Source organism: Peromyscus maniculatus, chromosome 9 (genome assembly GCF_049852395.1).
Source record: "Peromyscus maniculatus bairdii isolate BWxNUB_F1_BW_parent chromosome 9, HU_Pman_BW_mat_3.1, whole genome shotgun sequence".
NCBI lineage: Eukaryota > Metazoa > Chordata > Mammalia > Rodentia > Cricetidae > Peromyscus > Peromyscus maniculatus.
Window position 1 is genome coordinate 108997027 of NC_134860.1, and position 288358 is coordinate 109285384.

General features: G+C 36.1%; 1 protein-coding gene and 2 long non-coding RNA genes across 6 annotated transcripts; 1 reads left to right on the plus strand and 2 right to left on the minus strand.

The window, feature by feature from the left end:
* Positions 1-25091: 25091 nt before the first annotated feature.
* LOC143267205 (uncharacterized) lies at positions 25092-32908 on the minus strand. Its single transcript, XR_013042123.1, has 4 exons — positions 32794-32908; positions 31316-31374; positions 27738-27956; positions 25092-25271 (listed from the first exon to the last, which is right to left on the minus strand). It is a non-coding gene; the product is annotated as an uncharacterized LOC143267205 (long non-coding RNA).
* A 5137-nt stretch (positions 32909-38045) lies between these two features.
* LOC143267464 (uncharacterized) lies at positions 38046-216477 on the minus strand. Of its 2 annotated transcripts, XR_013042603.1 has the most exons (4): positions 215965-216477; positions 184713-184878; positions 78610-78771; positions 38046-38182 (listed from the first exon to the last, which is right to left on the minus strand). It is a non-coding gene; the product is annotated as an uncharacterized LOC143267464 (long non-coding RNA). The 2 variants fall into 2 exon arrangements; XR_013042604.1 differs by lacking the exons at positions 38046-38182; positions 78610-78771 and adding an exon at positions 88821-88917.
* Positions 216398-223867, plus strand: Slitrk5 (SLIT and NTRK like family member 5). Of its 3 annotated transcripts, none has more exons than XM_006985643.4 (2): positions 216398-217303; positions 220391-223867. In XM_006985643.4, exon 2 carries the CDS (start codon positions 220399-220401, stop codon positions 223270-223272), a length of 2874 nt encoding a protein of 957 aa, XP_006985705.1. In that variant the 5' UTR covers positions 216398-217303; positions 220391-220398; the 3' UTR covers positions 223273-223867. The 3 variants fall into 3 exon arrangements, with proteins under 3 accessions (XP_006985705.1, XP_042141257.1, XP_015859570.1); XM_042285323.2 differs by having other exon boundaries at positions 216643-217112; XM_016004084.3 differs by lacking the exon at positions 216398-217303 and adding an exon at positions 217368-217855.
* Positions 223868-288358: the final 64491 nt, after the last annotated feature.

Here is a 288358-nt window from a genome sequence, read left to right on the forward strand (position 1 = left end):
GCTGTTAATAAAAAGATACCATGAAATTAGCAGTCATATAGCTGGAACTAGGAAAAAACTACCCTGAGTGAGGTAACCTAGACCCAGAAAGGCTTTGTAACAAGGAGGGCTCAAGGGGAGGGGTTTGGGGGGTGGGGTGGGGGGTTGGGGAGTGGGGAGGTAGGGGTGATGCATGGAGTTCCCTGGGAAGGGGAAATAGATTTTGTGGGTGTACTGGGGGCAATTGGGGATGGGCAAGAGGGACCAGGTGGGGTGGGAGTAGAGGGAGAAAGTTCATGGAGAGATGAATAAAACTGGGGTATATTTGGGGGTGGGGGCAATGTTGAAACCTAATGCAGTAGAAATACCCAGAATTCTACAAGGGTGACTGACCTTAGCAAGGACTCCTAGTAATGGAGGATATGGAGCATGTACCAACCATCTTCTGTAATCAGGTAACTGCCAGTGATTTGGAGTAGGACACCAATCAGCAACAAAACCTTCTACCTATTATCTTTCTTTCTTGAAAGATATGCTGGGGCAATGCAGATGCAGAACTTATGATAGTGGCCATGCAATGATTGGTCTGAAAGGAGGCCCATGCCACATGAAAAGAGCCCATGACCAACACTGCTTGGACAACCAGGAACCTGAGGCCGGATAGCCCAGAGACATAAAATATGGGGAAAAAATCAATAAAATAATTCCTAATGATATTCTACTGTACTCGTAATTTGGTGCCTACTTCAGTCATCATCTGAGAGGCTTTCTTCAGCAGACGATGGGAGCAGACACAGAGACCCACAGCCAAACATTAGGCAGAAAGAGAGCCCAAATTGAAGTTCTCTATTGGGTCCCTCCCCTTGGAACTTGGAAAATTCTACAGAAGAAGGGAAGGGAAAAAATGTAGGAGCCAGAGGGGTTGAAGACACTAGGAGAAGATTGTCCATTATATCAACTAAGCAGGGCTCACGGGGGCTCAAGAGACTGAAATGAAAATCACAGGGCCTGCATGAGTCTGTGATATATATATATTAAGGTTGTTAACTTGGTTTTATTTTATTTTATTTTTTTAGGACTCCTAACAGTGGGAACGGAGGTATTTTTTAACTCTTTTGCCTACTCTTGGAACTTTTTTCCTTCTACAGGGCTGCTGCATCCAGCCCTAACTTGAAGGTTTGTGCCTAGTCTTATTGTAACTTGTTATGAAGTGTTCCATTGATTCCCCTGGGAGGTCTGCTCTTTTCTAAAGGGAAACTGAGGAGGAGTTGATCTGGAAGAAAGAGGAAGTGGAGAGGTGGACTGGAAGAAATGGAGAGAGGGAAACAGCCCTTGTGATATATTGTATGAAAGAAGAGTAAAAATTAACAAAGAAAGAAGGTTGGGGATGCATCAGCATCTTGCATTACCTTCTGATTAAAGGTAAAAGGGAAGACAAAAAGTATTAAGACAGATTTCTGTTACTGTTGACTCACTTCTTTCTCAATGTAGCAGCACTCTTTGAACTCGGTTGGGACTTGCTTAGAGTAATGAGTTTACCTTCACAAATCATTGTCCTTTCCTATTTAATCACAAATAAAGCCTCTCTGAACAAGGCAACAGGCATCCGTATCACTTTTTTTTTTCATCCTGCCATATCACTTTTTGAACCTAGAGATTGCTGAAAAATGGTGGGAATTTATCAAACGTGTTGTAATGTAAATGAAAAACTCTCAGTATTCAGAAAAAGTATATTTCATATACAAAATGTGTTGTGTAAAGAGTAAAAAGTATGAGAATATTTTTCTATAATATTAGCAATAATTGTGATTTTTAAATGTGGGAGAATTTAGAAGCCAATAAGTATTTCAAAGGGAGAACAGGTACCAAAACACCCCTAACAACCTCAAGGTTTCAGCACTGACTTGGCAGTATTCTCTGTGCAAACAGGAATGAAAAGATAAAATTCTACCCAAATGAATCAAATAAGTAATCCCTTGTGAATAGTTACAAGAAGTTTTTTTTTAATTCACTAATGAGTTTCAGTGTATTTGCATAGGAAGAAAGAAATGGTTTGCATTACTAGTACAGAAATAACTGCATCTGCAACATAAAAGAACCTAGGCTCATAAGAAGACTTGGTTGATAAGGGCACTTATTGCAGGTCTCAAGAACTGTACTCCATCTTAGGAACCCACACAGTAGAAAGAGAGTCAGTGCCTGAAAGTTGCACTTTCACATGTACATGCATACCTTGGCATGACCGCCCCCCCCCACACACACACCAAGGAATAGATATATTTCATACTCTAGAGTTATTTAGTAATTGAAAAATGATCACATATGTTTATTATTATTTACGAGCTTTCATAGCATCAAATGCAAGAGGGGAATTTTGCTAATTTTCCTGGAGGTTTGATAACCAGGTTAATACATTTCCATCAGTAAATATAATTTATGGAGTGATCGACAAACACACTCATTTATGAAGTAAAATATCAATCATTTCTCTGCCTTTCCATTTCAGTAAGATTTCTAGATTTTTTTCTGTTTATGTGTTACATTAAAAAAATCCTTCCTGTTTTCAACATCCTTGGATAGCACTGATAATTTTGCTCGATTATTCTCCATCAATTCCAAAGCAATGGGGTGGAGAACCTAAGAAAATGACATTATAAAATCTGAAATTAATGATGCATTGACTGGGAAGTCTGGCCATAAATCTAGAGAACAAACAAACCCCAGCTGGTTTCACAGGTGCGGTGCAGGTGGGCACTGGGAAATTATTTTGAACTGTATGAAATGTGGTCTTGCTATCTCAGTTGAAACTACAGTAGTAAATTGTGAGGATTTATCATTACATTCTAATTAAGATTCACTTCAAATGAGATAGCTCTTCAGTGCATATTTTCCCCAAATAGAACTGTCATCATATTTTTAAGGTGTATAGAAATGTACATATTTCTGTATTGTTGTTGGTATTGATTGTATCTATTGTTAATAAATGTTATAAAATTTTTCAAGAAGAAATATAATCAATTCTGTACCATTTATTATTTTTAAAATTTGTATTTTGATTTTGCACTCTGAAAATAAAATCATTATAAATAATTTTGTGTAGATAATATGTCCCCATGATTCTCCCATACTTAACTGCTAGGTTCATAGAGTATCCTCATTTGAGAGGACACTGGGACCTGAAAAGGAAGAAAAAGAGTAATTACAAGTCAAGAAGTATGATAAGTATTATCTCAGATTGGTTACCAAGGCTAACATCAGCTTAATTTCTTGTGTTGCTAATAGATGATCTTTAGAAGCTGTGACTAGTGTGTCTCTTTTAAATGACATGCTTCTTTTCCAAAAGCATGGCCCCAGCTTACTCAAGATGCAAACATCAAATAAACTTCAATCAAAGCCTGGTTGGAGCATACCTGAGTGTGGTTACTCTCAGCTGCCCAGTGGAGAACAGATAGATGACTCCATAGTTGAGAGCATCTGATACTCCTTCAGAGGCCTGAAGTCTATTTCCCAGGACCCGAATTGAGTGCCTTACAACTGCCTATAACTCCAACTCCAGGGCTGCTCCACCATATTCTGTTCTACTCAGGCATCTGAAACCAAGTAGCATAAATTTAAAGAAAATATAAATTATATCTTAAAAAGAAATAAATTTTCCAGTGATGTGAAGCAAGAAGAGCCTGAATAACTTTGGCAAACATGAACAGCCATCAGAAACATAAGGGCAATTAAATTCAATGAGGTAATCTGCACAGGACATGGGAAAAGAAACAATATTAGGCACATGAAACACAAATATAGTAGGGTGCAGTTATTTTTAATAATTAAGCAGTGTGAGATTTTTAAGACAAATATATAATGCAACTAACCAGTTAATAATAAACAAAACTGCAATGCATAGGAACTCTCTTTTACTTTCAACATTTTACTGTAATACACAAGTGTATTTGTGAAATATAGCTATAAACGGTATGCAGGCCGTATACTCTGGGCCTGTAGAATTAGATTGGATTCTGAGGTTCTATATGTCATTCAAAGTCCACAAATAGTTACTGTTGATGACACTGCTAATCCTGATTAAATTCTATTGTCACCAAATAATGTCCGTGGGTCTGAAGAATTCATGTCAGATGTAATTTGCGATACATGCAAATTCTTCCTAAGATCTACTGAGCATCTTGGAATGGAATACAGCAATAAGTTTTCTAGCCACCAATGTGGAAAGACTAACACTAACATACAATAAATGTGGACTCAAAACCAGCAACTCCTGATCCATTCTTCCTCTCCTTTGCCTTCTTACTGTTGTCTGAGTAGGAATGAGAGACACACCGTAAGTGAAGGCATGGCTGGAAGGAGTAGTGTGAGTATACTGAATTGTCAAAAATGATTTACCAGTTTATCTTAGAGTTAATGGAATTTAAGGCAAGATAACTGGATTCAAGTGGTTTGTTCACTGATGACCAGAGTCACTAGCTGTGAACTACCCATGGAGGTCATCTTTAGATGGAAGGGTCAGTTATGAATCAGTGACAGACCCACAGAAAGCCCTATCCCTGTTTGCTGAACTACTGTCTGCCATTGGTCTTGGGGAAAGAGGAAAAAATTGTCTTCAATTGCACAGTGATGGTTCCAAACCCAGAGTCATACAGATAGTCTTCCTTAAATTCAGTTGCTCTAAATAAGGGGAAGCAGGATAAGGTAGTATAAGAAAAGAAAGGAGCCGGACGGTGGTGGCGCACGCCTTTAATCCCAGCACTCGGGAGGCAGAGGCAGGCAGATCTCTGTGAGTTCGAGGCCAGCCTGGTCTCCAAAGCGAGTTCCAGGAAAGGCGCAAAGCTACGCAGAGAAACCCTGTCTCAAAAAACCAAAAAAAAAAAAAAAAAAAAAGAACAGAAAGGAGATTAGATAAGATGAGGATTTCAATAATAAGAATGGACTTCATATGTCTATGAAATACCCAAAGAACACATTTACTAAAAGTTTAAAGAGGGAATAAGTATATTAAAGATCACATATGTAGCACCAAACAATATCAATCGAAGTACAAACATCAAAGGTCTGTGATTGGTTGAGTCTTCCACACCACTCATATCCATAACCAGAGTGATGCTTTTCTGTTTCTTATTTTCTCTATTTATTGAATAGGCAAATGGAAGCAGACTGTAATTCTTTTTTTTTTACCTTTTAAAAGGATTTATTAGCTTTGTAAAAGGCTAGACTGAAATCTTCATATGATTTCCTTTAATATTAAGACAAAGATGCCAACACCACTCCTTATAAATACACATCATAACAAAAGTAAGGGATGTAACTGTCTTTATGCATAAAGGATCATGATACCTTTTGTGACATGTTTAATGTCACCAATTTTATTCTTAAACACCCCTCTCCCCACTGAGCAGATAGCACTGTCCAGTGAAACGTATAGGAATGGGGGTGTTTTTATTTTATTTTATTTTATTTTATTTTATTTTACAATACTATTCAGTTCTACTTATATAATAGCCACAGATTCCCTTGTTCTCTCCCTTCCTGCCCCCCTCCCCTTCCCCTCAGCCCACCCCCCCATTCCCACCTCCTCCAGATCGAGGTCTCCTCCAAGGACTGGGATCAACCTGATAGACTCAGTCCAGGCAGGTACAGTCCCCTCCTCCCAGATTGAGCCAAGCGTCCCTGCATAAGTCCCAGGTTTCAAACAGCTAACTCATGCAATGAGCCCAGGACCTGGTACCACTGCCTAGATGCCTCCCAAACAGATCAAGCCAATTGACTGTCTCACCTATTCAGAGGGCCTGATCCAGTTGGGGGCCCCTCAGCCTTTGGTTCATAGTTCATGTATTTCCATTCATTTGGTTATTTGTCCCTGTGCTTTATCCAACCTTGGTTTCAACAATTCTCACTCATATAAAGCCTCCTCTTTCTCACTAATTAGACTCCCAGTGCTCTACCTGGGGCCTACAGAGAATTCTCAACAGAAGAAACTCAAATGGCTGAAAGACATTTAAGGAATTGCTCAACATCCCTAATCATCAGGGAAATGCAAATCAAAACAACTCTGAGATACCACCTTATGCCTGTCAGAATGGCTAAGATCAAAAACACTGAAGACACTTTATGCTGGAGAGGATGTGGAACTAGGGGAATTCTCCTCCACTGCTGGTGGGAATACAAGCTTGTACAACCATTTTGGAAATCAATATGGTGCTTTCTTAGAAAATTGGGACTCAATCTCCCCCAAGATCCAGCTATACCGCTCTTGGGCATATACCCAAGAAATGCTCAATCATACCACAAGAGCACTTGCTCAGCTATGTTTATATCAGCATTGTTTGTAACAGCCAAAACCTGGAAACAACCTAGATACCCTTCAACTGAAGAATGGATAAATAAATTGTTGCACATATACACAATGAAATACTACTCAGCAGAGAAAAACAATGACATCATGAGGTTTGCAGGCAAATGGATGGATCTAGAAAAAAATCATCCTGAGTGAGGTAACCCAGACTCAGAAAGACAAATATGGTATGTACTCACTCATAGGAAGATGCTAGATGTGGAACAAGGATGACTGGACTGCTACTCACATCACCAGTGAGGCTACCTGGAAAACGGGACCCCAAGAAAGACATGGAGAAATGGATGAGATCTACATGAACAGCCTGGACATGAGTGGAAGCAATGAAGGGCGAGGGTCGAGGGAAAGAGAGCAGGAGATCCTAGCTGGATCAAGAAAAGAGAGGAAGAACAAGGAATAGGAGACCATGGTAAATGAAGACCACATGAGAAAAGGAAGAAACAAAGAGCTAAAGAGGCCCACAGAAATCCACAAAGATACCCCCACAAAAGACTGCTGTCAGTGGCCGAGAGACAGCCGGGACTGACCTACTCTGGTTATGGGATGGCCAAACACCCTAATAGTTGTGCAATAAACCCCATCCAAGGACTGAGGAATCTGGATGCAGACTGTAATTCTTGAACATATGTGACATAATGATTTATGATTTCAGTATTGAAAGCAATGAATAACCAATTATTTATATAATTTTTATATTATTAATATTAATTATGTTAATGATTGTTTTAAAATAAAACTACAAATATTAATTTATAAAATCTTTTTTTTCTTAAAAGAGCCAGAGGCAGCCCCTATTCCCACTGTTAGGAGTCCCACAAGAACACCAAGCTACACAAGTGTAACATATTTGCAGAGGGCCTAAGTCAGTCCCATGCAGGGTCTCTGGTTGTTGGTTCCGTCTTAGTGAACCTCTATGAGCCCAGGCTAGGTGATGGGCCTTCTCATGGTGTCCTTGGCCCCTCACACTCCCACACTCGTTTCTCTTTCTCCTTTGTAAGATTCTCCAACTCAACCTAATGTTTGGTTGTGGGTCTCTGCATCTGCCTCCATCATTTGCTAGATGATGCCTCTAATGGCAGTTGGGCCAGGCGCTAATCTAGTCACAGGCACCAAAGACCCTGTTCCTCATACTGGGTTGGTTGCCTTGCCCAGCCTTAATGTGTGGAGAGGTGTTTAGTCTTACTGAAAACTGATATGCCATGTTTTATTGATACTCATGAGATACTTGCCATTTTCTGGATGTAGACAGAAAAGCAGGATCTTAGGAAGTGGGAGCAGGGTGAGTGATGGGGCGGGGAATGAGGGACTGTAAGTGTAGGCTGAGACTGGAAAAAATAGGTGAATAAAATAATTCTATTTCTTATAGATAGTATACCTTTTCTATTCTCTGTGCAGTTACTTCTTTCAAATGTTTATAATCATTAGTGATGGAAATAACTATACTATTCCAGCTTTCTGTCCAGACGTGACAATTTTTATAAGACATACACCAAGAATTTCTGTACCAAAATATATGACAAAATATTTAATGTCTTCTATTTTCTTCAATCCATTTAGTGATTATTTTAATTTGTTTTCAAACTAAACATTTATGAAAGATGTATTCATTCTATAATCATTTGTCTTTTTCATAAAATTTAATTTTAGTTAATTAGATGGGGTTATTTCACTGCTGAGAGAGTTATTGTCAAATATTGTCTATTTTTCTTCTAACCCAATAGTTCAATATTCTCATTACCTTAGAGAATGTCATATAAAAATAGATGCATAGTTTTTGTTGTTGTTTTTAACTTATTTTCTGCCATATACGGCTGAGTTTGTCTGCCGATGGGACCTGGAGAAGGGGCAGTCATTGTTTTAGTTCTGTCCTCCATCACCAACCTACCAGTCTTTCATGGATAGCTTCAAACCCGGGGCCACATAGGAACTCATTGGGTCACTGAAATAAAAGATATGAATATGGGCAGAAGACGTGTGTGGTAAAGATAATAGAGATGAAAGCAGATATAAGAAGCTGAATAGTAACAGTAACCACAATGGACTATAAAAATACATGCAATTTCAAAAAAGAGTTAATAAATCTTACAAAAAAAATACAAGGTAGAGATTAGCTATTTTCAGAACACAAGAAGATTTTTATTCTGGAATTATAATAAATAATTATTTTTAATGATAAAGATTTCATTTTTCTGAAAATTGAAGATGGGAATCTGAAGAAATATTTATCCAATGATATAAAATTTTGAGTGGACAGGAAAAAATGTACCCATTGCTTTTCCTAGAAATTATTTCTGTCATATGGTTAAAATGACTGTCAAACAGACAGGGATATCTGAAATAAATATTACCAAAGCGGAAGTTTATTATCCATTCATATAAGTGGTGGAAAATCTAAGAGCCACCTTAGATTAGGCCTCCTTTACCCCAAGAATCTGATATTCTTCCTTTTTTTAAATCATCCTCATATCTCTTAATGTAGGCATCACTCGTGGTCTAGTGTAATCCTGCAAGATGTCGGTGTTTTATTTTTATTTTTTTTATTTTACAATACCATTCAGTTCTACATATCAGCCATGGGTTCCTCTATTCTCCCCGCTCCCATACCCTCCTCTTACCCCCAGCCTACCCCCCATTTCCACCTCCTCCAGGGCAAATCCTCTCCCGAGGAATGCAATCAACTGGATGTCGATGTCAGTGTTCTATATGTAAAATAGTAAATAAATGAGAGAGAAGGCATGGAACATGGGACCGTCTGTTGTAAATATTCCCTTTTAATGACCATTTCCATTTAACTCCCTGACCAAAATATGTTGACCCTTCCACAGAACAGGACTGTGATATTGCTTCTATAACATTATAACATTACAATTTGTAGACTCTGCTACAGGTTTTTAAAAATATTTAACCACATGTTCACCAAACAATGGACTGAAGGAAATTAAGAAATGTGAGTTTGGCACCAAAGTCTCCATTCCTTGAGCTACATACATAAATAAACTCTCCCATGTGCCTGAAGATTTCTAAGAGAAAACTACTACATTCTTAATTTACTCTCAGTTGTTACTAATCCTCATTGATTAAATATTCTTTTGTTGGATCATGTTTTTATTCATAAATTGAAGAATGCTAATGTAAAAATATGTAGAATCCACTCAGCTGGCCATAAGAAGTAGTGAAACAAAATATGATTTTTTTCTCCTGTTTTTATATTTCCCCATATTTTTCATATTTTCCCAAATGACAAATGCATTTGGGAACATTTTCCAATAACTCCAACTGAAATACCCAGGGATAACAGAGCATAGGAAGGATAACTAAAACCAAAATGTTCCAAAGTTCAGCCAATCTTTAATTTTTTTTTAAATAATTTTGTCACGTGTATGGGTGTTTTACTGTGCATTTTTGATGATTTCTCTGGTCAGAAGAGAGTGAGGAACTTCCTGGAGCTGGAGTTACAGATGGGACACTGAGAAGCCAATCCTGTCCTCGGGAAGAGCAGTCAGCATTCTCAGCCCCGAGGCGTCTTCCCAGCCCCTAGAGCTCAGTTCAGATTAAAGGTGATGTCTGAATGACAGCAAATGAGTGAACAGTAAATAATTGCATTTTAAAAATTGCTTATGTGTGTGCTGTACAAGTGTGTGTGTGTGTGTGTGTGTGTGTGTGTGTGTGTGTGTGTGTGCGTGCACGTGTGCATGTGGCAAGGTGTGCATTTAGAGGTGAAAACACAACCAAGATGCACACAGAAAAGCTGTGCATGCTGTGGGGACTGGGCTGAGGTAAGAAGACAACTTTCCACAGTCACTTCTCTCTGCCAGCATGTGCGTCCCAGGAATTTAAACTAGGTCACCAGGCTTGGTAGTTAGTGTCTTTAACCTCCTAGCCATCTGACTGGCCTAGGTTCAATGTTTTAAAAGAAGATGCCAAATTAACTTATAGGATATATTTTAAGTTCAGTCATTATCATGGAAACTGCTTCTATTTTGGAACTTTCCAGGTCTAGTATAGCATTAGCATTAGTATCAGGTAATGTCAATTAAATAGAGGTACCAATATATATATATATAATTGTTTCTTACCATAATTCTCCCAAAATATATATGCTCTGTAATATCCGAATCAATATGAGAATAGTATTTGAGAGAGAAGCATAAGCAATTGTGAATACATGACCTGATAGCAAAGAGAACAGTGTACTTATGCTAATTCGATGCTGTTAGTTCAATTCTATAAGAGAGCACGGCCTTTGAAGATTTTATGACTTGTTTCTGAAAGATATTTTACACCTGAAGAAGAATGCTTTCTGGAATAAAAGTTATTTTGCATGCATAAACACAAGCTCATATTTACAAATGAGAGTCTTACTCGGGGATGTAGGTGATACTCTGTAGTTCCTGCTTTCAATCGCTGCAGTAATTCACAGTTTTCAGCTCTTGTAGCACAGCTGTGAAATCAGCAGGGAATCGTTCAATTATTTGTGATTTTTATATGTTTGTTGGATAAGTTTGAACATCAAAGTCAAAATTGTTCATGTGGGGGCATTATAGAGATTTGTGTCTGTCCCCGGAGGAAGTTAGATCTATATGCCAACAAAAGATCCATAAATAAATCCATCTGTAAGAGATGTACATCTCTTTCCCAGTGATGATTATGCTGCACCAGCCTTGGGAATCTTCAGAACAGAAGGTGGTCCCATAATCGTGAATAAACTGAAAATGGATCCTGCAGATTAACTTGACATTTTGTTTCGGAGATATGGGTTTTCTGAGCAGAATGTAACATTACAATGGAAACTACTTCTTAATTTAAAACTCTGGCAATGACAAAGGATACACAATGAAATTTAAAACTCTTTAGATCCATTTGAATTTAGCTCAGAAGAACTGAGTAGGTTCACACTTTGGGGACATGTAAATATACAAACATATCTCACTGTACCAAATTTTGTGTTAGTTAAGGAAAGTCTTGCAATGTACTTAATTTCAGAGAAAGTGGCTGCTGCTTTAATTGCTACCCATATCATATAAAACGTTTAGGATAGATAAAATTTGATTTAATTTTATGTATTATTATGAAAAAAACTTTCACATATATATATACACACACATATAAAATCTATTATCATCTCAAAATACTCAGAATAGAATAACTTGAAATTTGAAGGATTTTTACTTCTTATACTAAAATTTATTTTTCACCAGTTTTGAGAAATTATTACCTCTACTACTCGAATTCTTTCTTATGCTTAGTTTTCTCAAATTATGTGGGGCAAAGATCATGATCTAGGATAATTTTTATGTATGTTAGCCTTGAGTTTACATGAGATATATGATTAGATTAGGTGGTTTACTAACAAGAATTATTTTCTCTGAATTTCAAGGACTATGTTATTTCTTAGTATATTTGTAAATAATAAATGAGAAAAATTATAAGTAAATAACTCTCTCTCTCTCTCTCTCTCACACACACACACACACACACACACACACACACACACACACACACACATACACATACACGTAGCCAGAAGTTTTCTACAGTCCTGCAGAATCTTTCCCACCCACATCCTGCAACCACTTGGTCCCAAATAAACATATACAGGCTTATATTATTTTTAAACTAGGGCCATGGCAGGCTTCTTGCTATCTAGCTCTTACATCTTAAATTAACCCATTTCTATAAATCTATTCTTTGTCACATGGCTTATGGCTTACCAGTACTTTTATATCTTGCTTATCATGGCAGCTGCTGACAGTATCTCCTCTGCTCTGTCTTTTTCCTTCTTCTCCATCTGTTTGGATTTTCTGCCTGCCTCTAAGCTGCCTTGCCATAGGCCAAATGGCTTTATTTATCAACCAATCAGAGCAACATATTTTCACAGCATAGAGAAAGATACTCCCTCATCATTTCCCCTGTTCTATCTAATCAAAAGGAAGGTTTGACATTTAACCTAGTAAATTTACATATAACAAAATAATTATCATGCAAGAATTATATCTAGTCTCTTTGTATTTGGCAAAATTAAAGAGAATATTCTATCTGTTCTATATTTGTGAGTCTAAAGTTTCATATCTAATTTATCTTTTATCATAACTAAGGAAAATTATATCTAGTCTTCACCTACATCAAAGACCTCAGAATGATATAATATTACCAAAGTAAACAGGAAGAACATTTTAAGCAACTTCCTAAAATCTAGAATGGCAGAGACAGCTGATGTCTGGACAGTCATCCAAAGTTCCTCTGTAACATTGGGGCATCAATCTTCAGCCTATAGGCATAGAGATTTTTATTCACTTGTCTGTGTGTTCTATAGAATGTCTGGCAGTTTCTTCTGCAAAGAGGAACCTGAAGGACCATCTTACCTTGCAAAGTTTAGTGGTCACCTTCCTATAGGTCCCACATGTCCAGTTGATACGACATTTTGTTAAGCAGTCCAGGCAAAAACAGTTTCTCACCCAAATGGCTGTCATTGCCAAGAAGAAGAAAAACTCCATAAAGAGTGTCCTCGATGCCCATCTTTCTCTTTGAAATAAATCGGTGATGAAGGGAGCAGACATGTCTCACTGTCTAGAAAGCCTAAGATTTTAAAACATTTTAAATGCCATTGTCTATAGGTCTTTGAAGTGTTTGAAGATTATCTACCTAATTGAAATATATCTATGTATTGTAGCATGAACCTTAAAAGTTCTCATTAATAAAATCAAACCTGAGCCAGGTATTGGGGTGAATTGGAAGATCAGAGAACCAGGACAAGCCATAGCTACCCCACTTGCTGGATCTTTACCTGGTCTTGTTTTCTCAGACTGGAGGCCGCTGAGTCCTCATCCAGAATGGGTCTCAGCTGAACTGTTACTAGAAGCCTAAATGCTTAACCAGGCCAAATGCTTCTAATTCCTGGTCCTCACGCCTTATATATCTTTCTGCCTTCTACCATCATTCCCTGGGATTAAAGGCTTACTTTTTGGGATTCAAGGCATGAGTCACCATGCTTGACTGTATCCTTGAACACATGGATTTCTGCCTCTGGAACGCTAGGATTAAAGGCGTGTGCTACCACTGCCTGTCCTCTATGTTTAATATTGTGGCTGTTCTGTCTCTGACCCCAGATAAGTTTATTAGTGTGCACAATATTTCGGGGAACACAATTCCACCACAATGTATACCTAGAAAACTTAACTAACATGACTATAAGTTCGAGTATCATAGATGACTAATCATTAATCTGTATTTCTCAACTATATACTACAATTTCAAATTAGTTGCACAAAAAAATACTTTAAACAAGAGTAGAAATATACATACAGTATAACAAAATTAAATTTGTATCAATAAACTAAAATCCATAGCATTGTAAAACATTTCAAACAAGTTGTTCTTTAAAAGTAGGTTCAATATTCTACCCTTTTTTCCTATCATATATATATGTATGTGTGTGTATATATATATATATATATATATATATATATATATACTATCCTCCCTTTTTTTAAGAAAGAGGTTGTATTACAATCAACCCTTCTTAAATAAAAATGAACACTTATAAACAATATTTTGGCAATTTGGGCATAGCTTTTCATACTACATACTGCTGGATAAGAGTGCTTACAATCTTATAGGGATCCTGAGAAAATTAAGAATCATGGTCAAGTCATGACTATAATAGCCTGTGAGGATGCATTGTCTGGGCCAGTTGCCTTGAAGCTATTGTGGATGTTGGATCATCTGGGCCATGGTGTCATTGGAGACTTTTCAGAGGCTCTTGGCTGATCAAACCATATAAGCCTGGAAGCAATCCATAGGGTCTCTTCTTCTGTGGAAACAAGAGCAGAACCTCTTTTCCAAAGCAACATATTCTTAGACATAAACTTTGAAGTCCAGATACCTTTAAAATATATGTATTGACTTAACTCAAAAACTTTTACAACCAAATGTCTTTCTTCAGTTAAAAATCCCAAAGGCAATATAATACACGGTGTGATTTTCATCTTTACGTGGCATAACTTTTATATTACTTTTACTGTCTCTTTAAAAACTTTATTAAAAAAAACTCTCATTTCTTTATATAACTGCCTATATTCCTTTTATTCTCTCTTCCAAGCCTACGTATATTTTCACACAGACATTGTAAACTGTTTAGAGGTTTATTTTTATCTGAATCTGTTTTATTGTGAATCTATTGCTTTACACTGCAGTATTCCTAGGATTGAAATGGCAGCTTTGCCTGCTGGCTCAGCCCTCCTCAGCTTTCCAACCTGGCAGAACTTCTTTCACCTTTCACTGCCACCTCCGACTCTGGGAGACAATGGGTCTATGCTTCCTTCCAGAAGCATGTAACCCAGAAACCTTTTCTTTCTTTCCTTTTTTTTTGTACTAGCAAAGGCTATATCTACCATGCAGCATACTGTGTAGCTCAGAGACGCCTCTGTGTATAGCAGTGGGAATCCACCATGCTTCAGGTCAAGCCCACACGCCATTTTGAACCCGCCATACTGTAGCTCAGGGCTTGCCTGAGAGACATAACTAGGAAGCTGTTTTTAAGTTCCATTTTAGAATCTTTTTTTTAAAGCTTTCTCAGGTTTTAGTTGGGAACTGTTGCCACCATGTCTGAGTGCCAATTGTAGCCAGAAGTTTTCTCCAGTCCTGCAGAATCTCTCCCACCCCACAAGTACTGGGTCCCAAATAAGCATTCACAGGCTTATGTTATTTTTAAATTATGGCCATAGCAGGCTCCTTGCTATCTGGTTCTTATATCTTAATTTAACCCATTTCTATAAACCTATACTTTGCCATATGGCTTGTGGCTTACCAGTAATTTTACATCTTGTTTCTCATGATGGTGGCTGGTAGTATCTCCTCTGCTCTGTCTTTTTTCTTCCTCTCCATCTGTTTGAATTTTCTGCCTGCCTCTAAGCTGCCTTGCCATAGGCCAAAAGGCTTTATTTATCAACCAATCAGAGCAACATATATTCACAGCATACAGAAAGATAATCCCTCATCACACATACCCCTAACCATTAATAAAACTACTGATCCTTTCCAAGCTTAAATAAAACTGCCATTATTATTGTTAACATAATGGAATAATTTTGTTTAGACAACATGGTAAAATAACCCTAAATCTGAATGTGTTTTTCCTACAAAATATGTGCTTTGAAGCCTAATCCACAGTGTAATAGCATGAAAATGGGGGGATTTGTGCTAACATTAATTTATATGTGGGTCACACCCATGAGTGGGATTGCTATCCCTGGTACCTTCACCTATGAGAGAATTTATCAATAGAAAAGAAATTCCCCAATCACTGAGAAGGTTGAGTCTCCTCATCTACAGAATCTTCCAGAATATTTATCAGGGACTTCTCAGCTTCCAGACATTTGGGGAAAATTTGTTTTTTTATAACTTACTCAGGTTTCACTATTCTCTTGTAAGGACCCATATGTATACAAAAATTGAGAAAAAAAAGAGTTCTCTGTACATTTTCTGTTGAGACTTGCCTTGTGTCCTAATATACAGCAGTAAATTATAATGTGCCATGGGCTTCTGGGAGGAATGTGTATTCTTCAGTGTTTGGGTGAGATGATCTGTCTATGTCTATTAGGTCCATTTCATTATGATGTGTCATTTGATTTTAGAACTTCAGTGTCTGTTCAGTTTGTGGTTTTGTTGTTGGTATTTATTTGTTTGTTTGTCTATTAGTGAGAGTGGAGTTCTGAAGTCATACAATATCACTCTGTTAGGACTATCCTGTGGGATTAGATCTAATATTATTCCACAGGGATATTATCTGTTTTATTGGTGTTTTTAATGAAGTGTAAGACATACACATGTTCTGTACCTACAAATTAGCTTCTTTGAGTGTGGTGGGAACACAGAGTCCACTGAAATCTTCTATTTACCTCTGTGTTTTAAAACTGTAAACACCTAATGCCAGGATTTTCTTCCCTGCTGTTTGATTCTTGAGCCTTTGTTCATGCTCCAGGATGCCAGCTGAAGTTGTCAGTAAAACTAAACCAAACTGAGAGAATGAGAATAGATTTCTCTGCAATTTTTTTCTGGTTCTTTGGACGGCACATTAAATCTGGGGCTGATCACTCTGGCCTTGGTCAACCTACCTGTGAGGTTCATGACAATCTTCCTAGAACTGTGATTGTCAATGATGTCAAATTCACAATGTAACCATGCTTTATAATCACAGTTACCATCAGGATGATGGCTTTGGGGCAAGGCCTGATTAGGATGTACTGTTTGCTTCTTTTTGAAGCATTGTTGATGCATGGGAAAAGCATTCATGCACACCTTGGTGACTCCACAGAAGATGGCCGAAATATTTAATTTAGCTTTTAAGGTGTTGGGGATGGCAGGCGTGAAGACAGTATTTCATGTAACCAAGGCATACCTCTGCCTCACTTAGTTCATGAGGATGAAGCTGAATGCCTTTTTCCCACTTGCTTCTGTATTATTGCTAACATATGTATGTGGTGCACATGTGAGCATGCACATACACATGTGAGCACATGCACAGAAAGAGTAGGGCTGATGTTGAGGAACCTTCCTTGATTATTCTCCACTTTGTTTATTGAGGTACAGAATTTCAGTTAACCCCAAACTAGGCATTTCTAGGTGGTCTAGTAGCCAGCATGCCCCAGGGATTCCCTGTCTCTGCCTTCCAAGCTGTGGAATTGCACACCGCCAGTATATTCCCTCTTCCCCTTGCTGTGGACTCGAGGAATCTGAGCTCCAGGCTTCACACTCGCACAGTAAACAATTCAGCACACTGTGATGTAGATGTAACCAACATCTTATTAAATAAGAAACACAGAACCAATGTAAAAGAGAAAGCCAAGAGGTCAGAGCTCAGAGCTAAAATCTCACCCTTCTTTCTGCGGTGGTCCTAGATCTCCGAAAGAGAGCTACTTCCTGTGTGTATGTCTTTTCATAGTCTTTTTGTTCTGCCTTCTCATTGGTTGTAAACCCAAACACGTGACTGCCTCATCACTGTCTATATATACAGCCCCCCAGGTCTTAAAGGCATATGTCTCCAATGCTACCTAGCTCTTCTACCAAGTGCTGGGATTAAAGGCGTGTGCCACTGCCGCCACACTCTTGCTATGACTCTAATAGCTCTGACCCCCGGGCAAATTTATTTATTAACATACAATCAAAATCACATTTCAGTACAATTAGAATACCACCACACTTTGAGCCACTCCCGGGTCTGGCGCTGAACGTGTGTATTTGCTGGCTCCACCTCCTGAGTGCTGAGAATAAGGACTCACACTACTGGGCCCAATTCACCTGAAACTGAAGATGGATCCAGGACTGCGTGAAAACTAGGCATATAGTCTATAAACTCAGTAACAACCCTCGATGCTCCTTAGATTTTTTAATCTCTTCTTATACTATTCCTCTTATATTCTCAATATTTGTAAGTACAATTTATCCAAAAATGTGATGTCTAGTTTTTGGACCATCTACAAAGGATCATTTATTGTCTACCTCTTCATCCTTGAAGCCTGCTCCTCACTTCTTTTATCTGTTCAGATATTACTCTGTACAATAACCATTCTGTCTCTCTCTCTCTCTCTTTACCATATCACATCATACATTTGTTCACCATAATAGTGTCTGTCTGCCTGGTGCCACAAGTTTGCCCATGTTTTTTCCTTGGAACCCAGGGCAGACTGCCCCAGGCCTGCATGTGGGTTCCCTTGTCCCTCCTAGTCTGTCATAGTGATGGGCAGGACTATGGTTCCTCTTCAGAGCCTCATCCATGAATTTCCTGTTTCTACTTTTAAACTAGAAGTATAGAACCATTTCTGAATTATACAATTTAAATATACATGTTTTAAAAGCATTATACACATGCACATGTATACATATATACATGCTTTCTTAAATTAGGTTCAAAATCTGTTAGCTAGAATTTTAAAATTCAAAGCATTAAAAGTAAATTGTTTATCCAGGCCAGCAATGCCTCCCCAATGAGGTATAAACTATTGAAAACAATATGAGACATGAGTAACCCCCCCTTGAATTTTATTGCTCAGGTGTGTCCAATCAATCTGTAAAACTTTATAGTGTATTACTGTTGCCCTTGATAGTCCTCAAAAGCTAGAAGATGCATGCCTAATCTTGACAAAACAATGAATTTTGGACATAGGGCACAAAGAACCGAACAGATATCTCAAAGTCTCTTCCCTGAGGACCAGCTTCCATGTACCAGAAGGTGCCATACAAACTTCCAAAGGAGGAAAACCATCAACAGTACTACCCAGCTATGATTCTTATGAATCACAACAATTATCAGTGTGGCACAGTAGGCCTAAGAAAAAAATAATGGGATGCATACATTCGTGGAAATCAACAGCTCTCTGTTGGTTCTTCAGGGCTGCTCAGAAACAAGGAAATCATGCTTGGTACTGGAAACCTAGCAAAATATTGAGGTCTACTGAAGCTATTGATCTTGGAAGGGAATCTACAACCACCAATTTGCTTAGTTACCCTAACTCCCATCTACATTCCTTAGGATCTATCCTTGTACCCACCAGTAGGTGTAGTTCTCAACCCTCATGAAGGAAACTTTTCTTTACAACAGATGGAGATGATTACAGAAAACCACAACTGATCAAAATACAACAGTATAGACCCAATCCAAAAGGACACATCTACAACAGAAGTCCCACACATAAGGCTCAGGGATAATTGCAGAAGGTGCAGAAAGATTGTAAGAGCCAGAACTGGAATTTAGCTCTGAGAGTCTGTCTGTTGGAGATGTCAGAAAGTGACAGGGCTCCATAACATGACCTGAGGGGGGAAACAGCAATAGTTATGCTAATGTGCAAGGGGAAAGTTCATGAACTCTCAAATCTAGACAAAGTACTAAAGAATGCTGAAAGCTGCAAGAGAGAACACTAATTTTTTTTTTATCGAATACCAAATGGTCAGCCCTGAAAATATATGCATATAAGCAATATTATATAGACAGTGCAGATCATATTGATGTATTTAAAAATTATATATATATATTTATATATATTTATATATATGTATATATTTTATAGTTTGTACATACAACAACAATTAAAGAAAAAGAGGTCATTAATTTGAATGAGAACAATGGGGTACATGGGAGGGATTAGAGGATAAAAGTGAAAGAGAAATGATGAAATGATGTTTTTGTATTATAATCTAAAAAGTGTTTTTAAAAAGTTAATGTTATATTCATAAGCACGCTGATAGAAGTCATTTTGTAATAAAACAAAACAGACACTTTTACTTTTATTTACTTCAAACCATTAATTCATCTCTTTCGATTAAGTATGGAACAGCTTAGATGTCAAAAGAATTGCCTTTATCTGACCTTTCTCCAGTCCTCATTGGCTATGTCTCATGCAAGATACCCACATTATCTTGACTTCATTAATCTTCTGTATATTGAATTATGAAATACATATTTTCTAAAGATTTCAAATGAACTGTGAAATAAAGAAGCCATCATTAATTTACAATCACTTTGATGCAAAACTCTCATATTTACCATCCTCTTCCACTATTGTCATCCCCTCACTTTATTATGTACCTCCAGTGTAGAGTACAAATCAGCAATTATTAGGAAAACATAATCACAAATATATTTTCCCTCTTTTTCAACCACTGCCTGTTTATGTTTGTCTTGATTGTACTTCACCAGGTGAAGCAGCAAGGGAAGTTGAATGTTACCATAAGTTAGAAACCAAACAACTGCTCAACATAATTCCAGAGAGAATGATTCTGAAACTCAAGAATTTCTGTCATACTCTACTTTGAATTGAATCACCCCGAGTAGTCTTAGTAGATATCCAGAAAGCCACACCTCCATCCATTTTTCACATCAGTGAATTTAATGCTTTTCTCTTACCAAACCCAATTTGTCCTCAATTCCTCCTTTTCATTCCATTTTCATTTTTTATATTGAAAATTATAATATCCCTAGATTAACAGCCACATAAAAGAAAGAATACCTGCCATTTACCCCATTTGTGATTTGCAGGTCTATAATAGTTTCTGCTGCAGAGCAGGCTCATAAGTTAGCAATCTTGAAACTCTATTTTATTGCAACCTATTTTAAAATGGACTTCTGGTTGTAAGTGAATACCTAAAACATCTTTTCAAAGATAGTGTCTCACACTGTAGCCAGCCTGTCCTGGAACACAAAGGAAGCTTTCTGTCGAAGACTGTCAAAAGCTGGGACTAGAGGTATTTAACAGAATCGCAGGTATAAATAAAATTTAATATACAGAATTTTTTTTCTCCATTTCAAACATTCCAAAATAAAATTTGAATACTATGACTCCAATTTGGTTATTATAATAAAAAAGTAATTATATTAAAACAGTTATTTTAACTGTTGTTGGAAGCATTTCCATTTGAAAACTAGTAAATTACCTAAATCAGTCTAACATTTTCAAGATACTGATATCCAGAAAAAATATTTTAGAAACATTTTCATGCCAGATTAAATTCTTGTGTGTTTAAGAGTATAGTCTGTCATAATGTGGTCTGTATGTATCACTTGGTATTTAATTACTGTTTATCTTCAACAGTAAATAAACCTTAAGTTCTTGTTTTCTTCATCAATGGAAGTTTCTTTTTCCTAGATCTAACAAGTTAGCCCTGAAGATGAGCCATCACACCTCATTTTTCCTTGTTTGGGAATCACATTTTAGCATAGTTTAAGTGTATAAAGAATACATATCAATAATAAATTCAAGTACAAAATACTCTCCACAGAGTCTTTACAGAAAGCCTACTTCTATGGTTTGATGTGAAGAAATGAAAACAGGAAGATGTAACAGAAGGGAAGAGGCAAGAAATCTGGGTGGGGACAGACAAGGGAGGCCCACATCCTCATCTTTCGGTACAGTCACGAAGTTTTGCTTCACAGTCTCCATCTATGCTATCCCCGGAATATGTGAGCCGTAAAGCACATTTTAGAAGGCTTTTCTATCTTTCCCTAGACACAGAATTAAGGGCCAGCACAATTTCATATTACACAAAACTGCCAGCCAGGGCTCCCCATTCTTCCGTTAATGTCCTTTCCCTTTTCAGTGTCTTGCATTTCCTGCTCATTCCCTCTCTCCAGACACCTTCACTGTCCTTATTATTGATTCACACTTTATATTCAAAGTAGGAATTCTTCCATTTTCTTACAAAAAATGTGTTTTTCTCAATAACCTTAAGCCTTATACTGAGATAGAGCCTTAGAGCAAAATTATTCTAATTACTTTCTTAAAGCCTCAGGAAATTGAAAATAAAAAGATGAAAAATTTAAGTCCTTCTCATCTAAACAACACATTCAGTTTCTTGATCAAGACTGGGAAATCTTTTTTTTTTTTTTTTTTTTTTTTTTTGCCTAAGAAGTTATCACACAATCAAGGATTGTGTAGAAAATATAGACTCATAACAAAAAATATATTTCCACTTCTTGAAATAAGTTTTTAAAAAGGGTAAAAATTAGAGATACTATGCAATAACAGTAAGGAGCCTGCCTTATCAGTTATAACAATCAGCTTCCATAGAAGCAATTAGGGTATATAAAATGAGATTGCCTGCACTTTTGCTCATCAGGAGAGCCTTCTACGTTTCTTCCCCTACTCTTTGAGAAGCATGGTGACCTAGCCTGTGTGGTACTTCAGTGCACAGCACTCTGCAACATCGAATCTGCTCTCCTCATTCTGAGGTGTGCTTCTGGAAGTCAGTGAATTTCTCTACCCTGGAGCAGCATGATTTGCATTTTAATAAATTGTTGACACTCTGATATTTTAGAATTTGTTCATTCATCTTATAAAAACTGCTGCAAATAGAACTGTATCCTCTACAGTGCTTTGTAAGGAATGGCTCGATTAATCCTATAAATGAATTATAAAATGTGTATTTCAAAAATTAGTAGAGATGGACACAGTAGCACCTGTTTGTAACCCACTCAATTTGCAGACTAAGGTATGAGTATTGCAAATAATTCTATATAAACTACTGAGTGATTCCCAGACAAGACTGGTCTATAGAGTAATTCCCAGTGTTAATGCATAGCTGTATGATGTAGGTAGAGAAATAACACTGTAAAAAAGATGTATGCAAGTTATATTTAAGCTATAACATTTTAGGCCCCTAGTATGTACTCCTAAAGAATTCAACAAAAAAAGAAGTATGTAATGGGCAACTAACAGTGTAGATTGCAATTATCATCTTTAATATCAGTTAAATGTAATGAAATGGTAGATCCAATTGTAAAGATAGAATATGCAAAACACTAAAGTGGGGATGATATTTGGAAGAGTATTGAAAAATTAGTTGAAGCCAATTATTATCTTTGTAGGAGGAAAAAATCCCTCTTTCTTCTATCAGAGGATGCCTGTTCATCTATGTGCTACCAAATTTTGTCAACTTGATACAAGCTAGAGTTATCTAAACAGAGGGAACCACAATTGAGAAATATCCTCCATAACATCTGGCTGTAGAGTAACTTATTAATTAGTGATTGATAGAGGAGACACAACCTATGGTAGATGGTGCCATTCTTGGGCTGACGGTCATGGGTTCTATAAGAAAGCAGGCTGAGCAAGCCATGAGAAGTAAGCCAGTAAGCAGTACTCCTCCATGGCCTCTGCATCAGCTCTTGCCTCTGATTCCCTGCCCTGTATGAGTTCCTGTCCTGACCTCAGCTTCCATGATGAGCACTGATACAGAAGTGCATATCAAATAAATCTCTCCTCTCCCAGTTGCTGTGGTCCTGATGTCTCATCACAGCAATGGTAATGCTAACTAGAACAACCTAGGAATGCTCCCATCAAATCACCTGTGCTGATCTATCACCATGGACTTTGTAATACCACCTAGGTGGAATCCTTCCATTAACTTAAACTCAATTTTTCTCAAAACACAAATTTTTACTTTGAGTAATAAAGACTAAAATAATTTGAGAGAGGCTTCAATGAAAGAAATATATAACTCAAAAACAGGCACCAAATTGTGATCCAATATTAACAGAGCCATTTTATCACATTTGTCTCAAACCCAAAGCAAAATATCTAAGGAAACACAGACATATTAATAGGCAGAAAATTAAATGCCAATGTGTAAGATTATTTCAATATTATGATATCACAGACCATCTCAGCAGAAAACCAATAGAAAAACAGAGTAGAATGATCTTATAAACAAAATATGTGTGATAGACTAACATCTACCAGTGTTGTATCATATGACAGCTAAATAGTATTAATTCTTTTTAATTTTATACAGGAATCATAGTAGAAAATACTCTCTATGTTAGTCCAAAGGAATGTTAATATGTTTTATACAAAGTTGTATAAAATACATTTTGTAAGAAACAGTGTGCTGAAACTGAACTAAATATGATTTCTCTCTCCCTTACCATTTTCTTTTCTTTTTTTAAATTTTTTTTCTCTCATTAACTGCATTCCTACCCTGGTTTCCTCTCCCTCCTTTGCTACCAACCTTACCCCATCCTGTTTCCCTCATATCCACTCCTCCTCTTTTCCCTGCCAAAAAGGGAAGGCCTCCCAGGGATATCAACCATACATGGCATGTAAAGTTATAATAAAACTAGGCATAACCCCTCATATTGAGGCTGGTCAAGGCAACCCAGTAAGAAGAAAAGGATCCCAAAGGTAGGTAAAAGAGTCAGAGCCACCCCCGCTCTCACTGTTAGAAGTCCCACAGGAACACCAACCTACACAATCATAAATATATGCAGAAGACCTAGATCAGACCCATACAGGCTCCATGATTGCCAGTTCATTCTCTGTGAGCCTCTATGATCTCTAGTTAGTTGATCTGTGGGCTGGGTTTTTGAGGTGTCTTGACCAGTCTGGCTCCTACAGTCCTTCCTCTCTCTCTTCTGCAGGATTCCCTGAGCTCTGCCTAATGTTTGGCTGTGGGTCTCTGCATCTGCTCCCATCAGTTGCTGGATGAAGCCTCTCTGATGACAATTAAGCTAGGTTCTGGACTAAGAGAATAGCAAAGTATCATTAGGAATCATTTCATTGACATTTTTTTTTCTGATTATGATTTGTTCTTCATTGGTCTCTGGGATATCCAGAATCTGGTCCCTGGCACACCAGGCAGTGTCTAAGAACCTTTTGTAGTGCAAAGGATAAGATCAACAAGTCAAAGCGACAGCCTACAGAATGGGGAAAGGTCTTCACCAACCCCACATCTGACAGAGGACTAATATCCAGAATATATAAAGAACTCAAAAATTAGACATCAAAATGCCCGACAGTCCAATTAAGAAATGGGCTATAGAACTAAACAGAAAATTTTCAACAGAGGAAACTCAAATGGCTGAAAGACATTTAAGGGATTGTTCAACATACCTAATCATCAGGGAAATACAAATCAAAACAACTCTGAGATACCACCTTACACCTGTCAGAATGGCTAAGATAAAAAACACTGAGGACACTTTATGCTGGAGAGGATGTGGAACTCGGGGAACTCTCCTCCAGTGCTAGTGGCAATACAAGCTTGTACAACCACTTTGGAAATCAATATGGTGCTTTCTTAGAAAATTGGGAATCAATCTCCCCCAAGATCCAGCTATACCACTCTTGGGCATATACCCAAGAAATGCTCAATCATGCCACGAGAGCACTTGCTCAGGTATGTTTATATCAGCATTGTTTGTAATAGCCACAACCTGGAAACAACCTAGATGCCCTTCAACTGAAGAATGGATAAATAAATTGTGGCACATATACACAATGGAATACTACTCAGCAGGTTGGGGGCTCATCTTAGGGCATATTGCTATGCTGTCTTCAGTTGATTACAGGGAGCCCTGCTCTTTTCTGAAAGGGAAAGGCACTGAGGGGAGGTAGGTGGGAGACTGGGATGAGTGGAGGGAGCGCTGGCTGTGGTCAGAATGCATTTTCTAAGAGAAGAATAAATAAAAAGAAAATATAACAAAAACAATCTGCTTATCAAGTACATCATAAAAGCTTCAAGATAACATGTTTACAATAACTGGATATTGATTGATATTTCCAATTCATTTGGTACCTCATACATATAAGGCAAATGCTCTTCACCAATGTATCAACCTTTCTGAAATAATTTATTTTGTCCAGAAAGAAATTATCATCTTGAAATCAAATTTTAAAAGCATGATTGATGAATGAGAAAACAAAAAAAAATATTTTACAGATGTAGGTGCTGTCCAATTAGTGTTTGTAGAACAAACTAATAAGTTCTTATAGAAATGCTGTCCAATTAGTGTTTGTAGAACAAACTAATAAGTTCTTATAGAAAGCAAAATTGATAGTTATTGAGACATGTAACAAATCAAGACTCAAACCAAATAGCTATACTTCAGATAATTACTAATATTCACAATCTGTGGTGTTAGAAGATGAGCTGTTTTATGAATAAATCCATAATTAAAAACGTGAACTTTGAAGTCTTAGATAGTAATTATAAAACAAATTGAAGACAAATACAAAATAAAGGGCAGAGGCAGGCAGAAAATTAAAATCTCTAACAAGTTAAATCAGTTTTTATTCTTACATATTTACCATGAACACAGGCTCAACAAGTATATAAAGTGAAAACTAATAACTTCTGGAATCTAGATTTAAATATAATATCCATCCAAAATTAGACTTGTTGCCTTTCCTCATACAGTTCTGTCAGAGGAGGGTATTGTGGTATATTTGATTCAGTCTGTCCTAATGACTCACATTTTGGAAACCATCTCTGTTTAAAGCTTCCAGAAAGGGGCGTGTGACAAATTAGGCAGCAAGTGAGCATCTCATTAGCTCCTCGCAAATGTCAAACTCATTTACACATTCAGAGAGTTAATGATGTGTTTCCAGATATGTTCTTATAAATTACTGTTTTCTACCTAACTTTAGAACACCTAAAGAGCCATGTTTTTTTATTTTCTAAATTACAAAAATTAAACTTTTTAATAACTTAAGTAATCTTCACCTGGGGAAATCTGTTACATTAAATTGTGTTCTATACTTTGGGATAGATTAAAATAATACATGATATATAATATTATGTATGTAGTATATGATATAATGCAATATATTTACTGTTTTTAACATAACTGAATATATATGAATGGTATATGACTATGTATGCTTACCTCTTAGATATAGAGTTTATATATTCAAAAGCATGTGAGGAGCTATGTAAAAATTGGCAAATGAATCATTTCTATATAATCTATATTTCATATTCTCTAACTAGATAAAAATGAGTAATTCTCCTGTGTCATAATTACTCTATTTACAAAACGAAATGTGAAACTACTCCTTATTTTTTCCTAAAAAAATTTACTAAAATGCGAGAGTAAACTGATGGAAACAAAAAAAGATTTTGTTTATCTGGAACAGACTGAATAATTTAAAGATCCAAAGAATCTTAGTGAGGAAGCGTAACTCTGTTTTGTTTTGGTTTGTTGTTGTTTTGTTTGTTTGTTTTGTTTTGTTTTGTTTTTAGAAATGTTTCAGTCCTTTTCTTCTTTCAGCATACTCATTTATGGATCTTCCAACAACATAATTGATACTACCCTTCTATAAACAGTGTGTATAGATATGCTTTATATCAATTAATTATTTCTGTCACATATGATTGATGAATCTAAGAAATGTTTCTCTGAGAAGATAAATAAGACTGGAAAAACTATGGCCCATTTAACAAAAAAAGCAAAAGATGATCAAAAACAACAGAAATGGAGATGACATTATAAGGAAACATTGCAACAGATATCGAGGAAATTCATAATATTGTTATGAAATTCTACTAAAGTCCACACTTGATTGAGTTAGAAGAAAACAAATAGAATTTCTAGATGAATCTGTATCTGAACCACCAAAGGAGGGAAAAACAACTTAAACAGACTCATAAAATATCAGGAAATCGAAAGTGCAATAAATGATAGAAATAAATAAATAATAAAGTTATTTGTATTCAGTTTAATACTATGACCATTTAGCAAAATAGTAGTATTTCTTCCCCACTAATTCTTTTTAACCTATTGCCTATTTAGATAAATATCTTTTATAGATATTGGTTGAAAGGTTGAGGAAGGGAATGGCTTTGGCCAAATACTCATTCTAAGGAAGCAACTACTATACCCTGGGGTAAAAGTTGATAAAAGAAATTAAATATAATGTCAAAACAGGGACAAAATATAGGTAATCAAATAAAAATGGAAATAGAATACTTTCAGAATAAAAATGGGATATAGTTTAATCATCTCACAGTAATGAAGGGAACATATAGGAATAAATAATAACTGATTTCATTGAAAATTGAACAAATGTATTGGTGAGATTCAGATTCCCATATGTAGGCCTACTTTACTGTCTTCCATAACACATATAATTACCTTCTGGAAGGTTCTCCAAAGTGTTCAATAGCTTCTGAGGCCATATCTGAAGTAGTTATGTAATTTCTCCTGCATCACGTCATAGATTATTCTGGTTTGTTTGTTTGGTTGGTTGGTTTGGGTTTTTGAGGCAGGGTTTCTCTCTTCGACAAAGATCTGGTTGTCCTGGAACTTTCTTGGTAGACAAGTCTGGGCTTCAACCATTAATTGCTGTTATAGCTGAAATTTAATGAAACTCTAAATTATTTTAGGGAAAAATTTTTTTTCATTGAAGTCCCATTAATTTTTGTAATTGTTTTCACAAAAATTAACTAAAGTTATTATATATATATTAACTAAAGTTTACTATGGTCTATTTGATTCCCTCATTCAAGGATTGATTATTCAAGAAGAACATCACAGTGCATGCCTACGAATGGAGACGGAGAGCTTGACTGGTGGTTTTCTTCTGTGGACAGATTCTTCCAACTCATTTTAATGCTGTCTAACTGAAGCTCACTTTTTCACCAATAATTTTTGGAATTTAAAATATTTTACATCATTCCTCCTTCTATTAGCTCCCTCCGATCATTCCTATTGCCAATGTTCTTTTTTAAATTAAGTCTCTCTTTAATATATATATATATATATACATATATTAATATATATGTATGTATATGTATATAAATGGTGTGTGTGGGTGTGTGTGTGTGTGTGTGTGTGTGTGTGTGTGTGTGTGTGTGTATGTGTCTGTGTGTACCAATTAGGGGATAAGATCATTTTTTCCACTCTCTGAATTCTCCAGTTGCTTGTTCTTACTTTAGAGTTGAGCACACATGAGCTTTCCTCCCTCCCTGTAAGCATGTCCATTGGTGTCTTCCTTACAGTGTCCTCTTTAGACACTAGAGTTGACTAGACTTCATGGATGTTGCCTTTCAGGAGACACAATCTCACACCAAAGTTCCTGTTTCTCTGGCCAGTACTATCTTAATGGCCCAACTTGAAGTTCTTTAATGCCTTATATTTTTTAATGATAAACAACTTTCATAATGTAAAACAATCTGAGTATAAATATTTTTATTACCTAAGAAATCTTCTTAAGATTCACTTTATTTTAAATTATGAGTTGCTGTGTGTGGATATGTGAATGTGTGTATGATCCTGCAAGCACAGTTCAGAAGAAAGTGTAGGGTACATTCAAGCTTGAGTTCCCAGCATTGTGAACCTCTGTCTGTGTTTGTGGGGGGGAGTACTGATCTCTGGTCCTCTGCAAGTGCAACGTGCACTCTTAGTCAGTGAGCAATTTCTCCATCACCTTTGAATAAGAAACCTTAGAGGAACTTTTGAATGTTTTTATAGTTGTATTTTTCTCTTTTATTTTAGATAAATGGAAAAAAAAAAGTAGATTGCTCATATCTGAAAAGTCTCATGTTTTTGTATTTTCCCATCCATATTGTTTGGAAAGTAAATTAACCTTAGCCAAGGTTATCTCCTTCTAGTAATAGTTTCATTATAACAGCCAAGACCAGACAATGATCATTCTTACCATTATTCTTTATTTCTCCAGATAAATAGTTTCTATATTACTTTATTATCATTCACAATTATCAGAGGTGAATTATAAATTATGTGTGAGAAATAATTGTCAGCACTTCCCAGGTCTGCTGGTCTCTGCTGCCTGGTCCGTATTCCTAGCACATATATGCAGGTTTCCCCCAAGCACCAGGGTATGTGCAATGCTTTCTGCTTTGGCCAGAAGAGATAATATCTGAGTGCTGTTTTATGCTCAGGAAACCTCAAAGATTTTATTTTGGTATGGGTAATTGAAGAAAAATTTAATTCTAAATGGCTTCATGACCATATCACTATAAAAAACACACTTTTTAAGGCCAGCAATGGACATTTAATAATACAATTCAATAGCATTCTTTTTTTGTACATAGCTATAAATAATTTTCTGACTCATTCTTCTAATCAAACAATATGTCAGAATTTGACAATTGCCTTCAACGCTTGAATCTCTTCTAATTCTTTAGGGAACTGATTCTTTAAATTTTCTTTTCGCTTTCCGTTGTTATCCTTATTTTACGCTCTCGAGTTAGACTATTTACCTTTCCTCTCTTATGTTCTGGTCAGCCATAGTTTTTGCTTCATCAATGTAATTATAAGCAACTTGAAAATACTATTACTTGTGTTTGCATCAAACAATTGAACTAAGTCCATTTTATGAGATAATATTTCTTCAACAACTATTTCATGAGAGATTCTAAATACTCTCCTACTCTTCCCAGGATGCAAGAATTTAGCATAGTCATTTTATGGGACTGATGAGTGTCCACATTTTATCTTCAACAAAGAAAGAAAGAAAACAAAATATTACTAAAGCGATGTCTTATAGTTTTCTATGTGAGAAATCTGTTCTCCCTGGTTGAAATTAGGAGAGCTAGCCATTATATGGTGTTATCTCTTCATAAATTGTACATCTCTTACCATGGTAATGTACTTTAATGCTATTACTGGAGAAATAGCTAACTGTGTTTCTTGTCTAAGTATGCTGTGAATATCACTCTATATAAATAAAATGCTGATTGGCCAGTAGCCAGGCAGGAAGTATAGGCAGGACAGGCAGAGAAGAGAATTCTGGGAACAGGAAGACTGAGTCAGGAGACTCCAGCCCGCTGTCCAGGAAGCAGCATATAATGGCACAAGGTAAACCATGGAACACGTGGCAACATGCAAATTAACAGAAATGGGCTGAGTTTAAATGTGAGAACTAGTCAGTGGTGGACCTGAGCTATTGGCCAAGCTTAAGCCTCTGAGTGATTATTTTATAAGTGACTGTGGGGTCCGTGGGCCTGGGCAGGACTGGAGAAAACTTCAGCTACATGTGTATCTAAATGTTGTTACTGTGAATTTGTAATTTTATTTCTCTCCTTCCAACTGTACTGTTCCAGTTAACCTGTCCATATTTGTTATACTAAAATCTTAACCTGTCACAGTTTCTCCTGAGAACAGTTTAATAAATATAGGTCATTGGAGCTGAAAATAAAACCATTGTAATTAATTATAGTGTACCATGTTCATTTGACAAATGTGCCAGTTTAATTTTTAATATTTTTTCTTTTACTTGTTGAGGTTATGATACAATTACATCATTTCTTACCTTCCATTTCCTACCTCCAAACATTCCTACATAGTCTTCCTTGTTATTTTTCAAATTCACAGTTTCTTTTTTAATTAATTGTTGAATATATGTGTACATATCTATATGTATATAATTATGCATATGTATATATGTATTTATCCCTATGTATATGTATGTATTATCATATGTATATATGTATATGTATATATTACTAAATATATTAAGTACAACTTGATCAATTTGTATAATGTTACTTGTATGCATGATCTATTTAATTGGAATATGGCATGTAGCATTGATGATGCAAAATTTTAGGAATGTTTTTGAGCAGTTCTAGAGAAATTTAACAATGGTGGTAAGATATATCCCAAATATTAGAAATAGTATGCAATGTGCTTGTATTTTAGATTGAATAAAGAGGGTAAAGGAGAAAGTCTGCAAAACATTAACATACCATTTTCTCTATTTTCTGTACAGCTCTGTGGTCCAAAAACTCTTGGTTGGATTTCTTCCCTGCCAATATGAACAGAATTCAACTGGTCAGTGAACCAAAATAAACCAGCCTTCAAGCTTTTTGTTTGATTGATTGTTTTTTGTCAAGTATCTGGCCACAGTGGCAGAAAAAATAAGTTAAAAGTTATTTATCCTTTATGCTATGTGTTTATAAAGGCTAATGTAACCTCTTCCATAGCAGACAACATCATTCCAAGAACCTTAAATATAGTTTTCCTGCTCATGACAACTCACACCCAGCATGGTATAAAATATTTTCTTATTCCATTAAAAATTAATTCGCTTCTTTATTGGAAGAATATTTAAACAACTTTCTTATAGTCTCTTGGATTTACCTATAGAGGCTGGGAAAACTCATTATCAATAGTCAAAATTTAGGCATGCAGAATTGCCAATGCAACAGTTTCAGTAAAAGTGCTAATACTTGGAAAGGTAATAACTGCTGTTTCAACACTCTTCTTACCATAATAATAAATTATGTATGTTATTTAGACCTCCAACTATGAAAGCAGAAGACTAATGTCCTGTACAGAAGACAATCACACCAAGAAAGTGAATTTTCTTACTCACATTCAGTTCAGCAAGAATACTATCCAAACCTAGAAAGTATTAGATGAGGTTTACTAAATCATGTTGTACAATAGGTTTTCATTTTAATATACTCAATGCAGTGCTAAACTCACTTAGAAACATCTTCTCAGAGAAAGCACAAATAATGTTTAAAGAAATATATTTACACTCCATGGTTCAGACAAATGGAAATAATGGGTAAATAGACAAATGATAGACAGATGGATGGACAGGTAGATAAATACATAGATAGTTATGACAGATAAATAGATGTTTGATTATGAAATGTTCATCAAAGTTCATGTGTTAGAATATGGTACTCAGCTATTTGTGATAGTTATAATACATTTTGGAGTTAGAGCATTGCTGTAGAAAGTAGATCACTTCAACTGTTTTATAGAATTTTTAATTATTTTCATCCACATCATTTTTAATCCATGCCTTAATGTAGTCATGTGCTATCTATGTATAAAGTTTTGTTATGTAAAGTCTGCATGGCATGCCACCACCTTCAATATCACCAGAGAACAGGTAAGAAATAAATAACAATAAGTGATAAATAAATCATTCTAGTTTCTATTCTGAGATTATTAATTCAGATTAGATGTTTTAACAGATTTCCTCAACATATTTTAAACTATTGAAAGTTTATTTTCTGAGAGAATTTTATGAATCAAAGTCAACTTAATGTGATGCTTTAATGAGATTTTATCAAGAATGAATTCAATTTTAATATTTGTATTATTAGCCATACTTTAGTTTGACTTTCACAAATAGACTTGGATATGTATTCGATATTAAAATTGAGAATGTAATATCTAAAAATTATTTCCTTTGGTTTGCACTCACCCTGAAGGTGTCATCTCTTTGGTCCCTGTTATCTCAATCCTTAGCATTCATGAGACTAGAGACGGTGCCTAAAGTTCCTGGACCTTGTCACACATACTCCAACTTTAGTACTTTCTGTTCTAGAAAACAGAGATATGCAGTTAGTCATAAATTTGTATTATACTTATATATAATACACTGACATTTAGATTTATAACTTCTTTGGATTTTTGAAAAATAAGTTTAACATTATACATTATCCCAAGGCCTTCCAGTCTTAAGCCATTTAAATGTGATATAACACTCAATATATCAAAGTCTGCCTAGCTTATTTTTTTGAAATACATTTTAACAAATGGAAATTGTAAATGTCTGCCTTGGGTATATGGCTGAGCATTCACTGGGCATGCCTTGAGGCTGTGTTTAATCCCTATCAGAATAGAAGAAAGAGGGACTAACTGATTAAATATTTAAGAAGGAAAACATATCATTTTAAAAGTCTAAAAAACCCAACATTTTGTTTATGTAAGTGTGTCTATATTTGCAAATAGTCCAATTTTGTAACAAGTTCTTATTGAACAAAACTGTCCAACTGCATTCTGATGAAATCTATTAATCAAATATAAGTTTTTTGTGTATTTTTCCTTTCACAACTCTCTTTAGAGCATTCTTAAATTGATGATGAAAATAATAACATGAAATTCATCCCACACATATTTGACCACCATATACATTCATGTTTATAATGTGGACGCATGGTGTTCCAAAAGGAAACAAAAACAGATATTTGGTAAATGATGACATGTCATATAAATAAATGCTTTTAAATAGAATAATTTGTTGACAGTGGATTGGAAATTTTCTCCATAGTTAAGAAAGTCTTTAAAGACTATAAATTGATGTGTAGTTATATTTGGGGGGCGGGGGATGGCACAGCACTCCCCAAGGCAGTATTGGAGACTCAGGGAGCTCATAATACTTACAGGACGCAGAGACTAAGGAAACTCCTGAGAGTCAAGTAGTCCTTCCCCATGGTAAAGTAAGCTGTGAAGAATGGCTGAGGGAAGAATACAGGGAACATCACTATCAGTATTAAATTCAGGGAAATATGGTGATCCATCATGATTCACCTCCTGTGGGGGAGTGGGCTATTTGTGGCTGTTGCTCCATTAACCTATGCTACTGTAAGTAATCCCAATAAACCCATTAACTAACTAAGTAAGATGTGGCTGGAACCAGGATTGTGGTCTTCTGTTGTCCAGTCTATCTTAATTGCAGGGAAAGAGACTCAGCGGGAAAGGTATAAAAATAACGCCAGAATAAGGATGAGAGAACAGTAGAGACAGAGGAAGAGAGTCCTTAGAAACCATGTAGCTAATGCTTTGCCAGAATCAAGAATACAGCATGGATTGGAGAGTATGTGTCACAGGGAAGAAAAACCCAGACAGACGAGAAAAAGGAAAGTTCACACATAGACAACCTCATTGCCAAGGCACAATGGATTTGGTGGCAAATGTGATAGAAACCATAGAAATTTTCAAAGAAAAGAGTATGACCAGAAATGCATTCCAAGGACATAACTTTTTTTCTGCTTGAGGGAGAATATGTGAAGTATAAGAAACAATAGGAGAGGTAAAAATGAAACAAAAACAACAACAAAAACAACTGCACCAAGTATTCCAATAGCTTTGGATTCATTTCATATAAATAGGTTGGCATTAAAAAGAAAGTTTAAGTAAATGTTTTAAGATCAATTAATAAGTATGTCTAATATTTGGTTGCACATAGCTGAAGTCAACAGTGTTCACTGTATGAATAACAATACTTTCTCACTTTTCTCTTTAAATAATCTTAATTAGAACATGTCTTCTCACCACTGGATAGTATGTTTGGATATAGTAAGTCTTGTTGCTTCCTTATAGTCAGAAACTAAATTTCAAATGTCACAAAAGTTGACTGTAATTTAGTATATAAATTAAGAACTGTTTTCCATTTTTAAGCTTGTCTCCTGTCTGTCTGACATCTGAGATGAAAAGTCGACAGGTAAAAAAAGGGGCAAGCTGACTGCTTTATCACATCAGACTCTGCTTAATCTGCCCCATCATGGTATTACAAAATTATTTTATTAGGAAACAATATTGACAATTCCATCTGAATAGTGGTTTAAGCTCTAATATCAGTGAATCACTGAGGACAAACAAATAAATTAAATGATGCTTAATTTTATTTATATGATGAGCTCAAGTTTGAGACAATTGTTTTTTCTACCACAAAGTCTTCCTCAATTGTTGTTTCTTGAAAACATGATGCCTTTAATGTTGCCCGCAGGAGAGAGCTTTGGAATCTTCTCCAGAGGCACAGAAATACAATACAACTCCCATTGATACTGATACTACTGACGGATGCAGCTGAAGCTGTGCAGCACCATGAGAGTCAGAAAAAAGCCATGAGTGTTGTGGGATGTCTTTCTGTATGCTGTGAATATGTGTGTCTCCCATTGGATAATTGGGGTATAGCAAGAAAGCTTACAGCCAGGTGGGAAATCCCAGCAGAGACACAGAGAGAAGGCCAGATTTAAGACGGGAGTCCACTGACAAAGGACCAACAAGATGCCACTGGACTGGTAACATCAAGCCCATGTGGCAACATATAGATTAATAGGAATGGGTCAATTTAAGATGGACGAACAAACCAGCAAGAAGCTGAAGTCATAGGCCATGCTGTTTGTAATTAATATAAGCCTCTGTGTGATTATTTTATAAGTGACTGCGGGACCGTGGGGACAGGCAGGACAGAAAAACTTCCGGCTACACAGGAGGCTGTGTTTGTCTTGATGAAACTATCAAGAGGGACAGGACAGTGCTCATACAACCGCTCCCCACATTTATTTCCAAGAACAAAACAAAGCTGGCCAAGATTTGTCAGATAAGGAGGTGTCTGATTAAGAGGATATGTCAATCCTGTCTATTGTATACTCTCATTACAGATGGTTGTGAGCCACCATGTGGTTGCTGGGAATTGAACTCAGGACCCCTGGAAGAGCAGTCAGTGCTCTTAACCTCTGAGCCATCTCTCCAGCCCCATTTGTATACTCTCAACCCCATTTCCTTAAACCTCTTGAAATTCACTAAACAAGTGTTAAAGAATTTTCCTGTCACATTAGAGAAAGGAAAGAGTCCTGAAATGCAGAGGATTTTCACAAGTGTTTTCAAATCTATAATCCCCCTCCTTCCTTTGATGTCTAATTTTTACTTTATAATTTAAATGGTAAAGATGGCAGGCCTAGTGTTGGCTTGGCTTTTATCAAATGCTTTATATTTGCATTTTCCCAGATCTTTTTCCTCTTTTATTAATAAACTTTCCCACATACCACTTAACACTTCACTCTTCCATTAAGTGACTCTCTGAAATAATCTGAAGTTGTGCAAATTTTCATTTGATATTATCATAACTCTAAAATTGAGATTTTCTTACTCACCTTTCAGAGGAAAAAGTGGCTCACAGAAATCATAAAATGTATATTTACAGGTGTAACATGAAATATGTACATGCAACCTGATGAAGTGAGATGATGTTTTTTTCTGACAAAAAGACTGCTGTCAGTATTCTATAAGCTTTAAATATGGTAATAACTTCTTCTCTGATACAAAAATAATCTGTGTCTTAAAGAGTATGTCTTAAAAACTAATATTCACATATTGACAAATGCATACCACAATTCTCTTTCTGAGGCTGGGATCTCACATGGGATGAAATTTCCTAGTTCCATCTATTTACATGCAAGTTGCATAATGTCATTTTTTAATGGTTGAGTAATAACTCCATTGTGTAAATGTGCTACAATTTCTTTATCCATTCTTCTGTTGAGGGACATCTAGGTTGTTTCCAATTACTGGCTATTATGAATAGAGTCACAGTGAACATGGTTGAGCAAGTGTCTCTGTGGTAGGATGAAACATGACTTGTGTATATGCTCAGTTGTTATAGCTAGATCTTGGTGTATGTCAATTTCCATAATCCTGAGGATCCACCACACTAGTTTCCATAGTGTTAGGACAAGTTTGCCCTCTCACCAGCGATGGATGAATGTTCAGTTGCTCTACATTCTCACTAGCATGAGCTGTCAGTTGTGTCATTGATAACTAAACTATAATCCCCAAAACCACAGAGATTAGGTATAGAGTAAGAGACCGGGGATGCATATAGATATATCATTAGGAAAGGGAAATCAAATAGATAGTTATGTATGAATGGGAGAGGGGCTAGAACCAGAGGATCAAATAGGGAGGGAGAGGGGGGAGGGAATAAGGAGAGAGATCTAAAATTAAGGGTGATTTTAAGGGTAGTATAAAAACCTAATACAGCAAAAATATTCTAAAATATATAAATATCTGAAAGTAAGTTTCTAAATAAAATTGCCAAAAAACGGGGTAAGCAGAGTTCCAACTGGTCATGTATTGTCCCCGAATGAAGTTTCCAGTACCAAGATTGGGTTATATCTAATTGAGTCGTTAGCCCAAGGCGCCCTATTGCTGAAGACAACACCTACACAACTCATTGAACCTGAAGGAGCCAAACTGGTGCCTATGTAGAACCTTCACTCCTATGTTCTAGAGTCTTTGGTACAGGAAAGTCTTCATGCTACCAAACTGGGTAATTGGCCCCATACACTCATAGGGAATAGCATTATTAGGAGGGGTAGCTTTGTTGGAGTAGGTATGGCATTGTTGAAGGAAGTGTGTCACTGTGGGGGTGAACTTTGATGCTTCATACATGTTCAAGATACCGCCCAGTGAGACACACCAATGGCAGGAATGGTGTAGACCCTTAACCACTGAGCTATTTCTCCAGCCCCTAAAGCAGGCTAAAAAACATTAGAGTCTTTAGAGATGGCTCAGTGCTTGGGAGCACTTGTTGCTCCCTCAGGAGACCTGAGTTCAGTTCCCAGCACCCACATGGCTGCTTACAGCTCTTAGTAACTCCAGTTCCAGGGGATCCAGCACCATCTTCCTCTGGCCTTTATGGGCTCCAGGCATCCACATGGTGCACAGAGATACATATACATGGCAAAACACTCATACCCTTAAAAATAAAAATAAATATTGAAACCTCAAAAACAAAAAAGAGTATGTCTTATATATTTAATTAGTGTAGAGTCTCAAAGTGAATTATTGTACGTTACTTACACAGAGTAAATATAAATAAATGTATTTCTCTCCTTAACCACTAAAATTGCTTTCAACAGTTCCCTTTCTGTCTTTTATGTAGTTCCCTCTAAATAGAATCCAAGGAAAGGAATCTCTTCTTACATCTTGACAAATAAGTGATAACTGAGCTGCAGTTTCATTTTAGACTCAGAAAAGAGGAAGTATAAATGAATTCTGGCTTGATTGAGCATTTGGGAGTTCTCCTAAAATAAGAAAACACAAAGAAAGATCTTTCAGAAAGATTATCTGTATCTGCTGTTTCTTTTATGTCTCTTTAATATATTATTTGTAAAAGAGTTATAAGCATTTACTTTTAAAAGCCTGGGTAATGGCCAAGCTGAGAGGAAAAAAAAAGAGAGAAAAATACATCTATTATATATTCTTTGTTCACGAGAACTCAATGTTCTGATCTGAAATACTCACCACCCACTCATGCATGTCACTAGGAAGAAAACGTCTGCTGTACTGCTAGAGAAATACTTGTCCTGAAAACCAACAATCTGATTTTTTTAGTAGTCCTAGACAAAGCAAAGTATCATTTATATCCCATTTGACCAAGTGAGGTTTACTTTTCTTTAAGACTCTATCTTATTTAAACATACAAATCTAAAAACTTTGAAATGTTTCTGTTTGACATTCCCTAGGATACCTGTAAAAAGATGTTATTTAATATCTTTTATCAACACAAATTATTTTTCTTGTAAGAGATGTAAATTGTCTTGTATGAATAGAACTGGAGAGATTATGATATGGGAGACAGACTTAGACTTATTGTCACAGTTCTACATAATACATATCATTTGTCTACTTAGCAGCCAAGTACGCTTAATTGGAGGAAACCCTTTATTATCAATAAAAGTTTCATTTATAAAATATATGCATTCACATATATATACATATATGTTTATGTCTATAAATATATATGTATATGTTTGTATATATATAAGATTTAGGATGAGGGAAAATGATAATTTTACAGTTGCTTTACCAATTGTAAAAATTTGATATTATCAAAAATTTTCAAGAGTGTAAAGCACATAATTTTTGATACTTTATAAATTATTTTTTGGATACTGAATTAGCACTTTGTGTCCTAAATCAGTAGTATACCGAATGCTACTTCATTGATATGCTTCATGGGAAGAACTTGCACATGGGTATCATCAAGTTGCACACAATGAAGTATGATGTATAATCTAGCATTATACATTAACTTATAATTTGGGAAATTGAAGTTGTTAGTCCCTGAGAAAATAATTAAATCCCAGAGTTCCACAGAATGATAACTGAAATTCATTTTCCCCATAAAACTCACATGTGGGAGGAAAAATAAAAGGATGTTTTGTTGTTGTTATATTCTAGAAAGTCTAGTCCCTGGAAGGGTACAGTGTGATATATAAGGAGCAACAACACAGTTGATGATGTGCTGTGCCTGGAAATTCTAAGTCACAATTATAAAATAAGAGCACATTCTACCAAATACACTGAAGAGAGTGAAAATATTAAAAATAATTTTGAAAACAAAATAAACTCCTTTGACAGTGTTTTGTAATTAAAGTTCAATGTACTTTCAAACACAAGAAGTTATACTATTAAGCTGTATTTCAAAAGACTGTTTTTTTTTTTTTCAAAAACCAAAGCTGCTCATATTAACTAAAAACCTACAGCAATTGCTTCTATTTCAGATACATGGACAGAAGCAGATGTACAGGTGAATTCATTATATCTTACTTGCTCTACAAATGTTAATAAGTACACCGGCAGAAGAATATGTAGCGTTGACTCAGCTTTCGGCACTTGTCACAACTTACATCACTATTATGTAAATAACTATATTGTATCTTGCCACAGTAAACTTTGCAGTATAAATAATTGAATAAAAAATTAAGAACAACAATAGATGTTTTCCTTAATGTGTTGGTTGTTTTAAACATTGGCAATATCTAAACTGAATCAAACATCATTTTTTATGTTGAATAGTCCTTTTCCAAAGAATATTTGATACTTAAAATTAAATACTCTCAAATGATTCAGGAAGTTACCCAGGAATATAGGGCAATATTCAAGAGTTTAGGCCAATTCCTCATGAAAACTGAGATTTCCCTTAGATGATACCATGCCATCTGCATATTTAGATTTTGCGTTAATACAATAATTAGAAGTAATGACTAAGGAGTAAGAATTAAGCATATGCTCTATTTACAAATCTCCTTCTTATCAAACACTGAAACTTCCATATTGAAAAAGGTTATATGTGTGTGTGTGTGTGAGTGTGTGTGTGTGTGTGTGTGTGTGTGTGGTAGCAATCATTTTAGACTAGTCTAGTTTACACAGCCACAAGCAAATACACAAACACTAACACATGTATACACAAGTGGGCACATTTACACACACACACACACACACACACACACACACACACACACACACACACACCTCCTTCCAAAATATAGTGTCAATAAGCTAATACTCCATTTAGAGAATTTCTAATTTTGACATAATAGTTCCCAATATATTCTTTTCAAGTGCAGGGACAATTTTATTAGCATTGAAACAAAAATCTCCAGGACAAGCAAGTGATAAAACAGTGCAGCTGTGCAGATAGGAAAAATGTAAGAAATATGGGGAAAAGCCATTTATTTGAGTTTAGCCTTTATGGAAGCCTACAAAAGAGTAAGAACGCCCAAGAAAGGTCAAAGACAGAGAACACGCACCTAGGAAAATAGATTTTTAAAAAGTAGAAAAAAAATGGAGAGTTGCCACAAAACTAACTCATGGTGGTATGTAGGGAATGCTCTGTTTTCCAACATACTCTTCTAAATCAAAGGACTCGATGTACTTCTGTGCTTGTTATCTTTATGGTTTTCTTTCAATATATAATATGTGTAATATATTATATATATATATATATAAAATACAATTAATGAAATTTGTAAATTTGGAAGAAAACATGAAGGGTTGTGAGGGGAGATAATGGAGGGTGGAAAGGAAAGCAGAAATGATGTAATTTTATTTTGAGCTGAAAAAATAAAAGAAATAATTTAAATAAATTAATATCTAAAGAATATATATATATATATTATGAAAATGGCCATCCTACGAAAAATAATTTATGGAATTAATGAGTAGCAAACAAAATCCACACAACATTATTCAAATTAATAGAAAAAATAAGGCTAAACTCCACATGGAACCATAAGAGCAAAAGCAATTATGAGTACAAAGAACAATGCTGAAGGGATACCATACCAGATTTCAAGCTATATAATTGAGCTATAGTAATACAAAATATCATGGTACTATTACAAAAAGAGACATGTAGAATAAATAAATAAATAAATAAATAATAAATAGATAAATAAATAAATACTCAGACATGAGTATATATAACTATAGCCTTATGATATTCGACAAACACGTTAAAAATACACACTGCAGAAATGACCATATTTTCACGGAAAAGTAAATGTCTATAATAGAAGAAAGAAAATAGTCCCATATCTATCACCATAAATGAAATTCAACCCCAAATCAAATATCTCGACTTTAAAAAAGTATTTCAAATTGAAGTTATACTGCACCAAGCTTCAATCTAATGATAAATTTGCTTTTGAGAAAAAAATGGAAACTTGAAGACAGAACATGAATTTTCACATGAAGATGTAGAAAAATGCGAACAAAGTAGGAGAGATGTGTGAAGACCCAGTTAACTTTATGATGCCATATTCCCAGTATTCCTAGATGATTTTGAGAAACTGGAAAAGGCAAATACAGGTCCACAGCTAGAGAATTCAAAGGGAGTAAGGCCCTGCTCAACCTGTTGATATGAGACTTCTGTCTCCAAAAGTATAACAATTCCTGATACCCTGAGTCCCTGAAATGTGGCATATTGCTATGGTAACTCTGGTAGCCCTGCTCAGTAATTTTGTTATAGAGAATTGTAACTATCCTTCTTTGTTTATAAGTAAAATTTCATAATAATTTAAAAGAAAAAAGAGGAGTATAAAATAGAAAAAAAAGGATGACCTTTCCTACTATTATAATAAATCTATGTTTTGACTTTGCTTAGAGCCCAAAGCATACTTATTATTTTGTATATACATCATGGGCACTATGTTATCACACATTAAACATAATTTTCTTTGATTCTTCACTAGACATGGATTTGAGTGAGGCATAAATATTATGTTTATTTTATTGGTAGATTTACTTACCACCCTCACATTTCAGTTTTTTTTATTAACTCTTTGGAACTTTTATGAAATGTGTTTAGTCATTTATAGTAGTTCTTCTAATTACTCCCAGATCTACTATCAAGTCTAATATTGCTACCTATAAATTCCTGACCATGTGGTATTCTACTGGGCATAATCAACTTATCAGGAAAACACTCTTAAAACTATCTCTCTGTCTCCTGGTATCAATCAGTTACCAACAATTCCTCTGTAAGAGGTAACACTTTATGCTCACTCTGTGTTCCATAGTTGATGTTTGTCCAGTATGAGCTTGTGGATGCTGTCAAAATCATTGTCATTCCAACTGGTAGATACCCTGCTGTGTCCTGAGTAGTCATCCAGCATCTCTGGTTTACACTCTTTCCACAGCCTCTTCTGCAATGATCCATGTACCTTGGCAAAAAGGGCTATTATTTAAATATACCATTTAAAGATGAACATTCTGCAACTCTTATTCTGTGCATCTTGACCAGGTGTGGTTCTATGTTTTAACAACATCTAATCCAAATAAATAGAAGTGTCTTTGATAAGGCTAAGAAATGGGTTAATTAATATTCTGTATGCTTGTCTTGATGCAGAGTCGGATGCCACTTCCTATTAAAACTAATTTCCTTATCTCTTGCACACCAAGCCTTGGCTACAATAATAGATAAATTTTCTGGTGCTCTTTTTCTCTCTAACTATACATTTCATATTTCTTTTCCCCCCACTTTCTCTTTTGTAATGAGGACATGCACATTGAATTCAGTAATACCTATGCTACAGATTCAATATAATGCTGACTTGAAAATTTTTTATCCAAATAAATTACTTTGTTACTGTTTAATTTAGCCACAGGAAATTTTCTGGAAGTTGGCTTACGAAGCTAGATTATTTGCCAACAGATCTCATGAATGCTCTCTATCCAAGTTGCTTCCAAATTCCTGTTTCTTCTTTAACTCTTATGACTACAACCTCTACAGTCCACATTGATTTTAGCACTATGACCTTCTAAGCTCACATAAAGTAGGCTCTTTAAGATCTGTTTATAGAATTCAACTGCTTTCCAGTCCAAAATCCCAAATTGGTCCACATTCCTTCAAAACTCAATATCATCAGATTCCTCATAGTAACTGTGCACTTTCTGTTGCCAAATGATGCATTAATTATTTTTCTGTGGCTGTGATAAAATACAACCTACAAAAGCAACATATGATAGTAATTTATTTGAACAGTTCTGAAAGACAAGGGACCATCATTGCTAGGAGGCATGGTAGTTAGTAGGAGGCATGGTGGTTGCAGCAGATTTGTGAAAGTTCACCTCTTGAATCAGAAAGATGAAAAAAAAAAAACAGAACAAAATGGAAATAGTGTGAGGTTATATAATCTGAAAGTCTACCCCAAGGGACATACTTCCTTAAAAAAAGCCTGCATCACCCAAATCTCCCCTAAAAGCACATTAACTACAGATCAAGTGTTCAAATAACCAGCCCTCTGGGGGTCATTTCTCACTAAAACACAGGGTATGATATAGATTTTCCCTGTATGTCTGAGCATTCTGCACTCTCTTAACTCTCTTAATCAATACCTGTACAGTCCATGTTACTTTTAGCACTTCTGCCTCTAAGCTCACCCTAATCACAACTTACTGAAAATAGAAGCCTCTCTGATGAGGATATAGAGATACATTAATCCAAATGTATGAGGATGAACTTAATTCTATTACCATTTGGCCATATAACAGTACTAGGTCTTACCATAAGATCTGTGACTTCTCTTAAAATAGATTCTTGGTCTTTTATTGAAGCAAGATGTATTTGTCAGAGTTTCCTAGAGTAAGAGAACTAATATAATGAATATACATATTCAGCCTAGCATACAGGCTGTGGTCCAGATATTCCAAAAATGGCTATCTCCCAGTGGAAAGGCCAAGAATTGGGTAATTGTTTAGTTCACAAAGATGAATGTCACAGCTAGAATTCAATCTATGTTGGAATCCCGATGAAGTGTGTTTTAATAATAGTGAAGGAATGTCTCAGGAACAGGATAGATTAACTAGTCAGGACAAACCAGGAAGAGCAAAGAGCTTCCCTTGTTCATATCCATTTAGGTGAGCTGTCACCCGAAGGTATGTTCCAAATTTAGGGTAGGTCTTCCCATCTCAGACATTCCAATCAATAAAATCCCCACAGGTCTGTCTAACTGCTTTTTCTTTTGTTGATTGCTTATATAGTAAAGTTAGCAATTGTGATTGGGCACCACACAAGATATGGGTGTCACTTTGTAAAACAGGACTAAATTCATTTAGAAAGTGGTGGTTACTCCCATGATGTCCACACCACTATTGCACTGTCTTTCAGAGTCGGTGCTAATTGTGGCTCTCATGACTCACAGACGAATAATGTTGATTATTATTGTTCTTTTCCAGTATGTTGCAGAGGACGTTTTAGCACCATGAATGCCAGCCAATAGCATTTTAATTGCAGATTCTGATAGCTCCATAATCTTTGGCTCATTTATATGGTGTTTTAAGCAATAAGGTCATATCTTCAAGTTCTGAAGGGTGACCAACAACAGTGGAAAAGGCTTGGAATGTTTAGAGACTTATGGGACCTCACTAGAAAACAACTCCAATGAAAGTAATTCATTCCTAACATTAGATTTTTTGGATGCTTGTTAGGAGTGTCTAGTAAGGTCATTCCTACCACATCATCGTGTAGCTAGAGTTTTCCTGCCTTGCCCACAGTCAGGACAAATCTTTGTCACCCGCCAGTCCCACAGCTGCTCAGACCCAACCAAGTAAACACAGAGACTGATATTGCTTACAAACTGTATGGCCGTGACAGGCTTCTTGCTAACTGTTCTAATATCTTAAATTAATCCATTCCCATAAATCTATGCCTTGCCACGTGGCTCGTGGCTTACCGGTACTTTACATCTTCCTTGTCCTGGCGGCTGCTCCAGGCAGTGACTCCTTTTGCCTTCCTGTTCTCTTATTTTCCTCTCTGTTAGTCCTGCCTATACTTCCTGCCTAGCCATGGCCAATCAGGTTTTATTTATTGATCAATCAGAGCAACTTGACATACAGACCATCCCCCAGCACAACCAAGTGCAGACCATCTCAGACACCTGCACTCAGGCTTGTGGTCCTAATCATCGTCTATGTGGACCTGCTGGTTATAGCCACGAGGAACCCAAGAACGGGCTCCCACAGGACATACAGAACATCCCACATCATCATAGGATTCTCTCTCTCTCTCTCTCTCTCTCTCTCTCTCTCTCTCTCTCTCACACACACACACACACACACACACACACACACACACACACACGTATGTGTAAAGTTGTTGAATTGTAGGCTTCTAAATAACTTTTTTAAATGTTTTAGTATTACTGCCTGGGTGACCAGTCTCTTGTAGTGCAGGGCTCAAAAGGAAGCCATGGCATTGCACATACCATGACATTTTATATGAGGGGTTTAGGAAAAAGACACACACACTCACACTTTCTCTTGACAATTTCCTTATTTATTCTCTATTCTTCAGTATTCTTTCTATGATATTTTTTACTTCACACTTTTTTCTACAACTTATATACCCCAAATTTTTTTTCATGCAATATTGGAATTATAATGTTGCATTCTATTTTTCAGGTGAATGATTGCAATGAATACAAAACAGCAGTAAAAAAAATAAACTACATGTTTTCCATGTCTTTTACATGATTAAACATTTTACATATTAGAGGTGAAAAACAAATTATCTCAAGAATCCACATACATTCATACCCAAGCAACTTGTTATATATTAACTATGTAGGCAAGCAAGATATTCTTCTCAGCCAGGACTTTTATTGGCAGACTGTGGTTTTGCAGTTACAAGGAAAGGGCCAATTGCCATCACTTATCTTGAAAGGTAATCTTATAAGGAATCTTAAAGGAATCACAAACCTTTTATATATGAAGAAGAATAATTCAGCTATCTTTAAATCTTTAGGGTACATACCCACTCATCAATAGATTTTTATAACAGGAGATTGAAGGGCAAAATGGGTACGAGGAATTAATCATCACCTTTGATAAGATGTATCATCTAATCATCACCTTTTGGTTAGGAGAAAGAAATCAGCTTCATAATAATCCATAGCTAAAAATGCCCAGTAGAATGGGATATTTCCAAGAGATAAACATACTACATTATAGGCAATGAGGACCTCCCCATACTCATTCATATCATGTCAGATACCAGAGAAAGACAGCAGCAGCAAACATATAAAGGCACAGCAGAAGCAAAAGACATTCCTGGGTCTGTGGTTTACTGGCTTTGCCTATCTGAGAGTTACCCATCAGGGAGTTGCTTCCTGGTAGGCTGACATCTTGAACTTCACTTACCACCTGGACATGGTCACTGGCTACCTGCATTTTAATATCGTTCATCCTTCCCTGTCTTCCATTCTGTAATCAGTATTCTCATTCCCAAAACACAATTTAACTCATCTTGTTCTATCATTTCTTTTAAGCCTTAATGCCACTGTGTTCTATTTCCCCTTCCCTGAATGTCTCTTTCTCATGCCTCTTACTAATTCCTGGCCTCTATGGGTATTCAAAATAAAACATATCTATATAAAGGTTCAAATGAAACGTCACAAGTGAAATAAAAGATGCAGCTTGTCCTTGGAACTTTGCTTTACCACCTTCAGAATGATTGTTTCTCACTCAAAATTATTGTTTCCAGATCTGTTCATTTACCTTTGAATTTCATAATTTCATTTCTCTTAACAGCTGAATAATATTCTACTGTGTGAATGCACCAAATTTTCATTAGCAATTATTCAGTTGATGAACATCTTAATTACTTTAATTTCTTGGCTATTGTGACTACAATGGCACTGAATGTGGATAAACAGATATTTTTATAATGAAATATAGTTATCTGGCTCTATGCCCAAGAGTGGTATAACTATATTTTTGTGATATATTTCACACTACAACTTATTTTCACAGTGAACCATTATCATTCCTATATGTCCTTGTATCCAAGTGTCCATGCCAGCATCTCCCTCTCTCTCTCTCTCTCTCTCTCTCTCTCTCTCTCTCTCTCTCTCTCTCTCTCTCTCTCTCGGTGTGTGTGTGTGTGTGTGTGTGTGTGTGTGTGTGTGTGTGTGTGTATGATTGATTCTGACAGATTACTGTGAAACTATCAAACTGGTATTATATTGCGTTTCCTTGATGGATAAGGATGTGGAACTTAAAAAATAAGTTTCTTGGCAATTTGATTGATCCAGCATGGAAACTACCACCATACTTAAAAAGAAGAACAATATTTCCTGAAATACTCTGCTAAATAGATAAAAAGGAAATTTTCCAAATTATTTTTATGACACTAGTGTTATCTTGATATCAGAACCAGACAAAGACCAAAAATTAAAAAAAAAATGTAGGATGATATTGATATGCCCAGATAAGGACCCCCAAAGAGACCACCAGGAGACCAGATATGTCCAGAATGCAATAGCAAGGTTTACTTGTTGGCGCAATACGAGCTAGCAAGGAACCCTTGTCCGCAGTGCCCCGGCACAGCGAGGCAGGGAGGAGAGTTCCTCTTTCTTGGGGAGATTAGCTTTTGAAGGCAAAAACCACAGAATTCTTCAGAGATGAGGGGGTTAGTATGGGTCCACCCTTGATTGGTCCAGTTTTCCTGCGTTTGGACTTTTATCTTATTTTTTGCTCTGTCAGGAGTTTTACAGCCCATCTCCAAAATTTGGTCATGTTATCTCAGGGGAGGGGGGCGTCTCGTGGTTTGCTACCACCAGACAGTCTGATTTTGTACTTTTAAAATTTCTGATTTCACCCTGTCTGGGAAGGGGAACTGACTTGGTTCTGGCTATTTTAAGATGTCCCTTTCCTCAGCTCTCCGGGCCTTAGGAGGGAATGGGGTGGGGGTCTCTCAGATATCTCTGATGAACAGAGAAGTAAAAAAAGGAATGGAAATACCCCTTTTTGCTCTATATAGAATGATTAATAATGTGAAATATAATTATTCATCCTATCAACATTTGGATTCAATTATTCAAAAAACTACAAAATAATCTTAAATTTCATGTGGAATCACAAAATACTAATGATTCCCAAAACAATCCTGAACAACAACAACAAAACCCTTTTTGAGGTATCAGCACACCAGATTGTAGAAATGTAGTAGTAAAATCATCATGGTATTGGCATTAAAACAAGCTCATGATACTGACAGCCAAACATTAGGCAGAGCTGGAAGAATCCTGTCTAAGGGGGAAAGGAAAGGTTATAGGAGCCAGAAAGGTCAAGAACACCACAAAACAAAACAAAACAAAAAACAACAACAACAACAAAAAAAAAACGCACAGCCCACGTAATCAACTAACCATGTAGAAGTTTAGAAATTGAATCTGCAATCAGGAAGCCTGCATAGATTGTAGGCTCTATGCATATATGTTAAGGTTGTATAGTTGTTCTTATAGGACTCTGAACAGTGGGAGTAGGTGCTGTCTCTCATGATTTTGCCTGCTTTAGGGACACTTTTCCTCATACTGGGTTGCCACATCCACCTTCATAGGAGAGAAGGTGCCTAGTTACCTCATCTTATTGCAACTTGATATGTCATGTTTAGTTGATATCCCTGGGAGGTCTGCTTTTTCTGAAGGGAAACAGAAGAGTGAGTGAATAGGAGAGAAAGGAGGTGGTGGTGGCATTACTAGGAGGAGAGAAGGGGAGAAACTGTGATTAGGATGTAGTATATGAAAGAAAAATAAATGTAAAAAGTCTTATTTATTGTTGGACTAGAATTTAGGGCCCACTTATGAGCCAACATTCTTATTGCCATATGATTATTGACAAAGAGGTCACCAATATATATTGGAGGAAAGACAGAATCATCAGCCAATGGTTATCGTCAAACTGTGTAGTGAAATATACAAGAATGATACCCAGCCTATCTCTAACTCTGCTTTGCAGAAATCTTCACTTTAAATGGATTAAGGATCTCAACATAAACCTTGTACTCTGCATCTGGAGAGGAGAAAATAGGAAATATATTGAAGCTCATTGTCTTAGACGAGGACATTCTGAACTGGAGCCCTATATCACAGACATTAAGAATAACAATTTACAAATGGGACCACATGAAATCAAAAGGATTCCGTAAAGCAAATTGTACAATTGCTCTAGTGAAGAAGTACCCCACAGAATGAGAATGAGAATGTCTTTAACAGGTTTACTTACTTCTGACAGAGAATTAGGTTTAAAATGCCCAAAGAACTCAACATAAAGAAAATAAACAAAAAAGTTACAAATTGGGGCATAGATCTAGACAGAGTTTCTCAAAAGGAGAAACACCATCTCATTTCTTGATAATAAAATAACAAAAATTAATATTCAAATATGTCACTTGTTATTGTCAGAGAACTGAAAAATATATGACAGCTCAAGGTTGTCCAGAGATCTCATTTCCTAGAATGTCCATTAGGCAATGTCCCAAAAACTAATCTAATTTACCTTGATACAGCTGAATGGCCACCTTTCTTGTCTTCATGTCTTCTACCTATTAGGTACCTTACCATGTGAGTATTCTCTGTTATAGCATTTTGAAAGTCTCAATTAAGAAGTTGTTTGATCTTATTGTGTTTTAATCCTTAATAAGATAAATCTTGAGAATAATTTGCATTTTATGTCTTTATTATTCTTTTTTCTTTTGTCACTCTGCTGCCTTTCTTTTTTTTCCCAAGGTCATGCGCCTGGCTCTGACTGTTTTGATTTCCATCTGGATCATCCTATCATTTACCATATTTAACATTTTACATAACTCTGAATTTCACTTTTTCTTAATATTTAGATTGTAGAAAAAATAATGTCATTGAGGTATAAGTTTCAAATATACTAACTCACAAATTCATAACCATGTGCAGCAAGTAGTTGGAAGTTTTTCTATGTCCCACCTGGTCTGCAGCCATTCAGACCCAATTAAACACACAGAGGCTCTCCCACTCATGTCCCCTAAGTAAAGAGGCTTATATTAATTATAACTGCTTGGCCATTAGCTCAGGCTTATTACTCACTAGTTCTTACACTTAAATTTACCATAATTCTTATCTATTTTTATTCACATGGCTTGGTACTGTTTCTCAATTCTGCCTTGTCCTCTTACTTCCTCTGTGTCTGGCTGGTGACTCCTGATTCAGCTTTCCTCTTCCCAGAATTCTCCTTGTCTGCTTATCCCACCTATACTTCCTGCCTGGTTACTAGCAAATGAGCATTTTATTTGTCAACCAATCAGAGCAACACATTCACAGCATACAGAACGACATTCCACAAAACTTCCTTTTTTTCTGTCTATTCCAAAAGGAAGGTTTTTAACTTCAACATAGTAAAATTACATATAATAGAACATTTATCAAGTAAGAATTACAGTTATAGTATCTAGTCTATTCATATTTGGCAAAATTAAAGAAAATAGTCTATCTATACTATATTTGTGAGTCTAAAGTTTCATATCTAATTTTATTCATATCTTTTATCATAGCCAAGAAAAATTATAATTACCTAGTCTTCAACTGAATCAAAGACCTCAGAAGCATATAATATTGCCTAATTAAACAGGAAGAACATTGTAAGCAATTTCCAAAAATCTGGAATGACAGAGATAGCTGTTGCCTGGACAGTTAGCCAAGGTTTCTCTGCACATCTTTGGCCTACAGGCTTAGTGTATCTGACAGACTCATTTGTGAAGTAGGATGTACATTTGTGAAGTAGGATGTTGAGCCTACAGCTCAACCTCACATTTGGTGCGAGTATTCCATGTACCAGATAAACTTGAATTCTGCCAGTGTCCTGTCATGAGTCAGGATTTGAAATTCTAGAAATTGCTGGTGTTTTTGAAATTTGGCTGCCCATTCCTCTCAGATTGTGGGTGGCTTCATTGGAAGCTGCGGACCTGGTGGGGTGAGGTGAGGTTGGCTGGTGGCTTTCCTTATTTCCATGATCTCTCTAAGACTTTAACCCAAATTTCTGGTTCATTATTTTTTATTTAATAAGATCATTTAGAAATTCATCTAGAGAAGCACATCCCAGGGGGAGTTCCGTTCAACCTTATGCAGTGGCTTTTCTTTCATAGCCTATAGAAAGAATGTATTTTCAACTCTATAAGAAGATACCCCACCAATTTGGAGACTGTGTATACATAGGACAAAATTTCAACAGTGACATTCATTTCCTTAGTTTAGCACAATGCCATAAAATTTGCTCTCTCAGCTTCTCTCTTATCTTCCCTATGAAACCAAGAGAGTACAACCATCTCTTCCACACCCATAAACCCAAGCGACTCACTGTTTTCTTCCCAGCCAATCTTCCGTAATTTACTATTCTAAGTACAACTTCTCACAGGTTGTACTATCTTGAAGAATCTGTTCTAGGTGAAAGACTTCTTTAGAACCCCTTTGGAATGCCCAAGGATGACCCCAGCCTGGGCTACTAGCAATAGTGGAGAGGGTGCCTGAACTAAACTGGCTTGCCCCAGAAATCAGACCAGTGAATACTCTGTCATCACAGAGCTTTTCTCCAATGACTGATGGAAACAGGTGTAGAGATACACAGCCAGTCACCAGACAGAGCTCCAGGAGTCCAGTCAAAGAAAGAAAAGAAGGATTCTATGAGCAAGTGCATCATGATCATGATGGGGAAATATGCAGGAATAACCTAACCAAACTAGAGGGAACTGATGGATCAATGGATGTGGAGCCTACATGGACTGGACTAGGCCCTTTGCATGGTGAGACAGTTGTGTAGCTTGATCTGCTTGGGAGCCTCCTGGCAGTAGGTTCAGAATCCATCTCTGGTGAATCAGTGGGCTTTGTGGAGCCCACTACCTATGACGAGACAGCTCTTGCAGCCTTGAGGAAGGGGGAAAGGCTTGGACTTGCCTCTACTGAATGTGCCTCCATATGGGAGGCCTTGCCTTCTTATGGGAGGGAATAGGGGATGGGTTAGGAGGAGAGGCTGGGGGGCAGGAGGAGAGAAGAGATGGATGTTTGGTGTGTAAAATGATGGAAAAAATTTTTCTTAAAAAAATAAAAAGATGAAGCCGGGCGGTGGTGGCGCACGCCTTTAATCCCAGCATTCGGGAGACAGAGCCAGGCAGAACTCTGTGAGTTCGAGGCCAGCCTGGGCTACCAAGTGAGTTGCAGGAAAGGTGCAAAGCTACACAGAGAAACCCTGTCTCGGAAAAACCAATAAATAAATAAATAAATAAATAAATAAATAAATAAATAAAAAATAAAAAAAAATAAAAAGATGAGATGGCTTAGTTACTCCACACTTTTAAACACCAGATATCTCTTGGACATATAGATAATGTGTAGTTTGATAATTTTGCTCCATTATCAAGATATTATTTTTATGAAAAATACTTTTGATATATTAGCTATTAAATTTTTGTTTGGTATATTTGGAAAATTTTATTTTTAAAAGAAAATCATGCAAATATGGGAATGGTGTTTGCATTGTACAGTGGGACAAAAGCAAGAAAAGAAGACAGGAGAAATAAGTAGAAACGGGACAATAATCCTGCCAGGATTCTTAAGCAGTTAGAAATACTTAACAGTTGTAAATTATAATAGTCATTTGAAATTGAGATAATTTCACTTGTATTAGCTACACTAGGCTGAGACAAAGTCAATCTTTCAAAATCTAAACTTTGTACATGTGAGGCTCCTTTATTCTGGTGAAAATTCTACTCCATGGAAAATTTTTATCTAACTTACATATATTGAATATTTATAAATCAAAATTAGTAATCCTTAACATTAATTCTAAGATTGTTCATGATGCATATTTCACCTGCTTCTGTCCTTTCTATTACAGTGAACTTCTGCTAGATGTTTGGTTACTGATTTCATAAAGATCTAGTAATTTATATTTACTCAGTAGAAAGGATTACAGTAAACTGGAGGGAAGGGGAGGGGGGCAGGAGGGGGGAGAACAAGGGAATCCGTGGCTGATATGTAGAACTGAATGGTATTGTAAAATAAAATAAAAGGAAAAAATAAATAAAATAAAATAAAATTCCTTAAAAAAAGAAAAATCAGATATTCACTACCACGTCTGAAATATACCACTTAAATATGTATATGTGGTTTCTAAATCAAATAACCACAAAAATGAATTTATCAGTTTTTTATAAGGAAATGTTATTGAATTTAGCTACACAGAGAATTTTTAATTCAAGTCACATGAGGTCTAAATGCCTGCTTAGGGCAAAAGGAGATATCAGTCCATTGAAAGGCAGTCTAATGCTAGACATTAATTAGTGACTACAATTTGGTAGCAAAGAGGAAAAAAGAAAGATAAAAGGGAAAGAAGTAGTATTGAGTGATGAGAGTTCACCTAATTTCTATAAGGTAACCTTAATCCTTCTCTGAGTAATAAATGACTATCAAACCTATCATGTATCTTCTACAGTAGCTGTCACAGCTTAAACCCCTTCTGTTTTTACTCCAATAGTAATATAGCAACAAAGTAAAAACACTTACAAGCTGCTCTTATGGTCTGGATTGGTCCACAGTGATATTAGGTATGGTAATGGAAGTAGGCGAGGCAAAGACGGTTGCAGAAAAAGCCATTAAATAGTCTGTGTATTTTACTTGCAATGTGAAAAATGGCATTACTCTCTTAAGCCACATTTCACACAATCTACTGGCACATTAGTTTTCTCAATACTAAATTCTGCTTGTTCTCAGTATTTGTGTTTCTCCCAGCACATTTCTTCACACAGATATGGGTACACGTTAAAATATGGGAGAGTTGTCTTCCTAACCTTAAAAATTTCTCAGCTGTGTTTTTTTAATGTTTTTTTCTTAATGTTACCACTGTTCGTATCACAAATATTTAGCAAATAAAGTCCTATAATATCTTCTCTACAACAACAAAAAAATAGCATTGGATATATTTTATTCATTTTGGAAAAAACTATAATTGCCTTAATAAAGTCTCTACTTGCCACAGAGTTCTCTTAATGTGGCCATTATATATTTTGGGGTACAGAAATATTAATGTACTTGATTATGGTATACTGCCTCAAAACTTACTGGAGTATCTTATAACATGTGATATATGTATCGCATTACATTCTATTGCAAATATGTATGTTTATATTTATATTTACAATAGAATATATATTGAATTTCTCAATCTGAGTGACCTAACGATCTCCAACGATAAGAATCTGTGTTTGTTTGTGACTGAGTCATGAACCCTAACCTGCACCAACAGAGCTGTATTTGACTTTTCTTCCGACACAAAAATCCTTACAGGGCCATTTTCTTCCTAGTTCACAGTTGTCAGTTTCAAATCCAGGATCAATTTCAAAGCAGGCAAAGAGAGCCAAGAACATTCTGAGCAAAGGGATTGTTAAAGGAATGTGAAGCTCTAAGAATTTTTAAAATTGACTTGTGAGCCAACTGTAGCCTTCTTTAGTGGAACACAGACTGAAATACCGACACTGTTGTCTCCTTGGGAAAATCAGAAATGCCCACAGCAAAGTGTTTTCCTGACATGATTTAAAAATAATATTACAGATTTTTAGAAAATTAATCAAATAAAAGTATTTTCTAACAAGTAAAAGGCACATCATATTTTTACTTTATAAAATAGAAATCCAATTCAATTATTTCATATGTCATGAAAATGATGTATACTTTATTTATTTTGAAAAGAGTACCTCATTTTTTTTCTCAATTCAGTCCAAAGAACTCTTTCTGTCCCAGTCTTGTGTGTCAAATACTTGGTACAGGCTCTTCCTGTGCACATGACTAAAGCTTCTGTGAAGAGTTTCACAAACTCTTTGTGGCTTTATCTACACATATTCAATTAAGACTTTGGTATTGGCCAGGTGTGATGGCACAGACCTTTATGCAACAGTTGGAAAGCACAAACAGGCCGACTTGAGTGTGTGTCAGGCCAGCATGGGCTACAAAGCCAGTTAGTGTCACATGGTGAGTCTCAATGAAGAGGGCCAATAACTAACACAGACTTTACTCAAATACTGAATGTCTTCACTATCTGTAAAGTACTTTCAGTAATATTTTACCCTTGCCTCTCACAAATACTCCCCAATGAGACCAATTTTTTTTTAACTTTATCTAATTTTGCTTCACAACTACACTTGGCTCAGCAACAAGTCCTGATGGCTGAGCTTTTAAGATTCATTGGAAGGTCAGGAGAGATGGCTCCGCTGTTGAGGGCACTTTCTCCTTTTACAGGCTACCACAGTTCAGCTGGTATCCCTACCCCAGAGGAGAACACAGAAGAAGGCAGATCTCTGTGAATTCAAGTTCCAGCCAAGATAAAAATAAAAATAAAATAAAACAAAAAAGAACTCTTTCTGTTATACTTCCAATTTCTCTAGATCAAATTCTAGTTCATTTCTGTGTTAGAAAGACTTTTTAAAGGTTTTTTTCATTAGCAATTTACAACTACATCTTCTCTTTCAGAAAGTGGAACAAAATTAAACTAACTTTGGAGCTCTTTAAAACATTAACTTAGAGAATTCATTTTATTTTACTTCTTTATGTCTTGAATTTTCATCATCTCTATGTTTCAGAACAAGGACAATGTTTTGCCTTAAATTGCAAAGTTCTATCTAGTTCAACTCATTTTCTACCTCAGGCCTTGCTTGACAACACTGATTGTCAAGTTGAACTGAGAATAAAAAGTGGTTTCTACTCCTCTGCTGGATAAGAAACAATGTCATTGCAATCTTATTTATTGGTGAACTTTAGCAAAGATGAACGAAAGTTGTCTCTGGTGATCCAAATGAGTTTCCAGAGTCTGAGGCTCAACATCAAAAGCACGTCATTGCCTTCTTACAGGACATGAAACCGAATCTCAATCTGAAAATAACTGATATCTGAGTGATTCCATCTCAATGAATGAAACCGGAAGACTCCCACAGGTCTTCCATGTTTCCCTTTTTTGTTAGGAGACTTGGTTTGTTTCTCTGATTGTTATTTGTAATAGGACAGTATAGAACTTGAAGACACAAAGTTTCAGTGCTCAGAGGTGGATATGTAGCTCACTCAGAGTGCATAAGGATTTGAATTAGCATTTACCTCTAACACACACACACACACACACACACACACACACATTTATACATAAAAAATTAATTGTAAGCATAAGATACTTACAAAAAGATATTAAATAATATATTGCTGCTCAGTCACTTAATATAATTCTCATGTTGCATATGATGATAATTTTACTAAAATATGCCAGGAAATGTAAAAAAAGAGCTATTTTTAAAGATTTTTTTGTATATTTAATTATATGTATGTGTCATTGTGTGGGAATGTCCACACAAGTGCAGGCACTCACAGAGACCAGACTTAACAGTTTCTCCTGGAGCTGGAACCACAGAAGGTTTTAAGTCTTCTTGAGTGGGTGCTGAGAAAGGAACAAGGGTCTCCAGCAAGAGCAGCCCATGCTCTACTGATGAGCCATTTCTTCAGCCCTGGAAAATGTAAGATAAATTGATCATACTAATACAACAACAGGCAATGTGCTTATGACATTGCATATCATGAGCACATTGTAATTCACCATCAGATCAAGCTGTGTTGTCCTTGTCATTTTATATTAGTATAATATATATTTTATATTAGTATATATATATGTAAATATATAAATAAATATTGCAGGTATATGCCACCATGTCATGCTAATTTTCAGTATATTGAATAAATAAAAGTGTACTGAGGAATTTGGCATATTATTAAAGAATTTATACTTTTTTCTATTGCAAATAATTCAGATATTTTGGATAATTACATTGAAAGCAGAAGTGGCAAATAAAAGCCATAACAGTCTGTACATGTTTACTGTTATTATATGTACACAATGACCTAAACCTACACGCATATCTTATAGTTTGAATAAATATGATAAGACTCAAAATTTAAATAGGATATACTCACACCATCATATATGAAGAGATTTCTAGTTAAAAAAAAGACGTATTATAATAAAGTCAGTGAATAGGTCATGTACCATGATGACTAATAGCATAGATTTATAATGAAGGTAGTTAATAAATGATGTAGGGGAGTTTCCGACAGAAATGTAAGAAACCATCACTGTGAAGATGGCACAGTGGGCAAAGGTCTTGCTGTGCAAGCATGGAAATCTGAGCTCAGATTCTTATCACCCATGTTAAAAACAAGGCATGGATTTATCTACCAATAATTCCAGCATAAGGATAGAGGGGCAACAAGATCCCAAGAACTTTCTGAACTACTGAGAGCTGAAGGCTATAGTGGGAGACCCTGTCTCAAAAACAGAGTTATACTGGAAGTAATCAGTGCTGACAATTGGCCTCCGCAAGCACATGAACTAGTGAGCACACATGCATACACATGCACTCACATACACACACACACACACACCACACGCAAGGAGACAGAGGCAGAAAAAGAGAGAGACAGAAGTCAGACTAAGCAAACATAGAATATTTTCTGCTTTGAGAAACTTTGTGTTTAGTTGGGTTTTTTTTTTTCTTTGGTTTTTCAAGACAGGGTTTCTCTGTGTAGTTTTGTTGCCTGTCCTGGATCTTGCTCTGTAGACGCGGCTGGCCTCGAAATCACAGAAATCTGCCTGGCTCTGCTCTGCCTCCCGAGTACTGGGATTAAAGGCGTGCACCACCACCGCTCAGCAGTTTTAGTTGGCACTTCTAAGATCATCTATGGCATTTTAGTTTTTTTTATCAAGTTATAATATTTAACATTAATGAAGAAATTGGAGCTATTACAATTTATCAGCTTAGGAAAATATTAAGGCTAAATGAAATATTTTAAGCTCTAAATTTAAAACTATTTTTTATTTAAAATAATTATCCTCATTGAAAATTTTACAAATATGAAAATTAATAAACACACAAGTAATTATGTTTAGTTAAAATGAGGAAAATAACCTCTTAAGGTATTTATTTGTGTGTGTGTGTGTGTGTGTGTGTGTGTGTGTGTGTGTGTGTGTGTGTGTGTGTGTTGCATATTACTCATGCCTATAAGCAGGCAGAGGCCAGAAAATGGCAACAGGTCCCTTAGAGATAGAGGTTAGGAAATTTTGGGATGACTGACTTATTTGGTTGGGGATATCTGAACCCTGGTATTCATGATAAAGCATTATATAACCACTGAGTTATTTCTCCAGGCTAGAAATCTCATTTAAAGAAAAAGAAAGTATGTGTGTTGTGTTGTGTTTGTGGTTCATGCACTAGTTGCTGTGTGTGTATGTATGTGTGTGGAGTGTAGTTGGATACTAAGGTTAACGCTATAAGTCTTTCCTCTGTGCCTCACACCTTTAGTTTTTGAGAAAGGAAGTCTTTGAATCTGTTCTTCATATATTCGGAGAGACCCTGGACAGTGTGCTCCAGGAATCTTTCTCTGTCTACTCTTGTTCTGCTCCTATTACAGTTGAAAACGTTTTTAACTAAGACACTGGGATCTGAACTCAGGTGGTATTCATGTGTGCCCCCTGAGCCATCTCCCCATCCACAGCATCTCACTTTGCTTATATTCTAATTCACTTAAGGAAGGCAAATCTTTGCAACTCGTATGAGTTTTCTGGCCTTTACTTCAGTTTGGGGTTCTGAACTTTGTCAATATATTCTTGACATTCCAGCCTGCCTATTGCAGTAACTCACTGACGCTTTTTATCTACTTAGACGTGTAAGCAGAGCACACACAGCTCCACCTCAGTTCACATTCAAATAAAAACTGATGGACAAAAAAATCATGCATATTAAATTGGACAGAAAAGCAGTAACCACCTGTCCTAATTTCTTTTTTAATTCTAGATCTCATTTGTCCAAGGCATACTATGTCGTAACTCCACAGTCAGAAGCAGCCAGCTACAGTCTTGTTTCAAGTTGATGGCATAATTTCAGAGGGTAGGAGACAAATTTGGCTTCTCATTTTTCCAGATAAATTGGAATTCTCTTCATCAAAGTGTTTAGGGAAGTTTTGGTGGCAGTCAGGGCCATGGGGAGGATGGAAAATTACATTCATGTTGTCTATATGGTTGGTATTCTTCTCTTCTGTGAACCTACAGAAAGTATGAATTCAGGACCGAGGGAAGCTGTGCTTTGTCAGACAGCTTAGTTTCACAATTTATGAGCATAACTGGCTGATCGTTTTAAGGTCTAACACATGGTTTCTTTGTCCTCTTCTACAATATTGCACTGTTGCAACCAGACCTCATTCTGTAAGCATTGGTTCTACTATATTTATATGATAGGTATACTGCTTAAGAAGTTAACCTAGATCCATCCATTTGCCTGCAAACCTCATGATGTCATTGTTTTTCTCTACTGAGTGAGGCAACCCAGACTCAGAAAGACAAACATAGTATGTACTCACTCATAGGAGGATACTAGATGTGGAACAAGGATGACTTGACTGCTACTCATATCTCCAGGGAGGCTACCTGGAAAATAGGACCCTAAAATAGGACGGGGATCACCCAAAGACGGAGAAATGGATGAGATCTACATGAACAGCCTGGACATGAGTGGGGCTAATGAAGGGCAAGGGTCGAGGGAAAGAGAGCTTGGGGGAGCGGGAGATCCCAGCTGCATGAAGAATAGAGAGGAAGAACAAGGAATAGGAGACCATGGTAAATGAAAACCACATGAGAACAGGAAGAAGCAAAGTACTAGAGAGGCCCACAGAAATCCACAAAGATACCCCCACAATAGACTGCTGGCAATGGTCCAGAGACAGCCTAAGCTGACCTACTCTGGTTATGGGATGGCCAAACACCCTAATTGTCATGTTAGAACCCCCATCCAATGACTGAGGGATCTGGATGCAGAGATCCTTGGCTAGGCCTGGGGTGGAGCTCCAGGAGTCCAATCAGCGAGAAAGAGGAGTGTTTATATGAGCAAGAACTGTTGAGACTAAGGTTGGATAAAGCACAGGGACAAATAGCCAAATGAATGGAAACACATGAACTATGAACCAAAGGCTGAGGGGCCCCCAACTGGATCAGGCCCTCTGAATGTCTGAGACAGTTAATTGGCTTGATCTGTTTGGAAGGCATCCAGGCAGTGGGACTAGGTCCTGTGCTCAGTGCATTAATTGGTTGTTTGAAACCTGGGGCTTATGCAGGGTCGCTTGGCTTGGCCTGGGAGGAGGGGACTGGACCTGCCTGGACTGAGTCTACCATGTTGATCTCAGTCCTCGGGGGAGTCTTTGCCCTGGAAGAGGTGGGAATGGGGGGTGGCCTGGGGGGAAGGGGAGGGAAGAGAACAAGGGAATCCGTAGCTGATATGTAGAACTGAATTGTATTGTAAAATAAAAGAAAATTTTAAAAAAAAAGGAAGTTAACCTAAGTTTGGACCCATGTGAAACTTACCATTTGATGCAGTAACCCTGGAGTTTTATAGCATAGTATACCCTAATGTACCTTGATTCTAAAATAAAAACCATGAGGCTGTTTATCTCAGAGACATGAGTACCAACAATAATAACTCTTTCTGATATGACAAACAATTATGAAATATGAAATGAATAGAGAGAAATTCACTTTGCATTATTTTCAAGAAACTGCCTAGGTAAGTCAGTATGAATTCAACATCAGTGGAGTTAGAAGTAACTTAAAGTCCAATATACAACTGCTTTGCTTAGAAAACCCAGTTTGCTAATTCATGTATGTTACCAACAGAATGAATCTGAGAAGAGAACATGTTGTTGTAGATAAAGATATTAGGCTGGGGTTTTTTGGCTTCAATTACAGAGAGGAAGTGACAGCTTTTAAGGACAGGAACAGGAAGAAATAGCAGAATTTTGAGATGTGTTGCATGAACAGCCTGGGTGTGGGAGAAAAAAATGAGTAATGTTTGTCAGTGTTGCCAAGGTAAAACAGTTGTAAATTGAGCCACTGAACAGAGGGGGGGATAAGACAGAGATAAGAAAAAAGCAAATAGGCACAAAGAATGAAAGAGAATGTTAGGGAAGTTTGACCAATGCAAGTCACTTAACAAAATGAGTGCATTGGAGTGACTGAGAAGTAGATCTTAACATCCCTTCTCTTCTATGCAAGAGAACATCAAATGGATTACATAACTATTGAGGACAGAAGGAAAGGCTACCTCTTGGAATTGCTTTGAAAGCCTCCACTTACTTAACTGTGTAAATTATTTTAGCACTTGAAAGAATTCCATGTATAGAAAAAACAAGACCCAGCCATACCACTCTTGGGCATATACCCAAGGAATGATCAATCATGCCACAAAGATACATGCTCAACTATGTTCATAGCAGCACTATTTGTAATAGCCAAAACCTGGAAATAACCTAGATGCCTGTCAACTGAAGAATGGATTAAGAAAATGTGGTACATATACACAATGGAGTACTACTCAGCAGAGAAAAACAATGACAGCATGAAATTGGCAGGTAAATAGAAGGAACCAGAAAAAAATCATCCTGAGTGAGGTAACTCAAACCCAGAAGGACAAGCTTGGTATGTACTCACTCATAAGTGGATTCTAGATATAAAGCAAAAACAATCAGACTGCAACCCACAGTACCAGGGAGGCTATATCGCAGGGGGGACCCTAGGATCACTGTGGCTTATAATAAGTTTTGGTTTTACTCAATTACTGGGCAAGCCTCAATAAAATATTTCACAATTAGGAAAAAAAAGAAAAACATTATCATATTAGTAAATAGAAATGCTGAAGAGGCATTAAAAATGTCAATCTTTTACACTCCTAGAGGTACTCATTTGTAATAAATTAATAGAGAATGTATCAGCTCAGATGTTCACTAATGTGTATTTATATGAAAACACAGATGTTATGCCAATCTAGAAATTATTTTTTTAAAGCACAAATTAAGTGAAGGAGAAGGAGGATCGAACATGTTCCTAAATACTGAATCCAGTAAGGAAGGGTAGAAGCAGCACCATCAGGATCCATTCTAAATCCTCTTAAAGTATCATTTCCACAATCATTTTGGAGTCTTTGCAGTCTCACAAAATAGAATGGAATAATCGATAAGAAGAACCAGAGTTAATCTGTGGCTATCTTGGCAAGGTATATAGTCAAAAAGCATGATTAGTACATGTCAAAGCATCAGTTTCATTATAAATGTTGGGATTTGCAGTGCTAAGGTAAATGGACAGTCTATCATCTCTAGAGACATCCCATTCCATCATCTATTTAGTCATTCAACTGCTTTTCAAGCCAATGAAGACTATCTACCAAACATTAGTCAAAATATTAGAACTGAGAAATTCATGAAATAAAAAAAAGAACTTTATGTTTTGAAGCTTACAATCAAAATAGGGAAGACAAATAATACAAAATATGCCAATTCTATTACATGCTGCATGGTATTGAATAATGTTGGGAAAACTAGTGTCAAGAATAACTTTGCATGTTGGAGACCAGCAGAGGCTGTGCCGCTGTGATTTATTAGCAAGTAGTTCCTGTATACTGAGGAAGAAGTGTGGTAAGTTACATAAGATGAAATGAATTGTACAGTGAAGCTGATCCAGAAATCTGGGAAGTGGGTTTGCCCAAACTGCTGAGCACCAGGGCTCCTTGGTATTCCTGTTGGAAGGTAAGAGGGAAAACAGGTCCTAGCCTACCTTCAGAGCAAATAATGATGTGTATCTCTGTCCAGGTCAAATTAACATGAAGGGTTGGCCATGCTTAGAGGAATGTGTCTGTTTAAGTCAATTCTTGATGTGAATGAGCTGCTGCAAAGGGTAAACATTTGCCAAACGTGTCAAACTGAGTAGGATAGCTACTGGAAAGGCATTTTTAGTATTCTGATAGCACATTAAAGAAAATCTGAGTAGTTTTGTTGTTTGTTCAAGGGAGAACATAGTTACTATATACCTCACTCTTGCCATAAATGCACTATGTAGCCCAGTCTGTTTTAAAATTATAACCCTACTTTCTTGGCCTCATCAATCCCAGCATACAGGTGTGAATCAAAACGCCCAGCTCTTCTTTAGCATTTAATTAAGAGTTTGTTCTTTTCCTATATGATTATAAAGAACAAAACCACAGGAGGCTGAGAACTGCCTCACAACAGCAGCCACATGTATTTTCACATCACATTGCATCTGTATGCAGGCACAAATTTACCTTGCTATTACCTTGAAATTATAACTGTGATCAGCCTCTTAGGTATTTCACTCTTTAATCTGTTAACCACTTGGAGATAATGTCACACCTTAGTCAAAAATGAGCATTAGAAAAAGCATTTACCAAAAAAAATACTTGTAAGTTGTGAAGAAATGATCCTCACATATGGTTAGTAATATAAATTAGCACAATCAGTTTGAGGAACAGTAATGTGGTTCTTTGAGAGACTGAAAAGAGTCTCAATTATCTTCATCTTGAGTTTATTTTAAAACATAGTATTTGTACCTCAGAGAATGCTGAACTATCATGCTTGTTGCAGCACTAAGAGCTTAGTTAGTAAATCAGTCTATATAGCTGTGTCCATGTGTATATATATATATATATACATACATATATATACATATATATATGTATATATATATTAGAGATGTGGTGAGAGAACTTAATCGTTCACTCATAAAAACAATGTTACCCTGTTTTCCTTTGAAAAGGTGGAACTATATGACATCATGAAGAGTAATACATGTCAGTCACAGAAATACAAACACTACAATTCCTTCTTATGTGGAAGTTATTAAGTGTAGATTAGAATTATAATAGTGTATACTAGAGCTTTGGATAGAGAAGGCTAGAGAGCAGGACGCTAAACAATTGGAATCCACACACAATTAAATAAAAAGCAATCCATTCTACTGTTTTACAGTGCAGAAAACTATAAAACAGTATCTTAATTTCAAAGCCATCTGCCCTGCAGTACACTGCACTCCATTCCAATATATTTTATATATTTTTAAATTATGTATTATGATATAATTTAATGTCTTGAATTTTTAAACGTAATTTATTTTTTGAGTTTGTCATCCTAATAAATATTTCAGAAGTTTTTAACATTTCCAAAACATCAAAATACAGCTCGCGATGCACATTTTCAGACTGAGTATCAAATCTCTCAAATACTTTACAAATTAGAAAGTTCTCTTTTCAATGGGATAATAGAAGGAAAAAATCATCTGTAGTTTAACATCTCTAAATCATAGAAAAATCCAAACTGGCTGTCAAGTTTCTTTCTTACTTTAAGAACTGTGGAAATAATGATTAATTTCATCTTGAATATCACACTGAAGAATTCATTTCATACATTGAAGTGACTTTTATTTGTTCTGCACTAACTTATTTAGTTTTGTCTCTCTTTTTGCAATTCTCTTTCAAAAGGAGAGATAAATAATTTAAAACAGTCAAGAGGACAGGGAAAAAGAATGTTAATTTCTCCTTAACTGATGAATGAATTAAAAAAAATGTGGCACATGCTTGAGATTGGGATATCCTTTAGCCACATACAAAAATTAGATTGTTTCAAGATGACAGGGAAAGAGTGGAGATTCTCAGATGAAGTGAAATAAGCCAAATTCAGAACAGCTAGTGCGAGATAATCTTATTCATATATATCATGAAAGAGTTGATTTCAGACTACTTCAAGTGATTACTGGAAACTGTGAGGAGGAAGAACAGGAATGTGTGGGCAAGAGGTTGATATGTGGATACCAAGAAACACGAAAACAGTAGCAAATGTCTTATTATACTGTACAATAGCATGGCCATGAAGAACAACATGCTGCACATTTCAAAATCTAGTAGGAAGTATTTAGTAAATGTCTCCATACATCTGATCTGAATTAAACATTATACATTATACAAAGTATCTTTGTATTTAAACATTGCATAAAGGATTATTAGCATTTAGCAATTTATGGTTTTGTAATTTATGAACATAATTTAAAAACAAGTGTATTTAGAAAAGAAATATAGCTCAATCATTTTAATTCAAGTATTGCTTAGCAATAATAATTTTTTTTATCAATACTCAGATATTTATGCCTGTATAATTTTACAGTTGAGTTTATTTATTTATTTGGTAAAAACATATAAGAATTTGACATTTGAGCAGATGCCTATTTGTTTCAAATTTGAACAAATATCACAATGTTGGAAGTTCAAGATTTCATTACTTTCTTATTTAAGTATGAGATTATTTGTTAAATGTTTTTATTTATTCTAGGACGATTTTGATTTCCATCCAAGAGTGTTCCTGGATGTCTTTTGTTTGTCTTATTTGTGCTCAATAATTTTGCTTCTAGGTAGAATGATTGAAGACTTTTTTTTCTAAAATCCTCAAATCCTCAATTTCTACTTACCCTATGGTATTACGCATGAAAAAAGTGTCAAGGTTGAGCTATGCTCCCTGCTTTGCAAACCATAAAAAATGATGTGTAGAAAGATGAAGTACATTAGCTAATGTTACACCAACCTAGAAATAGTTTCCTAAGTTCATGAATATTTTTATGTGCCCAGTAAGTTGGCCTTGACACACATTTCCTAAATAAACAAAGTGGATTTGCCTTGAGTTTCATTAAAATCAATGAAATTATTGCAAAGAAGTGAATGCTTACAGACATTAAGATATGACATGTACTTTTAGTGGCAAAAAGTGTTTTATGACATATTCATGCTTTTAGATATTTGAATGTCTGTTCCCTGCAACTTGTAAAGGGAATAGATATCATAAGTGTGTGTGTATGTGTGCGTGAGAGAGAGAGAGAGAAAGAGAAAGATAGAGAGACAGAGACAGAGACAGAGAGACAGAGATGACAGAGACGACAGAGACAGAGACAGAGAGCTAGATAGAGAGAAAAAGATTATTTTATTTCATGTGGGAACCAAGGTTTTGTTGTGAGAGTGTGAATTAAACCTCACACATGATGTTAGGGTAGATCTAGTGTGATTGTTCAGTTTTATTATAATGAGTCATAAATCATTTTCTACACAAGTATCAATCAGTGTTAACAATTGATCAACCATTCCTGAACATTTGAGTGACCCAAAAAATATACAGGCTACATTTAATTCAGGCAATTAGATAATAACCCATAGTCAGTAATGAAAAGTGATCTATTTGTCAGAGTTCCAATTAAGACTATTCTTTGTAATAGCTATTATTAATATTAGTTGTAATAACATTAATAGTATCAAAACTCAAAGTTAAATTTAAAGTCAATACTATAAGAAATTCAAATAAATTATAAAGGTAAGTATGTTATTGTACATTATGCTATTCTAATTCTTCAAATTGCAAGTTATTTCCATTTATATGAATTTTAATTGTAGGAATAATTAATCACATGGACAAATATGAACAATCATATTTTTTGCATTTTATATTTTTTGAGAAATTAATAAATATTTTAGTGTATCTGGAAAATAAAATCAAGCATGGGTATTTTGGCAAATTTTAAGTATTTTTCTTTATTGAGGTTAAAGAAAAATTCAGCAAAGTAAAATATTTTTTTCTTCAAATTTACAAATACTTTAAAATTAATCACCTTATTATATTTAATATACTGTGCAGTATCACATGTGTTTAATTTGAGTTCATGCCTATTTTATACATTCTATATACATTTCCTAAGATTATACATTAAAAATTTTAAAGTATAGTAATTATGAAACTTTTCTAGTAATAAAGAAAGACAAATATGATCAGTGCTTTGCTCAACTAACATCAGAGATGCTTCCTCTTGAAGGAGAAAGAACCAAATACAGACACCCACAGCCAGACATTACACGGGGTTTTATCTTATACTCTATTTGCTATTATCCAACAGCGACGAGGTAGGAGAGGCCTGCCACAGGTGTGCCGCTGCAGAGCTTTGGACGAAAATAGAAGATTGGACTTGGAGAAATGGAAAGAGGGTGAGGTTCTGCTCTCAGCCTGCTGCTTCTCTGGCAGAGGTGGCCTGTGTGTTCCCAGGAAGTGCCTGCAGGAGTGGGAACCAGGACTAATTAATGCTGGCAGGGGAATTAGGAGCAGGTCTGTGCTATCCTCCAGAGATGTGGGTGGAAGGGAAGAGAGACTGCAGCGGGTGCTCTGTTCAGAGCTGAGGATGAGACCAGGGGATGTCATCTAGAAGAATGGGAGAGGGGAACATCTATCTGCGGTTAGCTTAGCTGCTTCCTCGACTGTAATCTGACTGTTTCCTAAAGAGACACAGAAAGGAAGCGAATCTGGATGTGAGGAGAGGTGGAAAGGACCTGGGAGGAGAAGGGGAAGGGAAATTCATAATCATAATCACGTTATTGTATGTGAGAAAAAAATCCATTTTTTAATTAAAAATAGAAATGTATTCATGAAAACTATTTTGTAGTTAGAAAAACTAAGAAATATGGTATGTACACTCACTTCTCATTTATGACAATATTGCAAATAATTTAATAAAAATATATTAACAACCAATCTATCATTTAAATTGTCTCAGGCACTTATATATTAGCAAGTTATAAGCTCTTCTCACCAATCAAATGTAGTAAAAGAACATCAAGAAAGCACACTTTTGGAATAAGTAGTCTGCGTATAGAAAGGAAGATCACTCAAACAATGAATAAAGCCAGATTGTTAAAAGTCATATATGACCATCATTTCTACTTCATAAGTTATTTAGAGAAAAACAGATGTTTGTGACTATTCTTAACCTGAAGTTCTTCACGTTACAAGTCATTACTGAGACAGAAAAATTAAGTAGTAAACTATTTAAAGAATGAATCTAATGTGGAAAATATTTGGTTAAATCATCATTATTGCTTTGTGCATAATCCATGTAGTCATGAGTGTCAGAGCAATGGTGCTGAGGTGTAAAGAAGTTTGGTTTTGGTCACTGGCAGGAAGTTCTCACTAAGTTCTTCACCAAGCCATTTCAACTAAGCTGTAACCCACTGCCTCTGTCACAAGCTAAGCCAATTCTACAGAGTCCAATAAGACAACAGGCACATTGTGGAGTCTCAGCCGACACTCACACTAACGAGTGGAGCAATAAGTGTTCATTATTTAAAGTGTTCAGTTTTCAGTGAGATATGTCTTCTTCCCTTGAGTCAGGCTCACATGTAGAGCAGGATGTAGTCACAGAAGGCATTGAACTCCCAAACCCTCTGCTGCCATGTTTTGAGTACAGAGATAACTGGTGTGAGCAATCACCCTTTGCTGAATGACATGTTTCACAGTGTTGTTTTGACAAAATCTGACAAAAACTGAAACAACAGATAAAATGTCATGAAAGTTCAATGTGATTATAAAGTCCTTCCAGAAAGCTGAAAAATGCATCTAATATATAAATGTGACTCTTTGGATGAAATTACCGTTTCACCAGGAGACTCTTGCCAATGTATCTAATAGACTCTGGTTTTATTTTCATCAAAAATTCTCTAGCAAAATGTTAGTAATGAGAGCTTCATTTGGAAAGTCATGACAAGATGACAAAATGGGCTCTAAAAGGAGCTGGGGACTTCATAAACACAAATGAGAAAATGAGAATAAGGGTAAGGTTAAAATTGTGTCCAACCAAATGCAAGTTGTTACCAGTAAAAAGCAGCAGAAAAAAAAGCAGAAAAAGTTCAAACCCCAAAGCTACCATAAAATAATCCATTATGACAGAGGTAAAAATCAAAGACTGGGTAAGACGATTCAGGTGTTTTCAGTAGGCAAATTATACTTCAGAACATTTTTAACCAAAAGTATCTGTAGTCATGATAAAAGACAGCGAGAGAAAAAAAGAACTGGAGAGGACAGGAGAGGAGGAGGCATTATCTCAAAATGTGTAAGTGTTGTTTCAATACACGAACTACAGACTATGAAGAAACCTTAATAAATTCCACTCATTTGTATGCTAGTTAAAAATATAACATTTTGAAGAGTGATTTTGAGCAGAGGCATTCCTCATTAGGGAAGAGCCCTGCACTCAGATGCTTTGTTTCATCTCATGGTCAGGCACAAGTTATTTTCCTAAGAGTTACTGGCCACGGAGTCCCCAGAGGCATCCAAAGTAAAGCCATGTATTGCTGCTGCTCCTTGTTGCCCATCACAAGTAGATAAAATGATGTATTGCTGAATGCGCCACACATTTTGGTAGCAAGGCAATGAGAAATCGTTCTTAAACTGGCCGGTAAATTCTTCCTGCTGTCTATATGTCGTAATGCTAGAAGGTGCTGTGCTGGATCCTGAGTGAGAAAGGACACCAGTAGTCTCGTTTAGCAATAAACCCTGCATGCAACGATGCCAACCCAGTGGCAATGTACACACTGATACATTAGTCACAGTACTGTTTACAAGGATAAATACCACTCTTTGCATTGGATTTGGGACATATTGCACAGAAATTAATCCATGTCTGCTACCTTAAGACTATTGAAAATCTATGTGAAGTCATAGGCTCTAGGGGAGAATTGATTGATGTTTTTCTAAATAATTCTATCAAAAAAAAAAAAACCTAGCATGGAGTGGGAGGGGCTTCTGAGGAGCCAGGCCTAGCTGGGGAGCTGTTGGAAGTTGATGGATCCTGGCAAAGGTAGAGTCACATTTCCTTAGGAGTTGTTTCACTGCTAGGTTGCCTGTGTCCCAGTGAATGACCCCACACCCATGTATATAAGGGCAGCACTAACTGTACTCAGTGGAGTGCAGTCATTCACTCAATCATTCATTCTTTAAAAAGCATAACTAGGGGCTGAAACAATAGCTCAGCTGCTAAGACCACTGACTGCCCTCTTCCAGAGGACCCAAGTTCAACCCCCACACCCACATGGCACCTAACAACTGCCTGTAATCTGACACACTTACAAAGACATACATGTATCCAAAACACCAATGCACGTTAAATTAAAATAAATAAATAAATAATTTTAAAAACAGCATAACTAGAGGAAATGCCACCAGTAGAAATATGTGATAGAGATCCTTAGGATAGGAGGGATCACTGAGTATAATTGAAATTATTGTATACACATGTAAAATTTTCTCATTTTTTATTTGTGATTTTTATTTTTTTCTATTTTACATACTAAGGACAGATCCTTATTTTTTTTTTTAAAAAAAGTATGAGATCAAAAGCTTCTTGGTACTACCAAACTCAGACTTAAATCCACTATTGAAAAAAAATATCAACTTCTAAACCTTCACAGCATCTACACAAAGTGAAGTCATTTGTTCAGGGCTCATGAAATGCTGTGAACAACTTATTTTTATAAGGCTTAACTTCTTTCCACTCATAAATACTAAGATATTATTGGTTCAGTTCTTCTCTTTTTTTGTTCCTATGTTATTATTATTATTCTAATTACAGTTCTCTGGACCAAAAGAGCAATATAAGCATGAGGACATGGAATTTCAGCTTATATCTGTGATGCTGAAAGTTTACAAATATTAGGAAGGTGTACAGGCAAAGTGTACTTTGAAGAAACATGTTGGACTGTATATAAAAGTAATTCTTCTTTAATAACATTTTACTTATGTTGTTCCTCAGTAAAAATTTGTTTTCCTAGCAGAATGCTTTTCCACATAACTGAATAACACTGAAATTGGCTAAATAACTGTATGTGGAAAGGATGGGAACGGCAGGAGTCAAGTTTGGGCATGGCATTTATGTCCCACTGACCTGTCACTGAAAGGAGGTGGGGAGCGTTGCATGTAGTTTACTCCCTTTAAACAGAAAACTTGAGTATTTCCCTAATGGATATCCTTTCTTCAGGGAACTAGATCCAAGCTTAGCTGAACCTAGCTAAATCACAGTCGGAAGCGCAGCTTCTCCAAGGGAAGTGGAGACAGCAAGAAGCAAAAGTAGATGCTTCCAACCCAAACCACTTGGATTTACAGTGGTTTGTTACATAGAAGTCTGGTGCCGATTGATGATTTGAGATTATAGTGGTTTTTTGTTTTCTCTATGTGGTACAATATATTTAAGGATAAACCTGAATACGCCTCAGTTTAATTTTATTCAGTATTGTTTCTGTTGTGCCTGTTTGTCATTAGTCAGGAATAAGCAGGCTGAATTTACAGGAAAAATGTCTCCCTTAAATATACACTACCACATAAAATGTATTATTGTAATAATTTTAGGCTATTAGCTCATTTTTTATTCTAAATAATATTAGAAATAATAAGAAAATGGCAAAGAAGTTTACAACTTTATCAAGATTGCATAAAAATTGAAAACACGAGTGTATGGAAATAGTACAGTTATCTTCCTTAACATGAACCTATTTATTATATAGAACTATGGAAGCCACAAGTGAACATAGCATTGTAACAGACAAAGTCTATGATATAAGTAATTTTAGAATTGTGTTGTAATGTACTTTTGGAAAGATTAAGTACTATTCTTACTTCCACCTTTTAAAAATTAGCTATGCCAGGCAGTAGTGGCACATGCCTTTAATCCCAGTATGTAGGAGGCAGAGCCAGGAGGATCTCTGTGAGTTCGAGGCCCGCCTGGTTTACAGAGCGAGATCCAGGACAGGCACCAAAACTACACGGAGAAACACTGTCTCAAAAAATAACAAATAAAAATAAAATAAAAATTAGCTACATGAAATTATGTTTTATTTATTGCAGAAACAAAGACTAATTAAATTTATGAAAGGAGCCTTATCAGGAAACTCTTTCCACTTGAAGCCTATAAAAATTTCAATGGCTGCACTTATATTACTTATCTAAAATAACAGGTAAAATCTCTCTCTTCCCCCCTTTGTCATGCGCATATGCGTGTGTGTGTGTGTGTGTGTGTGTGTGTGTGTGTGTGTGTGTGCACAAACATACAAAAGTGCCACGGACACCAGAAGTTGGTATCAAATCCCTGGGTCCAGGGTTACAGTCAGTATTGACCTGCACAACAGGAGTTCTTGGAAAACAAACTTCAGCTTTCTGTAAAGAGCAGCAAGAGCTCTTCTCTCCTGAGCACCTCCAGTCCTTATATATGGGTGTGTATGTGGAAGTGGAAGCACATAAGACCAGAAAATTACAAAGGACCCATGAGAGATGTCTATGTATGTATTCAGGCTTTAAGGAAAAGGGTGTAATAGGATATGCATGATATAAAATTAAAAAAGAAAAAAAAAACACTGGAAGTGGAAGATTTTAAGAAGTGATTGGGTAGGGAAAGGTCGAAGGAGGGAAAGGATCAATTGAAATAACATTATTAATATATCATAATTATATTTGTAACTCTACAAAATAATTGTAAAAACTCATACTTATGCAATGTAGTCAGTGTATCCCTTATATATGGTCTATTATTTTCTTTTTTATTTCTTTTATTACACTTTCTTATTATGTATACATATACAATATGATGTATTTAGGTATAGTCTAGGAGGTGAAAACTAGAGAAAACACATATTTATATTTCTAATATGGGATTAATGTGATTATACACAGTTTCAACTACTTTGCTCAAAATGATCTAGATAAATTTTTCACTGAAGGAAATGAATATTCACATGACCTTTTGTTTACTCGTTCCTTTGTTGTTAAATGCCTGCATTGGCTCCATAACTCAGTTCTTGTAGATAGTGCAGCATAAATATGATGAGCCACAATCTCTGTGATATGTTGTCTTGAAAACATTACTCTAAACACAAAGGAGTGGGTGCCTAACTTATTGGTAGATCTAGGTTATTTTTGAAGAAGGCCTTTACTGAGTTCCACCTTTGTTAAGTTACTCTGGAGTTCATTTTAAAATTAGTTTATATTCTTAGTTGCAGTTGATAAAATTTACCCTTTATCCACTTAATTCGTATTATTGGCCTTTCTTTCATTTTTTTAATTAAAATATTTCCCAGAAGCTGTGTAGCCTACTCTTGGATCAGTAATGGCTACCTGTCCAATGGGTTTCCTTGGGGCAAGACACCTGTGGAAAGGGACTCTCACTTGGCAAGGACCAGTAGTGCATGGAACAGTGTAGGGAATTTGCAAAATTCATACAGCTTGTGGGCTCTTTTTCTTCTCATTATATTGGCAACTCTTTTGGTGGTTTTTACTTTTACATTGTCAGTCACACAGGCAACAGCTGTAATTTTCCCTGGAAATGCTGCTCTTTTTAAAATATTTTCCCCTAAGATTCAGCAGGGGGTTAATGCTTCTCAAATCTCTTATTTGGAGTTAGTAACTCCTAATACTAGGAACTTTTCTGACTCAATAGAGATAGTTAGATACATATGAAAAAATGACACTTGGAATATTAAGCATATCACAGTTCTGGAGAGTAAGGCATACATACACAGAATAGGAGAGAAAGCCTCGGGATTACACACAGTGCCAACTGTTGAGAGAAAGTTCCCTGGACACCAAGCATATAGAATCAGTGCTCGAATATAATATTATCCAATGGAGAAAATGGAACATATAATATGGGATGGAAAGATCCATCTTTACCATACAAAAGAACTTATATTGGTGAAAGAAGTGTGGTATAATGAGATGAGAAAAGATTGCCTTTTCAAAGTCTGCCTTTTACAGAGAGATTGAGACATGGGACCCTCTTGTAGAAAAGGGAACTATATAAAAGCATATCTTGCAGACATGAAAGAATTGTCTGTGTTTGGATATTGTTGTCCTTAAAGCACTGTACCCATGTCTATTACATTGTAACTGTGTAACCACAGTAGCCGCCAGCTGACGTTAAGTGCTACAGAGCAGGATGTGTCAGCTGGATATTTAGTTAAGCCCGTCTAGAATAAGGTTATGCAGGGAGTGGGAAGGTGTATTTGGGGAAGCATAAAGGGGGAAAATGGCGGCTTCAATAACGATCATTATGTATTACTTAAATTGTAATGTATTTCTTAAAGTCAAAAATAGAAGCCAATAATAAAGCTGTTCATGCAACCCCAGATGGCTCCAGCTATTCAGGGGCCACTTGAGTGCAATCCACTTGGTAGTCAGAAGTTTTCCTTATGCTTACACCCATTTCTTACCTCAGGACCTGAAGCTGAGCTGAGGCTGGACCCTGGCAAATACACTTTTTTCCTTTCCATAAAGTATATTCTGATTATGATTTACCTTTCCTCAACTCATCCCAGATCCGCCCATTATCCCACTCACCCAACTCCATGTCCTTTTCTTGTCTCTCTTTCAAACAAGCAATCAAATAAATGAACCATACATTTTTTTAAAAAAATATAAAAACATAAGAAACCTTTGATTTGTCAAAATTAATTGTCATTTTAACTGAGGTTAAATGGAATCTCTTTGTAATTTAGGTTTTCATTTTCTGGGGATTAGTAAAGCTGTACATTTTACAGTATGTTTATCTGCCATGTCTGCTTAATCTTTTGAGAAATGCTTGTTCATTTTACCACCATAGTTAATAATTCGGTTGGCATCTCTTGTTTAGGATTTTCAGTTGTTTTTTCTATTCAATACATAAATCTGTTATATTAAGGATTTTCCTCAATTCTGTAGGTTTTTCTCTTTGCTCCATTTCATCTCTTTTTGCAAGAGGTTTTTTGGTTTCTAAATCCCATTTGTTAATTATTGACATAGTGTCCCAAATGGAGTCTTATTCAGAAAGTATTTACCTTTGCTTTTTTCTTTGTGTTCACCTAACAGGTTCAGAATTCTGGTTCTTTCCCTAAGGATTTCAATACATTTGGAACCAAGTGACTAATAATTTCTTTCTTCTATACTATTCATTTTTCTGGCACCCTTTCCTGACGTGGTTGTATTGTTGTCTCATGTATGATATTGGCTCCTGTCAAATATCCATTTTCTATATCATAGCTACCAAAGTGCCCTCTAAATTGGGAATGAAATATGTTGCAGGTGGAGAAATCCAAAGAAAGCATGAATCTTAGAGCATTTTGTTATCCAACAGCATCTCAAAGAGACATTTATTCAACCTGAAATTAGAGACTATCATCAAGAAAACTTTCGTTTCCTGAAATCCCATCTGGAGTGAGTCCTCATGGACTTGAGGTTTTTGCTTTGTTGGATGTTTTTGGTTTGGTTTGGTTTGGCTTTTCTGACTAGGCTCACTCATTTCTCTCCACACTTCTTCCTCCTCTTCCTCTTGATAATTGCTACTTTACTTCTTTTTTCTTATACCCAAAACTTTCAACCCATCAGTGTCTGGTTAAAGTGAATTCTGACTATCTCTTGTATCTTTGATGTTCTAAATGTATGCCTTTTGAGACATAATTCATAAATTATGTATATAATAGATTCCCACACTTTTAAATAAATATGGTATATGTCTGTAAAATATTCTTTTAACTGAAAATTGTGTAGTATCTCTTTTCTCTCTTTAGAGAAGGCAAATTGATCTTAATTGGTAAGTATAACCAATGACTAAGTCTACAATATTATATCTGGTTACTGTAGTAGATAGCATAGAATATTTGATTGATACGGCTGTGTGCTCTAATACAGAGGAAAGATTCCAGTATATGCTGATTGCCTTTATTAAGAGTGTATATAACTCACCAAAAATATGCATAGTTTAACTGCAACCATATATTTCAAAGTAGTGATCAAAGCTTCTAAAAGTTTGTGGTGATATTTTATTTGTGCTCTAATAAATAAAAGTTATCTGGGGATCAGAGGACAGAGCCAGCCACTAAATTAGACATGGAGGCCAGACAGTGGTGGCACACACACCATTAATTTTATCACTCAGGAGGCAGAGATCAGTCTGGATCTCTGGGAGTTCAAGGCCACACTGGGAACAGAGCCAGGCATGGTGGCATACACCTTTAATCCCAGCACCTGAAATGGCGTGTCTTTGCTTAGGAAGGACACATGCCTTTAATCCCAGGAAGTTATGGCAGGAAGCAGAAATGTATATAAGGCATGAGGACCAGGAACTAGAGGCTTCTAAGCAATTCAACTGAGACCCTCAGGGGTGAAGACTCAGAGGCTTTCAGTCTGAGGATTCCTAGATACAGGATCAGCTGAAGAATTGGCTGGGTGAGATTGGCTGTGGCTTGTTCTGTTTTTCTAATCTTTCAGCTTTCACCCTAATACCTAGCTCTGTTTTTTGTTTCTTTCTTTGTTTGTTTGTTTGTTTTTGTTTTATATTAAGGAGATCCTTAGAAATTCATGTTGCAAAGTTTGTGACAGATTTAATGTTTTCAAGGAGGCAAGAACCAAACTGATCCTTTGTCATGGAGGACTAAGGACTAGAAGGTAAAACTTGAGTAATCAAGCAAAAACATGTAAGTTTATGAATAATTATGGGGTACAATGAACTACAGAATAATTACATATTCACTAGAAAGTGAAAACAAGAGGAAATATAGAGGCAAACTCTTAGTCACAATTCTTGGTGTTTCTGACTTATTTTGGGAAAAGAATATTTAAAATAAACTAAAAGGACAAAATTGGCTTAGAGCATTGTTAGTCCATGACTAACAGTAGTGAGTGATTACAGAACCTGATCATGAGGTAAGGATCTGAAGTAGGATGGAGGACAAGATCACTGCCATAGAGTGGGTTAGTAGGACTAACCTGTGAAGCTAAGTATTTGTATGTGTCATCTACCAGGATGCTGAACTCACCAATAAGGAGGACCAGAGGTGAATTGATGGGAGGGACCACTGTCAAAGAGTGGATCAAGACCTAAACCTTAAGGGCTATGGGAAGTATGACCTATCACTTAGGTTGAATAAAGCAATCCAGTTATGTGGTATACACTCATTTGTATGTTCCTGGACACAATAGGTAAGGAAGATAAAGTGAGTTGTAAGTAACTTGCAAAACGTTTTTGTAATTAAGCATACTTTTATATATCTGGATATTTATAGAAAACAGATTTTTCTTTATCATATATAGTCACTATTATTTATAAATATTTGGAATTTATAAAGGACAAGTGAAACATTGTTACTCTTTTTAAAAAGATGTTTGTAGCTTCATGGGCATTTGTCTAAATTTTGTATTTTATTATATTAATTTATGTAGTTACATTTTCAGTTCTATGCTGCTTTCATAACTATGGTTCTGTAGCATAACTTGAAATGATATTATGGCATATTAGGCAAGATAATACACCTAGCACTAGTTTTTATTCAGTATTGCTAAGGCTATGTGCGAGGTGTAATATTTTGCCTAATATGCCTAACATGATTCCATATGAATTTTAAGATTTTTAAAAATTATTGTGATAAGTGAAATTAGAATTTTGATGAGGCATGCTTTAACTATGTAGATTTGCTTTTTGTGGTATGGAATTTTCACAATAATAATCACTCCAATCCATGGTCATAGGAGATGCTTCTATCTAATGTCTTCTTCAGTTTCTTAACTTGGTATTTTAAATTTTTCATTGTAGCAGTCGTTCACCTCATTTGTTCAGTTTATTTCAGTGTGTATTTCTTACTTACTTCAGTGATCTAAGAAATGAACCATTTATTTTATTTGCTGCTCCAGTGTAAAGTCCTCATGGTAAATAAGTCCTGGTAGAAGGAGTATGAGGCAGCTCTTTATATCACATCCATAATCAAGATGCAAAGAACAAGAGTTCTCCTTCTCTCTGTGTCCATATTTTACTTTACATTCCATCCATGGTGGGACATGGTAGCATGCAGGAAGACATAGTACTGGAGAAGTAGCTGAGAGTCCTATATTTTGTATGCAGTAGGAAGTGAACTAAGACACTACACAATATTTTGAGCATATATGAGGCCTCAAAACTTCATTACGCTCTCTAAAGCAAGGCTTGGTAAGACTTGATAAGTTCAACAAGGAGACTCATCAAAACCCAGGAAATAAACAACTAAAATGTCTCAGGAAGTCCCTGAAATTTACCACATACAAAGTCCCTCCTTCTAAAAGGTTATGTAAGTAGTAACAACTTTTAAGGAAACACATACTAGCTGAGCTGTCTGAAGGAGGCTCAGGACAGTTAAGTTTCCTGAGAGAAACAGTCTCCCACCTGATGACCTACTTGTATGCCATGCAGTCAGCTGCAGAGTTTCAGAGTTCATGAGCCATCGTTCATGGTGGGGTAGACCTTTTATAATACAATTACCTGTGAGTTATCCCTGTTCCTATATATGAACCCTCATCCATATTCCTTTAAATAACTCCAATTGGTTCATGAAGTTGTACTTTACTGGTATCTTACTTTGCTTTGTCACTGTTTCTGTATCTGAAGTGAATAGTTGTTCATTCATGTATCCTTGGGAACAGTGTCACACAACACATATTAATACATAAATTATATTTTATAAGTTATCATTTTAATTAAAAAATATGTGTACATTAATTATATTTGCATGTTTCTTCTTTCTTCTAATAGAAACCAGTTTCTTGGGAGACTATTTGCTCTCAAATAGAGCTGTTTAAACATCAATTCCTGCCTTATTTATTTCAATGCCAATATGGAGATCACAAAAAAAATGTAAAAAGAAGCTTGTGATGCAGCTTACTTGGAAGAGTACAGGGTTTAATTCTAGCCCCTCCTAACAAAACAGTGGTACAGCCAGGTAATTATAGTAATCAGGAAGAAGTATCAGGATCAGAAGTTCAGGGTCATCCTCAGGAAAGTATGATGAGCTTGAGGCCATCCTGTCTTACATGAGACCCGGACTCTGTCAAAAAGAAAAAAAAAGAGAGAATAAAATAGAATTTCCACGTTTTCTTTTTCTTTTTTTTTTTTTTTTTTTTTTTTTTTTTTTTTTTTTTTTTTTTTTTTTTTTTTTTTTTTTGGTTTTTTTCGAGACAGGGTTTCTCTGTGTAGCTTTGCGCCTTTCCTGGAACTCACTCGGTAGTCCAGGCTGGCCTCGAACTCCAATGATCCACCTGGCTCTGCCTCCCGAGTGCTGGGGTTAAAGGCGTGTGCCACCACCGCCTGGCAAATTTCCACGTTTTCAAAATACCAAAACCTCAATTGAATTTATTAATTGATTCTCCTAGAAAAAGAAGCCTCTTCCATTTTTTCTGAGACACTAATTATTGCTTATGGTACAGTTTGGTTGTACTCAATTATCTCCCATGACATGGGCAGAGACGCAGCAAGGAGGGATTCAAGTTTAGAAAACACACAGTGTATTACTGTCTCTTTTTATATAAATGCTGGAAATATCATTGTCAGAGTCAAAAACTCATATCTGAAGAATATTAAACTAGTACAAGTGTGAGCTGAGCCAATTTCAACATCTTTATAAATGTATCCTTCGTATTCTTACATTGTCTTCTATAATTGATACTACAATTAGACTGCACCCCATATGTGAATATTTCTTTTTAAAGATATACTTAGGAACTATATTAGGCACTAACATTATTGTCATCACAAAGGCAACATTCATTTTTTAAATTATTTGCCAAAAAGTAGATTTATATTGAGATAGGAAAATAATGACAGTAAAAGCTCCTAAGCCATTTTAAAAGAAAGAGTAAAATACTCTACCTAAAGGTTTTATTCTACCACATACTAAATATTTCGGAGAGGGAAATGGCTTGCAGTGATTTCCTTTGTCATAAACTGTGGTGATGAAAACAGCATCAGTACTTTGCATATTGTCTTCCCCCATATTTATTTAAATGACATCAACTTGATGTAATGTAAAATAACAACTGGAGAATAAACAGAAAATTGAGCAGAATGTTGAATTCTATAAAACAGTGCTTCTCAACCTTCACAATGCTGTGACCCTTTAATACAGTTCCTCATGCTGTGGCAACCCCAACCAAAAAAAATATTTTCGTTGTTACTTCATATTGTAATTTTGTTACTGTTATGAATGTCTATATTTTCTGATGGCCTTAGATGACTGCTGTGAAAGGGTGGTTTCACCCCCAAAGGGGTCATGAGCCACAGGTTGAAAGACACAGCTATAACGTCGTGAACATTAAAAAGTATATCAGGGAGTGAATCTAAACCGTATTTGCCAATAAGTGAATTTTCATAGTTTTTTTTTAATTTTTTTTATTTTTCTTGTGCATGTGTGTGTGTGTGTGTATGTGTGTGTGTGTGTGTGTGTGTGTGTGTGTGTGTGTGAAAACTAGCCCACTAGAGCATGTGGCTCTGGAAGGCCTTCCCCTCCTCTCCCATTCCCTCTCCCTTGCCAAAAACCATTAGATCACATTCCTAAAGTTACCCATCAAGGTCTATTCCCTTATTTGAATATTTCCTCCTCCTGAGGCTGACAACCAAAATACAGCTATAGAAATATTGAGGTTCAGCAATCAAAAGCCTTGTTTGGCTCACCTAATGATTGTTCTCAATTAAAACCAAACACCTCATCATAATTTGGGGTTTCTCCCTTTTCCTTTATATATCACCATTTGTCTGTGTTCCGTGTCTGTCTCCTCTCTACCCAGAGGCAATCCTTTGTTCCTCTGAAACAAACACCCTTCCCATGTCCCCTTCTTCTCCCTTGTCTCCCGTCTCTTTTACCACCGCGTTCTAGCCATTCTAACAGAGACCTCCCCTGCTTTTTTTCTTAAAAACTAAACCTGCAAGATCGTTTCCTGTTGTTTTCTGCCCCAGTCAGAAAGCAGTCACTAACTTCGCTTTCTAGCTTCATAAAAACGGGATCTCTCTGTGAAAACAGATGTTTGGATGAAGTTTGTGCCGAATCTGGGGGTCCAGGAGGGAGCCGCTGCTGTGCGTGGGTCCTCTTCAGTGTGTGAGATTTGTGTATGTGCATTTTCCTGCCTGCAGAAGCCAGAAGAGGGTGTCCAATATCCTGGACATCAAGTTACAGGCTGTCGAAAGGATGTTAAGCCAGGGGATTAGGCTCTAACTCGTCTTTTAGGACTCTTAAGCACAGAACTGTGTCTCAAAGGCCCTGAGACACAGTTTTCATATTTTCCCTGTTCCCTCCTTAGTAATATGGGTTAATCTTGGTGTCGATATAAATGGGCAAGTTTGAAAATCGATGAAATAACAATAACAATAACAACAACAACAACAACAATAATAATATCTGACAACTGTTAACTTTAAGTTGTACTTATAGCGAGCACAAGTGCTCTAGGTAGCACTCCCATACTCCAGTTTGGGTCAAACAACACATAACTCTGGCCAAAGTCAATACTTTTTTTTTTTTCTTTTTCTTTTTTCTTGAGTGTTTGTTTGTTTGCTTTTTTTTTTTTTTTCAAGACAGGGTTTCTCTGTGTAGCTTGGCACCTTTCCTGGAATTCACTCTGTAGCCCAGGTTGGCCTCAAACTCACAGAGATCTGCCTGCCTCTGCCTCCCGAATGCTGGGATTAAAGGCGTGCGCCACCACTGCTCATTTTTTGTTTTGTTTTGTTTTTCAAAACAGGGTTTCTCTATGTAGCTTTGGTGCCTGTCCTGGCTCTATAGACCAGGAGGGCCTCGAACTCACAGAGATCTGCCTGGCTCTGCCTCCCGAGTGCTTGGATTAAAGGTGTGCGCCACCACCACTGGGCTCCAAATTCAATTCTTAAACCTCATGTTGTGATGCTGAATAATGTCACAATTTTGTTATGGTCAAAATCTATTTCAAAAGAGAATACTTTCAAGGGAAATATATACATAACATAGGGGGGATGGGTGTTAAAGGGAAAATATTTAGTAGGAATTAATAAATTAAGAGATAATTTGATTATGAACATACTTCACAGAAATTATAAGATTGCAACAGGAACTGAAATAGACTTAAAATAAATAAAAATTTGTCCAAATCACTTTTAAAATTGATTTTCACCATAAATTTAAGTGTGCTAAAATTTATTTCCAGTATTTTTCACCTGTATTAACTTACTTTGTTAATAGTTGAGATGCAAACACACCAGGGTATGAATATGCCATAATGCTCACAAAAAAATTCAGAAGACTGCTTCGAAGTGATTTCTCTTTCCTTCCAGCATGTGGGCTCTGGACACTGAAATCAGATACTTGGGTCTCAGAGTAAGGGCTTTACCAGTGATTGGCACAGTGGCCTTTATATGTAATATTTTTATATAAAACTTTATAATATGCATATATAAAAACTTGATCTCAAGACTAATTCTTCTAGAGACTAGTTTTGAATTGCAAACATATATAATTTGAATTAATTACTAATTGTAATAACTACCCAGCAATATTATGGGATGTTATAAATCTAATCCATAATTATAACTGTCACATGGTCACTCAACTTCGTACATTTTGTGTGCTTATACACCTAAGTGTACTTCAGTATTACAAAAAATAACTTTCAGTTAATACTGTTTATGAACTGATATCAAGGAATACTTTACTAATGAATTTTGTATACTTGGTTTTAGTAAATTTTAATGTGTATTGTGTCTACCCAATTTTAATGTGTATTTTTATAATCTATGGGATAAATAAGTGTTTTTTTCATAAAAACATACAATTTAAATTTGTGTTTATGTGGCATTTTAAGCAAAAAAAAAACCACATCCAGAAATTCTAATTATTTATAAATATGAATAATAAAAAAGCCAGTAAGTTGTTTTGGCTATAAGTCTTTTGATCAAAATTGCATGTGTATTATTTTAGGCATCTGCATTTATTTTTGTAACTTTTACATCCATGAATGTGTTTAGCTGTCCATTTTGAATTTAAATGTGGAAGTTAAATGTTAAGTACTTCATCAGAGCAGCAGATGGGAGGAATTTCCCAACAGGAATACCAAGATCCTGAGTAAGCTCTTTGTTACATAATATCAATATATTTTCCCTTATATTCCTAAAATTAGCTGAAATATGATGGATGTAGGATGAAAATCTGCATGAGAGGCTCACAATGTTACTACTCAAACTTGATAAAGAGTCTCTACTATTTAAAAAAATAAATGATAAAAGATACTTGCTAGAAACATAATGAAAACAAATCTGTACATTATTGAAAATGGCCTACTTACACTTTTTGCCCAAACTAATAGAAATTGAGTTTATTCATACCACTGAGTAGAAATAATCCAATAACATGAAAATGAAATTGTGTGATTCTAATAGGACACTTGCAATAGACATAAAAGTATAAAATATTCAAGGAAAGGCAATTATGATCTTATTCCATTACGGATTCTTAAGTCTCTGGGGCTCCATTATATATGCACTGATTTTACTTGCTAATTTTATTTTCAAACTTCTAAAACCTCATTTTGAACTTCAAAATCACATTAGATAGACATCTTAGCATACTTTAACCCCCCCAAGTGGCTAGACTTTGGAAGTCTTAGAGACTCCGTAATCGGAAAAGCAATTTTACCATAGTTCAATTTGATTATGTTCTCGAATATTTATAAACTTTTAATTGCATTCTAACCATGAACTCAGATATGGTTATTTCTCAAAGCTCTTGCTATATTTCCACCATTATACTGTGGTAGCATCATCTTGTGAGTATAGATATCTAAATTTTTCCTATGTTTTAAGTCACATTCATTTCAGCTTAATATGCATTATATTTCACTTTTTATTGTAATATACTATTGCTCATGTTATTATTTCTTACTTTTTTTAACCATGCTCAACAAATATCATTTAGTCATTCACTGTAATATTTTTAGGCTCATTAATTCTATTTTTATTATTTATATTAAAATATTCTTCAAACATTGTCATCTTTCCTATTGAAACTGGCTTATAGTAAATCTTATTTATTAGCTATATTTAAGTATTCTATTTTCCTATCTGAAAAATTTTGCAGTATGTTTTTTTCTGACTTTGGCTTCTCTTTAGGAAAGACTTCCTTTTAGGAAGTCAGTAGAGGAGCATAAACATGTGTGATACATATTTATAGATGTATTATATAATATATAGATGTATGAAAAAACATGCTCATCGGTATGAAATATACAAAAAATACCAAAATTTGTTACAAATTACATTTTTATTATGAAAATAAACTTGAATAATCTCGATAAGCATCAACAGACATTGTTCTCCCAGAAGGCGTGATCTTTATTATTATTTTTTTTATTTCTAGATAATTCATTCACTGGAATCTTAGGAGATGAACTGAGCTGTAGAATGTAAGATGTTTGCAACTGTTTACTTCCCTGTGCTCTTCCGCTGTGTCTGCTTTCAGAGTACCCTGAAATGAGCTTCCTCCGGCTCAGGCTCCTGCTACCGTGATGTTTGCACCTCAAGACTAATGAAACAGAAAATGCAAGGCTAAATAAGTCTTTCTTCTTTCAGATGTTTTTCTCTTGGGTGCTTGTCATTATAATGAAAGAAATGACTGATATATTATCATTTCTTCTACTACAGAGTTCAGCCCTAGAATTGTGATTCTGGGGAAACTTTGAAGAACATGTTGTATGGGGCTGACTTAGTTTGGGTGTCAGGGTCAATACAAAGTGAGGGCTATAGTCAGAAATGTGGCCTACAGGGCACAGATAGTCAGAACAGATCCAAGGCAGGCCAAGTTAGTTAAACGACTGTGATTCCTGACAAGTTCACTAGAGTTCATGAGCATCAAGAGGGGAGTCAAGTATAAATCTTGCAATAAAAGAACTGCATCTGTGCTTAGAGGTCTATCTCAGATCTAAAGAAGAATGAATAAGATGTCCTTACATCGAGAAAGCCTGGTGTGGGGCATCGTGACACATCTAGGAATCAATAGAGTGTGGATGGCCTCTATTACGAGTATCAGAGAATTGCAAAATGAAAGAGAATGCAGAATCATATGTATTTACACGCATGTGACATGCCAGTATGTATTAAAAGAAATTCATGAGATGAAAAATTATATGATCTCCTATTGGAATAACTTGAGTGGTATAAGTAATAAGTAATATTAATTGATAATATTTTTTAATTGATTTCATATTCTGTCCTAATTATACACTCAGGATTCTATGCCATAAGTGATTAAGCAACTTAAAGATCTTGAAGTATATTGTAAACTAATTGCATTAAAGAAACACCATTTGTGTTAAATGTTACTGTATTATTAATAAGCTTTTTAAAAAATCCTACTCATATTTTAATATTAATTAACCAAGTTGAAGATTATTAAATATAGATGGTTAGTCAGTAATAATTTTTAGTATAAAACCACTGCATTGTTTAAAAAAACCTAGTTAACTTAGAAAATGCAGTTAAATTAGTTGTAAAATTAATGTAATTATCCACTAGAAAACAATAAGTTTTAGAGAAGTAAGTCACAATAGATTACAGCAAATTCTGTAAGAAAACAAACAACTTTATGTAAATGAACAGTGTAAGATATTTTGAAAAGCCAGAAAAAGAAGTTTTTAGTTTGCACACACATCATTGTTTTACACACCCACAAACTCATATATTTTAGTAACACTGATAATTGATAGATATTAGATAAAACAGAAACAATTCTGTATGTCACTCTCATTCTTGAGTAGAAAATGAGAGACTGTAAGATTTCTATGCACATCACATTCAAATTTTATCCTGAAAGAGCTAATGAAAATGTTATATGTTGTAGAAATTAATTTATGGATGCTTCTGAAGCCCAAAAAGCTCTAAATTAACCTTGCTTGAAGGAGAACTCAATGTTCTAATTCATTAAGGCTTCCAGCTGTGCCCAAGTAGAGTGTAGGAGACAATCTTCTTCTGGGTGAAGACTCCCAGTGCAAAACTCTTTAGAGTTCTTTTATTATTTTTATTTGATTTCTCAAAGGAAAGAAATTTCTTTACACCTGACCAATGATATTCAGTAATTTCCAGCAATAATTCTTTATTAATCTATGAAATAATTTATTATACATGAACTCTAGGAAATAGCCTGAAACCTTGGCATTGTATTTTACAGATTTTTATAATATTAATATTTTATCATAGAACATTTTTGTGTGAAGAATGTCATCACTGAAAAGATAAAAATGTTTTCCCACTATTGAAACAGTGGTTACACCTTTTCTAGTAGGTCAATATTGTAACATGCAGGGTCCAGTTCTTGATAAGATCATTGTGTCGTCCACCTACCAAAGCACCTGTATTTATCGCACCTCCAAGCACAGTGAAAGCTTGTTTCACAGGAAGAATGCCATGCCTGATACTAGAAACACTGTCAAATCCTAGTAAGTCATAGAGGACAAGTAGAAATCCTACTGATATTTTTTAAAGGATCATGTTGACAAACTATTTTCTAAAAATTACTGTATGTATCCCTAGATATCATCTGTTCTCAAATTTAGTGAATGAAGATTCTTACTATGCTCAACAGTGGTTAATCCGGAGACATAATTGTTCAAAGTCTTGAAAACAAATGACTATTCATGCTTGCCTATAAATAGAAAGTCTGTATCACCTGCTGTGGGATGTTCTGTATGTCCTGTGGGAGCCCTTCTTGGGTTCTTTGTGGCGTTACCCAGCAGGTCCACATAGAGGATGATTAGGACCATGGGCCTGAGTGCAGGTGTCTGAGATGGTCTGCACTTGGCTGTGCTGGGGGATGGTCTGTATGTCAAGTTGTTCTGATTGATCAATAAATAAAACCTGATCGGCTGTGGCTAGGCAGGAAGGATAGGCGGGACTAACAGCGAGGAGAAATAAAAGGACAGGAAGGCAGAAGGTCTGACTGCAGCCGCCGCCATGACCAGCAACATGTGAAGATGCCGGTAAGCCACCAGCCACGTGGCAAGGTATAGATTTATGGAAATGGACTAATTTAAGCTATAAGCACAGTTAGCAAGAAGCCTGCCACGGGCATACAGTTTGTAAGCAATATAAGTCTCTGTGTTTACTTGGTTGGGTCTGAGCGGCTGTGGGACTGGCGGGTGACAAAGATTTGTCCCTGTGGGCAAGGCGGAAAACTCTAGCAACAATCACCCCCTTTGCTAATCATAGAACATGAGGAGGCAAATGAAACATAAGAGCAGACAAAATTGAGGATATTCACAATGGTATGACCTAATAATTAATGCATTTCTCCATGCTCATTACAGAAGTAACTAAGTGCAATAGATGATAATTAATACAAATGTAACAACTGCTTAAAATACAGAGAAGAACACACTATAGAAAGGGCAGTCCAAAATGAAATGTCAATATAACATACTATTCTAATCATAAAAGAGTTTAGTGATCATCATAGAACAATATAAAAACCAAAAGTGGTGGATGGCTAGAAGGAAAAAAACTTATTCTGGACACAGAATGGCAGCTATGCAAATGAACTCATCTCAGCTATGACAGCACTCCAAATACCTGTATAAACTCAAGCCAAACCACTCCCAATATGAACATAGGAAGAGAGTTCAATGTCCCAGCAAGGATTTATTGCCAATTAATAACCTCTGGGAATGGAGGAATTCAATTTCCAAAAATATATCCTCGGGTAGTCATCTATGCTCCGGTATAATGCAAGACCACATAGCATACATGGGCAGCACAAATTGAACTTAGTGGTGTTAAAACAACAACAACAATAACAACAACATAAAACAATCCAAAGACAAAACAAAGAACAAAGAAAAGACACAAAGAAAGAAAAGAAAAGAAGCCATAAATTGGGGTTGACATGAAAGACAATGAGTCACAAAAGCTTTGGGGAAAGGGTTAATGTGATCCGAACACCCTGCACAAAATTCTCAAAGAAATAATAAGCATACCTTATTTCATTTTATATCTGCTTAGCACCTGTTACAGATAGATAGTGCCTGCAGATGCAAAAAAAGGGATTCAGACCCAGTAAGAACAGACTGGCAAGTGGATGTGAGCCACCATGTGGGAGGCAGCAACTGAACACAGGCAACCAATGCTCTTAACATCTGAGATATTTCTCCATCCCTACAAATATATTTTTCTTTTAATAAAATAGTTCTTTTCTTGTAGCAGGAATCTTAAAAGTTCTTATTAATAAAATCAAACCCGGAGCCAGGTATTGGGGTCAATGCTGGTTGATCAGAGAGACAGAACAAACCACAGCTATCTCACCTTGCCAATTCCTCAGCTGGTCCTGTTTCCTCAGACTGGAAGCTTCTGTGTCCTCATCCCAATGGCTCTCAGCTGAACTGCTGCTGGAAAGCCTGAAGCTTAACCATCCACATGCTTAACCAGCCAAAATCTTAACCAGCCAAAAGCCTCTAGTTTCTGGTCGTCACACCTTATATATCTTTCTCTTTTCTATCACCACTCCCTGGGATTAAAGGCTGGCTTTCTGGCATTAAAGGCGTGTCACCATGCTTGGCTATTTCCAATGTGGCCTTGAACTCACAGAGATCCAGAGGGATTTCTATCTCTGGAATGCTAGGATTAAAGGTGTGAGTGCCACCATTTTCTAGCCTTTGTATCTAGTGGCTGTCTGTTCTCTGACCCCAGATAAATTTATTAGAGTACACAATATTTTGGTGAACACAATACCACCACATTTTCTCATATAGTTTATCCTGATTATTGTTTCTCCTTCCTCTACTCGTCCCAATTCTTCCCCTGCCTACTTCCCCTCTGGATTTTTTATTAGAAAAGAACAGGCTTCTAAGAGATAAAAACTAAACATGACAAATTTAAATAAGAGGAAGCAAAAACTATCATATCGAGGTTGGACATGTCAACCCAGCAGGAAGAAAGGTGTCTCGACAGCAGGCAGAAAAGTAAGAGACCTGCTTATTCTCACAATCAAGAGCCCCATAAACTTATTAAGATGAAAACTATAATATACACTCAGAGGACCTGGTACAGACCCATGTAGGACCTGTGCTTGCTGCTCCAGTCTCTGTGAGCTCTTCTGTACCTTGATCAGTTGATTCAGAGCAGCTTGTTCTCCTGGTGTCCTCTGTTCTCTCTGACTCTTACACTCTTTTTGCTTCTTAGGTTTCCTTGAGCTCTGAGGGGAGGGATTCGAAAGAGACACCCCAATTAGACTCTCTTCACACTTGGATGCACTACCAGTAGCTCATCCTGGCTGTTAACAGAAAGTTTGGGGATTCGAGTCCACCCAGGAATGCCAGAACATACAGGTATTTTTAACTAGTAAGAACGTAAAATCAGAAGATGGGGGGGAGTACAGTAAAATTCTGACCCCTGGACAAGGTAACCATCCCTGTATCTAAAACTCAATAATAATGGCAAAGATAGAGTGGAAAGATTGACAGAGCCAGAGGAACAGGAGAGATTATTTATCTAGAAATGTCAGAGAGGCTACATCCATGGTGTTTTGTTAACATGGCTGACTTAACAAGACCTGAACAATACAAATGCCAATGGACATGCCTAACACAAAAGGGAGAAATTTTCAGCAGGTTCATGGTAGGAGTTTGAGGAAGAAAGGGGGTAGGGATAAATGTTGCAACTAGATTATAATTTCAAAATATAAAAAAGTGAAGAATGGGGAGGAGAGGTGCTCCTGAGGGCTGTTCTTATCTCAGGAACTATTGGCAAATGATAACTGCTGGTTGAGTCATAGCACTTTTCTTTGGTAAGTTGACCCACTGGTAGACTGCCCAACATGCACACCAGCAGAATTCCTTAGAGTCTATGGTGATTTAAGGATGAAGAACAAGGAGGACATGATACTGAGAGGGAAGCTCCTGCCTGTATCTGTGGAAGACCACATAGATCTTCTCCTCCAGACTGCCTTCCCCCATCATCCAAACATCATCTCCTGTAGGCATTCCTGGAGAGCCCTCTGGACACACAGGCCAGAAAAGCAGGGGCGATTACTGTACATCTTCTTTTCTCCTTCCAAATTCAATTCCCCACTTTTACCCCAGCTCTGTTCCTAGCCACTTCTTTCAGCTTCCTCCTCCTCTCTGTCCCCCTCTACACCTGGTCAAATAGTTGATTCTTTGAGAAAATAAATAATATTGACAAATCTGTAGTCAAATTAACAAAAAAGCTGAGAGAAGATTTATTTTAATTAAATTAGAGATAAAAGGAGGGAAATATCAACAGACATGACTAAGTCCAGAGAATTATAAGACATATTGTAAAAATGGTGTAGCACCAAATAGGAGAATCTAACAGAATGTATATTTTTCTTCATATTTTTCACATACCAAAGTTAAATATCAGTAAAACAAGCAATTTAACCAGTTCTATAACTCCTAGTGAGATACAAGCAGTCACTAAAAGCCTGCCAACAACAACCAAAGACCAGCACCAGATGGTTTTAGTACATAATTCTACCAGACTTTGAAAGAAGAGTTTATGCCAAGATGCCTCAAATTATTCCACAAGCTTGAATCAGAGGGAATACTGCCTAATTCATTCCATGACTTCACAGATTCCTAATACCAAAAGCACATAGAGACCCAACAATTAAGAGAATTACAAACCAATTCCATCATGATTTTAAATGCAAAATTTCTCAATAAAAGTCCTGCAAACCAAATCCAAAACCTATCTAACTGATCAAGTAGGCTTCATTCAAGAGATACAGGTATCGTTCAACATACATGAATCTATAAATGTAATCAGCCATACAATCAAACTGAAAGATAACAACATGATCATCTTATTATAAATAAAAGATGTTTTTTGACAATATCCAACATAAGAGATTAGTGATTCAATGTTCATATTTCAAAAAATACAGGGAGTTTACATGAAGCCCATATCCGACATCAATATTTTTTGTTTTTTGTTTGTTTTGTTTTTCAAGACAGGGTTTCACTGTGGTCCCTGACTGTCCTGGAACTTACTTTGTGGACCAGGCTGGCCTGAAACTCACAGAGATCTGTCTCTGACTCCCAAGTGCTGAGACTAAAGGCCTGCACCACCTAGAAACTCAAAGCAATTCTACTGAAATCAGGAATAAGAATGGCTTTTCCACTCTTTCTATACCTAGTAAATATAGTTCTTAAAGTCTTAGCTAGAACAACAACAAAAAAAGAAGAGTTTTTTTAAAAAAAATATATTTGTTACATTTGTATAATTTGGTCTTCTTGTGAGACTCCTAACAGCTAGAGCAGTGGCTGTCTCTAACTATGTTGCCTGTTTTGGGGACCCATTCCTCCTATCAGATTCTCTCCCCCCACCCTGCCTTAATAGAAGACAATGTGCCTAGTTTCACAGCAACTTGATGTACCATGTCTGGGTGATATCCACTGGAGGCCCATCCTTTTCTCAAAAGAAACAGTGGAGGAATAGATGGCATGGCTGGGAGAGAAGGGGAGGCCAAAGGGGATTGGGAGGGAAAGAAAGAGGGGAAACTTTGGTTGGGATACAAAAACAAACAAACAAATGAAATAAATAAATAAACAAAGAATCAAGGGATGCAATTTGGAAAGTAAAAAGTCAAAGTATCTCTATTTGCAGATGATAAGGTAATATGCACAAGTGGCATTAAAAATTCCATGGGGAAGGGAAAGAGAGATGGCTTATTGGTTAAGAGCACTGACTGATGTTCCAGAGGACCCGGGTTCAATTTCCAGGCCATGTGGTGTCTTACCACACCAGGAAAAAAAATTCATGAGGAAATTTCTACAGCTGATAAATACATTCTTTAAAATATCAGGATATACAACCAATTCAGAAAACATTAGTAGGCCTCCTATATAAAAATGACCTGAGAAAGAAATCAAGGAATAACTCCCAACCAACCAAGTAAAAGACTTGTATGATAAAAAAAATAAGACAGTAAGGAAAGAAATTGAAGAAGATATCAGAATATAGAAAGATCCCAGATGCTCCATTGCTCCATAAGCAGGTAGGACTGATAAGTAAACATGGCCATCCTACCATAGCAATCTACAGATTTAATGCTATCCCATTGATATTCTACCAAATTCTTCACAGATCTCAAGAGAACAATTTTTAACTTTATATGAGAATACACACACAAAAAAAAAACAGCAACAACAACAAAAACACCATAGATTTAACTATGCTAAATATTAAGAGAATTACTAGAGGTATTACCACGTGTGAGCTCAAATTGTACTATAGAGCCATAAAAATAAAAACAGCATGACACTGGCACAAAAACAGACATGCTAAACCATGGAATATTACAGAAGGCCCAGACATAAATCCACACATGTGAACACCTAATTTTAATTTTTTAATAAAAAAGCCAGTAATGCATACTGGAAAAAGACAATATCTTCAATAACTGATGCTATATGTCAGCATGTATAATAATTCAGACAGATCCATACTTAATACTCTTTACCACACTCAACTCTAAATATATCAAAGACCTTGACATAAGACCAGAAACACAGAACCTGATAGAACAAAAATTGGGGAATAGCCTTGAACTCATTGGCACCAGAAAGGACTTTCAAAACAGAAAAACTTTAGCATAGGCACTAAGATAGCACTTAATAAATAGAACCTCATGAAACTAGGAAGTTTCTACACAGCAAGGACTTCATCAGTATTGTAAAGTGGCAGGCTACAGAATGCAGAAAGATTTTTACCAACTACACATCTGAGACAGGGCTAATATCCAAATATTATAAAGAACCAAAAAATGATATCAGGAAAATAAAACACAATCTAAATAAAACACAGATCTAAACAGAGAATTCTGAAAAGAGGAAACCAAATGGCTGAGAAGCATTTAAAGAAATGTTCAACATCCCAAATCATCAGAGAAATGTAAATCAAACCTACTTTGTGATTTCATCTTTTATCAGTTAGAATGACTAAGATCAATAAAACAAGTTATAGCTCATGCTGGCAGGAGATAGAGTAAGGGGAACACTCATTCATTGCTTGTGGGAGTGCAAACTTGTACAGCCTCTGTGAAAATCAATGTGACAGTTCCTTGGGAAGTCAGGAATAGATCTATCCCAAGATCTGGCTTTACCACTCTTGAGCATATATCCAAAGGGTGCCTCATACTCTACAGAGGCACTTGCTCAACCTTGGTCTTACTGCTCTATCAAAAATAACAAGAAATTGGAAACAACTTTGATGTCTGTCAGTGGATTAATGGCTAAAGTAAATATGCTATATTTACCCAATGTAGTATTCCTTTGCAGTCTAAAAAAATGAAATAATGATGTGCACATGTAAATTGATGGAATTAGAGAAAAATCATATTGAGGGAGATAATTAAGACCTAAAATAGACAAATGTAATATGTATTTGTTTAAATATGTATGTTAGAAATTAAGAGGAATAGAAGCTACCTACAATCCATAAACCACAGTGAATAGGTATAGAGTAATGGATTAGTGGGGAGGGACAGTTCTCCCTAGGAAAGAAAAATAGGATAGTTATGAATGGATGGGTAGGGAATGGAACTTGAATATCAAACAGGGATGTGGATATATAAAGGAAAAGAGGATGGAATATGAGGAGATAAGTGTCATATGATGGGTTGGATAGAGACCTTACACATTAGATGCTTGCTAAAGTGTATACATATATAAAGATGATCTAAATAAAATTTGCAAATAACAGAGGAGACAGAGCCCCACCTGAACATCTCTCATCACCAAATGAAGCTTCACTACTGGCAATCATTTACATCTATCTAATCAAGTTGTTGGCCAAAGAGTTCTTAAGAGGACCTCCAACAATCCAGGCTGTTGCAAAAGCTACAGGTTATTCTCCACAAACTGACAGCAAGCCTCTATTGCTGAAGGCACAATTCATTGAACATGAAGAAGATGAGCTGGTACCTACATAGAGCCATCACCACTACTGGCTAGTGATCTTGGTAAAAGTAGGTTCTCTTCAGGCTACCTAAGGAGAAATATAAACAACAATCCAGCTATAAACCCATAAACCTTGTGATCTACAATGGTGTTCTACTTGCAAGATATGCTAGTGTAAGGATGGCACAAAGCTTGTGGGAGTCACGAACCATTGTCTAATTTGACTTAAGGATCACTCCAGACGATAAAATGCATAACAATGCTGCCTGGGTGACCGAAAGCCTGAAGCTAGATAACACAAAGATCAAGGGATAAACCAAACACTACAGTTATACTAAAGGAATGCAGCAGTAAAATGACTCATAACAACATTCTACTGTATGAATACATAAATGCTGTGCTCAGACATCATCAGAAAAGCTTCCTCCAGCAGCAGGTGTGAAAAAATATGAGACCCACAGTCCGATAATATGGAGAAGCAAGAGACCTTGGACTCTCACCCTAAAGGGACATCATCAAAGCCTTCCCCTTAGAAGTAAGGGAACCCTGCAGAAGAGGAGGTGAAAAGAGTGTAACAGCGAGAAGGATTAAAAGAAATCAAGGACAGGAGGCCTTCTAAACCTAACAGGACCAACATACACACATGAACTCAGAGAAGCTGAAGCAACAAGTACCGGGCCTTCAGGATCTCCAGAAGATGGAGTCCTAGAGTGAAAAGTGGAGTTGACACAAGCCCCCATCCCTAACCCAGAATATATCTCCCATTGATTCAGAAGATGGGGTCCTAGAGTAAAAAGTGGAGTTGACACAAGCCCCCATCCCTAACCCAGAATATATCTCCCACTGATAACCACTTGCAAATGAAACATCAGTTTTTTCTAAATAAATCTCCCTGGGGGAACAAACTGCTCTTAAGGGAAGGCCACATGACGATCAGCAGACCTCCAACAGAAAAAGAACTCAAATGCGTCTTTGGAGGTTCATTGTTTCATTATGTCACATTACAGCTTTTTTTCAACTTTAATATTATTTTAATTTTTATTATATTTATTTACTATTTACCCTAAAGTTTGGGGGTATATATGATAGCTTCTGGTTTTGTGTTCTTTGGAATTCCTCAATGTGTGAATGAGTGTGTCTCTCTGTCTGTATCTATTTCTTTTGCCTTTTCTTAGCCTCTTTTCCTTCTGTTTGGTTTATCCTATTGCAATTTGCTTGTTTTGTTACATCTTATGATATCTTATTAAATCATTATCTGTTTGATTCCTATTTGTTTTCTAAGGAGACACAGGAAGGAGGTGGACCCTAAGTAGAGGAAAGGGAAGAATAGAGGGAGAAAACTAATCAGAATGCATTGTATGAAAATAGATCTATTTGCAATAAAATAAAAAAGCAAAAGCAAAATGTAACACTAATCTTGAAAGGTCTTATAATAAAAAACAAGAGAGCAAGTTCCTGTTTCTTCATGCCTTATATACCTTTCTGCGCCCTGCCTTATTTCTTCCTTGGATTAATAATTAAGCATGTGTCTCCACTGCCTGGTTATTTATGATTGAGGAAAGAATTAGAAGATCTCTATTTAAGGCTATTGAAGAATGTGAAAATAACTAAAGTCTTAGTCACTTTTCTATTGCTATAAAGAAAACCAGTGAGAAAGGTAACTTATAAAGGATGGCACTTATTATAGGCCTTGTAAAAGGTTTCGTAGGTTAGTTAGGCATAGCATCACCATGGTAGGGAATGTGGGCAGGCATGGAGAGGGGGCTGTAGCTAAAAGCTTTTATCCTGATCCTCATACAACAAGGAAAGCGATCAGAGCACTAACTGGGAATGCTTTCAGCTTTTGAAGACTGAATATTCACCAGTGGTGATTTACCTCCTCCAACAAGACCACACCTCCTAAAAAATAATTCCACCAAGTAGGAATAAAGCATTCAATATATGAACTTATGGAGGCTATTCAAACCACCAGAAATTACAAGAAATGAACATCTTCATGTGTACAGACTTAGGACCTCGAGGCCAAACCAATCTTTGAGAAAACAAGTGGTACTCATGTCAACCATGTCTACATAGTCAGAAACAGTATAATCTAAGATTAAAGAATGCACTGTAGAAAAATGAGGCACTTAATTGAGTTTTAATTTTAATAAAATTATATTGGAAAACTTCTATACAAAGTTATAAGACCCTCCTTTATTAGGAATTTTATGTCTTGTGGAGAATATATTTAAAAGAGGCGTGCGAGGAAGGTGACAAGCTAATTGAAAGTGACAGCTCAAAATAATATGGATGGAAATACTAAGTAAGGGGAGTAAGAATGCAAGGGAACAGACACAGTGGTGACCCCCCTACTGATGTTTCCAGAGCAATTGGAGAGAAAGAAGTTGGCAAAAATTTAAGTTTTTGATTTGAGTGAATAAATGGCTTATTGGATCACATTATCATTTATAGAGTCATGAACATCAATGATGTTAAAAATGTTCAATGATATGAAAGCATATGTTTGGTGTTTTGAACAGCAGTTTCTGTGCATCATTAAGATTATGAGAGGGATGGACATGGGAAATGATAAATAGGACTAGGGAATTGTTCATGTATCTTGCTTACCTACTTAAAAAGTAATATACAACTCACATCAGGTTCTCATTTTCTCCACTGCCACTACATAATTACCAGAAATTGCTGAAAAATCAAAGAATTTATTTTAAAATACTTTGGAGCTATTTAGGAAGTTGATGAGAAGAGCCTTTATATAGTTCCCTGTTTCCATTTTTATAGTTTAATTGCCAGTTCTTTGATTTGGGAACATGTAAAAATTATAATGTCAATGTCACTCTTAATAAACTTACATTTTATCTATTGAATAAACTTCAAAATATAATGTGACACAAAGATTGCCCATTGGACATCACCTGTGCAGGTAGTTCATTATATAATAATAATAATAAGGTTTCCTTACTTATTTAATATTATGTTCACTTGAAAAATAGTTGGCATAATATGAATCTTCTATAAAACAGGGAACTGGTTCTTTTGTTTTGAAGTACAATTTGTCTAAATGAGACACCATCTGTTCATATTGAATGAAATACATTCTGGCAAATAGAAGCAACCTTTGAATCATTATGTTGTCCATTAACATAGCAATAGGTTCAAGTTCAAGATGTTCAAAACTGATGTGTGTGCAGTTTTAATTGTAACTATGAGACACAAATCTGTGGTAGATGCATAACTATCTGGTCTTTTGTGAAGTTCCATTATCACTACTTGTGAGTCTTGTTAAACATTAAAATACAAGAGTAAATTAGCAGCATGATCGCATATTGGAATGCTCTTCTGACATGTTTGGCAGCGATGGAGTTATTGGGAGTGTCTTATTCTTTATTTTTCCTTATTTCCTAGTCTTTTTTTCTGTGAATGTGCTAGGCATTCTAAACAAACTATAAACATACATTTTAAAATAGGCTGACCAAGAAAGTATTAATGATTCACAAACATGGAAAATTTTAGGCAGTGTCCTTCTGACTATGGGCCAATCAATTTTTTTCTTTCTAGTTTTTTTTTTTATTGTAAAGTTTTTCTCTACTCTTTCGAGATGCCAATTTTCTCACAGTCTCTTGCTAATCTTATGCTCAAGTTTTTCTTATGGGTTCAGGAGGTTTTCTTTGGAAATGACCATCAAAGTTGATGCTGCCTATTGCTCTCAGCCTCTATGCCCGGACACCTTGCTCAACCCTGATAAAGCGGTGAAGGGCTTGGTCCTGCCTCAATTGAATGTACCAGGCTTAGCTGGCCCCCCTCCCCCACTGCCATGGGAGAAAGTAGCCTGTTGGAGGAGGGGAGGAGGAGGAGAGGAACGGAGGAGGGATGGCATGTAAAATGAATAAAAAATATAAATAAATTTAAAGGAAGAGATAATCAGGGAGCATTTGACTCAGTTTCCTTCCATTTGCTCTCACTCCAGTCTTTATGGCATCCATCCCCTCCTTTTGCTCCAGGTTAACCTCTACTGCAACAGTCTGAAGAATGTTACCTTGTGTGTTAGCACTGAGGAAAATTTTCTCAGAAAATATAAACAACATATATTTATTAAAACATAATACTTTAAAAAGTTTAAGTAATATGATTTTTTATATGTTCTGAGAAGACTTACGGTAGTTCTTTAATTTTATGTACATGGGATTGAAATTAAGAATGATACAATCTCTAAGGGAAGATCTTATATTTATACCACATTTATATATTTCTTTCGTGAAACTGACGTTCTAGCTAAACATATATCATGAAAACTATGAAGGTCATTAAATCCATAAACTAATGAATTTGTGAATGTGATTGTCAATAGTAAGAGAAAACTTTGATGAATCTAAGTCAGTGAAGTTCTGCAAATAGATATAGCTCTTTATAGTTCTTAACTACAAGTTACAAATTATCTCTCTGTTTTTCTATCTTTATAGTATAGGAATATTATGCCCTGAAATTTTACAACTATCTTGATACCTAGTAGTAGATGTTTAATAAATGGATGATTCTTAAATTTAAATTTTAGCCATGGAATTAAAAGTTTAATCTTCTCTAAGGCTGTACAAGGTGAGAAGGCTGTACCATAGATGAGAAGGCTAGGGGGAGCAAGAGGAGAAAGAAGAGGGCAATCTGTGGTTGATATGTAAAATGAATAAAAAATTTCTTAAATAAAAATAAATAAAACAGTTAGACTACTAGCAATAGTGGAGAGGGTGCCTGAACTGGCTTACCCCAGTAACCGTATCAATGAGTACCCTAACTGTCATCATAGAGCCTTCATCCAGTAACTGATGGAAGCAGATGCAGAGATGCACAGTCAATCACCATGCTAAGCTCCAGGAGTCCAGTAGAAGAGAGAGAAGAAAGATTCTAGGAGCAACAGGCATCAGCATCATGATGGGGAAACCTACAGAGACAACCAAACCAAACTAGTGAGAACTCATGAAATTTAGACCAACAGCTGTGGAGCCTCCATAGGACAGGACTAGGCCTTCTGCATAATTGAGACAGTTTTATAGCTTGGTCTGCTTAAGGGACCCCCAGGCAGTAGGATCAGGATCCATCCTTTATGCATGAGCTGGCTTTTTGGAGCCCATTTCCTATGATGGGACAGCTTTGCACAGTCTTGATGCAGGTGTAGGGGCTTAGACCTGCCTCAACTGAGTGTACCAGGCTCCAAGGAATCCCCATAGGACACCTTGCCTTATTGGAGACGGGAATGGGGGATGAGCTGAAGGAGGAAAGCAGGAGGAGCAGGAAGAAGAAGGAGCAGGGTATCTGTGATTGTTATGTAAAATGAATTTAAGAAGTCCCTAGTAAAAGAAAAGAAAACAAAATAAAATGCTTGCCCCCATGACTCACAAAGTAGTATCTTTGTGATCCATATTCCCTGTGCCAGACCCTGCTTTTGTATAAAGTGACAACAAAGCAGGTGCCCTTATTCAAATTTTATTGAGTGCCACACCTAAATGAGATACTAGACTGATACTTTTCAAAGACAGGTAGGCTGGATGACCCTCTTCCGAATTTAAAGCCATTGATTAAAACTGAAGATACTTATAGAGCCTTCAAGATATTTGTAGCCTTCAAGAACCAAACACCAGATAGCTTTCCAAAATGACAACTAAGGAAAAACTTTAGTGTTCTCTTTCAATGTGAACCTGATTAGAGAATGAATCAGCTTACCCAAAGGTGTGAAAACACAATTCCTAATTAAAATAACACTCATTTTTCAAAAACTAACTTACAGATTAACCTTTAGAAGAAAAGCCAAAGAAAATATAAACAACCAAGAATAAAGTACACAACAAAGAGATTCTTAAGAAATTGAGAAATGCAATTCTTCTGAGACTATTAAGAGCTGAGAGAAGCCATGGCTACATTGGCCTCGCAAGCAATGCTTCATGAGTCCTAGTCTTGGAAGTTGAAGGAAATGACTATCGTAACTAAATCATGTGAAAGAATGAAACTCACTGGTTTATTTAGATTGCTAAAAAAAAAAGTCAAGCACAGGAGAAAATCAAGAGAAACAAAAAAAGTGGAGAAAACAATAATAAAAATTTATGCACAAAAACAAATTTTAAAGAACAGAAATAAATTTTTACTTATCAATAATAACTTTGAATGATAACAGGATGAATTCTTCAATTGCTATCTCATGGCTAAATATGTTTGAAAATAATATCTCTAATATCCTCCATGTATGAAATATGTTACACTGATAAAGACATATATAGATAAGCAGTGAAGAGCAGGAAAAAGATATTTAAAATAAAGTGGGAAAGCCAAGTAATGAAAGCTTTACTAATATCAAAGAAAATGATCTTCAAGTTAAAAAATATTAAAAGAACCAAAATTAAACACATGGAAAAATGGACACTGTACTTTTTCTAAAGAGAAAAACAATTATTAAAGGTATACATGTTGCTAAAGTTAAATCATACAGAACTCAAATATAACATGACAGACAGGTCCTAATGTCTGGATATGTTAACAACAAATATTGATTTTTAGCATTTACAATAATGTAGATTGAATAGAAATCATTCACAAAACATTTCATCCAACATTCGCAGAAATAACGCTGTTCTCATCAATGTGTAGAACATTGTCAGGAATAGACCATGTGTAAGGATAGAAACAACCTCCAACAAACTTAAAAAATCAAGATTAAGCATCTTTAGGAATAAAACTAGAACTCAGTGAGTGTGCAGAAGCAAGACATCTCAGGTGAGGACACTTACTGCAAAATTTGATAGCCCAAGTTCCAAGCCTGTGTTCCATGTCGGGAAAGATAGCCCAAGTTCCAGCAAGTCAGACTTTGAGTTGCATATGAGCACATGTGTGTGCGGCAGCAGACACGCACACGCACTTGCGCGCACACACACACACACACACACACACACACACACACACACTTTACAAAATAAGTCAACAAGAAGAACATTGGAAATCATATAAAATACTTTCTATTTGTCATGGGATCAATAGAGAAATCAAAAGAGAAATGTTAATAATGAATGGTTTTGATTAAATAGAAAAGAAAACAAAATACTCCAAAACAAAACAATGAGTGATAGAAAAGGAAATATCAAGAAGTCTGAAAAAAAAAAAGCTCCTATATCCAGAAAAAGAAATAAGAAGATTTGAGCAACCTCACACCACCACAAAGGGAATCAAATGAATGAACAGAAAAATCAAACACTGGGAAACTAAAGGAATGATGAAGACCAGAGAAGATAAATGAACAGAGAAAGAAAAAGAAAAAAATAAAAAACATTAATGAGACCCATGCCATGAGAAGCAGCAATGAGAAGCAGCCCACACCTGACACTGCCTATAGGGCCATGGCTCAGAGGTTAGACAGCCCGGAGACCCAAGATACAACCAAACATGACTGGCAATAATTAATTAATTAATAATAATAATTAATTAATAAAAATTGGATTCCCGGAGCTCAGCCTGTTGCCTGGCCGTGGATCTCTGTATCTGCCTCCATCAGTCACTGGTCAAAGGCTCTATGATGATAGGTTATTCGCTAGACCCATCAGCAGAGTAGACCAGTCCAGGCACCCTCTGAACCACCAGCAGTCTAAGGTGGGGTCATCCTGTGGGTTCCTGAGAGCCTCCCCAGGACCCTGCTTCTTCTTTTTCCCATGATGTCCTCATCTACCATGGTCCTCAAGTATTTTTCATGTTTTAGTTTTGATGGTAAATTGGTGTATGCTAGGCAAGCACTCTAACATTTTTATATATCCTAGCCTAATATTCACCTGTTTAATTTTTTTTAGATTTATTCCTTTTATGTGCATGAGTATTTTGTGTGCATATATGTGTACTGTGCCTAGTGCCCACAGAGGTCAGAATAGAGTATCATATTTCTCAGAACCAGAGTTACAGATGGTTGTGAGCCATCATGTGTGTGCTAGGAACTGAGCCTGGATCCTCCGCAAGAGCAACCGATGCTCTTAACCTCTGAGCCATCTCTCTAACCCCACTTTTGCTTGTAGTTTGTCTTCTATCATTAAACATACATGCTGGGATCAAACTATTAATACAGGATGCTTACCGTCTCTTCTTCCCTCTCCTCAGCTAAAGAAAAATCTTCTAATTACCAGATCAAATTCCTGATTATGTGCTGTAAATGGAAGATATCCTTTTATTCTAGGAAAGACATGGGGCAATCTACATCATAAAGTGGTACAGGATGAAAAAAGAACAGAGAATCATGAGCTGAGACAAGTCATGGGAAATGAGAATCGAAATGCTTGCTTCCATTAGCAGTGAATGGGGGCCAGAAGTGAAAAATGAAATGGTTTAGATAAATATTGCTATGGGTTTTTAGTTTGGATAGCTTTTATTATTCCTAAGAAACCTAAGTAAAGGGTATGAGTTGCTTGAGAATTTTGGTTAGCTATGGGAAGCTCTTCTTGAGAGATTCTGCAGACTGTAAACGTTGAGATCATGACTGGAAGAAGTGCAGAGATAACCGGCCACACTATTGGAAGCCCATGAACTATAGACTAGTGGCTGTGAAGCCCCCACGGGACCAGGCAAGGCCCTCTGGATATGGAAGATAGTTATTTGGATCGAACTGTTTGGGGAGCACCCAGGCAGGGGGATCTGGATCCATCCCTGGTGCACCGGCAGGCTTTTGGGAATCTGGTACCTGTAGTGTGGCGCCTTGTGCAGCCTTGGTACAGTGGGAAGAGGCTTGGACCTGCCTAGGCTCAGTGTGCCTGGCTCTGTTGACTCCCCATGGGAGACCTTGACTTGGGGGATGTGGGGATGTGGGGTGGCTTGGGAGGGAGGCCTGGGAGATGGGAGGAGGGAGGAGGAGGGATCTGTGGGTGATATGTAGAGTAGAAATTTTCTTAATAAAGAAAAATGGAAAAAAAAGTAAAAAAAAAAGATTACATGGGCATAAAGTTTTAGTAATTAATTATTTTATTACATGTTTTAAACTATTTTTTCTTTAAAATTTTATAGGTTTCCTATGCCCCCCTTCCCCCACAATGGTCTTACAGATCCTGAGAGAAAGAAAGTTTACATTTTAGCAAGAGGTTTGAATATCCATGACCTTGAAGGAAAATTTTTTTACATCAAGGACCAAGAAAAGAGTGGGGGGGGGCAAAGAACTAGACATCTTCAATTACATTTAGCCATCCTAATGTTTACATAAATCCTTCTGTAAAAAATTGAAATAGCATGCAACATAACAGTAATAATTAAATTTACCATTAAAAAAAGAAAAAAAGAAGTAAATGAAATAATTCCTAATGATAATCTGTTATACTCATAGATCAGTTTATAGCCCAGTAGTCATCAGAGAGAGGTCATCCAGCAACTGATCAGAGCAGATGCAGAGACCCACAGCCAAACATTAGGCAGAGGCCAGGGAACCTAACAAAGGAAGGAGAGAAATGAGAGAACTAATTATAGGAGTCAGAGAGCTCAAGGACATTACAAGAACACAACCCACAGAATCAACTAAGCAGGTCTCATTGGGGCTCACTCAGACTGAAGGGACAATCACAAGCCCTGAATAGGTCTGAGCTAGGTCCTCTACATATACATTATGGTTGTTTAGCTTAGTATTCTTGTGGGACTCCTAACAGTGGAAGTGGGAAGTGTATCTGAACTCTTTTGTCTACTCTTGGGACCCTTTTCCTCCTACTGAGTTGCCTGTCCAGGCTTGATATGAGTGTTTGTGCCTAGTTTATTGTAACTTGTTATGTGTTTCATTGATATACTGGGAGGCCTGCTTTGTTGAAAGAGAAATGTATATCTGAAGGAAAGAGGAAGTAGCATAGAGATAGGGAAGAGTGGAGGGAGAGGAAACTTTGGTTGAGAAGTAATATATGAGAGAAGAATTTTTAAAAAGATCAATGAAAGGCAGAATTTTTTTTAAATACAGTTGAATATTTTAGACAGGCTGAGATACAAATAGATAAAATTAGGGACACAAAGGGAGAAAATGGAGCTGATCTCTCAGAAGCACAAAGGATGGTTAGCAACTATAATGACCTACATACCAACAAATGTAAAAGCCAATGATAGAAATCCATCCAATTACAACCAACTTAACATTTAAGGGCAAGCAACCTGACAGATAATTAGTCCAAAGCTCTGACTATCATATGATCAGCATCCATTTTTGTTTTCATGTTGAATAGACAGAAAGTAAGAGGAAGAATGGACACATAAGATGGAAATTACAAGAACAATGACATAACAAAGGGATGGAAATGCTGGAGCTCACATAATATGTAATAAAAGGTTTAACAAAGATATAAGGAATTCACCATTTACTCTGAATATTAACTTGCTTCTATGGCCATCTTAAGGCATATTAGACAAGAGCCTACTCCCTAAGTGTTTTGTCCTTATGTTTAGCTTAAATGAGCAGATTGACTTAACTTATAAAATAAAAGCTTCTTAAATGTGTTCATGACACCAGTCTGGTCATATATGAGTAAGCCAGATACCGTAAATAAAGTCTTGCTGACTGGATTGTATCTTTTATGAACAGAGTTGTCACTGCAAGGTTGCAAGACAAATAGCACCAGTGTGGGATCATGAATGTCATCCCCGCTTTCCTTGAAAATGTCAACATAATCTAAGTTGCTTTTGTTTCAGATTTATAGGAATTTCTGGACTATCCAAAAGCAAGCCAGTTGTTTTCAAGTAATTTAAACACTTTTGTAAGTTGCTGAATGTGGAAAACACTGTTTAATCATTGGGTGGATTACTTTGGTGTAAGTTTCTTGCCTTCTGCTTATTTGAGGCACGTTAAGTAATACTGTATTATTTCTCTCTCTTTCTCTCTCTCTCTCTTGGTAATAGGGGCAGTTCTAAGGTATGTGTTGAGGTTACACAACAACTTTTGGGGAACAACAGATCTCTCCTTCTACCATGTACTTTCTATAATAGAACTTAGGTCATGAGGCTTGGTGGTAAGGATGTGTAACCACTGAGCCATCTTGCCAGCTTTTACTTTTTCTTTTAATATATTTGACATTGATGAAAGAGATTATTTAACAGTAAAAAACCTGATTTTAAAATACTTGGTCAGGTGTGATGGTGCATCCCATCACTCAGGAGGCAGAGACAGGTGAATCCTGTGAATTTCAGGGTACCTTGGATTACACACTTAGTCCCTGCCAACAACAACAGCAACAACAACAACAACAATAATAATAATAATAATAATAATAAATTATTTAAATTTAAATAAAAGACTTGTGGTCCCTGCCAACAACAACAACAACAACAACATAATAATAATAATAATAATAATAATAAATTATTTAAGTTTAAATAAAATACTTGTGAGGACCTAGGAAGATGACTCAGTCAGCAGAGTCTCTAGAGCACAATCCTAAGAATTTGAGTTCTAATCTCCACCACCCTTGAAAACAAAAGTTTGGTATGATTGTATGGGCCTGTTATTCTAGCATTTGGTTGAGGGGTGGTGCGAGAAATAGATAAGAGATACCAGAAATTCCTTAACTGAGCAAGCTTAGCTGAGTCAATGAGTTTCAACAAAAGATAGATTTTATGGCAGAAAGCAACTGAGGTAGAACACGGACTTTCAACCTCTGACTTCCACATGCATATGTGCGCATGAACACAGAAATGCATCCATTGACACATTAAAGATAATCTTACAGAATAATCAAGTATATGTGTGTTATATTAAGAAATGAAAACACAAATTTCTCTTAGGGTATTTTAAAAAGAGCAAGTCCAAATTTGAACCCTCTGCTTCTCTCATTGTATCTTTCATCTGTGATTACTTGCCTAACTATAGTCTATCTCACGTATGCATGCGGGCCTCCTTGAAAACTGCCTGGTGTCTGACTGTCCTTATGTCCTTCTTGTTACTCTTAACAAGGTAATTTGTTCTGTATTTATTGATCAGCATAAAAATCATGCCATGGGAGGGGATGAGAGAGAGATTGCAGAAATCTTTAATAGAATTTATGAGGGAAATGATTATATCACAACTTCCACCTAACTCAGACTAGTAAACAAAAAACACAATCAGCCTATCTCCACAGGTCTGTTGAACACTTACCGGGGATAATTTATTGTATAAGTTTACTTTCAACCGATCAGCTGTTTTCAGCATGTTTACTACAACGCACAGACATTATTTTGGAGCAAGGTGTAGAAGACCATATAAATTAAGACTAAATGATGCATTAGTTTAGCATCTAGAAAATGAATGTATGGAAAAATCCAAGGCAAGTAAGGTCAATTTTCGTATTGGTCTCTTAATGGTAGTTTAAACTTAGACTGAGTACATAATAGGACAACAGGTAAATTATGTATTCTAAAATGATCTAAAAATGTATTGTGAACTTAGCTGTGATGTACAACAGCTGTCTTTTCAGCCAGACTCAAGAGATAACTTTTATAAAATTATATCACTATACCACTAACTGTAAAATGTATATAGGCTAAATACAAACACACACATACATTAAAAAACTCCCCATGCAGACTTCCCTTCTGGACCAGAGGTGAGTATCCGGCTCCAACCGGGACCCCATCCCTGGGCACCAGCCACTCCGGGAAATCCTGCCCAACTTGGCCACAGGCTCTGACCACCGGGCGGGTCCCCTTCTAGCCCCACCGGGAGGGATCCCCTTCTCCAAGCCCGCTGGCAGCCCCTGCAATCTCCGCGCCCTGCCCCCACGCCCATCTGCCCGAGACCCCAGCCACTTCCTGAGACTTAGAGACCGGCCCCCAGCTCCCATCCTGCCCCCGACTTCCCTTCTGGACCAGAGCTCCCATCCTGCCCCTGACTTCCCTTCTGGACCAGAGAGTTGGACAAGAGAACTCCCTTTTGGACAAGAGAGAGAGACTTCCTGAATCTGTCAGCTCTTCTGAAACAAGTACACTGATAAGACCAAGAAGGAACCACGAGGAGATGGGCAGACGTCAAGGCAGAAGTACATACAACAAAATGAAGAGCAATACAGCATCACCAGAACCTAGCCCCCCTCCAACATCTAAACCTGAACACCAAAAATTGGAAGAAGCAGAAGAAAGTAGCCTTATGAGTAACTTCATGAAGAAGGTAGAGGCTTGTGTAGAGGAAAAGACAAGAAAATTGGAAGAACGCTGTAAACAACTAGAGGAAAGGGCAAACAAATTAGAAAAAAACAATAAAGCCCTCCAAGAAAACAATAAACTCCTGCAAGAAAACAATAAAGCAATGAAAGAAAATCATGAAAAAGCAATGAAACAAACAAAGGAAACAGTCCAAGAACTGAAAAGGGAAATTGAAAAAATAAAGAAGACACAAACAGAGGGAATGCTGGAAATTGAAAACCTGAGTAAAAGATCAGGAACTTCGGATGCAAGTATAACTAACAGAATGCAAGAGATGGAAGAGAGGATTTCTGGCATTGAAGACACAGTAGAAGAAATAGTTTCATCAGTCGAAGGAAACACTAAAGCCAACAAAGTCATGAACCAAAATGTCCAAGAAATTTGGGACACCATGAAAAGACCAAACCTACGAATTATAGGGATAGAAGAAGGTGAAGAATACCAACTCAAAGGCACAGAAAATATATTCAACAAAATTATAGAAGAAAACTTTCCCAACTTAAAGAAGGAAATGCCTATGAAGATACAAGAAGCCTATAGAACACCAAACAGACTAGACCCCCAAAAAAAGTCCCCTCGACACATAATAATTAAACAACTAAATGTACAGAATAAAGAAAGAATATTAAGAGCAGCCAAGGAAAAAGGCCAAGTGACCTATAAAGGTAAACCCATCAGAATAACACCTGACTTCTCAATGGAGACTTTGAAAGCCAGAAGGACCTGGACAGATGTAATGCAGACACTAAGAGACCATGGATGTCAGCCCAGACTAATATACCCAGCAAAACTTTCAATCATCATAGACAGAAGGAACAAGACATTCGAGACAAAGCCAGATTTAAACAATACCTATCCACAAACCCAGCCCTACAGAAAGCACTAGAAGGAAAATTCCAACCGAGGGAAGTCAGATACACACTCGAAAACACAGGCAATAGATAAAGCCACAACAGTAAACCCCAAAGAAGAGAAGTACACACACACTACCAACAAAAATAACAGGGATGAAGAATCACTGGTCATTAATATCCCTTAATATCAACGGACTTAATTCACCTATAAAAAGACATAGACTTACAGAATGGATACGAAAGCAGGACCCATCTTTCTGCTGCATACAAGAAACACATCTCAAATTCAAAGACAGACACTACCTAAGAATAAAAGGCTGGGAAAAGACTTTTCAATCAAATGGTCTTAAGAAACAAGCAGGGGTAGCCATCCTGATATCCAACAAAATAGACTTCAAACTAAAATCAATCAAAAGAAATCAAGAAGGACATTACATCCTCGTCACAGGAAAGATCAACCAAGATGAAGTTTCAATTCTGAACATATATGCCCCAAACACAAGGGCACCCACATATGTAAAAGAAACATTACTAAAGCTTAAACCACATATAAAACCCCACACATTAATAGTGGGAAATCTCAACACCCCACTTTCACCACTGGACAGATCTCCCAAATCGAAACTTAACAGAGAAATAAAGGACTTAACTGATGTCATGACCCAATTGGACCTAATAGATATCTACAGAACATTCCATCCTAACAAGAAAGAATATACCTTCTTCTCAGCACCCCATGGAACTTTCTCTAAAATCGACCACATACTTGGCCACAAAGCAAATCTCAACAGATACAAAACAATCAGAATAACCTCCTGTGTTCTATCAGACCACCATGGTTTAAAGCTAGATTTCAACAACAACAAAAACTACAGAAAACCTACAATCTCATGGAAACTGAATAATGCTCAACTGAATCACCAATGGGTTAAGGAAGAAATAAAGAAAGAAATCAAAGACTTCCTAGAGGTCAATGAAAATGAAGACACCACATACCCAAACTTATGGGACACTATGAAAGCAGTGTTAAGAGGGAAATTCATAGCACTAAATGCCCACATAAAGAAGTTGGAGAAATCCCACACTAGTGAATTAACAGCACATCTGAAAGCTCTAGAACAAGAAGAAGCAAAGTCTCCCAGGAAGAATAGACGCCAGGAAATTATCAAAGTGAGAGGTGAAATTAATAAATTAGAAACTAAGAGAATAATACAAAAAATTAATGAAACAAAGAGTTGGTTCTTTGAGAAAATCAACAAGATAGACAAGCCCTTATCCAAACTAACCAAAAGACAGAGAGAGAGAATCCAAATCAACAAAATCAGAAATGAAAAGGGGGACATAACAACAGACATTGTGGAAATCCAGAGAATTATAAGGTCATATTTCAAAAACCTCTACTGCACAAAACTGGAAAACCTAAAAGAAGTGGACATTTTTCTGGATAGATACCACATACCTAAGTTAAATCAAGACCAGATAAACTATTTAAATAGTCCAATAACCCCTAAGGAAATAGAAACAGTCATTAAAGGTCTCCCAACCAAAAAAGCCCAGGACCAGATGGTTTCAGCGCAGAATTCTACCAGATCTTCAAAGAAGAGTTAATACCAATACTCTCTAAATTGTTCCACATAATAGAAACAGAAGGAACATTATCAAACTCCTTCTATGAGGCTACAATTACCCTGATTCCTAAACTAAACAAGGATGCAACAAAGAAAGAGAACTACAGACCGATCTCCCTCATGAACATTGATGCAAAAATACTCAATAAAATACTGGCAAACAGACTCCAAGAACACATCAGAACAATTATCCACCATGATCAAGTAGACTTCATCCCAGGGATGCAAGGGTGGTTCAACATACGAAAGTCCATCAATGTAATACACCATATAAACAAACTCAAAGAAAAAAACCACATGATCATCTCACTAGATGCAGAAAAGGCATTTGACAAAATCCAACACCCCTTCATGATGAAAGTCTTGGAGCGATCAGGAATACAGGGAACATACCTAAACATAATAAAGGCAATATATAGCAAACCAACAGCCAACATCAAATTAAATAGAGAGAAACTCAAAGCAATTCCGCTAAAATCAGGAACGAGACAAGGCTGTCCACTCTCCCCATACTTTTTCAATATAGTACTTGAAGTTCTAGCCAGAGCAATAAGACAACATAAGGAGATTAAGGGGATTCAAATTGGAAAGGAAGAAGTCAAGCTTTCCCTATTTGCTGATGACATGATAGTATACTTGAGTGAACCCAAAGATTCCACCCAGGAATTGATAAAGCTTATAAACACCTTCAGCAACATAGCAGGATACAAGATCAACTCAAAAAAATCAGTAGCCCTCCTATATACAATGAATAAAGAAGCTGAGAAGGCAATTAGAGATACATCACCCTTTACAATAGCCAAAAATGACATAAAATACCTTGGGGTAACACTAACCAAGCAAGTGAAGGACATATATGACAAGAACTTTAAGTCCCTGAAAAAAGAAATTGAAGAAGATGTCAGAAAATGGAAAGATCTCCCATGCTCATGGGATAGGCAGGGTTAACATAGTAAAAATGGCAATCTTACCAAAAGCAATTTACAGATTCAATGCAATCCCCATCAAAATACCAACACAATTCTTCACAGACCTGGAAAGAATAATACTCAACTTCATATGGAAAAACAAAAAACCCAGGATAGCTAAAAGAAACCTGTATAATAAAACAACTTCTGGAGGCATCACAATCCCTGACTTCAAGCTCTACTATAGAGCTACAGTAATAAAAACAGCTTGATATTGGCATAAAAACCGACATGTGGACCAATGGAATCGAATTGAAGACCCTGACATTAACCCACACACCTATGGACATATAATTTTTGACAAAGAAGCCAAAAGTGTACAATGGAAAAAAGAAAGCATCTTCAACAAATGGTGCTGGCATAACTGGATATCAAAGTGTAGAAGGCTACAAATAGATCCATATCTGTCACCGTGCACAAAACTTAAGTCCAAGTGGATCAAAGACCTCAACATAAATCCAGCTACTCTAAACCTGCTAGAAGAGAAAGTAGGAAGTAGTCTTGAACGCATTGGCATAGGAGATCACTTCCTAAATATAACACCAGTAGCGCAGACACTGAGACAAAAAATCAATCAACGGGACCTCTTGAAACTGAGAAGCTTTTGTAGAGCAAAGGATACGGTCAACAAGGCAGAGCGACAGCCTACAGAATGGGAAAAGTTCTTCACCAACCCCACATCTGACAGAGGACTGATATCCAGAATATATAAGGAACTCAAGAAATTAGACATCAAAACGACAAACAGTCCAATTGAGAAATGGGCTTTAGAATTAAACAGAGAATTTTCAACAGAGGAAACCCAAATGGCTGAAAGACATTTAAGGAATTGCTCAACATCCCTAATCATCAGGGAAATGCAAATCAAAACAACTCTGAGATACCACCTTACGCCTGTCAGAGTGGCTAAGATCAAAAACACTGAAGACACTTTATGCTGGAGAGGATGTGGAATGAGGGGAACTCTCCTCCACTGCTGGTGGGAATGCAAGCTTGTACAACCACTTTGGAAATCAATATGGCGCTTTCTTAGAAAATTGGGAATCAATCTCCCCCGAGATCCAGCTATACCACTCCTGGGCATATACCCAAGAAATGCTCAATCATACCACAAGAGCACTTGCTCAGCTATGTTCATATCAGCATTGTTTGTAATATCCAAAACCTGGAAACAACCTAGATGCCCTTCAACTGAAGAATGGATAAATAAATTGTGGCACATATACACAATGGAATACTACTCAGCAGAGAAAAACAACGACATCATATGCTTTGCAGGCAAATGGATGGATCTAGAAAAAATCATCCTGAGTGAGGTAACCCAGACTCAGAAAGACAAATATGGTATGTACTCACTCATAGGAAGATGCTAGATGTGGAACAAGGATGACTGGACTGCTACTCACATCACCAGTGAGGCTACCTGGAAAATGGGACCCCAAAAAAAGACACGGAGAAATGGACGAGATCTACATGAACAGCCTGGTCATGAGTGGGAACAATGAAGGGCGACGGTCGAGGGAAAGAGAGTGGGAGATCCTAGATGGATCAAGAAAAGAGAGGGAGAACACGGAATAGGAGACCATGGTAAATGAAGACCACATGAGAAGGGGAGGAAGCAGAGAGCTAGGGAGGCCCACGGAGATCCACAAAGATACCCCCGCAAAAGACTGCTGGCAATGGTCGAGAGACGGCAGGAACTGACCTACTCTGGTGATGGGATGGCCAGACACCCTGATAGTTGTGCCATAAACCCCATCCAAGGACTGAGGAATCTGAATGCAGACATCCACGGCTGGGGCCCTGGTGGAGCACTGGGAGTCTAATTAGTGAGAAAGAAGAGGGTTTATATGAGCGAGAATTGTTGAAGCCAAGGTTGGATAAAGCACCGGGACAAATAACCAAATGAATGGAAGCACAGGATCTATGAACCAAAAGCTGAGGGGCCCCCAACTGGATCAGGCCCCCTGAATGCGTGAGACAGTCATTTGGCTTGATCTGTTTGGTAGGCAGCTGTCCATTGGTGCTGGGTCCTGGGCTCGTTGCATGAGTTGGCTGTTTGAATCCTGGGACTTATGCAGAAACACTTGGCTCGGTCTGGGAGGAGGGGAATGGACCTGCCTGGACTGAGTCTACCAGGTCGACCCCGGTCCTCGGGGGAGACCTTGATCTGGAGGAGGTGGGAATGGGGGGTGGGCTGGGGGGAGGGGGGGCGAGAGGGGGAGAACAGGGGATCTGTGGCTATTATGTTGAACTGAATGGTGTTGTAAAATAATAATAAAAAATAAATAAATAAATAAACTCCCGATGTACAAATTAATTTTAAATCAGTTACAAAAACAGATATTACTATTTTAAATCAACATTATTGTGGTCAGTTAAGATTTTATCTGATATTAAAATAAAATTTTCTTTTTATTTTTAGATAAATCTTTTTAAAATATTACCAAAGAATATAAATTGTAAGTATACAATTGATGATCTTTCAAAAAGTTAGCAGAACTCCATAACACTCAAAATTAACATAGAAATTTTAATATCCCCACATATTCTTGCATTGTATTTGCAACCCTATACTTTCATACAGAACTAAAAAAATGTCTTCAACAACTTTGCTTTTATTTTAATCTAATGTCAATGAAATTGTTGAGTCTGGCATACTGTGCTCACAGTTATTTGGAGATAATCATTCTATTTTGAATTGTATAGCTTTTCTGAGCATATTTCTATAGCTTGATAAGTCATTGTTTTAAAATAAACCAATTCCACAGTAAATGAACATTTTATGTTTCAGTTTGCAGAAAACCATGGGTAGGGTATTTTGAATGTTTTGTATTGAGTATATAACAAAAGGATTGCAATTTTTAGACCAAAATGGACATAAAAATACAGTTAAATAGTCTTCAATAAAACAATTGTGCTGACTCATAAGCAGTTACTTAGTAAGTAAAAATATTTGCTGCTTTCTTACTTCTCAATATCTGTTATGATGAAGGAGATAATGTAGCACTGTGAAGCTTAATTGCATTTCCATGGTGAGAAACAAAACTGAAACATTCTCCTTTTTATTAACAATTTAAAAACCCTGTTTGATACTAACCCAGCCACAAAACCTGTGATCTAAAATCTATCCTGCCCGCAAAATAAGCTAGGACAATGGTGTCCCAAAGCTTGAGAGAGTTACCAATGTCTAATTTGACTTAAGGCCCAATTCACAAGATGGAACCCACACTTGACACTGCTTGTGTGACCAAGAAGCTAAGACTAGATATCCCTGATGCATATATTCAAACCAAAAACTACTGGTGTAAAGAAACTAACAATAATATAATTCCTAATGATATTCTGCTGTACTCATAGATCAGTGCCTTATTCAACCATCATGAGAGATTCTTCCCTCTTCTGATGCAAAGAAACAGGAGAGACTCACAGCCAGATATTATGTAAAAAGAGAGTCCTTGAAACACGCAGGTCTAAATGGAGTGTCTTCATCAAATCCCTCAGAGCTCAGAGAAATCTGCTGGAGGAGGAGGCAGAAACAGTCTAAGAGCCACATGGGATGGAGGACACAAGGAGAAGAAGGCGCTCTAAATGAACAGAGCAAAGCTCCTCCGATCTCACTGAAACTGAAACAGCAAGCACAGGATGTACACGGTTTTGCACCAGGTCCTCTGCACATATATTATAGATTTCAGCTTAGTGTTTTTATGGGACTGCTGAGTGTGTGAAGGAGTGGGTGTCGGATTCTTGTGCCTTATCTTGGGGCTCTTTTCCTTCTGTTGGTTTGCCTTGTTCAACTTCAATGTGATGGAGTACGTTTTATTTCGTTATATTTTATTTTTATTATGTTTTGCTGTTATCTCTTAGAAGCCCATTCTTTTTTAATAAGAGACAGAAAGAGAGTGGATGGTGATACGAGAGGAAATGGGGAGGCACAGAGAGAGTAGAAGGAGGGGAAACTGTAATCAGGATATATTGTATGAGAAATGAATCTTTAATAAAAGAGAAAATAAAATTTAAAAAGTAAAAAAAGCCCTCTTTCATAATTGTTCAATTCTCTCAATGCTTCGTTATAATTAATTATTTTTCATAAATGTCATTATTTTATCATGATCTTCCTTATCAGATCTTTGAAACCTTTCAGATACTTTACAGATAATTCCAAATGTGAGTCGCATCTGCCTTTAGTACATGCTTCTCCCCCACTTTCTCAGTGTGTGTGTGTGTGTGTGTGTGTGTGTGTGTGTGTGTGTGTGTGTGTGTATACCTGTACCTCTTTGTAGTTGAACATGGATTCATGATGGCTAGAAGTTAGTTTTGGCTACCATTCCCCAGGCACCAGTCAACCACCTCTTTCCTGGAATTTGACACTTAGTGAGTCCTGAGATTCTATGTAGTCTAGTCTGGCTGATGAAAAAATCATAGTCTCCTGTGTCTCCCTCCCAGTTGCTAGAGGTAAAATCTCTCACTACTACAACCTGCTTTTTCACTAATAATCAGAAGATTAAACCAAAGTCCTCAGGCTTGCAGGACAATAATTCTACTTACCTGAAAGCTATCTCTGCAGCCTCTGCACTTTTCTCATTAATTTGGCGATGTACTTTGGGTATAATTAGTAATTTAATTTTAATGATAGATGACATTTTAAAATGCGTACATTATAGTCTCACCAGTATAAGATGGCATGCCCTCAGTAGCACAGACACTGAGAGAAACAATCAATCAATGGGACCTCTTGAAACTGAGAAGCTTTTGTAGAGCAAAGGATATGGTCAACAAGGCAAAGCGACAGCCTACAGAATGGGAAAAGATCTTCACCAACCCCACATCTGACAGAGGACTGATATCCAGAATATATAAGGAACTCAAGAAATTAGACATCAAAACAACCAACAGTCCAATTAAGAAATGGGCTATAGAACTAAACAGAGAATTCTCAACAGAGGAAATTCAAATGGTTGAAAGACTTTTAAGGAATTGCTCAACATCCCTAATCATCAGGTAAATGCAAATCAAAACAATTCTGAGATACCATCTTACACCTGTCAGAGTGGCTAAGATCAAAAACACTGAAGACACTTTATGCTGGAGAGGATGTGGAATGAGGGGAACTCTCCTCCACTGCTGGTGGGAATGCAAGCTTGTACAACCACTTTGGAAATCAATATGGCATTTTCTTAGAAAATTGGGAATCAATCTCTCCCAAGATCCAGCTATACCACTCTTGGATATATACTCAAGAAATGCTCAATCATACCACAAGAGCACTTGCTCAGCTATTTTTATATTAGCATTGTTTGTAATATCCAAAACCTGGAAACAACCTAGATGCCCTTCAACTGAAGAATGGATAAATAAATTGTGGCACATATACACAATGGAATACTACTCAGCAGAGAAAAACAATGACATCATGAGGTTTGCAGGTAAATGGATGGATCTAGAAAAAATCATACTGAGTGAGATAACCCAGACTCAAAAAGACAAATATGGTATGTACTCACTCATAGGAGGATACTAGATGTGGAACAAGGATGACTGGACTGCTACTCACATCACCAGTGAGGCTACCTAGAAAACAGGACCCAAGAAAGACACGAGGATCGCCCAATGACGGAGTAATTGCTGAGATCTACATGAACAACCTGGATATGAGTGGGAGTAATGAAGGGCAAGGGTCGAGGGAAAGAGAGCAGAAGATCCCAGCTGGATCAAGAACAGAGAGGGAGAACAAGGAATAGAAGACCATGGTAAATGAAGACCCCATGAGAACAGGAAGAAACAAAGTGCTAAAGAGGCCCACACAAATCCACAAAGACCTCCACAAAAGACTGCTGGCAATGGCCAAGTGACAGCCGGGAATGACCTACTCTGGTGATGGGATGGCCAAACACCCTAATAGTTGTGCCAGAAACCCCATCCAAGGACTGAGGAATCTGGATACAGACATCCACGGCTAGGCCCCAGGTGGAGCACTGGGAGTCTAATTAGCAAGAAAGAGGAGGGTTTATGTGAGCGAGAATTGATGAAACCAAGGTTGGATAAAGCACAGGGACAAATAGCCAAATGAATGGAAACATGTGAACTATGAACCAAAGGCTGAGGGGCTCCCAACTGGATCAGGCCCTCTGAATAGGTGACAGTTGATTGGCTTGATCTGTTTGGGAGGCATCTAGGCAGTGATATCATGTCCTGGGCTCATTGCATCAGTTAGCTGTTTAAAACCTGGGACTTATGCAGTGACACTTGGCTCAATCTGGGAGAAGGGGACTGGACCTGCCTGGACTGAGTCTATCAGGTCGATCTCAGTCCTTGGGGGAGGCCTTGCTCTGGAGGAGATGGAAATAGGGGGTGGGCTGGGGGGAAGGAGAGGGGGGCAGGAAGGGGGAGAACAAGGGAATCTGTGGCTGTTATTTAGAACTGAATAATATTGTAAAATAAAATATAATAATAATAATAATAATAATAATAATAATAATAATAAAAAGATGGCATGCCCTCTTCTTTAAAAAGCAGAGAGTTGATGCTGATTATATAAACCCACGTGTAAAATGTGGTCGGTCTGTATGGTTTGAAAATTTCAGGAATTGCCTGTATTTGATTTCCTAACAATAATTTATGTTTTAATATTTGAATATTTACTCTCATTTAACTTGTCCCTGATTCTGAAATATTCTGGGAAAAACATGAGAGTGTGCTGTTTTCATACTCTGACATGTGTACCTTCAGAGTGGCATATTCCATGTATTCTTGGGGTCAAGTTCCCACCACAACTCTTTCGCCTCTGCTAGCACAAAATCTGTTTAGGCTATGAATTAGCAAAGAGATCCTTTATGAAACTGCATGCAGATATCACATCTTCGCTCTGAAATTCTCCCATCTCTGGAGTTTCAGTGACTTCTGCTTTCATCACTATTGTAGAGTCTGAAATGATCAGGGTGGGATTTTTTCATTTACTCTGGAGGGATGGTTTGGAAGAAAAGTATTTCCCCACAGGCTGGTTTATCTGAACACTTGGCCCCATGTTGGTGGTGCTGTTTAGGGAAGTTAAGGAATTTTTACATGATGGAAACTTGCTGGAGGAAATTCTCCACTGGGGCAGACTTTGAATGATTGTAGTCTCACCTCACTTCCATTTCTCTCTCTCTGCTTTGTCTACCTGTAATTGAAGATATATCATATTGCTTTCCTTCTGCCATGCTTCTGACACCATAATAGACTCTCACTCAGGAAATGTAATCCAAAATAAAAACTTTATTAAGTCATTTTTGGTCATGGTGTTTTATCACAACAACAAAAAGTAATTAAGTAACTTTGCTCTACTACTTTTCTCAATGGAATGCAATGATATGATGCAAACTACTCTATGACAGTTATCACTGTCTTTGGCTAAATACAGTTCCATTTAATGCTAATATTTGATTTTGAGACATGAATCAATATAGAAATGGACTTCTATGTAGTACCGCAGACTTGGATTCTTCTTTATACTACTATCAGGTAGTCTGTAATCTGTACTTAGTTGCTTTATGTGATACAACATACTTTCACATGTGTCCTTCTGGACTACTTTAGTAGAGATGTAGGTATTTTCACTTTTGTAAGACTATCAGGCTATTGCTATTTCTAAAAAATAATTTATGATATGGGTAGTAAGAAAGAGAACTAGTTGATTATCTTACTCAGAAAAAAAAGAAATAAAATAATAAACTCAATTTATAAATCATAAAGAAGGATATACAATGTATCAAAGTAGAAGAGAGTGAAAGAATAGCAAGTATTTCTATGGTATGCATCCTCTGTCCTGCACAGTGACAATGGGATATGAAAATAGATCTGGATAAACAGGGAGATAAGAAAAGACAGAAAGCAACCAGCTTAGTGAATTAACTGTCATCTTCAAATAATTGTTTCTTCTGCATTATTAAACAGTACTCATGAAGTCATAAGAACCACTATCAGATTGACTTGCAGCTGACAGTGAACAAATGTATTTCATACTAAGATTCTAATGTTTAATTTTATCTCGACTCATATATTTCTACTTTTGCTGGGTTTTCTGGTGTAATTGCCTCCTTCATTCTGAGATCATGTAGGACTATCTTTAATGGCTGATCCTTAAACTATCCACATATTGGATAGTTTCACTGCAGGGTAAGTTAACAAAGTTTATGTTACTTTGTCTTATTAATTGAATTGTTTACAATGTCATACATGGTATTACAACTTTCTATACTGTCAGCATTGAATTTTGTTAATTACTCAAATTAAATAGTGCTTATAGTTAATGCAAGCTTGAGGCTGAAAAACTAGAAATAAAGTGTCTTTCATCCACATCTAATTCTCATAAGGTAATGATCATGTTCATTTTCTCTGCTTTACTACCCATCAGTTCTTCCACTTTTCCTGGGGTAACATCAGACAGAAAATGTAATATAAATGATTTGGAATAATATCTGCTTAGCATTTTTTGTTTCTTAAAGTTTATTTTTTATTCATGTGCATGTGTGTCTGTTTGAGTATCTACCCTTTTTGTGTGGATACATAAATAGGTATTGTAAAATACACTCAAGTCCTCTAGAGTAAAATCACTCTTAACCATTGAACCATCTCTCCAGACTCAGATCCATTTGTATTTATATAGTAAACTGACATACTAAAGTCCTTAATACATAACTATATACATGTAATGTATTTAAAAATTGAAATGTGATTAAAATGCCATGTACAGAATTTATATATGAATATGTTAGAAAATAAGCATTTAATACATATTTAGTTATAGTTTTATTGCTCTTTATTCTCCATAAATGTGTTATAGAATCAAATATTTTCTCTGATTACTATTGTAAATGGCAGTAGAAACACACCCTAAATGTTTTTTTTAAGTGTTATAACAGCATGTGATACATTAGAGAATTTGTGAGGACAATAGTATACTACTCAAAATTAGGGAGACTGGAAATCTATCATCTGGTTTATTCTGAAACTTGAGTCTGCTTGTGAAATATGGGTCCCTGCTGCTGGGTCCTCTAAACAATAATTTCAGGACAGACTGCTCTGTCTTTGGCCTCTTTATAGTGATTCTGATCCTATTATCTGTCAGTGTTCTACATCCCAACATCACTGGATTAGATATCAGCCAATGAATTGGAGAGACATTGGTATTCACACAATATCATAACATGTAAAAGCTATTTCCACTATGTTTCACTGCATATGTTCAGAGAGGCTGGCACTTGTCTTTGATTCCAGTGTTAGGGAGGCTAGAAATGAGAATTAAGGGTGCATGATGATCAGAATCATAACAAAGTTATGAACATATTACACATGACATATGTCTGATTTTTTCCAGTGTTTTCATGACAACTTAATTATGAAAAAAGAATCAGCATTTTAATTTTTCAGGTTAAAATATTACACAATATATTTAATGCTGAAATGCCAGTGATTCTTACACTTAAGTGGTCTCAAATTGAATGTGACATTAGCAACAAGTTGTACTGAGTCTTCCCTCACATAATTCCAAACTAATTGGAAGCCTGTGCACTCCAGCTGAATGAGAAACAGAATCATCACAGTCCACAGGGAGATTTGGAACTCTGCACACTGTACCACTTCTGAACCACAGCTTTATTTAAACAGAAAGACACCACTCTGCTCCCACATTCTCTCTGGGGAGGGAAAAATGGGTCCATGAATGTAATGCCAACATTTATCTGTGTAGCTGAAGTCCCCAAAATACAAGCTTCTGAGTTGCAATTCATGGCTCCCCAGAGGGACTGGCAAAACCTAACTGCCTGGGGGAGCATACAGATCACCACACTCAACAGAGTATGTATGGAGGAAAACTTTAAGCTGTTAGCTCCTCCTTTGGGAGGAACAGTTAATCCATGAGTCAAAATGTCCCCAAATACCTGGCAGAACTCCCTTCTAGAACAGATATATGAAATGTAAACAAGCTGGGAGATGGGTCCAGAAATGAGGTACAGGGGTCTGGGTGCTGATGAGACCAGAATTTGCCACAGCCCCTTCTCCAAATTTAACATAAAACATTAAAACAAAGCAAAGCAAATCATCTTTTCACTGTCTCTCTGGAAGGTAAGACAAGGATTGGTTATTTTCTGATCCACCATTTTGTGTCTTTTCTGCTTTGTCTGTGAGACAGGATCTATGCTAGAAACGTAGGGCTTGCCAAAGAAAAGGAAAGACAGTTGGAAAAAAGAAAGGTTTTTGAGCTCTCCCAAATCTCTGTTCATGGGTGGGAGTCTTCTCCTATGTCACAGCTTTTCACAAAGACTAGAATTAGTCTTATTAATTAATCTTTGAAATGGTAGTTTTCATGGTTGTCCATATTACCATAACAAGGTGAATTTTTCAAAAACGAACTTTTACTCTGTGGGTTTTTAACACACACACATGTACAATGATGCCCAATCAAAATAAAAACTGTTTCTGAATTTCATGAGGAATTCAAGAATATATTCCCAAGAAATTAAAGTTTCATGGATGACTAGTTGTAATTTTATTTGTTCATTTTTAGTAAGCACACAATGTTGTCAAATTGTATTAAATTTATTTAATTTTATTTTGTGTGAATGGGCGTTTTGCACATTATCTACATGTATGGTACTTAGAGGGCAGAGTTCCTAGAATAGAGTTATAGATGATTGTGAATCACCACGAGGTTAATGGGAATTGAACCTGGGTCCTCTGGAAGAGCAGCCAGTGATCTTAACTACTATACTCTCTCTCTAGCCCCATGTTGTAGAATTCTTAACAGTTAAGAAAAACTGCAGGGTTGGGGATTTAGCTCAGTGGTAGAGCGCTTGCCTAGGATTATGGGAGTATGCTGGCTGTGCCTGAGGATCAAAACTGGTTATTCATGCTTGTGCAGCAAGCAATCTGTCTATTAAATTATATATCTGCAGCAGATATATCCCTGTAAGAAAATGCAGAGGCGCATGCAGGGATGATAACATGTAAAGATGAACCAGAGAATAGACTGATGCTTTTTAGGCTAAAAAAAGACAGAGGATTGAAGCAGCCAGAATACGTAAAAGGAATTCTTCCTTAGAGAGTTTGAGGGTAGTCATGACCTTAATGACTCCTTGATTTCAGTTTAGCATCCAGACCAGGGGAAGTACAGTAGTAAGTCCCTATTGTTTGGATGCTTCCAGTTTGCAGTGGTTTCTAACAGCAGACTATGAAAGTAATATATCAGATACAGTTTACTTTGGGATGTAATTTCACCTAAGATGAGGTAGATTGATGTTTTATGATATTTGCTAGAAAACTTGACTCAGGTGGATTGCAATACCAAAAAAAAAAAAAAAAAAGATTCTAGGGAAAATGAGAATTTATAGCCTACCAATAGATGTCACTAATGTCCTATACTCTCCATTAAGCAAATCCAACCCAGAAACAGGAATCCAACTCTTTGTCGGCAAGTGGTCTTTGCCTGTTCATCATCTCTTCAACAAACAAAAGGCTCCGTGGGAGTCTCTTTCCAGCATCATCAGATCTCCTGAGTGACTCAATGTCCAAATAATTGCTCTACTTCTTGGCCCATCTGTTGTTTGGTCTTCAACATACCATCTATGTATGCCTTTCAGAATGTAGATTGGGTTATGCTTTCTGCCACTTAAAACTTTAAAATTCTCCATATTTTCTTCCAACAAATTTTACACTGAAGTTTTGCACAAGTTTTAATTTCACCTTCTTAATCTCCACTTTTAAATATACTGGACTTGCTCCCATCCCTCTAATATGTCAGAGGTTCACATCAAATCCCTGGAGCCTGCGTTTACCATAGCTGATCCATGGCCCTGAAGAACCATCAAGTCAGGATTATCTTTGCTTTATATTCCCTCCTAGGTGGCGTATAGAAATTAGTGATTCTCCCAAGACTTTTTATCCTCTTTTAGTGATAGGTTTTTTTAACCAAGATATATCCCCTTAAAAAAAACCATATGATGAACTTATTTTGGTGCTTATTATTTATATCCTTATCCCTTTAATTAAAATCTTAGCTCCATTAGAACAGACCTATTTTTTCTGATGCGCTTGCAGAAGAAGTTCTCTTTCACTGATGGCTTTCACTAAATAGCGCATGTGTTTCTGGAACTGATAGTGGATATTTTTGCCACCAACTGCTTCTTCCATTCTCCAGTGGAAAAGTTATAAAGAGAACTGAATCATATGAAAAAAATAAGTGAGTCAATTTTCCTAAAATAACAATGATGGCGTTTGTTCCATTCTTTTGTCCTTTTCCTTTGGACATCCATGATCAAGAATGATAAAGGCACAGCTTGATAAAAGTGGATGGATGTCTGTTGTCAGCATCTGAAGAGACCCTGGCAGAATAACAGAAGAAGAAATGCAGAAGAAAGCTAAGGAATAAATAACAGAAACTCTAGACCCACAAGAAAAATTCTTGATATCTAGGTATAAATTTGCTATCTTCTTATTCAACCACTTTCAAACCATTATTCAAATTCATTATTATCTATAATAAATCAATTCAGACTTTCTATAATATTCCAAAATACCAGACAGTCACTGTGGAGTTCTGGAAAGTTTTACTGTCTCATTTCCATGGTTTTGCTGTAAAAGCTCTGACTATGAGTCTTAGTGTATTGCCGATATTTATTTTGCTGAGGAGCCTAAATAGATTATAATGAGTATACTCTATTCTGCATTATGAAAAGTTATATAACATTATTTTTTAAGTATTTCTCACATATTTCAAAATCAAACTTTCTCAATAATTTGCAATTTGGGGGCTTGGTCTCTACCCCCTCTCCTCTGAGTCAGGGTTTCTCTGTGTAACCCTGGCTGTCATGGAACTTGCTCTAGAAACAAGACTAGCCTCAAATTCAGAGATCTGCCTGCCTTTTACTCTTTACTACTGGGATGGAAGACATCTGCCACCACTGGTGGCTAAGCTCCAAACATTATATTCATTTATATTTAATCGATAATCCATCATTTTTCTGATAACTTCACTAGAAAAGTCAGATCACCTCCCCTAATAATATTACATCTCTAAGCCCATTACCACTCCTCCTCCCTGTGTTATGAAATGAATGTTTTTCTCTTGTAAGTTGGATAACTTTTAGACTCGCAGTTTTGTTTGCTCTGATACAGCACAGGCAGACTTGAACTTCCCATTTTCTAAAGTACACAATTATTTATGGCTTCATGTTGTCCTATATCTCATACTCACCTTCTTCTTTACTTCCAAATTCACTTCATCATCTAGTCAAAATTTCCCATCACTCCAAAACATGGAGATCTTTTACCTCATTCCATTCCATACCCTTGCTGTTCAATGCTTCTGTGAACAATGCTGCAAGAAATTCTTGTGATGACATTTTCTGATACCTCTAATGACTGTATTGTATCCTGTGCTTAATCAAGATCTGTCTCCTTTAAAAGAGTATAAAGTAGGTTATTGTGTTTCCTGAAACTTTTTACTCTGAGTGCTTATTTAATAGTATATTCCATAAATGAAGTCTCCCCATGCATTATAAGTCACACAGTTTTAAAATTTCCTTGTTTCTCATTTTACTTATATTTTAACTGAAGGTTTCTGTATTTCACACTCCAGTGGCTACATGGAATCTGAGCCAAATTCAACCCTCGAGGACATAGGAAACACATATTGTTCTTACAGTTCGGTGACTATTATTCATGTGATTTTTTTTCTTAGTATTCTTGATAACGTTTATTGCATTTATTCACAATGGAACCCATGTATCCACAAAGTTGTATTATTTATTATTATAGCTTTTAAAATACATTGCCCTTTGTATAATTATTTTAATAACTATCTTCAGATTTACTAGTGTCCTAAAGTACAAAAAAAGATAAGATTAAGCAACATGAATGTCAATCACTTCATTTTAAATCCAAAGCTATCAATTAAGTGTGGTGATATTTTATTTGTACTGAAATGTGACTTTAATTTTATGTTAATAAATAAAGTTGCCCTGGGGTCAGAGCTATTAGAGCCATAGCAAGAGCGTGGTGGTTAGAAGAGCTAGGTAGATTTCTGTGTGTTCAGGGATACAGCCAGTATTGGAGACATATGCCTTTAAGACCTGGAGGGCGGTACTTACAGGCAGTGATGAAGCAGTCATGTGGTTGGGTTTACAACCAATGAGAAGGCAGAACAGAAAGACTATTTAAACACAGACAAACAGGAAGTAGCTCTCTCGGGGAAGTTAGGAGCACTGCAGGAGGTAAGATTTTATCTCTGAGCTCTGACCTCTCGGCTTTCTCTTTTACATTGGCTCTGTGTTTCTTATTTTAAAAGACGATTGGTTACATCTACAATTAAGTGTTTATATTCTATCAAGTGTAAAATGAAGGTAGGTCTAATATTCATAAATAAATATTACTAACAATGAGTTTGGTATTCTAATGATGGTTAGTCTCAGTAACAGAACACCCTCATCTCACTTGATAGTGAAAGGATACCAGTAACATAAAAAAAAAATGGAGAGGAAAGGTGTAAGAAGTACCCATGTATCTGCCTCCAATAGCCTAATCAGTGAGTTTTGACAATTATACAGACTGTTTTGAATCTGGAAAAATTCATGTAATAACTAAATATAAGATGTTACTCTGAATGGAAAAATAATTCCTGAGTTTGTAAAACTCATGTTCTCCTATCTTCCTGTGATTTCATTAAAGTGACAGAATAAATTAAGTCTGATACTAGATATAAGCATTTAAAAAATTCAGAGAACACTATTATTCCATCCATCAGTTGTCAAGAACAAAGGATCAAATGGGCTGATTATGCAAATATGAGAGATTATCCCCTAAATGTCTCAGTTTAGGCTACATTAGGTTTTAAGTTTTGTACTCCATTTTATGTACAAACTTTGATGATAGAACCAGTTGATAATAAAGAATTACAAAGTATCATACAAAAGCCTCCAAGTAGAATTAAAAAGATCAAAATGAAAGCAACTAGCCACATGTGGCTCATGTCCCTAATACTAGGATGTGGAAGGTCCAGACAGGCACATGAATCTCTGTGAGTTCAAGGCCAGCTTAATGTTTATAGAGGGCTCAGGATTTTAATATTCATATTGCAAGAATTAAAAGGATTCTTGGAATTTGAAACTTGGTATTAGAAATAATAAACATACATGTTAATAGAAACATTGGAATAGTAAATAAAATTTAGTAATAAATGCATAGTGTTGAGTTTGAAATTAAATTATAGGATCCGATTTAAAAATCTTGCAAACAGGATGTGATGCTTCCCAAAGTAGTTAATGAACAAAATAAAATAGAGAAAATTATCCAAAGATTTACCAGAATTGAAGAATTTCTGTTTCATAATTAAAAGATACACCAAGAAATAATCACAGCTGCTGAGAAGAGGCCATGCCGTGCACACTTGAGCAAGCAGATGTTTGTGGAACAGAAGGGAACCGTGTATAAAAATATGACTCAAGTGTTTGAAACACATATTTAATGTCACATGCAGGGACCAAGAAGACAGCTGAGTCAATACAATGCTTGCTGTGCAAACTGAGGACCAGGTACAATACCGTGCGCCATAATCCCAATATTGGGGAGGCGTAGACAGGCAGATTCCTGGGGATAGTAGCCTAGCAGGGGAACAACAGAATCAGTGAAAGTCCTTGTCTCAGAAAGCAGTACCGACTGTTCCTGTGGGACAAAACCCTAGGGAGACGCCTGACTTTCACAAGCGTATGCACCTGCACACATGTATCAATTGTTAGAGATAGTTTAAGTTTTTCTATCACATTGGTGGAGCAATAAGGCAGTAAAGCAATCTATGAAGTATTATAATGAAAATACTTCAAATGAAAACATTTTGCAATTGTAAAGTTGGATATAAATGCATGATAAAAAAAGGGAATGTGATTTTAATGATATTCTTAAATTTCTTCTCCAAAGTGAATGTTTTAATCAACAGTATTCCTTAAATAAGAGAAAAGACTACAAAATAAAAACAAATAGAGGTAAGAGAAACACAAATAACACAATGATAAGTAAAATCCTATTTCAGTGATGAGAGATGCCACATTATAATATGTGTGCACAACATGGGAGACAAATCTGACTCAGAGGTGGTTAATTTGTGACAAACTGAGACTGAGATCGGCTCAGCTATAAAGCAATACTTTCTCATGAGTATCAAATACAAGGTGAGCCAGGCCAACATTTCTTTTCTATATCTTCTGATTGTTTCCTTAATAAAATTCTGCTTCTCCCTTTATATAGCAGCTAGATCACTTGAGGTCATCCCTTTTATCACACTATGTTGTCTGCTTTTTCTTCATCCAGAGAGCTGAAGTTAAAAGATATTAAAAATCTCATTTCTATTGATAATATCCCTTCTTTGATGAGCAGTATTAAGAGTGGTCCAAGTTATTACAAAGCAAATAAGCTCACAGTTTCAAGGTTTAATATGTTGTTGAGATGTTTTTGTTGGTGTGGTTGAAAATACACTAAAAATTTGACTTACCATGTACTAGGTTCTTTCTTTATGCACAGATTGATGAACATTAATTTTCCTATGCTCATGCTTTCTCATTGTGAAATAGGAATGATTGTAGTCCTTAACATACTTATATTTGGTTTATTAACATTAAACCAGTTTTCATGAATATATATATGAATATACATATATAAAACATTTTGTGTTTTTACTTAGATTTTTCAACATAAAATATATTTTAATTATATTATTTCCCCTTCCCCCACTCCTCCCACAGCCTCCTCACCTATCTGCCCACTCAACATAAAGCTACCTGTCTCTGTCTCTCTTTGTCACTTTATTAAAAAAAAAAAGAAGGGGGGTCAAAAACAACAAAGACAAATTAATAAGTCAAAGAATTCCCCACAAGCATACACAAAAAGCATGGAGCCTTGTATATGTTGGCTCACTACTCATGGGCATTGGCACTGCCCTGGAGTGTGCTTGATATACCCAGTGATACTCCATTGAGGACAACTCACTTTCCCTTTCCCAGCAAGTATTCATTGTGGATAGCTCCATGATTATTGGTGGGACTTTTTGCACACTTGCCTGGCTCACATTTTGAACTTTTGTCTGGCTTGACTTTGTACATGCCTTGCTTGTGTTGTCACAGTCTCTGTAAGTTCACACGTACATCAGTTGTGATATGCCTGGAAGACACTGTTTCCTTGGAGCCATCTCTCATTCTGGTTCTGCCATTCTGCCTCCTCTTCTACCTAGACATCTGAGGCTTGAAGGGGTGGGGGGTCTCCTCTGTAACTCAATTAGCACTGGGTACTCCAAAGTCTCTCACTGTCTGCATATGGTTCAATTGTTGGTCTCTGTGATTGAATGATGCACTGATCTATGAGTGTAGCAATATGTCAATAGGAATAATTGTATTGCTGTGCTCCTGTAGCAGAACAATAGCTGTGTGTGTGTGTGTGTGTGTGTGTGTGTGTGTGTGTGTGTAAAATATTTAAACAAAACTAATCTTAGTATTTTTCTCCATAGAAGCCCCTTAAAGGACTGGAAAGATGTCTCAGCAATTAATAACACGTTTTACTTTTGCAGGAGACCTGTGATTTATTTCTATCATTTTTGTCAGGCAGCACACAAATGCCTATTACTGCAGTTCCAGGGGATCTAGTACCCACGGCCATGGGCATCCATCTGCATACACACATACGCATGCACACATGCACACACACACACACACACACACACACACACACACACACACATACATAAATACATATGACTAAAAGCAAAGTAAAATTTTAGTACACCCTGCCCTCTACTCTACAGCAGCTTCCACCACTGCTATACTTCTGTAAAAACCTCTTCAAGATATCATGCAAGAAGCTTTCCTCTATGAATTTTGACATCTCCCAAAGAAACCTCTGGTTATTCCCTTATTATGACTCTGAGCAAATCTACATCAATTTCTTAAGATGTCATTTCCATTCCCCGCATTTCCATGAGCAGCAAGCACATCTTTTAAATACAGGTGAAATTCTGACTTTGTCAGCCCCTTATTACCCATATGCACAGTTTGTAGAAAAGTGTAAGTGATCTCATGTGACCCAGATACATTCCCATTTCTACGCATATACATTCCTATGTCACTATTTTCTCCACCAAGGAGAGTTACTTAAAATCTAAGGGACTGTCTTCTTCATCATTTTCTCTTTCTTTTTACTTTTCAGATGACAACATATATTTCTTTGGTACACTGTCTGCTCTAGGCTCTCCTAATTGTTAATGTTTTTATTTTTAAAAAGTGTTCCTTTGGTATGAAAATATGCCCAGAAATTTTAAAATAGTAATACCAGCCATCAGGTTCTTTTCATCTAAAACTTAATTTCTTGAAATTCAAATCCTCTTTCCAAATCTAGGGTCCTGGGGATGTCCTCAATGTGCAGCCCCAAGCACTATACATATCGATTACTTCAGCATCTCCTTATGTTGTATCTCAGCACATACGGATTAACAAAAATGAAAGCCAGGAACCTGGTGATTAAAAGATGTTACAGAGGATACCCTCCCTTCACGTCACAGGTATCTATGCAGAATAGGGGACAGAAATATGGGCTTTAGACCAACAGTAAGGGATCTTCCTTTGTACTGACCTAGGCTCTCTACATGGGTGTGACAGTTGTGCAGCGTGGTCTGTTTGCGGGGTGGGTTCCTAGCAGTGGGATCACGACCTTTCCCTGGCACTTAACTGGATTTTGAGAACCTGTTCCCCAGTGCTGGATTACCTTGCCCAGCTTTAATGCAAGGGGAGGAGCTCAGTCCTGCCTTGATATGCCATGCTTTGCTCAAGACCATGGGAGACATGCATCTTTCTGAATGGAGATGGGAGAGGACTGGGGGTAGACAAGGAAGGTGGGGAGGAGACTTAGCAGAGAGGAGGGAGAGGAAAATTGGTTTGTATGTAAAATAAATGAAAAATGTTATTTAAATAAAATTTTAAAAATGAAAAAAAAAAGATGTACTTCATCTATAGAAGAAAACATAAAACCAAACAAACAAACAAAACAAAAACAAAAAAAAATCAAAAGATCAACAGAACTTACTCTTACCAAAACACTGACCTACAGTTGGGTCATTTTTGAGTATCTCACCAGTAAAAGATTATTATCCGTGGATATATGTTTCTTTGTACCTTCTACAGCTGACTTTAAAATTGAACCCAAGTTCAATTTGCAGTAGAATAAAAGACACACCCCCTCTTCTGGTAACACTGGGTGAACTCCAAGATAAAGAAGTTCGGAGATATATTAAGGGATAGTGCTTATTGTGTGCAGGAGAAAGTGCTGACTTGGGCTTCCTTGACTCTTTGAGAAAGATAATAGGATATGGCGCTATGGAAGTATCACTCTTAGAACAGCTCCAAATTAAAACTCTAAGAGTCACACTTGTCCAAACGGACCCATGGATCCCTGTCTCTGGCACAGTGGTCTCAGTCTGGTCCCTCACTGCACTACCCTAAGCAGTTTACACATCTGCCAATGGAGGATGCACTGGTTGTGCTCTGCTCCATAGCTGCATATGTGAATTTGTTACAAGACTTTACAATTTAAATGGTTAACGGTAATATTTCTAACCCTCAAACCTACTTATTTGGGTTGTTCTTTGCAGGAACGTCCCACTTCTGAGCACACATGAAGGAGTGTTTCCTTTATAACCAAATGTCTTCTAATAAACTGAGAGTTGTCAAAATTTGGATCAGAATTAGCAGATCTTGGATGACATCTGAGGTTCTGAATTTCTAATTTGTTCCATGGACATTGAGGCTGACAGTCTGCAGAAACCAGATGAATCCCTCAGTGGATTATAGTGGATAGATAAGGAAGTTGAGAACCAAGAATAGTGGTGTTGCTGATGGTAAAGATGATCCTTCAAATGCTTCCAAGACTCAAAACCTCCCACAGCAACCAGACAGAAATATATTTCTAAGAGATATGGAATCTTTCCTACAATGTATTTGTGCAAACTGAAATTTCAGTATTATTTTCATAACGATCTAACAATAATCCATTTTTAACATAAAACAGTTTTCATAATATACATACATATTTAAATTGCTTCTATCATTGCTCTTGGTTTATAGACAAAGAAACAGAGGCACAGATACTACAAGCATCTTACTCCAGAACCAGAAATGGAATGGTTGCCAAACCTGCAATTTGAACTTAGTAAATTTGATTACTAAGTTGATACTTTTGATAAAGTTCTAGAGATTATGCAACTTGGAATCCAAACGTATATAGGGCATGAGAAAATGAACATTAACCGAATCACGAAGTGGAAGAGCTATTGAATATTTAACTATTTCTAACCATCAGTTGTTAATTTTAGATTTTGTTGTTTTCATCTTTTTTTCTGATGGTCTGAACAATTTTTAAATAGGAAGTTCAAGCTGGTTATTGCAAATATGCCAACCATATGGCATTAAATCAGAAGTCTCATGAATTATTTGGAAGCTTCTTTTGATCTCGGATGTGAAAACAGCATGATCTCATTTTTTTGTCAATCTTCTGGATTTATTTTGGAATCTTAACCTATTTAAAATAACTTTAATTTTCTTCATTCCTAAAGTCAATTTTAGAAGGACCTTGAATCCTTGGTACTTGGCATTTGCCAAGACACTGTCCTTTAATTTTGGCAACAATTATACAGTAAAAAAATGAAAATGCATATTCCATTATTAGTGAACTTTTTTTTCTTCAGAATAGGCAAGATGTTTTATTCCTTACAGATGAGAATGCAGACATGCTAAAGAAGAAGTGATATCTTATAACACCCCATCTGGTGAGACATACCCAGAGAATCATGTTCTACTCAGAGTTTACACTTTCAAAGGGTCATTGGAAAACAGAAAAGTTTCTTTAAAAAGTCAACAATGACAAGAGAATTATAAACCTGTAGCATTAAATGTGTTTGCAAGCTTTAAAGTATAAATGAGACGAGACAGCTCTTTTCAGATATTTGAAGTACAACCTGTCATGTGGAAGACCTTATTTTCTGTGTGCCTAGAGAATAACAGAATAGAGATGAATGCATAAAGGCTTCAGGTTACCTTTCCCATACACACTGAAGGTGATTCCCCCAAGATAAAGTGGTCAGAATCAATTTAGTAACTGATTTATTGATTATTTCATGCATAGATCAGTATCTGGTGGTCTCTTCATGGTAAAATTTTTCTAAATGAGTGCAAAGAGCTACCTTTGTTGAAACTGTAATCTAATACAATGGTAAGTAACAAAATAAATAATATAATTTGATGAAGAGAAGTCTAAAGATAAATAAAAATCATGTGCCAAGAACTGCCATGTACAACTGATACATGAGCTGAGAACTAAGTATGAGAATAGAATGCCTATTTGCAAGGGACTCCATGGTATCCCCCCTGCCAAATTTACTATATTTTTGGAAGCCCTGAATATAAATGTAATATTATTTGGAAACTTTGAGGGGTGGTAATTAGGTTTAGGTGAGGTAATCAGTAGGAAGACATCAAAACAGGAAGAGACAGAAGGGGACTCATTCAACTTTCTCCCCACTAGGCAAAGATACAGAAAGGAAGTAGTAATCTGCCATCTAAGATGATGCTTTCACCAGAAGATTTGCTGCTGCATTCTGATTGACAATTCTTGTTTCTTGAACTAAGATAAAGAAATTAGTGTTTTAAAATCATAAAGTCTATTACATTTTAAAATATTTTCTTTATTCTTAATTATCACACACAATTATAATCAAATATGATCATAATTAGTCCCAATTCCCCCTCTAACTATCCCTAATATTCCCTATTGTGTCTGTCTCCCCACCAATTTCATGTCTATTTTTTTTAATGGAAGCAGACCCTAAGATTTTACACAATGATCCATGAGACAAATAAGTCAATATAAATAAATACATTAAAGTAGTGCCCATCTTAGAGTCTCAGAACTAGAAAATCAATCTTGTAATTAGTGAAGGGGAAGATGTGGTAACAGTGATATAAGACAGAATCAGACTCCTTCATCTCAACCTCAAACGATCAGATAAACTTCATGAACAAAGTCTGCAATTCACATTATAGAACTATTGAAAAATTCAGACACCATATTAAAATTTTTGTTGCACTATACTATGGGGATTGCTTTATATAAATCCAGGTAAATATTTTATCTTTCACAAAAGAGAAAAAAAGAAATTTCAGGTGGTACATACTTTCCTAAGTTTGTACTTATCTTATCTCTTCCGTGCTTTTTTTTAAGGTTTGTATTTATATTTATGTACAGAAAACGTAGCAGTGTACATTTACCCGAGTTTAATGAGGAGTTCTTAGGCCTCTACCTTTTCCACTTGGCAGGTCAAGCCACAGATTTAAAACCTGATGATTCAGTAGGAGACCACCATCTTTTGACACAAGGCAGGCAGGAAAACCAACAGTTCTATGGGGTCTACATCGCGAGCAATCACCACCAGCTGAGCCTTCTTGTTCTCCACCAAGGTGGTGACTGTATTGACTCTTGCTTAAAGGACAAGTGATCTCTTAGTTGGGACATCTCCTTTGCCAGCAGCTTCCTTCTCAGCAAGGGCCAACAGTCTTTGCTTCTTCTCCTGCTTTGTCTCTGGCCTGTGCTTGTAGGCAAGCTTACGCAGCTGGGTAGCTGTTTGCTGGCCCCGGGCCTGGGGGGACTAATTAATGAAAGGAGGTACTTTGAGCCACTTACAGAGGATGGCTCTTCACCGCTGCAGCCTAAAGTAGCAGACCATTTGACAAGGCGTGTGAGATCTCTTTGAGGCTAGATGTCCTGCCCAATGCCAGAAGTTCTTAAGCCTTTTCTCAAACAAGGATTCATCACCATTTTGGCCTCCTGATTCTTCACGATGGTGGGGATAGGGGCACCTTCTTCCTCTTGGATATCTTGCTTGGCTGGAGAAGACAGTCTTCTGTGCTTTTGAAATCAGAGTCATTACTCTTTCATAAAAATAGACACTTGATGTATCTTCCTCCTGAACTTCTGAAAAACTGTGCATGATTCCATACACATTTCAAAGCTAGGCCTTGAAGAATGCAACACCTGACACCATCTACACCACTCCACTCAAAACCCAGACTTCAAATGTCCTTCCCCAGGGTCTAGGCTCTAAGTACAGTTTTTACCCATCACCAAAGAAATGCCCTTTCGCAATATTCCAAGACCACTACAAAAGAGCACAACTAATCAATATGCAGACTTCTACAGTGCTGTTCCAGTGAATATATCTACAAAACACTCTCACCACTTAGGCTCAAGAATTATTGCAGATGATGTGGGAGAAAGATGGTAAAAGCCAGAGGATCAGGAAATTTGCTGTGAGACTCTATCTCTTAATAACATCAGCAGATACACCCACAAAGTCTAATTAGCATGATGACCTAAATATAAGTTAAGCTGGGAAGATACCAACAAAAATGTCAAACTGTATGCAATAAGGTTCATATGACCTCAACCCTACACATAGGCAACTGAGTAAAACAGAGTAGAAGGGCTGGCCCTCCCCAGAGAGGAGCACACCAACTGGCTAATTGTCAGGCCTGGAAACATACAGATAAGAAACATAGAGACTCAACAAGGTATATTTGGGAATACGTATATGTATATGCAAATAAATATATACACACAATAACAGTTGATGTTAAAAGTCCATGAATTTGAAAGAGATCACAGAGGGGTATATGAGAGTATTTGGAAAGAGAAATGTAATTAAGATACAATCTCAAAGGGAAGCAAGCTAGCAGAGTTCTACACTTCTGTACGTTTTCTAAGGATGGCTGTCACTCTCACTCCACCAGCATGGGATGAAATGACCCAATGACATTTGGACATATGAGAAATAGCATCTTTGAAATGATTCTAGCCCCAACCACACCTGGTTGGTAGCAAAAATAAAACCTTGAATGGAAACCACTCAAATGAACTCAATCAGCTCAAGAAATGTAGGGAAAGGCACAAAAACAATTGCTATGATGGAAGGCACTAACTTGTAGTAATGTTGTGCAGACCTAATAAATAATGGGAACAAATAACATTCAGTCCTTATGGAACAAAAAGGGGGGAAAATGCCAAGTAAGTAATCTCTAATTTAACTCGGTGAATATGTATTTTATGACCATATTTCTTCTTTAACGTCCTGAGAGCAAACGCATTTCCAAAAGTTTTCCTAAAATGGTTCAGATAGTTTTAGGATTCTACTCATTTGTCTATCACTTAAAATTTTCCTATCAGTGTAGAGGATTTCATCTACCCTGTGCTTAAAGCTCATTTGTGATATTTGCAATACCTCTTCTAGTATCACCAGACAACATGAGCAGATTTTCCAGTAATCAGCTACAATTGTATGGTATAAACCAGTACTACTGATTACTTTAGATTACTTTCTAAACTATGCACATTCTTTTTATTGATTCTTGTCTTTTTATTGCTGATATGTTTTGACATGGTTTAAGCTTATCTCTTATTCTATGCTCCAAATTGCTATTTTACATATTATTATGAAATGATTTAAAATCATAATTTAGGGGAAAGTAAAAATAACAATAGAGTAAATCTAACTTGTTAAATATTTTATGTTCCTTGGGGCAGTTCAGTTGGGAGGCCAGTCACTCACCTGTTCTTCCAACTGGTGTGGGTTATGTTTGTGCATCTGTAGTCTGCTGGAGTTGCAGGGGAGAGCTGACCCTGTCAGGGTGGGGTGGGAGGGGATAATGCAAGTATGGGAACATGATGGATTGGTTTGGGCAACTTGGGAGCAGGACAGAAGAGGAAAATAATAAAAGAGATATCTTGATGGGGGGCACATTTTAGGTCAGGGAGAAACCTGGTGCCAGGAAAACTCCAAGGCATCCACAAGGATGAACCCAGCTAAGACTCCTAGCAGTAGTGGAGAGGGTGACAGAACTGGCCTTCTCCTGTAATCAGATTGGTGACTATCCTAAGTGTCATTGGAGATCCTTTATCCATTAAATGATGGAAGCAGATGCAGTGATCCACAGTCAAGCACTGGCAGACCTCTGGCAGTCTTGTTGAATAGATGGAGGAAGGATTGTGCAATCCAGGGAGGTCAAGGTCATGACATGGAACCGACAGAGACAGCTGACCTGAGCTTGTGGGAGCTCACCAACTCTGGACTGATAGCTAGAGAGCCTTCATGGGACCAACCTAGGTTCCATGTATGTGTAGCAGTTGTGTGGCTTGCTCTGTCTCTTGGACTCCTAGCAGTAGGATCAGGATCTGTCCCATATGCTCAGTGCATAGAGAAAAGTGTCACATAAACACAGACTGGAAGATACATTCTCAAATTACCCTGTCTCAGCCTTGTTATTGGGATTTTCAAAGTCCAGTGTAGTGTTTAGATTCATATCCAAGGTTTAAAATTATGATGCCCTATTATTTTTGTCTCTAAAAGTACTGTCCATGAATCTGGAATTGAAATTATTGTTAAAATAAATAAAAAGAAAGAAAGGAATAAAGGAGGGGGTGAGCTTCATTTTAAAAAAGTATTACAAAAACTAAGCTGACAATCATAAATGCTTTTCCATCTTCTTTCCTCCCATGACTTCCCTACAGAAAAGATTCATTTCTTTGTACCAGTGACATACATCGCTACTTCAGGTGCCAATATACTGCACATCCAGAGACCTTGTGCATGTATGTGGTACCCTGAATGCTGTCTTGTCTTCTGTCATTAACCTTAGAAAAGTGAGCTCCGAAAATATTTACTACAACTTATTTGTAATTGTATTAACTTAAAATGTAACTAACTAATACATTTAATACTAACATTAGAATTTTTTCTAAATAACATTATTATAACAGTAGCTAATGGGGGGCACTAAAAGGACAGGGTTAATAATAACTACAGGTTAATAATTAATTACAGGTATAAACTTGGAGTATGTAGTGAAAAGAGTGGTGTGTAGTCACTCTAGTAAGTTCAATGTAATTTAATGAAATGAATTTTTGTTTAAAAAATGACACAGGTTTTTAAAGTGTCCATATTTCAAGATTTCTAAGTTATATAATAGTCTGAACTTTAAATCTTTCAAAATATGCATATAATATGCAATTTTATAAAGTGTGTTTCGTTGTAGAAAATTTTATTAAGGGAAATATCTAAAAAAAAAAACAACCAACTTATTTTCAAGAGAATAGATTATGGGAAAATTTGTATATGAGCCAGATATTGAGTTAGGAAATAAAGCTACAAAAATGACTAATCTAAGTGGTTTAATCCAAGTGAGACATAATTTACTTATTTAATTATGACAATAGAATTTATACTTAATGTTTGGCTGAAATCTTGGGATTTATCAAATTTTGAATTATTTATTTTAAGTAAACAGAATATTTTCATCATTCTAAGAGAATTTACACACATTGTTATTCTCCTTTTCCTCCATTCCAAGACATTGCAAGTCTGTTTTCTATCACTAAAGGCTTGCATTTCTGAATCTTCTAGGCTAATGAACATTTTTCTTTTATCTGGTGTAATGCATTAAATAGTGTCCCTTTCAAATACAGCTCCATATTTGTGGATATTCATCTGTATCTAAACAGTACTCTCTCATATGGGTATAACAGTATGTGTACCCATTTTCCATTTGGTGAATAATTATATTTATTTTGTGGATTTTTGGTGAAGTGTTGATGAAGGCACCAACATCTTAGTCATTACCTGATTTGATAAGTCCATTTGAAAGATATTTAAAAGTAAAATTTCTAAAAGAATAAGTAATTTAACTGTAAGTATTTATATTTGGAAAATATAAATACTGTGTAGAAATTGGTGTGATAGAAATCTTGTTAGTCAAAGGCAATCAACACAATGGGAATAAGACTACAATTTCCAGGTATAAGCAATACTTTGGTTGGAAGTTTGTGAGAAAGTAAGAATTATGCAAAAAAAGATAGATGGGAGGGCTTCCCAAGTTAATTACAATATGAAAGATAAAGACAAGACTAATAAAATTCTATTACTACCTCCAGAAATTAGGTAATTCTTTGAGTTCATGAAGGTTAAGGCTCTGCTCATGCTTTAAAAATTACTAATTTTGACAAAATCCTGAAATATGAGACCAACCTCCAACAATCCAAATGAGCAATTTTTGTTGTTTGTTTGTTAAAAAAAATACTATCACATAAATCTGTTGTCTGTTTAGAAAGCTTTATTTGTTGTGAGGGGAGGGTTAATGGTACAAACACAACACTTTGCAAAAGACATTATATACTGTAGGTGTACATTAGTTAGTTTTGTCGTGAATCAATGCGAAGAGGTTTAGTTTCCTGACTTAGTGCTTTTAAGTTTTGTGTCTTTTAAGATAAGATTGGGCTGCTTACATGGTGCACTTTGGTAGCAGTGAGTTTCTTCTACCTGGGGCAGCCCTGCGTCCAGAAACACCTTTCTGCAGCCCGGAGAGAGAACATCAGGATCTAAATGTATCTAAACCTATTGCAGCTTCTTTGTGGAGTGGAAAGAGGCTAGGGAGGGGAGTCGTCAGTGGGTCTCACCACCTTTTCTCTGAGATTAAATAGCACCTTCCCTGGATTCACAGAAGGTTAAGAGGATGGGCTAGAGGTCTGCAAGATGTGAGGAAGGAGCAGAGTTATACAACTAAGCAGCTCCTAATTCAGTGCAGATTGGCAAAACACCAAATTAGGCAATTCACAAGAGCTTGCCCAAGGAATTACTAAAAATTGGAAGGAAAATTCACTAATACTTATAGAAATTAAAAGTGATAATCTGATATATACTTGTACTTATAAATTTGTCCATTGTGGGCCAATCTAAAAATAAGTCATATCAATGACTTCCATTAATACCAGTCAGAAAAACTGTGCAAATTTGAGTGGTAACAAAATATATATGCACACATGTCACACGAATTTGTGTAATTATTATGTCAAATTTAAAAACTAATAAATTAAATGATTTTCATATATGTTATAATCACAGAGAAATGAAGTTAAGCATGTAAAAATTAATATCACAACTATATAATAACATTGTTTTTATATATAAGGCTAATAAGCCTAGCATTTTCAATAAAATGCTGAACCAAAATCCATAAGCTTCTGATGAAAGAACAGCAATAAAGCTTTGATGTCTAAAAGCAAACTTCTCTAGGAACTCTAAAATCTGCATTGAGGTATTCTTAGATCTGTGATATGTGAATATTTCTCATGTGTTTATTTTATTGAATGCTCATTTCAACAAACAAGCAAAGCTAAATATCTAAATAAGCCTCATGTTTTCCATCATGAGCACATGATGTCATTTTTGTAGAGAGGAAAATTTCCATACTGTAAAGGAAATTAATATTGAATAGTTCAAAGGTAAACCAAAATGCTGACTGTAATAAGAAAGAAAGTTTATTAAATTATATAATTCTATTTGTTTAAAGTTGAAAACAAGCAAAACTGTACATCAAAGTTAGAAATCAAAATGAGGAAATAATTGGAATAGAAGCTTGGAGGTTGTGGCAGCTGGGAAAAAGAGACAAGAAAACTCCATTTAGTTTTGACATGGGCCAGTCACATAGGTGGTTTTTCTGATACTATATCTCATGTCCATGTTCCCTTGCATTTTTTATGTATGTAGAATGTGATTCAAATTAAAAAATCTAGAACTATGGAAATATGTACAAGTATTAATTAATACTATCCATGCATTTCCAGTAGCATACTTATGGCTACTTTCAAATGGGCCATACAGGTTCTGTGGCTATGGCAATATTTCCCACTTCAGTCTTACATTCATCAATTAAATTGCAATAATATAAAACACTTTTTGAACATGTTTATAGTTAAATAACTATTTTTAATTGTAATTAAACATAATTTATGTCACAACAAATTAATACGATTGAAAATATTACCATCCTATCAGATAAGATGCCTATGCACAATGTAAGAAAGACTAGGGGGAAAGGAAAAGTATCATCTAATTTCTGCATTAGAAACCTAAAGAATAGCAGTTAGGACTCCTGAACAATTTATCTCAGTGGTGAATTTTTCTTATCCACTCTATTTTCACTTGACCTGCATCTCTTCATTGTTTTTCTATACAGAAAATGGTGAACTCAGTGAAAGTCCTCACAGTTTAATTCCAGAACAGTTCGAAGCAGACTCGGTGTAAAAAGCAGAAATCATGAAATGTCACCGGGGACAAGAAAGTCCTTTACAACCATGGAAGATGTTGTTTGCAGGGATTCAATATTTCTTTCTGATTCAGAAGTGAAAAAAGAAAGAAAAATATAAGGAAAGGACTCTGGTACTGAGCAAATAGTCAATAATACACAACTTGAAAACCAAACCAAACAAAATCTCAATGATAACCTAAGACCGAGTTAAGCCCCGGTGGTGGTGTTGGCTAAGCAACAAGAAGAGCTGAGTCCCATCCAAGCACACTGTGTTAACAGTGTTGCAACACACATTTAAACACTGGATAAGTATATATTTTAAGGTATCTGGGTTCACAAAAATACTAGAAACCTTCCAGACTCATGTCTTTGCTTTAAGCAAGACAATTAAAATAAAGCAAAAGATGGGATTGAGTATAGTACACACACATAAGCAAATTAATTCATAAAAAATAAACATAAGCAAAGTCTGCTTAGCATATAAAGCAGAATTAATATGGATTTTATGTAAAATAAAACTGCAAAGCACTAAAATCAAAGTCAAAGGTGATTTAAACATCAAAGAAACATGAGCACCCAATAGATACTTTACTAAATAAATATAGTACCTAACTACTGCTGGGCAGACAGTTTATATACCCAATGAGACTCCATTGGAGAAAACTAATTTTTCCTTTGCCAGTAGTTGTCCATTGGAGATAGCTTCTTGGTTATGAATGGAAGTTTGTGTCTACTTCCAATTTTAGTCTAGGGGCCCCATCTGGCTTGGACCTGTGCAGGCTCTGTGCATGCTACCACGGTTTCTGTGAGTTCATGCATGCATCAGACCTGTTTAGTCTGGAACATACTATTTCCTTGGTATCTTCTATCTCCTCTGACTCTTGAAATCCTCCTGTCTCCTCTTCTGTATAGTTCTCTGAGACCTGAGGGAAGTGGTTTGATGAAGACACCCTGTTTAGGACTGAGTCTTCCAAAGTGTCTCAGTCTCTACACATTCTCCAGTTGTTGATATCTTTATTGATTCACATCTTTGTGGAAAGAAGCTTCTCTGATGCTGGCTAACTGACACTGGCCTATAGGTGTAGCAAAATGTCATCACAAGTCATTTTATTGCTATGTTTCTCTAGCACACAAACAGTATTTGGTTTTTTACTAGGTCCATGTCCAATCAGGTCTCAGATCCTCGGCTGCCTGAACAGTGTCAGCTGTGCGTTCCCTCTCATGAAGTGAGGCTTAAATTGAATCAGATAGTGGTTGGTTACTCCCACTCTATATGTGCCACTATTGCAGTAGCTTATCATGCACATAGGTCACCATTGGAGATAGCAGTGTATGGATCTGGTTGGTGGTTAACTTTCTTCTCTGGCAGTGTGCAAAATACCTTCCAGTACAATGAACACTAGTCAGTAGCAGGTCCTATATCCTTCCCATCATATATTTATAAATATTAACCATAGAACGTTATCTGTAGAAGTCTATGATTAAATAAAATATAATTTATTAATATGTAGCTAGAAATAGTCCTGCAGAATTATACACTCTGATATATTGTTAACATCACATCACTTATGAACTGAAAGAAATTTCAGTCAAAATTCAGCAGTATAACCCCATGTATATAAACACAAATTTTAAAATCTAAATCAGAAGCCAAGAAAAGGTTATGGAGATGCTTAACAGGTTAGAGTGCCTATTGTGGAACCATGAGGACCTTAGTTCAAATCCCCAGAACCCACTTAAATATTTGGGCATGGCAGACTCTTCTGATAGGAAGTGGAAACAGTCGGACTGTGAGTGGCTGATGGCTGCAAGCCTAGGAACAGATTCAGTGATGAGCTGTCTCTAAGGACTAAGGTGTACACTCATAGAACAGGGCAAGGAATGTCCTTGTGTGACCTCCATGGCCATGTATCTGTGCACAAATGTACACATGCACCATTCATATGCTTCAATAAATTGATAAACAAGTTGACTTTTTTAAATGGTAATATCGTCAAACTGATCTAGAGTGGTTAGATCTTTGATGAGAAATAAATCATGACAAGTTTGTCATGCTTCCTGACATCACTCTTGAACATGCCTCCTACCTATAATCAGTCATTAGTAGCTTCATAACATGACATTGATTAAATACTAAGTGTTGAGTTTTCTAAGCTTATATCTAAGACTGTCTTATAGCCTCAGGCCTCTATATGTGCAAAACTACAGACCAAAATAATTCAGTGAGATTCTCTACTCAAATGAACACTAAGTTACTCAAGTATTATAGACTGAAGTTTCTCAATCCTGCCTGGTCCCACCTGGGCAGCAGCCATTTTTATAAAATAATCACTTAGAGGGTTAATATTAATTACGAACTGTTTGGTCTGTGGTTCAGACTAATTGCTAGCTAGCTATTACATCTTAAAATAACCCATTTCTATTAATCTATGTATTTCCATGTGTCTTTTGCCGTTACCTGTGTTCTATTACATCTTCCTCCCCAGGCAGTTCACAGCATCTCTCTGATTTGGCCTTTCTTCTCCCTGTATTTACTTCTCCTTAGATTTACTGCCTGGCATAAATCAAAACAACTTTGTTTGTCGTAGGTCAAAACAGCTTCTTTATTAACCAATAGTAGCAACAGTGTAGAGAAAGAACATCCCATAGCAAGGTGTAATGGGTCAAAGCCTGCTCCCTTGCACACTTCCATCAGCAGTCTTCACTTGTTGATACATGGCAACATTGTCAAAAATTTAAGACTAAAAAATTAAGACTAAAAATTATTTACTCTCCAGGATTTCTATCAGCATCTTTTTTTCTGCTCTGTGCTTCCAAATTAGGATAACTGTAAGAGAAATACAATTGCCTTTTTCTTCTTGACTCTACATTGAAATCTTGTCTTAAATACTTGTTTCCTCTCCAGAGTGTATAGATTTCTTTCAGTTGCATGGAAATCATTCATCTCCTTTCTTTTGGGGCCACTTTCCTAATTATCTTTTCAGATTGTAATGTCTGATCAGTGTTTGTGACCAGATACCAAAAAAAAAAAATCTGTCTCTGCAATTGGTGGATAATTTCATTGCATATCACATTCAATGAGCTGAGAAAAAAATAAATCCAGGAACCCAAAATAGATCAGAAAGAGCCAGTATTACAGATGCATTTGTGATTCCTCAGACATTGGAAATAAACAGGAAAGAGACCAATTATTTCATGAATACAGCCTGTTGCTGTTTTGTGGTTCATTTGTTACAGACCATGATCCATGATTCACTAACAAGGTACTTATATCCAAAGCTGAAAATGGAGAGAGAAGTTCAGATTGTGCCTGAGGGCCAAACAAGAGAAAATGCCTTTGGCTGATTTAAATCCACAGTAGGCAATTTTACAGTGCACTCTCATCTGAATAAACTTTATTGGAAAATGAAGCATCAAGTTTTCAAAGTTTAGAGCAATGTTTTGAAAATGTGTGCATGTGCCTTGTCTTTATACAAGTGAATATCATAATGTGTTATTTGCTAATTTCTTTTCTTTCCTGATCTTGACCCACATTCCCTATCATATAATGCATGGGTTTGCGATTTTTGTTATTATTATGTCTATTAACTGTAATTTAGACATTTTAAAAATATTTTTATTTTTCTCCTAAAACATTTTTTCTTAATCTAAAACTCAACTTTTCTTAATAAATGTTCACCTTTTTAAAGGAAATAACTGTTTTCACTCTATTCCTTAAGTTCTTCTACAAAGTCATGAATTGAACCTTGAAGCCGTCTTGATTTCAAGGATGTTGGGGAAGAAAATAGATTATCCCATCCTTCTAGATTCACTTGACATTTTTAGTACCTTCATTGTTCTCAGCCTTCTAGCTTTTTCCTTAAAGGGGAACAAATGTGCTTACATATCCCTTTTGCTGTAATATAAAACTCATACCAGCCAATAGCCAATACTCTTCATAACAATACATGAGAACCACACAAGGAAATTTTAATAATTACCATATGCTACATCATTTCTGTACTACTTTTCATATAATGTGCATTTCCCTATAACTTAGCTTTTTTGTTTTGCTTGGTTTTATTTTTTGAGACAGGGTTTCTCTGTGTAGTTTTGGTGCCAGTCTTGGCTCTCACTCTGTAGACCAGGCTGGCCTCAAACTCACAGAGACCCACCTGGCTCTGCCTCCCAAGTGTTGGGATTAAAGGCGTGTGCCACCACTACTTAGCTTTAATAGTAAACAGAATCAATGTTCAATATTTTAATCCCAATTCCATAGTAAGAATTTAGTCATCTTAAAGAAATGTATATTATAGATGTAACCAACCATCTTATTAAATAAGAAACACAGAAACAATGCAAAAGAGAAAGCCGAGAGGTCAGAGATCAGAGCTAAAATCTCACCCTTCCGCCTGCGGTGTCCCAGCTTCCCGAATGAGGGTTCTATTTCCTGTCTGTTCGTCTATTTAAAGTATTTTGTTCTGCCTTCTCATTGGTTGTAAACCCAAACACGTGACTGCCTCGTCACTGTCTGAATGTACAGCCCCCTAGGTCTTAAAGGCATATGTCTCCAATGCTGGCTATATCCCTGAACACACAGATATCTATGGGATTAAAGGCGTGTGCCACCACCGCCACACTCTTGCTATGGCTCTAATAGCTCTGACCCCCGGGCAACTTTATTTATTAACATACAATCAAAATCACATTTCAGTACAATTAGATTACCACCACAGTATATTTTGCCTCATAATTACATATTAAAAATAATATAAAATATATCATTTATCATACTGATTTCTTCTTATTACTGTCAGGGACAAGGACAGAATCTCTAGTTAGTGGAAAAATACTGACGCCCGATAAGACAGGGAACTAGATCATCTTACAGTCAGGTTGCCTAGCAACAGGACATTGAGTCAGAGCCCTTGACCCTTTCACCCTGTAAACATCCTATACAAACATCCTGTTAGCTTGCCCCACCTTATGCAGATGACAGCTTCTTGCTCCCCCCACCCTGCAAGAACTATATAAACCCTTCTGGAGAAAAATAAAGTTGCACTTTGATCAGAATCTAGACTTGGTATATTTCCTTTGTATCTCCTGTCCCTACATTCCCTCCTTAAGGTGGTCGAGTACCCGTTGTAGCCCTGCAGGCCGGGGCATATTACAACATTTGTTTGTTGAACAAAATATGTCAGCAGATTCTGCATTACAGGGAGATACACTTATGAATCCCTAGATAATATTTTGGTTACAACTTTCCTTAGGATCATTTATTTTAAGGCATTCCTTTAGACTCCTCTTAGCCATTGTGCTACTGCTAGTCTAATGATTTACGGGAAAACAAAATGCACACTGTGCACATTGACATGTGCACTCCAGTTCCTCCTATTTCTGCACAACTTTTTTTCTATTAAACAATCACAGGAGGCTACTAAGAACTTATTTAGGAATTCTATACTTGCATTACCTATTATATATTATATAAAATCTGAGTTATATTAATTTACCTTTCAAATAGATTACATTTTAAGAAAACAAATACTGACATTCTATACATAAATATTGGGTTCAAAATATTGGCTCATTTATCTCATTCTGAAACCAGTGAGCTGTTTATGTGGAATTGTAGGAACATTGTTTTTGAAAGGAAAGAAGCTACAGTTGTCAAGGGTTATATAAGACTGCCAGGTCTATGACAGCATTTACTATTCTTGATCCAAAGTCCCAGAACCATCAAGAGAACATATATTAAAGCATTCAGAGAACAATATGTAATGTTAAGATAGGTATTAAATAAATAATTGGATGTTGTGTGTTTTATTTGAGTCTAACATCTCTTGAATGATTTCAATGTATATAGGGCTAAATATACAAATATTTCCCATATCTTTCTACTCTCTATATAAAGAGTATACAGTTTGGATTGTATGTGAAACGACACACATTCTCGCAATCAAAATACACCACACTACCTTCAGAGACTTCAATGAAGAGTGGATCATGCATTTTCAGTGTCAACTGGATTTCTCCCTAAGGAGTTTGGAATGCAGACTGTGAATTGGTAAAAGAGTTAGATATGCAGGATTAAGCTGTGAAAATAGACATGTACACAATTTCTGGAACTCATAGGGAAAAGGCATTCATAGTCCTGAAAGTTGTTACTAGGCAGCCATGTAGAGAAAAGAGATGAGCGTATTAATACCAAGAAAGTAAGAGATTCAAGCAAAGACTGAGTTATATACACCACCAAATCAGAAGGGAACTGAAATATCAATGAATAACAATGAGAAATAATCTCCTGCATGAATACAATATGTTTGCATCTTCAATAAACATTGACTTTGTAACTATGACCCAATATAATACTATAAAGATTCAGGATGGGAAAGAGTGCTCTGAAAAACCACTTTCTGAAGAAGACAAGATTATTGTACACATGAACAAAAAACAGCTGTGCTTACATTTGTAAGACTGAACCCAGCCATATTCCATGCTGGGGTAGAAAGGCTTGAGTTAATACTTGTTGGGGTAGGAAGATTCCACTTCCTTAGTGAGAACACTAGGTAGTTGCCCCTATTAAGTAAATAACCCCCCCATACCCACACAAGCAAGAGTAATTAAATGAATTATGCCATAAACAAACGGAAAAAAGTCTTGAAACTAGGAAAAGAATTTGTTGTGAAGAGGGGTCTGGTGAATGAGGGAAGTAGATAAAAAAGAATAATGATAGGGCCAGGCAGTGGTGGCACATGCCACCTTTAAACCCAGCACTTGGGAGGCAGAGCCAGGCAGATTTTTGTGAGTTCTAGGTCAGCCTGGCCTACAGAGTGAGTTCCAGAACAGGCACCAAAACTACACAGAGAAACCCTACCTCAAAAAACCAAAAAAAAAAAAAGAATGAACAATATGAACAAAGTACATTGTACACATACACACACACACACACACACACATATGCATATATATAATGCATGTGGTATCCAGTTATGAATGTATGAACAAAATAGAAATGAAAATTTAAAAAATAATATTATAAGTAGTTCTAATTTCTAATAGGATTTTATCTTTGTAAAAATGAATTAAAGTTAGCTGTCAGAGTCAATAAATAATTACCAAATCAATAATTCACAATTCATAACATTGCATACAATGATGAATGAAATAAACAATATTTTTCACATCCCAAGCAGTTTATACTTGATGCAACGTATATATAAATGAAGAACAAATACCAATACAGTAAATAAGATAAACATCAAAAACAAATGCTAGCATGGAGAATGGAGGTGGTCACGAAGTCATACCATGGATGAGGTTCCGGTGACAACTGATGAGTGCAAAGGAAGAAAAGTTGGTTACCTTCAGAAATGCAAAATGTGAGATGCTGCTCACTTTCCAGGAGATGATCCAAAGCCATTCACATCTTCACAGCACTGAGTGGGCTCAATGGATTCTAAGAAACAGACAGGGAGTTGAGAGGAAATAATGCTGGGGAAACCAGGAGGAAATGATGTTTGGTGGAATGGACAATGAGGTTAAAGAAAACACATAAAATGCACATATCAAACTAAAAGGGGCTGAAAAACTAATTACACCTAGGAACCTCAAGCTGTTCTATCAGGAACTCGTATAACCTTAAATTACTGAGTTATTTAAAAAGTTTTTCATCGTGTTAGCTTTATCTATAGATATTACATTAGAAATTAAAACAGTAATCAAAATACTTACTAATTTTACTGATTTTTTAATCGTACTGATTAATACAATTATGTAAGTGTCAACATAAGTAGCATATTATGGCAAATACATCCACAGAGCAAAATTAATTTGAGTAGTATTGCTGTACATCTTTTAGGAATATCATTAATGTGAAACTTAATGAGGAACTGTTGAGTTTTGTCCTGTCTTGAAGTTTTTCCTGATTAAATTGGATGAAGTTGATCCAGCAATCTGTAGATGAGTATTTGAGATCACATGAAGAGTACCTAAAATAATAGAAAATCCTGTGATCTTCCAAGGTATGTTAACACATTATGTGAAACCCATTGGTGTGATAAGGTATAATTTCAACATAAATTATTAATAATCAATATAAAACCTTTTAAGATGATGTTAAATTGAAAAGGCTATAAAATAGCATGGGAAGATTAGATATATATTATTTCTGGTTTTATAACATAAAAGAATTAGAAATCTCCAATACCAAACTAAAATCCAAAGGACACTAAAATAAGAAGTTGTTCCTATTGTTTGATGTTTAGATCATTTCCAAAGAATTTCAGGTCAGGAAAACAGACAGAACTTTCCAACTCTGGGTGTTTGCATCCAAGTCAACTACTAATTACTTGACCTTGATCATTTTAGTTATCTTTTAAGTGTTATTTTCTTACAGGATGGAAATTTTCATAGAGCTTATTAAATCTATGCCACTTGAGAGTGGAGGAAATGAAAATGAATGACTCCTTAAGTTTTATGGCTCAGGAGGAAATAGTAACCTATGTAAGTTTAAGATAATATTCACCGTTCAAGTTTATGAAAGCCTAGAAAGTTATCTGGGGTTTTAAAATGGTTATAATGCTTTCCATGTCACATGGAAACTTTCAGCTGACAGAGACCATTGCAGCTCAGTGTAACTTGAGGAAAACCCCATAAATTCCAAAATGTCTTACATTTAGTCAGGGTCTTAATGAAATTCCGGAGACTTAGGTTATGACACACACCTTTAATCACAGCACTTGGGAAGCATAGGCATGCAGATTTCTGTGAGTTTGAACCACAAAGCAAGTTCCAGGACAGCCAGGGTTGTTATACAGAGAAACCCTGTCTTGATAAATAATAATAATAATAATAATAATAATATAAAAGTAATTCTTTACCAAAAATGTTTTAGACTTAAAAGATTTTAATACCACCCTTCCTTTTATTAATTTGATTTTTTGATATATTGAAGAATTAGACACCTACAAATGATTCTTTGTCTCCACTCATGTTTCCACTTGCATATTGACCCCCACAGACTGATTGCAACTCCAAAGCAGACGCTGGATTTGCATTTCGAAATGAAACTCGTCTTCTTATTGATATGAATAACATGTTCTGTCAAATTTAAAAATAATCTTAGTTTCCTTTTTTGTTTTAGAAATTTAAATCTCACAGTAAGGAGAAAAGTGCTTTAACGTTTCGCACAGTGCTAAGTCTGCAAACGATGCAGTGTTAGGAAATGGTTTCAACTACATAATGTGTCTTAATTAAAGACAACTTTTCTTAAATGTCACAGGGAAAAAATGTGCCTGTAGTAGTAAATACCTTTCATCCCATATCTTGGGAGGCAGAGGAAAAAGGACTGATCTGAGGTCAGCCTAGGCTACATAGCAAGACCCCATATAAAAAATGAAAAAGAAAGAAAATAATTAAATCTGTTCAGTGAGTTGTGTAATATCATGTCCTAGAAATTTTATCTTGTATACACGTGACAGGTATGCATGAGTAAATTAAAACCAAAGTTTACATGGGAAGGGTTTGAGTCAGAAACCAAGATAAAAACAGGAAAAAAAAATATTTTTGTTGGTGTTGTTTTTCAAGAAAATCCAAAAACCTTGGATGTCCTGGAACTCTGTAGGCCAGGCTTGAGCTCACAGAGATCCTTCTGTCTCTGACTTAGAAGTGCTGGTATAAAGGAGTGTACCACCACTGCCCAGCTAGGAAAAAATATTTTAAATAAGTGTGTGCAATAAAGCAATAAGCCTGCATCTAAAACTCAGTTCTGAGTTTCTAGCTAGGATGAGCAAATATATTGAGTACCGTAATAAAGCTAACCTGGAGATCAGAGGACAGAGCCAGCCACTAAATTAGACATAGAGGTCAGGCAGTGGTGGCACACTTCTTTAATCCAATCACTCAGGAGGCAGAGATCTGTCTGGATCTCTGTGAGTTCAAGGCCACACTGGGCTACATGAGAGAAACATAACCAGGCAGTGGTGACACATGCCTTTAATCCCAGGAAGCAATATGGCAGGACCATATTGCTCAGAAAGGTATATAGGACGTGAGGAAACAGGAACTCACTCTCTTAAGGCTGAGGATTTCATGGAGGTAAGCTAGTGACTGGCTTGTTCTCCTTCTCTGATCTTTCAGCTTTCACCCCAATACCTGGCTCCAGGTTTTCTATTAAGACCGATTGGCAACTCGTGTTACCATAAATATGCAGCATATGTGTGCAAATGCAAATGTGTACAGAAACATTCACAGGCTGCATATCTACAAAATTATTAATTTCAAATATTATTGAAGACCCAATTCTAAGACAATGAGTAGGATGCTGAGCCTATGGAGTATCCATTACTTGGTCAATAGAGAAAACTGTGATGTGAAGAACACATCCTTTGTTAGAATATGAGGTTATGGATACAGTTATGGCAGCTTATTCCTTCATGTTATCCACCTACAGTTCAGCTGTAAATTTCAACATGGAAAATTATTTAATAATTTATATGTGAGGGTTGAAAATTGCATTAAATACTTCTGTAAATGACATACTTCCAAATAGTACATTGTAGGAATAAAACTTGTACTGTAATAATATTTCAAGATAACGGCTTTTACTCAGGAAGAATAGGTTGTCTTATAGAAACACATAAGTCTTACCAAAAGGAAGGTTTGGAACAATAAAGCTGGCAATTTACATGTAAAATAAGGAAAGGAAGGAGTTGAAGTGGACACCTGTTATCTTACTGTTTTGTTGTTAAGTTTCTTTTAGTGTTCACATAGAATCCCAAATCTGATATATTATAAACAATTTTTTACTAGAGTATCATAGAAATATTTAGGGTTAAGTGCCTGTGAAGTCTTAGAAGTATACATAGCCTCATTTACTGTGTTTACTATAGCCTCATTTCAGAAAGTATTTGATTATACCATACTGAGAACAGTTTCCTTTACATTCATCTTAGGATGAAGAAGTGTGTGTGTGTGTGTGTGTGTGTGTGTGTGTGTGTGTGTGTGTGTGTGTAAGAGGGGGGAGGAAGGAGAGAGAAGAAAGAGACATAAAGGTAGGAGAGGTACTTATGAGGACAGAATGATGGGTTTCAGGCAATGGGAGAAAGTATGGTGATGAGAAAGGGAAATCGGGAATGAAAATGTCTAAAGTTTGTCATGTAAATGCATGAAATTGTGGAAGCAAAAAATATAAAAAGAACTAAAAATAGGAAAGAAAGGATATCTATCTTTTTGTATAGGCAACAAAAAACATAATTCAGAGGATTAAATTTATTTTCTTTTGATTTCATTATTGACATGAAATTACCAGCTGTATATAATGTAAAGAAAATTATTTACCATTTGGGGAACTATCATGTTGTGCATTTTAAAAATATTTCTTTCTTCCTCTGTATATATGTAAGTTTTAATCATATTTTGTTCATTTTTCTGTATTATTTTGCTTTGATTTTTCAAGTTCTAATTATCTTTTATTTTTTATCATTTATTAATTTATTTTACATCCTGACCACAGCCTCTCCTCCCACTCCTTCGTCCCCTTTTTCTCCCCCTCCCCCCCACAATCCACCTCTCTTCCATAATCAGAAGGGGCAGGCCTCCCATGGGTTTCAGCAAAGCATGGCATATCAAGCTCCCTTTAAGGCCAAGCACCTCCCCCTGTATTCAGACTAGGTAAGACAACTCAGCCTGAGGAATAGGTTCCCAAGAGCCAGCCAAAGCACTAGGGACAGCCTGTGTTCCCAGTGCCAGAAGTCCCACAAACAGACCAAGCTACACACTATATAAAGAAGGCCTGGGTTGGTCCCATACAGGCTCCCCAGTTGTTGTTTCAGACTCTGTGAGTTCCCATGAGCTAGGCTAATCCCTTCCTGTTGGATTTCCTGAGATGTTCCTTACCTGACCTGTTTGCTACAGTCTCTCCTTCCTCTCCTCAGCAGGACTCCCCAAGAGCAGTCCAGTGTTTGACCATGAGTCTCTGACTCTGCCTCCCTCAGTCACTGGCTGAAAGCTCTCTGATGACAACTGGGGTAGTTGACAATCTGATCACAGGGGATGGCCAGTTCAGGCTATGCAACCACTGCTGCCAAGGATTCTTAGCTAGGACCATCCTTGTAGACTCATGGAGGTTTCCCTTGCATCAGGCTTCTACCTGACTCAGTAAAGCCCCCTCCAATCATCTATCTCAGCACTTTCTCCCTCATCCCAGCCCCAACCCAGTTCCTGAAGTTCCCGTGAACACTTGCCCCAGTGCAAATGTGTACAGCCGCTTTGGAAGTCAGTGTTGTGGTTTCTCAGGAAACTGGAAATCAATCTACCTCAAGGCACTGCTACACCACACCTAAGCATATATCTAAAGGATGCTCAGTCATACCACAAGGACTCTTGTTGAGATAAGTTTACTATTTGTAATAGCCAAAATCTGGAAACAACCTAGATGTCCTTCAACCAAGGGATGGATAAAGAAAATGTGGTACATTTACCCAATGGAGTATTATTCAGTTGTCAAAAACAATGACATCAGAAAATTTGAAGGCAAATGGACGGAACTAGAAAAACATCACCCTGAGCCCAGACCCAGAAAAACAAACATGGTATCTACTTACCCATAAGTGGATATTAACTATAAAATAAAGGATAACCATGCCACAATCCACAGACCCAAAGAGGACGGGTAACATGAGGGCCCATGGGGATATGAATGGGTTTCCCTCGGAAGGTGAAATAGAGGAGACCTAATGAATTTTTTAACTCCACAATATTGATATGCTAGAACATAATAAGAATGTTTCTAAAGTAAGAATGACATCAGTTAAGAAGTTTCAATCACATACTTGCACAACATTTTCTAAGTTAAAGAATTTTCATTCCTCCTTTACCTTCTAAATAGAAAAATAGAGACGATACACAAAGCAGGGAGTGGTTTCCCGCTTTGGGTAACTGTTGCCTTGCTTGTTGACCTTGACCTTGATATCCTCCCTATGCTAATTCCCTACAGATTCCACCCTCCTGAATGCTTAAAGGAAGTTCCTTGTGTGTGTATCCTGCAAAATGGGTGTTAACAGCTTAGATGTAAGATTGTAAAACATCAGCAGTGAACTTCTGCCCTCCAGGGTTCTCCCATTGTGCTGTAGGCCTGTATTTAAGACCTCCTCCCTTCTTCAATAAAGGATATTTGGCATAAAAAAATAAAAATAAAAAATAAAAAAAGGCACTGAGTGCTCTTCCAGAGGTCCTGAGTTCAATTCTCAGCAACCATATCATGGCTCACAATCAAAAAAAAAAAAAAAATGTAGGAGAAATACTTCACACTTAGATTTTTGATTTGATTCCAGTATCGACTTAAAAGTCCTCACCATATTAACTATGTTCTTAAAATTAAAGTCTTTAGGGATGGGAAAGTGTGTGTACTTCTCCTTTCAGCTCTAGGACCCTTTCTGGTGCAGAACCATGTAGGGCCTGTGCATTCTCTTGCAGCCTCTGTCAGTTCCTAGGATCTTTGCACAGCTGATTTAGAGGGATTTGTTTTCTTGGTGTCCTACATCATCCCCGGCTCTAACATTCTTTCTGCCTCCTCTTCCACAGGGTTCTCTGAATTCTGAGAGGAAGGATTTGAAGGAGATATTCCTTTTAGGACTAAGTGTTCCAAGCTCTCTCACTCTCTGCATAACGACTGGCGTTGGGTCTTTGTGCTTGGTACCATCTGTTAAAGGAAGAAACTTCTCTGATGATGGCTGAGTAAAGCGTATTGAATATAGTCATTTTATTGGTACTTTTTTAAATCGTTTTGTTTTACTTTGGAAGAGTAGTATTTGGTTTTACCATTAGTCCATGTTCAAACTGGTTCCTTGGTCACCCAAGCAGTGTCAGGTATGGAAAGGGCCATAAGTCAAGTCAGATAGTGGTTGGTTACTCTCACAAGCTTTGTGCCACCATTGCACTAGCACATCTTGCAGACAGGACACAACTGTAGATCAAAGTGTTTGTACCTAGGTTGGTGTTTATGTTTTTATTTTAGTAGCATGCGGGTTATCTTCCTGTACCAAAGACACTAGCTCATAGTGATGAAGGCTCTAGGTAGACCTTAGCTGGAATTCTCCATGAGTTCAGTGATTTATGAAGGTGCTGTCTTCAGCAATGGGCTTTTCCAGCAGTTTGTAAGGAGCAACTTATTGTCTTGGTTACAGTTTACTTTACTTAAAAATGTGGCACGTATATACAAAGGAATACTACTCAGCAGTAAAAAACAACGATATCATGAAATTTGCAGGCAAATGGATGGAACTATAAAATATCATCCCAGACTCATAAGTGAATACTAGATGTAAAGCAAAGGATAACCAGACTACAACCCAAAGCTCCAGAGAAGCTGGCTAACAAGAAGGACCCCAAGAGGGATACATAGCCCAGTGAAGGAGAAATAGATGAGATCTACATAATCAAATTGGGAGTGAGGGGAGGTAATGGAGAGCAAGGGATGGGGAATGAGAACATCAGGGAACAGGAGGTTTGAGCTTGGACAGAGACAGAGAGAGAGAGCAAGGAAAGAGATACCATGATAAATGAAGACATCATAGGAATAGGGAAAAACGTGGTGTGTGGTGGTATTGTGTTTCCCAAAATATTGTGCACGCTAATAAACTTATCTGGGGTCAGAGACAGAACAGCCACAATATTAAACATGAGGATAGGCAGTGGTAGCACACGCCTTTAATCCTAGTATTCCATAAGCAGAAATCCATGTATTCAAGGATACAGCCAAGCATGGTGACTCACGCCTTTAATCCCAGGGAGTGATGGTAGAAAGCAGAAAGGTATATAAGGCGTGAGGACTAGAAACTAGAAGCATTTGGTCTGGTTAAGCATTTGGCTGGATAAGCATTTGGCTGGTTAAGCTTTCAGGCTTCAAGCAGAAGTTCAGCTGAGAGCCATTAGGATGAGGACACATAAGCTTCCAGTCTGAGGAAACAAGACCAGCTGAGGATCCAGCGAGGTGAGGTAGCTGTGGCTTGTTCTGGTTCTCTGATCTTCTGGTGTTCACCCCAATACCTGGATCAGGTTTGATTTTATTAATAAGAACTTTTTAAGATTCCTGCTACAGGGGTGTTAGGGAAGCTCCCAGGAATCCACAAGGATGACCCACCTTAGACTACTAGCAATAGTCAGGAGGGTGCCTAAACTGGTCTACTCTGGTAACCAGATTAGTGAATACCCTAACTGTCATCATAAATCCTTCATCTAGTGACTGATGGAAGCAGATGCAGAGATACATAGCCGGCTGCAAGCCAAGCTCCAGGAGTCCAATTGATGAGAGAGAAGAGGGATTCTATAAGTAAGGGATATCGAGATCATGATGGGAAAACATGCAGAGACAGCCAGCTAAATTAGTGGAAACCCATGAACTGTGGACCAATAGCTGTAGAGCTCCCATGGGACTGGACTAGGCCCTCTGGATAGGCAAGAGAGTTGTTTAGTTTGAACTGTTTGTTGGCCCCCCCAGACAGAAGGATTGGGATCTGTTGCTGGTGCACCATCTGGCTTTTTGGAGCCCAGTGCCTAAGGTTTGACACCTTGTACAGCCTTGGTGCAGGGAGGACGGCTTGGACCTGCCTCAACTGAATGTACCAGACTCTGCTGACTCCCCATGGGAGACCTTGACTTGGAGGAGGTGGGAAGGGTAGTAAGTTGGGGGGGAAGGCTTGGAGGGATGGAGGGAGGGAGGAGGGGGGAATCCGTGGTTGGAGTGTGAAATTAATAAAAAATTTCTTAATAATAAAAATTAAAAACAAGATTTCCCATGGGACCCCTTTGAACAACAACTCAATTAAATGTAGCCCAATCTCAGTACTGGAAGCTTCATTTGATGACAAGAGATGTCCAGCTTGGGTTCTGTATCCACCATTATTTGGAAATCATATTTAGATTGTCTTTATACATGTATATATTTTAGAAGCTTCTACTGTATGAAGTTTCTATATTACCTCTCTGCTCTTAAAGATGGCCATGGGAAGATTTCCAGCCCATCCATGGAGGGACAGAATTGATTTTAAAACCATCAGTAATCACATATCCATGAAGATCTGATACTCACACTCTCTGAAGTCATCTGCATACATGTGAACATCCCACACATAGACATGCACATATAGGTCATTAAAAAAGAATCATCCTTTTTTTTTAAAGCAAGTTATATTTTATTGTGTCAGGTGGATGTCATTTGAACTTTATTTTACAGTGAAGGCTGCCAAATTCTAAGATCCATGGCTACCTAAGCTGCTGGGTTTGAGTGTTGTATGAGGACTCATCCCTATACAGGACAATTACACCACCCCATCTAATGCATACAATATATTTTAAGGAAGAGGAAAGGAGGTTTATAAGAATCAGGTGGTATGATGAAGACCTTAAAAATGTCACTCTGTAGCCCTGCTATAACTATTGTAATCATGGACTCAAGAACTGTGTTTACCTTCACTGTGAACACAAGATTGGCCAGATTAACAATCAGTCATAGAAGTGGGAGGGGCTCATGGAGCTCAGTCCCTTACTGCTGAAATAAACTGGCTATTGATAGATTCTGTGAGGAGAACCATTGTCTTCAACTTTGTATCTACTGCTGAAACCAGTAGGTTCCAAAAGAGAGATGTAAATCCATGGTTACATAAATGGCACATGGTGAGTGGGTCACAAAACAAAACAAGGTTAGACATCAGTAGGGAACGATCGTCAAGAAAAGAGGGGTAAAAAGAGGTAGTGAAAGACCGGAGAAGGCGAGTGTGTGAGAGTAGTCAGTACATATGACACAAGTATGTGAAGTTGCCAAGAACCAAGTGTTCTTCCTTTTATTTTATGTGTATATGTGTTTTTCTCATATGTGTACCTCTGCACCATGTGCATATAGTGCCCTCGGAGGCCAGTATAAGACATTGGACTCTGAGGAACAGGAGTTAGAGATGGCTGTGGTGGTCAGAGGGCCAGTCACAGGATTCGGTCCTCTTCTCCTCCCGTGTAGGTTCGAATTCACATCCTCAGGACGGGCAGCAGCTGCCGTTACCGAATGTGCTCTTTTACAGGCCCCATGATCAATTTTTCCTGGCTCTTTATTTAGGAGCTCTGTAAGAAATCTGTACATTCACAAACTTCCTTTGTTTATTATTGTTTTTGTCCTTAACTCATAACACTTTTTATGTGCAAATAAATATGTTCAAGAAAATATCATCACCCACCTCCTTTCTTATCAGTATTGTAGCTCCTGATCCCTGTTTTCATTTCCACTGTAAAATACTGTACTTTATAGGCAAAATTATAACACTATGGAAATGTCACTGATGCTTCTAAATGCAAATATTACTTTTGGGAAAAGTGATCATATATATCTTCCTGAAAGGAATAATTATATTTAAAATAATTACATGTGTGTTTATGTGTATTATAGATAATATATAATTATATGTAACAATTGCGTGTGTGTGTGTGTGTGTGTGTGTGTGTGTGTGTGTGTGTGTGTAATTATTTTCTAGTTCAGTGAATCTAACCCAACTCCTGGCCTTGAGAGTACCGGACAATGTTGCTCTAATTGAGCTATATCCCCAGCGTGTAAGATTATTCTTATATGTAAGGGCTATAACTGACAGAGTTGCATTTTACTGACCTCTGTTAAAAACAGTAAAGGTTAAGAATTTCTCTCAGATTTTGTGACTCAAAAAATGATTCACTAGGAAAAAAGGGGAAAAAAAAGAAACCACTTTTCTTCCTGTAGATAGGCATGAACAGCAGACACCTTGTTTGTTTTACGATAAGGTAGAGACACAGACTCTCAAAGTCACATTCAGCATCTCATACTGAATTAAGAAACAGTGTGTATTGGTTTAGAATTCTGTATTTTATTCCCATTTGCAAATTAACATTTATAAAAATAAAAATGCATTTAGAAATAAAAACTATTATGTAGAATGCCTTAGTATTTATAGAATGCTAAATACATTTATTGATTAGTTGTTTTAAATATAAGAAAAACACTCAAATATAATTGCTTTAGAAAATTCTATATCAAAGATCACCTTTGAGTGAGTTGTGTTTTATCATGTTTTCATTGCATTTGGGCATTCCATAGTATATTTTCTAATATTCAACACCCCGACTTCTTCAAGAAACTCTCCCACCTCTCCACCCACCCAAGTTCTCCTTCTCTTTCTCTCTCTTTTTTATAGCCCGTTGTATCCAGTTTGTGTTGCCCAGATAATCCTGGGTTTGGGTCCTGCCGTGGACTGTGATCAGTCTACCAGGAGTCATGTCTTACAGAAAACTGACTCTTTCTCATCTAACGGCTGTTATATGCCAACAGTTTCTCTGCTAGGAGTGGGATTTGTATCTACCTCCCCTCTCCATTCTAGTATTTTTCTGTCTTGAGCTGACACAGGTCTCCTAATGACTTACTGCCATACAAATGTATTTTCCAACCTTTATTATAAATGTTTCTTCTTACAGTAGATAGTGATTAATACAGGAGTTCACAACTAGTCAACTTGAAGAGAATGAGAGGATTTGGAGTGCACAGCCTTCAATAGAACAGCTATATCCTACCCTTTCCTTCATGACTCAGGGTTTATCATGGAATAAGCATTGGAAGATTATATAAACCAGAAGTTGTGGATGATTACAAAGAAACACTGTTTTCCACAAACTGCAGGACAGTTACTCATATGAACTCACAATCATTGTGACAGCATACATGAGTAAATAGTATTTTTAAATTAAAGAAAATATTTAGAGATTACTAAAACTGAATGTTGATGCATATTAACATAGTGAGTAAATTGTGGAAGTGTCTAGTAATGCAATGATATAACATGCTTCAGGGAAGTAAAAATATATTTCTCAGGTATGTATCTGAAATGCAAAGCTATGGGTGATAGATTTTCTCTGTCACTATATAACTATATACATATAATATATAATATGTAATATATAATATATATGTATAAAACGTGCTAAAACTTGTGAAATACAATGTGTTACACTTCATGGACTTTAGATAATAAGGGAATAGTGGTCGTAAATATTGCTGTTAGAATAGCTGAAATGAAGCTGGTATTTAAACTATTCTGTGATTTAATAAACTTTTCTAGTTATGGTAAAGACAATATGGTAATACTGGGGAATTTTAGTCTTTTTTATGCATGTTTTGTATGTTTAGAAAAGAAGTATGGGTAGATCTATTTATGGCAAAAAGTAAGAAAAAGTGTTGGTCAAGAAGTAACTCTAGAGGGGCTGGAGAGATGGCCCTGAGGGTAAGAGCACTGGCTGCTCTTCCAGAAGACCTGAGTTCAATTCCCAGCAACCACATTGTGGCTCACAACCATCAATAATGACATCTGGTGCCCTCTTCTTGCCTGCAGGCATACACGCAGGCAGAACATTGTACAAATAATAAATAAATAAATCCTTTTAAAAAAAGAAGCAACTATAGAAAAATGGTACCTTTCCAATGCAGATTTTATATATGTAAATGATTATTGTGTTATTTTTATACTTCTCTGAAAGTATTATATTGTTGTTTAAAAAATAAAAGAAATAGTAAACAAAGAAAATAAGAAAAAAATTAAAACATGACTACATCTATTCTAAGCCTGTTATGAAAGATAAAGATATTCTTAAATTTCTCTTATGGATTTAAAGCAGCTTAGACAGACACATAAATACCAGTTCTGGGGTGAAATGCACAAATCTTCCTGAATTAAAGGTGCCTTGGGAGACTCAGGTACCCAGGAACCAAGCCCACCACTCCAGGCTACCAGTCTAAATTTTCCGGAAATTTATACTAAAGTATTTCATGAAAAAGTAGAGCAAAATTAGTTTTACTGACTACCCAGTGGCCCATTAGTTATTATTTTGTATATTTACTCACTTATCCTTGTATTAAGATATTTTAATGAATTCATTTTATTATTGTAATGTAACTTGATGTTACAGACATTTCCTTTCCTACAATAAAGTCCTATGAGAAGGAATGGAATCAGAAATCATAATATTAAGTAAAGTTACTGAGACTCAGGAAAATATAGTACATGTTATATGTGTGGAACCTAAGGGAACTAATCTAAACAAAGACAGCATGAGACACTAGAGAAATGTGTAAATAAGAAGAAAGATATCAAGAGTTCCCAAGAAGGATGGATATGACTGATGTGTTACATCACAATAAAATCCAATGTTATGTAGAACATATATATTCCAATAATTATAAAGTTTAAATTTGATTTGTACTAAAAAAATAAGCAAATTGATACACGTATCATTATTGTACTAAAGAATGTATATTCTAAAGGTCAGTTATTGAGATTATCAAAATTCTTTCTAGAAAATATAAACACAATTATAAATATCATTAGCCATTATAAGCACAATGTAACTTTCAATATGTGGACATTAAACAAATTACATGCCTGACTTTCTCATCCAATACAATAGCTTCATTAAATAGTTATTACCTTAACTTGCTTATGAAAATGACGGTTTAATGTTTCTAGTATTCTGTCTCATTGTAGAGTAAAGGAGATTGTAGAAATTCATTGGGCCATTCTTTCATCAAAGTAAGTATGGTTTCTTACAAAAATATATATTTCTAACAGTAATTCTTTAAATGTTACTATGATGTGTGTAACCTGATTCTCCATTGTTGCAAAGCTGATGATGTTATTGGCTACTTGATAATTTTTCTTTCAGAAATATTTCCTGTCTTAAACATCTCCCTATTTTGGCACCTGCCTGGTTGTTTTGAATTCATAGTATTTATATAGTTAATGTTACTAATCACCTGTTTGACTATTGGGCTAAAATTGCCTATTTGTATTGTTGATTGAAAATTAACAATACAATCTCTTTTATATTAGAATAATACTAAAAAATTTTAATGGGGCTTTATGCTAAAAATAACAAGATTGCTTTGATAATATCTCTAATATATATATGAAAGAAAATAGGTTATTTAATCAAGGGTCCAGTTTAACACCATTTTGTGGGCACATAATATATATTTAAATAGAAATAATAAGGAAATTAGATCTGTGTGGTTCATGTCAAAATGAAATGTGGAAAAAGATTACTTGGTGAGTACAAAGACAATTCAGGTTAAGTTTCTTGAACTTTTTGTCATCATGTATTTCATAAGTGATTAATGCACTTATTTGTATACATTTTAAATGTTTCTTTTGGAATACTTTTGGAAATATATCCAAGTTGTCATATCTCACTCTTTTTTTCAGGTTTATCTCTGTGACAAAAATGGTTAAGTCTCTTGTGTACAGCACTGAAATCTTTTTCTGCAAACTTAGCTTAATGCAGGCTAGCAAAAAGAAATATCCTTCCCATGTTAATGTCCCTGGTAGTATGAATATGTATTTAGCTAACATACACTTACGTATTCTCAAGTGATATGAAATATATATGACAAAACTATCATCATTCTCACAGTTTAATATCATTTCGTCCTATTTTTTTGTAACATGATGTCTCTGATGTGTAGTCCCATAATTTAAAAATATTAGAGGTTCAGTCCAGCAGTTACAAACATTCCTCAGGGTATTTACACCATAGCCTAGCAAACTGCCTCGCACTGGACCAGTCATTCGCTTGAAACATAAATTCAGAAAGGGGCATCTGTGGGAGGAGAACTAAGGTGGATGTTGTTCTCTCCTGCAGCATTTTTCATATTTGCAAAAGTGAACCTTTGGTTTTCTTCTGGTTGGTTTTAATGCACTTTAGGTAACTTGCAGTGAGTTCTCTTCTTCATACACTTGATTTGTGAAGAAAGACAGAGTTCACTTCAGGAGAGGAACTCATAAATCCTGAGAAGTCAGAAAATGGGGGGTGGAGGGGTAAACAACAACAACAAAAATACCAGAAACAAAAAATTGTGACTAACAGATCTGATCACTGTATTTTCATAATAACCTATGTGTGTGTTCTTTTGTTTGTGATAAAAAGATTTGTGAATTTTCCCAAATAAAGCTTTAACAGAACATTGACCAGAGGTGTTGATTGCTTCCAACACAGAAAATAGTTTTTTAACTAACTTAAGAGCGTGAAACTACTGTATTTCATTTCATTTAACAATAGATTAAAGTGCAAAGGCTTTGCACCAATATAATCAACATGAAAGACAGAACGATAGAAAGATTAAAGGCATTGTTTACTGTCTGAATCTATTGTTTGGCTGTGGTGACACAGTCGCCTTGTAACTCACTTGATCCTATAAGCATGAATTCGCCCTCTGAGTCCTCCAGCACTCTGATCATCCATCTTTCCTACTCATATCTAAATTCCATCTATTGCAACTATATGTTTTCCTGGGCTCCAGTTTATGAGAGTGTCCTACTTGTTTTTGAACTGAGTAGAACTAAAACCTTGAAGTTAAAGAAAGCAAGATATTCTTTAAAATGGTACCATCATTTGCCACAGGAAAAAAAAAAATTAATGTCTGTTAGATCTGAAATCCAGATTCTCTCAATTGTACTTAATAGTTTTTTGTCTCAACTTTAACTTCAATTATGTTAAAATCTGTCAAGGAATGTAGAAGTTGTGGATGGGAATCCTTGATTTTATGTTCATTACAACATTTATACCTTGATGTTATCTCTGTTTGGTTTCTACATAAAGTATTGGAATCATCAGTCCTTCATTTTCGAGAGTCATGCAGTGAAAGCTGAGATAGTCAGATGATACTAACAAGTAATGAACACATTTTATAAATATCTGTGTTGTCATCCAAGTCCCAATGGATTCGTGAGCATGGTTAGTCTATATAAAGCTTTAAGAACTTCCTCTGTCTGAAACATTGGCAAGCTTGACATCTCTAAGAGCTGCACTAATTGGACTCTTGGAACCCTTCCCACTGTCCTTTGCAGTATCCACCATTCTTCCAGTCTACAAATCTCGCGTTCAAGGCATTACAAAGATAGCTGGCTCCACAAAACTCAAAATGACTACAGGAAAAATCAATATTTAACTGGCACAGAAGAGTCTCAGATTGATTCACATGCCCTCAACTTCTTGTGGCAGGGTGCCTTTCTTGCCCTCCATACAAAGCCAAGGGTGTGCACAGAAGTGCGCAAGAGAAAACTCTAAAAAATACACCCAGCGACAACTAATCAGATTTTCATCCCCTTCAGTTTTAAACTAATTAAAAATGTTTCTACTCGGGAATAATATTTTTTGATAAGAGGAATTTTCCATTAAATATTCAAATTACAAACATTGCAGTAATGTTATAAAATAGATTTTGGAGGATGAGAAGGTGATTTTTTTTTTCAGAGAGTGATGAGAGATTTACTATTCCCTAAGGTAGAGTATTTAAACAGCACAAAGCAAGAAGTTTGGAAGCCAAATAGGAACAATTTAGTCCAGAACAATCACTACCTTAAACACTATCCTTGTTTACTAATGCTAATGAGAACAACTAAATCCCTAGGCAAAGAAAGAAAAGGATTCAAGTATATCAGACTTCCCTGGTGTCTTAAGTTTCTGTGTGTGTGTGTTTTTTTTTCTGCAGCCTGCTCCCTCGCTGAGAATGGTTCCTGCAGACTACATGCCTCCAGATTCATCCCTTGCTTCATTTCCTTCCTCAGAGATTTTCCGATTTTCTAACTTTCCAAATGCAAGCTTATATTTCATCTGAAAATATTTTCATGCTTCTGACTTCAAATTAAAAATTCTGGTAGTTTTCTATCCATTTTGCCAACTTTAAATGTGCTGCTTCTACTCAAAGGTTTAATAGAATACTAACACTTGCTACAGGGAAAAATCCTAGATTTCATTTCAATCATACAAGAAACTGTATTCTTAGTAATAATACCATTATAATCCCAGCTACTCAATCCAAAATTCTATGTCCATGCCCTCTAGTTACCAGCTTGGCTAAGTCAGCACAACATGCTCTCTAAGTTCATATGAATCGATCCTAGCGTCTACTTTAAGGTGTTCACTATTTTCACTTACTATTCTTCATACAGTACAAAACCTTGAAATTTGAAAAATAATAATGACCAGATTGTATCACTTGCTGCTGAGAGATTTCTACTTTCACTGATAACAGAATCAAGAGATTTAGAAAAAAACATGTTTGCCCATCTATCCTTGTATATTAATATGACATATAAATGTTACCCAGTCAAAGAGTAACTGAAGATACATACATACATACATATGTGTGTGTACATATACTATATATATGTGTGTGTGTGTGTGTGTGTGTGTGTGTGTGTGTGTGTGTGTGTCACTTATAAAGAATATGACATGCATAGAGTTCCTTGGTCTTTACCCCACACAGAGATATGATGCGTTTTGGAATAGCCCAGAGTTAAAAGCTACCAGTTGAGAATTCATCTTTACTTAGATAGGAGTAGACACCTCCATCCTGGACTGTTATAATTATTATCCACAATAATTTGAGAAATGCAAGCCATTGTGCATTTGAATTCTTAGTGATTTAACTTAAATTATATAGACTCCCCTCCAATACTATATCCTATTCCACACACTCTTCTACAATGTGGGAGTTAAAAAAAAAAAGATGTGGTACTCTGCCACCCTTTCTTTGATTCTTAAGCCCATTATAGACATTATATAGATAAAAAGGTAAATTATTAAGTCTACTTTTAAAGGACAACTACTAGTTTTAAATACTTTACATTGGATTGGATTTTTATATGTTGCATACAAATTACATATATTGAGATTGATATTGTTAGAAAATGCTGTATATATATCTTGTTCTAATCTTGTTCAGGATATTGTACCTATACAGTTCATTTAACAATGTAATGCAATTTGTTAATCCTTGAATGTTATTATTACCAACTATTAGGCTATAAAGAAATGAAAGTTAGTAGTTAGACATTACAATCAAACTTATAGTCATATTAGGTATGTTTTTAAGGTCAAGCAGAGACACATTTTTAGATAGACAGGTCTTCTTCAAACCCTTCAGAGATCTACAGAATATGGCATTTAAAGCATTTCAATAGCTTAGAATTTTTTCTTTTTTTATGACTATGAGACATGTTTGCTCCTGGCAGCATCAATCTACTTCAGAGAAGATATAGGCATTGAAGAAAACTGCATATGGAGTTAACTTTCATTGTGACAAATTTAGCCACTGGGCAACAAAGTGCCCTTGAATCGACTGTTGACAGTATGCTATCTAAAATGGACAAAGGAGTCACAAAACAAAGGACTACTGATCATTGTCAAGACAAGTGTGTTTGCAGCTTTGGCAGCAGGTGTCCTCTGAGGCCAGAACAATATGGCACCACAGCTGAAGTGGCTTTGCAATGTGGAAAAGATACAGCTACCTTCAAAGAAAGGGCACTGTTGTGTTATATATAATTTTACTGTGTTAAAGTTAAAACCTTGTTTTTAATTAAACAGAAAAGGGGAAATGCTATGGATAATGCTTTTGTACACTGGTTTAATAAAACACTGATTGGCCAGTAGCCAGGCAGGAAGTATAGGCAGAATAAGCAGACAAGGAGAATTCTGGGAAGAGGAAGGCTGAGTCAGTAGATGTCAGCCTGCTGTCCAGGGAGCCGGAAAAGCCACAAAAAATGTGGCAACATATAGATTAACAGAAATGGGCTCAATTTAAGTATAAGAACTAGTCAGTAGTTAGCCTAATGGCTAATGGCTGAGCAGTTTTAATTAATATAAGCCTCCGTATGTTTACTCGGGTCTGAGAAGCTGCAGACCAGGTGGGACACAGGAAAAATATTACTTCTAAAACAAATAATATTGTGGATTCCTAGCCCTGGGCTATTAAACTTCATGGAGTTGTATTATGCTACTCAGCCTCAGAATCTAGCTACCATGATTCATGTAACAAAGACTAAATTAACCCAAGTGAAAAGATCACTTTTTTGAGCCCTTGAGAATGTAATGACAGAGATATAGTTGTCAACACCCTACAGGATTAACAAGCTTTCGGCACATCTGTGTTCCCACGTACAACAAAATCAAACTGAACCAGCTGTAACTTCTACTTAGAAGTCGCCAAAGGATTTCAAGCTGTAGAAAAAGCTCTCTATGGTATTTGTCATAATCCTTCTATCTCATAGAGTAAAAAATAAATTAATTTCACAAAATGACCATAAATTATGCTTATAGTAGCCAAATCAAAATAGATGAATGGGAACAGAGATGATAAAAGAAAATTTAAAAGGCCCTAGAATATTAAGAAATGGGACTGAGAAAAGTACTCCAAGCAAACATGATCTATATATCATGGAAAGTAATAGATGTTTCAGAAGCCAAATGGCATAAAGGGAAAGCAAAGTTTCATTCTGGGTTTCAGGTAATAAGTTAATAAGCTAGCAACAATTTTCCAGCAGGATTTAAAAATATTTTGGAGTAGTAACTGCACCGTGACTCGGAACCATTTATCCCTCCAGCAGTTATTGTAATTATACCCTTCATGTTCAACCAATAAATGCTGGGTGGATTGGGGGCAATAACTTGCCTCCTCTATTTCTTGAGCATTATTTTATGAACTATGCTTAAGCAGAAATAATTAAGAAACAACACCTAAGAGACATTATCCATAAATTTATGTAATCAAGATTTATCTAGTTCCTGAAAGCATGATGGGTTAAAAATTATGAGAATTCATAGTGTAGGGAACTGTAGATAGCAAGTGAGTAATCGGAAAACAGAAGAAAAAATGTGTAATCAAATTATTCAATATTTGATACTCTTCAATTTGAGAATTCAGGTAAGTTCTAAAGTCAATAGAATGTGATAGAGGTGATATACCAGTGTCCTGCATATGATAAATGCAATTTATCATTTCCACATTCTATTATTGGGATACTTACTTTTCACCCAGCTATCATACAGTGAAACACATATGTAGGCCGGTGAGGTGGTCTGTCAGTAAATTAACATGTACAGGAATAGAGATGCTCCTAAATTCCTGATTAATATCCACCTGCTTCCAGTATTTCTCTTTTCTACATAAGGAATTTATTTCTACAATAGGTCTTCCTGTACCCAGGTCTGAGTCTAAAAAGTTACATAGCAAAGACAAGGCTTCTGAGGCTTAGATTACATGTGGGAACTCTAAAACAGCTGTTATTTTACGACAGAAATCTTGGAGTGGTCTACAAGATAACTAGAACTCTAATTGTACATTCTTTCCTTTCTTAAAGCCATTCACAGATTTCTCAGTGAGTTAGAAAACAAACACAGACAGACATTTATTAACAGAAATGAATCGAACACTCTTTACTTGACCTCTGATCATATTTCCTTGGAATTTTCAATTATTATTTCAACCTGTTCTGCAGGTTGTTGATGTTCCTTTATCATCTTTCAAATCAATCCAATTTTCTCCCCAGCAGATGTTTCTCCCCAGCAAGACATTTCTGACCTTGATGTCTAGAATTCAGTAGTCATGATAACCATTTGCCTTGCAGACATACATTCATTTACAGTGATATGTTCACTGCTGTTAACTACATGTATCTATGTATCTATGGCTATCATAGAACTACACTATTATATTACAAAGTCAGAGATATTGTTTGCATGTACCTCCAAGGACAGGTGTAATACTCATTATGTATTAAAAATATATGTGAAATGAATCCTGATTGAATGTTAGACATAAATTTTAATTGACATCTTTTCTGATCACATGTGAAATTAATTTCTTACTCAAACTTAATAGGACAATAGGAAAATTGCAGAATTTTAACTTGTAACTAAATACATGGCTCAATGCAATATGAATATAATAATTCAATGTTATTAAATATTTGAAAAATAAATTGAAAGGAGCATCTCTAAGGGATATGTCATCAATATACCTGGGCATTAACAGATGGATGTATAAGCCAAAGAAACAAAATTGAGTGTAGAATTATTTAGCTTTCAACAAACCTGCTGATTCACAGATTCATGAGTGTTGGAGAGCTAGGTTTATTGACAGCTCATTATTTCTATTAACAGTGTGGGCAAATTCCATGCTGTATGACTTTGGACACACTGTGGATATTCATCCCCTTCTTCTTTATTGCTGTCTCATGTCTGCTGATTCCATCACACAGTCTTGGAACTTGTCTTCCCGTCAAGCAGCTCAATTTATGATAATTTTTTATCTCCTCCTTACAAGCTGTTGCACTATTCTTAAGGCCATATGGTTCCAGAGCAATTTATTTAGAATGAAATTTCACCCCAGATGATGTGTAAGTGGAGATATCACTTTTACTGTTTACTTTAGTTAACATCCTTTGACAACTTACAGTCCAATACTACAAATATTTTAAATTGTATCAATACAATTACCTTTTTCTAAAAAACAAAAATAGCCTAGAATTAACTAACATAACACTAACAAGATAAAAATTTAAATGTGAGTGATTCAGAGTGACTAAGTTTTATCTTTATATATATAAAATATGTTTCAATCCTACACATCATTTTTGCTTAAGTGTTTTTTCAGGATGTCTCCATTTGCATGCACTGTAACCAACATAAATTAAAATGTACAAAAATGAGTTTATTTCACTCAACACATGTAAATCTGACCACTTCCTTATATCTCATAAGAAATGAGTTAACTTTTTATTAGCAATAATCTGGTAGTTTCTCTTTATGAGACTTATATTCAAGACTGGGGACATTTTTAAACCTTAATGATAATACTCTAATTCAATTGAAAGAATTTCCAGATCTCACTTGGTGAGGCCCCTGTTGTTGTTTGTAGGAATTATTTTAACATATCATGAAATAGTTTTATTCTATATTTCTTTGGTGCCTGATCTATTTCTAACACTCCCACAATATTCTCTGTAATAACCTCTGATATAATCAACTACTTTTAAGTTTTCACCACTCCTTCAAAATATATAGAATGTAACTTAATTTTTACTGCACATATGAGCTTTTGGAAGGCAGATATTAGGTTTTTTACTGAAAAATAGATTCTTCTCTCATGCAATACATCCCTCTCACAGTTTCCCCTCCCTCTACTCTTCCCAGTACCCCCACCACCGCCCCACTTCCCCAGATCCACTCCCCTCCACCTCCTCCTCAGAAAAGAGCAGGCCTCCAAGAACCAACAGACAAACAGGAAAACCAAGATACAAAAAGACATGGCAAAAGCCGTCATATCGACACTGGACAAGGCAACCCAATTGGTGGGAAAGATTCCCAAGAGTAGGCGAAAGAGTCAGAGACACACAAGCTCCTACTGTTAGGAGTCCCACAACAACCTCAACCAAACAGCCATAACATACATGCAGAGGACCTGGTACAGACCCATGAAGGGCCTGAGCTTGCCACTTGAATTCAAACTTTTATACTAGTAAATATTTTTTTTAAATTCATAGTATATATGAATGCAAACTTTTCATGTAATGGTGGAGAAACTGAAATCACAAGTCTAGGTTGTGTTTTTTACAGATTTTCTAAGAAATATCCAAGGGAAGCTACAAATTATGATGAAGAGTACATACTAACTTGCAAAAGATATAACGGAGATGTGACCTGGGTGTCAGAGTGCTTGCCTCACGTGTACAAGGCCCTGTGTTCTATTGCTAGTCCTACATAAACAACATGGTAGCGCATGTCTATGATCATAGCACTCAGAAGATGAAGGCAGGAAATCAGGAGCTCATGATCACCTTTGAATTGATAATTTGATGAAAGCCTACCTGCCTCCACAAAGCTAATCTCTTTGATAACTATTTGTTATTTTTAGATTGCATCCTTATTTATTTGTCTTAGGGAATATATGTAGATGTGCACATACGATGGCACACTTATGGAAACCAGAGGACTTCCTGTGTGAATCAATGCTCTTCTTATGTCATGTTGTCCCAAAGATCCAACTCAGGACATCAAGTTTGGCAGCTGGTATCTTTACTTACTGAACTTTTTATTAATCACCAATTACTGATTTTTTTAAAATAATCTGAGAACATATCAGAGCATATAAAATGCTGACTTTCCGAAAATAGGAACTTATGAAGTTAGTCAAATTTTGATATCAATTATCATCAACATTTATTAAACAGTATTATAATGATCTTTACTTAAAATAGTTTGGTTTATTAAGAATTTTAAAATATAGAAAATAATAAAAATGCAAAAATATGAAAAAAAAGTCCACAAAGTTATCTACATCATATATATGTATGTTTGGGCTGGAGGAGGGTCTTGAACTTGTAAGCACTCTGACTCCACCTCTGAAGCACTGGGTTTACAGGGCTGTGCTGTCCCATCCATCGAAGCTATTACAATTTTAAAACAAATGCATATTTTCTAATTAAAATAAATCAGAATTATTCACTTGTGAGAACAATTAGTTACGTCAGCTCTAAAATGCACATTGACACGACCAACTTTCATTTATCAATAACAGTGAGTAAAGATAGTATATTCTAACATCATCACTTGCCATTTTGTTTGTTTTTACTTCTTTCTTTGCTCACGCTTCCCTTCAGGAAATAAAAACCATTCTATCCACACATTTCATCACAATGTAACTGGAAACTTCTATATAATAAAGGATTATTTCATTATGAAAAGGAAGGGTTATTATGTTTTGATAATTGTAACTAAAAAATAAAGTAATATACTTTAACATTGAAGTGTTTCATATTTTTAACAATTATACATAGTATAATATAAATATTAATTACACAAATTTGGGAAATACAAGAAAAAGAATAATTTAATGCTGGTTATACTGTATATTCAAAATAACAAATATGTCAGAAGTTGAACTGCTATTAGAAATTTAAGTGAATATTTTATTTATAATTTATAACATAATTTGGAAGCTCACTAAAAATAAATATAACATGACAAGAAAATCAGCAAGACTATATCAAATAATTCATTAATTAGGTAAAATTTATGAAATTTAAAGCATAATAAGAAGTATAAGTATGCAAAAATGAAGTTACTAGCTCATTAATAATTAATACATATTAATTACAATATTTTGCTTCATGAGTCAATGAATACACAATGTTAATATTTAAGACTTTTAAATATGGTTATGATCTTTTTATTTCACTTGATATTTAATTTCTGTGATAGTTAGACAACTATTTTTAAGATAGAAAAATGATATTTGAAACTCCTTACTATATGTTAATTTTTCTCATTTTCTTTTATAAAGATTAATACAATTTTATTCTATTATGGGTCTCTTCTTTTGAAATACTTAGAACAAAGAAAAACTATTATTATTATTTAGAAATGTGAAAATCCTCATCTAAGATGTGCTTCTGTGACTACAGAATCTGGACAGCAGAAGTAATGTTGACACCATTTTTCAAGCCTGTACCTCCCACTAGAAGGTCTGATGATATGTTCATTTGACGTGTCCTTATATAAGTAGATTCTATAAGCAGTTAGAGCAAATATGCAAAGTCCAAATTGTATAAGCTCCTTTCTTGCTAATACAGAGGCAGGGAAGAATTTCCAAATAAGTAGTCAGAAAAAGTAAAGCTAGGAAGTCAATAGGGAGAGGGAATAGTCAACAGTCACCAGCAGAAGTAAGAAATGCATTCCCACAGATCACATTACATTGCTCTAGGGCACATACGTATGTGCAAATAATACCACATTTTTATGTACAGTACTCAACTCTAGAAAATAATTTACATTTTATCCATTGGGAAATTCAAGGGAATGGGAATTTTTCCTTCAAATTTGCATGATCAAAATTCTGGTTTATAAAAAAAAATCACCAGAAAGCATTGTATTAGATATATAATGTAAGAAAAGGTTTAGAGGCAAATAAATCACATGAAAGCTTCCTATAATCCTCTGGATGAAAGGTCATGGGACCCTTGAGACTGTTTTGTGGCAGTGGTAATGGAAAGGAAAGGACAGATTTGAGCCATTGTGTGAAATAAATTGAGTGAGCTTCCTGAACAATTGGAAATAGAAATAGAAAGAATAGCTAGATGTATCCATGACAATACTCTGGGGTGTACCGAGGTGAGGCTAGCAGCAAATGTGAGCTCCTCATGTTAGCCATCAGTTAACGACGAGCCATCCTAGATACTAACAGTGATGTGTGTTTCTGTCAGTGTTAAGGTACTGCTAATTCTCAATTCTCAGATTATATAAAAAGTATGAGAAAAATGCTTGTGATTTTGTGTTATCATTTTTGATTTATAAATAATGTGTTAGCGGTTGCTATGGAAAACAGGAAAATGTTTCTCTTTGTGCTCTTCCCTCTGATGACATTCAGCCCTCACTGCAACACTTCCCATATGTTAACACTATGCTGAATAACTGGGAAATTGATTTAATAATAATAGGGAAATTATAGTTCAAGAAGCTTTGTGGTAGAGGGAAATATAGACTTGTTTTAAAGATAGATGTCTGGTGTGAGAATGTAATATTTAGAAATATCACCATACAGAAAAGATTGCGACAATGAGATGGAGGGGTACTAAGAGGTTAATGAAAGGCTTGAGTCTAAGAACAAAAGTCGAAGGCATAAAAATCTGTCACAAATGATAAAAGCATAAATTAAAACAACTTGGAGGGATATCAATTAGACAACTATAAAGGAAAAGAAAATGATATGAGATATCAGCTCAGACAGGTCCCTGGAGGAGACTTTCAAAAATGGAAAGACATTAATTAAAGTCAAATGTTGTACCATTGAGGAGAATGATGGGAATACTCACAATATCATTGTTCAACAGATACCGCTTGTACATACATGCAATGGTCGAACTCTCAAAATACCTTCAGAGAAAAAGCCTTTAGCAAAACTTACAAATCAAGTTCAGGTGTTGGGATTTTACACAAAATGGAAGAAAAGAATGAGATTTTTAGCTCAATATGTTGCTTTGGATTCTGTGGGAGTGTCTACTGTAGTATCTGGATTTGCTTGGAAATCAAGAAGGAATAAAAAATTTGACAGCAAAAATGGAACAATGGAATATTGCTTTTAGCTTATATGAAAATACAACCTTGTAAATAATAACTATATAAAATACTAGTATCTTAACAAATGCTTGATCACATTATATGATTTAGTTGTAATGAGATTATAAATTCATTTCAGAGATTTCATAGAAAAGTCTTCACAGGAAACATCATGGTTTGAAAGAATATGAACATTGGCATCAGAGTTTTGCTTTAAAAGTTTCAAAGCTTTATCTTTTTCTGTGATATATGGAACATTTTGATATAATGGTTTTCAAGTATGTAATATGGACAAAGAAAATTGGAGTTCAGAAAACACAGTTATCCAAAGGAACAGGAGCATGTTTGTAAGACTTTCTACAGAGCCACATGGAAGGCAAAAGGGGAAACATGGTGTTATACCTGCACTTCCATCTCATGGCTCTGAAATGTTGTCATGCGTATGAAATTCTATAGTCAATAAGAGAGTTTTGGATTTCTATACAAATGAAGGATCGAAGGAAAGCAGTAAAGTATGAGCTCAGCCATAGGAGAAAGCACTGATCTAAGCAAAGTACAGCTAAACATGCAGGAAAATGTGAGAAATCGTAATGAGGAAAAAGCATAGTATGACACACATGTTCTTTGTTGTGCAACTTTCATGCAATCAAATCAAGTTAAATGTGCCAGGAAAACGGAAAAGACATGAACAAATGTGACTTTTGAATCTAGAATATACTAACCTATATCTACTACATAAATTGATTTAAAACTGATGACAATCTTTATCTCAAAGCCGACTAACTCATTCTAAAATATTGAAGTATATGCATGTGTTAAAATGTTGGATGAGGGGTTGGGGATTTAGCTCAGTGGTAGAGTGCTTGCCTAGCAAATGCAGGGCGTTGGCTTCGGTCCTCAGCTCTGACAAAAAAATGTTGGATGAATTCATGTGTTTATATTATTGAATTAATTCTAACCATAAACAAATTCCAGAGCAATTTAGCTTTTACTTAAAATAATTCATGACATTAAAATTTGTGTGTAATCAATATATAAGACTATTAATGCATGTAAATTTATCAGTAATTATGTCTTTGACAATACAATGCCAATGGTTACTTCAAGTATTTTTAAATATTGTTTAAGACTGAACACATTCTATGTATAATACAGAATAATATTTCCATGTTATAGTTAGAGAAAGTTTACATTATAGATAAAACATAATTTCTGGTATAATTCTGTGCAAAAGTTTTGTTTCAATGAAAAATCATATGGAACAACTTTCTGTCAGATAAAAAATGGCAATACTTTTCTCTTATTCAATAAAGACTTAAAATAGAAAAGTAGAAAGAGATTTGTCATTCAGAGATGTGCTTTTATATGAAGAGGTATATAGTGATGAAATTGAGTTAAGAAAAGAGAAAATTTTCTCACAAATTATCTTAGAATCAGATTTAATTTTATAAATGCCAATTATACAGAGATTTCCTTTTTATGGCTGTTGTCAATTTTATATCTTTTAAAACTACTATATAAAAGACCTGAGATACATGATAATGGGTTTGTATAAGAGGTGAATCCTTTTCCATTCCAACATCAATAAAAGAATAAGGAAATAATCTGCAAATAAAATATATAAAGGAACACATACATAAATATCTACAAAACTATGTATTCAAATTTGTAAAATTAACACTTTAATGAACATCATAGGTCCCTATCAATTGTATCAATAAAACAGAAACAGGAAACATGACAATAAAAACTAAAGTTTTAGATAGCTGTTATATTTTCTAATGTGGTCCTATTCATCTGAAGAAATGTGTATTTTTGAGTGGCATACTTTGAAGGTAAGTATTTTTAACTAACAAGCATTTTATTAACCAAAATTTCTCATCTTAATGTAGAGAACCTAATAAAGCCTTCAGTAATATTGCTTATCAAAAAAATCACAAACAATAATTTATATTTCATTAACGATGACTATTGAGGAAGTTTATTAGATACTAAATGAAAATCCATTATATGAAGCTTACTGTGTGAAGACATAAGCAGTTCTCAGTATTTTGACTGCCCCTTATATATGCTATGAAATTTTCTGCCATCTGTCTACCAGTTCTTCATCTATTTATCCAAGAATACAGTGACAAACATTAAATTATTAATAGGTGAAGAGAGCAATTAAAATGAGAAATGTTGGGGCATTGATATTCACTACAAAATTCACAGAATATGCAAAGGAAAGAACCATGGTATTTCACATGAATTAGCTTATAAATGAGTAATAATTAACCAAATATGGAATCCCGTAAGTTCCTGTCCCCACGAATCAAATCTCTCCTTGTGTTTATTGTAACAGTACCATTTATCATTCTTTGAGGCTGAGAAATTTGCTGAACTTCTGTTGACCCCATTCACTCACAATGCTGCAGTTGGTTCAGAGGAAAAAGTTTCATTCTATAATTGAAGCTGGACTTGAAGTCACTATGTAAAAGAGTGTAACCTCCAACTTACTATTGTAGCTAGAGTTTTCCTGCTTTGCCCACAGTCAGGACAAATCTTTGTCACCCGCCAGTCCCACAACCGCTCAGACCCAACCAAGTAAACACAGAGACTTATATTGCTTACAAACTGTATGGCCGTGGCAGGCTTCTTGCTAACTGTTCTTACAGCTTAAATTAATCCATTTCCATAAATCTATACCTTGCCACGTGGCTGGTGGCTTACCGGCGTCTTCACATGCTGCTGGTCCTGGCGGCGGCTGCAGTGTCTCCCCGCATCAGCCTTCTGCTTCCCACAATTCTCCTCTCTCCTTGTCCCACCTACTTCCTGCGTGGCCACTGGCCAACCAGTGTTTTATTTATTGACCAATGAGAGCAATTTGACATACAGACCGTCCCACAGCACTTCCCCTTTCTTTTTTTTTTTAAAAGGAAGGTTTTAAGTTTTACATATCTCCAAAGCCAGCTTGGTATATTTGGGAATTTGGGCGTAGCTTCTCTTACTACTTCCTGCTGGAGGGGGGCACTGTATCTTATGGGGACACAAAGAAAATTTTAGGATCATGGAGTAGTCCGTGAGACCGTATCGTCTGAGCCAGTTGCCTTGAAACGATTCTGGATGTTGGATCATCTGGGCCATGGTGTCATCGGAGACCTTTCAGGTGGTCTTGGCTGGTCAAACCTGATGTATCTTAATCTGGAACAAATCCATAGTCTCTGGCTTTCTGTGGAAACAAAAGCAGAGCCTCCTTTCCAAAGCAACATATCCTTACATCCAAATTTTGAAGTTAAGGTATCTTTAAAATACACATTTTGGCATAACTCAACAGCTTTTGCAATCAAATGTTTCTCTTCAGTTACGAATATCAAAGAGAACATAATCCAGATTCTCTGTGTGGTAGCCATCTTTATGTGGCTTATGTTTTATATTACCTTGAGCCTATTGCTTTAAACTGCAGCCTTTTAAGCCTGAAACGGCACTGTGGCTGCTGGCTCCACCCACTTCAGCTTCCCAACATGGAGGTGGTACGTTTTCCTCCAGCTCTGGGAGCCATCGTGGGTCTATGCTTTTATCCAAGCAGCGTGTAGCCCAGAAACCTCTTTTTTTGTTTTGTACTAGCAAAGGCTAAATCCACCATGCAGCTTAATGTGCCACTTGCAGAGGCCTCATTCCCGCCATACTGCAGATCCAGCTCACATGCTAGGAACCCGCCAGTAGCTCAAACCGGCAGGCTGCCGCTCATTTGAGAGAGACAATTAGGAAGCTGTTTTTAGCTCCATTTTAGAATCTTTTCTCAGGTTTTAGGTAGAAACTCTTGCCAACACGTTGGGCGCCATTTGTAGCTAGAGTTTTCCTGCTTTGCCCACAGTCAGGACAAATCTTTGTCACCCGCCAGTCCCACAGCCGCTCAGACCCAACCAAGTAAACACAGAGACTTATATTGCTTACAAACTGTATGGCCGTGGCAGGCTTCTTGCTAACTGTTCTTACAGCTTAAATTAATCCATTTCCATAAATCTATACCTTGCCACGTGGCTGGTGGCTTACCAGCGTCTTCACATGCTGCTGGTCATGGCAGCGGCTGCAGTGTCTCCCCGCATCAGCCTTCCACTTCCCAGAATTCTCCTCTCTCCTTGTCCCACCTACTTCCTGCCTGGCCACTGGCCAACCAGTGTTTTATTTATTGACCAATGAGAGCAATTTGACATACAGACCGTCCCACAGCATACTATGATGCTACTGCCTCAGCATTCCGATCACTGGATTAACAGGTATTAACTATCATATCTGTATTCACTTCACTTACTTCTTGAAGTAGTGATATCAATAACACCATTATAATGTAATACAGAATATGAGGTGGTGAATAGGATGATTTCAAAAATAGAATAGTAATTCATATGCAGCAAACACTCAATAAATGTTATGATATTATTTTAACAATAATATTCCTTCTAGATTTTGGAGGCTGTACTTATGGAACATACTGTAGTGATAACATGCATATATTTGGGATGCCCAAACTGGTCAGTAAACATACTTAGATAATATATTCACATACATACATAAAATATACATACATACATACAATATACATGCATCCACATGATATACATACATTCATATAACATGCATTCATATACACATACATATATCCTATATAGATGCAATATGCATGTATACAAACAATATGCATAAAGGCTTATGTGGTCATTTTTTATTTTTCAGTAAACTGATTCTCAAATATTTTAAGTATTAAAATGTCAATATTCCTATTAATATCTTTCAGATAGATACTTTTGTAAAACCCCAAAATTAACTGTACTGCATTATGCTACATTATTTTGACAAGAAAATTAGCTATGCTATATTAGGTTAATTAATTTAGTCATAGCTTAATATTCTTTTGAAAGCTACTATATGATTCATCAACTCATTATGTCAAAAATGTTAAGAAACTATTAAGGGTTAAAAATAAGAGTGAAATTAATTTAATAATATTAATAACAGGTTATTTAACAATATATCCCAACACATTATCCACATTACCATCATAAAAGTTTTTCTGCTTCATAATATTTTCCACACTAATTCTTCAAAATACATTAAGTATGCCATACCTACAGCAAAATAATCAGTTCCACCAGACAATATTTCAAGGGCTCATGTCCACTATATTTAACATCTACAGCATTCATCATCACCGTTAATACAATGTTGGCTTCCTTATCAAGAGATGGGATGCTTAGGGTTCATGAGTACAAATTCTGCAGTTACCTTCAGTTGATTTTTAAATATTATTTATTAAATAGTGATGTAATTTTAATATGTTACTTTGTGTCCTGTTCTTAATTCAGTCACATTATAATGAAAATTATGAATCTCTAAAAAGACCATAACATAATGAGAACTAACACAGCAAAGCATTTCAATGTTCATAAGCCTGTTCAAAATTTTATTCATACAATTCCACTTGTGACTTCCTATCTTTGATCGTATACAAGACACAAGACACAAGCTGATTACTTCACCTTAAAAATAGTTTCTCTTCTTTCTCATCACTTTTAAAAACTAAAACTTTGCCCCTTTCAAAATACATTCTATCCAAATGTGTTTCCCAGATTATATATCATAAACCTTGATTTTAGTTTAGTCTAGATTATTATTTAAGATTATGCCAGTTTGGGGGATATGTTGTTGTACTCTGAAGCACCTTTGTGGTGATATTGTGTTCCCCAAAATATTGTTCACCCTATTAAACTTACCTGGGGTCAGAGAACATAAGAGCCACTAGATATAGAGGCCATACAATGGAGGCACTCACACCTTTAATCCTATCACTTGGGACACAGAGATCCACCTGAATCTCTGTGAGTTCAAAGCCACCCTGGAAACAGCCAGGCATGGCAACTCACACCTTTAATCCCAGGAAGTGATGGCAGAAAGCAGAAAGGTATATAAGGCGTGAGGACCAGAAACTAGAAGCTTTTGGCTGATTAAGCTTTTAGGTTTTGAGCAGCAGTTTAGCTGAGATCCATCTGGATGAGGACACAGAGGTTTTCAGTCTAAGGAAACAGGATCAGCTGAGGAACTGGCAAGGTGAGGTGGCTGTGGCTTGTTCTGCTTCTCTGATCTTCCAGCATTCACCCCAATAACTGGCCTCAGGTTTGATTTTATTAATAAGACCTGTTGAGATTCATGCTACACACCTTGATAGACCTTTTTGAATATTTGTAAAGAACAAATAAGGTGGTTTGCATACCCATTAACCTTTCTCTTAGGCTTTGGTACTGTAGAAATAGGGGGTATACCTCATAAGTGCTACAGAAATCTTTGTTATAAAGATTCATATAGACACAATAATCTGACACAAAGGGAGTAACTCTTGTCTACAGGGGTTACATTCTAAGTTTTTTGTGGGGACCTAATATTTAAGGGAGTACTGGAACATTTGTATTCTCCTCCCTATTATCTTCCATTAACACATGCATGATTATGTTTATAAGTTAAGCAAAGTAGTGGATCACGAGTAACGAAAATAAAGTAGAGCCATATATCAATGCATTATAATGAGAATAGTATAACTATTATCTTTCTTTTTCAAAAACTATATTTTTGTACTACCCTTGTCATTTTCCTATGATGACATAAAAGGGCAAGTTTTTAATGGAGAAATATGAGGAAAATAAGAGGCATTGTGACACATTGTTAGATTATCGTGCAAGGTTCATTGAGCACAAGCACTGAAATCTGAAACTTTCAGTCTGACACCCAGGATAACCACCAAATCATCAGCAAGTGGGTAATGTGAAGTTCAGCTGGATCAGATGAAGAGGCAGTGCATTTCCTCAGTGGCTCAAAGCCAGCATAGTGTGAGATTGTGCCATTCTACTCAGAATTACAAGTCATCTAAAGCACAGAAATTTTATTTTTAGAATAATCCATTGAATATCTCGATTTCTTCTGTTATTTGCTGAACTATTGAAGCTATGGAAGACAAATGGCTCAGATGATTAATGAGAGGCTATTGGATGTCAAATGCCTATACATATAAATGGTATGCATGTATAAACTAATAACTTTATATAGACTAAATCATAGCTAGGTTTTCCAATCACCCATGCATTTTTAACTAGATGAATAAAATAAAATCTTTAGACAAAATAAATTTAGCAAAATCTTTTGACAAAAAATAATAATAACATAAATCAGGCAACAGTGTAAAGATTCAGAGAATTTCCCTGTACCCAGTGGGAGAAGGGAGACATCATGGGGTAGACAAAGAAGGGAAGTAAAGGAATTATTTCACCCCTGCGGATTTGCCTTGTTTGTTTAAGGGATGGTCCATATTATATAATCAATTGGTTGGCTGGTGGCTGGCTGTGACTGGCAGATAAATTTTTTCCAAGTCAGTTATGAAAACTAGATAAACTCCCAGTTGTGCTCATAAGAGCTCTGAGAATGGAAACATCCTCAGTAATATAACTTCCTTTTTATTAGCTTTCGTATGACCAGAAATGATCCATTCCTATTCCATATTTTAGAGAATGCTCTGTAAGTTTCTGGTGCCATAAAAGATTGCCTTTTTAAAACACCATACTTCAATGGTCTGGTAAAATACTTAGCCCTGATATCTAGTGATATCTATTTAAGACAATCTTTGTTATAACAATCTTAAAAACTTTGAACAGTTTGTAAATTATAAATAAAATACAAGTCAAGTAATTCAATGTCAACATACTCTCAGAGTAAACTCCCTGATCCCTAATTTTTAAAAATATGGTAAGTATTTTGATCCTCTAGTCTTGACAAACTTACCCCCTGCTCTAGCACCAATGTTTCTGGAGCCTTGGGTACAGAATTGTTTTGTAGATGTATTCACTGGGACTGGACGCCTCAACTCTGCATTATGATTGTTTGCTGTTTCCTATAAGGGTCTATGTCTGTTGCAAGGAGAAGTTTCTTTGATGAGCAGTGAGAACTACACTTATATGTAGGTGTAAAGACAAACATTTAGAATGGGATTATGAAGGTTTGGTAAAGTGATGGCTGTTGATTCTTCTCTAACATCCATGGTGTCACTAGGACCAGGTAGTTCAATATGTTTCAAGGACCAGGCATAGTTTCCCTCTTGAGGAGCCACTCTTAAATTAATTAGAGAGCTGTAGTTACTTGCAATGTTTGCATATCACTGCTCTACCGTTAGGGGTACCATGTTGTGCTAGTCTTTGTTGAGTTTCTTAGGCATCAAGCTGGGTAGAAATCAGCTGCTTCCCTCCTTAAGAAGCTCTTAGTGTGCCAACTGATGGCATGAAAGCTAGTTCCTGGAGACAAAGAATGCCTGTCAGCTCCATCTCAGGAGCTTCATGGCCCTGTGTCTTTAGTAGTAGGTTATTACTTTCCACTCTGGGGACAACCAAGGACAATGGTGATAGTCTGTAATGTGTAAGTTACTTGGACCACCTTGATCAACAACTCAAAGGAGAGCTTTTTTATGGCAACTCAAGTTTACAAATATACTTTGTAATAGTTGGCAATGAAGCATTCATGTTAAAAAGTAAGTATTTAATTCACTGAGATTCTTTACTAATACTTGAAAGAATGGATATTTACATTTGCCTTAATGTTTCCAAGGTCAATATGATTATAATAGTTGCATTTTGATAGAACTTTTATACTTTCACTTTTTTCTAACTGTTGATTAATAACAATTTGCTACAGATGATCCTCAGCCAAGATATGGTTGTTCTGATACAATATCTCATTTTTATCAGCTCTAAATACTTTCTAAAATTTCAGAGTGAGGTTTCAATTGGTCATCCCAACTAAATGTGATTTATATGTTTCAACACTAAAGGTATTGTAAATGTGACAGAGGTGAAAAGTAGGCAGTACAATTTTAAACTTATAATCACTTTATGTCCAATAAACATCCTCTGAGATAGATTATATTTAACAAATTACCATCTTATACCCTGATATTTTAAGGCCAACTTAAAAGATATTCATTCAATTTTCCCCATGATAGTCTCAAATAGTTTGAATTAAGCTATGCAGTCAGTGAAATAGACAACCATTTGGGTGTGATGTGATCACTCACTATCTTTATTGAAGAACAACTCAATTCTTTAAAATTCACCAATGTGTTAACTGTAATAGTATTTGTGAAAATTATTTCTTAATTCCCTCATTCAGAACTTAGTTTAGGAGAATTATTTAGTGTATTCAAAATACCTCAAATATTTGTGTTTTTCTTGAGGATTTACCCATCTTTCAAATACAGAACATAATATAATCAAGTAGTTAGTTCCCCTTCATACCAGTAGTCAGAAGATAAAGTACAAAAATTCAGGCATAGCCTATGCAAATTCATGGATATTTTATACAAATATTGTTACATTACTTTCATTTTTAACTTCTCCGTTTTATAGCTTCAGTTTTCTACTTCCCCTTATTTCACAGCTTACATTTATTCCTGTTTTGTTATATTGGGACATGCATTTCCATAACATCCTTCAAGTCCTTTTGGCCAGTACAGAAACTAAAAAAAATAAATAAATACAAGAAGGGAGCAGAACAGTGGAACAAGAAAGGAACAAAAAACAGAATTATACAACTTTTTGTTGAAAGGCACCAAAGTAGCTCAAAAGTATAGACTGTGTCTTGTTTTGCTGTATGTGCATTTTTAGCTTCCAGAGCCAATACTCAAGAAATACTTTGTGTCTTTTAACATGTGAACTCAGTACAGGAAGGTGTCACCTTTGAACCAGGGAGTAAGTTCTCAGCATATACTCTATCTGTGAGTTCTCTCACCTTGGATTTCTCTGACTTCTAGAGCTGTTAGGAAAATATCATTCTTGTCTCTAAGTCACCCTCAATGGATAGATACTTTTAACTGCATGCTCTTGAGTCTTTTGTTTTACAACTATGCCTGTCCATGAACATAGATCTCTGAAATCTCTATAAGTACTACATACTCAATAAATTCAAATTAAGGTAACTACTTTCTCTGAGATAATAAAAATAAAATTTTATATTATTATTAATAAAGACTAGACAGCTTTCTGAAGCCTGTTGACCAGCGAACTTAGACAAATTGATGAGCTTCAGACTCAACAAGAGTTCTTGTTTAAAAAAAAAAAAAATGTGGAGAGCCATTAAGGAAAGACATCGCCATAGACCTTAGTCATCTACATGCATAAGCACACAGGTGTACACTCACACAATCCACATACACACACACACACACACACACACACACACACACACACACACACACACACAATAACAGGTACATTTACCACAAAGTCACAACATAAAAAATATTGTAATGATAAAGGAATAATAATAAAGTCTATGATTTAAAATAAACTTATAGGAAATTTCATATCTCTTTTTTGCAGATGGAAGCCTAGACAATTATAATATAAAAATAAAGGTAAGCCAGGCAGTGGTGCGCATGCCTTTAATCCCAGTACTCGGGAGGCAGAGGCAGGTGGATCTCTGTGAGATTGAGGGCAGCCTAGTCTACAGAGCAAGATCCAGGACAAGCACCAAAACTACACAGATAAACTCTGTCTCGAAAAACCAAAAACAAACAAATAAATAAATGTAATAAAAACATGCATATTGAAGAGTAACCATTTCACAAGCTGAATGAAAATGTGCTTGGGAGATGTAAGAGAAAGATGTATAACATTAATAAAACTATCTTTAGATATACTATTCTGAAAGGATTGAATTTATTTATTTGCATTATTGCTAAGGGCAAATACCCTTTTAAAAATTAGAAAAAAAATGCCCTTTGTTAAAAATATCATTTATGTAGCAAAGATTTTCTATAAAAAATGAACATTTTTCCTAAATTCCCTTTGGCCTTTTGTAAAATTAGAGACATCATTTTCTGGAATTTTTTTCAAAATGGTTCAAGGCAATAGAAGCGAAATATTAGGCTGATCATGAACACTTCTTTTATTTACTTTTAATTAATTTTATGAGTGTATTTTATATTGTTATATTAATAGTCTATAAGTAATAGCACATAAATAATTAACTGTATATTTGTGTGCATACATTTTTTCTGTTTTATAATCAATAATATTGAATCCTAGTGCTCAACACAAGAAGTGTTTAAAAACTGTGTTTCTGACAACAGAAATGTTGAATATTACATTATCTGTATCTAGGTGCTTATATACAACAGTTAGACACACACTAAAAATTCAAATTATAGCAAGTCTTGAAAGGTACAATTTGATTGTTACTGAGTCCTGTATATTTTCAAGTAAATGGTTCTTCAAATGACCAATTAATAATCAATACCGAATTTTGATGCAAAGGTAAAGGAAACCGGGCATACTCTGTAATGTGGCAGCTCTTGAACTGGTTATACAAATTGGAAAGCATGAGAGTGAAATAGGTTACTATAAATTATTTAGAGGAAAAAAATGTAAAGTAAGTCTACACTCAAAGCCCAGAATTTGTTAATGTTAGTAGTATATAAAGCAACCAGACACCTTTTGTAAACCACAGAAGGCTCAGGACACTTTGAAACAAAGAAGTGATACCTATACTGCTCTACAAAAGTACACTGATACACAAACATGAACAAAATAATTTAAGGCAGGAATGAATAGCTAGGATCTGATCTCCAAGTTATCCGTCAATAAGTGTATACAGTGGCCTCACAATAGAAAGGGCACCAACAGATCAAGAAGCTACAAGCTGTACAGTGGGTTTACTACTCTTTAGTTTTGGCTTTGGTATCATGACGAATTATGAGCTTGAATGTATAAATGGGAACAACCTACTTTTACACCTAAAAACTGAAATAAACCTGTAAATTCAGTCCCGTGAGAGGTTGAGGCAGGAAGAATAGAAGTTCAAGTCTTGCCTGGGATATTTAGAAAGACCTTATCAAAAACAAAAATAACAGAACTAAAAATGTACAAAAATGAGATGTGAGAATGCATCTTAATAATAAAAGACTTGCTTAGCATCAAATACAATAAAGACAATATAACAGTTTATAGGTAGCCAACGGGGAACTAAAACTTTGTGTTTCCTGATGCCAGGGTCAAGGATATAAAAACTATAGTGAAGATACTTTGTTTTAATTAGCGATTTAGATATCCAAATAGCTGTTGAAATTAGAATGTATTTTTTGTTAAAATTCTAAAAATTTCTAGATCAAAATCACCTACTAATTAGCTTGTAAATGCTGCATATTGATGTCTAAAGTATTCGACATAAGGAAATGACTTTCATTTTGGAAGAAATCTTCAGTTAATTATATTATTTAAATACTGTTGTGACATTATGTCTATAGACTTTGTATATTCCTTAGAAATAATAAATACCTTAGATATTGACAAGCTGTCTCCCAGGTTTATCCAAGATTTCTAGTGTTCTGAGGCTTGACTCGGTTGTTGAGTACATCAATATCTTGGGGCATTCAGGTAAAGCACTACTGTAATTAACCATATAAGCTGTCGATGAAGTCAGTTCTGATTAGCTGGAGGGATTCTATAAAGACAAAAATGGGATTCAGACAAAGATGTTGTGGAAATTAGGAAATGCTCATTAAGATTACTTCTTTCCATCACTTGCATGAACTTTTGACCAGCTGACCACTCTGTAGAATCTAACATCCCCAAGCCCATTGCCTTCAGATTCTCTCTCTCTCTCTCTCTCTCTCTCTCTCTCTCTCTCTCTCTCTCTCTCTCTCTCTCTCTCTCTCTCTCTCTCAGCTTAAGAGAACCATGCTGTAAAGTATTTTTAACTTCAGTTACTTCTAACTGTGTAGGTCTCAGAGGCCAAATCTATGTTGTATATCATATCTCACACAGTTTAGACAATTAGTATGAGAGACGATGGCAAAGAGGATATAGTAGAATTTAACTAATGGCCTTCATTTTGTGGGAAAGCAAAGGTCATAAGTATTTTCAGTTTTTATCCTATGTTTGTGATAAACCAGGTGACCAAGTCTACATGAGAATGTCATGCAAATAATAGAATTTCAGAGAATCAGCTTTTAGGATTACTATTCAACTAATGAATACTTTCATCACAGGAAATCTAAAAAAGGAAATTTGATAATATTACATGAGTGAGATAATACATCCCAAACCATTACTTCGTTACAGGTACATTTACTTTAAAAAAAAATGACAGTAGGAAACCTGAACACAGAGCTTAGGTCATGGTTTTACTGATTACTGATTACTGTGGCACTTTTGAATAATGCCAGTTAAATTCCATCTGGACAAAACAGTACAGAGAAACTTATTGTCACAAGACATTACTGACTACATATTTTATAACCATGCTTCTAATGTGAGGGAAAAGCTATAATTATTCTGATATCTTATAGAAGGTAGGAGAACCAAGAATTTGTCGATTTGTCATCTGGTGAATGTACAGTAAGAAAAGACTTTTCAAAACGCCTCTAGTTGTCATTCGATTTCACTAGCAGTTTAGAAACAACACAAGGAAACAAGCAAGTTAAACTAGACCACCTGTTAATCAGTGCAAAGCAAGAGCAGAGAGAGATGTAAAGATTTTCTCAGATGCTTTGCAAGTAAAAGAGTGAGATGAAGAAAAAGCAAAAAGAAAGAAAACTAGACAGAGACCTATGGCAAGAATCACAGTAAAGGATACTTTAACAAGCACTTCAGTTATCAAAGAATTGAGATATGCACATATATTTAGTTCTTTTCTAATAGCACAGTAATGCAAATTGTAAAATAATCAGCAATGTTTGAATTTGGTCAATAGGAAACATTAAAGAATCACTCCTGAGTACTTAAAACAAAATAATAATATACTTAAATGAATCTTTATCTTAGAGTCTAGGCTGAACTATTTATCAATAAACAAAATAATGTGTAATAATGACTTCAAAGTAAATGTGTGTTGATAAACATTACAAGCAGTTTTTACTCTAACCATACATTTTATATATTTTAATTAAAATATAATTACACAACCCTTCTATTTTCTCCCTCCAACCCTTCCCATGTCTCTCCATCTCTTTCTGAAATTAATGGTTGCCTATTAGTTAACACACACACATACACACACACACACACACACACACACACACACACACACACACACACACAAATCAAGCTGCTGATGGTACTTTTGTTGTTTACATTCATATGACTTCAGGGCTGACTGCTTTGTTTCAGATAACCAGTTAGGGGCTTGTGCCTGGGAGAGATAAATTTATCTTCTTTTAGCAGTTATTAGGTACCTATATAGTTCTTTGTCTAGGTGTCAGACTTCTACTCCATGGGATTTCACCCTTCCTCATTAGCATGTCTATTTGACATTATTGTTCAGTCCTTGTCTAGGCAGCCATTTATGGGAGACATAATGTCATAACAGACTTCTTGGTCCTCTGGCTCTCATAACATTTCTGTTTTCTGTCCCAACATGTTCCCTAAGTCTGAGATGCAACAGTTGTGTTAAAGGTAGTCTCTTCAGGCTTCTTCTCTATGATTGATCCTTGATATCTGTGTTGTGTCCTGTTGTGGCTTTCTGTAATGGTCTCCATTTGCCATAATGAAGGGTGAGAGCTATATTAATCTTTAGAATATGTTTTAGCACTTAGCCCTAAATGGGATGTCTCCTTCAGACTCATCCCTTTGGACACACGGAACCCTGCTGAAGAGGAGGCAGAAAGTTATAAGAGACAGGGAATGAAAGGCACCAAGGAAATAAGACCCTCTAAATTAACATGAGCTTACAGAGACTGAGGCAGCATGCTCAGGGCATGCACTGCTCTGCACCAGGTCATCTATGTATCTATGATGGCTTCCAGTACAGCATTTTAATGGGATGCTTGAGAGGGCAAATGAGTGGGTGTGATTCTTCGACCTTGCCTTTGCCTTTTCCTCCTGTTTGTTTTGTCCAATTCTGATGTGTTAGTTTTTATTTTATCTTACTGTATTTTATTTTATTATTATACTTTAGAAGCTTGTTTACTAATGAGAGACTGAAACAGAATGGATCTGGATGGGAAGGGAGGTAGGGAGGAACTGGGAGGAGTAGAGAGAAGGGAAACTGTAATCAGAATTATTATGTGAGAAAAGAATATATTTTCAAGAAAAGGAAACATATTTAGAGATATATAAAAAAACTAAAATTTATAGTTTTAGTCTCTGATGTCAGGGTGCATTGCCAGGGATCCTGGTGTGTCTGTGCTGGGATAAGTCCATTATCACACATGTTAAACTGGCCAGATAACAAGTTGTTCAAAGTTTGTTATAATTAAGCTAAGAGAAAATTCAGACGGGAAAAATTTCATATTATGTGTGAGAAACTACTAGCTCTCAATTATGCTTGATTTGTAAAAGAATATGTTTTAGAATGTAGTTAAACCAAATTATTTAGAATATCAGATTATTTGGGGGCAGATAATGATTTACATAGAAGTCAAAATTTATTTTTGTTGTTGTTTCAGGTTTATTATATATATCTTAATTTAATCACAGCATTTCTTCTTTCTCTTTTCTATTCCTAAACACTCCCATATATTCTCCTTGCTTGCCTTCAAATTTAAGGCCTCATCTTTCATTAATTATTATTGCATGCATATATGTATTTATATATAAATATATATTCCTAAATATAACCTGTTGATTCCATACCAAATCACTTGTATGTTTGTCTTCAGGGTGAACAGCTGGCTTTGGACAGTTGGTGTTTTCCAGGCTCCCACTCCAGGTTGACTCAGCTGCGTATACGTCATTCAGGGCTGAGGCCTTGTGGGCTGTTCCCACTACCTTGGCATGTTCCTCAGTGTGATCCCTGTGCAGATCACTTTGAACAGTCACACTGGTGAGGATTCATGGCTACAGCTTCTGCTAATACTAGGAAACACAATCTCATGCAAAATCCCTGATCCTCCGGTTCCTTGCATTGTTCCTGGAGCCTTGGGTGCATGATAAATTCACTGGGACTGGCTCCCACAACATTCATTTTAATTAAAATGTAATTATATTACTTCCCTGTTCTGTGGTGATATTTTATTTGTGCACCCCAATAAAACTTATCTGGGGATCAGAGGACAGAGCCAGCCACTGTATTAAACATAAAAGTCAGGCAATGGTAGTGCATGCCTTTAATTTTAGCATTTGGGAGGCAGATATTCTTCTGGATCTCTGTGAGCTCAAGGCCACACTGGGAACAGAGCCAGGCCTGGTGGCACACTCCTTTAATCCCAGCACTAGTTAACCATAGGGCTGTGGAAGTCTGTATAGACAGACAGGAAGTGATAGAGCTGGGTGGAAAGAGGAAGTGATGTAGCTGGGTGGAGAGAGGAAGTAAGATGTCAGGGCACAGAAAGATATATAGGCATGAGTATACAGGAAGTAACTCTCTCTGGAAGCTGAGGGTTTCAGTCAGAGGATTTGTGGAGTTGGTGAGGTAATAGCTGGTGGCTGTGGCCTGTCCTATCCTTCTGATCTTTCAGCTTTCACACCAATACCAGGCTCCAGGTTTTTTATTAATAAGACCGTTTAGCAATTCATGTTACACTCTTCTCTTCCCACCTATTCATATCCTCTTTGCTCCTCCCATGCCTCTGGGCCCACTATCTCTCAAATTGATGACATGCTTTTCTTTGATTATTATTGTTACATATGCACACATTAATATATTCATTTACCTTCTGAGTCCTATTTTGTTGCTTGTGTGGTTATGATTTCAGGGCTAACCATTTTGATTCAGAATACCAATTAGAGGAGTCCTCTCTGAGAGAGGCTTATTCTACCTCTCTCAGTAATCAATCACATTTTTGAAGTTTTCATATTTTTACTGATCAAATGTCAATCATCTACCTTTACATGCCCTGCTTACTTTTTCCATTCTTAGGATGTTTACTTTTAATTTCCCCTTCTACTGACAAGAACAGAGTGTTTTATGACTTCAGAATGTAACTGTAGAACTTCTACTATAAACTACTCCATAATATAAAGTTTAAGATCAGGATAAATAATTATGAGAAACTTCTGTATTATTTTAACTAATATTTATTAAATTGCAATCCAAAGATGCTAGCTAGTGGGTCTAGCCATGTAGATGCACTAAAAATGCAAATTTGTTTTCCTTTTTATTACTTGAGTTCTAACAGAGCTCTTTTGATGTTTATTATGGGAATGTGAAAACATTTTGTGTACCAATAATGCTAAAACACAACTCTTGTTAAAATTACGCCTAAAATGCTATTTTCTTGAATTTAATTATTTAATGGCCTTCTCTTCAGATTTCACTTTTATATTATTTTTAGATGCACCAAAGCAAACTGGTTTGAATCAATACATAATGTAATTAACAAAATTCGCCACTGACATCTATTATTTATTATTATTTATTCTCGTGACTTTAGAAACAATAAACACAGTATTTCATATTGTACAAAAGTGCTTGGAATATTAAAACTTCATAGAAAAAAACATGAAAAATTATAATATCAGTTTTCAGAATATTTATTCTCTATCGTTAAGTAACTGTTATATTTATAATATAAGACAATTTAATTCAAGTCTTAACAACACCTATGTTGCAAAATATATTCTTAAGTGATAAATGCTAGTTTATAAAAGACAAGACAGACTAATATAGCAAAAATCTCATGGATTTTCTGCTTGTCTTAAGAAATAATTATGATGGAGGTTGTTAATAATTCATATAAACATCATGAAAACAAAATTCTTCACTTTTTACTAGTTGTTGGCTTGTGTTCTTATCCAGCTGAAAATCTCAAAAGTTTGCAAAGAAGTATTGGTGTTTGTTAAGGAATCCATTATTAATCCTATGAATTTTGTTTTATTGATATACACTTTAAGTTAAAATTTTTGACTAAGTACCATAGAGATAAAGTGAGATGACATATCCTTTTAATTACTCAATTTCACACAACATTTAAATCCAATGGAACCATGAATTCAACCCAAGTAAGGTATAGGAAAAACTTCAACTAATGTTGTTATTTTGAATCATTTTAAAATAACTAATGCATTTTAATATTAATTTTAAGAGAACAAAATCTCATTGTCCTCTAACACTTGACTTTGAGATACAAGACTATTGTTTTTTACATTTTGAATTTGAGATTATAATATAATTACATCATTTCTCCTCCCCATTGTTCCTCCCTCCAAATCTTAACATTTGCCCTACTGACTCTCTTTCACAATCAAGAACTCTTGTTAATTTTTATTATATGTATATCTGTATAAACATATTTATTCCTGCATACAACCTGCTCAGTCTATTTAATACTACTCAGGTTGCTTCCATGGATTTTAAAAGAAGCCTTATATGATGAATTAGCTGCTGCTAGGAATTTATTTATTCAAGAATATGCAATCATGAGGGCAGTTACCATAATTATCAAGAACAAAATATTCCAGTATTTGCCAAAATATTTATTCTGAAAGTGATGTCTTGCCTGTCATGACTTTTCTTATGATAATTTCTGGTGTATGATCATTTTCTTATGGTGATATTTTATTTGTACTGGAATGTGATTTTATTTGTATGTTAATAAATAAAGTTGCCTGGGGGTCAGAGCTAATAGCAAGCCATAGCAGAGCTGGGCATTCATGGAGCATGCCTTTAATCCCAGCACTTGGTAGGCAGAGCTAGGTAGAACTCTGTGTTCAAGGATACAGCCAGCATTGGAGACACATGCCTTTAATCTCAATACCATAAAAGACCTGGAGGGCTATACAACAGACAGTGATGAGGCAGTCATGTGGTTGGTTTTACAACCAATGAGAAGGCAGAACAGAAAGTCTATATAAAGACAAACAGACAGGAAGTAGGTCTCTTTTTCGGAGAGGTCTCTTGGCTAGCTGCAGCAGGCGGGTAAGGGTAAGGCTCTTAGCTCTGATTTCTTGGCTTTCTTCTTTGCATTGGTTCTGTGTTTCTTATTTAATAAGATGGTTGGTTACATCTACATTTGCTACACTCTAATTAGAAAGAAAAAAAACAAAACATGAACAATAAATGATAAACACTGAACAATGGAAATGGTTTGAAGACTGGAATGCATAGAAAGTAAGTTTGCATCTTGGCACTATCAAAAGAAAAACTATTCAACATTTCTCACTTTGAAATAAGTAATAAAATATATATTATTTGGCCATAAATATCATAAATTCCCATGGAAATTTAATGACACTTTTTCATAGCCTGTTATAACTAGATTTAAACTGGATTTTTATTCTGGTGATATGATTCTTATTTAAGCTTTAATTGCATGAAACTTATATCACAATAAGACACAAAAAGCAGAACGAGGGTCAAGTATTTGTGTATTTACAATCACAGAAGTATGCAAAGTTTCTCCTAAGCAAATGAAAAGCCAATAAAATTCCATGAAAGTGTGAGAGAAAGTCTTTCCAGAAAAGTTTATCTCAATTTGAAATTGGGAAATTTTAAAATAGAATTTAATGAAGGTATTTCAGAAATGGAGGAAAGTATGTGAAAAGATGTGGGATTCTTTCAGAGTTTTCAGTGTTAATTTTTTTACTAATTTTAACTTACAGACATGTATATTTTTACCCATTTAAAAATACACATTTGTTTACACTGTAAGCCATTTTGTCTAATCACTGTCTGTCGGGTTGCTACTCTTGCAGGAACCAAGATTGATAAATGATACATTTGAAAAGTGCCAGGAGAGACAGAGATGGAAGTGGCATTGGCAGATAGAGACGGAGGTAATGGAAATAGAGCTGAAAGCATTAATTAAATAATGAAGATATAGATGGGTGTGATGGACACAGAGATGATCAGACAGGAGACAGAGATGAAGGTGGTTATTAATGGGAGAAATCCATGGATTTCTGGGAAGAAAACTTGTTTATTAAGGGATTAAATGGAGATCACATACTCACTTACACAAAATGAAGCAAACACCATTGCCTCTTTGTGGTGGTTTACAAAAAACATGAGAAAAGAACAATAGTGTGATTCCGAGAAAAATAAATCAGAATTGAGATCTTTGCTGTGTAACTCTGAATGTTTATAGCTTTCTCTTCAGGGACTCACAGACTCACATATACTTATGTACTCCGGTGATTAACTACCAATAAACTGATAAGACTTTCTGATGAATGTCTGTACTATAGCCATATGTAGCATGAATCTTCAAAGTTCTTATTAATAAAATCAAACCCGAGGCCAGTTATTGGGGTCCATGCTGGTAGATCAGAGAGACAGAACAAACCACAGCTATCTCACCTCACCAGTTCCTCAGCTGGTCCTGTTTCCTCAGACTGGAAGCCTCTGAGTCCTCATCCAGAATGAATCTCAGCTGAACTGTGTTGCTCCATAGCCTGAAAGCTTAACCAGGCCAAATGCTTAACCAGCCAAAAGCCCCTAGTTTCTGGTCCTCACGCCTTATATATCTTTCTACTTTCTACCACCACTCCCTGGGATTAAAGGCTGGCTTTCTGAGATTAAAGGCATGTCACCATGCTTGGCTGTTTCCAATGTGGCCTTGAACTCACAGAGATCCAGAGGGATTTCTATCTCTGGAATGCTAGGATTAAAGGTGTGAGTGCCACCATTTTCTAGCCTTTGTATCTAGTGGCTGTCTGTTCTCTGACCCCAGATAAATTTATTAAGGTACACAATATTTTGGTGAACACAATACCACCACATCTTTTTTTTTTTTTTTTTTTTTTTTAAAGGAGAAAGCCGAGAGGTCAGAGCTCAGAGCTAAAATCTCACCCTTCCTCCTGCTGTCCCAGCTTCACGAAAAGAGACCTACTTCCTGTCGGTTCGTTTTTTTATAGTATGTTGTTCTGCCTTCTCATTGGTTGTAAACCCAAACACATGACTGCCTCGTCACTGTCTGAATGTACAGCCCCCTAGGTCTTAAAGGCATATGTCTCCAATGCTGACTGTATCCCTGAACACACAGAGATCTTATGGGATTAAAGGCGTGTGTCTCAAAATAAATGTAGGGATTAATAAATAAATAAATGAATAAGTAAATAAATGAATGAATAAATAAATAAACAACTAGATTGCTGTGGATGATTGATTGATAAATAAAACACTGATTGGCCAGTAGCCAGGCAGGAAGCATAGGCAGGACTAGCAGAGAGGAGAACTGAGAGAAAAGGAAGGTGGAGGGAGGAGACACCAGCCATCCATCCAGGAAGCATCATGTAAAGACAGCAGGCAAAGCCATGGAACACATGGCGACATGTAGATGAACAGAAATGGGCTGAGTATAAGAGTAAGAGCAAGACAATGGTAGGCCCTAGCTAATGGCTGAGCAGTTTAAATAATATAAACGTCTGGGGCTTGGTGAGACTCAGAGAGAAAAACTCTAGCTACAATAAATAAATAAATAAATTAGAACAGTTTGCATTCTTTTTCTTTCTATCTGTGTCAAAATAAATGTAGGGAAAAATAAATAAATACATAAGAACAGAGTGCATACTTTTTCTTTCTACCAAACAATGGAAAAGGATGGGAAATTTTAGAAGAATGTGTTATATCATTGGTTATGTATATTTGGCATTGTTATAAAAATTCTATTTATTTTATATTATTTATGTAATACCTAATTTCTAATGTTGGGAGACATTACTACTATAATGCAATTGATACACTCAAGGGAGCTACATGCTAATAAAACCACATGGAGAACTTATTTTCATGATGTATAAGTATATTTGAAAATTGACAGCCAAACTTTGTTGCTTTTAGTATGGAATCTATAGTGAGTATGTTGTATTGTGCTCTGATCATTCAATGCTGGATATGGCACACCTGCTAAAGAGATTTTTCACATATGTTTACTCACTCTCTGTTTGTGCTTACAAAATCTAAGCCAACCATAGCCTCAGCTTTGAACAAAAGTTTTCATATAGTTCTCTTTCACATACAATGTATCCAACAGTAAATTCCTCTAAAATAAAACTGTTTAAGTAAAATATCAAAGGTTAAAATATTTTCTTTAGGGGATGAAGAGTTGGATCAGGGGTTAGGAATACTGAATATTCTTCCAGAGGACCCAGGTTCAATTCCCGATACCCATATGGCAGCTCACAACTGTCTTTCACTCCCATTCCAGAAGATCTGACATCTTCACACCAATGCACATAAAACAAAATTAAATAAATTATTAAAAAATATTTTCTTTAAAAGAAATATTATCTTTTCATATATAGAGGTTATATTCTTGCCATCAGAATTTCACTTTAAGAAAGATGTATCTTGGGCTGGATAGATGGCTCAGGGGTTAAGAGCACTGGCTGCTCTTCCAGAGGTCCTGATTTTAATTCCCAGCAACCATATAATGGCTCACAACCATCTATAACGAGATCTGGTGCCCTCTTCTGGTGTGCAGACATACATACAGGCAGAACACTGTGTACAAAATAAATAAATAAATCTATAAAAAATTGTATTTTATACATGCAATTGGAAATAAGTTTGTAGTCATTGCGATAACTCCAAAATGTGTGATAGAATTCAAAATGGAATCCTCAGGATGGAATATCAGAAAGAGGAAATTCAGAAAATAGGGAGGAGGGAAGTTATGGGGAAGAAGAAAATTGAAGACCATAATAATCAAAATAAATTTTCTACATGCATGAAATCATCAATGAATAAGTCAATAGTTCTTTAAAAATGTGCAAAGTTTGTAGCTTAGAGTATAAATTTCAACACTACAAAATCATAAAGCATAAACAATAATAAATAATGAATTATCATAAATATATTTATTTCCTTTGAGAATGCATCATACCAATTCACATAATCTCAATGTCAATCACATGTCAATGCATACATACTATCAAAATTAATAAAAAAGATATCATGGCAATATTGAGAATTGAAACATCCACAAATACTTCTTTATATCTGTAGTAAATTAATAAGTTTTAACTTTGAATCATTGAAAGCTTAAAGTGACTCATTCATTTTTTATAAAATTATCCATCATTTTCCTATCTAAATATTGACTTTGATGTTGCAGACACATTAATATAGTCAAACCACATACTTATCCCACAGACAGTTTTAATAGCTTCTTTACAATTTCTCTTTAGCATATCAAAATATGTTTTATACTCAAACTTCACTTTAATAGCTCATGTAATTTCACCATTACTCATGATATCTGACATTATCAACAGAATGTAGCAAAGCAGAGTTTCTCGTGTATTCTGTCCTATAGGTGGTTTGAAGAAGTTTCCTTATACATGGATCTGTAGTGGATATCACTAGTAATAATGTCTTTCTTTCAAACAATGCCCATTTTTAATTTCAATAACTAAAAATAGTTCATGAACTCTGAAAGCCAACACTCATTTAAACTTCTGGTGGATTATTGGGTGTTACAAATCCACAACTAATTAAGATCAACAAATAGTCAAAAATTAAAAAAAAAAACTCTCTTTAAACAATGTCTATTCCAGAAAAAAATCATTCAGATCTTATATTTATTTCTCCAATGTTCTCTTTATCACACATACTCAAACTATGCTGGTGTCTGTAACAATTACCAATATCATAATAAACCTGTCCATAGTAACCATTAACATTTATTTAGTACTGGCACCATGCTAGAGATGGTTTTAAACACTTTGTGTGAATTATTTCCAATTTTCTCAACAAAATTGTAAATTTTATTAGGAAACAGAAGCATTTATTTAACTAAAATAAGCAGCATTTAAATTTTTTAAATTTAGCATTGGAAAACCAAGGAATATTCATCAAAATTTTCTCCACTTAATCACTACATTGTGAAAAGTTGTCCTGCATGGTAAAAGCAGCAGAACAATAAAAGGGGGTCATACCTCTGTTTTAGAGCATTGAGTATTTTGATAAACAATTATTGGTGTGAGAAATTAAAGACTTTTTGCTTAGTGTAAGCCAGGTATCCATTAACAATGATTGAAAAGAAAGCATTATATATTAACTAGGGTTTTTGTTTGATCTTTTTACAGCTTTTCTTGAATGACGTTTGGCCAAGTGTCTTATATTTATTGTAGAAGACAAGACAATGAATGTAGAAGCAGGAAGCTAAGAAGCTTGGAAGCAATATACAGTCACTGCAGTCGGGAACTCAATGCAGCTGAGCATGTTGCAATGGGTCCACACAACATCAGATCTGTCAGTAGTCAGGAAGGAAGGAAGGGGTAGCAATCATCATTCTACTTCTCCCTTACCAATAGACTCAGGGACAGAGGGGAATCATGTCCTTCAATCCTATATCAACTAATAACTACATTAGCCTCCAGTGGCTAGTTCTAATTCTATGGTCAAACAGATGGCCCTAGTGAAACTAAATGGTTCACAAATCAGGAATTAGAAAAGTGACTGGTTGAGATGTAGGCGTGGTTAATAAGAGATGGCAAGTAAAGAAGAGGTAGGAATAGAGAGGAACTGTAGTATTGCATATACATGTATGAAATTACTTAGTAAAATAATTCATCAAAACAATAAGCATAAAGTATGTTTACCAATATAATGCAAAATATAGACCTATTATATTGCATTAATAGACATTAGACAATTACAGATTAGCCCGATAGCATAAAGAACATGCAATAATTATTGTCTACATTAACAAAACAATAGGACACATTCATCACCGAGAAACATTGTCCATGATGAACTAATCTTAACTTGACATTTTTTGTACCAATGAGAACATGTTCTTACGGTCACAGTTTTACAGCTTTCTTTATGAACTCATCGCTCACCTTATGTAAAGAAATTCTTCAGTTATTCAAGCTTAACTTGTAAAGATAATACATTCAGTATCTGATCATCACATGCAAATTATGTGGGATGAAGACCAATAAAACCATAGGACCTGTGGAGAGTAGTGTGCTATTTCTATTCAGAGATTTGTTCAGAGTAAATTACCAGCTTCAGTTACGCTTTTGATTCAGATTCACATACACTGATCTGGGGGTCACAAAATTGGGAGCCTTGTCCAGTTTTCCAGTACTCAGTCACTAAACTGGGTCCCAAACATACTGTCTGCTTCTTTAAATTATTTAATGTATATGAGCTGAAGAGATGGCTCAGTCATGAGGACCACTGTCTACCCTTCCAAAAGATGCAGAGTTAATTCCCAGCATCCAGCTACCAGCTAATGACCATCTGCCCCAGAGAACAAAATACCTTATCTGGCCTTCTTGAGCACTACACACACATGATGTACAGATACACATGCAGACAAAACATGCATACACATACCATTAAATGAATTAATCTTTAAAACAAATAAATGTGTAATGCTCTATCTTCTTTTTTATACCTAGCACTTCTGAAATTCATTTAAAGTACTCTATATATTTTTGTTATCACTTCTTAAAACAAACTCTAAAATTAACATAGAGAATGCTCTAAATATTTTTACATTAAACTGTCACTAAAAATAAATTCTCTGTAAAATAAATCTTAGTATTTCACCAAATATTACAAATCAGATTTTGACATTCAGACCATATTGATCTATTCAATGAATCCCCAATTAACAATACATACATTTAGAATGCATTTCTCTATTTAAAACAAGAAAATTGTTTATATATTGAATTGTAGGATACTCTACTACCTCCATTTTGGAATAAGCAGGGATAAACTGTTGCAGAAAGAGGGATTTTAAAATCTTATTTAAAATATTCAGATATTAAAACAGCATGCAAAGCTATTTTACAAAACATAATTAAAAGTCTGGTATGACTTTTATCTCTTAATCTCTCTGGGAACATAGAATATATGAGTAAACATATTCAGGAAATTAATCATTTTACCTGAAAAATCTGAAAATAAATTGCATTATTACAAACTGAAAATCTTACTTGCAAATGTAACTTCATTTTATATGGCTTTCCTAAGCTATATTGTAACTTTCAGAAGAAAGTTTATTCTGCTCTTTATGTCAAGTGGAACAGACAAAATTCGTGACATGGGGCTAGCCCTCAGATTTTGACTGTCTCATCGGTATACTCACTCCTAGCATTTCTTTTCAGATTCTGGTTTAGGTTGCAATTTCTATGATTTTAAAGTTTATCCAACCTCTGCCAGCAGGTATATCTACAGATGTTTGCTCAGTGAAAGTTACTGACAGTTTATTACAACAAAAAGTACTTTCTTTGACTATGAAAATTTGCTACAAAACCACTTCAGGAAAATTAATGTTGTAAGGCAATGATGTTCATAGGCTGTGAATGCTTAATTATTTATTGCTGGTCAGGTCAAGACTAAGTACTCTGTGATATATTTCCTATAGTAGAAATAGTTAGCGAACTTTAGTTTCTACAGACTTGAGAGTGTGTTGGAAGCACTAAAACAGAACCATGTGCTTTGTGGGCACTTAGTTTCCGACAGCTGTGAATGCACGCATTGCCCTTTGACTCAGAGTTTCTGAGAGATCTCAAAGACACAGCCTCAAGTCCTACTGTAGCAATACCCATGTGCATTAGAAGGTGGTCAGAAACATCATAGACTCCCAAGGTGGAGGTGTACACCTTCTCTTTCCTACACCAAATGGTTTAGCCTGCACACAAGTGCAAACAGATATAAATGGTCGAAAGGATAGTCAATGACAAATTTTTTTTTTTTTTTTTTTTTTTTTTTTTTTTTGGTTTTCCGAGACAGGGTTTCTCTTGTGTAGCTTTGCGCCTTTCCTGGATCTCACTTGGTAACCCAGGCTGGCCTCGAACTCACAGAGATCCGCCTGCCTCTGCCTCCCGAGTGCTGGGATTAAAGGCGTGCGCCACCACCGCCCGGCAAGTCAATGACAAATTTAATATCTATAATTTTCATTACTGGGAAATTGACAATATGTCCAATTTCTCAATTCAAAATATATTTACAGAGAGGAAATATTGACATAAATGCAGAGAAATAAGTTCTGAGACTTTTAGGACCATAAGAAAATTATTGTTTTCATGTCTTCGTGTTCTAAAATGTTCATACAATAGATTTTTAATATGCTTCATATTTTCATATATTATATATGAAAGAGTAGGTATGATTCTTCTGGCACTGTCATTGATTTTGTGGGGGTGTGTATAATGCTTCTATGAATCTTACTTATAGAATGCAAAACTATTAATAATTATTCAAACTCAGACAAGCAAAAACTACCTTAATGTAGTTTTATTTTGTCTATGTTTGTGGTGCATTGCGCAGGTTTCAGCACATAGGCCGAGTTCAGAACAGCAGCCGAAGCTGATTCTCTATTTCTATCATGTTACCATGTGAGTCCTAGGGAACAGAATCAGGTAACCAATTTTGAAAAACATCATCTTTGGAACACACTCTGGAAACCAGTTGGCCATCTGGCCTGGGAACCAGGTAGGCGATCCTCCCTCTTCATCCTATCCTCCAATTCCAATTCCATAGTCTTATCCTCATGTGTCAGGGGGTATAGTCTTACCCTTCATGTATAGACTTCATGAAGAGGCCTGTCTTCCTTCTCTTCCTCTATTTCCTGGGGACTCCAAAGATCCTCATGGCAGACTAAGATTTCCTCCTTCCCATGAACATTCTCACTCACCCACCCTTCTATCTCATCCTCATTTCTTCCTGTCAGCTCCTAATACCTAGAAATAAGTAATAGTTGAGATTCCAATGACCGCAGCTGTAGAGACTCAGAGGCACCACCCACTTCCAAGTCACCCACAGCCACTGCAGATTCCTAAGATCCAGAGATGACAATAGAAACCAAAGAATAAAAAACACACACACAAAAGGCAGGACCAGATGTCAACACCTAAAAGCATAGACACCTGAAACCCAGGTGAGACCACACATCAGCCTAAAAATACAATCAGTAGCATGTAGAACAACATGTGTCCATTGGAGTCCAGCAACCCTCTTACAGTAGAATCTAAGAAATGCAATATAGCTCAAACACATAACAAGAACTTCAAAATAGCTATAATGAATATATTCAAAGACCTAAAAGAGTGATGTGACTAAATCCACTAATGAAATCTGTGAAAACACACACAATGGAATGGCATGAAGAAAACAATTTCAAAACATGAATTGGGAAATGGACTCAATAAAAAAACCCAAACTGAGGTAAAGTGAAAATGAATAACTTAGGAATTTGCACAGGAACCAAAGAGGCAAGCCTCTCTGACAGAATACAAGAGATAGGTGAGAGCTTCACAGAATGATGACATGATAGAATAAATGGATACATCCACCTCGAACAATTTTAAATATAAAAACAAAAGATTCCTGGCACAAAACATTGAGGAAATCTGGGGAAATATGTAATGACCAAATTTAAAAATAATAAGAATAGAGGAAAGAATCCAGGTCAAAGGTAAAGAAAATATTTTCAGCAAAATAAAGAAAATTTTCCTAACATACAGAAGGAGATGTCATATCAAGGTACAAGAACACAAAACTAAACAGACAGGACAAGAAAAGAAATTTCCCATGACACATAATAATAACAACACTAAATGTTCAAAATAAAGAAAGACTATTAAAAGCTGCAAAGGAAAAGACTGAGTAACGTATAAAGGCAGACCTATTAGAATAATACGTGATTTTTCAATGGAAACTCTAAAACCCAGAAGTGTATAGGGAGAAGGTCTGCAGACCCTTAAGAGACCAGAGATGCCAATCCAGACTTTTATACCCAGAATAACTTTCTGTCACAATAGATGGAGAAAGAAAGACATTACAAGTCTATCGAAGGCAAAGAAAGAAACCTTTAATCAGAAGAGGTTTATCACACCCAGAGAAAACACAATGAGTAAAAAAAAAATATCACATGAGCATATCAAAATAAGAGGAAAAAACACACACTTTAATAGCAAAATAATAAAAATCAATAAGTACTCTTAATTGATAACCCAAAGGTAAATGGTCTCAATTCCTCAATAAAAAGAAACAAACTAATAGACTATATATAAAAACAGAATCCATACTTCTGCTGCATCTAAGAAATATAACAGCAAGGATATCACTATAAAAACATTTCTATAGCTTAAATCCCATATTGACCCTCACATGGTAATGGTGGGTGACTTCAGTGCCCTAACTAGCAATGTACAGGCCATCGAGACACAAAACAAACAGAGAAAGCCTGTAGCTAAATGCTGTCATAACCCAAATGAACCTAACATATATTAACTGAATATTTCACCCAGACACAAAAGAATATACTTTCTTCTCAGTACCTCATATATATTTCTCCAAAATTGACCACATATTTTGACACAAAGTAATTCTCAACAGATACAAAAATATTGAAATAACACCTTGCACCTATCTGACCACCACCATTAGAGCTGTATTTCAACAACAAACACAACAGAAAGCAAACAAATTCACTGAAACTGAACAACTTACTACTTGACACAAGAAAAACGGGCCTTGACAGAAATTAAGAATGAAATTAAAAACTTTCTAGAATTGAATGAAAATGAAATTACAGCATGCCTCAACTTAGGAAACACAAGCAAGGTAATTCTAAGAGACAAGTTCATAGTACTAAATACCAAAATTAAAAAATAAAAATAAAAAAAGAGCTATAGTAGTAACTTAATGGCATAACTGAAAGCTTTAGAACCAAAAGAGGAACTCACACTCTAAAGGAGTAGATGGTAAGAAATAATCAAATACAGAGCTGATATCTGTAATACGAATCTTAAAAAGGCCTTATTAATAAAAAACGAACCTGGAGTCAGGTATTGGGGTGAAGGCTGAAAGATCAGAGAAACAGAACAAGCCACAGCCTCACTTCTCCAATTCTTCAGCTGACCCTGTTTCCACAAATCCTTGGATTGAAAGCCTCTGAGTCCTCATCCGAATGGATCTCAGCTGAACTGCTGCTAAAAGCCTAAAAGCTTAACAAGACTAGTTCCTGGACCTCACAACTTATATTCCTTTCAGCTTCCAGGCATCACTTCCTGGGATTAAAGGCATGTGTCACCATGCCTGGCTGTTTCCAGTGTGGCTTTAAACTTACATTAAAGGCATGTGCTACCACTGCCCAAAACTATGTTTAATATAATGGCTGTTCTGTTCTCTGACCCCCAGATAAGTTTATCAGGGTGGACAATATATCAACCACAGATATCAATAAGGTAGAAACAACAAGAATACAAAGAATGAAACAAAGAGTTGGTTCTTTGAGAAAATCAGTAAGTTTGACAAACCCTAAGCCATTTTAGCTAAAAGGCAGAGTGAGAAGACTCAAATGAATGGAATTTGAGATGAAAATGGGGGGTATCACAAGAGATCCCAAGAAAATCCAGGTAATCATAAAGATATATGTTAAAAATCTATACTTGACCAAATTGGAAAATGTAAAAGAAATGGATAATTTGCTTGATGAATTTCACTCACCAAATTTAAATAAAGAACAGCCAAATGATTCAAACAGACTATGAGGCCTAGAGAGAGAGAGAGAGCAATAACTAAGTGTTGAAACTAAAAGAAGCCCACAACCAGATGGGTTAGCTCAGGATTCTACAAACTTTCAAAGAAGAATTTACACTAATACTCCCAAAATTATTTTTTTTTAAAATGAAACAGAAGGAACATTACCCAGTTTTTTCTATGACACAGTTGCATTGATACTGAAACCACATAAAGACCCAACAAAGAAAGAGAATTACAGAACAACTTCCCTTATAAATCTGATGCAAATTTTTTCAATGAAATAATTGTAAACAGAATCAACTAGGCATCTTTCCAGAGATGCAGGTGTGATTCAATATACCTAAGTCAATAAAGGTAATCTATCATGCAAACAGAATGAAAAAATTTACAATATCATCTCATTATATGCATAAAAAAGGCCTTTGATGAAATTCAACACTTCTTCATGATAATTAGGGATACAAGGAGCAATAAGACTATAGAAAAGGCAGTGTGCCTCAAGCCCAAAGCCAAAACCAGCTTAAATGGAAAGAAACTTAACATGGCAAGGTTATCAGCTCTTTTCATACAAATTTAATACAGTACTTGAAGTCTTAGAGGAATAATACACTTGAAGGTGGTCAAGGGGATATAAATAGGAAGGAAAGAATTCAATGTTCCTTAATGGAAAAATTATATGAGTGTATACATAAGTGACCCTAACCATTCTATCTGGAAGCTCCAACAGCCGATCAATACTTGCAGCAAAGTATCAGGATATAAAAATTAGTACACAAAAATCAGTTGCCCTCCTATATGTAAATGGCAAACTGAGAAAGAATTCATGAAAACAATACCTTTCACAATGGCCTCAAAAGTAAAATATCTTGGGGTGACTCTAACCTAGCAAAGTGAAAAGCTAATATAATGAAAATTTTAAGAAACTGAATTAAGAAATTGAAGAAAATATCAGAAGATGGAAAATTTTCCTGTGCTCATAGATTGGTAGTATTAATAAAGAACTCCCATCCTTCCAAAAGCAATCTACAGAATCAATACAACCCTCATGAAAATTCCAACAATTCTTTACAGACCTTAAAAAACAATTTTCAGCTTTATATTAAAACATGAAGAGATTAAAAAATAGGATGAATAAAACATAATAAAGTGTGTTTTATTTTATTTTACTTATATTATTTATATATTATGTATTATTTTACTTATAAAATTATAAAAGAACTGTTAAAGATATCACCATCCCCAATCTCAAGTTGTAATACAAAGCTGTAATAAAAACTCCAAATGGATCAAAGACCTCAACATAAAACCAGATCCCCTGAATCTCTGAATCTGATAAAAGAGAAAGTTGGGAATAGTCTTGAGCTCAGTGGCACAGGAGACTATCTAATCAGAGCAATGACAGAACAGGAGTTGAGAACAATAATTAACAAATCGGATCTCATGAAACTGAAAAGCTCCTGTGTGACAGAGGGTATCATCATTCAGACAAAGTGATAGTCTGCAGAGTGAAAGAAAAATTACCAACTATACATATCTAAAATATATTCCTAAAAAATCAAAACTTTACATTAAGTAAATGACCCAATTTAAACATGTGGAACAGATCTAAACAGATTATTTTCAAAAGATGAAGCATAAATGGCTGAGAATAACTTAAAGAAATGTTCAACCTTTTTTGTCATAATAGAAATACAGATCAAAAGTTCTTTGAGATTTCATTTTGCACCTGCCAGAATGGACAACATCAATAAAACAAATGATAGCTTATGTTGACAAAGATGTGACGTAAGGTAAATACTCATCCACCACTGGTGGGGGTACACATTTGTCAAGCTGCTAAGGAAATCAGTGTGGTGATTCATCAGGAAACAGGGACTAGAGCTACCTCAGGATCCAAGTTTGCTGCACTTGGGCATAGGCCCAAAGACTCTACTAAGTACTACAAAGGCACCTGCTCACTCATCCATTTTCACTGCTGGGCTGTTCATAACAACCAAAATTTGGAAACAGCCTATATATCTGTCAGCAGATGAACAGATAAAATAAACTGTGGTACATTTATACAACGTATTATTAACCATACGTTTAAATTTTTTTAATGAATCTGCAGTAAATGAATGGATGTAGAAAAAAAATATCTCTGACCAAAAAAGACAAATATGGCATGTATTTGCTTATATGTGGATGTTAACTGGCTATAATCCATATAACCACAGAGATTAAATACTGAGTTAGAGACTGGAGGGTTGGCTTTCCCTAGGAACAGGAAATAGAATAATTAGTTATGTATGGGCAGGGGCTGCCACTGGGGGATCAAACGGAGAGAGGGAAGGAAGAAGAGAGGGAATATGCCAGGATACATGAAACTAAGGGCCATTTGATGGGTCATATGGAAACCTAATACAGTAGAAGCTTCCCAAATTATATACATATGTGGATGGGATCTACATGGAATTGCCAAATAACACGTGAGACAGAGCTCCAGCTAGGCACCAAATGAAGTCTCTGTTTTATAAGAATGGGTTATATCTATTCAAGTTGCTGGCCAATAGAGTTGGATAGGAACCCCCAATCACCCAGGCTATTGCCACAGGCTATTGATTCCTCTCCACGAACAAATGCTAAAACCCTGTTGTTGAACACAACACCTATACAACTCGCAGAACATGAAGAAGTCAAGCTGGTGCCTACCTACAGCCTTCACCTCTACTGAATAGTGTTCATAGTAGTGAAAGATCCTCTGCATGCTACCAAAGGAGAAAGGTAAACCATGATGAAGCTGCAAACTCTACTATCTACAACATGATCTGTCTGCAAAGTGCACTGCTGCTGTAGGGGCACAAAGTCTGTGTGAGTAACCAACCTATATCTCATTGGATTTAAGTCCTACTTCAATGCTAGTGTGACCTGAGACTAGATTGGCCAGGTACCTCAGGGTAAACAAAATATTACTATTCTGCTAAAAATTACATAAAGTGACTCTTAATGACATTTTGCTATACTCATAGATTAGTGTCTTGCTCAGCCACCATCAGAGTAACTTCCTCCTGCCACAAATGGGAACAAATGCAAAGATCCATTGGCTAATGTATAAGATTGAGAGTGAGAGACCTTGGAACACTCAGCAATGTAGGAGATGTCTCCATCTTGTCAGGGCTCAGGGAATTCTGCTTAAAGGAGACAGAAAGATTCCTAGAGCCAGAGAGAATGGAAAACACCAAGGATTGAAGCCCTTCTATACACAGCAAGACAGAAGCCCATCTCAACTCACAGAGACTATGGCAGCAGGCATAGGGCCTGCATGGGTCTAAAGCACATGGTGTTCCAGCACTGAGTAGAGATGTAGACAGCAGCCCTCATCCCTATCCCAGAAGCAGCTATCTCTAATCTATAATCACTTTTTAGTGTATGTGGTTTTTGGAGACAGCGTTTCTCTGTATAATAATCCTGACTGTCTGGAACTCACTTTGTAGACTAGGCTGGCCTCAAACTCACAGTGACCTGCCTGCCTCTGCCTCCAGAATGCTGGGATTAAAGTTGTGCACCATAATGCAAGACCAAATCTATAACCACTCTTAAACAAATAAACAAAAAAATAGTTTTCTTGAATGAAATCTCAATAAGTATACAAACCACTTTTAAGGGTAGGCCCCATGCCTGGAAGTAGATGGCCAACACCCCATGAATACAATGACATTTAATACATTCTTTGTCTCATATTGCTTAGTCAGGGCATTATTATTATTATACTATTTTACCTTACAGATTCTTTGTATACATATTTTGGTTTCCATATTTGTGGGTTTTTTTCTTTTTTATTTCTGTGCATGCAAATGCATGTGTCTCTGCATTTATTTGATTTTGTTTTCTTGTGCTATTCCTTTGTCTCTTTTTCTTCTGCTCGTTTTGTCCTCTTCTGTTTTTTATTTTATCTTACATTATTATTAACATTTTTATATGCCTCTTTGTATTCTAGTGTGAAGGAGAGAGAAAAGGTGCCAACTTGTATCTGGGGGTAAGTGGGAAGGTCTAGAAGGAGCTCTGGGAGGAGAAGCCATAGTCAATGCATTGTATGGAAAAAAAAAAGATTTCCTTTGAAAAGGAAAGTGACTTTGCCATGGAGCCATCTCACTAGGCTTTCCAAAGACATCTTTATTTCATGATGAATCATACTGTGGGAACTCAAACAAGATTTTTTTAATTCACTCTATTCACTTGGGTTACCATGATAATAATTTTGGTAGCAAAAAAAAATACTCCTTATATTACTGAACTATATCAGCATGTATGATACTTTTTATATTCATCATCAGTTTTTAATAGATACTGATTATTTTAACACTTCCAATAGCAGTTTATACATTAACAATTTGGAATATACTACTCATTTATTTCTTAAAATGATTTATCAAAGAAATATTGAAAAATTTAAAAATGATTTACTTCAAAGCTAATTACTGAACATGTATATACATTGATTTCATTTTTCCTTTAAACTTTGGTGAAAGTCTCAAATATCCATTTGAAAAAATAATAGTTAAGTCAAACAGACAGGTACTGTGAGTTCTTGTAAATCAGACCACAGTCTAGAATCCAGACTCTAGATGCAGCATGTGCTGTCTGTATGAAATATAGAAAACTATTAACATGTTGAAACCTAGGTTTTTAATCATTTGTTAATTTGAATGACAATGCCTCCCACAGGCTCATATGCTTGAATGCTTAATTCTCAGGAGGTGAATCTGGAAAGCATTAGGTGTGGCCTTGTTAGAGAAGGTGTGTCAGTGAGGGTAGGTTTTGAGGTTTCAAAAGACACATAACATTTCCAGTGAGCTTTCTCTGTCTCTTGCTTGTGCATGAAGATATGAGCTCTCAGCTGTCCCTGCCACCATGCTCTCACGATCATCATGAATGTGAACCCACTGGGACCATGAGCTCAATTAAAGTTACTCGTTTATATACTGCCTTGTTCATGGTGTTTTATCACAGCAACACCAATGGAACTAAGACATCATCTGTAAGCCAAATTACTTCATTAAATCATGAGAAGAGTTAAATGTAAAAAAATACAATCTAAATAAAATGACCAGCATAGAAATGATTGCATGTGTATATATGCATATTTGTCACCTTTAATTTTGAATTTTTAAACATTTCAAGCTGTTTGTTCATGCTTAATTGTGGGTGGCTCAACAAAGAGATTTCTGTTGTTAACATTCACCACCCTTTTGTTAAAAGCTAGATTATCCAGATGACTTCAAAATGTTTTTATATCAATGATATAATGAAACCTTTCTCATTATAATAGCTCTCATAGTATCTGAAAGTTCTGTGCTACCTGTCAGGGGAGAAAAGCAATAAACAGCCTGACCCAGCTATAATGCCTATAGGCAACAATAATGACTAATATTTCACCATGACATTCATCAAAATATATGCATATAATATTTTCGCAACCCACATATATATGTTTGACCAATTATAGAAAAAGATGTCATGAATTTCAGAGGGAATAGAAATAAATGGGGGGAGTTGGAAGTGGAGATGGAGGGGTGGTTTTTTAAATAAATGATAGTGTAAACATTGAACAAGTTCTGTGTACACAGCAATAATTTCATATATAGTATAGTATTTAGACACAGATTGAATATAGAATGAATCTTTAATTTCATGTTGGGGCTTCAAATCAAAATTGACTACTTTTTCCATTGAGATATGTGATACTAAGTGAAAATTATAGCATATTGTTAATAAATCATATGACATTAACTTTGAACTATAACTTTGAACATTAACTATAGAAGTTTGGGTAGATTGGTGATGTGATTTGTGTCTCTTTGTGTTTGTGTTGTTGTTGTTTGTTTGTTTGTTTATCTAGACAGGGTTTCTCTTTGTAGCCAGGCTGTCTGGGAACTCACTCTGTAGACCAGGCTGTCCTCAAACTCAGAGATTCCTCTGCCTCTGCCTGCCAGTTGCTGGGATTAAAGACATGTGACACCACTGCCCATCCTGGTGATGTAATTTTTAAGCCACAGAATAAAAATTTGAGCTGGGAAATCTATTTTTCTAAAAGTTAAAATTTCCCAAATATTTTTAGTGTATAATACAAAATTTAAGAATTTTAATGATAAATTTAACAATTATATTTCCCAAGAACTTCTGGAGATGCTGTGAACATGTTGCTCTGATTGATTGATAAATAAAATGCTGATTGGTCAGTAGCCAGGCAGGAAGTAGAGTGTAGGTGGGATAAGGAGAGAAGAGAAGTCTGGGAAGTGGAAGACTGAGTCAGGACATCCACCATTAGGAGCAGGATGTAAAGTACAGTAAGCCACAAGCCATGTGGCAAGGTATTGATTTATAGAAATGGGTTAACATAAGATATAAGAACTAGATAAGAAGCCTGAGCCACAGGGCCATATAGTTTATAAATAATATAAGCATCTGTGTGTTTATTTGCATCCGAGCAGTTGTGGGATTAGCAGGTGAGAGAGATTTGTCCTGATTGTGGGCCAGGCAGGTCCAGGAGATAACCTCAGCTACAAAGAACATTACATTGTAATCATCTAACAAAATAATGTGATCATCAAATAGCATTTTAAGAGATAGCGAAGTTAACCTTATCAACTGCCTATAGAAATGTTTTCATGAATACAAATGAAAAATCCAGGCACTCAGAATTGAGATTTTTTTTGAGTGAAAGATTTTTTTCTTTATTCTTTCTTTATTTTTTGTCCTTTATTTTCAATTTCTTTATGCTATTTATTCATGTATTTTTAAATTGTATGTTTTTCCTGTGGTTAAAATATAATTATATTATTTCCCCATTTCTTTCCTCCCTTCAAATAGTTCCATATACTTTTCCTTGCTCTCTTTAAAATAAGTGGCCTCTTTTTTTCATTAATTGATATTACTTGTGATTTTTGAGAATGACTATATTGCTACAGGCCAGGCAACTTCCTTTTTATTTTTAACTTAAGCCCTCAAAAATAAATCATCTTTCTGATTTTATTACATTTTATTAAATACTGTGGGTCAATTGGGTGAAAATTATTATAAATAAGCTTATGACAAACAAATCTAATTTGATTTTAATAAGTTACAATAATTTGTTGTGGCAGGGGCTGATTCCATGACTTATTATGACTTTGAAATATTTGAAAATGATTTTATTTAAAGAAGACTTACCCAGCTTTCCAGAGACATCTAAAATCATTCTAATTCATTCCATTAATGAATTAATTATAATTTACTGTTCCAGCTCTGCCCACTCTAATAGTTGAAAACATCACAAGTTGATGTCCATTTTCTCTAATGGGTGAAATGCAGGGCTGGAGAGACAGCTCCTCTGGTAAAGTGACTGTGAGGACATTGGTCCAGGTGTGTCAAAGCCATGCTGCTAATAGCAATGACGTTCAGGAGAGGCATGGGGGAGTCAGATACAAATTGGTGACTTCCAGGTCCAATGAACCATCGCATCTCAAAAAATAAGTTAGAGGGCAGTTGGAGACAACATCCAAAACATAACACTTGTGCCCATACGTACATACAGGCACACACACATACACATAGACCTACACACACGCAAACAAAAATGAAGCAAGGATCTGCAGAGATGGCTCAGCCGTTAGGAGTTGTCTGACACTTAGAACAGGCCTCATTGCCCTCTATGACTTCAGCTCTCAGAGGCCTGAACCATCTTCATCCTCCACAGCCATGGTCCTTACACACACAGCCACACACAGATACACACATATAAACATGATTAAAGTGGAAAACTGAAGTCCTTCCAAAGGGAATAGAATGGGTGGAATGCAAATGTTCGAGAACTGTTGTTACTGTCTAACAGACATCTTTATACACAGGAATTATTTTAGATAATAACTAAACCATAACACCCCTAAAACTTTCATTGTTTAGACCTGCTAATACCCCAGCCTACCAGAAGAATATAAGGACTTTGTAAAGAACTTTAGCATGCATGAAAAGACACTTATCTTTTAACAATATTTTATTGATTTAAACCAGTCTTCCTTGTCTTGTTTATAGGAGCAAAATGGGGGCTATAATGAGGAATTTTGAGGTGCCAGAAAAATTCCTTAAGCTCTTTAATGAACAGTAAGAGCTTTGAATAATTGTGGTTTGGAAGAACTGAAGAGACCCTTGATAGAATACAGATCAGGCCTCTTGACAAATGGGGGTCATAATTGTCCTTATTTATTGTAGGTATCATAATCATTGTCATTACTTATGAGTACAGCTGTTCATATTTGATTGGATTTTCAAGGTATCAGAGAATCTGAACATGAAACAGAGCTTGTGTCTTTTAGGAATTTATATTCTAACCTCACAGTTTCTAATATGGAGCTATTAGCTGCATATGGCTGTTTAAATTTAAATAGGCTAAATCCAAGTAACAGTGCATTCCCCCATTTCATTTGCTCCATAGCCATAATGTGCCCATGGTGATCTTGTCAAATATTATTAAAATATAATTTCATATAATTTTACAATTATACACCCTACACTGTGTGTTTTGATGATAAACGTAGATTATCAGAAGGGGAAGCATCTCTATGATCACTGGATTTTCATTATATGAATCAAGTAGTTTTCATCTTAAATATAAGAGGCTTCACCACATTCTGTGGATCAGCTCAACATTTGTGGAATAAAGAAATTTACAGAGAAGTAAAATTTTTGCATAGATAGTGTTTTCTTGAATTTGTTTCTTGTTTTCTTGCCATGGAAAGTAAATAACACTGTCCTTATGTCAGAAAGGAATAATACTCTATTTTCAAAGAAAATAAAAATGATAAATCAGGAAGTAGAAAAGTGATAAACCAATGAACAGATAATACAAATGAATATCTGGATGCATAAGTCTTCAGTGTTGGCTTGAAAAACAGGGAAGATTCCTCTAATGAACCAAAAACTTGTCAATTTTCTCTAATTTTATGTAAAGGCCTAGTGGATAGGTTGTTATATGAAAAGGCAGTACAACCAATGTATTGTTGATTGGGAAAACCTGATCATTTTGAAGGAATAGAGAGATGTTGATAATATCTTAGTGAATGGAGGGTCCTAATTAACAAAGTTGATTACTGTATATCAAATTATATATTCTCATACAGAAAGTAATTCTAAAATTTTCATGATAAAGCTGGGTTTTAGAAAAATTATTTTCACTGAAAAAAAAGAGCATGGAAAAATCAGACAAAACATGATACCTGTTTGTGCTTATATTCTAATCATAGCTACAGTAAGTGAGGACAAAGAAGCAGTATTTTCCACAGGAATACTCACTGTTCTAGCAGAGATAGACATAAAAACCCAAGCTAGTGATGTACCAAAGCAGCCTCTCTCCAGTTCTATGCACATGTTTCAAAGCCAGAACAAGCCAGATGGCAGTGGCCTTTGTTCTATCTGTGTCTGATGAGAGCTTGTATATTTAAATATGTCACAAATGCTTATTTCTCATCTTCATGCAGATAACAGGAAAGAGTGAAAGATCACAAATAAAGGTTTATTCACTTTCTGCTCTACAGACTCATTTTGATCTTTTCCTTCATAGGCAAGACAATAAAAAGAAATCAATGTCCTGGTGAACAGGATGGTTCTGAACACTCAACATGAGGAAAACCAGGTTCTGGTAGTTGATATTCTGGTAGTTGATATTGGTAGCCAGAAATGAAATCCACAAATAAGAGTTGCTAGGAGAAATATTTTAACTAATTAATCTACATTCATTTTGAAAACTATCCATAGTCTGTATTAATATTACCATTTATAGGCAACATAAAATATATCTCAGAACTCTTGGCTAGAGATTAATTTTGAAAATTGATTCATAACTGTTCATCAGAAGTCTCATACTTATTCCAAATTTTGTTATTTTTCAAGTCCATATTGATCTTTGAAATTTCTTTTTATAAATGTGCATATAAATTGAAATTTTCTGTAGTGAAACTTAAGAGTATAGGCTAAATACAAAATCAGCAGTCTTTCTTTTTTTCAAGAGTTCTAGTCTTCTTCTGAGAGGTCATAATCATTATAGGATTTGTGCATGTATATCTTTCAAGAAAAAAATCCATCTTTTTCCTCTCGCCCTCCCTCCCCCTCCCTCTCTTCCTTCCCCTACTCCCTTTTCTGTACAGGAAAATATGTGATGCTATACTGGCATACAGCACAAGTATTGACAGAGCAGTATTCCTGTACACATTGGAATTTAATGTGGAACAGTATTTCAAAGCATAGATGAATGCCTACTATCTTAGTATTTGGCTTGTTCTTAGCAGTGTTCAAAGGAAACAACCTGGTACATGGATTACCCTCTAATATCAAATTTGTAAATTTTTACTTTACTACTAGATTTGTACATTTTTATTTTGACACACTACTTTCTGAAAAGGTTATTATTTAAAGATTAAATGCATCTTAAACTTTGGTAGACAATGAATGGGTCTTTCAAAGAAGATGCATATGATACACACAAAAAACTTATATAACATAATTAAAATTGCAGATTATATTTACAATAATAGATAGGAAGTAATGAGAATCTGATACTTTACACATATATTTCTTCTATGCTGCTGAAAGCATATTTGTAGATTGCAAATTCCTGTCCATAGGTGAATAAATAACCTCAATAATATTAATCAACTGTGATCACCATTATGGTTTTCAAACATATGACAGTATATTATGTTTGTTGTGATTCCAACTGTAAGCAGACTAGATAAAAACAAATATTTTTGTTGTTATTTAGTCCACCAATTGCATCAGAAGCAACCACAGATAATGACTCAGTTTTCTCAACACAAAAAGGGTTTAATTTCTCCTTTTACAACTCTATAATTTTTTTAGCTTTGACATCAAAGCCTTATGAAAAATATAAATTTTAATTTAGAATAAATTAAATAAGTGGATTGTAGGAAATTCTTATTCATTACTGTCACAAAAGTAACATTAGATCTAGTTTTGAAGATGTCTGAAATCGAGCATTAGACTTCCTACTCACAATTCACCATCTAATCTAACAAAAATAAATGAAAGTCCTAATAGCTTTAGAGTTCAGTGACGTTGATCAATGCTCATAACATCTCACGGTTATTACTGAGGAATTTGCTCATTTATAATTCCTGTTAGGTTGCTCTGACACGATCTGTAATTCTTGAGGTAGCATTTTGATATGCTGAAGAAACAACACAGTAGTAATATAAATGAGTATTTTAATAAATACATTTAGTGTAAGAATTATTCCAAAGCATTCATAGATCACTAAAAACAATTAATGAAATAATATGAAATAGTAAAGTTAAAGTCATGGAAAATAGGTGTTCCACCTCAAGACACAAGTTGATATTTTAATGTGAATTTAAATTTTAATGTGCTGTTACCAAATCATATATCTACATGTGACATGTACTTCTGACAGGTGCTGTTTCATGGCCTATCATGGTATTCCTTTGTTCACAAGCATTTGGTCAAGTGTCCTCAGCATTTTACACCCAACTTAGTTTCATTACGTTGAACTTAGAATTTTAAACCTTAATTCTTGGAATAGCTTTTTGATCATTAGTTTCATTTTCCAGTACCCAGATGTTTTAAAATGGTCATTTGTGCTTATATAAGTATTGTGTGGAAGCATGCACACATATCATGCGACTGTCTGTTGATTAGTACAGATCAAACAAATGTATTTGATCATGTGAATGAAAGCCTTGGTTCCAATCTCCTCTGTATATGATCCACTTCTGTATTTCCTAGGAAATCGTCAACAATCAAAGCAAATGGAAGTCTATGCATGAAAAGTGGAGCCCTTCTTTATTTCCGTGGTGGTTTTCCTACTGCAGTATATTCTGGTTTCTATGTCAGAGAATTTCTTAAAACTCACTTCCCAGCAGAGCAGTTTATAGGGACACCTAGTGGTGAAAGTGACTGGGGTTGCCGTGGCAATGATGTGACATGAATCAGGGCTAGAGAGCTTTCGTTTTTTATTTGAACCACACAAGGAAATTTGGAATGTGGGATTAAGTGTTTCATGCAACATTGTGAGTTGAGCTAGTTCAAAGTGTATTTGTTACTCCTAGGTTTAATAAAACCTGATTTAAATGGGTCACTGTTTAAAATAAAATAATATGAAATAGAGTATAAACCCCTGTTATACATTGAGTGGAACTGTGAAGGTGTTACACACTAATACCATGAAACAGATATCTTGAGAATTCTAATAACTAAGACATTCTATATCTTATCAGAACTTCTATTGAGTCAGTAATCATTAAATATTAGGTTGCTGACAGGACTCAGTATTTTCATCCTGGAGGTGAATGCACCTGAAAAATTAAATATTCACAATTTTAAAATATAAAAGTGATTTTTTTCACAAATTTTATAAGAAAATTTATACTTTGTTATGTCAAATTATAAGATAAATAACTCATCGACAGTATAGCGTTAAATTTACTGCTTTTAAAGTAAATTTTGATGTATACCTGGAAGCCAGTAGCTGCCATTCCTATGAAAAACATGCTAATTTAATAGGGTTCTAAGATTTTCATCATCTGACATCACAGACTGTCAGTCCTTTCTGCCTTGTAGAGTACTCTAACACACGAAATACACAACACTGTTTCAAAGTGTTTATGGCTTAGCTACAAAATATATGCTCAGCATATTTATCTAGAGGAAATTTTAAAAGCATTACACATTTCAAGAGGCTGAGATCACTCACTACCTCTCTATAAAGCCTTCAAATTCAACACATAAGGTTGTTGTGAAGGGCTGTTTATACACACACACACACACACACACACACACACACACACACACACAGACACGTAAACAGGGCCTCTGGAATCTATTCATTTCAACCACATGTTTAATCAGAGTATAACCACAGTAATATCCCCCAAATTAAAGCTCAGAGAAATCCATTTATGTTTAAGATGTAATTTCAGAATAGAAAGGGTGAAATGCATTTGCATGACAAAAGTACCCACCTATGACAGCAGCTTGAAGCACAAGAGCAGCCTGCCCTGGGCCACTAACTCTAAACAACTTTCTCATGGCCTCTTGCGAGGACTGCGGACCTAACATTCCTAAAAGGTAAAACACACCTTAACAAATACACAGACCTCCTTTTAGGGTAGGAAGTTGTCTGGTTCCCTGGAAGAAGCCGGTCATACTTACCATAGAGGTGATCAGGAGGAGTTCATCAGGTGACGCTTCCACAAACTCGCTTTCAACAGACACTGCCTCTATTTCAGTTGTTTCCAGGTTTCTAGTTCGCTTAGTGTGTTCACTCTCTCTCTCTCTCTCTGGAGAACCATTCCGACATACTTATAAAACGTGATTCTTTTAAAAAAAAAGATAAAAAAGATAAAAATAACGCACTCTCTATAGCTAGGACAGGCCACTCCCTCCAGGGTCCTTTACTGGAGACACTAGAAGCAGTAGTGTGGACACTTCTAAAGGGCAGAGGCATGTGGGCAAACGGCAACCGGTAGGAATCATCTGATCCCTGGTCATCACCGAGCCTAGCACTGTCAGGGGTATTTCCAGTCCTCCTTTTCCAAGAAGACGCTTGCACACGCCTACGCTCGAACTGCGCACATGGTCCAACACTCCTCTGTCTCCACGAATGTGACATCGAAGGGGGCTCTGGCTGCGCCTCCAGAGCCCAGGGACTCCTTCGCCCTCGGCTGCCATCTACCGGCCACTGAGCGCCCGCTTCGCCCCGGGCCCATCATGTCTGCTGCAGCTTGGCTCGCACCAGCGGCGCGACAATAAACAAGTGCAGCGGACGGGGCCCTGCTGCACCCGCCACCCGGCAGATGTGGCCGCCTCCTCAGCTCCCGGGAGAGAAGACACGACTTTTTCTGAGTTTTTTTGTTTTATTTTTTATTTTTGTTTTTTTTTTTAGAGCGGCCAGTCTGTCAGGACATGCCACAGGCGTAGAACAAGGCTGCTCCTGCCTCCTCGGACCCCTCCAAGGATGTCGGAGATAAAGAGTTGCAAATAATGAGGATCGTGCGCCGCATCTGGGGAGGGAGAGCGAAAATCCGCTGCAAACACTAGGAACGGTGAAGCCGCCAAGAGGATGCGGGAGCCTTTCAAATACTAATTAGGGGCCGCGACTGCAGGTTAGCCTTGGGGACAGCGGCATCCCGGCTGCAGTGGTCGAGGCGCGTGGGGGAGAGGAGCACAGCGGAGGAACCGCCGGCGGAGCAGCCGAGGGGCCAGTACCACCTTCTCTCGCCCCCTCACTACCATGTACAGTGTGCGCTGCAAGAAGAAGGCGGGCGATGCACGCACACCCTCGAGCCCCGCTCCCTCTGGCTCGTCCCGGGGCGTGCGCCACTGACCAGGGGGGGAATGTGGTGAAGACGCCGACCGGGAGAGACTAGGGGGGAGGGGAGGGCCGGCCCGCACGATCCCAGGCCGGAGGGTGCCAGGAGCCCGAGGCGGCTGGAGGGGGCGGCTGCCATCGCTGGGTCGGAGAAAGTTGCCCCCCGTGCAGATGGGAACAGTAAGTACCCGCCGGGTCCGGGGGTAGGGAAGACGGGGCCCGGAGAGCCTGGGGATCGCGCGTGGGAGCGATGGTGCGAGGGAGCGTGAGTGAGATCGGGTGCGAGCGCTCGCCCAGGCTGGCCAGCATGTTAGCTGGGCGGCGGAGCCAGGCTGCCAGCTCCGCGTCCCCCTCCTCGGTCTCCCCACTTCCCCTCCCCACTGCGCCCTCCCCGCCCTGCCGGCTCAGGCTCCCAGCCCCTGCCGCGAGCTGCCTTTCCAGCGAGTCCCTGGCCGTCCCCTCCCCCACTCCCCCACCCCACTGCCCGCTCCGGCTACCGCGGAGAGCGCCAGGGAGAGCCCTTTGGGGAGCCCGGGAACCCGCGGTCGCCACCGCGGTGGCGGCCCGGGGCTAGCGGCGTCCTGGTGCCGCTTTCCCCCAGCAGCTCAGCCTGCACTACTCGCAGCCTTCTGTGTCTGCCTAGGCTTCAAAAATCAGTGCACACCCCGAAGAGGTGTTTTTTTTTTTCTAAAGGGTAGCTATGATGAGTGGGCCCCTGAGATGTGAGACGGGGTAAGTCTGTGGTTTACTTTGCAAAAGAGGTTCCTGTATGTGTGTCTGTGTGTTATGGCGAAGTGGCTTTCTTTGCTTCTCTCCCTCCCCTCCTTCCTCCCTTTACCCTTCCTTTGCTTTGGGGCGGGGTGGGGGAGGGGGAGCCTCGGGTCCTGGAACTCCGGTTGCCTCAGCCTGAGCGGCGGTTCCAGCAGCTGTGCCGGGAGCCGTGGGTCCGGCCTGGGTTTAGGCTCCAACCCGAGTGGCTCCATGCTGCTTAATGCAGGGATATGGCAGGCGGCGATCCAGGCTCTAAATTCTTTGGGAGCGAATACAGTCCCCCGTCCCCGCCCTCTATCCTTTTTTTTTTTCTTTTTGTTTTAATAAACCAAAAACATGTGGTGCACCCGCGAGTTTACATCAGTGGTGCTTTTCCCTGTCTGAATGTTAGCATTTCCAGCTCATTCAACTTTATTTTCTCAAATCTTCAGTCTCCTTTGATGGCTGGGGACGGCGGGGGAGGGGGTGAATGGAGAGGAGCTTTGGAAAAGGCTGTTCGACCCCGGCTAGCCAGAACTGAATTAAAGTTGTAAACGTTCGAATTTAATACTGCCTGGACACAATTTGCAATGGACTCTAAGATGGGGAAGGAGGTGAATGGGGGCGGGGAAGCACGGAGAGGGAGGGGGAGGCGATCCAACCCAGCTAAATGGATGTGCACATTTGATCCAACGGAGAACCCAAATTTCAAGGTAAACGTTTTGCTTTCGTACCAGGATGTTTAGCACCCGAGCCGTGTACTGTGGTGCGGGGAGGTCTGAAATACTAGTGAGGTTTCTGTACTGTGGTTCCGATCTGTCTCGATAACGTCTGGGTGGCCAAATGTCAATGATTCCTAGGCACACTTGCACATGTGCGTGCGAATGCAGACGCTCTGAACCCGGAGGCTTGGTGCGAGTTGGTGATCATGTGCAAGGTTTGCAAGCTTGAATCTGTGCTTTAGAAACGTCCTGGCTTCAGTTCTGGTCTGAGATTCTCACCAGGTTTTGGTGGGAGGCAGAAACAAGGTTGCTCGGAGAAAAGGCTAGGTTCCCAGACACCCCCCCTCCCAGTTCTATCAACACTCCCCTAAACAACCCAATACTCCACATTAAGTCCACTTGTGTCCATCCTCTAAGAGTGTGGCTGTCAACCCAAAGTAGGAAGTCAAAAGAAGCCTTCCAGTGATAAAAAGGAAGAACAGAAGGGGGAGGGGATCAAAGTGGCTTCTCAGGGAGAGGAAATTCAGATGTTAAAACACTGGCCTGTGACACTTGCCTCTAGTTTGTCTTTTAATCATCTCAGCCTCCCTTTCTACCAGAAAGGGAAATAAAGGAGGAGATCATTGACATTTAAATGTAATAAGCAACTTCAAAGATGGAGATGTTGGCAAGGCGGTAGTTCGTTCCAAAGCTTCTTTAATTCAAGAAGGGCTACTTTTGCTTGCCGTGGCAAACTGACTTGGAGCCCAGGGCAATAGAGCATTTGCCTCTGATCGGTGGTTTACTTTTAGCTGCTTCCGGATAAGCTGTAGAAATGTCCTCTTTAGACTCACAGTATTCAGAGGTGCTCTGAGATTGCGGATGCCTTTGCTGAGTTCTTTATAATCCATCGTGCGGAACTATTACATTGGTTAAAGATGCGGTTTTGTAGCGTCGCTGGCATGATCAATGAGAAGAGGTCTCGGGGTTCTCTAGAAGAAGCGCTGCTAAGCGCCATGGTGCCTACAATCAGGGCTCTGATATGCTTAATAGCTGTGGTGAAGTCCACCATCAAAGCCAACTGACTCCCCGCCCCCCCCACACACACACCTCTACATTCTCAGCGCTCCAGAGGACAATTGGTGATTTAAAAGCTTCTCTTGGCTTCTCTTGATGCATGATCTTGCATCCTTTCTGCCTCTGAAAAGTATTCTCTACATTCCCACCCTGACATTTCTTGTGGCGATTTTAAATGGCTCAAAGTATTGTGACCCCACGCTTGTCTGTAAAAATGGGAGACCTTAACAGTAAAGTGTTGTCAGAGGAGACTCTGAAAGAAAGCAAGGGGGGGGGGGGGCTGGGTATAAGGTGGAGTGGAGAACCCTGTTGAAAGAAATTATACTCCTTCCTCTTAAATTGGAGCTATGAAGGTGTACTGACAGCCATTTTATATATATTTATGGATTAGTTTTGATGAGGGAGGGCAGAGAAGACTAACACAGGAATTTATCTGCCTTCATCTTCTAAAGAGCAGAAAATTGGTGGCATGCTCATTGGGAAATACCACGAGACTTCAAATCAAAATGAATAATAGCCAATTTTGGTAAAGTCTGAAGGATATCAGTGTTCCACTTGGGCAAGGGAGGAGGTGCTATATATATGTATATGTATATATCCCCTCCTGGATTTCAGAGAAAAAGTGTTAAGAAAAAATGGTCTTCCTGATTAACCCCTTAATTTTTTATTTTTTATTTTATTTTATTTTATTTTTGCCTGTGATATTCTGTTATTTCCTTGTTTCCTCTCTCCCTTGCAGGAGGTAAAATGCACGTTTGCTGCCCCCCAGTAACTTTGGAACAGGACCTTCACAGAAAAATGCATAGCTGGATGCTGCAGACTCTAGCATTTGCTGTAACATCTCTCGTCCTTTCCTGTGCAGAAACCATCGATTATTATGGGGAAATCTGTGACAATGCATGTCCTTGTGAGGAAAAGGACGGCATTTTAACTGTGAGCTGTGAAAACCGGGGGATCATCAGTCTCTCTGAAATTAGCCCTCCCCGTTTCCCAGTCTATCACCTCTTGTTGTCTGGGAACCTTCTGAACCGTCTCTATCCCAATGAGTTTGTCAATTACACTGGGGCTTCAATTTTACATCTGGGAAGCAATGTTATCCAAGACATCGAGACCGGGGCTTTCCATGGGCTGCGGGGTTTGAGGCGGCTGCACCTAAACAATAATAAACTGGAACTTCTTCGAGATGACACCTTCCTTGGCTTGGAGAACTTAGAATACCTGCAGGTCGATTACAATTACATCAGTGTCATTGAACCCAATGCTTTTGGGAAACTGCATATGCTGCAGGTGCTTATCCTCAATGACAATCTCTTGTCAGGTTTACCCAACAATCTTTTCCGTTTTGTGCCCTTAACGCACTTGGACCTGCGGGGGAATAGACTGAAACTTCTGCCCTATGTGGGGCTGTTGCAACATATGGATAAAGTTGTGGAATTACAGCTGGAGGAAAATCCCTGGAATTGCTCCTGTGAACTAATTTCTCTCAAGGATTGGCTAGACAGCATCTCCTACTCAGCCCTTGTGGGTGATGTGGTCTGTGAGACCCCCTTCCGTTTACACGGCAGGGACTTGGATGAGGTATCCAAGCAGGAACTTTGCCCGAGGAAACTCATTTCTGACTACGAGATGAGGCCACAGACTCCTTTAAGCACCACGGGGTATTTGCATACCACCCCAGCCTCTGTCAATTCTGTGGCCACTTCTTCCTCTGCTGTTTACAAACCCCCCTTGAAGCCTCCTAAGGGGACGCGCCAGCCGAACAAACCCAGAGTGCGCCCCACCTCTAGGCAGCCCTCTAAAGACTTGGGTTACAGTAACTATGGCCCCAGCATAGCCTACCAGACCAAATCCCCGGTGCCTTTGGAGTGTCCCACCGCATGCACTTGCAACCTTCAGATCTCTGATCTGGGCCTCAATGTCAACTGCCAAGAGCGCAAAATCGAGAGCATCGCGGAGCTGCAGCCCAAGCCCTACAATCCCAAGAAAATGTACCTAACAGAGAACTACATCACTGTTGTGCGCAGGACAGACTTCCTGGAAGCCACGGGACTGGACCTCCTGCACCTGGGTAACAACCGCATCTCCATGATCCAGGACCGGGCCTTTGGGGATCTCAGCAACCTGAGACGTCTCTATCTGAATGGCAACAGGATCGAGAGGCTGAGCCCAGAGTTATTCTATGGCCTGCAGAGTCTGCAGTACCTCTTCCTCCAGTACAATCTCATCCGCGAGATCCAGTCCGGGACTTTCGAACCAGTCCCAAACCTCCAGCTGCTCTTCCTGAATAACAACCAACTGCAGGCCATGCCTGCAGGTGTCTTCTCTGGCCTGACTCTGCTCAGGCTAAACCTGAGGAGCAACAGCTTTGCCTCTTTGCCAGTGAGTGGCGTTTTGGATCAGCTGACTTCCCTCATCCAAATCGATCTACATGACAACCCTTGGGATTGTACCTGCGATGTGGTGGGCATGAAGCTGTGGATTGAGCAGCTCAAAGTGGGAGTGTTAGTGGACGAAGTCATCTGTAAGGCGCCCAAGAAATTCGCAGAGACCTACATGCGCTCCATCAAGTCTGAACTGCTGTGTCCGGACTATTCTGATGTGGTGGTTTCCACGCCCACGCCCTCTTCCATCCAGGTACCATCCCGGACCAATGCAGCAACGCCAGTTGTGCGGTTGAACAGCACTGGGGCCCCCGCGGGCTTAGGTGCTGGTGCAGGGGCGTCGTCAGTGCCCTTATCGGTGCTGATCCTCAGCCTGCTGCTGGTTTTCATCATGTCCGTCTTCGTGGCAGCAGGCCTCTTCGTGTTGGTCATGAAACGTAGGAAGAAGAACCAGAGCGACCACACCAGCACCAACAACTCCGACGTGAGCTCCTTTAACATGCAGTACAGCGTGTATGGGGGTGGAGGCGGAGGCGGGGGTGGCCACCCGCACGCGCACGTGCACCACCGCGGACCGGCACTGCCCAAGGTGAAGACTCCCGCGGGCCACGTGTACGAATACATCCCTCACCCACTGGGCCACATGTGCAAAAACCCCATCTACAGGTCCCGAGAAGGCAACTCCGTGGAGGATTACAAAGACCTGCACGAGCTCAAGGTCACCTACAGCAGCAACCACCACCTGCAGCAGCAGCAGCCACCGCCGCCGCAGCAGCCCCAGCAGCAGCCCCCTCCGCAGCTGCAGCTGCAGGCTGGGGAGGAGGAGAGGCGGGAAAGCCACCACTTGCGGAGCCCCGCCTACAGCGTCAGCACCATCGAGCCCCGAGAGGACCTACTGTCGCCGGTACAGGACGCTGATCGCTTTTACAGGGGCATTTTAGAGCCAGACAAACACTGCTCCACTAGCCCTGCGGGCAGCAGCCTTCCGGAATACCCCAAATTCCCGTGCAGCTCGGCTGCTTACACTTTCTCCCCAAACTATGACCTGCGACGCCCCCATCAGTATTTGCACCCGGGGGCAGGGGACAGCAGGCTGCGGGAACCGGTGCTCTACAGCCCTCCGGGTGCTGTCTTTGTAGAACCAAACCGGAATGAGTATCTGGAGTTAAAAGCAAAACTAAATGTTGAGCCGGACTACCTCGAAGTGCTGGAAAAACAGACCACATTCAGTCAGTTCTAAAAACAAAGAAACTCCGTTGGAGCTTTTGCGTTTGAAACAAGCGAGCAAGTAGACACACTCGGTGAACACATTTGATGAATTGTGTCGTTTCAACATTTAGGGTGAAGTGCCTTGGCACGGGATTCTCAGCTTCGGTGGAAGCTAACTGAAAGGGTGTGCAATTTCCTTTTAATTTTACACGCGGGAAACATTTATGTAAACTAGGCACATCACTTTCTCTTCTTGTCTGTGGGGGAAGAGAGAAGGGCTTTTTGGAGGGCGATTTGCATCAAGGGTGACCTTAAACAGGTTGTGGTCCCTTTTGCAGTGCTCTGAAGTGCTAAGAAGGGTGGGGGGTGGAAGCAGCTTAGAGCCTACTCATCCTTTTTGCTCCTCTTCTTACAACCTTCTTGTCCTTAGAGCCATGGCATTGGTTGAGAGATTAGCACACCCCAACTTTAATAGGAAGTTTGTTCTCTCTCACTCCCCCCCACACCCTCCCCCGTTCCCCTCCCACCTTCCTTCCTAATCCTTTCTTTTCTTTTTAAAGGATGTGTTTGTATGCATTCTGGACATTTGAATTAAAAAAAAAAAATCTTGTGATCCAGAAAGGCTCACTATAGATGTGGACAAATCATTAAAATTACAGAGCTATATGATCCATAATTGATTAGTCAAAATAACTTATTGATGAAATATACAAATATTTTATTGTAGCACCTATTTTTATATGCACATTTAGCGTTCCTCTTTCCTTCACTATTTAGCCTATGATTTTCGCAAAGGCGTTGTTGCACTGTATTAGGAGCTGCATTTCCAAAACTAGAGTGATATCAGAAAGGCCTATTAAATATTTAGAGACATGGAGCACTTAATGGCAAAAGTCTTTAAAAGTCCATGAAACCCACCCAATGGGACTTGCGATTAAAAAAATAATAATAAGCTAAAAAATGATGCTGATTGTCACCCATTACATAAAAGGGAAAAGTTGGAGCAATTAATTGGCTTATTGTTCGATTGACAGATGTGTGAAAGTTTTTGGTTATATCAGAGAAGGTTGAAAATTATTTTTATTAGTGAACCAAAATGATGTATTGATTTGACTACTATTGTAGCCGATTTTTGATTGTGTAACCAAACCCAGTTGCATTTGTACAGTTCCACGTGCCCTTGCACCTCAGAAGACCAAATGATGGGCTGTACAAGTCTCTGTGCGATGTCTTTATCCCTCTGGGCAGATGCTGATGACAAACAGGATCTCTGTAAGACGAAACTACTATTGTTACAGTCTCATATGTATCCCAGCACATGTAATTTTTTAAATAGTTTCTGAATAAACACTTGATAACTATGTCAACTTCGAGGGATTGAAGTAATGATTCTGGGAGATGGTGGAACCTCCTTATTAAGAATTTAGGAACCAGTAGCTCTTTCTTCCTAGTAAGACTAAGTTTCCCTAATTATAAAAATTTCAATGTATGTCCATTCATGCATACACTTACATAAAATTTATTCGTTTGTTGGTTCAGAGAAGTATTTTTTTTCTGAATGAGTTACTTAATATGTTTGTTAATGGTATTTTAATTGTATGTTTCCTCACTGGAGTGTAATTCTAATACAAGGATCATGGTAAGTAATATGTTACATTTTCATTCCTCTTGTAGAGTTTTATATTTTGTCCTATCCATGCTATTTATATAGCCTGGGTTCTTTCATATTTTAATTTGTATGGAATTGTTCATCAGTTTTGATGAATACCTCATCTAAAGTTAATGGATGTCATAAATATCTGGGATGTTTGCGAGTATAAGCCACCCCCCTCTGAATAAGGCTTACCAGTGAATTTAGATGAGCATTTAATGGGAGGAAATATTTGACTACATATGAAACTTAAAAAACAAGCACTTCATTGCTACTGCTGTTCCTCTGTCCAGTCTCACCTAGAATGTAGGCAATATCAAGGGCTGTTTAGGAACTTCCTGTCTAAGGAACAATTGCCATGGCATTCTGCCACACAGAGGCAGCAGTCACCCATGAGTAAATTGACAGTGACTACTTGAACTCAGATTGAAATGGTAGACATGGTTTCCCTAAAGAGTTATAAAACCAAAATAGTTGTAAGTCTGCTTTGGTCAAGAGCAGAAAACTATTCCCCTCTTCATATGTGCTCTCCCAAATATTTCTTTCCAAAGGAGAAAAAGAACAACACGAAAATAAAACCTATCTTAGACTCCTGTCTACCTCCTCTATCTTAGATCCAAGGATTAGAAATGAGCAAAAAGAAGCATTATTTCACATTGGTGTTGTTGCTAATATGTCTTCAGACTGTGTCATTTTTTATTTGAAAGTGCTGCTCTCACTTTCACAGTACTATTGCATTTGCATATAATAGTATTTTATAAATTTTAAAATACTGATGCCATGAAGAGAATTCTGTGTAATGAAGATTTATATCTTAAAGTAATAATTACTCAACTTCAAGGCACATTGCTGAACAATATCAACAATTTCCAAAGAGAATTCACTGGCATATTTTCAATTCAGCACTAATTTGTGTGATCTCATCTGATAATTCCCTTTGTTGTCCTCTTTCTATAATACAACCTGAGGTTTTTAGAATATGGTTCTTTTAATCAGGAAAATTGACAATTATATGAATTATTAACAAAGGTTACTTTAAAATCTTTTAAAATTTCTCAATTAAGACATTAAAGTAAATTCATCTTGATTTTGATGTTCGAAAAAATATATTGTTTCAGAATCATTTTGCATAAATGCATAATAAATTATCTTTCTCCTTATATATATTTCCTACTAATACATTTTATGCACAATATAAGCTTAGATGTACATTTTCATATTTTGTTTTTGATGTTTTATACTTATCTTAGTAAGTTATCAGACCAGGTATGCCGGGGTATGTGGTTAAGTTGTGGAGCTCAGCAGATTCTCTCCATAAAAGAATTTTTGGAGACCAGCATGTGATGTTTCAGTCACTGAGTAAAATTTGGATGCAGGCTAGGGTTACTCTTTGTGATTATTCTTTTAAAGATGTTGCATAATCTAATGTAAATATACTTTCTGGTAGATATAAATATTATTTTTATTTCTCTCTGATTATGATGTAAAAACTGCAATGATCTCAGATAAGTCTACTCCATAATTTGCATATTGGTAGAAAAGTCACTCCTTCCATTACTTATAAATATTTTCATTTAAATGTTAGCATCAAGGTCATAAATAGAACACAGTTTCACACATGTCCAGAGAGTCACTGTGCCTGTCCTACATATGTTGTCATTCATGGCCTGCTCTACTTTTTCCTTGACCACCAACAGGAAAAATTAAACTAGGAGATAGCAGAAATGGACACATATGTGGAAACAGTGTTCTATTATTTTCACCAAAAATGCATTGCTGATATTCTTGCTATTTGGTTGTACTTTTAGCAAAGAACTGAAATTATTACATATTTTTTTTTATTTCCACGGTCTGTTATGATTTATTTTTTCTTACGTTTCCTCTTCCTTCATTCTCCTCTCTTATCTTTTATTTTTCAGTAGAGAAAGGGAACGAGTGATAATAGTTTAGTCCCAAGTATTAAAAACTAGCCATTACATCTCAAGAGTTCAGTGTGTTTTTCCCCAAACTACATGACTGCAAATTACTGAAGGTAAAATGGAACACAAATAGGCTTTGAATTCAGTTTGAAGCATGGTCTTGTACATTTTAGACAAGTCCGAGCTAAGGTAATTGCTGATGAGAAAAAAATTGTTTGCTGCAACTATTTAAAAAAATTAAATAGTGAAATCAAAGTGGAAATTCTGAAAGAACTCCTTTAAATAATGTAATCCAGACACATTTAATTACTTGACTTTGAAAGGGGCAAATATTATAAATGTGTTAACTAAACTGTTAATCCAATTAACTGTTTAACTTTAGTTCGAGAAAGGCTTAAAGGTCTCCAGTATTTTAAATACATGACAATAACTGGATAGATAGTTATGTGGTTAAAATAATTTAATATGTATATCCAATGTATTATATCTATTTATGTTCTCTTTAATAAATTCATTTTACCATTATTTTCAGTCATTTCTAATGCTTTCCTGAAATAGCATTATCCATATGCATGTCCGTGAGTGTCACCAGGTACATCATGAAACAGCATGTGGGCTCTGGATCATTGCATATTCAGTCTTCATAAGCTGTTCCTTTGGAATTTTAAATTAAACATTCATGTCTCATGCTTTTAAGAGTGTTAGATTGGATAGAAAAGAATTAGATATAATATGTATGTGTGAAACAACTGACTAATGGGTTTTTTCTTCTTTTGTTTTTATTAGACCACTTGGCTCAAAAGTCACAGATCAAATATAACTAATGGTAACTATATTAAGATTATAAAATGAATACTTTTATATACATTTCTAAGGAGACAAACATTTAACTTATGAATTTGGAGTGATATAAGTTATTTCTTATAAAAAAAGCTGTTGAAAATCAAAATACAGATATTTAACAGAAAATTGATGTGATACAAATCTTAAGTAATTTGACTTTCTCCAATTCTGCTGAATGACAACGTTAAAACATAACACTATATTGCATATTGCAAAGTATGTCAGGTATCACTCTATTAAATATCATAATGCCACTTACTAGATGAAGCATTATCATGGAAATACATGTTAAATCGAAAATCCTCTAATTATTTTAGGTGGGTAATAGTCAATAAACATATAGAAACATTTTATATTTCTAGTATAAAATATACATGTACTTATTTAAAATTTAGGTGTTTTTGTAAAAGTGGAGGTTCTGAGCCAGTGTGTGATGGATTTTTAATTGAAAATGTTCATAGATGGAACTATGGCTTGCTAAGAGCTCACTAAACTTAGTATGCTTTGAAAAATATATTTGTGTTTTGTTCATTGTAAGAAATATTTTTAACATCTCAATTTATTTCAGTTCAATTTAGATTTTACTGTAATAACTCCATATTGAGTCGTTTTTATTACCATACATCTCTATATAAAATTAGTGGATTAGAAAATGAATATTTTTAACTTTTGCTTATAAGTCATTTTCCATATTAATGACAATTTCTAGTGTCCCCAACTTATATACTTTTAAAGACTACTTTGTATAGTTCATTGAAAACAAAGCTTAATCTTGGACATTGACACCAAACTTGCTGTATGTGTTGCAATATGGCACCTCTATATTTAAATAAAATGTAAAAGATAGTATTAACTCTAATTTAATTGTTTAGCAAGGTTGTTTTTCATATACCGTATTGTTTTGATCAGCAAACTTCATAGACAGGAGTAGTCATGTTGTCTCATTGTACTCTGGCCTGTGTGTTTTCTTCAAGCTCTGTAAACAAGGTTAGATAGTCCTACTGAGACTGTATCAGCTCTGAAATGCAGTCATACTGTGACAATGTCAGGTCTGAAATACAGTCATACTAACAGTGTCAGCTCTGTAAGACAGTTATACTGAGACTGTATCAGCTCTGAAATACAGTCATACTGAAACAATGTCAGCTCTGTAGGACAATCACATTGAGACAGTGTCAGTTCTGGAAGACAGTCTTACTGAGACAGTGTCCTTGTTTTTAGTTCTTGCAATGAGAGTCATTCTCTGCTTACTCCCTCCCCCCATTTTTAACAAAAGAAGTTAATATAGTTCTCGAACTAACTAACTAATTTCATTCATAGAAATGCAACCTGCTTGTGTTAAATGAAAACAAAAGTTACTACACACTAAGTAAGCGAGACAATGTGAGAGCTGGGATGTGGATTTTAAACTGTCATTAAAGACTTGCCACTTACTAATGATCACCCTGTATGCACAGAATCTTTAACGAGTGAAAACCTTTAAAAACATTTATATGATGAAACACACATGATTGAATGCATAGCCCCCACTGTACTTCAACAAATACTCCACTGTACTTTTAAGTGCTACAGTGGGAGATCTACAGGTTAAATCAAGAAAAATCTGGGATTTATTTCATCAGAACAAACTGATTTGTTTTCCTAGACAGATTGGAATTGGAATTGATCATCATTTGGACTAGTGGAGTACCTCCCGTATAGTCTTAACCTCTCAAGTTCACATAATATTACATTATCTGATAGGCTATAAGAGAGTTTACATTTTAAACCTGTTTAAATAAAATCTGTCCCTGTGATATAAAATGTTTGTGGTCAATTCATGGATTTGGAGGCCTTGTTTTATGGCTTGCCAGAGTAAATTGAATAAATAGATGAGGTGGCAGATTTATTGGGGTTATATCATGAAAATATCTAAATTAAATACATGAAAAATCAGAAGGGTTTTATGGTAAAATGTCAACGTTATGCTAGATGCTTAACTGTGAATGTTACCTATGTGGAATGACTTGGACTCTCTCAAAGATGAAACATTAAACTGCTTAGATTATTTTGTTGCATAGTTAGTCTACTACATACTCACATTGTCCTAAGAAAAGCTGCAGCAGTAACTTACGATTTATTTTAATTTGCATAGAAAATGATTATTAAATCTTGTACTCTATGCTTCTAGCAAAATGTTCAAGTCCTGATTTCTAGAAGAGAGTACTAAAGGCCAGCTCAATGATAAACAACAAAACAAAACAAAACAAAACAAAACAAAACAAAACAAAACAAAACAAAAAACCACATATTAGTTGTTACAAGAATGTCTTCAATGGTGAAAGTTAACTTGGCAAATTTGATTCTTTATAATTAGTTTGCACTAAAAAATAGGACTCAGAGTTGCTAAGAATGATGTCAATGTATTTGAATAAAATAGTAGTACAGGAAATACATATTTTTAATCAGTAATAGCTGAATTTGCTGATTGTTGTGAATTGATTGTACACCTATGAAACTAACAAATAATGTGATGGAATTCACAAACTTTCCATGTATTCTTGTTTTTGTTTTTTCTCTGAGAATTTAAAATTACACCTACCAAAATAACAAATAATGTGATGGAACTCAAACTTTCCATGTATTCTTTTTTTTCTGAGAAATTAAAATTAGCATACCATGTAAAATACTTAAAATTTTTACCTTTAGTATTTTTCTAGCAACAAATATATTTATTATGTAAATGTAGTGTGGATGTGATATTTTTTCTATCAATTTGGATGATATAACATAATTTCTCCCTTCCTGAATGTGAAGTATGTTGTGCCAGAAATAATGACATTACATTTACAGTAATTTACTGTTATTTTACAGCACAATGTGATGGATGACTAAAAGATTAAGTTATGATTCCAGTATTCAGAAATTTTCCCCCATGGTGTGTCTTTTGCAACTTTAGTAAACATCCCTAAATTAATTAGATTTTTTTTTAAAGAAGGAAATTATCAAATCAGTTTTAAAAAGCTAAAATAGGTTTTTTTTTCTACTTGGCATATGTCAGCCATGATCCTAAATTACTGACATAATAATTTATTATTATTGTTTCTGGAATGTAATTCCTACATGTGGTATGATCACATTTTTGGATGAAATCATCTTTTATTTACTATAGTATGTATGCATTATGTTTGTAAAAAGGTTACTTCAAAATGCATTTCCAATTAAATGGCCATTTGTAGACAATTTAAAATGATAACTTACTTAAAAAATAATTTTTCAGTGTAATGTTTTGAGTTTGGGATATAAACTTGCCCATTAAATGCAATTTTGAACTTTAAGCATAATTTAAATATATAGTTTTATGATTTCTTTAAAAAATGAGTGTGCATTTAAAATGAACAGTGATTGTTTATTTATATATGATTTTATTTTGTTTGTATTTAAAACATTTAGAAAATGTATTTCAGGTGACTCGATCATTGTGATTTCAGTTCACATAATAATGAATGATCAAGAATTAAAAAAAAACTTCTTGCTTTTTTGTAGAATTAAGTGAAAGAAATACAATAAATATGTTATACAGTATTTTCTGTTTTAACATTCAAAGGTTGATAATAACTCTCACATAATGACTATTAATGAGTAGTCCTGTATTCAAGGTTTTTACTTTGAAACAATTCGCATTAACAGCCTAATACTAAAAAAAAAATGTTTCTTACTCTTTTCAAATATTGTAGCTAGTGTTATATACTAGTCTCAATGACAATCTCAGATCCTTCTCAAATGCCTTCAGGAAACATAAATAATTTTACAGATGGCTTTAATAATTAGATTTTTGAGTAGTAACTATGAAAAATATATTATAAATATAATAATTAATCATTACCAAGTTTATTAATAAACAGAATCAAGTAAAGTAAAATAATAAAAGAATACTAGTGGACATTAACTTGTAATGTCTGATACAAAAAAAATGTGGCTTTATTTTACATAAAAGTTCACTATGTTTTGTAGAGCATAATTTTTCTTTCTGGTTAATTCATCCAAAATCATCTAACTATACAGGAATACTAGACTTAGCAGCAATTTAGTATATTTTATGAAAAATAATGGAGAAAAGAAGTTTGATTGCATTGGCTGTTATCTATCACAGGATCATAATCCTGTGTCTGGTACTTAACTGGAATTCAACAAATAACCAAATGTTTATTGACAGATGTTTGCAACATAGTTGGATTTAGTGAATATCATATGCTTCCTGAATTACCCATCTCAAAACCAATTTCAGGTTTGGCTATTTATTGGCAATTTCATAAATTATTAATAATATTAATTGAAAACTGAAGTTGTTTGTAGTAGCGTAATAGAAGTCTTGTTCTTTTCTAGCATGACTGAGGCCCTGCTAGAAAATAATGGGGATGATATTAGTGAATTTTAAATAGACTGTAACATGAGGAATATTTTATATTTGTCCCTACTTCTACCCACTTAGAAAGAGTTAAGGGAAATGGAAATATTAAGATACACAGTCATAACCTTTTTCCATTCTTATAATTGTGATTGTTTACTTCTGTCTGTTAACAGTTTCTGTTCAGCCATCACATTATCTTGTTAGGGACATGCCATAGCAGAGAAGCTGGAGAAGCAGTGAGATGTTTGCCCCGTCAGCACGTTATGCTCCTGGTGTTTTGAGCCTGGTGAGGTGTTTATCTATTTATTTAGAAATCCTTTCTGGACAGTATGCATTGCCCCTAGCTATGAGGAAAACAGTTCATCTTTTTAATGAGAATGTTACCTCCAGGGAAAAAGCAACCCAGAAGGAATAATACATTCCTCCGGGCAGGTGCTTTCACAGGGACTCATTTTTCTCTAGGGCTGACTGCATGGATATTTCAGTGGGGAGTGTTAATATTTTAAACTATAGCATTTTGTTACAACTCACCATGACTACAGGACAGAAGATTTTGGCCAACGTATATGGATATATTTTTCTAAGTACTTTACATAGATCAGTCATAGGTCAGGTAACTGGTGAACATTTCAGCTTTCTTCATATTTGAAAAAAAAAAAAAAACGAAATTATTTACGTGCAACTTATATGCTTGGCTAAACAACAGAAAACAAAACATATACTGAACACTACTCTATGAATTTCGTGATGAATTCTGAACAGTATGATTTCCGATGACATTGAGCTATTTTATTTTATTATTATTATTATTATTATTATTATTATTATTATTATTATTTTGGTTTTTTGAGACAGGGTTTCTCTCTGTAGCTTTGCGTCTTTCCTGGAACTCACTTGGTAGCCCAGGCTGGCCTCGAATTCACGGAGATCTGCCTGCCTCTACCTTCCGAGTGCTGGGATTAAAGGCGTGCGCCACCACCGCCCGGCTTTTTTTGTTTGTTTGTTTGTTTTGTTTTTTTTTTTTTTTTTTTGCTATTTTAAAGAAAAATTTTGCATTATTTGTTATTGTCTCCATGCAAACTTTCTTAATTTCAGCATTCGGAAGCATTTGAGTAATGAAGGACTTGTTTATTGTCATAGTTCAAAGCACTTCTGGGATTTGTGAGTTGAGTTTAGAACTGGAGAGTTTGCCACAGCATCTTCTCATGTTTCAGCAAGACACTAATGCTGCTATATTTCAAAATTTGGTCACTTCTTTTAAACATTATAAAGACTGTTGGAAAGCTAATTAAAAGCTTTATTTAAATATCCATTTGTTCATGTTTAGAAACTTCTGTCACCCCCTTAAAACATCATATACACAATATTAACACATTAGACCAGATAGCTGTTACATTTCTCTGTGTACAATATACACTCTTCATAGCAATTCCTATACAAAATAGCTTCATTTCACAAAAAATATTACCACTAATATTACCAAAATATTTCAATAGAAATATCAAGAGAAACATGAAAAATATATTTCATGAACAAAAATCAAGCATTTTTCAAAATTAGCACAAAAAAATTGAAAGTTAAATTTTTATATTTAGGAAAGATTTTACCTATTGTATGTTTTGTCTTAGAGTCAAATTAATTTCTTATTCTTATTATTCATTATATATTTATTTATTTATTTCCATTGCCATTATAAAAATAAGATTCAATTTGTTATTTGAAATAAAAATACATCTTGATTAATAAATAAGTGCTGTACTTGTTTGTACAATTGAGTTACATTTATATTAAAATAAAATCAACTTATTTCAGAAATGAATTTCATAAATTCAATTATAAAATCTACCATTTGTGTTTAGTGTGCAGTAAACTCCTTAAAAGAGAAAATTACTTACTGTTCTATTAAGTGGACAGGTGAATCAGCATACATTACTGAACTATGGACTTCTATTTAGACTTCTTTTTTCAGGGGGAAGGTGGGTTTTGATATACATAATTAGTTATATGTATTTTTGCACACTCTTGGATACCACTATGGAATTATACATAATTTTTGCAGTACCTGAAGTTATAATTTCTGTTTTGACAATACAAGGAAAGACAGAATTAGTCAAATAGTGGGAAATGTCTTCATCTTATATCATACTGAATCATAGAGTATTATGAGTATAATTGTAAATCAACTTTATCATGAAAAACAATTATATATTGACTTTGAGAAATGTAATACTTCATTTAATAGCACATACATATTTTATTCAGACATTTTATTGTTAATTTTTATTTAAGAATGTTATAAAATGGTTAGTATACAATTAATAATGTGGTATAAGTAATAGTAAAGACAGTAAAGAAGGAAATCATTAGAAGATGATATTTATTTAAACTAGCAAGAAAAGTAAATTTTGAAGTATAATCTATGCCTGTACCTGTCTAGGTTTTCAGCTTGGGGATTGCATTAGTAGTTTGAATGTTCATACTCTCAGCTATTCACTTATTTTAACTAAGTTAGAAACTGAAATTAATATTAAGACAGCTTATTTTAGAATAGCATATCAAACATTAAAAATAAATATATTAAAAAGTATTTTTGCACATTCTTGGACACCACTATGGAAAACTTATAAAACTAGGAATAACAATGTTTCATTTAGTTTTGTTTTTATATTTACTACTAAGATTAATTCAAATTTGAAAACATTTCTGTGAAGAAGGGAATTTCTGATGCAGATGAAATGGTGTGAACACTGCAAAGCAAATTCGGAGCATAGTATGATAAAATAAGGACAAGTTTTAAAATAATGGACCTTAAATTAACTTTAAAGAATTATGCATTTAATACCTATCAGGTAGTTAACGGTCAGGTTTTAAATTTTGCATTAAGTTTTTAAAATACATAGCTCTATTGTGTTGTTAAATTTTAACACTGATATTAATTTTTATACTGAAACGTAGGATGTGTTGCGTTGAATTGTATTTGGAGTAATTTTTCTGAAAGGTGTCAGGTAATTACTGCTCATCTCCCCCTAGTAATCACTATGTTTAAGACCCAAAGTATGACCTTTCTTCAAAACATGCTGCACTGGGTGCATGGGTGCCATGAAGTAAAGAGGAAGAACACAAATAGAAGTACGTATTACATCATCTCATATATATACATATATATATGTATGTATGTATGTATATGTATGTATATGAGTTTATATATGAGGATATCTGTCTTTTTCCATTGAATATGCTAGTGTTTTATAACTGAAATGATGAAAATTCAGAATTCATTTACTATTTGAGGTTTGGGATCTAGTATTTTTCTCAGGTTTTGAGATCTTCAATGCATATAAAATTTTATTAAAAACATTCTACTTATGAACTGCTCATATTACTTAGTTATGCTTTGCCATTACACCTAGATTATTTTTATTGTATATTAGTATAATGCCAGTGTCTATAATTATTTGAGATTAATGAATTTTTACCTATCTACTTCTATTTTACCCTATTTGTTCATACACTGACTATAATAAAACATCTACTACCATACCACACAATATTTTTTTCTAATGAAATAAGCCAGATGACCTTGATAACTAAACCACATAGGATACAATAATTCTATGTATGTTTATATATGGAAGTCAAAATGTTTTAAAGTAATGATATATATTTGTATTTGGTGACAATATTCAATTTCATGAAATGCTGTATTATACATATATTACTCCATTCTTTAATTTATTGACATCACTTTGAGCTCTGTTTTTTAAAGCATTGGCATTATTTTATTTGTCATATTTGTGAAAGTCATGGAAACTACTGACACTCTCATCAAACTGAAGTAGTAGGCCCGTGATACCTTCACTAGGAACATGGAACTTTCCTGGCCCTCATTATAACCTAAAGTTCTTCCCCATAGGAACCTCCACTCCTGGTTAACAATGGGCTCTTTCTGTTCCTTTAGTAAGACACTGTGCTTCAGGAAAGTGCTAGCCTGATGATGGAGCCTCTGAGATCAAGAGATTTTAGGGTTGAAAATGTCATTGTAACCACACATGTGGAAAGAATAGTAAGAAAGATGCCAGAAAAACCAATTTAGATGCAGACAGAAAATTCAGAGTAACACCTTGTGGGAAGAATAAAGAGGAACAATCTGGTTGATAATTCAGAAAATGAGACACCAAAGATGAAGACTCACCTATTTTTTCATTGTTTATATTTACAACTTTGGTTGTAAAACATAAAAAAAAAATTGTGGATGATGGGAAACATATAGGGTTTATGCAAATCAGTAACTGGAAGGATATTTTAACCAAGTCCAAGTACTTAAGCAGCATAAATTATGGTTGACTAAAAGGAATCACTTAACTACATTTGCCCTATTCATTTTGGAGATTAATAGAAGATGGAGTACATTTATGATTTATCATTGTTCTTATAAATTAAACTTAAATTTATTTAATATTCAGCTTATTTCAGAAACAAGTGAATTTCAAATAGTTTTAGTTTGTTTTCTATGCGGTGATAAAGTAGACAAAAGTGACTTGGGTAGGAAATGGTTTATTTCTGTTTACAGCTTATAACCAATCCATCATGAAGAAAACTCAGGCAAGAACTGAATTAAATGTCATGGAGGAAGCCTGCTTATTGGATTGAATTTCTGCATGGCTCACTCAACCTGCTTTCTTGTTCAAGGCAGAATGATTTGCTGAAGGATGGTACTGCCCACAGTGGGCTGAACACACACACACACACACACACACACACACACACACACACACACACCAAAAACACTTCTTGGGAAACCTATACTTAGGAGCTATATACTATTCACCTAAAGTCATGTACTGCTACTTAACTTTTATTTCCACTTTATGGGTATAATTCTGTTTGGTGAAACCTGTATTCAAATGAGCAAGTGATTATCTCCATTAAAATGTAACTTTTAATAAAATATAAGATACAACCAAATGTATAACTCTTGTATAATATTATAATGAGATGGTTTTCTGAATAAAATAGATTATGTGCTTATTCATTTCATTTGAAAGGTAATTGAAATCAGAACTGCTTTTAGCCTTTCAAATAGAAGTTTGAAAAAGGCAGCTTAAACAGGTATAAAATCCTTTTGTTATAATATAAGTGTTTTGATATTCCATAGTCTGTATTTTAAAGACTTCATTTTATGAATATTTCAGACATATTTGGATATGTGAAATAATTACCAACAGGACAGAACTTAAATTTTAGCAATTGTAAACTGATGTGACAAAGTTACTTTTTGTGTTCTCATGTATGAAAGGAAGGAAAAGTTAACCCTTGTCCCCTTTGAGCCACATGATTTTAGATTATGACTTGTGTGTGCTTAGAACACTGTATTATAAAAGAATTGTTTAATTTTTCAGCTTTTGATTCTTTGAAAACATAGTTAGTAATCCAACATGAACATTTAGTATGAGCTGCACATGCTTAAAGTGTAGTTTGTTTGAAAGAAGAGGAAGCAGAACCTTCAGCAATCTTCTTACTCCCTCAACGAGCAGCAGAAAATGATGTTATGATTTGTAAGCTATAATATTCATTGGTCACATTCTTGAGAGTATGTGCAACTTGCAAATATTATGGGATGAGGCAACCACTGGCCCAATGTGTGTGTGTGTGTGTTTGTCATGTGACCTGAGAGATGCCAAGAAAGACATGAGCATCTTCTTTATTTAATTGAAACTATTTTACTATTTTTTTCATACAATGAATCCTGATTACTATTTCCCCTGTCTCTGCTCCACTCCTTTCAGTTCCTCCTCCTCTCCTCTCCCATTGGGATACCTTTCTGTCACTCATTAAAAAGCAAGCAGACATCTAAGGAAATATACTATATAATAATATGATATGATATGATATGATATAATGTAATGTAATATAATATAGTATAATATAATAATAATTAATGAAATTATATTAAAAACAAACACATTGGAATTGTCTAAAGCTAACAGAAGAAAGAAAGAACCCAAGAAAACACACAAAAGACAAGTACAGACCACAGATCACTCATTCACACACTCAGGAATCATATCATAACACTGAACTAGAGCTGTAATGTAGATGCAAAGGACCTGCATGGTAAAAAGGAGAAATAAAAAAAAACATAAAATTAAAAGAAAATAAATATAAAAATAAAATTTAGAAAAAAGAAAAAGGGAAAAAAGCACCAACATGGCATTCTGTTATGAAGAACCTCCAATCATGCTTCTGAGTTCCTTTTCCGCTGGCCATCTACTGCTGGACATATGGCACATCCTTAAGAGTGCTTTGTTCTCCCAGTGTGACTCCCTTGGAGAAAACTAAATATTTATTTGTAAATGGTTGTCAATTGGAGATAGCTTCTGGGTTAGGAGTAAGGGCATGTGTCCACTTCTTTTAGCTCTAACACACCATCTGGTACAGACAAATGCAGGCCCTGTGCATGCTGCCTCAGTCTCTATGAGTTCATATGTGAAACACGCCTGATGATTTAGAGGGCCTTGTTTAGTTGGTGTCCTCCATCTCCTCTGGCTCTTGTCCGAATTCACTTCCGCGGTGATCAAGGATCAGGCATCAGGAGCAGGGATCCCTGGAAGAAGGGATTTGATGGAGACATACCATTTAAGACACAGTGTTTTAAGGATTCTTGAACTCAGCATAATGTCTGTCTGTGTGTCTGTGTTTGATCCCATCTGCTCTGGGAGGAAACTTGACTGGTGATGGCTGACCAGGGCACTGCTCTGTGATTATAGCAGAATATCATGTTATTAGGAGTCATTTTATAGCTATGTTATGTTTCTTTCTGTTTTCTGTTTGTTTTTACAACAGTAGCATTTGGTTTTACCCTAGGACTCTAGGCTATGTTGTCTCAATGTCTTGGTTACCTAAGCAGCATTGACTATGGGTTCCATCTCCTGGACTGGGCCTTAAGTTGCATAAGATATTGGTTGGTTACTCTACAAGCTTTGCATCATCATTACATATCTTGCAGGCAGGAAATTATTGGAGATCAAAGGCTTTGTAGCTGGCTTGGTGTTTATTTTTTAATATAATTTATGACTGAACTAAAACTGCATGGTGTGTATGTGTAAAGATAAACAGCCTTGTCAATATTCTGCTGTCAGAAGGGCACTAACATTTCTTTCTGCTACACGCACTTCCAGTGGAAGGGTTTTGACTCAACAGACAGACACTTTTACCTTGATGAAATCAAATATTAAATAGTGTTTGTGTATTTTTATGGTTGTTAATACTAAGATGTATAAGTCTAAAGAATGCCATATTTGTGATTATTAATTTTAAAATATTTGTTGAACATGAAAGATAGATAGTAAGCATTTATTTAATAGGCCTCAGTTCAGTAGCTTTTAAGAAATGGACATGACCTTGTACTGTTCTTATTAGAGAATTGTTAACTTCCTTGGAAATCTCCTTCTTACATTGTTGTTTCAGTTAACTTGTAAAGTGTCCTACTTATAAAGTAAACTGGATTGTGAATTAGAGCTATATATCTAAAAATTTTATGACATTTATAATGCTTGTCATGAATTGTGAAATTTCATGAGAAAAATTTCAGGGTAAATTGAAGCAAGATACACCTTTGAAACAACATCAGAGAGATTTTGCTCATGAAGACTGATAGATGTGTATATGAAAACTCAATATTGAAATCAACAAGGCAAAAAAATAAAGGTACAGAGAGAAAAACACCTTCAATGTAATGAAAAATGATGAAACAGAATTGATTTTGGCATTCAACAAGCCTGTCTGGGCAGAAAAAATAATTATATATATATATATATATATACATATACATATATATATATATATATATATATATATAATAATTATATATATGTTATATAAGACTTTCACTGTGATTTAGAAATTGAGCTACATATTTATTTTCTTTTTATTTATTTATTCATTTTTCTCTCATCTATTACATCCCAAACTCAGTTTCCACTCCCTGGACTCCTCCCAGGACCTCCCTCCTCCTCCTCCCTTCTCCTCCAGATCCGTTCCTCTTCTATTTCCCTTAAAAAAAAAAAAAGAAAGAAAGAAAACAGAGCAGGCCTCCCAGGGATACCCACCAAACATGGCCTGAAGAGTTTCAAGGAAACTTGGTATAAAACCCTTATAATAAGGCAGGATAAAGTAACCCAGTATGAGGAAAAGGGTCCCAAGCACAGGCAAAAGAGTTAGAGACAAACTCCATATCTGCTATTAGGATCACCTAAGAACACCAAGCTACACACCATGCAGGGTTTGTGATTGTCATTTCAGCCTCAGTGAGTTTCTATGAGACCAGATTAGTTGATTCTGTGGGCCCTGTTCTCCTGGTGTCCTTGACTCCTCTGTTTGGTGGTATTGTGTTCCCCAAAATATTATGCACCCTAATAAACTTATCTTGGGTCAGGGCACAGAACAGCTACTAGATACAGAGGCTAGAAAATGGTGGCACTCACACCTTTAATCCTAGCATTCCAGAGGCAGAAATCCCTCTGGATCTCTGTGAGTTCAAGGCCACATTGGAAACATCCAGGCATGGTGACACACACCTTTAATCCCAAGAAGTGAGCCTTTAATCCCAGGGAGTGATGGAAGAAAACAGAAAGATATATAAGGCGTGAAGACCAGAAACTAGAAGTTTTTAGGGGGTTAAGTTTTTAGGCTTTTGAGCAGCACAGTTCAGCTGAGAGGCATCCAGTCTGAGGAAAGAAGATCACCTGAGGAATTGGCGAGGTGAGGAAGCTGTGGCTTGTTCTGCTTCTCTGATCTTCCAGCATTCACCCCAATACCTGGCTCCAGGTTTGTTTGTATTATTAAGAACCTTTAAGATTCATGCTGCACCTCTGGCTCCCACAATCCTTCCTCCTCTTCTGTGGGGTTCCCTGACCTCTGCTTAATATTTGGCTGTGTATCTCTACATCTGCTCACATCTGTTGCTGGATGATGCCCCTCTAATGACAAATGGTCTAGGCATCAAGCTATGAGTATAGCAGAATATCATTAGGCATTGTTTCACTGAATTTTTTTCTATTCCTGTTTTGTTTTATCCTGGGTCTCTGGCTTGTTCTGCCTCTAGTTCCTGACAATCCAGGCAGTGTCAGGCATGGGCTCCCTCTGGTGGTGTGAGCCTTAGGTTGATTCCTTCATTGGTTGAACAGTCCCACAAGTTCTGAGTCCACATTACCCTAGCACTTGCAGGCAGGACAGATTTTAGACTGAAAGTTTTGTAGCTGGGTTAATGTCCCAATCCCACTTGCCTGGTTATAGCAGAGGGCCAGTTCAGGCTCCTTATCTCCCATTACTAGGAGTCTTCACTAAGGTCAAACTCAGAGATTCCAGGGACTTTCCACTGCACTAGGTTTCTACATAGCCCTCCAAATGTCCCCCAGTTCCAGTCTTCTCTCCCTTGGCCCCTCCCACCACCAACCTGATCACTCCTGTTCCATCTCATTTTTGAAATATTCATCAATGCCTTTAAATGATGAATTACTTTTTGTGGTTCTTTCCATTGACATTAGTTTTTGTTGTTCATTTTTTTGGGGGGGTGGTATGTTGTATGTGTGGTTTTTGTTGGTTTTGTTTTGACTCATAGACAGGGTTTCTCTGTGTAGCTCTGGCTATTCTAGAACTAGCTATATAGACCAAGCTGGCCTTGAGTTCATAGAGCTCCAACTGCCTTGGCCTCCTGACTGCTGGGATTAAAGGCGTGTGTCACCATACCCAGCTGACCACAATATCTTTCTTTGAACTCATTCTGTCTATGAAAACTACATAGTTTCCAAGAATTGTTTTTCTTTTTCATAATTTCTTTTTAAAATTCCTCCATGCTATAAGATTGTTAGTTCTGAACTGTTCTGTTAAAACTTCTAAAGAAGCCATTTTCAATTTATTTGCCTGAAGCTTTTATTTTTCATAGAAATTATGGTTCCTGCGTGCATTTTAATTTTCTTCTTTCTAACCAAAAGCAATTTAGTTTATTTGGAAAGCTGTGTATCAGTTTTGACCCTGTTAGAGTTTGAAGGTCCCATCCAAAAATTCGGGAGGAATTTCAATTGCTGTTGTAATGTCATCTGAAGGTGAAATTTGAAGGGGTAGTGAGATCATGAATGCTCTGTGCTCACAAATGAAATAAGACGGTTATTTCAGGAGTTAGTTATGGGAGATACTTTCAGACAAATTTTCTCTCTTCTCTCACACGTGTTTTCTTGCTCTTCTGTCAAATTATGGCACAGCATGGAGATCTTTAGAAGATACCAGAGCAATGCTGTTGGACTTTCCTTCCTCTACCAATGTAACAGTACATTTAAAAAAAAATTACCCACTACATGATATTCTGATAGAGCAGCAAGAATTGGAGGTAAGCAGATATTCAAAAAGGGATCTTGAAAGAGGAAATAATGCTAGAAATAACATCTTAGATCTCTTGCAGTTCTTACTTCTACCAGGAAGTCACCTAATCATAGGTGAAAGCAAACAGTGAGCTTCCACGACTTATCTTCTGTTTTATTTCTGTCTTTTCATTTATCAACTAAGCACTTAGAATAATTAGCTGAGTTCTTCTACAACTAATTGCCAAGAAGAAAAAGGAAAAAAAAAAAGGAATGCCAGTTCAAGGATTCCTGGATCAGCTTTAATAAAAGCAATTTGCTACCAGTTTATGTGTTAAGAGTATTCACATGAAGGGTATTCTATATTTTTGTGGACTGCTGTGACTATAATTTTGATGTGTGTTTCTGACATAAGCTCTATGATTATTTTAGGTTCAGGACTTTAAGCTACATTTATCAAGAAAACTGATTAATTAAATATATACAATTATTTAGTCAAGTTTTTCAAACCTTAATATTTCAGAACTTCATTGGGTGCTTCCAAATCTGAAAAATAGTTCAGATTTCAGTTCTATAAACCTTGTGTAAAATCATACCCCTAATTCACAAAAAAAAGCTAATAATATTGGTGACCTTATAAAAAGGTGAATCATTCAAAACATACTAAAACATTTGACAGAAATTCCCTGCCCAGTTGTGTTTGATATATTAATGATAAAAGTTTAATATACAACATATTGAATAACAGAATTTTCAGTAAACTTTTATTATTTTGAGCTTCTGAGTTACTAGAAACCTTACTAAACTGTGGCTCATTTTTATAATTTATATTCAAAATTAGGTATGTTTATGCAATTGCACACATGTCAGTATTGTTGTAGGTGCAAATAGAGTACAAATATTTGCCAAAAAAATATGTTCCTTCTCATAACTCCTGCAGAAAAAGTCTTTTTAAAGTAATAATTTTATTTGTAGGCTGTGAATGTCAACAGGATATCATAAAGTGTTGTTTCAATCACTGAGTATTTATTTTCTGTGGATTTGTGCACTTTAGAGATGAAGGAAAGTATTTCAGAAGGTCTAGTTTCACATCAAATAGAAAGTTAGTTTAAAAAATTAACATTTCTTTAGTAAGAAACTTAAAATAGTACTCAAGCCTAAAAGTGTTCATTGAAACCAATTTTGAATATCAGCAATGAGGATCCAGGGGTGAGGACAGAGGTATGGTCCATATGTAACACAGTAAGATGTGGCTAGTGTATTCTAATATATTAATGCAGCATGTGCATCCATGTATAATGAAAATATAGAAAGAAAATGTAACCAAAACAAAATTTTATATTCATAAACACAGAATCTCCAAATGTGAGATTATTTTTCTTTGAAATTTTTAGGTTTTATTTTAATGCCTAAGTGTTCAAGAGTCGTGATATACATTGAAAATGTGCATTATTCTAAATCAGTATATTTCATAAATATTTATCACATAGTTAATAAGACCCAGGTATTGTACTCAGACCCATGAAATAACATAGTATTATCTATTCTTTTAAAATTTGCAATCATCTTCTCCAAGTAGTAGTCTATGTGTTGACAGCAACACCTTATTGATTTCAATATGAATGATTTATCCTATTTCTATGAATAATATATTCCTACTTAGTTGTGAAAAAATAAATCAAGGAAAATTCAAGTATTCAGACTTATCCAATAAATGATATCAGAACACATAAACAATCTTCTTTGTCTACCTCAAAAACCTAAGAATGTATTCAGAATTAGACACAAGAGAAGACAAAGACAACATACAATGTTGCAGTAAGAAGAGAACTCCCAAAAACATAAATAATAAAATATATGCTCTATGTTAAAAATGTTTCAGATAGCTGGGAGGCAGAGCCAGGCAGATCTCTGTGAGTTTGAGGCCAGCCTGGTCTCCAAAGCGAGTTACATGAAAGGCGCAAAGCTACACAGAGAAACCCTGTCTCGAAAAACCAAAAAAAAAAAAAAAAGTTTCAGATAAAATAGAGAAATGTGAGGATCATCTAATGTGTAGCTGCCAACTCATGAAAGTCAAAAATCCCTAATTCAACCTAGATTTAGAATAACCCAGTTAAAGTTTATATTAGAATTCATTTAGAGGTTTAATAGAAGTACATTCTGGAAATATACTACTATCAAAACCCAGAGCCCTAAAGAGTTAAATTAAGAGTTCCTTTATTTGATAATAAAGCACTTATAAGTTTTGATGCAGAATTTTACATTATTAAATATTTTTTATCAAATAAATTTTATGGGAGAGATTTAACTATCTAAAGATTAGAATAATCTGAATGGGGTAGCACATGCCTTCTATCCCAGCAAACAGGAGGCAGAGGCAGCAGATATATTATATGCATTGAATAGAATAAAATACCTCTTGGATATATTTTTGTGTTAAAAGCTGATAGGCATGTAGCTTCAGTCTGTCTTCTTTTTCTTATACATGAAAAGTGAAAAATTAAAATGTGACTATTTTCCATTGAATGGCAATCAAACACATTTATTATAGTGTCATGTGAATACATTTTTTTGCTTTTGTATGTGTATGCATCCATACATATCCTTACAGAGTACATATTTTATGATTTCTTACCCAAAATAGTTCATTTGATTACTTGAGTCTCCCTGCTTCTAGCTTTATTATTCGAAAGAGATTTCTCAGCTTTCACATGGGAAAACCTATTTATGAATTTTTCTATTACTCTTTAAGATAGTAACATACAACCACAAGTTATCAAGATCCCTTTTATGTTTTTTTTTTTTTCACACAGAATTTAATGGCACAGACTCATGGAACTTTCCTAGAAATAGCTCATACTTTTCTAACAATATAAGAGACTCTCTATATCAGACCTATAAAGACACATTTCACTCCATGTGCTTTGTAACATAAGCTGGAGGCACCGTGCTTCATCTGCTTCTTTACTGAAGGGGAGACTGATGCACAACTGCTGTATTTCTTCACAATTGCTAGTTACTCTTTCTTGTGTCCACTATGGCTGAAGGGTTCCTTATTCTCTTTTGCTACTTGTATGTCACAAATGAAACACTTGGTTTGCAAAGCAGTTCATGAAAATGAAGGGTTTTCTACAAGAAACTCTCAGTTCTTGCAGAAGCAGCTTCTTATTTTATGACTGTGCTCTGGCTGACATGCCTTTTTCTCTCTTGACCTGGAACAGAGTCACACAGGCAGGACTTCTTTTCTAAGAGTGCATAGAAGTGTCTCAGTCCTTACCCCAGGAAAGTAAGCACAGCTAAAAACTGGACATAACTCTTCCAGCTTTCTTTTAAGTCTCAAATGAAGAAGAAAAGACATTAAATTATGATGTTATCAGAAATACTTAAATTCCGAAATCCTTACTTAGGACTTAAAATTTGAGTCGAAATATGTTATCGTAGTTAAAATCATTGTGTTCTTAAATAATCATTTCTTTTTCTATTCAGAGTTTAAGAGTTTGAAAATGTACCAAACAGGTTTGAAACATAAAAGGGGGAAGGGCAAGGATAAGTATTTAAATCCAATTTACGCAAAGCTCCAATCTAATTTACCCAAATAATCACATGGGAAAACCTACTTATGAATTTCTCTATTACTCTTTAAGATAGTAACATACAACCACAAGTTATCAAGATCCCTTTTATGGTTTTCTTTTTTGGTACACAGAATATAATATTTTACTAATATTACTAAATATTACTAAACTAATATTTTAATGTGTTTACCAGTTTTTATGTTTGCTAAGAAGTATATGAGAAATTGGCATCCTTAGTGACCTTCCCAAGGTCACCACCTTTGTTCTAACTTACCTGGTATGAATACTCTGCAGTGAGAACAAAGAATAAACATTCCCTTTCTCTAGACCAATATGGTTGAAAACTTATGAGAAAGTGATTAAGTAGAGAGCACGTTCATTCTAGATATTGCATTGTATTATTTTGTGTAGCCTCATTACCTCATAAATTTTTATTTTAACATTTGGTTATTTTTTATTCATTTTATTCTATCTGTGTAACTTAATCAAACACCGACTGTTTGGGCTAAGCTCTGTGGACAGACAGCCCTCAAGATCCCTTGTGTCTGTCCTCCACTGCTGTGGTTACAGGCACACTCAGTCATGCCTCGATTTTTACCTGGGTGCATGGGATTTTGAACTCAGGTCCTCATATTTCCAAGTCAAGTGCTCTTTCCCACTGAGCCATCTCCTCAGTCTTTCCTTTGTCTTTAATTGTGTTTAAAAAGACATATCAAATTTATAACTCAATATAATTTAAGTACAAGGTATAAGGTTTTCTGGTGTTATTATATTTCAATCATTCATCTCCAAGACAAGGAGATTAGATCACTGAATCTATAATTTTCAGTTCTCACTCCATTACTAGCTACTGAACTCGTTGGGCACCATTTGTAGCTAGAGTTTTTCTGGTTCTGCCTGGCCCACGGTCAGAACAAATCTCTCTCCCCTGCCAGTCCCGCAACTGCTCAGACCCAATCAAGTAAACACACAGCGACTTGTATTGCTTAAAAACTGTATGGCTGTGGCAGGCTTCTTGTTATCTAGTTCTTCAATCTTAAATTAACCCATTTCTATTAGTCTATACTTTGCCACGTGGCTCGTACCTTACATGTCGCTTGTCCTGGCAGCAGCTGACAGTGTCTCTCCACCTCAGCCTTCCATTTCCACAATTCTCTTCTCTCCTTGTCCCACCTATACTTCCTTCCTGGCTACTGGCCAATCAGTGTTTTATTTATTAACCAATCAGAGCAACACATTTAACATACAGAACATCCCACAGCAACTGGCAACTACTACTCTACTTTTTGTGTGTGTATTTGTTTCCTTTAGACCCTCACAGAAGTGAATTTGTACAAAATCTATTTATTACTATTATTATTATTATTATTGTTATTACTGGCTTATTTAACATTATAATGCTTTCAAAGCTCCTATAAGGCATACCATAAGTTAGAATTTTCTTTAATTTTTATGAGGAATATTGTTTCTTTATCTAACTGTCTATGAATTTGTCTCTCTTGCATACTTGGGTCAATTCTATCTTATACTGCTTTGACCATGAATGATATCTATCATTTCTGTGCATTTGGATAAATATCATATCACATCTGTTTTCTGTGCATTTGGATAAATAACCAGAGTTGCTGTATTTTATGGTCATTTAATATCTTTTTGAGAAACTGGCATATGGCTTTCACAGCAGCTACACCATGAGACATTTCCCCATAAAAGCACAAATTGATTTCTCCACAAGCTCACCAACATTTGTTACTCTGGTTTTTTTTTTTGTTGTTGTTGTTGTTGTTTTTTTGGGTTTTTTTGTTTTGTTTTGTTTTGTTTTGTTTTGTTTTTTAGCACAACAGACATTTTAATGAAAAGGAAATGATAATTTTTAATCGGGGGTGGGGGGTGAGATAGGGTTTCTCTGTGTAACAGCCCTGGATGTTCTGGAACTCCCTTTTTTGTTTTGTTTTGTTTTGTTTTTCGAGACAGGGTTTCTCTGTACAGCTTTGCACCTTTCCTGGAACTCACTTTGTAGACCAGGCTAGCCTCCAACTCACAAGAGATCTGCCTGCCTCTGCCTCCCGAGTGCTGGAATTAAAGATGTGTGCCACCATGCCTGGCAGGAAATGATACTTAATTGTAGTTTTTATTTGATTACTGATGTTGGACACATTGTCTTGCATTTATTGAGCAGGTATTTATCTTCTTCAGAGAAATGTCTGTTCCTTCCCCCACTTTTAATGAGAGTGTAAGTTTTCATGGTTTAGTGTCAGGATTTCCTTGTTTATTTTAGATATCATCCCTTTTAATATATGTGCATGTAATTATAGAAACATATTTAAGTTTTCTCAAATGTAAGAGGTGACTTCTCAATGCCATTCTATTGTGCAGAGCCTTTTAATAATTATGCAGTCATCTTGGGGCATCTTAGGTCATCTTGGGGCATCTTGGGGCATCTTGGGACATCTTTTGTTCTATGTGCTTTGGTGAAACATCAAAGCAACCATTGCCTTTATCATGCTGTTTTCTCCTGTGTTTTCTGTAGTTTTATGCTTCTGTCCTGTTACATTTATTTATTTCAGTTTGCTTAAGATATATCAAGCCTAATCTTTATATTTCATTGTGCTGCAATTCTGCAAGGTCTCATCATTACAGTTTTGTGAGAGAAGTTTGTGTAAATATGACCTTGCCATGTCTTTGGGTACAAACGTCCTGACATCCCCATCCACACACATACACTTTTCTCATGAAAATTAAGTGAAAGTCTTTAGTACAACAAACAACAATTTAAATGTTAGGATCCTCATCCGATTCCTCATGCACTGTTCCCTATATTCACATATTAGACCCTTAGGCCTCTTGTGGTTGTGACTTCTGTTCTTTTCTTTAGAGTGCTGTCTCTCACCCCTAGGCCACACCTTTGGCAGGAAGTCCTTCTTATAACTCATCCTTTTTAAGCACTGTGCTCAAGCAGGGGTCATTTCTCGTGCATCATTAAATCCGATTCGTAGCTCTAGAGACAGATTGATGGACTGTTTTATAATTAGACATGCCTGTCATTTTTCCATCCTGAATTATTCACTCCCTGCACAAGGAAATGTTTTATTCACCATTATATCCCCCATAATATTAAGTTGGTATTGAATTAGTGGCTTAATTAGGAGGAAACTTGAAGACCATGTAGGTTTAGAGATAAGTGCGATGCATGAGGTTTAAAGGAGAGAAAGTGCAATTCTGTCACTGAGAAAAATGTGGACCTCTTTAAAAGGTCCTAGATTAGTACTGAAGACAGCTTTTTAGAATTGTTGAGTTCTTATGAATGAACAGTCTTGATGAAGCAAGCAAATGAATACATGGAGCTGAATCAGAGTTTTGAGGAAGGTCACCTGACTTTGTAGGTCAAAAGCATCTAGCAAAACAGTGTTTTGTCCTGGGCCAAATGCCAAGAAGAAAATTTGCTCAAGAAGCATAGCTACCTCCTTATTAAGAAGCAAAATCCACTGTCAGCAGTAGTTGATCAGCAGCTGCAGCAGGGAAACTATACTTGTAGAAATGGTTTCTGTAAGAGCAGAGAATGACCTATGTCTTGACTCAGCCTCTGATAGTACCTTGAGGAAGTTGCACATCAAGATTCATCTACTCTTCACCCACTTTGTTTGATTCTCACTCCTTGCTGTAGCTAGACAATGGAACCTAGTGGGAGAAACAAGGACCAATGATAGAGGCTTTTGGTTGTCAAGGCTATGTAATCAAATTTTAAAAAATCTTTGTACTCGATGACCTCTGAACTCAATATTCTGATGATATATATTAGAGGTGGTCATAACTTTGTAATTGTTTCTGCTTAACAGTAATGGCAGAAATTCTTTGTTCATTTGTTTATGGTGAGCCATGCAGTAATTTATTTTATTTAAGATATAACCTAATAGACACTAGTTTTTATTTTCAATTTATTTAGGTTTTGACTTTGAGGTCTATGTGAATATAACTATTATTATTATCTTCTCCTACATTGACTTAAGTTTACACAAATAGTGTTTCAATTTGGTACATAGGTAAAAGAACTATAGATAGCTAAAGTTTTAATTAAATATTAAATATAGTTCCAAAGTTAAAAGTTCTGACAAATTGAGAAAAATTACTATAGCCTTTATGGTAAAGAAGTTTTGAAAAATAAAGTCATACAAGATAAATATTATTACCAATGAGTCATTTTTATCATATTCTGTGCGATGTCAAGGAGTGCTCTTATACTTCTTTGTGTTTGGACTACAGCTTGTGATATCTTGGCAAAATCATGTTAATCTATTACTAGTATTTTGAATACAAAAAAATATGGACAATGCTATTTTTAGCCATAATTATTGTATTATATTTCAGTATTTTTTTCCTTTACTTCTGCCAACATTTTCAATATGTAAAATTTACTTACTGAAAAAATTTAGAGTTTAAAATTTGAAGACATTTGGTGATTGAATGATGCCTTCTACATTCAGGCCTGTATTTCTCTGTGAGTATATCTGGTTCTTCTCCTCTATCAGGAAGCACCAGTGGGATTTGGGCAACGGAATGCATAGCTCTTCCACACCCTTGGAACTTTCCTAACAAGTGTGGTGAATGTGAGCCAAAGGTTTCCACTGTTGTCTTGACATGACAATGGGATTACTGAGAGCAAAGAGAAAGGAAGAGCGCTGTGAGAAGAGCTTCCTGTTAGATGGCTACTCTCAAAAAGCTCACATTCTGATCTATTCCTCTGACAAATAATAATTTCTGCTGGTATTATATTTTGGGAAAGAACAGTTTATGTGTTTTAAGCCTTTTATACTTGTTGGTGACCCCAGTTTTTCTTCCCTCCTATTTCCCTCAGTTTTCTTCCCCTTGCTTCAGCTGTCCTTGCCTCCAGCTCCCTTCCCTTCTTCCCCTTTTCTCTCCCCTCCCCTCCCCTCCCCTCCCCTCCTCTCCCCTCCCTTCCATTCCCTTCCTGTCACATTTTTCCCTCACTCCCTTCTTGCTTCTCCTTCTATCATTTCAGATAGTGTTGTTTTTGTTTTTGCCTTTTTTTAATTGAAAATTCACACTATACTTTGTTTTTATTTTATGAGGTATTATTTCTGAAAAGGAGATTTTTTATCCCAGGATTAATTGATGATTTCACATAGTAAAAGAAACAATAAGTCAGAATAATTGACACAGGGCAATTATCTTGTATATAGGTAATTGGGGACAAAATATAAAGCAAAGGTCCTCACAAGAGGAAGACAAGACCAAAGACTAAGGCCCAGATGAGGGAAACAGAGATGAGTGACTTACCACAGGAATGGTAAGGAAGCCAAAGGAGGTAAGATCTGTATTCTGAATAGAAGACATCAGCAGTAAGTGACCTCATCAATGCTTTGGCTTTTCAGAACTCAAACATCCCCAACTGTATCAAAGCAAATGTGTATCATGTTAAGCCACTAAGTTCATGATGAGTCTTCACATCTGCACTAGAAAATGAATATATCTTAGAATATATATATGCTTTGTTATTAAATGCTCCACTGTTTGAAATGGAGTTAAAGTAGACAGTTCTAAAATAGTTCTGGGCAGGGTTTTTTTAAGTAAACCAAATTGTAAAATGTAAGAATGCTTGTATTAAATTAATGACATTATCTTATGTAGATTATACTGCTTAAAGATATCAATTGAAGTATCTTGAATATTTTCAATGAACTACTAAGTTGAATTATCAGTTAACTGACTGAAGCATTGATTTACAATGTTCACATAACTAGTTTAGAAAATAAAAGAATACAAAGTAATGTTTTGGCCAATAAAAAGCATGGTATTTGAAGGCTGAATTCTAAAATGTCTGCTGGAAAAAATTTAAGACTATGGAAAATACTTAACAAAATCAGAAAATACTATTGATTTTCAATATGACTTTAGGAAGATATAATCTTAAGTAAAATTAAATTGTTTAAATACATAAATATTGTGTAAATACTTGATATTTCTGATGATCATATAGTTTTTATACTAGAAGAGCCTCTGCCCAATATACATTAAAGTATTTTATTGATAATGAGTCTCTGTATGAGGAGGCAATTTGTCGATTTTGTATGTTTTGGTTTGGTTTGGTTTAGATTGGTTTCCTATGTTTCAAAACAACACGTATACTATTGAAGGAAGCATAGATGATCTGGACATGTGGAAGCAGACACATTTTCTTGGAGTTGGTTGTAGACTGGGTCTACACATCAAAAAGAAGATACACAAAAAAGCAAATTACAAATATGAAGATGATTTCAACAAAAAAACAAAGAGTCATAATAAAAATATAGGAACACAGCAGGGTGGTGATGGCGTAGGCCTTTAATCCCAGCACTTGGGAGACAGAGTCAGGCGAATCTCTGTGAGTTTGAGGCCAGCCTAGGCTGCAGAGTGAGTTCCAGAACAGGCTCCAAAAGCTACAAAGAGAAACCCTGTCTGGAAAAAAATTATGAACACAGTAAATTGTGATAAATTCAAAGTGCTAATCAAAGACATTTATAAAATTTAAAAACTATTTTAAATTTACATAAATATTTTACTAATATTGATTAATTTTATTTGAGAGATATTAAAATCAAACATTGAAAACATCAAGTTTATTGATTTCAATTTACAATGAAAAACAGTGATTTATATATAGATAATATATTTGTAATAAGCAGAGAATCACAGAGTTGTTATTTTAAGAAGACTAAATACTGATTATGTTTACTAAACAATCCAAAACTAAGGAGAAACAATTAGTCAACCCTTCAAATGGTGGATAATTATCATGTGCATATCATAAAATAATTTAAAATGATGCAATTTGAATAGACAGCATATATATTCATATGTATGTGTATATATACATGCATACACACACTTGCTTCATTTGAATTCACTGACTTTCAGCCATATTTCTGTCCACAGATAATTAAGATCTAATATAAATAGTATAGCTTAAAAAAATCACAAGACTCCATACCTATTATGAATTCCCTCAGAATACTAGACAATAACTCAAATTAAAAAAAATAAGGTAATTAGGAAAGGTGATGAAAGAGATAGTTTAGATGAGCACGACAAGCACCTTTCATTTCCTTGAGACAGCATATTAACACTTGACTATGGGGGTGATGATTTGTATTATATATATATATTTGGTTTCTTGAGACAGGGTTTCTCTGTGTAGCTCTGGCTGTGCTAGAATGCACGTTGTAGAACAGGCTGGTCTTGAACTCACTGACCTTTGTGACTCTGCCTCCCAAGTACTGGGATTAAAGGCATGTGCCACCTCTGCCTGGCCTTGTAGTCAATATTTTTAAAAAATAAGGTAGTTATCATTTGTAAATGCAAAAATGAGTTAATATTATTAGAAACGAATCAGTATTCTAGAACTGAATATCACCCTGCAATTTAAAATTATTAGCTTTCATTTTGTAATTGCATAATTTAAAAAATTTTTAATTTGAAGTTTTATTTATAACTCTTTGCTATAAAGTATATTTAAACATTGATGTATAAAATAAATAAGCAACATGATCTTTCCTTCTTAGAAGATTATAGCTTGTGTATATAAATTTATTTATAAGTGGAATTTAATCTTCTCTTTTTCCATGGTGTAATTGTCTTACAATGGTTAAAGTTTTCATTCAATAAGATTTTATATTTCACACGGGACACCAAAAAAAGACACGGAGAAATGGACGAGATCTACATGAATAGCCTGGTCATGAGTGGGAACAATGAAGGGCGACAGTCGAGGGAAAGAGTGGGAGATCCTAGCTGGATCAAGAAAAGAGAGGGAGAACAAGGAATAGGAGACCATGGTAAATGAAGACCACATGAGAAGGTGAGAAGGGGAGGAAGCAGAGAGCTAGGGAGGCCCACGGAGATCCACAAAGATACCCCCTCAAAAGACTGCTGGCAATGGTCGCGAGACGGCAGGAACTGACCTACTCTGGTGATGGGATGGCCAGACACCCAGATAGTGGTGCCATAAACCCCATCCAAGGACTGAGGAATCTGAAGGCAGACATCCACGTCTGGGCCCCTGGTGGAGCACTGGGAGTCTAATTAGTGAGAAAGAAGAGGGTTTATATGAGCGAGAATTGTTGAAGCCAAGGTTGGATAAAGCACAGGGACAAATAACCAAATGAATGGAAGCACAGGATCTATGAACCAAAGGCTGAGGGGCCCCCAACTGGATCAGGCCCCCTGAACGGGTGAGACAGTCATTTGGCTTGATCTGTTTCGGAGGCAGCTGTGCATTGGTGCCAGGTCCTGGGCTCGTTGCATGAGTTGGCTGTTTGAATCCTGGGACTTATGCAGGGACACTTGGCTCGGTCTGGGAGGGGGGAATGGACCTGCCTGGACTGAGTCTACCAGGTCAACCCCGATCCTCGGGGGAGACCTTGATCTGGAGGAGGTGGGAATGGGGGGTGGGCTGGGGGGAGGGGTGGGCGAGAGGGGGAGAACAGGGGATTCTGTGGCTATTATGTTGAACTGAATGGTGTTGTAAAATAATAATAATAATAATAAAAAAAAATTTAATGGAAAAAAAAAAAAACAAAAAAGCACAGTCACTTACACTTCAAATGCATCCGCTCTTGAACCCACAATGCTACCAAATTTTGATTAGGATAATAAAATAGTTACAAATCAAAAAAAAAAGATTTTATATTTCACTTATATTAAATAACTGATAAGTTTGAGAATTCAACTCACAGTTTCTTCTCTAATGAGAATGTTATAATCTATGAATGGATAAAACTGGTTATAACTGGGGTCTGACCCAAACGTGGTGGTTCAGTTCTGTAATTCCATCATTCAGGAGAGTCAAAAGGAGGTGTGTAAGTTCAAACACATCTGAGACCACACAGTGACCTCAAATTTGGCCCCATTTACATGGTAATATTATATCCAAAAAAAGAGACAAAATAAAAGTGATATTATAATAATAGTTGATCACTATGTCTCCAGATTTCAAAATAATGTTGTGTTTTTTAAAGAAGACATGCAAATTTGAAAACATTTATAGCACTTCTGAGCATAAATACAAATTTAGTTAGTAATTATTGAGTGTTTGCCAAATGCCAAATACCATTCAAAGCATTTTAAATGCACTATAAATTTGAAGCTATTAATAAGAAATCAACTCAGGGACAAAGAGAGCTATCATTATCATCATTTTATTATTAAACATCTTAGAGACTAAAGAATTTCTTCAAGTTCCCAAAGAACCTATCCAGCAAAGCCAAGAAACGTACATCTCTTCTCTGGAGATGCTCAGCCTTCACTGTTCTTGATTACATTGTGTTCTCATTGTTGTACCTGCAAAAATATTTATTTTGAATTTAACACTTCTCCACCAACAAAAGTGCCAGAATGAATATGCTGACGAAAGGATTGTGTCAAAATCTATTTTCTATCCAAGTATGTTATAAATTTATGCTGTTATTTGTAACATCAGTCAGTGTTCTTAAGGTCATGGGTATGACTAGTAATAATCTACTTTTTCCTGTATCAGAATTAATTGTTCTGTCCATTGATATTGACAATATAAAGTAATTGGAGATTAAACTCAAGCCTTTAATTGTAGTGTTCTGTAGTGGGTAGCTATTCCAGCTTGGTTCTGGAAGTTCCAACCCCTATTGAGACTCTGGCAACTGTCACGCCTACGAGGCGGGGCCAAGGGAGGCATCTGGAGACCCGAGACCTGGATGGGCAAGTGCTCTCTCTGTTCCTGGACCCTGGACAGTGGAGGTTGACTGAGCAGAGCTCCAGAGAACACCGCTGGATTGCGATATACTTTCCCCAGACCCCCGCAACCTATCTATTCCTTCATTTGTAAGTCATCCACTAAATAAATCTTCCTTTTAACTACGTGGAGTGGCCTTTATAATTTTCCCCAATAGTGTTCATTTGTATAAGAATTTTATTATATAAACTTTCTTCATCAATGAAGATGTAGGTTTTTTTTTCCAAAGCAAGCCTAATCTGCTTCCACTTGAATTACTTAAATTATAATATAATTCCATTTGAATTATAATATAAATATAAAACTTATATTTTAGAATACTCAAAATATCTTTCCATTCAGTAAATCAAGTTTAAGTGTTCATACACACATACATCTTCCTGATAGTATCTCTAAACACCTTGATAATTTTCTAAATGAAAGAAGTCACATCTTGATTATATGCACCATTTCTGCAATACATTTCTAGATTAAGGAACCAGTACCAATGTGTGTGTGCATATGCGTGTGTGGTGTATGTGTGTATATGTTTGTGAGTATATGTGTGTATGTATATGTATGTGTGTGCGCATGTGTGTGTGCCTGTGTGTGTGTGTGTGTGTGTGTGTGTGTGTGTGTGTGTGCAGATGCATATGAGCATGTCAATGTAAAGCTCAGAGGACAGCCTCAGATGTCATTTCTCCTGCACCATTCAGTTTGATTACTTGAGACAGGTTTTCTCATTGTTCTGGATTCTGCCAAGTAGGCTTGTTTTGCTGTCAAGTTAGCACCAGGGATCTTCCTGTCTCTGCCGCATCACTCTTAGCTTTACAACCCTGTGCTATCAACACCTGACCTTTTATATGGGTCTCTGAATATTTGACTCCCATGCTCATGCATTTTATAGACTGACATATTTCTGCATTCCTATCAGTATGTATTAAACTTACAGGTAATTATTGGCTACTGTGAAAGGGAAATTTCTGCTTTTCCAGGGACAATCCTCACAATTGGGTGACCCAATCCCAAGTGATCATCTCTAAACATGTATACATAGAGCAACATTAAACAGACACAGTTGTTTACATTTTACAGACACACAGACATATATATATATACACATACATACATCTATATATTATATATACACATATATATGATTCTCTCTTATTCTTTTAGCTTTCATGAGATATCCACACTAGGAAAACTAATTTTTATTAATATTTTTTGTATAGAATTTAACTTATTTTAATGTGTTTTCTCACTTTTATTGGTTCTCTGACAAAAATTTTGGACAATGTATTTTTATTATATAACAATAAAATTTAAAGAGGAGGTAAAGAATTTGGGAGGGAATGAGAAGGACACTTGAGGAGCTAGAGGTGGGAAAGGAAGTGGTGGAAATGACTTAGAGTACTCAAGCATAAAATTTTCAAAAGTATTTTAAACCAAATTGAAAATAAACAAACAGTACATGCTGACAACTCCAAGTGTCATGGGTTGAGGGCTAACAGGAACTCATTCACTATCAGTTGGACTGGAGAACAGTACATCCACTTTGGAAGACATTTTGACAATTCCTTTTAAAACTAAACGTGTTTTTGTATGCAAAAACAATTTTAATTTATGATTCGTTTTTTTAAATTAACTGTTTACTCTAATTTTTTTGTCCTTCACAATATCCCTCTGCAGTAGATGACATCATTGGTAGACAACAAAAAGAAAACACCTTGGTCATTTGAACAGAAAAAACCACACGTGCAAGGAGCTTCTGTACCATGGAGCAGTCAACGCAATATAAACAAGAACACCAAAACTTTCCTTGGTCTTTTAAAGACAGAAAGTTCTGAATATTTATAAACTCACATTGTTTCTTAAAATTAATATATGAATCACACTGAAAGGTAACCAGTTTATTAATTCACTGCCTTGTTATTAGGTGACAGTTTATTTAGTACTTTAAAGCTTTAAGTAATCTTTATTTCAACACAATTCCTCACACAATACCTCTTTTTCTTAGATTTCGGGGTTTCTATAATGTGCATGAAGGATTGCAGTGTTCTGTCATGACATGCCTGTCTCTTCTCACACTTGCCCCAGACTAATTCAGTTAAAGCACGGATTTGACTTCACAATTGCTTTTCAGAATGCCATCTTACACTCCTAGAATGATCCAGGGGGTTGGTTCAACCCAATTCATGTACTTCTCTACACTCAGCTGTTTGCCCCAGATTTTCCCTTTAACCATCTCTTTCCAGTTTCATGTTATCTGTATGAAGTCTATCCTTTCTGTAAAGGTAGTGCTCCCTAAAAACTTTGATACAATCACCAGAAATCACAAGTTTTACAAATAATATTTAAATTGTCTTCAATATCAAACAAACATAATATTTTCTTATATACATTTGAGAAAAATCAAAGCTAGTTACTATCTAATGATTTGATTATATTTAGATTAAATTATCAAGAAAATATAAATCTATCATAAAATATTTTTCTAATAGAAATGATGTAAATATATAGCCTCATAAATAGTTCCCCATCTAGGCCTTGTATTTTGATTGTAGTTACATAAAATTATTGAATTCAATTATGAAAGAAATAAGTGTACTTGATTTAGTAAGATGTGACTTAAAACTACCAATTTTATTTTCTTGTCAAATTATATATTTCTTAAGTGTATAATTATTCCATCATATTTTAGTCTGTCTTAATTAGGATTTATATTGCTGTGATAAAACACCATGACCAAAAGTACATTGGGAAGGAAAGGTTTTGTTTTGTCTACACATCACACTCCATCATCAAAGATAGTCAGTGCAAGAAGTCGAGGCAGAAGTCTAAAGGGAGGAAGTGAAGCTGAGATCATGTAGGAATGCTGCTTACTGGCTTGCTCCTCATAGCTTGCTCAGTCTGCTTTTTTTGTACAGTTCAGAAATTCTGCCTGGTGGTGGCTATGCCTCTCCTGCTAGAAGCTGGGCTCTCCCACACCAATCTTTAATCAAGAATATGTACCACAAATTTGCCTACAGACCAATCTTATGGGAACCTCCATTGAGGTTCTTTCTTCCAAAATGATTCTAGCATGTGTCCAGTTGACATAAAACTAGGCAACACAGTCTGTTTTTCAAGAAGAACAGCAAAGCTTTCCATTTTGTGATGCTCAGAATTCACTAGAGAAATGCTTTTATATTAAGTCTTCTATGTCATTGACTTTCTACTACTAAAAGATATATCTTGTGATTTCAGGTGAACTAAATATTATTTACATAAATGTCCGTTGTCTATATCAATTATGATCAGCACGGATGTTGAAGGAAGATTATAAGGTCTATGGTAGGATAATATAAAAATATTTTTCAAGTTGTCTGTGAGTAACTCAAAGGTCAGACTATGATTTTATTCATCTTTATATAGGAACAATGTTCTTAATGAAGTAAGTATTGTGATGGATTAAATGTGTCACTTACCAACGCTGCATCCATTATTGGGCATCTGGACACTTAGTCTCTAGATGATAATAATGTTTGGGAGGTAACAGTAATATTTGTGGTCTTGCTGGAAGAATTATGATATTTGGGGTGGTTTTTTATTTGTTTTTTTAAATTAATTGATCAATTAATCAAAAAATTCCCAGCCAGATCACAGTTTCCACTCCCTCCCTCATGTCCTCCCAATCCCTACCCCTAACCCCCTCCCAATCTACTCTCCCTTCCCTTCAGAAAAGTGCAGGCCTTCCATATATATCAGCCAGCCATGGGATATCAACTTGCAGCAAGACTAGGCACCTCCTCTCCTACTAAGGCTGGAGAGGCAACCTAGCAGAAGGAAAGTGTCCCAAGAGCAGGAAACCGAGTCAGAGACTGGCCCCATTCCTTATGCTAAGAATCCCACAAGAAGACCAAGCCACACAACTGTAACATATGTGCAGAGGGCCCATGTCAGTCCCATGTAAGTTCTCTGGTTGGCTGTTCAGTTTTCTTGAGTCCCCATGAACCCAGGTCATTTGACTATGTTTTCTCATGGTACCCCATGCACCTCTGACTTTGGGGTGGGTTTTGAGAGTTTAAAGACTGAAATCAGTCACAATTTACTCTCTACCTTGTGCTATTGTTCAAGAGATGAGTTCTCAGCTTCTTGTTCCAGCCACCCTTCTTGTACCCTGATGGGTCCATTCCACCATCAGGGACTCTAAACTACTGGAAGCTAAAATAAGTTGTTTCTTCTGTAAGTTGCCTTGGTCATGGTGTTATATTACAATGGTAGAAAAATAACTAATACAAGTACTAAGTAAAAATAAAAGCTAACTTTTATTAGTTATGCTATAAGCATATATAATTTTGGACCCTTGAACAATAACTGTTTAGGCTCCTGACCAATCTGCTGTTATGCTTGTTTTGCATGTAACCTGTTCTCATCAGAATTACTGGACATTCAGTTTAGCTTGGTTTGTGAATTTGAACTGGTTCTCTGGTCATTCTGACTTTTCAAAACTTCATAATATTCAACAGTTTGTGCCTCTTGTTCCGAATGTTTCCATGTTTCTTAAAAGCAGGCCTTCTTCAAGCTCTAACACATTTGGGATGCTCACTAATTGAACACTCAGAAAGAGAGAATAAAAAAGCAGTTATCAGAGAATGTGATGATTTAGAAGACATAGGGAAGAAATCAACAAAAAGTGCAATACTCCTTATATGGAACAAATATCTTTGTTCTTATTTTGATTTAAGTTAACGCTCCACAGTAGGGTATACATAGCTAACAAAGAAAAATGGAATCATCTGTTAGATCGTGTGTTAGTAAAATTCCATTAGTAACTAGGTTATTGACTTGATTTGGTCATTTCATGTTGTGTTTTAAAATGACTTGACACATTTTATAGCATGAATATATGCTGTAATAACTTGACAGTAAATAATTTAAACAAAGACACCGTGACTTAAGAACAAAGACTATGGAGCTAGAAATGAAGACAGATAGTACTCATGACTACCTTGTATGCTGGTGTCCTAAACTTCAGTTCTATAAAGAATACATTTGTGAAGCCTGTGGAAATTCTTTAAACATATGTTTAAAATATGTCATATGGAAAAAAATTAATTCAAAAAAGTATAAAACCACATGATCAATAATAACTCTATGCTCAGGATCTTAGTATTTATGTAGATGATTGATAGTTGGTGAATCATTCTTGGAGATATGATAATTATATAGAATACGAGTAATTACAAATATATATTGGATATGTATGTGTGTAACTAAGTATCCTAATTCTAACACCTCCCTAATGCCATGATTGAGACAAAGAACAAGAGAGTTTTTGATACCGGCTGGCAGCCTGTGGATTTTGGGAGAGAAAGGCCAACAATGCTGGCAGGGCACTCTTTGAGGAAGGCTAATGCAAATTTGAATGCTCAAGTCTGTTTTGAGGGAATAGGGGCATGGAAACAGCTTGCCACAGCCAATGCAATTTAATCCCACTTTGGAAGACATTGCTACCTGCATCCAGCTGTTACATAGGTGACAGATTCAGGATTTGGGAAGCTGCATAGCTTCCCTGGGGAATCCCTACTGACAGATGTTACTAAGTTACAGAGAAAAGGCAGTCGGAATTGAAAGGAGCCTGAGGGATTTTTTTAAAATAAGGCTTCCACAGAAAATCAGGTTAAAACATGCATTAATTTTCTTATATTTATATTAACCCAACACTACACTTACCCTTATACTGACTTTAACACTACATTTAGCCTTATAATGACTTTAAAATTAAATTTGACACAAACTTATTTAAAAATCAAAGTTTTGTGGGATTTTAAAAATGGTTTAAAAAGACTAGAACATGCCTCACATTTGGGTCTACTGTTGTTTTCTGCTAGTAAGTGATGTTTTATAAAATGATCCAAAAATCCGGTTGCAACAAATTTACTCTTAGTTTAGCATTATAAAGAGCTACAAGAGATGGACACTGATATTTTATAGACTTACACATTTATGAAAGTTTAGGTACTCTTGCCAAGCTCCTAAATCCTCTTCTTCATCTTTATTTTGCCTGCTCACAGTCAGTGCCTAGGAGTATCCTGAGACACTATATGTCGTGCAATTTTGTGTTTTTCTTTCTCTATATTATAAAAAGTTAATATATGTGTGTGCAATATAAGATACAAATTTATGAAACATAATATATAGCCATTATAAAATTTAGAGTTTCAGACTAAAAAAAAATCAAGAAATAATATGGTAGATTAGTATTTTTACATGAAATAAAAAATTTACATAATTTTGTTTTAGAACATACAACAAGTTGTGGTGATTTTTTTAGCAACAATAATATATAACAGATATTGCTATCAACTTTTAAAACATTTTTAATAGATTAGGTTTTTTTCTAGGAAGAATGGTTTTCCTGTCCTAGAATTTAATCAGAAGCCTTCCTTGAACTTCTCCTTCCTTCTTTCCTCTCTCTTCTCTTTTTCTCTTCAATATATACAATATTATTTATGAAACACTGTGCTATACATTTGAATTGTAATGTGCTTGAATTTTTAAGTTTCAGTTTTACCAAAAAAATGTATATTAGAATTTATTTTGATATCCTTGGAGAGTAAACACCTAAAATGTATTTTTTATAAATCATCTCTTGGGAGCTGGCAAGATGGATCATCAGGGAAAGATGCTTGCAGCCAATCCTGAACTCTGGAGGTCGTCTCCAGGACTCACATAGTAGAAACCAGTTCCCATAAGTTGACTTCTTCCCCCCATATGAGAGATGAACACACACACACAGACACAAACACCATAAATAAATAACACTAAGATTACGGTTTACATCCATATAGAAAAAACAGATAAGAAGGGTAATCTTCTATTTTTTTTTCTAAAATTAGAGTTTATATCATACTTAATTGAGCTTGATTTTTTATTTTTTTGTTGTTATTGGAGAATGGATTTGAGTAATGAGTATATATTTACACTGGACATCAAATATTTATTTTACATAAATTCCTTTATCTTAAGTACTAACAGATTTATGAAAACTGTGACATAATTTTTGAAATTGTAAAATTAAATACAATTTTATTTTAATAAATATGTGGTTCTGTAGGAAATAGTGTATATAATAATATGAGTTGTTTGGGTATGGATGTAAAATTTCATGTGCAGTCTCAATGTGTTTGAATACTGGCCTGCAGATGTGATGCTGTTTGAGGAGGTTGTAAACCATTAGAAATGTAGCCTGTCTGGAAGAAGTTTGTTTTCTTGGGATGAGCCTTGCTTCTTATAACCCAGATCTGTTTCCAGGCTTACCCATTCTCTGCTTCCTGATGCTACTCCTGCTCCATCTGTGAACCACTTCTATCCACGACTTCCCTACCACAATGGATACCACCTCAGATTATGAAGCAAATTAAATCCTAATGCTGTTAAACTGTGACTTCTTTTCAAGTAAATTTGATCACGGCAACAAGAAAATGTAAACAGTGCAGGTGACAGAGCACAGTGCACATGGCGCACACATCTTTCATTCTATTTGTCAAGAGTCCGAGGTAAGACAATTGCCAATAGTTAGAGGAGGTCCTGGGACTTCCTGAACTAGAGTTTTAGACCCCGTCTCTAAAAACAAAACAAAACAAATCAGTAAAACTATGATTACTTTCCTAATGCATGTGCTGAAGGTTTTTGGTTTTTTTTTTTCCATCTAGGAAAGTCATTTTTATTTGTCATAACACTCAAGATATAAGAAATCTGGGTATATAATTAGAAAGTCTTATTGCTATTAATATTAATTCATTTTGTTAAAAGATTAAAAATAAAATAGGAGTGAATGTTTCTTGGCATACAAAAATAGAAAAAAATAAAAAGGAGAAAAGAAAGACCAGGAAAGAAAGAAAGAAAGTCAATACCAAGAAGTGGGTCCTTGTGCTAAACCTACTATTCCTATGCCTTTAGAACTGATTTAGTGGGTTACAGGTAGTTTAACACTCAAGCTGAATTATGGAAAGAAATATTTTTTCCTGCTCATCCATGCATGCTCTTGGAGGCTGTTGCTACCAACCTCCAAGGAAACTGGATTCATTGCAGAACTTGGCAAACTCAGGTTTTACAGGTCGGTAGGATGTAAAGAAAGTTGTTGAAGTTTGTGCCGAGGTTCCAGAAAGCCACTTAGGTCAAGAAACTTTTAACAGGTGTCTCCAATATGGATTCCCTTAGTGGACTGTACCTAAAGCTATGAAGATGAAGCTCAATTTATACTGAAGGATATGAAATGCTAGAGATGCCTGAAATATGTGATGTTCACTGAGGAAAGCTATTGGCATGCAGTGAGACTGTTCTATGAGACATGTAAGATATCTGTACTCTACACAGCAGAACTAAAAATGCATAACTGTTCCAATGTAGTCCCAGCAAGGCCAGGATGATCCCCATTTACAGAACACAGAGGCAGAGAATTTGATGTTTGCCCAGAAAGTTTTCATCCTGGTTTGGATCCAGTCTTTATTCACTTTCTTCTCATTCTTCCTACAGAGAATGGCAACGTTTACTGTTGCCTTTATACATTGCAATGTTTTTGGTTTTTTTTTTTAAGTTCTAAAAACTCAGGAATGGAGATACAGTGAAAACAAACTATTTAAGGAGTGGTTAGGGGTGGAATTTGAGAAATTTGCATGCAAGTCTTATGAGATGGGTTGTATAAAATATTTTAATTCCTTGCCTTAAACAAAATGTTTGCAGTGTTTGGAGGAAAAGGCTGACTTTTAGTGTTTCTTATGGACTGAACACATTTAGCATTATGAGATAGCCATGAACCAATGGAAGCCATGGATGGAATGCTGTGTTTTAGCTGTAACATACCTTCTATTTCACGGGTTGAAGTGTTTGAACGTCAGATCTCCCAGATGATGGTATTTGGTGAAGTTGAGCAGTGAAACATTAGTGTGGTAAAGCCTCCCCGGAGAGAGGGGATCAGCAGAAAGTGAGGGGAGGTTGAGAATGCAGCACATCTGTAGTGAAATCACAGCCCTGACACACATCTGGAGTGAAAGCACAGCCCTGACACACACATCTGGAGTGAAAACACAGCCCTGACACACATCTGGAGTGAAAGCACAGTCCTGACACACATCTGGAGTGAAAGCACAGCCCTGACCTGTTTCTGGCCCCAGTCTCCACTTTGTGACTCTCCACCAGGCTTTCCACATTGTGAAAATAAAATATTTAAATGAATAATCAATGGAAAATAATAAACAAATATTAATAATTCATCTCAGTATGCTATGAGGTTTAAACACTATTGCTGTCAGTGTCTTGCTCTAAGCTATGATAAAACAATTCAAAAAAGATCTGTGGTTGGTATGTGAAATGATAAATAAAAAATGCAAATACTGCTAACAATGGTATATAAGTGTATGGATGCTTTTCTCATAAACTTTAAAGTATTTAACATAAGTGTCTTTATCTATAAAAATCTACACAATGTATTCACAAGACCTCTTCAGTTAACAAGTGAAAAATTGAAGAGAAAATGGTATGAGTTTCAATGTGCATACATAGCAGTGGCTGAATCTTTTTATACTAGTAAGATTAATTCTTTCATTAACTTCTTTCTGAGCACAATAGGCTATGAGAATGTTGCTTACAGTGACATCTTAGCTATAATCCTCATATGTCCAACGGCATAGTAGCTAATTTATAATAGCAATGAAACACTGAAAAAAGATATCCTGAGGTAGAAATTAGTGAGAGTGATGGTAGCCAAATCTTTACTTGACTTCATTAACATCTAATGTAATGTTTAACCTTTATGTAATAATAGTTGATAATATTATGATAACTATGATTAAATACATAACAGAGAAGGAACTTATGGTATATGTCTGCTGAGGATTTTGTCACAAAGAAAAAAATATGTAGCAAAATGGCTTTATTTCAAAGCAGTGCTGGCGTTTGGGAGATGATACTGTTGGTAATCACATAGGATTATCCACATTCAATTCTACCTTTACCATTAAGTCCCTTCAGAGGGCTATACATTCAGATAAATCAATTTGTAACAGTGTGTCTGTGAAAAGATCTATATAGAACCATTAAAGGAGGTTAGTCAAGGGTTTATGCTCATTTCAGAATACTTGTATATCATGCTATAAATTAGTTTTACAGAAACAGGAAAACCTAGATAGCTATGATATCTAGATAGATTAATAGGAAATATGTTAACATACATGAATTTAATTTGACATGAGTATAGTCATCTTGAGATGGAAGCATCACAATTACCTGATTAACTAAATATGACTTTCTTCATCGAGGGGATGCCTAATTTACCAAATAGATAATTATTTTGGCAACCTATTTCTTTCTTCTTTCCCTAATATTTTCTACATCATCTATATCCTTCATGTCTCCTGTTTGCTTTTCTTCCCATTGATGTGGTATCTTGATGTGTTAAGGAAAAGAATGGAAAAGAAAAACATAATAAATTTAGAGTTATAGCCCAAACCTTGTTTTTATCAGTCAAGACAATGTAGTATTATATATACCTTCTTCCTGCTGCTCTTTGAGGTAGGATGTTGGCCAAGGCTGACCTGAGGGTGAACCTCTGAGGCTCTCAGGCATAAAGGGATTATCTTATTCTTTTGATATGTCTGTCTCCCTAACTGGTTTAAGAAGAACTTTGTACCATTGTTTTACAAATAAAGCAAATTAAGGTCTAATGGGGTTTCACAGTGGGAAGGCTTGGGGAAAACATTCACTAAGAATATTTTCCTTTTAACACTAGAATAGTTTACTGTAGTAGAATGCTTTCCCTCTGCATTCCTTTCACAGTTGGCATATTCTCCTACAACTCCTTTGCACACTTCCCTGTTGCTGACTGCAAGCCCCTCTTATATTTTAATGCTGCTACTGTCATAAAGAAATGGCAAGCTCCATATCCTCAATTTGGTAGTTAATTGAACTTTATCAAATTTAGAAAAAAGAAGAAGATTAATAAAGGAAAATTATACATACTTTTTTTTAGGTATTGTGTTAAAATAATTAAGTGAAATGCTTGTTTTCTATCCTTCCTGCTTCAAATTTTGTGTGATTTTATATCTTTAATATAAAGCTTTGTTAGCTTGTTATAGTAGGTTTAACTAAGAAACAACAATAACTTTGAAGAACGTTGGTAGAAATTAAGATTTATAAGCATAGAAAATCCTGAAATTTGATGTGAAGTAAACAGGACAGCATTTTTTTTAATCATCAAAACTATAATTTAGTTTCTGACGTCTTTAAAAACCAAATAACACTAGTAAGAAGAACAAATATGGAGAGGTGTAAATGAAAAAGAAAAAAGAAAACATTGAATTTCTATAAGGTCATTTTCATAGTATTCCCTGAATAAAAAAAATAGCTTTGCTCTTTATATGATGATCTCAATGAGTAATGGAGAGAAAGGAGGGAAGAAGGGGGACTTTCTCCTTCAGAGGGCAAAAGGGAACTAGGGAAAAAGACAATGGGAATATATTAGAAAGTAACTGGAGAGAGAAGCAAATATCAGTTAGTGGTGAACGTTTTTATACATCAAAATCCAAAACCAAAACAACAATAAACAAGCAAATAACAACAACAGTTGGAAGATGACCAACAGAAAGGGTTTAAAGGGCAGAGGAATCATTTAGGATGCTGTTGTCTTAATTCAGTGAAAAGGTGATGACCACTTGAATTTAGAGTCTGTAAGAAGTTTGGGAGCTATTAAGGAGGCAAAAATCAGGCAAAAAGCTCAGGTTTCACTGATGTGCCTGTGGGACAAGATGAAGAGTGAATTGGGAGATTCTTAGGTTTCCAACGATTGGATCAGAATTTGCTATTCTTCATTCAGATGCCAGCCCGTGGGGGAAGACACCACAAGCTTCCTTTGTAAAGAAAGGAACCAACATGCTGTTGCATTTATAGGGCTAGAATTCAAGGAGACTAAGGTGTAGTCATATATGTGCATATGGGTTGTACGCATAGCTGACAGCCAGGTAGGTGGTATGGACACCTAATTGAGGAGTTGAGGTAACAGAAATATAGGGTGGTTCACAAAAACCCCTCTTCTGTCTACTAGAGCTTCTCTGGCTTATTTTATTGTTTTTTTTTAATTGAAGAAGAATTTATCTATATGACAATATGTATAGGACCAGACATGGTGGTGCATGCCTTTAATCTCAGGACTTGGGAGCAGAAGCAAGCAAATCTCTGTGAGCTTGAGGCTATCCTAGTCGACAAAGAGTTTCAGGCCAGCTAGGACTACATAATAGGAGACACTGTCCCAAAAAAAGAGAAAATTGAAAACCTCAAACAAGCAATAAAGACAACCAAAGAACAATGCAGAAGAATGTTCAAATTGTTTAAAGAAATAAATGTTGGAGATGTAGAATATTATTTATAATTAAAAACTGAATTAAAAGACAAATCTACGTGTAGTCTTTCTTTGCCAAGTCTCCCAGACTGACTACACAAGTCCACTTTAGCAAACACAACACAAAACACCTCCTTCTACCTCTTCTCCTTCCCCCACTAGAAACTATCACTGTAACCTGGGGGAGCTGCCCTCGTCAGTGCTGCGATAGTGCTGGGTATCTGTTTCAACTACAGCCTACCTGCTTCTACTGTAATTCTTTACTTATGGAACGTAACACATTTTAAGAGAAAGATAAATATCAACAGTTGCTTTAAAAAGTAGCCTCATGATGACTGTTACCTGACTCCAATCTTAAAGCTTAAAGAAACACCATTTTGTCTGTTGTGTTCAGCACTATGGAAGCATCATCAAAATTGTGGGTGGTACCCTGGGATCATTGCCAACCAGGTTTGTAGTTGAATTGTTTGAGAAACATTTGCCTGTGAATGAACATGATTGTTTGTCTGATGTCTTTTAATAAATGAAGTCCTCACAAGCATCAATGGAAGTTCAGGGTGCCAGGGTACTCTGAGGGCTTGCTGATTCCTCTTCTGTATCTAGTGCTAACCTAAGATTGGAATGCATTAGAGGATTAATAAAGAGATAAGTAACCCTGGGAAAGTGAACTATTAAAAACTGTAAATTAACCCTTTGCAGTGGACCCCATAACAGTTCTGGGCAGCTCCTGAGCATCAGGCATCTTTCCTCCTCAACATGCAGGCTCAAACCAAGGGGGCATCATCCCACAGTGAGAAGCTGCAAAGATCAACATCTCTTCATCTCCCAGGGAAAGCCCCAGATCATTCCTTTCCAATTGACTGAAGTTTCTTGGACAGACAGTGGAAGGGACAGGCATTAAAAGAGGTAAATAGTGGTTTGATTGTCTGCAAAATAGCATAAAACGTGTCAAAAATACAATAGAGCACTAGCTAAGTAAAAAGAAAAAAAAGAGAGTCTTTTGGGGGGGGGCAGAGGAGGTTATTTTGGTTTGGTTTTGGTGTTTTGAGACAAGGTTTCTCTGTGTATCCCTGGCTGTCCTGGAACTTACTCTGTAGACCAGGCTGGCCTCGAATTCACAGAGATCTGTAATATGAATCTTAAATAGTCTTATTAATAAAATACCCAAAGCCAGATATTGGTGTGAATGCTAAAATATCAGAGAAACAGAACAAGCCACAGTCAACTTCACCTCACCAACTTCTCAGCTTATCTTGTTTCCTCAGACTGAAAGCCTCTGAGTCCTCACCAGAATGGATCTCATCTGAACTGCTCAAAAGCCTCTAGTTCCTGGTCCTCACACCTTAAGAGCTGGAGTTCCTGTTTTCTCACACCTTATATACCTTTCTGTGTCCTGCCATATTACTTCCTGGGATTAAAGGCCTGTGTCCTTCCCAAGCAAAGGCTTGAGCTCTCGAGTGCTGAATTAAAGGTGTGTGCCACCGTGCCTGGCTCTGTTGTCACTGTGGCCTTGAACTCACAGAGATCCAGATCTCTGTCTCCTGAATGTTAGGATTAAAGGCGTGGGCTACCCCTGCCTGACCACTTTGTTAAATATGGTGGCTGTTATGTTCTCTGACCCCCAGATAAGTTTATTGGGGTGCACAATAAATCATCCACAGAGATCCGCCTGCTTATGCCTCCTGAGTGCTGGGATTAAAGGTGTGTAACACCACTGCTCAGTTTAAAGAGGGGTTTTAATCAGAAGCAACCATTGCAATAGAATAGTACAATGAAAACTGAGTCCAATTGTGATTTGTATAGAGGTGTTTTTAAAGGAGAATCGAGGAGTAATAGAGAGGGAGAGGGAACTCAGCTGTTATGAAGATTCTTAGGGGACAACCTTGGGTCCTGGCAGTCCTAATAAGCTATGCTTGGCCAACAGTCATCAATATACCAATCAAAGAGTCAACAAATTGTTAAAAGCACAGAATAAATTATTCATTGTGGCCTCACAAGAAAGAGGAACAAATAAAGAGATACAGTGACACTTAATGTTTATCTTTGAAAGACTGGCATGAGGTTTAGATTTAAATAGATGGCTAGAGTTATGCATAGCTAAACAGTCCTGGTCAGGGGATAGTCATACCCATCCTTGACCTTCACATGTGTTAGCTGCAGGCTTATTCACAAGATATTAGAACTGTGTGACAGCTCTTCTTGTGAAGTAATGTTCTTTCTCTGTTGAGTGCAGTGGCTCAGTCTCTCCCTTTTCTCAGCATGCAATTCCTGGGTAAATCTCAGTTCCTCAAGTGTGACTACTTCAGCATTTTGACACAAAAGGAAGGGCAGACATGCCTTTCTTTAGAATACATTCTCTCCTTCAAGGATGATTACAAGAAGACTTAGGAAAATGAAAAATGATAGAAATCAGGATAACTGAGTTGCTTCATTTGAATCCTGTCTGTTTTTGTTGATGTTCATATAACTCAGGTTATGTCCTTCCTTCCTGTTCACACGCCTAGGAGATATGGTTGCTATTTAAAATTACTAGCCAAATCTGGGAGGTGGGGCATGTGGCTGACTTGGATTTTCTCAGGTCCTTTTAAAGGGACTGAGATTTTCCTAGGGTTGCAGACTTGAACTGTTAGAAACTTTGCTCATGATTATTCAAGTCTGTATAGGCCAAGATTTAGGACTAAAGTCATTCAAATAATTCTAATAGCCAATTCTTTCATGGTGCTTGTAGCTGCTGTAATAGAAACAGGACTCAAATTATCTCATTTAGCATTAAGAATGACTCCATAAGAAAAAAAATGTAGCTTTGTTCAAAACTGAGACTTAGCAACATCAAATGCCTTACCCAGCTTAGCTAGGTCTGAATCAAGATTGAAACCCAACTAATATAGCTAGTCTAATCACTGAGCACACATTTTTAATCCTAAATGACATTTTGTAACTACTCAAATGCAACTTGGTGAAATTATTGTAAATTAATTTTGTAAGGAAGATTTTCTTCATTGTTAATCTTTGCCAGCACCAAAGTCTTTTATGTTTCTCTGTATGGACTCTAGTAAGATAATTAGCATTAAAGTTTCAGCACTGATTCAGTATTGTTTTTTTTCCATAAATATATTTTAGTTACTTTAATAGCATAATTTTATTTTTTAATCAATAATTTTGGAAGGCTTACTATAGTTACAATCAGTGCAATTTGAAAATACATTTTAGTACACAATAAATAAGAATATTTAGGGAGTTTTTCTCAGAGGATACAAACTTTTATAACTTGTATAAGCTACTTATTTGCTTAATCATGCATAGAAATGGAAATAAGTGTATGAATAAATTGTAAATAATTGCACTAGATGTTTTTTTGAATTGAACCAAAATATAAAATGTATTTTGGGTAGTCTAAATATCATTTGTAAAACCTCAATATCTTTCTCTCTCTCTCTCCTTTCCCTCTCCTCCTTTTTTCTCTCTCTTGTTCTCTTGTTTTCCTCCTCCATCCCTTTCTCCTGCCACCATGACACACACCTTCATAAAGTAAATTCACATTTAGAAAACAATTTCTACCTCTCAATTCCTGTACCCCTTTTTAAATACCACTGATTCCATTTAGAGATGCCTGTATGTTTATCCATCTACTATAACATGGATAACATTATTTCATACCAAGCAAAGCAAACTTTATAGCTTCTCAGCTACATGGTAAGACACCATTAGCCCCTCTCCCATCTATTCTGTGATTGATTTTGATTGGCCTGATTATGTGCAAGTTTTGAGCATGGGGTCACAGGCACTGTGGGTTCATGTGTGCAATGTCACTGTGGTAGCCTGCTAATATTGATTTTCTACAGACATTCACTAGTCCTGCTTCTTACAATCATGCTGTAATAATTGAAGAATAGCAGGTGAGAGCAGACAGACACACCCCAAACAACAGGGCTCACATGGAGAGTTTTACTGGGAGGGTAGGGGAGAAGGAAGAGACACAGAGTGGGTGGCCTCTGGAGACAGTAGCTGAGGAGAGAAGAAGAGAGGGAGGTGGGGAGAGTCTACCTCTTAAAAGCAGCTTAGTGCATGCACACTGAAACTAAGCATCCTAGTGACTTGGTAGCAGTAGTTCCCTGGCTGGCCAGGTACCTGCCTCAATGTCAGCAAGCGCATGCACTCAGGAAGGATGTATCCTGTCAGGTCCTCAAGGTGAGGGCCAGGTAATGCCTGAATGTTAATACATTCTGTTCATGATTTCTGATGATCTCTCTGTGTAGTGGGTAGCCATTCCAGCTTTGATCTGGAAGTTCCAACCCCCATTGAGGCTTCGGTAACTGTCACACCTACAAGGCAGGGCCGAGAGAGGACCCTGAAGACCCGAGATCCAGATGCGCCAACTCTCTTGGTTCCTGGACACTGGAGGCTGGAGGTACACCAAGCAGAGTTCTCCAGAGAACACCGCCGGACTGCGCCACAACTTTCCTAGACTCTGTAAACTATCCATTCACTTGTAAGTTACCTCACAAAATAAACCTCCCTTTTAACAACATGGAGTTGCCTTAATAATTTCACCAACATCTCTGAGCTTCAGGGAAAGAAGGATATGATAAAAGGATGGGGATGACAACTGGGTTTTCACTGATGCTCTATTCACAGTAACTAGTAAATGGAAACACAATAGATAATCATCAACTTAATAAAAATATGGCTCATACACATGATAGAATTTTATTTAGCTGTAAAGAAAAATTAACATATAAGTAAATAGATGGAGCTGGAAATAATGCTTTTGAGTGAGTTAAAGACAAATATTCCATTCTTTTTATCCTACATAGATGATTTCTTTGAATCTGTAAATTGTAGTGCCCATATAAAGCAGAGAACTAGGAAGGGACCATAGAGGGGGACTTCAAGGGGAGGGGATTAGAATACAGATGTTATGAAATGAGAAGTGTGAATAATGGATGAGGAAGAGTTAAAAGTGTTAGGGACAGTGAAAAAGAGAGAATAGAAAAAGTTTAGTTTGATGAAATTATTAAGGCAACTCCATGTTGTTAAAAGGGAGGTTTATTTTGTGAGGTAACTTACAAAGTTTCTCAGAAATGTTGTATGAAAACCTATTGTTATAAAAACATCCATATATAAATGTATTCCAATAATTTTCAAATAAGGGTGGATATTACTTCTTGCTAAAACAATATTTTATCAAATCACAAGTCCAGTGACAGGTATAGGTTGTCTCTTTTAGAGCTTTAAGCTTCCATAAGCCTTTCCCCTAAAATTTATCAGGCTAATGTCATTGGCCTTAGTTACTTTCCAGAACTTGATTGTAAGATTCAAGTGCAGAAGACAACAGATACTTGAATAATAGGATATGAAAACAGTCAAGCTGGTACTCACTGGGAACACTTCATTGCTACTAGCTGGCTTTTATAGTACTCGAAGTTTCAACTCACACTACCAGAACTTTTGATAATATTTCATAAACTAACTCTACCTCTAGTTTGGTCTCTTTTAAAATTTATAGAAATTAGTTTAAAATGATGTCAGAATCATGGGTACATTCTTGACATGTTCAATAGATGTGCATCACACTCACACATGAATTGCATTTTCGTCTCTCTCTTGTCTGGGCACCTATATGATAGATCTTGATGATTTAATATCCACTATAATACCTAATAGCCTTGTTTTTGCTTCATTTAGTGTTTTAGTGAAAAGAGGTGGGAGGGGGTGTGTGGGTTACTATTTGTGCCTTAATTGAATGAACTGATTTCCAATTTAAACTTGCTCCTAGAAATCATGAGCATTTTTAAGGGTTACCATACCTTCAAACTATCTATTTATAAGTATGTATATATGCATATATGTACACATATATGCACATGCGTACACACACATGCTCAATATATGCATAGGTAATATGTTGTCTGCAGGATGAGAAAAGTCAAATTAGCCCATATGTATATATCTCACCTCACTGAACTGTAACACTGTCATCCTGTGTAGGTGATATATATATGGATATTTTGACTGTTCTCACTCCATCCACTACTGAGCTCAGATCTTTTCAGAAAATAAATTTTTATGCAAGACAATTAATAACTTTGGATAGATTAAACATTTCTTTATGCAGGTTAAGTTATGGTTACCTTTGGTGTTTATACTGCAGTGAATTTATCATACATTGGTTCAAACTATTTTGTTTGCTTGTTTTTTTTTGTTTTTCAAGACAGGGTTTCTCTGTGTAGTTTTGGTGTCTATCCTGGATCTCACTCTGTAGACCAGGTTGGCCTTGAACTCATAGAGATCCGCCTGGCTCTGCCTCCCAAGTGCTGGGATTAAAGGCTTGTACCACCATTGCCCAGCTTCAAACTTATTTTTTAAACAAGTGTCATTCTAGTTAGAAAGACAAGTAAAAGAAATGAGAGGCTATCATTGTCTGTGTGAACCAGGGTTTCACCTCTGTTACCCATAGGTCCACATGACTGAGAAAGGCAACGATTCGCAGAATGCCAGAGTTAACAATTATCATCCGATACCTCCCTTTACGATGCTTAAGGTGTTTGGTTTTTTTTTTTTTTTTTGGTTTTTTTTTTTTTTAATCACTCTGCTCAATAGTTTTATCCTAAACTAGTTCGTTTTAATTTCTGTCCAATTTAATATGCCCTTTGATCATAAGTTCTATAACTCTACTAATTTATAGTTTTAAACATTTTGTAGATGGTTAATCTCAACTGAGGCAAAGTTACAATCTTAGAGCATCATGCCTGGTTTTTCATTGCCCTCTTCATCTAGACTTCAGCTCAATGTGTCTATAGTTAAGCTAAGGCTGCATGACTAATGGAAGCAGGATTTACCGCAAACAGAGACTGATTTGTGATTTAACCTCATGTGTCTTTGTTATGGATTCAGCAGGAGATGAGTTTGGACTCGACACATTTGCTATATGTTTTACAGTGGGATAGTCACTTAAATTTTTTAGAGATCATTTATCTCACCTATAATACACAAATAATAATTAACTCCTAATGTAATTCAGGGTGCATGAATCTCTTGGTAAGTTATATACAAATGAGTCATGTTGGAAATTTCATTTTCTGGTCAGGGAGTACAATCAAAACAGCACACAGCCTTTCCCTACTGATGTGATTTTCTGAATCCTAGATTCTACGGCACACTGCATACTGAGGGTGGAATCTGAATAAAGTAACAAATGGCTTAGAAAGCAATGGTTATTCATACTTGGCAATAGTTCCAGTGAATTAGAACAAGGCATCATTGAAAAACATCCTTGAAAGGACATGAAATAAATTAAAAGTAATATTTCACTCTATTTTGTGGTTAGATAATAATAAATAATAATAATAAATAGATTTATTATTACTTCTATAATGTGAAACATATGTAAATATGTGCATTTATATATCTATAATAAACATCTAATTATTATCTAAAAAAATAAAGTGACTTGAACAGTTTTGAATTTCTGTAAATAGTCATTAAAATAACTTAATTATTGTCTTGAAAATAATTCAGGAACTATTCTCTCCCATTAACTGGTTATCACGGGTGGACTGGGACCTTTAGCAACTATGCCTTTTATACTACATCCTGAATTTGAAATTAGGTTCATAAATGACATTTTAATTGTGAAGGCTTAGATATCAACAATTTCTCTTATCATCTCTGTGACTTTCCACAAGCTTTGAACTTTGAACCTGTTTGCCCGTCTATATAATGAGGATAATAACAATTTGTGTCATGCTCACTCTGAGAGGTAGTGAAAATGAATTACAAATTATCAAGCACAATGTGTTTGTTTCATCAATTTTGACAATTTTAAAATGATGAAATTTAAAGACAAGATACAGTTTCTTCCATAAACAAATGTATGTAGAGTTTATCATTGAGGTACCTTCCTATTTATGCAAGTCAACTTACGTTTTTTCCTATTCCTTCTTTTTCATTCATTCTTTGTGTCTTTCACATCATGTGTCTCCATCCCATTCATTTCCCCATCCCTTAGTATTTACCCTTTGCCTTCATAACCTCCCCACTCAAAACTAAAATAAAGTAACATTTGAGAGAAAAAGGAGAGAGAGAAAGACACACACACAGAGAGAGAGAGAGAGAGAGAGAGAGAGAGAGAGAGAGAGAGAGAGAGAGAGAGAGAGAGAGAGAGAGAGAGAAATCAGTCTAGTCCTGGAAGCTGCAGTGTGACACAGTGAGTCATGCAGTAAATGCTTCTATTCACATATCTTTACTTGTAAGTGCTCATTGCAAAGAGTCATTAGTCTGGTTCCAGACCTCTGGTTTCTGCTAAACTATTAATGCTGGCTAGTTGTGAGGACAAAGGAGAGCTGGCAAACTGACCAACCCTGGAACTATCCAGGCCTAGAACCAGAATTACGTGTTATCCCACTCCAACATCCACCTCATCTGTGATCAGCTGGAGCACATGAAAGGACCAGTCCTGCAGATCCAAATGCTGCAGGATTTCCACCACACAGAGCAACAGGAGGATATCCAAGAGGAGTTGCAGTGAGGCCAAACTCAATGTACTTTTAAAAGTAAATTAACCAGGCATGGTGGCACACATCTTTAATCTCAGCACTTGGCAGACAGAGGCAGGTGGATCCCTGAGTTTGAGGCCAGCCTGGTGTACAAAGAGAGTTCCAGGAAAGCAAGGACAGAGAAAACTTATCTCAAAAACCACACAGAAATGTAATTAATTTGTGAATACTTATATGCCATTTGGAATACTGCACATTAATTACTGCAAAACCACAATAACAAGAGGGCTTAACAGCTTTTGAATGGAGAAGTGATTATCATCCAAGAGGGCCATGCATATAAGCCTTACTCAAGAACTATATGTGCACTAGTCAATTGTATATAGTTATGTACATATTGTGTTTGCAAATAACATGTGTAATCACACATATTGATGTACAATATAATGAATTAATAAAACACATTCAGAGTCATCTATGGATTTGCTATATATACAACATGTCAAATAAATTTTAATAAGCTGATATTTTTAGGAATAAAACTGGATATGTCTTTCTGTATGCTGTGAATTTGTTGTTGCTGGAGGGCTTCTCTCCAGGTTCCACCAAGCCCCACAGTCCCACAATCCACGTATAAAATAATCACTCAGACGCTTATATTACTTATAAACTGTATGGCCGTGGCAGGCTTCTTGCTAACTGTTCTTATATCTTAAATTAACCCATTTCTATAAATCTATACCTTGCCAAATGGCTGGTGGCTAACCGGCGTCTTTACATGCTGCTTGTCCTGGCGGTGGCTGCAGTGTCTCTCCTCCTTCTTCCTGTTTCCCCAATTCTCCTCTCTCTTTGTCCCACATATATTTCCTGCCTGGTCACTGGCCATGTTTTTTTTTTTTTTTTTTTTTTTTTTTATAGAGAGAGATATCCACAGCACTTCCCCTTTTCTTCTTTTTTGTTTTTTTAAAAAAGGAAGGTTTTAACTTTAACATGGTAAAATTACATATAACAAAACAATTATCGAGCAAGAATTACAGTTACAATATTAAAGAAGATGTCCTATCTATCTTATAATTGTGAGTTTAAGGTTTTATATCTAACTTATCATTTATCATAACTGAGGAAATTACAACTATCTAGTCTTTAACCACATCAAAGACCTGAGAAGGAACATAATGGTACCTGAGAAATGGTAGATGGATGTAAGCAACTTTCAGGAATCTTGCAAGAGTAGACCAAGACAGCTGGCAGCCTGGACAGTCACCTCATGAAAGAAAAGGGGAAGTGCTGTGGATATCTCTATATATAAATAAAACACTGATGGCCAGTGACCAGACAGGAAGTATAGGCAGGACAAGGAGAGAGGAGAATTGGGGAAACAGGAAGAAGGAGGAGAGACACTGCAGCCACCTCCAGGACAAGCAACATGCAAAGACGCCGGTAAGCCACCAGCCACGTGGCAAGGTATAGATTTATAGAAATGGGTTAATTTAAGATATAAGAACAGTTAGCAAGAAGCCTGCCATGGCCATACAGTTTATAAGTAATATAAGCGTCTGAGTGATTATTTTATATGTGGATTGTGGGACTGCGGGGCTTGGTGGAACCTGGAGAGAAGCTCTCCAGCAACAAAGTGTTGCTCTGATTGATTGATAAATGAAGTGCTGATTGGCCAATAACCAGGCAGGAAGTATAGTATAGGTGGGACAAAGAGAGAGGAGAATTCTGGGAAGTGGAAGGCTGAGTCAGGAGTCACCAGCCAGACACAGAGTAAGTGAGATGAGGAGTAAAAGTACCAGTAAGCCACAAGCCACGTGGCAACTTATAGATTAATAAAAATGGGTTAATTTAAGATATAAGAATTAGATAGCAAAAAACCTGCCACGGCCATAAAGTCTATATGTAATATAAGCTTCTGAGTGATTATTTTATAAGTGGCTATGGGGTCCTTGGTACTGGGAGAGCACAGGAAAAAGTTCAGCTACATAAACTCACCTTTTAAAATTTAAAAATAATTGAGAATTTCAAACATGAATATAATGTTTTGATAAATTACATACTAATTTCCTCTCCTCTAATATCTTTTTTCTCTTACTCCTCCATTTTCCTTTCAGAATTTCATGTGCTCATTCTTTCAGAAAAATTATTATGGAATGGTGTAGGATTATGTATTTGTAACTGTATTCTGTGAATTTCTATGAATTAATTATTTTCTACTTGTCAGTTGTCTTCTTTGAGAACGAAGGAGGACCCAAATGTGTGGTATTTTGCATCCTATATTCATGATGTGATTATAGAAGTTGATCTTTATTGTGCATCTATAAAGATTTCCATTAAGGTAAATACTTAATAGACACTAAAACAAAGACTTGTTGAAGTTCCATTCATCTTTGGGGTTGCATAAATCTATAAATTTACAACACAGGTGACATATTTCCACCAACAACAGTCATCAGTTTACTCCTTTGATAAGCATTCACCCATTTGAAAGAAGCTTGTATGATCTACATAATGCAACTTTCGTAACTTGTTTTTGGCAAATGGAGTGTATGTACAAGTGAAATGTGGTAATTCAAATAGTTTAAGAAATACTTCATAGTTTGTTTTCTATTTTCTTTCCTGGCCTTTGTTCTTACAAATGAATCTCTTATATTGTGCTCCCATTATTGTTGAAACACGAATGGCTATGATGAGCCTAAGATCTAATGACTTAATTCACTCATGTTGCAAGACTAAAAATACCGATTTTATTGTAGTGTATACGTGATTATTGGTTATTGAGGTCTAGTCCACATTGGAAAAGAGAGGAAGTGCCAAAAGTCCATGGAAACTTTGTGTGTTATCATCTATGCAGTCTACAGTAGAACAGACCAATGGTCTCTGTGCTCAGGAGTAAAGATAAAGCCCAAACTTGAAGTGTAGCCACATTTTTATGTGAATCCAAACATTCTCTTGGCTATTAGTTTTATTGAGATTAAATTTCTAATCTTTAGTACTACCTGAGAAAGTATTTTTTTAAAAAAAACAATCACCAATGATATTCTAAACAGAAAATTTAAAATTTTATCTTTATCTATTTTTTGTATTTCTTCAGTTTTTATATACTAATCTATTCTATATGAAACAATCTTACTTGTAACATGAAATGTTTTTAACAATCTTTATTTCTTACTAGCTGATTTATTTATTGCTGTATTTATTAAATGAACATCCTACATATTGTTTATGAAAGAATTACTTTTATCTGAGATTTTTTGACACCACTAGATGGTTTTAATTATTATTATTAACCAAACCATTCTTGTGTCTCCATGTCTAGTCATGCTATGTTTTCTTTTGCATCTTTTTCTTTTCTCTTTTATTTGAACATGAAGGTTCATAACATGTTTTCATTTTGGCTGAATACAATTTTATTGTACATATGTACTAAATTTTCATTATTCATTCATCTGTTGATAGACACTTAGGCTGATTCTATACCCTTTCTGTATGAAGCAGCTATAATATGCAGAGAACAAGTACATGCGTGACTGAAGACAGAGTCCTTTAGGTAATGTGCAATAGCGGCTCAGCTGAGTCTCATGAACCTTCCATTTTTAGCTTTACAAGAAACCTCTATACTTATTTGCATAATGAATTTCAAAATAAGACCATCTGGAGTCTAACTTGACCATTCCATTTACTAGCTTTGTAAATAGAGGAGGGTAATTAATCTATGAGGAACATAGTTTCCTCATATTTAAAGTAATAATCTCAGAGTAATTGCATTGTTAAAATTCATGACTGTGAAAGTATTTTATAGCTTGTCAGTTTTCATGTAAATGTATATTATAATCATTACTTGTTGAGTTTGAATTTTCAGTAGCTACATATTCTGCTTCTAAATCTGGTCTTTGAATTCAGAATCATCTAATTCTTCTCTCAAAAAGTCTTGCATGATTGTCATGTTCTCTCATTTCTCAAGTGAATTTATGACAAATGAATATGTGAGGCTTATATTTTTAGATAAAAGCACAAAGCTTTACTGGGGAAAGATGTCAATGATTGCCACTAAGCCATTTTCGGTGGCTTCCTGCATAGCCAGTGACAAAGCTGCACCTATTGCTATGTCAGAGTTTGTGAGGTTTCAAGCACTTCCCCAACCGATGAAGTCAAAGCATCGCCGCCACAGTCTTGTGGCGTAGCAATCCCATATTCCAGTTTGCTTGCTTTTATTTTGTTATTTTATTTTACTTTCTTATTACATTCCCATCCTTGTTTCTATTCTAATAAGAAAGAGCAAGAAAGGATGTGGATTTGGATAGGTTGGAAGTTGGGGAGGATCTGGTAGAATGTATTTATGAAAAAAAATATTTTTAATAAAAAATAAAAGAAAATGCCTTTATAAATTTCCTCTAAACAACTCTATAAGATGTTTTCTCCATTAGTGATTGATGTGGGAGGGCTCACTCAACCCATTGGGGCTGGGGCCAACCCTGGCACCCACAGTCCTGTCCTGTATAGAGAGCATGCTGATTAAGCAGGTAAGCAGCAATGGTATTGTTCCAAGTTCTGTGCTTCAGTTTCTGCCTCCAAGATCCTACCTTGAATTCCTGCCCTGACTTCCCTCAATAATGGAGTGTGTGATGAGAGTTGTTAGAGAAAATAAATCATTTCCTCTCAAAACAAACAAACTGAAAAAAGAAAAGAAAAATATGACCAGGTGATAATTTTAACCTTAACCCTAAATGGGACATCTACATTATCCCCTCAACAACAAGGATCAGGGAACATTGCTGGTGAGAAAGCAAAGAGAATGTAAGAGAAGGAACATGGGTGAAGTTCTGTGAAATACAGTCTTCAGGATATGACATCATTACCAAATTATGGACTGCTAACAGGCATGGCAACCTGACAAGACCTACACAAGATCAAGCTAGCCTAAACCTGTAATAGATGATGTAGATAATCTCCAGTGTCCCCACCTTCAACTGAGGAACTATTAGCAGTAGATAGTTTCTGGGGGAGGTATAATTACTCTTTTTTAAGCATATAACAACAGATGGGGTAGGATTCTCGTGTTCCAGTGGATGGCCTCACACTCATACACATATGGGCAGCACCAGCTGGGTGTCGTAGATTATTTTTTAAAAAGGCACAAAGTTGGGAGGGAGAGAGATGGGTAGATGTAACATATTGAGTAGGCTTAGAGAGAAATAGAGGGAGTAGACAGATCATCTTTATGTTTCATATCATATATGAAATTCTCAAAATTAAAGATAAAATTAAAAATTGAGTATTTATTGGATGGAGGATGTACTTTGCATGGGATGACAGAATTAATGCATCACCTTGAGGATTGTCTCACTTCTGAGCTGGTTTCATGAGTGGACTCTGAGAAGGACTCAGAAATGCGCCGGGGTCAGTGTTGCTCTAAGCATTTCAGTAATGGGAAAACATTGCCCAATGTTTGCCTAATAAATAGAACATTGAAAGTAATAGACACACATGTTCTATTCACAGTCAGATATCCAGAGAATTCCTTACCCATCAGTGTGCATTTATTATCATCACAACACGAGATATAATGTCTTTCTTACAGCACTTAAGATCATTCCATATATTATATTATATTTTGGAAAAGGTAAGGAATGAGAATATTTTAAGCTGAATGATTTATACAAACACGAGTATATCATCTCAAAACATTTTTTAGGATGTAATTTTAAAACCATTTGAAATTATTTTAATTACCTTATAACCCTTAAAAGGCATATTGTTATTGCTTCAAATATTCACTGACCAAAGGAACAATGTGTATAGTCATCCTAAGCAATGGGGTTGGTAAGTTGCAAATACAAACACTTTCTTTTAAGGAAGATGATGCAAGGTTTCACTGATGAGAGAACAAACGGCTGTCAATTTCCAGTCTGTCTGAGATTCTGGCATTAGTTGTCTCCAAGTACATTTCTTGCATGCCTTGTGCCATCAAAAAATGAAATTTCTTAGTAGGTTTGTGGTAGTTTGAATGTATTTGGCCCTCATAAACTCATAGGGGGTGGTACTATCAGGAGGTGTGGCATTGTTGGAGGAAGTGTGGTCTTGTTGGAGGTGGCTGGATGACATTAGGCTTTAATTCAGACTTAAAGACTGGAGGGCACACCTTTAATCTGGGCCACACCTTCTGTTGGAAGTGTGTCCCTGTAGGGTCAGGCTTTGAGGTCTTTTTTTCAAGCTGCACTCAGTGTGACAGCCAGTGGTCTTCCTGTGGCCTCTGAGTCAAGATGTAAGCACTCTTAGCTCCAGTACCACATCTGCCTGCATGCTGCCATGTTCCCCGCCACGGTGGACTGAACCTCTGAACTGTAAGCAAGCCACTAGAATTAAATGTTACCTTTCTTAAAATGGTCATGGTGCCTTTTCACAGGAATGGAAAACTCTAAGAAAAGGTTGTAATGTAGTCACAATTAAATTATGTCACATACACATACTTATTTACATAATTAATATAAGTTTTATTGTCAAAAGTATCTTATGAGAGTGGGGAAAGCAGAATTTAGGATAGAGAACTTTGTAATTAGTCAAATAAATGCTTAGCCTGGAATCATATGAGTTCATTTACTTCTAAAACAAAGTAAAATATTATCTCCATTTTCCTCACCCAGTCTGTCCCTCATCCTCTTTCCTCTCCTCCTTCTTTCCCTACCTCCTATCCTTCATTTCCTTCCATTTTTCTTATTTCTCTATCTTGCTCGAGCTGTCCTGGAACTCCGACCTTCTGTTTCTGTCTTCTGAGCTGAAACTGCAAGCACATCACTCCTTTTGCAGATGATTTGTTCACTTTAAATCCTCTCTTCATGCTTAGCTCCGTGAGATCTGTCTGATAGTGTACCATCCCTGTCAGCACTTGCTATAAATCCACTCAATATATGAGGGAATATTCTTGGAGTAACAATAATGGGGGGGGGGGGGAGGAAATATCATTAGACTTCTGGATTTGTTGGAAGTCTTCCGACACAGTTTGGAACTCCATAAATCATAGAAAATATTGAGAAATCATCTGTGCATGAGAAAAAAAAATGAAAGGATGATTCCCTGAAAAACAGGAAACTTCCATGTTAGCATACGAATAGCTTGTACCTGAAAGGAGGACAATAAACTAGCTCGGTTGCTAAGGGCAACTCTAAATGCAACTTCTTCAAAAGTGATGTTGGATGGTTAGGTTCACGTCTGTGCCTTTTCTATTTACCTATCTGCAAGTGATTATGATGATGCTATTTTTAAGCCCGGTGCTTACAAGACTGTCAGCAATCACGAGGTGTGGAGCAGAGAATTTGAGCACATAGGCTTAGATTCAATCCGAATATGTTGCTGAAAGCACAAGACTAAATCACAGTGAATAGCAGGAAAATGATGAAATGTGACCCCCTCTCAGGCAGAATGCTGCCCTTGTCAAACAAGGCTGTCATTCGTTAGAATGGACAAGATGCCCACCTGTTTTGATCAAAAGCAAATTGCTGCACAATACAAAATTATGTGAGATTTACTTGAAATGTTTGTTGTGATGTGGTTCATTGTCCTGCAAACTGACTCAAAGTTTACAAATAATTTAGAGATGTAATCATAAATTAGATCAGTATCACATTGGAAATAAACCTCATAAGCATTCACCACTGGTTAGTTTAGACTATTTATAGTAATTAGTAACATTTGTAATGTGTGACTGGATTCTATTTCAAGATAATTTACAATTTAAATTAGATAACACTTTATGGCAGCAAATATTTATAACTATGATTTTAAATTAAAAAATTAGTGTTCTGGTGGGATTTATGTAGTTTTCTTCCACTTTATTATTGAAAATATGTTAAAGGACAAAATAATATCCCATTATGAATAGTATATAAACTTTTATTCTCATAAAAGATTTTGAGGTTACAAAATCAAATGCTTGATTGTGCTTCTCACTCAATCACCAAAATATAGCACAACTTGAAAAGAAGGACACCTTTTGTTTTTATGTTTCTTATACCATGTCAGTGATTAAAAAAAAAATGTAAGCACTTGTGTACAGGATTAGAGGATGTATTATAATGTATAGCGCCTCAGCTACAGTAAGTATAATATGGATATAAAAGCTCACTAAACAATTTAGTTCCTTACCCATTAAAATTTTAAAAAAGCAATTCCCAATTGTTAGTATAAAAGACCATAATGACTTGGGAAATAGACATATTCTGAGAGGGGATAAAGCTAAAACACAGTCTGCAGGCACCATATATAAACTTAACATCAAACCATCACTTCTCTCTGCACCTGTAGCAAATAAGCCTCCAGTAGACCGCTGAGCACAGGTGTTATGAGCTCAATTCATTTGAGACACATAGGCAGAGTAAACTGCTAAATTTACTTCTCCATGAAGCCTCAGAGTGGATCTTTATGAAGCTCTCAATAGAATGAACTTTTCTACAGCCCTAAAAGTAGTTAGGTTCAAATCCTGTCCCATTACTTATACCAATGAAATTTTAAAATGTCTGTGGTCTTACTTGATATATCCATATCAATGTGACTTTTTGCCCCCAGAAAACTGATGCAGAAGGATATTTACATAATGGATCTCCACATTTGTTAATAAAAGGGGTGACTCTGCTTGTTCCCTGTAAGACATGATGATGAATTGTTTTTCTTTCAGAAGCTCAGCAGGAGACTCCTAAACTGGAAGAATGGAACAAATACTTATGTTAGAACAGGGGCTGGTGGGGATAATTTTTGTGATGTGTATCCTGAAATCCCTACCCCTAGGTCAGGTTGGGTTCCAAGCAAATGACTGTATGAAAGAAAAACAAAACAAACAAACAAACAAACAAAAACCCTATAAACTGAGGTATTTCTGATGCAATTCACCTAAGACAACTTTTCATTAAAAGTGGTGTTTGTTGAGCTATTGATTTCCTAAACAAAAATTACCCTTTTAAAAAATACGGATGAGTTCCTTTACTACAAACACATACTGAATATATAGAATGATTTTATCCTCACAGAACTTGCCCATTGTCCTATTCAAGTCACACACTCTTCCATCCCCAAATGCTTGACATATGAAGATGCACACATTATCTTACTTTATATTTTATTAATTGATATGAGTCATTTCCTAATTGAAGTTTATACTTTTTTTAATATTAAGGAATAGCTTTCTTGGTTTCTTCCTTCCTTCCAGCCTTCCTCCGTCTTTCTATCCCTCCCTCCATCTCCCTTCATTATTTCTTTCTGTATTAGTTTATTAAATGTGTAATGATGACTTACTATTATTTAGACATTATTTTCCCCAACAACCAAAGGTTTTATGCATCTCCTCATATGTTGTTTATCATCTACATAACCTGTTTCGTGAAGTTGTCATTTAGCTCTTCAAAAATGTACTCATTCTCATATAGTTGAGCCTAAATATCACTCTATAGAGCTTGAAATTGAGCCCTTTACATGACATTTGATTGATTAACTATTTACTTTCTTTATTTTCATTTTCTGTTTTAATGGTGTTTTCATATAGCATTTTTAAAATTCTAATGAAATCATAGTAATCCATTCTTTATTTTAAGGATTATGCTTTTGGTACCATATGTAGTAATTCTTTAATAGTGGATAACCTGAACATATCTAGAAATGAGACCATTTTTATTAAATTAAGCATGCAACTTGTAAATAACTCATAGACCAAAGAAAAATTTTAAGATGTCTTAAAATTTATTTTATACCACCGGGTGGTGGTGGTGCATGCCTTTAATCCCAGCACTCTGGAGGCAGAACCAGGTGAATCTCTGTGAGTTCGAGGACAGCCTGGGCTACCAAGTGAGTTCCAGGAAAGGCACAAAGCTACATAGAGAAACCCCATCTCGAAAAACAAACAAAAAAAAAAAAAAACCAAAAAACAAAAAATTATACCTCATTACGTAAAAAAATCAAGCAAGCACAGCATAATTTGAAAGATACAGTCCATGCTATGCTTAATAATTTTTATTCTTCAGTGGTTATAGGTGAGGGAAATCTTTAAATTATTTTAGCTTCATAAACCTATAGCTGGATAACAATGTGTGTGTGTGTATGTGCACAATAATATTTAAAAATAAGATCTGCATATGACAGAAAAGATGTGATATTTACCTTTCTTAATTTGGCTTATATCTTTTAACAAGGTGGTTTCTAGTTGCATCAATTTTCCTGTAAATATCTTCATATGGTGATTTGAAACCAAGTACTGAGATACCTATAGTATTGTTCTCTACACTTAAAATCGCTTTGGTTAATCAGGGTCTGGAGTGTTTTCATGTGAATTATAGAGTCGTTTTTGTAGTGGAATTCCTCCAAAAACGAGAAGAAACACCCTACAATTTATTTATTTATTTATTTATGAGATTAGGATTTCAGAGACTGAGGTCAAACTGCCAAGCAGCTCCGTATGACCTTGAACTCAAAATTTGACTGCAGCTTTTCCTGCTTTAGCTGCATCAGGCCTGGCTTGAGTTAATGAAGGTAAGAATATTTGATGGTACACCCCAATGAAGTCTATGTTCCAGGAGTGTCTCTGCTACTTTTCTGTTCCTGTGATAAAAGACACTGACAACAGGAAGTTTTCTAAGAAAGGCTTGGAACGTGCCGGCACCAGTCAGGGACGGCAGATTGCGGAGACAGGAGCAGTGTTCCGGATGATCTCGTTTTCATCCACACACACAGGAACCAGACAGAGATCAAATATAAGTGGGGAGAAGCTACAAACCATCCATGTGATGTGCTTCTTCCAGGGAGCCTCCCTCTCACAGATTCCCTAACTTTTTTTGAAATACGGCCTCCAATGGGGGATCAAGTGTTCAATCACATAAGCTCATGGGGTTCTCACTCAGCCCCCCATAAGTAACATCAGTGTAACACAAGAGACATTTTGGATTAGTAACTCTCATACTCATTGAGTACTTCCTGCGTATGACACAGGAAGGGTTCAGCAATCTGTGTTTTAAAGACCCCCACCCAACAAATTCACTACACGGTACTGTGTGAGTTATTGTTCTAAAGTAATGTGAAGTAAGGTAAATTGTTCATACTTTCTCAGTGAGTGCAAATATTCTTAAGAACAAAGATAAAATAAGCTACACCAACTGTACGTTATTTTGTACTCTAGAGATTTAAGTGATACCTAATTTAGTCTGTGTTTCTGTAGCTCAATTTATGGCTTTGATAATACTTCCACGAACTTCACTATGGATTTTTTTTTATACGCTTTTAACCTGAATATTTATTTGAAGATCATGGCTCGTCAAGGGTAATTGTGACACCAGTAATTTCTCTTTCCAAGCTCATCACTTGAGGCTGCAGGTGTGGCAGCTTCCTGACTGTGCTCCAAAGCAGAGGGCCCTCCGTTCTCCAGCTGAGCCCTGCCTGCTGACAAGATAGGTGTAGAAAGAGGGCACTGTGCAATGCTAATTCCAGATGCCTTTGTGAGGCAGTGATTCTTCCCACAAAGTGGCTAATTATGAAAACTATGACACAATAGATACTCTTTTACTTCCCGCTGTTACCTGGCTCACATGCTTATAAACCCTGGTACTGCCTATGGGAATTTGACACAGGCAATGTGGAGAGCTTGGAGGAAATGCAACATTTGAACTAAAATATCCATGAAATTGCTGTAAAGGCTAATTTAGGAATGGGCAATTTCAGGCAAATGTTGAGAATGTGAAAACAGTGTCTGTGGTGGTATGCCGAATAGAACTTATGTAACAGAACTAAACAGGCCT

Coding starts and splice junctions, on each gene's coding strand:
- Slitrk5 (XM_042285323.2), top strand. CDS start 217,046: ATGTACAGTGTGCGCTGCAAGAAGAAGGCGGGCGATGCACGCACACCC. Junction 217,113..220,390: donor CTCGAGCCCCGCTCCCTCTG/GCTCGTCCCGGG, acceptor TCTCCCTTGCAG/GAGGTAAAATGCACGTTTGC.